This window comes from Pungitius pungitius, chromosome 13 (genome assembly GCF_949316345.1).
Source record: "Pungitius pungitius chromosome 13, fPunPun2.1, whole genome shotgun sequence".
NCBI classification, from domain to species: domain Eukaryota; kingdom Metazoa; phylum Chordata; class Actinopteri; order Perciformes; family Gasterosteidae; genus Pungitius; species Pungitius pungitius.
The window spans coordinates 15,939,820-16,200,352 of record NC_084912.1 but is presented as its reverse complement, the minus strand read 5'-3'; the positions used below and the strand labels follow the sequence as shown (position 1 = coordinate 16,200,352).

General features: G+C 44.0%; 7 protein-coding genes and 1 long non-coding RNA gene across 13 annotated transcripts; 4 read left to right on the top strand and 4 right to left on the bottom strand.

Annotated features, from left to right (window-relative positions):
* Nucleotides 1-11,501: 11,501 nt before the first annotated feature.
* On the bottom strand, nucleotides 11,502-42,642 carry plpp4 (phospholipid phosphatase 4). The gene is made up of 7 exons (XM_037465661.2): nucleotides 42,109-42,642; nucleotides 26,480-26,588; nucleotides 22,243-22,333; nucleotides 20,046-20,109; nucleotides 19,782-19,906; nucleotides 13,650-13,820; nucleotides 11,502-12,303 (listed from the first exon to the last, which is right to left on the bottom strand). The coding sequence occupies exons 1-7, from the start codon at nucleotides 42,195-42,197 to the stop codon at nucleotides 12,095-12,097; spliced, it is 858 nt and encodes a 285-aa protein (XP_037321558.1). The 5' UTR covers nucleotides 42,198-42,642; the 3' UTR covers nucleotides 11,502-12,094.
* Nucleotides 42,643-56,129: 13,487 nt separating this feature from the next.
* cdh23 (cadherin-related 23) lies at nucleotides 56,130-195,826 on the top strand. The gene is made up of 69 exons (XM_037464975.2): nucleotides 56,130-56,198; nucleotides 65,838-65,931; nucleotides 71,655-71,729; nucleotides 89,799-89,941; nucleotides 90,167-90,214; nucleotides 90,531-90,623; nucleotides 112,708-112,902; nucleotides 112,981-113,109; nucleotides 116,629-116,707; nucleotides 131,436-131,548; nucleotides 133,449-133,637; nucleotides 136,378-136,527; nucleotides 137,065-137,223; nucleotides 147,216-147,280; nucleotides 147,667-147,904; nucleotides 149,331-149,436; nucleotides 149,540-149,667; nucleotides 154,024-154,096; nucleotides 154,959-155,075; nucleotides 155,390-155,502; nucleotides 155,695-155,802; nucleotides 157,236-157,425; nucleotides 157,916-158,061; nucleotides 158,152-158,371; nucleotides 158,912-159,064; nucleotides 159,295-159,408; nucleotides 159,778-159,926; nucleotides 163,441-163,501; nucleotides 163,958-164,106; nucleotides 164,186-164,321; nucleotides 164,797-165,185; nucleotides 165,519-165,620; nucleotides 165,762-165,764; nucleotides 165,930-166,079; nucleotides 166,471-166,599; nucleotides 166,888-167,016; nucleotides 167,126-167,353; nucleotides 179,117-179,338; nucleotides 179,454-179,573; nucleotides 180,191-180,371; nucleotides 180,464-180,597; nucleotides 180,919-181,128; nucleotides 181,341-181,448; nucleotides 183,611-183,713; nucleotides 183,877-184,002; nucleotides 184,082-184,285; nucleotides 184,479-184,937; nucleotides 185,067-185,183; nucleotides 185,289-185,513; nucleotides 187,943-188,112; nucleotides 188,431-188,568; nucleotides 188,822-188,941; nucleotides 189,187-189,364; nucleotides 189,474-189,685; nucleotides 190,056-190,250; nucleotides 190,334-190,447; nucleotides 190,565-190,694; nucleotides 190,946-191,209; nucleotides 191,287-191,448; nucleotides 191,706-191,962; nucleotides 192,065-192,162; nucleotides 192,263-192,383; nucleotides 192,474-192,553; nucleotides 192,723-192,763; nucleotides 192,907-192,967; nucleotides 193,269-193,398; nucleotides 193,525-193,644; nucleotides 193,905-194,015; nucleotides 194,482-195,826. Exons 2-69 carry the CDS (start codon nucleotides 65,847-65,849, stop codon nucleotides 194,821-194,823), a joined length of 10,107 nt encoding a protein of 3,368 aa, XP_037320872.2. The 5' UTR covers nucleotides 56,130-56,198; nucleotides 65,838-65,846; the 3' UTR covers nucleotides 194,824-195,826.
* LOC119220318 (uncharacterized) lies at nucleotides 66,311-69,174 on the top strand. Its single transcript, XR_005120572.2, has 3 exons — nucleotides 66,311-67,413; nucleotides 67,760-67,846; nucleotides 68,451-69,174. It is a non-coding gene; the product is annotated as an uncharacterized LOC119220318 (long non-coding RNA).
* Nucleotides 160,088-162,279, bottom strand: LOC119213830 (uncharacterized protein C10orf105-like). 2 transcript variants are annotated; one of them, XM_037464978.2, is made up of 2 exons: nucleotides 162,157-162,279; nucleotides 160,088-161,023 (listed from the first exon to the last, which is right to left on the bottom strand). In XM_037464978.2, exon 2 carries the CDS (start codon nucleotides 161,010-161,012, stop codon nucleotides 160,515-160,517), a length of 498 nt encoding a protein of 165 aa, XP_037320875.2. In that variant the 5' UTR covers nucleotides 161,013-161,023; nucleotides 162,157-162,279; the 3' UTR covers nucleotides 160,088-160,514. The 2 variants fall into 2 exon arrangements, with proteins under 2 accessions (XP_037320875.2, XP_062422545.1); XM_062566561.1 differs by having other exon boundaries at nucleotides 162,163-162,257.
* Nucleotides 168,936-178,010, bottom strand: vsir (V-set immunoregulatory receptor). The gene is made up of 7 exons (XM_037464977.2): nucleotides 177,808-178,010; nucleotides 173,263-173,676; nucleotides 173,041-173,091; nucleotides 172,848-172,958; nucleotides 172,601-172,628; nucleotides 171,973-172,148; nucleotides 168,936-170,613 (listed from the first exon to the last, which is right to left on the bottom strand). Exons 1-7 carry the CDS (start codon nucleotides 177,950-177,952, stop codon nucleotides 170,576-170,578), a joined length of 963 nt encoding a protein of 320 aa, XP_037320874.2. The 5' UTR covers nucleotides 177,953-178,010; the 3' UTR covers nucleotides 168,936-170,575.
* Nucleotides 195,827-196,219: 393 nt separating the features above from the next.
* Nucleotides 196,220-200,955, bottom strand: eif3s6ip (eukaryotic translation initiation factor 3, subunit 6 interacting protein). The gene is made up of 15 exons (XM_037464976.2): nucleotides 200,797-200,955; nucleotides 200,422-200,482; nucleotides 200,132-200,342; nucleotides 199,959-200,038; nucleotides 199,726-199,787; nucleotides 199,572-199,641; nucleotides 199,397-199,470; nucleotides 198,937-199,108; nucleotides 198,564-198,718; nucleotides 198,242-198,412; nucleotides 198,006-198,139; nucleotides 197,652-197,825; nucleotides 197,247-197,436; nucleotides 196,558-196,638; nucleotides 196,220-196,387 (listed from the first exon to the last, which is right to left on the bottom strand). Exons 1-15 carry the CDS (start codon nucleotides 200,818-200,820, stop codon nucleotides 196,325-196,327), a joined length of 1,722 nt encoding a protein of 573 aa, XP_037320873.1. The 5' UTR covers nucleotides 200,821-200,955; the 3' UTR covers nucleotides 196,220-196,324.
* A 1,056-nt stretch (nucleotides 200,956-202,011) lies between these two features.
* On the top strand, nucleotides 202,012-220,820 carry smoc2 (SPARC related modular calcium binding 2). Of its 5 annotated transcripts, none has more exons than XM_037466381.2 (13): nucleotides 202,012-202,312; nucleotides 207,139-207,301; nucleotides 209,302-209,408; nucleotides 209,612-209,711; nucleotides 210,365-210,400; nucleotides 212,492-212,539; nucleotides 213,267-213,341; nucleotides 214,900-215,095; nucleotides 215,789-215,871; nucleotides 219,297-219,396; nucleotides 219,498-219,745; nucleotides 220,045-220,082; nucleotides 220,261-220,820. In XM_037466381.2, exons 1-13 carry the CDS (start codon nucleotides 202,238-202,240, stop codon nucleotides 220,282-220,284), a joined length of 1,293 nt encoding a protein of 430 aa, XP_037322278.2. In that variant the 5' UTR covers nucleotides 202,012-202,237; the 3' UTR covers nucleotides 220,285-220,820. The 5 variants fall into 5 exon arrangements, with proteins under 5 accessions (XP_037322278.2, XP_037322279.2, XP_037322277.2 ...); XM_037466382.2 differs by having other exon boundaries at nucleotides 210,365-210,409; nucleotides 214,900-215,074; XM_037466380.2 differs by having other exon boundaries at nucleotides 210,365-210,409.
* Nucleotides 220,821-243,169: 22,349 nt separating this feature from the next.
* dact2 (dishevelled-binding antagonist of beta-catenin 2) lies at nucleotides 243,170-247,655 on the top strand. Its single transcript, XM_037464765.2, has 4 exons — nucleotides 243,170-243,586; nucleotides 244,839-244,971; nucleotides 245,082-245,363; nucleotides 245,487-247,655. Exons 1-4 carry the CDS (start codon nucleotides 243,311-243,313, stop codon nucleotides 247,313-247,315), a joined length of 2,520 nt encoding a protein of 839 aa, XP_037320662.2. The 5' UTR covers nucleotides 243,170-243,310; the 3' UTR covers nucleotides 247,316-247,655.
* The last annotated feature ends 12,878 nt before the right edge of the window (nucleotides 247,656-260,533 follow it).

Below are 260,533 nucleotides of genomic sequence, written 5' to 3'. Positions count from 1 at the left end.
GGAGGAGAGTTTAAGTATTCATACTGTTTGTTCAGTCCCTTTGCTCATCACGTCTCTGCTTAGAACTGATGTGCTGCATTCATCAGAGACCAAAAAACATATTTCATGAATGCCATTTTTACTTTGTTCTCTTTTTCTGGTAAGTATCACCAGCAACATGGACTGAAAAGAACAGCACCTTCTATCTATTATTCATTGCTTTATGGAATGCATGGGTTGATCATGTGCAGCAGTTACCTGTACCTGTGGAGTCTGATGTTTCCTGAGAGATAAGGTGTGAGAAAGAGAGCTTCGAAGGAGCCACAGGGCAGGAGATCTGCCACGCTGAAATAAGCCACTTTTCTTTGAGGGACAGGTACTTTATTGAGACCATTTTTATGCGCCTTGGGCAACACAAGTCTTTGTACTTTACACAAGATTTTTAGGGCTTTATCCAAATACAGTACAAATGAAAAGTAATCTTGTTTATGGTGTTTCATTCTTCTTGAATGAGGGCCATTAAACACGTCATGTGTTTAATAACCTCTCAGCTCAATTGTTCAGGTCAACTGTGTCCTCCAGCTGTTGGTTTTTCAATTGATAAAAAATAGTGCATGAATCTGAGTGGCATGTGGTGTTGTGTTCAGTGACTGAAAACCGTTTAAAGTCATTCCACGACCATAGAGTCTTATCTCAAATCCTTTATCAGTGCACTGATGAAGTTATTTCACCCACTACCGCAGTAGTGTCCTAAAAGAATAAATGAGCTTAAAATAGAGCCAGTCAATGGTACAAACAGTAAAAACCATCCACTCCATCCTTGAATTTGGCTCATTAAAGGCAGCAGCAAATAGAGAATTATTCAATCTTAACTTGAAGACAATAAGAGTCTCAGCAGACCTACAGCTTTCTGGGAGTTTGTTCAAGATATGTGGAGCAGAAAAAAACAAATAAAGGACTTTGTTTGACTGGGAGCCAGTGGAAAGGCCTCAGAAATGGAGAGTTGGGATCCACTTTCTTGGTCTTGGTTAAATTAATCAGACCTGAGACCTGTGAAAACCCCATTACAATAGTCAAGGTCTACTGAAGATAAATGCATGGACGCTTTTCCAAATCCTGATGAGACATGTCCTATAACCCTTGATATATTTGCCAGATGATAATAGGATGATTTTTTTAAATTAACTTAAGTGGGTGAAATAAGTATTGAACACAATACATGTCACCATGTTGGTAACAACCCAAGTAATATATACATTCAAAGAAACCAAAACAAAGAAGTTCAGAAATAAAGTTATGTGTAATGTGAAATGACACAGGGAACAAGTATTAGAAGACCGTTTGTTTGTGTGGAAGAATGGGCCAAAATCCCACCAGAGCAATGCAGATGGAGGAAATGTTTTTTTCAGAGATGTAACGCTTAGTCAAATCATCAGTTTGAACATTTCTGTGCAAAAAGATTGGACTCTCAAAGAAAACACAGATATGATCGGAAAGTGCAATCACAATCACAGCCACCATGAAAATGTTAGACCTTTGGTGATAATTAGCTGTATTGTGTGTTCGTTTATCCTGTTACATGGTGAGTGAGATCATCAATGACACCAGGTAGTTCTATACACCCTATTTCCTTGGGATTAATAACACGGATATTCAAAAACAATTACAACACAGTACAATTATATTCAGATTTTTGACAGACATAAACAGTTCAGTAAACTCTTTAAATGTAATTATTATAACACCCAATTATTTCCCTAGGCTCAGGTATGGAAGACAGTGGTTGTACAACTGTGGCAGGAAGGAGCAGGGCTCTCTAACTTTCCCCATAGTTTAAAAACTGGCGAAGGACTTAAATCCTTAGTGGAGCCCGACCCAGAGATGGGGAGAAAAATGGGTGTGGGGCGGGGAACTGAGTTTGCAGCAAAAGATTTTACATGTGGTTACTGAACTCCAGGTGGGGGCAGGGAGATTTGGATAGAGCCTGGTGGGTGGAATGTAGGTTTTTGTGATGGTGGTATAAACTCCTCTTTCCGGAGGTAGGGAGATCAGAGCTGGTTCCCAGGGAGGAGGTTAGAGACTCCTCCTCTTGGCTCTCCCTAGGCGGGGGCCTCCTTTTCAAAAGGCCATAAAGCGATGTTGTGTGGTTACCTCATGTTTACACTCCTCTTGTCTCTTGTCTTTGGCAGTTGGAGCAGACAGGGGACGCAGGAAGTAAAACAGATTTGAGGTAAAAAAGTTTTGGCTCCACCTGCCTTAAAAATATGTTTGCATATCTAGTAAAAGGTAGAAATTGTTGATCAAATTTACACCGTGGTTAGTACATGCCAATGGCAGCCATTTGTTGAGTTCAAACAGCCTGACAAATCTTTCATCTTTTCCACTGACGGATGGAAAAGCGCCTTTGATTAACACCTCAGCTTTGACAGAGCTGACTGTTGTTAAAAGATTTGTCTTCAGAACTTTGGACTGTTGTTGCACAATATCGCAGCTTTCCGTATGCACAATGATGTTTTTTCACGTTGGCATGGTCAGCCTTAGAGACCATATCTTTTGGAAAGGAGAGTATTTTGGTATTTTCACTGCAAAAAGCAAGATATTTCACAGCATAGTCACCAACAATCAGAGGCACAGGCCCAGTCATTTATTGTGGAGTTTCTTTACTTGTTCTCCTTTTCTTAGTGGTCCTTGGCTTTGTCCTGCTGAATGCAAGGGTTGATGAGGAGTTCTGCCTGGGTGGTAGTGGAGGCCCCCAAAACAAACACATGCCTGTGCGGATATAGACAGACAGACAAAACCGCTTCCGACAATTGCAAAGCCCACAATTGCTGTGCCACCACGGTGAGGCTCAACAAAACATCCTGCGAACAAGCCTTTGAATCAGCACCAAGGACAGCAGCCCAAATGTCAGATTCATCCCAATTTAACAGCTTGCCCCGCTCAAATGCTGTGACTGACAACGATTACAGGGGGTTATTTTCCAATATATGGGGTACAAATGATTAAATGACATAGATTTAAGCCACTCATCACACTTAATACTAACAGAGAAATCCCTGACCACAGATTGGTCATCAACATCGACCAAGGACCTTATGCTTTTCTTTTTCAATGGAAGAAAATGTCTGTGAAGTAAAGAGGAGTTTTCATCTATGCGATTCCATCTCCTTTTAACAAGAAAACCTAAATACGTTGGCAGTTGCTTGGAGGGAGGTCGCCAGGGAGCCGAGAGTTTCCCAATTGGTGTTGGCAATTTCTTTTTAAAGTAGTTTTTGTAGATCTCACAACATAAAAACGGGTTCGCTGGTGAACAAAACAGACAAACGTAGGAGGAAAACATCTCCAGTCCAATCTGGAGCTCACAGCATACATGTACCCTATGTGGTTAGTTAACAGTGCATGACGTAACAGTGCTCAATGTGCTGACAGATTCAAAGAGGGTCCGGTGCTTCTTCACCTGTCGCACAGAACCATCTGGTAGGCAGCTTCTGGACCCCTGTGCAGCTACAACAGTTGTACTATCAATTTTAATGCTGCTGTTGGCGGCATATTGATATCTTATATGATAATATATGAGCTTTGCCTTTCATTTCAACCCAAATAAGCACAGACGTACAACATTAAGTTGTTTGCACATTTGCACCAATTATTCATTCATTTCTGTACCAATTTCCTCGAATTGGAACAGAAATTAATACTTTTCCAAGCTAAATACAGAATATATGAATAACTCCAGATGCCGTCTCAGATGGATGTCCAAGAGATAAATCTAAAATCCCTCTTTTATCTTCTTGTGAATATTGTTGTTGCAACAGCACCAGAAGTTTGCAATTGGATTTCCTGTCAAGATCTTTATGGACTCCTGGATTCCACTTCAGCATTGGCAGTCAGATCTACCAGCCTCCATGTGGGTCCATAACATTTAAAAATAATGAATTATGTATTTATTCCACTCTAGGCTCCGTTCAGCTCCTTTTCAATCTCCAATGCACACAGTTGTATAAACTTACGCTGTTAAAGCACGCTGGAGATTTCAAAAGACCTGCCACGTCACTTCATTGTGAAAATCTATTAACGAGCGTTTTGAAAGCTTACAGGAGTCATCAGTCATGGTGCTTAGATGGAGAGGTTGGTGGAGCTGAGATGAACCCTTGATCCTCTCTGGGGAACAGTCATCTCACAGGTCTGCAGAGAAGTCCATATTTCACTTGTGTCAATTAAACTTTACAGATTTAAAGAGACTGACCTGGGACAGATGACGGCCATAAAAATCAGACAGCTTACTAAATTATCTATTCTGAAAATATGTAATCTGATACCCATCACTCCAAAAGGTGCCAACCTTGTGACCAGTGCAGATATAAATCACTGTGGTGGTGGGGCGGGGTTACCTCAGCTGCAGAGGGGGGACAGAGCGAGGGGGTGCTTCGGGGAACGGTGCGATGATGAGGTCTAATCAGCCTCAACTGGGTTTAATCTGTGTGTGTGTGTGTCTCCCCAATAAAGGGCAGTAGTGACTGGGAAGTGGAGGAAGGACCCTGAAGTGTGACTTTGCGTGCGCGCACTGTATTTTACAATAAAACCGCATTACAAACCCAAATCATCCCGACTCACGGGGTAACGCAGGAAACTTTACAATCACCAATGATTTTTTTACTGAGAATAAGAAAATGTCAAATATAACCTGCATATGGCAGAAGTTTGAGTTATTCAAGACAAATTCTTATATAGTTAACAAACAGTTGTTGAATAGTCTATTTATTCATACAATTGATGGTGGCTTGTAGGTGGAACAAATACTTTCAGTTTGTGCGATTGGGAGCTTATTCTAGTCCTTTCTAGATTAAATGTTGTACATTGTTTCTCAGTGATATTATGGACAGTACAGAGGCAATTATATATCATTAAAATCTAGTTTAGTTTAACAATTATACCCGGAGCAACAAGGACAAGGACGTGGACATGCCATAGATCACTTGGAATGTCATGAGGTCCCTATTGGGCAGGCCAGGGTGGGGCAGCGCAATCCAACTGATTGTTAACTTCTAGCTTCAATGAAAAAGTGTCCATGAGCAAAGCCGTGTGCACATTTTCTGGACTCCATTGCATCCATCCATACATACATATTTCTATCATGAGTACTCATTGTTCCTGTTGGAAGTTGGTTCTGGCTCGATTCCGAACCAAATTCAGTGATTCTCAAGCAGAAGAGTTCATCAACAACGTGATGACGGCTTTGAACAATATCAGAATTCCTTCACCTACTCACCCAGCTGTTTTCCCATTATTTGCCTTTTCCATCTTCCTGCGGATAGGTCCTCCTGTCACGCATTGCTGTGCACCTATTTAGGAGCAACTGCTCTACATCTCGCACTATGTAAATATATCAATAATATATTTTACCGAGACGTTTTCCTTTTGTACTTCTTCAGCTCCCCTCCAGGGAAGCTCCCAGTCCCGTCAGGGAGGGAATGCTGTCTGAGCTGTTGACATCATTGGCTCACTGCAGTGCTGCATCACAGCGTCAGCGCAGAGATTATCTTTATTGATTTGTACTATTTCTATTGGTTCATTTCCTCTTGAACAGCACGCCGCTTTCAATCATTATACCTGCTTTTATTAATGTACAGTCCAAGCTACACGTAATATGAAGTAGTTATTTATGTTACACGAAAGGTTATTTCAATATTCACTGTCCATACAGTAAAACAGAGGTCGGTATTCCCTTTGAAGGAAATGTGTGAGTAAAGTCAACAACAGAATGCAGTTAGTTTGGCCCGTTAAATGAACGACACACTCACAGTTTCCGTGAGCCAATCACAGCGTTGCTGCTGTCAAACTTTGAGGAGCTGTTCCTCCTGTTGAAATCAGATGTCCTTTCAGCATGCACCAGACGCAACCCTCCTCCACTCAGACTCCTCCATCAGCACCAAAGTCATGCTCATCATAGGATGCAGTAACTGACACCATCACCATCACCAATGGTGTCAGGACTCAGCATCCCCACTGCTGGTTTATTCTACTGCAGGATGGAGTCCAAGCTCCAAAGACTTTGTACAATTTAAATTCATGCGTGTTTAATATATTTTTTTAGATGGCAATGAAATCTCCCCTGATTGAACTAAATAGAGAATGAAACCTTGACATTTTCCTTTAAATAAAGCTAACAAAGAATAGATAATAAAGAAAGCACAACATAGTTTGACGTGTTTCATTGTTTCATGTTTTTTTGTGTGGATACATAGAAACAGAAGAGGAGTGCAAAGGGACACTCCCAGAGCCATAGATGTTGGTACCGTTGTGTTCAAACTAAACCCACTTATGGCACGTTACTGACTCACTGAGGGGAGGTTTTTGGACACATATCAATCTTGTATCACATATTGCTAAATGTAGAAATATGCTAAATGACCATGACTTCCTACTAGTGCATTATTATATGGACCATCTTTAGGCAACAAAAACACTTAGTTTAGTAACACATAAACATCCCGAATATAACCTTACAATGCTCAACTGTGGGAACGAGCACCAGTCTTGAACTCCAGCGTATTAACGTAGAGAAAAACAACAATTACCTTTTTCACGTTGCATGCCCAGAAGAGCACGAGGAAGTTACCGGTTCAGTAGCACTCATAGTGACATCAAGCTGACTGTGCACCCAAAAAAGAATAGTTCAAGTTTCACAAACCTGTTCTCGTAATTGACAAGATTCTATTTTGAAAAGAAACCCTCCAAGTATGTTTGTGGTTCGCTACCTTGTATTCGGAATGATACGACTTCTCTTAGTGTGAGACAAAACCAAACTTAGCATTAATGAAAGCATGTATCTTACCCCACACCCTTCCTTTAGGGTTCATACTGAATGTTGCACTTTGCCAGAGTTGTGGTTTGTGTATTAATGAGGCAGACTTGACAGAAATCACTGAGTTGTGCAATGTAGCACAGTACCCTCAGGAATTTACAGGAGCATGAAAGGTACAACTACATCTGTCTGTTTATTGCTATTGATCTATTATGAATGCTAGCTTCTACTTCCGCAGTGATTTGTGCTGAGTCTATTGTGCACGCTACAATACATGAATAGGGTTTTTTTGATAATATGAAATACTAACCATGGGGAAGAACTTTTTCAATATATTGAGGACAATATGAACTGGTTTCTTAATGCTGTTAGAACTTAACATAGTTAAGCAAATAAACTACTAAAAAACCTGTGCAGAACTTAACTTTGTATCATCATTGTGCCTTGTGTGAGGACATATATTGTTTAACAAGATTCCTTCTTTTTTTACTTTTGGCTTCTTGGGAGGCCCCGTATTACAGGACCTTTTATGCAATATCAGTTATGGCTCCACAGATATGACTTTTAACAGATGAAGTTGAGCCATTAATAATGAACCTGTCTGATGACTCCTTTATTGCCGCATTCTTCTGACTCCAGGTCCATTCATTATTCAGACATTTAGCGGATTGACAAAAAAAGCAATAAAAAATTATAGACTAGGGGAGAAGAAAAATGATGAATTAGGTTGTAATAATTCAGTTCCTTATAATAGATGTCACTTACAGAAAAAAGCAAATGAACTTCAAATGAGTCTGAGGTTGTTAGTGTTGTTGTTAGGTCTATTCAACACCCAAAGGTACCTTCCTGTATTTTAACAAATGAGATTGGGAGTGTGGCTGTGCTCCTCATGCCCAAAGTGTAAAATAGAAGTACGGCAAGCCGTTCACCAGCAAAGCGATCAACCCTTGCAACAAAGCAGCAGCTCTTACAATTATGTGTTTATTTTACGTATTCATTTACAATAAGTAATAAACACGTTACCGCCCCCCTGTTTACGAAGGATCTCAACTATACAGGTTCAGCGTTTTGAAGGGTACTGCAATGTTAAGTGGTATTAGATGTTGATGCATTAGATCCTGGTTGATTTGACTGCTATAATGCGTTCAGAGGCGGAGGAGCTGTCCTTGACAGGAAAACCATATGGATATTTTGAGGGATGACACACTTGCCTTCCATTGAGCACTCTAATCATTTCTAAACTGAAAGATCATCACATCTTCTTTATACTGTAGCTGTTACTCTTCTGCCATGCTGAACATGGGCTCTATATTTTGTGCATTATTTACCTCAATGGAGCACATCTTTGCTCAGGGATACAATGGCTGTCCATGTGGTGCTGCTACGTGGGTGTTTGAGCTATTGCTCGATGTTCCTTGCAACTATACCTATCAGGGGCCTAGAGTTTGGGGGAATATTATTGCGTTATTCACTGTCAACTCCCAGTAAAGTAAAGGAAGTGATCTCTGTCAGATGTAGAGGACTTTGAGACAATCCTTTGGAAACCAGATTGCCGCTACGTTTCTAGTGTGAGTCAAAGCCAGGATATTTCAAGCTGTGCTAGGCCCTCCCAGCAGGGCAAATGTCTCCACTCAGAAGGGGCTGCTGCTGGAGCACTCCTTGGCCTCATTGACTGGGTTGTTACCCAGCATCACACAGTTATCAGACGAAGAGGGCAAACGTCTGAGATATCAACACTATTGATCTTGTGGGGTCTTGCTATTCAGCAGGAATACTTTTTAGCAGTAGCAAGGCCACAGGGGTTAAAAGCATGCAGCAAAAACATTCAAGGATTAGAATTTGAAGCCTTACTAACTCAATACTTAATTTATTTTCAGAGATGATACTATTCGCTGATATTTTGAAAGTAATGCATTGAGTACAAAACTGCCAAAAAAGCGAAAGTGGTTGGTTTCAGCTTACATGTCTTAAAATATGAAAGTGCATGTTTTTTTTATTTATAAGAGGTGATACTGCTAGCTCTGTGATGCTGAACATAGAGTCTGAGATGCCATAAACTCAGCATGATAACATTTTCCAAAAAAAATCAATTCCAAAGTATAGCAGAGGCTGATAGTTATTGTGAAAACATGCTGCTCCAAACTTGCTTTGAGTGGCAGCTAACATTTACCAGCTTGGTCAGCTCAATATATTTTTCCTTTTATGTTACCATTTGGAAATTAAAGGTGAGAAAAAGCTAGTTAGACCAAAACAAACCCCAACGAAAACTGAGAGGGGTCAGGAAATAGCAGGGAGGAAGATACATTGCTGTGTTTATACGGCCAAAAACCAATATGAAAAGTAACAGGCAGTCTTAAGCATACACACGTTTATTGGAAACTTTCGAATCAAAGTGCAACACAACCGATTCAGTAAAGCACAACACACATTTAGCACAAAGTTACATTCGTACAGAGACACACCTTCATGTGCCTCAGTGGCACTGAGTTGTCTGACAGCAGGCCCGTTGGAGCATACATTCATTGATGTGAACTTGGCACATCGCTCCTTTAACCATCTCCGCATTTGACAAGGATACCGTAGTCATATCTGTGTTGTTGGGTAACAGGATGAACATGTTACTTAAGCATCCCCAAACTACGGTTTCTTTCACATTAGTGGGTTGAATCAGAGTGAAGATGGAGGCTCGCTGCTCCCTTCACAGCAACCAGCGCAGGCTGCAACGCTCCCGCCTCGACAACGGACCTTGAGCTTCTTTATTTTTTGTGTGGACACGTTTCACAGCGCGGCAGTCCTTTATTGTACACAAAGTATAGAAACAGCAAAACACAGCTCAAAGACTTCTCAAGGCCTGACATGCGGATTCATAGAAAACACTCTTTTCTCACATGTGGAACTGACATGCCATAAACAAAGATTCTTCAGACATCTATTCAATAGAATTCATACTAATTTCACTATTCTTATTTTTTCCATTCCATGAGAAGGTTAAATGATTGAAAAGAAAAATCTACTCAATAACAACCACGCGCTGACTGTGTGCATCTCATTGGAAAAAAGAAAAGAAATGTGAACAATATCATGTTTTTTTTCTGTTATTCTAGAAAAACATAACTTCACGATTTGAAGAAAAAAAACCTCACAGCTACTGCTACTAAAGTATCCATAGCACCGAATTAAAGCAAATGGTGGAATGATTTGAAGTGACAAACTTAAATCGTTTGTTAATGATGTGAAAATACTGTTACAGATATGACATTGTTTGTTTTCCAATATACTCTGCACCATCTAATAGAATAATACTAAAATTACAAAGTACAAAAATCAGGCTGCCAAGTGAGGGGATGCAGATCCGAGGAATATAACAACCAGCGAGAAGGTTAAACGTTCCTCTCCACTCAGCTCTCAGAGTCTCGTCAAGTCCCGTCACAGAGTCTGATGTGCAGAGTCCAGCAGGCCTTTCCTCTGTGGGGAAAGGGTCATTCTGGGTAAAGTTCCTATTTTGTATTGCATCCGGGTGAGATTGGCCTCCGCTTAAGGTGCACGCACACGCGCAGTTTGCGGAAGCTGCCGATGGGTTTCATTAGTGTTAGAGGCGTGATTGCGGCTGATTTGAGTGAATCCTGTTTAAAAGAATTTCAATCAGAGGAAAGAATTTTCTGTGTTTTCAAACGGTACGCTGCTGAAGGTGCTGCTGTTTCAGCTGTCTCTTTCTTCACATAAAATCAGTGGAAACTTGCCTAACATTCTAAGATAATACACGCTAGATCGTAAAACTTCCAATCAACCTTCTACACTTGCAGCTTGTTTCGTATAATTTTCAGTGCAAATAGATAATCGCTACCTTCCAGCCGCGTGGAGACTGGTTGTGTTTGTCATTGCACCTTTCCATTAATGTCACTGCAGTGGGGAAAATAACATGGTAACCAAGGCAACAAAATAAGCCATCCACCCCAACAAAACTTGTAAGATGCTACAAATTGCTCGGTTGATAATAGGGATTGTATCTTCACAATTAAATTCTGCATTACAGGGTGCATGCAACCCAAGCAGGATGTGAAAAGTTCGGACTTTGGACACGCTGTTCCTCAATTTAGGCCGGATATAATATTGACTGATGCATCCTAATTGGTTCCCCCAGTCCTGTCGTTACCAGAATGCAGGTTTCTCAATTTGCGGGGCTACAGTGGGGCTGAAATCTATTTGCGATGTTAGTGGGTCTTCTCACATTGTCCTAATGTGTTCGAGAGCAGCAGTGACGGAGTCCCCATGGTTATAATTAATGCAGAATCAGACGGGAGCTCGTGCCTGTCCGTACAAACTTCCACCCCCCTGTTATAGATTGGACGCATTGAGCTACATCTTGTGAATATGTCACCGTGGGAACGTGTGCAAAATGCAGGGCTGAAAAAAAAAAGAAAGAAGAGAAAAGTTTGGGATCATTGGATTCTGTGTTTGACATGGCCCGTTGCTTTTTTTTTCAAAAGTGGTTGGTTATAAGTATTTATGTTGTAATGGTACAACCAGAAGTGATTATGCTGTTTCCATGTCCATTTATTTTAAAGGAGAACAACATTGCCTATTGACCAATATCCCATCATTTGTTGTTTCGTGTGACACATAACACAGTAATCGATAGAATGTTTCGAATTCATGGGTTGATGAATGTGATATTTCATTGCAGTGTTTCCCCTGGTTACAACTTCGTGGGGGGGGGGGGGGGGGCGAATAGACCAGCCGGCGGGATGGGGGGGAGGAGGATGCGCGCTTCAAGGGGCCACACGTTTGCATGTATGTTTTTTTTAATTATTTTTTGAATAAATCCCAGACTTTCTTAGGGGCCCTTGTTCGATTGTAGGGGAAACACTGCATTGCACTTGTGATCCTTTAAAAGCCAAACACAGATGAATGTATTCCAGCGTGAAACAAGCTGACAACCTCATTAACACAAAACAAAATACAGCAAAAACAATATCTTTATCTTCCCTCCCAGCGGTTGGCAAGCCGTGTTTCCTCAGCTTTTCAACATATTTTTCCCTCTCTGCGGTGATGTTCCATATTTGTACGTGTTCCTATCACACATCACATCTAATATTAGGCTTTCAAGGCTGCTGAGCGAGAGCCAGACTTAAAAAAAACACTAATAATGAATGTAGGTGCCACCGAGACGGGGTGAAACAGCATGGCGATGGGTGGGGCGTACCATTGTCCACTGGAATGTGTACGAGAGCCAGCCAGTCACAGGCCGCGGGGCGCAAGGCTCGGCGGCCTGGCGAAGGTGGTGGGGGGGGTCTCGGGGGCGGCCACTAGTCATACTGGCCCTTCGGTCAGGCTCTCCAGGGGGAGGCTGGTGGCGTTGTCCGTGGGCTGTGGGTCGTCCTCGGGGTGCGAGGGCACGCGGGCGGCGGCAGCCAGGCTGGCATAGGACAGGTGGCAGTCCAAGTGCAGAAAGGGCGGGTAGTGCTGGCGATAGCAGAAGTACGCAAAGAGCAACCCGACCACTCCTCCGACAAAGGCGTCTGCAAGATTCACAAAAAAAAAAACACACATGCTTTAAAACGTGGAATAGAGGCCACAGAGAAGAAAAAACAACATTGTAGACTCACAATGAACACAATCGATTAGGCATTACTGGAGGCAGTGTAATAGGTTCCCCAGTGAGCATTCATCACACCTGACTAGTTTAAAGAGCCTGATGAAAGCAGACTGAAAGGCAAAGCGATGAATCCGTTCCACTGAGGCTCACCTTCCTCTGGACAGGCTGTCTCTGGCCTTTTATCATCTCCGCGGAGCACTTGCCCGTTATACCTGCCCCGCCTTAAGCTACGATACATAATTTAATACCCCCTGCCACGAGGAAAATTAAGCTTATATTGCTGCGTATCGCTCAAAATGACATGACCAGCTGTCGGCTGGAACAGCTGAAGCAGGGGATTCTATTACATCCAAATCATATCTTATCACCGTGCTCAAATGAGTCTCTTTAACTTCTACTGTGTGAAAAGAAAATATGATACTAAGGCTGAACTATACAATGCATGAGCTTTCTGTGTTTTGCTTCATCGACTCTGTCGATTGAATCCAACAGATTAGTTTGGTGGCCTCGGGGCGTCAGCCTCTCTCACCTCCAAGGTGCAAAGGGGTGCTGAGGATATTAGAATCTGTGTTGCATGGCTCAACGGGGGCTCTCAGGTCGCGCTTACACCGATGCAGATTGGCGTCCCGACAGCTTTTTGGGCCGCACCATTGCTGCTTAGTTACAGCCTGCCAGGGAGAGTATTTTTGGAAATACTAAGATTCAAAAGGTAGTTGGCTCGCCTGCAACCGAATGTGTTGCATTTTGGATTTAAATAAATCTTGGCTGCCCTGTTCACAGGGAACATATGGATCCCTAAAACAATTTAACACCATATGATAGACATGCCATCGTATTACCACATTTTCTCTCTCACACCAAACCCGCGTAAACACGTACAGACCGTATGCAAAGCTGGTGCTTTTCTTCCCAGGTTGAATAAAATGACACCTTGTTGTCATTTAAAGCCTTTCTAATTTTTCACGCTACACCTTTTCATTAACATGAAAGTTTCCCAGTCGACTTTACTGTACCGTTTTCAGCCTCTCATCTGATGAAGTTAAAATGGGATTACAGCAATAGAGCTGCTTGAAATGAGCATCACCCAGAGTTTGTCTTGCATTTGATCTGTGTTTGACTTATAAAATGCACCTTGAGCCAGGTGAGATGGAGATGATCTCCTGCACAGCAATCCTTTCTCACACTGACACAAGCAGATCAAACACTATGTAAGTGAAAAGAAAAGACACTGAATAACAAAGAGTCCCATGTCTAAGCTGTCTTGCAGACCTTGCCAGTGGTGTTTGTAGTCACAGGTCCGGGATAAGGCGATCATCATGGCACTGTAGAGAGGCAGCACCATGGCACAGAGGCGCCAGCTACGTCCTCGACCTTGATCCGTAAAACACTGCAGCTTCCCCGCCAGGTAGAAGGAGGTGAAGCCGAGGCCGGAGAATGCAACTGTAGCAGACAGAGAAGAGGGCAGACATGCCATACCAACAATACTGTGTGTATGAGAAAAGACATACAGAAGAAGAGACAACCAGCTATATTGTAATGGCAAAGCATTCCAGGCTGAACAAAGCAATGAAGAATGTTTGTTTACGGCCGCCCACGAGCAGGTGAGATCACCGAGGGATGGAACTTGCGTCCGCCAGGAGAAAAAAAACTCCACACTAAATCACTTGGTGCACCGCGGCTGATGGAGACGTTCTTAGAGCGTTTCTATGTGCATCACTGAGCCAATACACAGAACTAAATGAGATTCATAATGACCCATTTCTATCCAAACACTGCTAGACTAAGATATGACAGTAGGCCCTGCCAGTCCCAAATTACACTGTATTACAACAGATTAGCATGGGGCTGATACATTGATACGTAGCGGATCCTCTCGTCAAGCAACTCCTCTGCAAATGGCCACATTAAGCCTGAGAGCCGGGGGCCACGGCAGAAGCTAAAGCCCTTTAACAGAAACTAATGCAATTGAGCTGCTGGACCACCGGTGATGAATTGATGGTGGTGCAAGATTTGCAGCGGGGCTCCAATTAAATCAATTATAAATTGTGCGCACCCGTAAAATGCTGGTGCAGCGGGGTCAAACATAACATTTGTCCCTCTGCCCACAAACTGCCCAAGAATGCTGCCCGCCATGCTGGACACGTGTGTAGCCTGCAGAGAGAGAGTGCGTGGGTGCAGAGAGCAGAGAGCAGAGGTCCAGCTCTCCCAGTGGCCTTCCTGCTGTCAAGGAGTAGGCGTTGGCTCCATTAGGAACTCTCCATTTCTCCACTAGGCAATTGACATTTGCCCAGTGGAGAAATGGATCCATACATGGCTATAATGTTGTTTACGTTGTTGCAATTTTACATACAAATTGACACTTAAACAGCAATAAATCGGATTGGATTCCACAAAGGTTTGTATGCGTTGCTGTATGTGTTCTTGTTGTCGGGGGGGGTATGTAGTTACGCTCAATGTGGTCACCACACAATCAGCAATCGCAGTACCACCAACAACAGACATTTCATCGCTACAAGACATTTGCAACAAGCACTTAGTACCAACGCTGGACTTATCCCTGCTCCATCCCTCCAGTTTTCAAACTGTTTTTTTATTCTTGAAGTAGTGGATTGACATTTCAATCCATGGGGCCTATAGTGTGACTAAAGTATATCAGCATCTCTTGGCAACACCCGTATATTTTTCAAAGATCTGACGTGAATCAAATGCATCCTGAATGACTGGGCCCCTTGGGTGGCCTATGCCCTCTCAATTGCTAGTATTTGTTTAAGTGAGTTACATTTGTCCACTGGATCCCTTTTCATGGTTTAAGTGGACTAGCAGTTACATTACATGTCGTTTAGCTGACGCTTTTATCCAAAGCAACTTACATTGCATTATAACCCACGGCTTACATTTTGCCTGGGGAGCAATTAGGGGTCAGGTGTCTTGCTCAGGGACACATGGAGCAGCCAGGATCCGAACCGCCAACCTTGCAGCTCCCAGCGCATCACACTACTCTCCAGCTCCTTGGAGACAAAATACACTCATGCCTAGAAAAAACAACTTAATGTATTCTACTAGTTTAATCACTCTTTATAGAGAGCAGGGATATTCTGAAATATGCAAAAAACGATCTGACACACTGCAGTCAGCCATATCCTCAGCCAAAGTCGGCCACATGAGTTTAGGAGATAACAAAACATGGCTCAGTTCATTGGTCCAGTCCTTCTGTTCAGAGGTTGTGAAGAAGCCATCTGAGATCCTGAGCATCCCTCAGTGCCCATACATCTCACGTCTGGGCAAACTCTCCAAATTACCAATGACACAGCGCCTAGTATCATCCAGTTTAATAGCTCTCTGAGCTAAGGAGATTACATCACTCATTTGGATAGACTCAATGATCTATGACCAATGACTGCTGAGCATCTCGACTGTGGGAAACTGACAGCAGATCCACGTGAGAAGATGACATCTTTTCCTCCAGTGGTGGGCTGTCAATTTGTGAATAAATACGTCTGTTTTTTGTGAGTTGGCTCTTTTCAGTGAGTTAATTACATTGATTGGACTATTTGCATTAATTACGCAGCATGGCGTATTCATGCATCTGCAGTTAGTGTGTTTACAAGTGCTCAGCTTCATGTAACATTTTATTTCACTCTAAATGTTACAGTGTTATGTGAATTCACCCAAAACAAATAATAACCTATGATTATTTGGTTATTCAGCTGTAGTAAGACGGCACAGAAGGTCCAAGTGGAAAACGCACGTTTCCAACTGGTCTCCCTTTAAGTTTTCAGTTCAAACAAGATTTGATGTTCTCCATCTCTAGTTTCAATACTGCATTATGTTCAACTCATAAATTATGAATTATTAAGGGTCAAATACACCTAAGTCGGTGTATGTTTTAGGGCGGGCTTACTGTGATTGACCGCTTTCTGCCAGCATCTCTGTGGCACTCCTTCCCATTCCAAATATAACTAAATGTAATAATGAATGTAATAATGAATGTAAATGTAACTTATGTTTATTGGTTATTAAAATATGGCAACAGCAAAACCACCAAACTCAACGTCCACTTTGTATGCACAGCACACCGTCTGTTGTAGCGTTGTATTATGCAGGCTTTTTGAATGGTCTGATGACTAGACTTATTATTGTAGCACAGATTTGAAGAGATTTAATATAAAGCAAGCAACATATTAATAAAATGCTCATAAGGAGAAAGACAGACAGTGAGTCAACATCTTTATTACACTAATATAATTGCTTTGGGGGTATGTATAAAACATGAGGGAGGACATTAAATGTGTCCCTCACTTGCATCTAAATAACATCATTCTATGTGTAAAATTAGCCTAATTAATATTTGCAGGGGGCGACGAAGTGTGCCAAGTAAACTGCTGAAGGATTCTTCTCAAGAGGCGGCAGGCGACTGTGGAAAGGGCGAAGATGAGGCCAAAAAAGTAAAAAATCTCGGTGATGAATCCACTTGATGCATTTTAAAAGACTTGACAAGTAATTCCCCTGAGACAAAACTCACATGCCTAACGAGAGTGATGAGTTAAGATGACTTTTTTCATCGTCAAACAACTAGGAGGTTTATTAAGAAGAAGCAACCGAGGCATACCAGTTTCAAAACTATATGAAGAATATTCATTCATTAATTCCACGTCTGTATTGAGAAGCCATATAAAAATCTGTATGAAAAGAATAACAATCCTCTCGGTCACAATGGAGAATGGTATTGTGAAGACTTTATACTTCTATACATTGCAATAACTAGCTTTAAGGGAGCTCTACTCCCTTCATGGATTATTTATTTGATCATTGGGCACACAACAGTTTTTTATGAACCATTTCGACAACATTTCTGCCAGTTACAGCTCCTCAACTTCGTCAGATTCTTCAGAGTTCATCAGTGAGGAACAGTGAATAAACATCTAATTCTCTTTAGTTATGGAACTAATTGGATGGGACATGTTGTGTGCAAGTGAAAGAAGCAATATGGAGACACAGAGATGTTAATGGGTTAACCTAATCACATACAACATTTTCTTTAAGGGCATTTTAATTACACAATACAGCCAAGCCAATGCTGCATCCCAAGGCTCAGGTTGGGGGAGGTAATAGAGGGTGTGTACTACCCAGTGCAGCAGCCCATCAGCCAGATGATCGCGCAAATGTCTTGAGAGAAGTCCCTTTGAACAAGACTTGATATTATTGCCTCACTCTCTTTAATCTGCTGTTTTCACCCAGGACGAGTGAGCTATAGGACCTAAGACCCCTACCGGGAGGAACCTTTGTTGTATTTCGACCCCAGCCCTTTTTACCAACATTTAAATCTTAAAGGATCACTTTTGTTAATTCATTGTCTCTGTGAACCTGGTTTTATTCCTAAAACGTCCCATGGGTTTCCACAGCACGAGTGTGAGTACTGTATTGTCAATAATGTACTGTTTAAGTGTGTTGCTGAGGGCAAACCGTTGAACAGTGCATCGTTGACGGTAGAGTACTGCCTCGAGTACCTTATTGCTTTTATAATAGAGTTGCCAGCAACAAGACTGATATGGAACACTAGGTCAATGTAAACAGGTGTGCAGTACATTATGGCTCAATACAGTGCACCCTGTGACTCACTCTCAACCAATCAGAATGCATGGTCATATATTTTGTGTTAGTATGCACATGGAGAGATGGTGAAATAAATGAGATTAAGAAGGAGATAACCTTTACAGCTAAGGTCCAGCTTGATTCACACCTGCCTATTCCAGTGGATTCAGGGTTTTTTGTTTTTCTCTTTCTAGGACCTGTCTCCTCCAATGTGTGTTCCTCTGTTACCTTGCCACGAGATGGAGGAAATAAATGAAATCCCAGAGACCCTGATTGATTTAAAAACTTTCAAATGCAATATTCATTTTTTTTCAATATTCCACTCTGCTGTCAAACGCCGAAGGCACCGTGCATATTTCTGTTTGTCCTGGCTTATTTTCATGGATAATCCACTATCGTTTAAGGGGAGGCATGGATGTCTGAATGTATATAAGAGTCTGTGTCCATGGCATGTTGCTTACAAGATGCGTTGCTGTACGCCCAGATGTCACTTTGGTTAAGGCTGCATTCACTGCTGCTATTGGTCTGCACGTGTTCCCCGTTGTTTACCACGTCCGTCTGAGCCAAAGGCTCGTCGTGTACGCGCTGCCCACCCGGCGTAGTCCCGGTGAAAGGGGGACGCAGACAGGAAATTGGATTTCTTCTGCTCTCCAGATGTGCCGGCGTACGGGTGCTCCCTGTGTCCCCGTGGCACAATTCTCTTAATCGCCTTCTCGCTCGCGTCGGCACAGGGTGGATCTAATCCATACACAGCGCTGCAGTGACGTGCTGAGAAAGGTCCCTGTCTGCTATTAGCCGAACACAGCCAGGACTTTGGAGCAGTTCTATTTAAAGGTTTCGTCTGAGAGCCTGTTACGTGTGCAGCTTCAACATTATGTCAAGGCATCGATTTGCAATCAGACTGGACCATGAAATTACAGCGGCGCTGAAATCTCATCCATCTTGCTGCTGATTTTCCAGCTTGCTACAGAGTAGTTGAAGGCAGTCGCAGAAGCATTTCAATTAAACACCTTCACAAGTGTTATTTGCAGACACACATACACACTCTAGTGCACGTCTTGTCCTTGAACTGAGATGTAACACTTTTAGTTTTGTTGGGGAATATGAAACGACGTATTTAAATGTATTCCTGCATTAGTGCTTTGTTAAATGTTAAAGTGCAACATGGGTTTAGAAATGGAGGATTTTTTCATTTTGCATAATATGAGTTTCAGTGTAATTTCAACATATGCAGTCAGTGTAATTGCATGTATGCAGTTACAGGAACGAGAGAGAGAAAAGCAATTTGGCGAGTGTGTTTCATCAAAGACGTTTCTTCTGGTCTTTACACCCCCAGCGCAACATTCAAGGCCGAGCAGCTACCCACCTCGTGTGTGGCCGCCCACATCAAACACTCCGTGGACTTCACATCAGACCGCAGAAAAAAATATATATTAGAATTGTTTAACAGCTTGCAAAACGATATGGTGGAATAATATGTCCGGTGCGACGGTGTGCACAGCTGGACACAGCTGCAAGGTTCACTGAGCTGATGCAGTGGGTGTTTGTTCACCTCTCGTGATCACCAAATGAGCCAGATTGAATTCAATTGACTCAATCAATCAACCCGAGAGGGTCTCGACCATCTTCCTCGGGATGTGTAAATTGAATGAAGACACTGTCATTACCTTGGAAAAGTAGCACCAGACGCTTTGAATAGCTCCAGTTGCACGCAGCTTTAATGAGGCGCAGGGTGATTTGGAATAGATTTTGGTAATGTGCATTGCAAGCGCTGGCGGGCATCTGCCACGAAGGAAATCTGGGACTCACAAGAGGAATGGCTGCTGGGGAAGCTCTTGCGTCCCTCGGAGACCATATCTGGCTCCCCGGTGCACAGCATCTTTGCGTTCACTTGCCCGTCCGGGAAGCAGCGGTGGAAATAGTCGGGCCTGGGTCTGAAAATGAAAAAACAACCCTGACAAGATTGTTGCTCAACAATTTATTGTCCATTAATCTAGAAGAAAAAAAACGGCATTGGCAGAGATATAGCATTACTAAAGGAGCCGGAAAAATGCTCCAGGGTGATCAGCGTACCTGCCAACAATCAACTTGATAGTGTTTGTGAAGACTCCATTTAGGGCGAGGGCCAGGGACACAGCTGGAAAAGGAAGATCGACACACACACACACACACTTAAATCAGCCTCCGACTGTTAGCAAACGAGACGTCATAGAAACAGTGATGCTGCCGTGGTACGATTGATTTAAGGATCATGTTCTGGCTCCATTCTGATGTAGCGTTCAAAAAAAAGAGCCCATTAGGTTCATGGGAAGTTCCATGGCCGCTGGACAGATGGTTGTCAGGTTTTAGGAATTCATTCTTTCGGGATTTCTAGGCAGCAGCTGTAGCGAGCAGATTCATAAACACACCCAGAGAAATACATCCATGAATTCATGGCCGGTTTCTTTCATCTATAGCAGAATCACGTCCTGATAATATGAAGTACTTTCAGCCACTGCTACAGTGAGCCAGATATTTAATTGGGAGCAAACGTATCCCTACAGTGGGTTTGGCAAAATGAATGAATCTAACTGCTAAGCAATTAGGACTTCAGTTCAACTTTGGTATTGAGGAACAGTAGGACTGCTGCTGGTTGACAGGTGGGCAGTGAGCGTTGCACTGTAACTCTACGTTCATTTAATTAGCTGGGAGGCAAACCACCGGGGCTCATCATTAGCCACACTCGCTGCTCTCTCGGGTTAATCCCAGCAGCGTGCAGGTCAATTGAATTCCACCCACGTCGCCCCAAGCCGTATTATCTTGCTGAGCCACTGGGACGAGCGCAGTGTCAATATTATTTAACAGCTTGTTAATTCAGAAAAAACTTGAGTGAGACGGACTCGTTGAAAAATGCGACATTAAATGGCAATTTCTCATGGTATGAAGTGCAGTGTATTGTTTAAATGTGTCAAACTGCACGCCGTTTGTAAAATGTCGCATGTTCTAAAATAATGCAGTTTTGGTACATTTAGCATTATCATCAAAAAAAAGCAGGACAATATTCGTATGTCACTTTTTCAAACATATTTGGCACATAAGACCTAATATACAGATAGCAAACAAACTCCTACTATTGTGCCGCCCTCGTTGTCTCGCTGACTAAAAGATCCTCTACACACATCCAAGTATATCACAGTGAGAACTCACAACCAGATGATGAACACCATCATTCATGCCACGTAACTCAAATAATCACTGCAGAATCATCTCCATGTCGTTCTCTGTGTGTAGTCTTTTGGAAAATATGCCTGCATTATATTGTGACTAGGGATAGGGATAATTACACAATTAAACAGCGGGAGTTTTGGAATGGTAAAGGGTTATTAGATGAGCCAGGGGAACATTTTGCTTTGTTTACTCCAAAGAAAAATGATGTGGCTGCACTGTTTCAAAGAAAAAATGCACAATATCACAAAAGTCCCATTGGCCTTTTAGCATCTTGATCTTGAATTTCTGCATGCACAAAAACATCTGTTTGAAATGTTTGTTTGTGAATTTGGAGGACCCTTGGGGGCAACCTTAAACTCAATAAGCTGCAGGAATAAATGTACTTTATGATTTAAGCTTAAGATGACAAAATAAGTGGACCTGCATCGCCACTTTGACGCAGTCCAAAAGGTTCTTCTGTCATCCGTCTTTCTCTTTTCCCTGATTTCGAAGTCGTGTTCAAATCTGTGACCATGTGAGAATAATGGCCTTCCTTTCATTCTTTATTCTTCTGCGTGATGTTGATTTGTACGACCATGAAGCTTTGTAAAGTGCTTCTCTGCAGGCGATAATGGGCCTTTTAAATTGGACAAAGAACTGTGATCTCCTCACTGAGCCACCGGATTCATCTCTGTGTGTTTCTTTAATTGGATTTGTGTTCAACTTGCCTAAAGCTCTCGTATGTCCCCTGCCACAGGGTGGGAAATGGGGGCAGAGAGAAATGCCCCAATAGAGTGACAATGTGTGTACATACTGGAGGCTTCTGTGATTAAGATTAACTTGCGTGGTGCCATATTGACTGTAAGATTAGGTCACAGAATAATGGATCTGCACTATTAAGCCTAATACATTTGTTGGTGGGTACCGTTCAGCAGATACTTACAGGCAAAGCAGAAGAAAGGAGAGCATTTGATTTAAGAAAAATCCAAACAATATACTATAAATAGATAGGGTTTCACTTAAAGACTTCTCTTAAGATTGCAACAACACATGTGTGACATTTGAAGTAATTTGCTTCACGTACCTAAACACGCCTCTTTGAGCTCTGTCTTGTCCGTCCGCTGAATTATCTTCACCACGAATATCACCGCCAACGGGGTAAGGAACGAAATGGCCTGAGGACATAATGGTTAGAATCTGACAGTCATTATGTCATCAGGGATTTGCTGCAGCGTTCCACAGGATCTGTTTTGCAGGTTAATCATTAATTTACTTTTGACTGGGGGAATGACTAATAAGTCAGTTTATTTTAATTAGGCAAACCAGGGGGGGGGGGGCAAACAAGCCTTTTTGTGGTTCAGCGGGGTCTCATCTTGTCTCCACAGAGAAGAATTTTTCCACTCACTTGATAAGAGATTTGGGGCTAGCAAGCACATCGGTAATTATTCATGCCTCACAATAGATTCATTATGTTTCAGGCAAATTTAATATATTTTCAAATGAAAGGAGGGTACTTCAGTGAAACTGCCAATTTTAAATTCATTTTGCACTTCACTTTCGTCTTTGCAGGAGCTGGATTCAAATGAGCAATCACACTGGGATTCGAGTGCAGCGACATTTATGATCTTAATAAGAAAAGTTTGAAATCAGCTGTATTTTTATTCCTCTTTCCTGGATTTAAGAGTGCAGAGGTAACAGAGATAAAAATAGAATTGATCAAACCCAAATTGTATTCTTTACATTATTATAACTCCCACTTGCCTCGGATGTCCCCCATAGTGTTGCATCATGGGGAGACTGCTGTTGGAACTTCAATTTCGTATTGGTTTTCCGGTCCAGATAGCACAAGTTAACTGAACCACAACGCTGCAATAGTGCTCTTTATGTTTTTGGAAGGTGTTTTTCTTCTGTGGGTCCTTTGCATCTACTGTGAATAGGTTTGAGCTGTGTTTCGTCAGTGTCATAGTGTCACCAGATGGAACCAATCCTAGCGGTCATCAACACAGGTCGACGAGGGCATTGCATACAAACTATTGGCGGTGGGTGAGTGGAGAGAAAGAGACGGCTGAGGGGGGATGATGGACGGCAGACCCTGCTGGAAGAGGATGAGTGGCTCGGGGATTTGAAGGCAGGAAGGAAGGGAGGCGAACAGGAGATGTGATGGATGAGATGAGCTGATCTGAGGCAAGTTGATGGTTGAGCAGACAAAAGCAATGTGAGAAGAGGAGGGGAAACACGCGTTGAGCTGGTGATCCCTGCACGCAATTAACAGCACACACTTTAATTCAACCTTGTTAGAGACATTGTTTACTTGATGCTGACACGGAAACCTGTTACTGTGCCTACCTATACTGATTTTTGCCTTCAATTATAACACGTTAAACATAACTTTCTCTTTTTACACCCATTAAAACTAGGTAACATCATTTTTTTCAAGAGGATGTTGAAACCAGAAAAACCAAGCCGAGTTCTCTGAGTCACCTGAATGCAAGAGGATATTAGAAACCTTTGAAGGGCGGTGTGTAGGTAGAGTCAACATGTCACATTACTCACATTGTAGCAATGAACCACTAGGTGCTTAAGCTGGGCTTTACTCAGTACAAAACAGCCATGCAGTACATGCTGTATCATGGCCAGTATCACATTATATGCACCTGCAGATAGAAGACATTTAACAGCGTCTCTAATGACACCACATGGTCAGTAGAATAAGTAGCTATTATATTATATTATATTGTTTAACCTTAAAGAAAGACCGTACATGGACTTAAATGCTGCCTGGCAAAACTGGATGAAACTGGATGACAAAGCTGTGGTAACTCAGCAGCTCGTGACATCCCTGATGTTTGCAAAAGAAATGGTGTGTCGGTGTCCTTTCAGTCACAACAGCCCCTCTCACTGTGAGGGAATCCAGGGAATCATGCACGGGGTGTGCTGTATTTTATCCCTCCAGTATTTTACTTTCACATGCTCTTCATAGCCTACAATTATACATGGCCTCTCAAAGTATATTACAGTCAATTAAAGATCTTGAAAGCATCCGGAAACATAATGTGGACATTTAAATACAAATACGCATTCCTGCGTTTTCATCAACAAAGACGTGCATTATGGTGGCACATGGTCTTGATTAATGTTGATGATCTTTTTCACAGTTTTAAAATGCTGTTGAAGAGGACACCTCACTAAAAGTAAACTTTTTCCGAGCATGTGGGCCGTTTAGATGAGAAAACGTGGGATTCAACAAGCCCTCTACATTATGCCCCACTTCCTATGTCACTTGAAGGTCCTTGTTAGAACCTTTTGTAAGTGTAGCTAGAAACATCTGTTTTAAAGGTCACTTCCCTACTCAAAGATTCCTCCCCGTGTAATTCAGCAAAAAAGCACTAGAGGATATTCCTGCAATAACGAGAGAGCGACTCTTAAGTTAAGGCTGCATGCATGATAACAGAATATATCTAAATGAGTCATGGTTTCATGGACGGTTTTAATGGAAAGATAAATCATCAAATAAACCACACTTCAGGGCTACTGTCAGCACAATGACATTCAAGAGGCCGGTCTAATGGGTCTCACCACCTGGAGCATTTCTTCCAATAAGGTTCATGTTGGCTGGGGGGGAGGGGGGGGGGCGCTTGGTGGACAATCAGCGACTAATGGCAAACTAAAACAGCTGTTTTTCTTTCTGCTTCAGTGGTGGAGCTTTTTATAATAATTTGTAATATAAGAGTTGGTTATACATATTCTTTGTTAAAAATCCATTTTATTTATGAATAAATGCCCTTATGTCAATTTAAACCTTACAATTGGTTGAACTGATCGGCCCCCCACGCCTCTAAGCAGAGCCTCAACATACAGTATATCTACTGCTGACTACAGCCGCTGTTGTCATTTCTGACACATAATGATTGACAGGGCTCTCCGCCTCTGTAGCTGTTTCTGCAAATAACGAGATGACTGATGCGTGTGGGGTGACGCAGGACGCAGCGGTGTGTCAGTCACTGAAGCGCTGTCAGTTTTCAAACAGGGGAGTCAAACAAGCAGAGCTCACGAAGGTCTTTACCAGTTAAGTTGATTTGTGTTGTGATCTGACAGGAAAGGCCCACCATGAGGTATTATGGCAAGTTAGCAATCACAAATAGCTGTCCAGCTATTCAAAATGAATACATGTCAGCCTGTGGGAGAAGGGATTAACTGTAACTATGGACCAGCTAAAGCCCCATCAAAACAAGCCTGTGAAAGAGGACTTCCGTCCCGGTTCAACCTGGTGGAAAAAGAATTTGTCATATAAGTAACAGGATGCATTATGCAATCATCATCAGAACGGAGCACAGACATGGAAATCACATTCAGGAGGTATCCATTAGAGCCATGTTAAAAAGAAGTTCACATGCACCACGTTCTGCCATCAATGCCTGAGTGTTCCTGCTTCCACAGACACGGCCTTTCAGCAAAACCCTTTTACTCCTCTTCATCATTTCTGCCAATTTCTGTCGGAATCTCAAGTTGAGAAATCCATTTTCCTGTTATGGTTTCAGAACAACCAGAAAAGAAATATACTAAATGAATTGAACCTTAATGCATACTAGAAGGCTAACTCATGCCCATGCTTCCTGTCTTTATGCTAAGCTAATCACCTCCTGGCTCTAGCTTTATACTTTGGTTCAGACATGAGGGATTTAAATCCTATGATGATTTTAATGGCAGGGAAAGCAATAATAATTTCCCCAATCACAAACATTTCATGTCATTATGTCAGTTCTTTGTTGATAGAAATAGATCTGGATTTTCAAGTCCAACCACAGCGTGTTTCTTTTTGCCATTGTGGGTGTGTTTTTATATTTTCCCATAATCACATTTTGAAATTGTGTTGAGACCACAAGAGTCTGACAACAAAGTATGACTCACAATAACAATGAGCCCAACATGCTGTATTTCAAGTTTATTGAAGCAAAAAATGGGTTTTGTATGAGATTCTATAGGTTATTTTGCGCTGCATTTACAGCCTGAGCCAAAGGAAAAAAGCATAACTTTTCACCGCCCACTTCAGTCTGAGAGAAGATTATATTTACAATGGATGCACCAATGAATACAGTCAGTCGAGCCCTTCTTGTATCTACCAACACGCCACATTCAGGCCTCCACTCAAGAGAGGAAGCTTTGCAGTATTGATCCTCTTAAATAAAGGATTTCTGCACCATATCGATTACTAAGAAATAAGCACACAGTGTAATTCATGTAGATTGCAATAATGGCCTTGCATTTATTGGCAATCAAGTCAGTAAGAAGAGCAAATGCATGAAAAGAAATCAGGTACTTACGAACATGACCCTTTTGGGAATGTGGTCTGACTCAACCAGAGGATTCTTGTAGAGCCAAAGCTCCTCTGGTTGAATAACTCTCTCAAAGGGCTCCAGGAACTCTGTAAATCTGCAGCAAGGAACAAAAGAACACTATTGAGTTATTCATTTGTGGGGTTTTTAGTAGATGCTTTTACACAGGGCAGCATTTATTCAGTATACACAGCCTGATTGGGGCCGGAATGTCTGCATTTGCAGAGGACAACAGAAAAGGAGGCAGGTTCTTTCCCAAGGACAAACACATCTGAGGTCAGTGGAGTTGGGCTACTTCATGCAAGATCGCCTGCACTCTGAGCGGGAACAAATTAGCAAGGTCCCGCCTCCCTGAAGCCCTCGCTGGCCCCCAGTGATTGGTCACACATGTCCGTTGTCTCTACAAAGTTTTTTAAAACAATGCAGAAGTCCGCTCGGTCGCAAGGATCTATAGCTGCAAGGGCCATAGAATATTACATATAAAAAAATACGGTAATAATGAATGCATGTCTTGCGATAAAGCAGAATTGAAGAATATGCTTCGAAAAAGTACTGTCGAAGTTTCTTGTCTAGTTTCTTTCCGTCTCGGGTCCAGCGGTTTGATCCCCAACTCCAGGAGGAAATAGAGATGGATGCTCCCTGAAACAACCACATGCCCTTCAGCGACGCATTTATCAGGTGCCCGCTACAGCGGAGCCGCAGCGCAGGGGTGTCCTGGATCCGGTGCTGCCCCTCAGAGGGAAACTGTGGCAGCCCCTCCTGGATTGAAATGGATGCAAGTAGAAACCCAACAACTCTACTTCAAGGACCAGGAAAACCGATCATGTGTTTCAACCCCTCCGAAAGACGTGCGCGGCATTACACAGTGCAGGGTCTATTTGTTTGGTCTGCTGATAACCGTGCCGTGATGTTTTCTCAAGAGAGCCGCCTAATCAGTACTTGCTCATTTGACACCTTACCGAGCCCATGTGCATGATTCACCCGAGCCACATTACATTAACAGTACGCACAGCACTAAACGAGTCCGGGCTCATGAACTACTCCCAGCTGATCCGCCCTTGTGTTCTCTTACCCAGGCACCGGTGACAGCTAATGTTATTGCAGTCCGCCGGGACGGAGAAGCAGGGAGATGGACACACACTTCCTCACTCGTGAGAACGCGCTCACACACAGGAGCTCTCTGGTCATTACATACAGCAGGGGCCTATCCGTCACTGTGCAAGGCTTATCGTGCTGCCGGGCATCCAGCTGACGTCTTAATGGGTTTGAGGCACAAGCTCCCCCAAGGTAACTACACAGATAAAATATCTCTTCACAATATTTGCTTTAACATGTGTATGCTTGTAGCCTGCAGAAACCTGCTGCAGAAGGGAAATTATTATTTAAAAGACAGAGGCCCTTCATGCGGTTTTAACCCTATTTTTCTTTTTTGTCTGCGTTATTTTTCCATTCCATGCATGTACGTGTCTGGTAGTTTTAGTTATCAATGGGTGTGATTTCAATCATGTATTTATAGATGAACAACTTCAAGATGCAACATGCACTAATGCAGTATAGGATTTCTGTCTGCTCCTCCAGGCAAAATTGTATTTAAAAACAGCATTAAACATCACTTTGGACACTTGATGAGATTTTGATGAGATGATGCAGCTACGAATGAACTCCACACATTTCACATTTGTCCGATATTTTCACCATTTTCTGGGGGTAATCACTTTCACACGGTAAAAATCAAAAAGCCTATTGCACATGTAATAATACTCCTCCTACTTTTGGAAAATTGTATCCAATCGCCTGCAACAAATCGATACCTCCCTCAAAGGATTTTGCCTCATCGCCTCTTTTCCAGCCGTGGACTTTATTAAAAGAAAGACTCCAATGTTGTTTTGGTGCAATTTGAGGCTTCTAGGCTCAGACATTGTAGTTGGAATTAATCAAGGCTTTCATCCATGACTCTGCAGATAGGAGGGCCTGCCCTTTGTGGAAACAAATTTTACTTTGATTGTAATATATGAGCTGAGATGAAAGCAGGAGGGAGGTGGGAGGGGGGGGTAGTGCCGCCTCTACAGGCTGGTGACGGAGGATGCGTTTGTCCGAGCGGGGGAGAGAAGGACTCTATGGATTACTGTTATATTAGCCCAGCTAATGTGACAATGACATAAAGAGCATGCACCCCAGATGGGATGTAATCACACTCGTTCAAAGGGAGAGACGAAGCAAAGTGATGGTGGCTGCATTACGGCAGCCGACAAGTCCTGTTTCTTTAACGTGGCTTTCCATTGGTTTGGTTTATTTCCTGTAACATGCGCACGTCGTTCCTTCTGACTATTCGGCAGATGAGAGCAGGAGGATGAGGAAATAAGGCGTTCTTCACCCACCACGTCTCTCCTAAATCCACAGTAGAGAAAAGGCAAACTCAAATCCGTAGTCCTGTGAGACTCAAGCCCCTCTCGCACCATCTCAGGCCAGAAAAAAATGAGCTCTCTAAGTGGGCCCTCGAAGGGGCACAAAAAGCACTGAACTCAGCACCGCCTGCCGTCTGCCTCGGGAGCGCCTCCTTCTGTTTATCTGCTTATGTTTGTTATGTGCAGACACAATATTTAATGCCTTCTATAGGGCCCAAAACTTTTAGGAATAAACCGGCATCCTCTGAGTGAGTATGGGAAATATGTTAAGATAACTGCTGGTGCAATACAATACTTTCACTGTTCCCATGGGCGCGTTTTAGTCTAAGCTTTAAATCTTTACATATGGTCTTGTTTCTAACTCAGGAATATTTCAGCTTTTTGCCTCATCCCGGTTCCTCTTCGTCGAAGCTCTGCAATTGGGCCAATTCATCATCATCAATTCCAGTCCATCTCTGCAAAAGGCATGATCTAAATCTGTTGAGCCCAGCACAGCCAAGGAAATGAAGCTTAGGCGAAAATTCAGTCAGGAAGACTGACTGGACAAGCTGTGCCGTTCCCAGGTGTCATCCTCTCTCCCTGAGTGCTCAAGGCCAGCTGATTAGGGGCGGGGGCGGGTAGTACCAGCCAACCAGGCGAGGGTGTCGTTACCAATCACATCAGTGCTGGCAAACGTTAAAAACTGTTCTCCTTACTGTTGCTGTTAGTTGTCATTTCAGCACGCAGCAGAGGCGACCCGCTACCACCTATGACGCCTCTAATCTACAGCAGAACCTGGCATATCAGGAGTTTGGAGCAATTTATTCTCTACCACCCCCACCAGTGTCTGGACTACCAAAGGGGGGATTATGCCTCATCTCGGCATTCCGGCCACTGGTCTATCCTACGGCAGGATGGAGTCCAAGCCCCAAACGACATTGCAATAGAATATGTTATAATAAAGCATTGTTCACATTTCAACAAGTCTCTCCGGATAGGAATACAACTGAATCACTTGAGATTCAACACACAGAAGCATGGAGACCGGTGCAAAGCAGCTGGTTTGAGAGCTCGTTATTTGCATTGCACTGTGGGCAGGATCTGTGGCAATGTCCTTGGAAATACATTTCCTCTGCTGTCCCAGTGTGACAAAAGAATAAGAGAAAAAATCCAGAAATGCCTCCTTAATTTGTTAGTGTCACAAAGCAGGGTGGGGTTTGCTGGAAGAAGGACAAACAACAAGGAACAAAAGACACACATGGCTTACACTGGGATACACTGGCAAAGTGCAGGTGATTGGACACAGGTGACACACAGGGGATGACAGGACATGGCAGGAAGTGAAGTTAACCCAGGGACACAAGAGGCAGGAAACTACAAAATAACGCTGGAAGCAAACCCAAACGGCGACAGTTAGGCATGCTTTGGAGTAATGATGAAGAGTGGATGGCTTAGCTGGGTTTACTTCAGGCAAGCTCGCATTCTCACAAATCTACGATTGAAAGTAATCTTCTGGCTCATAAGCTGTGTGTGTGGCTTTTTTTGACCATCACAGATGTATACCTACAGAAGATGAGCATTCATTAGCATTGATCACATTGAATCTGCTAGCAGACTGAGACAACCACAGAGAGACTTTCATCAAACTGCAGTCACGCAGCATCTATCCACAGGTGCAGTTCCTGGTCCGACCACACAAAGGCACAGAGGCCCGCACAGGGCGTGAGGTCAAGTAGCCCCTTTGGGTCAAGCCTTTTTCAGGCCGTTACCCTTGTCTTGTTGCACTTCCCACCGGCGGATAAACGGGTAAGACCACCACAGGGCTTGATGCAACCCACAGACACATCCCCAAAGGCCGGCATTGTGCGTGTTCACATTTGATAGCATTTGTTCTCTCATGAGGCGCACGTTTGGCAATCTAGGAGCGAGCTGCGTGTTTTCGGCTCAGGGACTGAGGGAGAAGAATTGGAGCCGACCATCTGTCAGATTGTGGGAAGGAATTCCAAATTACTTTCTTTCCCCCCTCCAGATTAGAGGTGGCCAGTCATCATTGCCATGTCACCCCTTCTTATTACTCCAGTCATTAAATTACAGAGCAAAGTGCTATTGAAAAATTGATTTGTGAGATTTACAGGCTATTAGGATGATAGGATATCTAGAGCCCAGAGGGAAATTATCCTCCTTCTCTGCTCAAGGTTCATTTGCCACTGCTAAATTCCCATCCCACCTCAATACGTCATTTAATCCAGCTGGAGAATTGGGCTGGTCAATAAAGCAAAGGGGTTCAGTGGTGGATGTAGAGCGCTTGGGCCTCAATATATAAGAAAACCACCACTGTGCATTGGTATAAATATGAAGAGGAAAGATTCACCAGTACTGATGTTAGTTGTTGACCATGTTATGGTGTGAAGACAATAACATGCATACATAGAGGTTGGCATGAAGATCCAGAGAGTTATTAAAAGGTACAAGTTGGAGGAAAGCTAGCTCAGCATGAAGACTGAAACCGGCCCGTCCAAATGTAACCTGTATAAAAACCTCATTTCTAGTGGAAAGTGGTACTGATCTTCTTAAGTAACAAATAAGTAACTCCAAGAATACACTTTCTGGAATCTACTTTGTTCTGTGTTCTGGTAAACACTTGGTGAAGTGAATCAGAAGTCCATTAGGTCTTTATACATAAATAGGTACATTTTCACAGAGCACATCTGCTCATGTCAGCTATTACAAAGTTCTGGGTCTGAGAATTGTGCTCTCACAATGTTTCAACCTCAATAAAAGCTTTTCATAATGAATGCTTTCTTACAAATCTGCAACTTACACAGTGACCACGGCTTGAAGAAAAAAATCGCACCCTACAGGTGTCTGCTTAAGTCTTACTTTTCACAGAAAAAAGTAAAATCCTGATCCTGCAAAATCCAATTTAAGTCCTCTGGCACGGCTGGATTAAAATAAAGACACTTGGGTATCTGTGATTTCATAAAAAGCTTCTGCAGTTTGATCAGCGGTGGCTCACAGTGGAGAAATAAGGGAGCAGACTGACTTGAGGATACAATTTTGAATCCATTATGTCTTTATTTCATTAATATTGGTTCCATAGAACTGCACAGCACTGCAGCGTTGCAGGTTAACTGCTTATGGGAGCCGTTGATTGTAGAGGGACCCGGGGGTAAGTGTGCTTAGCAGGTTTCAATCAGGCTAGCAACAATCTACCTGCTGGATTCCCATTGAATTACAGAGACCTACATTCATGACATTTAGACAGCGCTTTCTCCTGATGAACAAGGAAAACCCTGCAGGGGAATTTGTGGAAAGAGAAGTTATCTAACCGGGAGGTCAGTTGAGTGCCTGCTTGTGACCGGGGATTTAAATGTCGAAGGCTGGAGACAGAACTGGGACCAGAGGACTTTGGGCTGAGGAAGTGCATGTGCCTCAGTGACAGAAAAAGGAGACCGATGGCTTAATAAAATGATCAGCCAACAAATGAAATCACTTACTCTTTATATTAATATCCTCATCGGAGTTCCCCCTACAGCAAAGCGCACAGCTATTGGATCCACATAATTACTGGGAGGTCTTCAAGAATATTTTCCTAGAGGCGTCTCGTACTGTGCTCAGCTCTGAAAATCGGAATTGAGCAAGAGCAATAAATGTCACATCGCCTCTGTTTGTCCCTGTTTGTGTTGGTGGTTACAGTCACGGCCTCTGCAGAACGTGCGCAGAATGCACAGCGCCGTGCCTGTCAGAGACAGATAGATGCTGAGTGACACTCCAGCCAGCGCCGGCCTCCCTGGAGATATCCCTTCTCAAGTTGGCCATTGGCCGAGATATAAAATGGAGGGAACCCCCTCCTACACTTGTCACACTGCACTTTGAGTCATTTCAGTTTGAATTACCCATTCACAGTGGATAATTGAAGAATGTGTCTTTAAGAAGCCAGTACATAAGTAGAATGATATTTCGTGCTGTCAGACACGGTGAGAAAGGTCAGAGGACCATAATGGACAAAGGCATTAGGGAATGCAGTGGGTCCAGGCAGCCCCGGAGGGACATGCAGGAATCGGGGAGGAATCGGGGTGCTAAGCGCTGATGATTACCATCAAGGCTTTTCAAATGCTGCGCAGGTCCAAGGCGCATAATCAGCATGCTTGCTACCGGCCCACTGCAGTTGGCTAATCCCATCCGGTGAGCTGCCTCTCTCTCTCTGTCTCTCTCTCTATCTCTCTCTCTCTTTTGTACAGCATATAACGTATCACCCTAGGGTGCTCATTTAGAACACTTTGATGCGCAGGAATTGTAATGAAGTGTTGTATTTTGATGCCTTTCATCGTATGATTGGTCTTATCATCTGACGAAAGCGAGTAGTGACTTCTTGCCTATCTGCTTGGACTACTGCTTTCACCATAAATTACAGTCTAGGGCAGGAAGTGGCATTTCCACAACATATTTAAAATTTCTTAACGTGTTTTGGCAAAATGTCTTCTGCAGCGCACATTTTCTGAAAACATTGTCACCTCATTCTATGCAATGATTTCAAAATTGCTTTTCTCAATAGAAACCTTATTCTTAGCAAGTGGCAATAGTTATTACTGATGTTTTGTAGATGTCTAAAAAAATGCATTAACAATTAACAGTGCTGATTCGTTGGATGGTGGATTGTTCCTTTAATAACTGGAATATAATATATATATATATATATATATATATTATGTATTTGAGCTTGATCCAGCTATATTTACTGTATTTATTCTGCAACCTTTAGATAAACCGTACTCACTGCACGGTGAAAATACAGGGGAATTATGTATTCAACAGATAACCTTGAAATGTTCTAAAGGACAGATCTTCTTTTAGCTTCATTTGCATTGCTTTGAAATTTGTGATAATAAAAAACATTCGATAAACCGAACCTTCTCCGGTGCAGCTAATGGATTTTGCAGGATGAATGGTTCACAACTGTGAACACCTCATGTGTTAAGGTGCTAGCTCACATTGAGCACCTAAAGGTGCACTGATCACACTGATCAAAAAACCTAAAGGTACAATAGAGTTACTGTAACATTGAAATACTCTAAATATGTCAGCAGAAATGATATATATCTTAATTTATATTTTGTGCCAAATCTAAATGTATTAGATTACGGAAATGTACCGTAATACATTTTTCTTTTGTAAACATTCTCAGCAGTAAGTAGTGTACTAGTGGCTTTGAGCATGTGGATTTTCTTAAGTGATACATAAGCCGCCTGTGTTTAGAGAATAAGAGAAAAGAGGAAGGAATGGAGGTGTTACTTGGATCACTCACACTGGCTGAGATGTTGGAGACAAATATGGGCCTGGGACACAACGCTGACATGTATGCTCATCGATCATCCTCGCAAAATGTCATAAGTGGAAAGCAAGGGGTGAGAGATTACAGCCTCGTGGTCTTCAAAGCAACGGTCAACATACACAGCTCCCCAAAATATCTGCAGTGTGCTGGAGCTGGTCATTAGCAGCAGCAGCACTAATAGATGTACACACACACACACACACACACAAAAAAAACGTGTGGGCATTATGTTAAACCGCACACAACAAAATAACAGTATGAATACAATTGTGTCTTTAGAAACATGAACAAACATAAAAACATGTATATATTCATGAATCTGAAATGATTTATAATACATCTGTTGATCTGGATGTTTTCTCCCTGTGACAGCTGTTGCCTCAGGCTTTTTAAGTTTCATTGCCCATGGCTAGAATTATTTTTATCCTTTCCTTTTCATTTGTGTGTCAAGCACTCTTCTGGGATGAGTTTGGCTAGTATTTGGGATTTCTTTCCACCAAGTCATCTTGATTGTGTTTTCCTAATTGTCTTATCTTGTGGACAGAGCCACAATTCAAACCGCTCATATAGAAATACGCAACGGCAGGTTCAAGTAGAGTGATGTAAGTTTCCATTTTTATGTTAGGGAACATCTGGGTGGAAACACGTGGTTTATGTTGCCATGAAGAACATTGTCTGGCAGTAAACAGACATAGGCAGTTGTCTAAAATGACAAATGTAATGACCTTTGACCTTGGCCTTGAACAAGGTGTTGCAATCTGTGAGAGGGTGACAGGGGAGATGTGAAGGGGGAAACACAAGATAAAGTTACTTTGCAAGGTAACAGGATAAAGTGCATGCTGGTGTTCTACAAACAACAAGGCATGAGAGGGGCAGAAGAGGTACTTTAAAGCGCCTGATTGCCTCATTTTTATTCCTCCTCAGAGTAATGACTCAGTTGAATCTGAATCACAGCGACAGGATACGGACATTTTAGGATTGAGGGCAACTTTGACGTTCCGAGCATACAAGCATCAACTCATTATAACGGCCATAAATCGGCTTGGAAGTCGGAGAGACTTCTTGTAACCCCAGAACCTGCATGCAAATGATCATGTTTTCACATTTTGTCTAGTGAATCCGTGTCTGTACATCCAAGACTACATTGCAGAAAGGAACATGCATAATTCAGCATATTTTCAATAGGGAGCTAGAACCCTTTTGGTTCATGTACAGTGTTGCTTATACGGTGAAAGCTAGAGACCCTGTACACTCCCCAAAGGTTATTGGATATTCTGTCTGACTGGACCTTTCCTCGGGTTGACGGCGTGTCAATTGTCAAAATGCTGAGATTGCTCCAAGCGTTAATATCTAAAGCTGATACATATTTAATGAACACTAAAAACAACGGCTGCTGACCTTAAAGTCATAAAGGTTGTCAGAAATGCGTCTCTACTGCTTTCCACTAGAGATTGTAACATAAAGTGTTTGCTGCATGTCACTTTCACTTTGTTGGGGCGAAAAATTGTCTAAATTATGAAAACCATGGAAAGAATGTGGTCTGACAGCAAAACCCAGGGGCCAGAGAGGTACACACACAAAATCATGGAGAGGGACATGCAGAGATTTGTGCCAGGAGACGTGTGTGTGTGGGTGGGTGTGTAGGTGTGTGTGTGTTGGACAAAGGCCATTTCATCTCCTCAGCCACTTGCCTGTCTTTCTACAGATAAGGGTATGAAGCTAGGAATGACAGTAATGTGGCAGATCTAAGGCAATACCTAACAAAGGGGCATTGGAGAGAGGAAGTGACCGAGACGGAAGGAAAGACAGGAAGTGGATGAGAATAGAAAAATCGGGACTGGAGGAAGTGTTAAGCAGTGCAGGAACTGTCACTTTCCCACTCGGTCCACACCCCCGCGGTCTAGCACATTCCTACTCAGCTCAACCTCCACCTGCTGAGCACCAGCTGTGGCTCGAATGTTTCTTTATAATGGGGACATTTTGGCAGAATATTTCAAGACAAATGGATTGGCTACAGCACATATGGTATTGTACAGTGGGTCCATTTGATAAGGTGGACGTCATTCCCACCTCCTGGGTTCGGAGTTGTTAAATTATTAGAATTAGAATACGACGCTGCATTAAAAAATCCTTCCGGCGAATCAGCATTGGGGAATTTAATTGTATCAAAGATCAATTCCAGCATGTGATTTTCCAGCTGAAAATGCCCATTAAGAAACGGCCACCAGCATAAGCACAACCCTCCCTGTGACGGCAGTGTTAATGACTGGATTCTTGTAAACGTCCAATTCACTTTCTCAACCAGTAATGAGAGTGGAAAGAGAATTCACGTAGATTTGGGTGAGGACTAGGGTTGGGTTAGCTTTGCGATTTACCCGGTATCGTTCAGAAGTTTAAAATTCGATTCCTAGTTTCAATTCTCAGTCCGCCGGCGTAACATTGATGGAGAAGGTCAGACTATTTCCTTCAGAAAGACCCTTGGTTAGCTAGCTCATTTAAAATATCTTAAACTTAAACTTTTTTGACCCTGCCTACTAAAAAGAATTGGAATCGAGAATCGCTGGGAACCGGAATCGAAACCAGGAATCGGAAACGTTCAAATTCAAACGATACCCAACCCTAGTGAGGACTGCCAAGAAATCATTCATATGTGATGGACTCACCGCTAAATCATGAAAAAAAAGTTCTCTTTGATGCATTTTGTGTTGACCTGAATCTGTCTTTGACCAAACGTGTTTCTTTCTTGGTTACCAGATTATTAGGGACACCCAGTTGAAACTTGTCACGGCAAGGCCATGCCTCGGGCCTGTATGGTGTGGTAGGGGCGTGACTCTAGTCTGAAGCTTATCCAGACGACCTGGTTGGAAGTCACGTCACATGCTCAGGGAACCAAGCTGCCTTCAATCAAGAAATGACTCTGCATTACATGCACCCCGAATCTTCATCCTCTTGTGGGCGGATCGTTGTTTCATCCTACCTGGTAGTGACTGCGCTTGGCTGCGCTGTTGAAGAGGTTTATTGTTTGTCTGCCTTCTTTTTCGCTGTCCTTGTAGTTATCCATCGTCCTGGTTCTCCAGTCTGTCTGCCGTTCCCTGCCATTGCCCACTGTCTCCATAGCTGTGTTCCTAGCAATAAACAAGTTTCCCCTGTACCTCCTGGTCTCTGCATTTGGATCTGCCACCACATACCGTAACAAAACTAGTGCAGTCTAGCTGCACGATCCTGAAGGTTATAAAAACATTCGGAGGCCCAGTACATTATCTGAGTATTTCCCTTTTATTGCCATATCTACTTCTATTCCCTACATTTCCGAACTAAAGGCTGCATCGGTCACTTCTTTTGACACCCCTAAATATTCATTTTGAAGACTCATTTTAATTTGAATACACTATTTATGCCGCAAGGAGGATTAAATATGTTTGTGCATCTGTGAGTGAGTGAGTGTAAAACTCTTTCCATGGTTTATCTCGCATTCTGCTGCAGCTAACATGTTTTGGGTTGGCACCTTTTATTATCACTTTTATACCAGCTTGGCTCATTTCAACTTTGTTTCGGCAAGATTGTAAAAACTTTGAGCCTGCATACATAGCTGCTCTTTTTTTGAGTTTGGATCTAAATGTGTTTTGCTTCACCTTACAGCCCATCGCTGTCTAATTGCGGCCTCGAGTGGACACATTGTCTGTCTTATTACACAATATTTTTTTACCATCTAATGGATAAATTGACCTTAAGGGCAACGGGCACTAAACACAATATACCTTTAAGAACGAAAGAAAAGAACAGACGGAGGGTAACTGCGTGATCGGTTGCCCACGGAAGGATAAAGAGATGGGCTTGGATAGATGACAGCAGGGACTAGGAGATATAATGAGCTGATCAAAGGATTGCGGGGAATGAAATGCCCGAGTAGCTTAGAGCGGGGACAGAGTGGGCTGTTAGGGAATCCCTGGTCTTGCTGTGATAGTCGGCTGCCTCTGCTCTCATTGGAATGGTGATTATTTCTGCCACAGCACCTGCAGGTTGTGGTCTCTCTGATTATCACAATAGCTCCATCCATCCTTACATACATGTTCTTCTGATTCTGCCAGGGCCATTTCTGTTCTATTCTCCTTTAAATCTCAGATTCTTAACTCATCTCGGTCAAGAAACAAAAGCTAATACCTTTACCACTATTTTGTATTTCCTCTCATGCTTTTTATTTGTATCTCTTTTTTTTTTCTCTGAGGTCATTGTAACCCCTCCGTCTCTGCTGAATAAAAGTCAACGGTAGAAAAGGGTTTCCACGTCGCTCCGGGCACAGCAGAGCCTGCAAACTCCTTTTACTGCATCTCAGAGATAATGATGGCTCACTGATCGGATGGGCTGTGATTCAGTGCTAAAGGTGTTTTTCTGTGAAAATTAAGAAAAGACAGACTTTGCTCTAACTGTCTTTCTCACCGCTGGATGCTTTACTAACATACTAGTCAGTGAAGTTTGGGTAGATGCACTGGAATACTCAGTACATCACAACAAAAATGATGTTTTTTTTCATCAAATAAAATGTTTTTAGCCATAGCATTGTGTTTGTAATATTATGTAATTACTTCTTGATATACTGCAGTTTTTATTGATAGTGGTAAGCACTGTCTTTTCTCAAAGGAATCCCATTGCCCAACTAACCAGCACTAACTGCTCTTCCGTTGTTTTTCTGAATATCTGCTCAGCGAGTATTTGTTCTGCCATTGATTAAAACTGCAAATCACAGTGTGGCCAAATCAACCACTACAATCGCAAGGAAAGTTTTTCATCATTAATCCAGAAAAACAGAAATAATTGCAACATTGTCCTGTTTGATATCAATACCCCCCCCCATTACCCCCTTGGCCTTAACGCTACACCTGGAGCACAGGTGCTCGTCTGAGTGTGCGTCTTTACACCTCTCGAACGAGACGCTGCCATTTCTGCCGTACTCCCGGCCTGTCCGTGGCACTTGATTCGGCCTTTCAGAGATGAATGGTCCTGCCCTTGGGATTCTAGCCATGTCCAAAAAAGAAGAGTCAAAGCCCCGTTATTATTGGACATGGCTACAATCCGAAGCCCAAGGGGTTTTGGGTGCTCGCTCCTTTAGCTTGACGCACGCTCCTGGTCTTGAATCTAGAATCAATTGCTCTTCCTTAGTGTCCCGGATGTTGGTGTGTCAAGGTGTCAAGTTTTTTGGGTTGAATATTGTAACCGTCATTTCTTTTGCGGCTGAATATTTCAACAGATTTTATTTTAGGTTGAATTTTTTTACGCCACTCACTGCTCGATGCATTAAGTGGGCCTCACGCCGTGTAACACAACCTCTTTAACACCAGCAAGATCACTATTCTTAAAATCCCACGGTCATGTCAATGTCAGAGGGTGTTTAACATGTTGCATGTTGAATAATCCAGCATTGTTCAATAATACAAATCCTCTGAATAAACTGAATTCCTCCCAGCTCACCATAACTCTGCAGTTTCATTCTTGGAACAATTGAATCTATTCTACCTTTGTGTACAAGCTGCCCTCCTCTCTGGCCAATAACTCTATCTCCATGGCTTTGGATGAGTTCTCAGAGTGATTTTGATCCATCAAAGTTAAAAACAATCCAGGACACCAGTCCATTGAACCCGGAAAACTCTTGTATTCCATCGTATCTGTCTGTTTCGTTATGCACCTGCGTCCTTTCACTATGTGTCCTGGTCTCCCCTGAGACACTATACTAATATGTACTAGCGTATTCAAGTTGCCATCTAAGTGCTGAGACACAAACACTTGTGTTGATTGATTTGGTACATGAGCTCAGACACACAGCCACTCAGGGGAGAAATTACTCCTTGGGTATTTTGTCCAGGCTCTAGCTGGTTTTTCTCCGGTTTACAAGTAAAGTGAAATTTCCCTGAACCCATTATCCTCCATTTCTGTGTTAGAAGAAAGAGGACTATTTCAAACTTGTGTAGTCTTCAGCCTTTTATTGTGTTTTTTTAATGTATTGTATCTTTGAACTTGTTATGGGGAGATGTGTGACCACCAAGCCACGATGGCCGCATGGCATTACTGATTGATGGCCCAGGGTTGACCTCTCGTCACACACTTGGCCCTCGCTGAAGGTCAGCACACCTCCTAAGGCCTGGAATGGGCAGGCAGCTTGGCACAGCAGAGGCAAATGAAAATGAATATTCCTTTAAAGGAAACTCCTATTTGACATCATTTGTCTGCGAAGAATGCAGGAAAGTCGGGGCACTGTGGTCTGAACAGAAGTGCAGGGATGTGGTCGACAGAAACAAGTACTACTTTGTGTGACCAACAACAATCATTAAACCCGCAGCAAAGACCAACAATGGCAGAACATGATATCTTTTATTGTAGACACCTTCTAATGCATCCCTACTTGCTTATGTAGCCGAACTAAACACTTAAGGAACTTTCCACATCCCTTTGTACACATCCACAATAATGAAGGAATGTGGACAGACAATGAAAAATGAGTTTTTGAATACTGATCTACTGAAGCAATAAGGGACAATATGAAACTCTCACAGTAGATTTTAAATGAGCAAAGAAACAAGAAGTAACGAGGGAACACACGCATATGGGACATTACATTTACGCTAAGCAGCATACGCACGATTGTCCTTTACACCTCCCGCAGTTGACCCCAATTCTCTTATACCTTCACCTCTGGGTTTGAGATGTGACAAGAACAAGGATGCTCTGGCCCACGGGGCCAGAGAGCAGCTCTGTCCCTCTGATCCCTCAGGCAAAAAGCTCATTCAGCAATTACAAACAGAAGAAATCTTTGAGACGAAGTGCTTCATCTGTCAAAACATTGGATAGTTCTCTATCAATAAAAACCCTTATTATTACAAACAGAGCCCACAGTTTGCAACACAGATCAATATTTTGATTTTGTTGCTCTGTGTTTCATCAGTATGTATGGAATGGACTTGTCAGTGGAACCATAATAAGGGCTCTTCAGTATAGTTTGTACAAGGCGGCAGCGAGCTGATGACTGTGATATTGTGAAAAAATCGGTTTCTTATTTTTCTTTCGTGGCTTGGAGCACTCCGTAACGCATCAGATGGACAAAGGGGACCGAGGGGCTGCGTCAGTGGGAAACGTGTCCCACTCTGGTCCGATCCCTCCAGGTGACTTGTTCCCTATGCAGCATCAAACTCTTCTTGGATCCTTTTAAAGGGGGATAGCAGGGCACACATGCAGCTGGATCCCTTAGTGGACAGATGTTCACTACAGGCAAAGCAGGCAGCGCTGCTGATTTTGGGACATATTTCTTTCTTTCTTTCTTTTGCTTTTCTCTTTTTTTCTCTCTCCCACAGAGGAGCAGGGATGTGAAAATCAGATAACAGGACCCAAGGCTTATATTAGATTACACGAAGCAGAGAGTCAATGTGACACACTTGTGATGCAAACAGTGCACACTGCTTCCAGGCTAGAAAATCAATAAATCATTTACAATTTTGTCAGTTTGGAAGGCTGAGAAACACGCAAGGTGTAATGACGCAAGTACTGTAACATATCTTACTGGGTGTTGGGTGAAGGTGTCAAAGAAGCTGCCTCTGTTTCTCTGAGCATCTCTAATCCATTCAATTTATGGAAATCCATGATAATCTATGAGTCTATACCTATGTGTCATCCAAGAACAGTGTCGCTGATTCGTGACGGGTAGAAAAATGCTGAGCTTGTTGTTATGTGTTGCCACCTGTTACCGCAGCGTCTGTCTCCTGCCCCGCTCGTTGTTGCGTGTGATGTGCACACTGGCAGCGGCTCAACGCGGGCACCGCCGCAAAACGACCCTGAACGCAGCACTTCGGGGTCTCGGTCGCGTGGAATGGCGCGCGGAACCCGAGTGGAATCATTTCAAGACGTTCCATACTTACACAAAAACTCCGAAAAGCAGAACTCGCACGGCAATCTCCAAAGCCAGCTCGCGCACGTTTTTCCCGCGGTCCGGAGGCGCCACGTTCATGGTGCCGAGGTAATCCAGCCAAGTGAAGTAGACGGCAACACGAAGGCGTTTTGTTGTTGTTGTTGTTGTTGATGGTTTTGTTGTTGTTGTTGTCGTCTTTGTCTCCCCCCCCCCTCACTTTGTAATCCACCTTAACAAAGCGCTTCCCAATGGGCTGCTCCCTTTAGTCACGCGCGCCGCGCACCTCCATCGCGACTCGTACACCGACACCTGCAGCGGTCTCCCCCGCTCCTCCTCGCCTGTCTCCGCTGCGTTCCGTCGGCTCCGACGTCCCTTAATGCCGCTGCTGCTCTACCGAGTCAAAGTCTCCTTCCTCCACCACCAATTACTCCAACTGGGCTGGAGTTTTTCAGTTGCCCAGATGTGAGTAAGAAAAAAAACATTAGAGGTGTGGGCGTGTAGTGACAGTGGGAAAAGTGGGTTGGAGCTCTCTATCTCTCTCTCTCTCTCTCTCTCTCTCTCTCTCTCTCTCTTTCTTTCACACACACATACACACACACTTGCCGGCAAGTGTGAGAGGTTTCTGGAACACACCACCGAGGACCTCACATGACGCTCCTGTCCAGCGGTCAGTGCCACGTGATGGACTGAATGTCCTCTTGTCTATTCCAAAGCCAAGGGACATGGCACAGGAGCAAACGTCTCCTGTGACACAGAGAAAGGGGGAGGTGGGCGCTCGTGGTCACTGAGCGGCTGGTGGGAGCAATGAGTCTGAACCCTAAGCCTCGGCACATGATATTACATCACTGTGCCCAAACCCCCCACCACAGACACACACACACACACACACAAACAAACATATCCAATATAAAGAAACCAGCCTCGGGGGTCTGCAGCAGCACGGTGATGAAGGAGGCAGCCATGTGCCCTCGGGCCATGAATCCTGGCCAGCACTCTGGTAGACTCACATGAATATTTGATGCCTTCTAAAACTGCCCTTCCTGCATTACCTGTCAGCCCAAGATTCGCCTCTGTGTGTTTACGTGCGACAGGGCAAGACCATCGTGGAAATGAACGTGAAAAAAACAGATTGTTGCCGCCTTCCTGGGTAACAAACTTTGACAAGCTGGAAGCCGACTCTGTCAGAAATTGCTGTTGTTGCGTGTTAACGAGGCGCCCTGTTAGGGAATATGTAAGGCAATGATACTTAAGTGCACACACAGCGGAGGCGATGATGTATTTCTCTACTTAGTTCTGACAGATGTACCTCTTCGCCAGCTCTTAAATAAGAACAAAACAAGAGAAGATGTGAAATGGTGGTATGGGTGAGGATGTAAGATCTCACTTCAAAGCTCCGACATCTCAGCCTTTAAATGGAGCGGCGGGCTTATTGTGAACCAGCTACATGGCTTTACCTCGCAGCATCAAACTATGGTGATTAGAATGATTCACTATGATCAGGGTGACTTTTCCTAACTTTTTCTAAAGGGACTGCACAAGCAATCAATTATCACACAAAAAAGAAATAAATAGAACATGCTCTACCCTGTTAATGCTGACTTTTGCTTTGTTGTCAAAAAAGCAAACACACAGGAGCCATATGAAAAAGGCACATTTTCCATATTTTATATATATATACATGTATATATATATAATAGAATATGTTAACGTTTCTTTTCCATGCTTGAGTTCTTCTCCCTTCTCTGCAGTGTCGACCATGAGTCACATTTCCAGAGGTTGTGGCGAACTCAAAGGTTGTGCTTTAATAAACCAAAGTCCAGTTTATGGTTACAAAGCAATACTAATTACCTCCATGGGTATATGGGTGCACTCTCTGCTGGTGATGGTGGTCTCTACTGTCACAGAGTGACTCATCATGCTATTGCTAATGGTATATTGCTCCCTGAGATCAAGGCTTTATTGCTCTTTCTCCTTATTACACTTCCGACTACCAGTTTTTATTGGTAAACATCCCTCTTACTTTGTTCATGTATAGAAAGATATCATATACTATATCAAAAAGGAGGTTGTACCTTCTTTGAACCCAATAAAGGGTGGCAAGAAGGGCAAAATAATATTCTTGTGATTCTAAAATTAGTCTTTAGGAACTAAATCTTGAGCAAGAACTGCCAAATGCGTCTGTCGATCCAACTGCTCCCTGAAGTGGAAAGAGACACATTGCACCAGTAACAGGCGCCGTGCTTTGTCAACCACTACCGTACATTCTCCCATAAGGCTTCTTTGATTTTCATAATCTGAATTTCTACTATCTTTCTATTTTTTTCATACAACAACTGCATATTGCAGAAAGAACTAATGGTGAAATCGTATTTTTTGCCACCATCTGGTTAAACCCCTTAACATGTCGGGCTGTGACGTTAAAACATCTGAGGGTACTGAATTCAGCGATGATGCGTTAATGTGTTTATTAATAAGGAACATTGTTTTACTTTTTCTGATGTTAATACTAAGTCTCACTTTAAGCTTGCAGTAGGAGGCGGACGGGAATCAATGTGTCGCACACACACACACACACACACACACAGAGCTGTGCTGTGCTGTTTAAAAGGCATCGAAGTGCTTCAGGAATGTAGGTTATGCTCCACAAGCTGTTGTATAAATTGAGAGAAAACTACATTCTGCAGGAACAAATTGTGTCTTTCTAACCTTTCTTTTGTCTCTTCTATTGTTTTGTTGTGAATCACTGCATAGTTTTGCCTCCAAAACAGGAAAGTCTGGGGAAATCAGTTGAACTGCTCACAGCTCACATGTAGACAGCTCTTCGTAATAAGGGATACAAATCTAAACATTCTGAGGAAATGATTTTGAGCAAAGACTTTTTGAAGTAGTTTGATTATAAGCGGCCCCAGCTAGTGTTCCATATCATTTCTTTGGGGAATCTCGCTACAATTCTGAGCTATTTGTTCAAGAAATGTTGGACTAGCATACAATGTTATTCAAAGCTTCAGCTCTCGTAAATTGTGCAGCCAATTGTGGACAAAGTCCGGCCCAGATTTCACTCACCATTATAGGTTGGCATCAGTAAGACCACAAAATGACACTTGAAGGTCTTGACTTTTGAGTAATCTTGGCCCTGATTGGTTCCTACTCAGTGCACAATGGAACAGATTTTTTGATGATGTTTTTTCTTCTGATAGTTTTGGCTATTTTGCTTCCATATCACGTCTTTCAAACATCGAAAATGCAAATAATGACTATTAGTTCTCATTTGTGTCCTTTGTTACTCCATTAACCAACTGTTACAATTGTATAGTGCTCCGTTAGCATATTCAAATCATCATTTCCAGAAAAATTGTAATAGAAAAAGCATCATCTTAATGTAGCTAATGAACTTGTTATATCTTCATGTTAATTCCCGTTATCTCTCCGTCTATATATTTACCTTAAGTAAAACATGAGAGATACATCTATGGCAAAAACTTGTTTTAATTGATATCCACAGAATTCTGAAGTAAACATTTTTTTGTTGACTTTTTTGAGTTAAGCAGTCTTATTTAGGCTTGGGCTACTAATGGGGTCTAATCCGTCTTGGTGGAAGAGTCTTTTGGAACCATAGCGGGTGGTATATATCACGCTGTTAAAAAGGGTTTCTATTAAATCAAACATGAATGGTGTGCTTTCATAACAACGACCGACGAAGACCCTCCCCTCAGTCTGGGTGAGTGAGACACACAAGGATCCTAGAAAGGTCACATTGGAAATCTTTCAATTCAATTTATTTTCATCGGGTCGTGTACTTGCCAAGACAGGCTGGATCCCTGTAGTCTGACTAAAAGGCCAACAGTTGTTCCCACGTTTCTCATAACATTGGGTGTGCAGAGGAATAAATCTCAGGGGATATAATATCTACACCGACTCTGAAGTAGTCTTACCTTATTATTGGCCTTAAGGTCACTGTAATTTTTGGAAAACTCATTACAACTGCAACATTAAAGTTATGAACAAGATGGTTCAATGGTTAAAATCCCATAATCTCATGGACATAATCCTACATAATGAGTACTTTTACTCGTGGTACTATAGGTCCAGTTTAATGCTAAAACTACATTACTTTTTACTTAGCATTAATCTTATAGCGGTATTTGTACACTGTGGTATTTCTTTCACTCACATAGAAGATCATAGAAGATTTCTAACAAAGAAGAACTTCTTCCACCATTGACTGCCAGTGTCCTCTATTCTTTTAAACTCACTATCTTGCCCTGGGCCTTTAAGCATAATACAGCTTGACTAATCCCATCATCATCTTCACACTTATCAAAGCTAATGCCATCAGTGAAATTAGTCATTAATGGCAGCAATTAGTTCTGCATTTGAAAAATGAGAAGCGGTGATGAAATATTAAACTGCGACAAGAATAGGAATCCCGGCGCTGCTCCTTCTGAGGGGTGGAAGGCGTGCTGGGATTTGCTCCACAGAGTCATCGTTTGCTTCTTTTTCTTTCAATGCATGTGTGGGAAAGAGAGGGCCTTTACTTTGATAAATGAATTATAGGGGAACAAAAGCAAATGAATCTGTGATGAATGACTCTACTTTTCAGATTTAAGTTGCATACATACGCAATAAGCCTGGAATGTCGATATTTTTTGGGAGGTCCACACTTACAGGCTACAGTAATGCAGCATATTGTTTCCACGTCATTATCATCATCCGATACTGCAGCTGCAAGTCCAGAACTGCTTAGAATGAATCTCTTGGACACCTAAAGCAAACCAAAAGGGCGATTTTAAGGTTTATTTCTAAAATGTATTGATCTACTCCTGAAACGTATAGATTTTGATGAACTTTTCTTGAGTACACAACCTCCTGTTTACTGCAGTCAGCCACTAGGCAGACTGTACACAGGATGTCTTGTATAGAGTACTTAGAGTAACATCCAAACCACTCGTCACGAATATTCTCCCCCGTGAGGTGCCACGTGACGCGCTCCTCGCATTAGCTGACCGGTGGCAGCCGACTGGTCACGTCCAATCCTCTTTGTGAGGAGTCCGAGTGTACAGCGTTCCCTTTAATACCTGACTGGTTTGCCTCTTACTCAACCAATCATAAGTGCCTCATACCTGACTGAACTATTGTACTTCTTAAAATACTCCACACTCATTGTCCACCCACAAGTGTTCACTCAATCTTGGCTTCTTCCTGACCAGCCCCCATTTGTCTCCTAGCAACCTAGTCCCCTAGAAATCAGGTTTCCAATTTCTAATTTTATAGTTTTCCAGATAGCGTTTTGGTGACTAATGGATGCCTTTTCTCTTCATTCTGTTAGTGAAGAGGGTTGCTCCTATGAACTTATAGGATACTCTTCTGTCCACTGACAGTAATCTAAAGCCCCAAACGACATCTTTCCTTCATCAACATGTAACCGAATCCATGTGAATCTGCTCACACAGAGCTCAGGATGGGAATCAAAGTCTCTGTGCACCCACCACTTTTACAAGGATACGATTTTACACAGAATAGAAATGCAGCTCCTCCTACACCACAATACAACTTGGCAGGGAACATAAAACAAGCAGTGATTATGTCTGCATTAAAAAGTACTTAAACACAAGTTTCTAGGAGAAAGGGACGTCTCTTTGTTCCTCCTACAGCGGCAAGACAATCAACATTATCTTTTTAGCCAAAGTACTGTGTAACTCCACCTAACATCTACCAAAGCAGATCTAATGAGACAGAAGAATGAAAACATAATCATTTTAGTGTCAGACAGTATGTAAAAATATGAATAGTGTCTTCACCGTAGAATATGCCAATAACTCATTTGGTTTTAATTACATTTTCTTGTCCCTTTTTTTTCTGTCAGAATAAATCATTTAGCCTCAACTTCCAGTACAAGAAAGTCCAAGTTCAAGTTAATGAGAAGAGATTGTAATATTTCTAAGGGCCTGAAAAAACGATTTGGGGCAATGGAAAGAGAAGACCATGAATTGAAAAAAAGATGTGAAGTGCTTTGAAAAATGAGTGATTTCAGCTGAGCCATTGTCAATTACTCTAACAGTGAAAAGATACTATAATTAAAAAACAATAGTACTGTATTCTTCCGCTTCTGATGCTGTACAACTCATTGTTAAAGGTCCCTGATGGTTGTTTTCAGCTTTATGCCGCTTACCAGATGAGAACACATCTGTATGCAACAATGTCAGAAACCTCCTAAGCAATTCCTTATGTGCAGTAAATGTCCCTGAATGGCCTAAAGGGAACAACTGGAAACTGTAACCTGGACCTCTGGACCCCCTTGTGGCCTTCATAAAGGATGCTTCTTGTTTCCACGCAGCGGTACGTTTTCATCCACACACACATACACTCAGCAATTGGGGCCCATGGTCCTCCGATTTATGAACAACGGCTCTGTGGGGGGGGGGGGGGGGGGCATGTAGTAGAGCAAGAGCAGCAGGATGGGTTTCAAACACGGACAGATATCCCGGCTGTGTGTCTTCTCTCCCTCCCTCTCCGATCACTTCTTCTGTCTTTGGCTGTGAGAGAAGAAACCAGCAGGCTGTGCTGTGCTGCTTCTCCTTCTGGCCACCCAGCCGCCGTATGTCATCACAACCGAGTGCCTCCGAAAAAAAAAAACTTTTTCAGATTTATTGATGTTCTGTCGGCGTGCAATCGGGTGCTTTTGCTTTAATGACGCAGTCTTGGCCCGCAGTGCATGTCATGCACAGTATTTACGATTTTCAAGCAATTTAACACTGGTTTTATGATCATTTCGCGGTGTTATTATATTCTCTTTCATTTAAGAAAAAGATTGTCCATCCTGCAAGTTTTCATACTATCTTGCAGCGTGTTTGTTGCTTGTCAAAACAACGAGGACGTTTGAATAATTGCCTTTTGTTATATCCTTGTACAATATTTAAATGTTGAATATAGTCTAACCACCGAAGCACTTTGCTGGGTAATAATATAATGAAACTAAACCATGAATACCAAATAAATTCCTTTTTAAAACATTTGAGTCAAATGTATGGCTTCAGATACAATATGTAGTAAAATCATTAGTAATCGTGAAGTTCAAATCAGAGCTTCCATTGTGCTTTGGGTACAATTGTGCTTTGACACAGCTCCACATTTTTCCTTCTGTGAAATGAATGTATGACTGGATAAATAAAAGGCCACGATCCACACACACACCTCCTGTCGCAGGTGTGGCTGACATTCAGGGCTGAATGAATGATGGCTCTGTACCATGTGTCTTAGTACGCCATGACAGCAAGATCATTAATGTTATCATTTACAGCTGTGCTTTTCCCCTGTGACATATCAAAATGTCCTTGATTAAAACAATCTGTTGTGACTAAATCAATATTCAAACAGGCATATAGTGCATGAGCACCGTCTGTCTTCCTCCACAGTTACATAATGAATTTGAATCCCACGAGCCGCCTCGGGGCGATATTGATGAATAACTTCCTTCTTTCTCTCTCGACACACAAGTCATCCCTCCATTCTTTGTAGTTTTCATTCTATCCCTTTGCGAAGTGCATGAGCAGCTCTGTGGAGACGTCTTCAGCGGTGAACAATGATGGGACCCTGAGGACAATGCTGGACCCACAGCGCCGTGAGTCCCTCCCAAGGTGTGAGGGTTCACATGTAGGCCAGCATTGTCCAGTGGGATCGGCTGAGCTGTCTTCTTCCTTCCGCCCATTTTGGCACCAGCGTTTTCCAGAAGACAGCTGGCGAGTCATTAGCACACCACCACATTGCTCAAAACACAGAAGGAGGCCTCGGACTCGGTGTGCAAGGATACAACTGCTCCATGTCAGGACCTGTGCCAGGGTACTTGCCCCGGAGCAATGTGGAACAGGAGCGATGTCATCCATGTCCACGCCAAACCATCTCTCTTATTGGGGATTCTAATCTATTTAAAGGTGGATGGAACATGTTCTACTTATTTCAATGGTTTGGTATTGTCACGGTTTGGGTCTGCTTGTCTTATTTTGGTAGTTTTCATGTCTATTGTGTTCCTGGGTAACTTCACTTCCTGCCTTGTCCTGTGATTGCCTGATTGATTCCACCTGTGTCCAATCACCTGCACTTCCCTAGTGTATTTAAGCCCTGTGTGCCTGTTGTCCCTTGTCGCGTCATTGTCTAACGTCACTCGTTGTTGGAGCTTGTCCAGGTTTTGTTTTTGGAATAAAGAGCACTTTGTCATCGGAAACCCTGCGTGTGAGTCCTCCCTGCAACCTGCGCCAGCACGACCCTCTGACAGGTATACCTTAAGTAACATCAGTCAACATGCTGACTCACAAAGAAACTGTTGAGACGCCTTTATCAGTTAAGATTAGTTTACAAAGAATAGAATTAAACCCACAGGCCTGTGATAAGGTGCATATCTGCCCATTTTGAGATGTTACACAGTGAACACAGGTGTCACTAGTGCCATTAATGATGGCTCTGTTGCATTAGGTGGTACTGCACCTCGGTGGGCTGATGGGGCCTCCTGGAATAGCTGTGACACACTGAAGACAATGGGATTGTGGCGTATGAAGCGAAGCAATGAGCTACCAGCGTTGACGTTTGTAACATGAAGCGATAAAGCGTTACATCACATTCACTTTTTCCGCCTGACAGGTACAGGTACACCACTTATATCTACCATTTTTGTCCCAAATAACCATTTCCACAAACATTATATTTTATGTTTAACTGAGCATAAGCTGAAATTACACACCGGAGTATAACTTATTTTAGATTTAGTGAAGTAAAACTCATTTAGAAAATCACTGACTTTTACATAATGTATAAGTGGCAGGAAAAAATAGTCTAGGTATGTTACTTGTTGTGCTTGTAACCATAGTTACCACTCAATCCTGTCCACCCACTGTGTAACAACATCTATTTGGCCTGTTTGACTTTTTGCCTTTTAAAAGTCCACACACTAGTGGACAAGTGCTCGAGGAGGCTGTGGGAGGAGATAAAAAAAAAAAATCCACACAAAATCTATAAGGTCAGCAAAGGCTATAGAACGTACATAAAGATTATGTCCAAAATGAAAAATAACAAGTCTTCTGTTTACACTGCGTAATATAGTACACCAGTTATAAGTTACAGAAGCTTTGTGCAAAGGATGGGGCTAAAAGCCATCAGCCTTGAATGTTACTCCTGTTTTCATATTTGCCGTTCGTATAGATTATTATTTATATTATTATTTAAACTGTTTGCTTCCACTCTTTTTTTCTTGGGGTTTTACAGATTGGGATATTTAGGATAAACCTCACTTGATAACACCACTAACATGCAGTTGAGTAAAACATCCAGCAGAGAGCAGCAAAGTATCATTTTGAATCATTATCGAAACTTAATTTAGAACTGAATGATTAAGAGGAACATTTTATTATGCTAATTTATTGCATAAAATACACTATAGCTATAATAAATTACAATATTGTTTCAGAATAAATAAATGTTACCGTAACTTGTTAGGTAACTCAAGAACTTCATATAGGCCTCTAAATTAAACAAAAAAAAACAGTTTTTAATATCTAAAACCCAGAGGTGGGACAAAGTCATTGTTATGCAAGTCACAAGTAAGTCTCAAGTCGTTGCCCTCGAGTCCCGAGTCAAGTCGAGTCAAAAGTCAAAGCCAACAAGTCTCAAGTCGAGTCCAAAGTCTTACCATTTTAGTTTCAAGTCATTTCAAGTCCTCTTATTACAGAAAATCCCTTATAACCACGTTTTATTTGAAACTACTCTTTACTCATATCAATGTTGTGTTAATATTCATTGTCTATTGTACACTAAGGTATACGATAATACCTTTCCGTTGATGCAATATTAAGAATATTTTCACTGCTTCAAAAGCCCTTCCCTCAAGAAACCGAAGTCATTTGCTTTAAAGCAAAGTGGGGACGGGGAACCCTGGGTGATGGTGCGCTGCCTCACAGACCTAGACTACGAAGGGAAGGGAAGGGTAATGGTGGATCGACTGTGACTGTGTTATAGTACTTTAAAACGGACGTTGACATGATGTTGGCGAGGATTTCCATTGGAGTCTGAATCCGGGTTCAAAAATCCCGATTTTTGTAAGCATGAACGAGCTGTGTCGTTGATACGGTAAAATGCTCGTGAGTTACGGTACATGTTTTCCCCCAGTTTTCATGGGAAGTAGTCTTCCCGAGTCAAAAGGATCGAGTCCAAGTGAAGTCACGAGTCATCGATGTTAAAGTCCAAGTCGAGTTGCAAGTCTTTGTACGTTTTGTCGAGTCGATTCTGAAGTCATCAAATTCATGACTCGAGTCTGACTCGAGTCCAAGTCACATGACTCGAGTCCACACCTCTGCTAAAACCTATGGTCTCTGACAGGAAAGTGTGTGTAGAAAAGTGGAACAGTAATTTTCTTTAAAGTGCTTGCCTTGCCATCACATTATTATTCATGCTTTTTGCTTATCCACTTTGAGGTTTTCTTTTGACAGCACGCCGGCGCCCTCACACCCACCAACGGCCTGCGCTGGCCAACTGTCTTATCTGTGTCTGCCTTTACTAAGTCTCTGTTGTAGCACACAACAAATGAAACGTCAGAACGTGTAGCTCTCTCCACAGCTCATACATGGTGGAGGTGCATGTCAGACCACTGGCTAAGGCGGAAATTACTTTTCACATGTGAGATTGGAAACGGGTGACATGTGGAGCTTTATCGGGGCTTGAAATTGACTGTGTGCAGGGCCGTGGCGCTGTGGTTTGTGTGGAAAAGGCTTTTTGGCGGCACGTAGCCACATATTGTTGAAACCTCTGAAACCCACACAGGGGTTTCCCGGCTGATGAGACCTTTGCTGATGTTTAAGGTGAACTGGAGCTTTGATGATTATCTGCCGGTAAGAATGATGAAGTTGGTCCCACCCGAATAGCAAAATGCAACAAAGCTAACGGAAGATCAGATCAGCCACAGTCCCATCCACCACATGAGCTGGAAACACCTGTGTTGGGTGTTCTAGTGAAAATGCACTCGATTAACTCCCTCTCGGCTCCCACATGACACAACGTTGACATTTTTAATAGAGACATCTGATTGTTCTGAACCAGTACATATTTATCATAAAAACCTCAGCCGGGTGCGCTGTGACCATGAAGGCGCTGCACCAAAACAGCTGCTCATTTGTTTTGCATTCATTTTAACATGGGGAAATATGCTTTTATGATGCTGTAAAGACAGATCCTCCAAAGCCAAACCTATCTTTTCTAACTGAGATAAGTGATCACCTTACTTCACTCTGCATTGTCAACGTCAACTAATATCGTTACTGTTGGCGATTTAAATATTCATGTGGACAACACCTCCGGTCAGTTTGCAGCAGATTTGCTTGTGGGACTTGGCCTGCATCAGCATGTTGAGGTTCCTACTCGAACGAAGGCACACACTCTGGATCTCGTTATCACTGAACTTACAGGTTTGTGATCTTGGTGTGATCGACCACAAGGTGGTCTCAATGGCCTTGACCTTTATGTTGCCTACAGATAGGCCTAAGCGTCAAATGTCATTCTGGCACTTGAAAAGCATTGACTCAGCCGCCATGATCATGGACCTCCAACTCACCACCTGCCCAGCCTATGCATCAATGGATGAATTAGTGGAACTCTATAATACATCCCTGAGCAGTGTTTGTGATCTCAGTGCCCGTGTCAAGTCACGTGGTCAATTTCTTACGCTGCACTCCCTGGTTCACAGTAAAATAAAAACAGCTGGCCATGTCCTGGAACGACTTTGCAGACACTCGGGGCTCCCTGTCCATAAACTGGTTTTCCGAGAGCATCAGACTGGCCAACTCCAACTCTCTCATGCTCGCTCACTGTTCTATTCCAGCCTGATCAACAAAAACCCTGGCAACTCTTTACCACCGTGAACCATCTCCTGAAGGCACATTTACCCACTCTCAGTCAGTGCATCACCAAAGTTAACCTTTCCCTTAAGGGTTGCTGTCCTCCGCCCCCTTCTGAAGAAGTTCACCCTGGACCCAGAAGTTCTAGCCAACTATAGCCCTATCTCCAACCTTGCCTTCCTGTCCAAGGTGCTAGAGAAGGTAAATGCTTCTCAACTTCAGGACCACCTCAAGCACAACAACTTGTTTATGTCTCACTGGGAAAATGCAAATCCAGAGTGCTCCATGTCTCTTGTGGTGTTCCGCAAGGGTGGGTCCTCGGTCCCATTCTCTTCACCATTTACATACTTCCACTCGTTTGTGTCATCAGAAAGCATGGAATGTTATTTCACGGTTATGCTGACGACACACAGCTCTACATCAAGACTGCCCTGAGCCACTCTGACGCATGTCTCACCGCTTGTCTAGGGGAGATAAAGGTATGGATGAGCAACAACTTTCTCCAGCTAGTTAGCACTCCACACCAGGTTCAGTCATCCTCCATTACCCATCACACCTTTGACAGTCAGGACATACCCCTCTCCTCCACAGTGACCAATCTGGGAGTTAGGTTTCACCCTCACCTGACCTTTAATGACCATATAAAATACCTGAAGCAAAACCTCCTTCTATTATCGCCAAACTCTGCCCCACTTTGACCCTGTCAGATGCAAAGGAGCTTGTCCATGCCTTTTATCTCCTCAATTACTGTAACTCTCTCTTCACTGGCAAGAATATCCCGAAATTACAAAACATCCAAAACACCGCTTTCAGGATTCTGATGAGAGACGGGAAATATGAACACATGACACCCATCTTACACTCACTACACTGGCTCGCTGTCTCATTCCGGATTGACAACAAAGTTCTATTACTCACTCATTAAAGCATAAATAGACATGCACCTCCCTATCTGCAAGAACGACCTACTCCCCAAACCTCTAACCGCACCCTCAGATCTGCCAGCAGCTCGTACCTCCGGGTCCCCAACACCAAGCTCCGCACCCTGTGCGACCGGGCCTTTTGCTCTGCAACACCACGCTTATGGAACAGTCTCCCTGACCACCTTAGTTTAACTATTTTTACCTATGTTGCTGGCTCTCTCTCTCTGAGATCTGTAAATGAAGACTGTGTTATTATCAGTGGGTGTGATAGATGGTTATAGAGCTTAATCCTTCTGTAGAGACCTGCCAGTGAACAATGGTATGATAATCTTTTAAATAATTCTTTTGGGATATTTTTTGTCAAATGAAAAATATACTTCTTAGGTTAATTTGACATAGCAGACCGGCTCTATATCATTAACTAATTAGTTGCATTATATTTTTCTCATGTAAATGTCTCATTTACCTGTTAATGCTCTAGGTGATGCTATTGCATTGACTATTGCTCCCCATGAAAAGATTGGATTGCTCATTTAATTTGTGTAATATATTACCTCATGATCTTATTTAAGAGGTCATAAATATATCTCTTTAATCTCAGTGGATACAGCCCCCCTGGTGGAAATCCATGAAAAAGGCTGAATTCATTTCAATGAACATTGAGTGCAAAATATAGCTGTCATGTTAGAGCTGCCAATCAAAGTTAATTAATGAGTCATTCATGTCCCTGAAATCAGATTTCTTTACTCAATCATTTCTTTTAATGCTTATGGACTTGTTTAGTCCTTAAAATACACATGGTGGCGCTTTTGTTTTTAGGTTGTTGTGAAGAAACTTCAATGGAAGAACTGTCTTGAAAAGTGAACAAATCCATTAGTGGACAAAATCATGTTTCGACTTCAGAATGTCTTTGGTGGAGAATACCTACACGTCGGTCATATGCACAGACAAATTGTGTGTGTGTGTGTGTGTGGGGGGGTGTTTGTGTGATTGTTTTTCATTGAGAAAATAGAATCCCATTGCTTTGAAGCCAAATTAAAAATCGGTGATGCTGGAGTGTGACCCTGGATCATGATTGGATGTAATTTGTAACCCTCACACAATTGCTCGTTGTGTAGTTGTGAAGACTGGGAAGTAAAATTTGCAATGACGGGGGAGGGGGGGGGGGGGGGGGGGAGCGAGAGAGAGAGAGAGAGAGAGAGCGAGAGAGAGGGAGAGAGAGAGGTGGGGGGGGGAGAAGATACTTGGTAGCGCATCAATCGACTCTAAAGGCGCACAGCCAGCGACGGACACGGACGAGGAAGGTAAGACAATATGATAATATGACAATATGACAATATGACAATGTGATAATGCCACGATCATCCTGCTGTGAGCTGACGGACACCACGTGCTGCTGGAGAGACGACAGATGACTGCGGCACACAAGAGGATTTCACTTAAGGGATCACGTTTTTCACTCATTTAGTTGCTCTTATACTTATGGCCCTATTATACTTAACGCGCTATACTTATTGCGTTATGGCGCGATTATACTTATTGCACTCTTATAGTTGTGGCGCTATTATAATTATGGCGCTATACTTATTGCACTCTTTTTCTTATGGCGCTATCACACTTGTAGTGTCTCGGGTGTGCGCCTCGAAGACGAGTTGTAGAACTTGTTGATTGATTAATATAAGTCGTGTGTTCACGAGCTGTCAGTCCACTGGATTGGTTACGTGGAGCGTCACTGCCATCTCATTTCGCATTTAAGATCACTTCATCTAAGTTCTGTTTTATTTCTGTCGTGGTCATTTCCAACTGTTGCTGCTGTTGCATCGCGATCAGGAGGATTGAATGTGAGCCGGTGTGCATGCTTGCGTAAAGGTGTCGGGTGGACACCTTTACGCAGGAGCCTGCTGTGGAGCGCCTCGGTGCGCTTACTTATTCATGTGTCACCTGAACGCGCAGCGACTCACGCCATGTCAAAGGGGAGCTCCACTCAATTTGTCTTCATTCAGGAATCTATTCATCTTCAATCCTGAGTCTTCATAGGATACATAAATATATTACATTTATGCCCTCATATCATCATGTATCATTCAATTTGCATACAGTTATGTTGCTTGTGATATTAGCAAAGCAAGGTTATTGCAATTGGACCCCTGCCTGATAACTAACTTTAAATGGAAATTGACATTACATCATTTTTTAAATCCTACGTGTTTACATCATGCACACTTTAAGATCATACAGTGCATACAATTATGTGTCAGGTGAGTAATGCAGTTTAAATTAAATTACATAAAATGAGTGACCACACGTGCTCACCACACGTGCTAAATAATATATTACACGGAAATTTTTGCCTTAGCTATACCTGTCTGAATTCATTCAAAATAAACACAAAAACAGCCAAATTAAGACTCACCAAATCCTTGTGTGATTTGTTTAAATTAAACCAAGTATGAGTGATAGAAGAATAAATTGCAGATACAGTGACTTTTCAAAGCAAGGTAATAAAGCATGTAATGCGTTATAAAGGAATTGTAAACCCGTGGAAGAGAAAAGGGGCTAAAACATGATTAGAGAGAGTGGTGCTTACTAAAATCAAATGTTTTTAGTATTGTAGTGATATAATTAATGTGGCTAAGATGTGTGTAAATAGTGAGTTGAGTGACTAGGAATGCTGAGAAGATGATTTTCTCAGCCTGTTCAATTAAAGGTGAACACTCCCGCTTGCTGCTGTTGGTCTCCTAAATGTGCCGCGGTGGGCAGGAGTCTCACAGGAGACGTGATCTTTGACGGTCGCATTAAAAAAAAAAGATGATTGCTTGAAATGTTTTTTTTTTTTTTTGTAAACCCCCCCATGCTACTAATCCCTGTGTCCCTCTATTGATTATTCCACATTTGTGTAAATGTCAATCCATCATGAAGGCATTTGGAAACAAAAACATTCTGCAAGAAGGGTGGGGGGGGGGGCTCTCATTTCTCATAGTTAAAACATTGGGGATTCATATCTAATCTGCTGCTGAGTATATTCTCCCCTTCAAATAGGCCCAAAGCGTCGCACGTTAAACAAACAAAAAAACAGCTATTTAATGGCGGCTTTGTTGTGTGGTGAAGCCTTGTTGTTGGTATTTGTGCATGGAACGCTGCACTGAAGGGGGGGCTCCAACGGCACACGGAGGAAGAGAGACAATGAGGGGGGGAGTAAGATAGGAGGCAGAGAGGTGAGCTGTTCATATTCTAAGGCATATGTTGGGGCGACGCTGTACTAAATAGTGTGTTTTGATCTTTCGACTGGGATTGAAAGCGTCAGCCGTTGGCAGGGTGTAATGACTGCGCTCCAGCAAAGAGAGAGGCCAAAGAAGATGAATGAGTCTCTACAGGCTATCGGCTGCCCTCTGACACCGCTGTCCGTGTTTGTGTTGTCTGAAATACACACAGGCCTCTGCTGGGACAGCTTTGCCCAGCTCATTGCAGCGTATAATGGCCAAATGAAAAGTAAGCGCGGCTAAGAAACAGGCATTTTAACACTGACATAACAAACATGAGGGAAGTGGCAATCAGTTCACATTACGCATGCTTTGAATTTGTATACGGGAATGATGTGTGGGGGACAAAGAGAGGGAAAATCCCAGGCTAGTGGAGAGCTGAGGCAAACAGCACTGAGATAAATAGTGTGCAAAGAGCATGATTACAGCATATAACAAACTCATTAACGATAAATCTCATAGTCTTATAAAAAACGTTTATAGGGTGTCTACACGACAAAAGCTGAAAAAACGGTGATTCAGGAGAATAAAAGTCAAGCAGAGGACAAGAAGAGCATGACAGCCTTTTGATCCGTGTTGTTTGTATCAGTCGAGGGATGAGAGGCAAAAGTCATGGAGTGTATCATTATGTTCTCACCACAAATGTGTCTAAAAACACTAAAATCCTAAAAGCAGAGAGCTTAGATTGTTAAGTCTGTCTGCAACTGAGGAGGTGGCACCAGAACATCCTACACACCTTTATTAAGCATGGTTCTTTGGTTTGGTGGATTTCATGTTTTCTTTCGGCTCATTTTTTGCTGTCACAGAAATCCATTTGTGTGGTTTTTGTGCACGGTTTTGTATGAATTATTTACTTCAATTAATATTGCTGTATTAATCTGTTGTTTTTGAGGAATTTAAATATTTGTCAGAAATGTTCTTATTCCAGTCTTCTATTTTAAGTATGAGAACAGACTACAATAACGCCAGCTTGATACTAATGGCCGCTGGCCAGGAGGAGAGACGTGGCCTCTAGTGAGACACGCAGTAAGTACATTCGGCTGTGTGGATATCCAGAGGCTGCACAGTAGTTCAAGAAAGGGTCACAACATCAATCTATTGGATTCCTGTACAGGGACCCAACTTAGTCCGTAGTTTTCATGTGGGAACAATTCCTTTTTTGTTGAAAAATGAAAGCTGGTTTGAGGGAACAAAACCCCAAAGCGCCTCCTGACTCTTCATTTTGTGGGTCCTCCATGAATAAATAAGCTAATTGACGTTTCATTGGCTTTATTTTTGCGCTGAGCGACATGAAAATGGAAAACGTGTAAACCCATTGTCCTTGCTTTAACCATTTAGAAACAAGGACCGTTAAGTCAGAAGTTGGACAATTTAGAAGCTACGTTATTTGTTTGTCTGGGCCGTGGCGCGGCCTGAAATTAGTTGTGTGACAAATGATATGAAAGTATGTGTCGTCCCAGTGTCAGTGGGGAGCTCCTTTCTATTGGGGAGACGGGGGAGCAAACAGCAGCAGCCGGGCCTCCTTTGTCGCGGTGAAATTACTCTCAGTTGAAGCTAGGAGAGCGTATTGGACGGGTTTGGATGGACCTTAGCCATTTGCGACACAGTAGGCAAGTAGCAGGGCTTGCAATGGTATTCATGCAAGGGAAAAAAAAACAGGAGCCGGTACAGGGAGGAGGGGGCGTACAACACAAGAACTCGGATGGCTTGACGATATGCTGAGCTGCAGAGGTCGGATTGCACCCGGCCACGAGTGAGTTACAATAGTCTCGGCGCGAGATATAAAGAGCCTGGATCGCGACCTGCAAAGCCTCCCGGGGGGCGGATGGGTACCCCTGATGTTGTGGAGAATGAATCTGCAGGAGCCCTGAACATCTAGTGTGTAACACGGGTTCCTTGTACTCTGAGATGGGGACACTTTTTTTATAAAAAGTACTGTAGAAATGGAGCAAGAACCATACATAATCATCCCTTTTGGTCTCACCATACAACCCTGATCCCTGATATTTATATGATTTGAACCCACGTGGTAATCAATAGCATCAATTTCAGATAAAATAAGGATTTGTATATTGTTGTTTGCTTAAATGCTGAAAAACATGGAGGCTTATGCAAATATACTGCAGCAGAGTAAAGTGGCTTACTTTTCTACAAGATAAAGTGTCATCAGCATTGCCATCATTGCAACATCAGTTTTAATCTTTTTTTTTTTGTTTGCACACACGGCTCTTCAGCTTCCACTTAAGAAATGACTTGATTCTGACCCAGCTGTGTCTCTGCATGCGGCACGGGAGGAGGCCTCTCCCCTACTCTTTACTCCGAGCGAACACTTTTGCCATCTGACCAAATGTCACTATCACACATGCATGCACACACACAGACATGGAACCACGCCCACACATGCACACACACTTTGGTATTGGTCGACGCAGGCCGTTGTGTGTGAGAGCTGTGCCTGCTCAAGCGTTTAGTTTCAGGGTGCTGATAACAGCCATCTTCATAGGGCCTGTCCCTGCCACAGTGGTGAGGTACACTGTCAGCCTGTATGAGATCAAAGAGGTTTCACACGGCGTCTCCAGAGGACGCTTTGTTTTGGCATGTTATCTATTATTCCACGGCGTATATATATATATATATATATATATTTATATATATATCCTGTATCCTGGGAGGACTTTAGGGATCCTTCATCGGGAGCAGACTCCAGTCGAGGGAATGATTTGCACAGACCAATACCACCAGTTTGTCTCAAGGCACTTCACAATGTGTACAGCATAAGGGACCCATTTTCCTTTGAACCCTCAAAGCAGACGGGACCTGCTTCAATTCATTAAAATTTGACTCATTTGAAGAAAGGGGTATTGAACGAAACTCATATGGCTCTTAGATTGTTGAGGTTTGGCAACTGAGGTGGAAGTAAAACTCAACAATGGTGATGCTATACAAGCATGATACAATAGACTGTTTAGTCTGCCAGGTCGCCTTCTGTCTGAAAGGTTTGGTCCAAATAAAATGTGCACGCCACTGGACTTGTACGTCACGGTCCAAGAGATATAGTTGGTAAACTTGGTTCCACATTTCTTAAGAACGTGGAACATCAGCACCAGCGATTTCTTTAATCCGAGCAAAGAGCGAGGTTTGTTCAGCATCAATATGCCGTGTCATTTCTACTTGGGAAGCACTACAAGCTCTGCAGTCCAAATTACATCTTATTTACATCGCACTCGTGAGTGAAGTGAAGTTTGCTGACTAAGGCTTTCAGAGACTCCTGTCATGTTGGAGATGAAGAGATCAGAAGGGCGGGAAGGAAGACATTACTCAGCTCATCAGAGCGGCCCCTCCCTTGTCCCTGGCGAAGCCAAATGTCTGCTAATCTGTCCGTGAACACTGTGCTAATGAGTGATGGCTTTTTCATGAGGCCCGAGGCCCGCCAGAAATCTGCTATTGATTTTCTGTAATAATCCCGATTCAGCTGCAAGCTGAGGGCCACTGCTCCCCGCTGAGAAAGGTGCCTTTTGAGGTTAAAGCAAGTCAGACACAATTGCCATGTGATCAATAATATTGAGCTTGTAAGCCATGAGATGCAGCGGTGTGGGTAGACACACCTCTCCGGAGAGAACGCAGCAGCTCCAGATATAACTCTTCACTTTAAACTGCCTTGATCAGACATTACTCACAGATAAGCTACAGGCTACAACTCATTAAATAGACCTTGATCCCAGCCTCTCTAAGCTTTGCCCAGTGGGAGCTGTATGTGTTCCTATTGGTCATTTCAAGGCTTTAAATATCGCCTGACTGTTAAATCTGGAGTCTAGTTGTCTTGGACCCACATGTAACGTGACGACACCACAAATACAAGGCCTGCAGAAGACATGTTGGTGTTGTTGACATTATACATCAGGACACAGAAGACATCATTATCTGCCAAAGCTTAGGATAAAAAACTGTTTAGAATGAGACATAATACATATGTAATCGGACATCCAAATTGAAATTTACATGAAAAGAGAGAGAGGATTATATAAAGAGCAAAAATGATAGAAACCTGGACGGAAAAAAGGCAAGCTCCAGGAGGGAGAGACAATGGTACGACATGTTTCCATGGGTGAGGGGGGTGAGCAGAAGATGGCCAGCGCCTCTGACAGTGTGAAGGAAGGAGTGCAGAAAGTGACGGATTGATGGATGGTGACAGTACAGCCAACAGAGTGAGACCTTTCTGCAGCGAGGTCCAGCTTGCATCCAGGACAGTGTCCCTGCTTTCCCCTTCCTCCGCAGGTTCATTTGTGCATGCAGAACTGACTTGGTGGAACTTTAAAAGTAGCTAAGTATACCGGGCTAAATCTGATGCCAGATCATGCTTCCGCCTTCAAGAGGCCCCGTCTCATTCCCTTCCCTTGTTCTGCTCCGTGCTCGATGCCCTTCCTGCACCAACAGACCACAAACAGGCCTGCATTATATGAGTATGCTCATTCACCAACACATGAGATGCTGCTATTTAATATGGGCGCCGTCAGTTATATGTTGGACCTGAGCTTGATTATCATTTGTTAAAAATAAGTTGGACGTGCTGAGTTTGCCGCAGTTTAATTATGGTTCCTTGCAAGTGTATTTCTAGATAATTGCGTTTACACTATGGAAGCTAGTGACACTTCCAGTGATCATGGGGTGCTCGGCAGGGGTCGATCACCCACCCGTCCACACTCCTACTTTGCTCCCACAGAATTGTGGAGTGATTGCAGTGGTACATAGTGGGTCCCATAAAGTGCACATTATGTATATGGTCACACAATAGCCTGTGAGCCATTTCAAATGACGTATACATGTATATTCAACAGTGTTGTTTCCAGAGGTACTAAAACATAAGTACAACGCTGTTTGGAATATGTTCTTCTGAAGAATAACAATAAATTGGCCAAGCCAAAAGGAACATATTTTTTCCACTTAGCCCTCAGCGTATCTAACCATGCAAATAGTTTCAGTTAGATTCGCTGAGCTTCTGACATGCAACATCTGCAGCAGTGATTTCTGCCCCCAAGATAATTGAGTTAAAAGGGACTTTGTTTAATGGTGCTCAAAATCTTGAGAAATGACATTTCTAAGATTCAGCTGAAAGGTTTCTTTTTGATACAATGTCCTGTTTACTGTAGATAATCTGTGTCTCAACTCTGGATTGTGTTCACTACTCTTCAACCTTCAAAACAAATCATAAATACTTCTACAAGATTGATACGCAGCCGTTCTGCATAATGTGTAGCTGTTGACTTTTCAAACAGCAATTTTGAATGCATTGAGCATTACGAAATCAATTCAGTTCACTTAAATTGTATTATCAGAATATCTGTCAAAAACTGGACCAATCTAAATGTATCTGTATGGTAAAATACCCAGCGGGATGGAATATTAATGTTGCACTAAGAGACATGTTGCACTAAAAAAACAGCTGGTTGGAGTTTCAAATTACTGTGTGAAAAAAGAAATAGTACCAACTCTTGGTGCTTTGAACAAAAGATGGAACTGTAAAACCTGCATTAAATATCAACCACCTTTAGTTATTATTAAAACTCTTGAGGTGTCTAATTTGCCCACAGGTCGGTCCTCAGTAGCTGCTTACTTTGCTAAGACATGAGCCCAGAGTGATGTGCACAATCCAGGTTGCATAAAGAAGACAAAAGATGGGATGGTACCGCTCTGTAACTTTGTGGAGGTGCTTTCTTTGTGACAATGATTCATATTGAATTCTTTCTACATCCTGTTGGACCAAAGAGGCGAGAACAGCTTTTATTTTTTACTGCTGCCTCAGCGCTTAAACCCAACAGGTCCGTCTCAACTAGTATCCATCATTCACATTCGTCATCTCAGAAATGTCCTTCTGCATTTGAAGGAGGGGTTAGATGTGTGTGTGGGGGGGGAGAGATATCTGTAGTCTAGAAGACAACAAAGTACAGGCCATGCATTCATTAAGCCAAGTCTACAGTTTGAAATTGAACAATGATTGTATAGTTTTGCTACCACAGTTGGACTAACATCATCTTCTACCAGGTCTCACATAGTGATGTGTTGTTCTACCTACTTTTCATTTTTAAATGGGACGAAAAGAATAACAGCCCTTTTGCTACTCTTCTTTCAGTGTGGGGGGCTGGCATTGGGCTTTATTGATTGTCCCCATCCAGACTTATCAACTCAGCAAGCAGCACCAAGAAGAACACGGGAAACATTGAGTTTCCCCTCAGGTCGCGTCGCCTTCGCATGGTAGTTACTGGGTTTGATTAACGGCGTGTCAGTACATTAGGCTGCTTAAAGTGCTCCTGGCTATCTAAGTCATGCTACCTCCGGCGGGTTATTGATAAAAGCAGGTGGGAAGGATAACAGATTGTTGTTATTTTTTTGTAAAAGAAAGACATGTTGCAGAAGTGAAGTCGTCGACTCAATCTGAGCCTCCCACTGGAGATACTCGACATATAATGGTCTTTACTAGAGGAATACAATTGTTTTCAAAGGGGATGAGTGGAGAAAGTGGTCTCCAGTGCCCAAAGCAAAGAAGGAAGGAGAAGGAGGAGCAGACACCACCATGTAGGTGGAATTGTAACAGAAAGTAAAATGCAATAATGCTGAGGAAACCGGTATCCTAATGAAAACAAATGTGCCTATTCAAAGTGACACGCATGCACAGCAGAAGCGCGCACACATACAGACACATGCATACAATAACCAATTACCGCGTGTCTTTCTCACTCACCTGTAAATTGTAGCTGCTTTGTCTGAATTGAGTGCATCTAAATGGATTGTGTACCTCTAGCAGCAACACGCCAGCGAGCAGACACACAAAACAGCATGTGCATTGTATTTTATTGCATCTCGCCCTGCTTTCTGTAGTTTTATCTATCTTCATTTTGCCATCAGTTTCCGGAATGATGCGGGGGTGGGGGGGGCGTCCAAGCTGTAAACGTGAGCTGAAATACAGAATTCAGAAAGATAACCTTTCAAAATAAGATTGACACTGGAGGAGTCTTCCCAACAGTAATTCCCTGCCGGGACAGCTTGTGACGAGAATGAGAGGGAGGACAAAAAGTGCTTGTGTTCAGCTCGCTGTCTTTTCAACTAAACTACCTGCCGTATGTAAATCTCGTCTTATAATATGTATTCTTGCAAAGTTCTTCTTGTTGGACTCTTAATAAGGGCCCCTCGGCCCCACGGGGCCCTCTACACCAGGACCTGGCCCTCCTGAACCTCTGAATTCTGCTGCTTTTTGAGCTTCTTGTTCAGTTCTCAGTACTCTAAGTGAAGATGGCCTGTGGCTTGTTGATATTATTCACTGGAATCAGACATGGCAATAACACGATACAATAATATGCCAACCACAAGGTGGTAATTACATATTTTGTGGGGGGTTTATCAGACAATTAACTGTGCAACGTCTTGGTGGCTATTAAACAGTGAGCACTCTAATATAAATGAGCTGTTGCTCTGTGTGAATTTCCCCTCATTAACGCCCCAACCCTGCAGCAGACTCACAACACCTGCTTGAAGCGTGCTGGGCTGCACATCCTTTTTCTGTCCCCTAATTGCACTGATCGCGTCTCCGTCTCGCTCACACAGCAATCACCTCCATCAACCTGAAGCAGCTGAGACGTGTTTGGACAATACGTGGCTTCATGGCGGTAATGTGTGTGTTTGCCTCATCAGGTGCAGGCGATGTCGTGGAGTGTGGGTTTAGGTGGCAGGATGGCGATTGCCAAGCTCCTCTTTCCCTTCCTCCTTCTCCATTCTCTCTGTGAAGGTGAGTCCATTTGAGTCATGTTTCAATGCGCAACCGTGCTGCATCATTTAAACAATGACCATCAATCCCGGGTTCAATTTAATGTACACCAGTGTAACTTTTCAGTGGCTAGGAGTAGAGGACAGTGGTTCCATTCAGCGGTTATCATTTTGAATATTTAACAGTGTGAATTTGAGGCTGAATAATTAAAGGTTCAGTCAGCCAGACTTTCCACTAAAAAGCAGTCAAGTTTAAAAACAGCACTGTGCCGTCAACATTTAACTATAAACCTGTATCGGATAGTCAGTCAATGCAGGCTATTAAATATGCATGTCTTTTATCAGTGAATGCTGCCCATCCACAGTACCATCACAGTACCTCATTATTAACTGGCATACACTGAAAAAAAGGATTTTTTGGTGTAGTAATATTTATTAGGTTAACTGTCATAATTTTTACTTTCTAATTGTAAGTATCAGTGAGAACTGGAATTATTCAAGTAAAACTATATATGTCATTCAAGTAATAAATAAACTGTGTGGGATGAGTACGTTTTATTATGTATTTTCAAGTAATATTCAAAGGTTTCATAGTCATTGCACATGAACTTAGAAATGCCAAGTAAGTTTAACTAGTGTTGGTGTTTGGAATCCGCGCATGCGCCTTGTGATGCGCATACAGGACGCATGCGCTCCGTTTTCCGCCAAAACACAAGAAGACGACAACGACGGTCAGGTTTAATGGAGGCAGGAGCACCTAAATTATCTTGAAGGTAAGTAATTCAGGGTTTTTCCTGCATATGTAACGAAGTTAAAATATAATATGATCCCACTTGCCATTATCACACATCACGTATCACTGTAGCTTAATTTTACCATGGTCACTAAACGCAACTTACTTGTGGACTTGGGTCGTGCGCCCGGGTGTACAGCAGTCAGACCTTGCTGTCCCCTTGGTAAGTGCACAAGTTATGAGCTCCACCATCGTTTTCATTAATTATCTTAATTGTATACAAAACGAGTGGTTTATTTTGTTATGAAACGTATAGCTCCCAAACGGTCGAGCACCTCCTTTTAATTTAAAAGTTGACGGTGTTTTTCTTTATTTAGATAATGTGGCCAGTGTGACACGTGTTGCTAGCTAACCAGCTAACCTCTTTTATTTTTCACTTGCAGTAAGACGTATGTGTGTGTAAACCGGGACTGACTATGATTAATAACAGAGCTGCCAACTCTCACGCTTTCGCTGTGTGACACCCGTTTTTGCCTGTTTGCACTCACGCCACACATCCGATTTCTGACACACAAATCCGGCCGAGACGCGTTCTTTCCTTTTTCAAACCCCCCCAACGATAGATGGCGCTGATGAGCGCCACTGAGCCATGTGCGCTGCACCCCGAAATAAGCGACAGAAGAAGAGATACCAGCGGCGCAAAAGAACCAAAACGCAAGAAGAAACAGTCGATACCTCAAGAAGTCTGAAGTCTGAGCTGAGACTGGCTAGGTATGAAACAATGAAATATCATCCAATTCAGTACTCACTCTTTTAAACTTTAAAGCACCTGTGCTAGGCTAAGTTAATGCTGGAGCCGTCAGACAGCGTTACAGCACGCACAGAGATGAGAAAGGTATGTATGGATTGTTCTAACTCTGGGGATTACCGTGAATAAGCTAAAGTCCCAATAAGTCGCTGTGTTCCTTTAACCTACAGCAGTTTAGAGTAATGACCGCAGAAGACCAACAAATGTAGATCCAGGATATAAAAGTTTTGTATGAATTTGGATGTTGCTTCTATTGACAACATGTATAGATTAGTGAATTCATATGGTATCTTCTGTCTGTTAAAACAGCGACACGTTGAAGCGAGACGGGAGGCTATTATTCGCGCCCTGATGGAATTCCTGGGGGAGTCTTCAGGTGAACTCAAGGACTACAAGGTAAATTGAAACATTTTCAGATCACAAAGTTCACTTGAGTACATTATATTGAATGCTTATTCACTTCCCCTTTAAATACAACTTGCTTGAACCATCAAAACATTTTTTTTTAAATGGAGCCTTTTTTGGTCCCTTTGAACAAATTATTTTTTCCCCAAATATTCTCCAAATTTGATTTTCAAAAATGGTTCATATATATATATATATATATATATATATTTTTTTTTCTTTAACAAGCAGAAATGTAATATATATGGGAGCCCATTTCCTCCAATGGAAAAAATTGAAATGAAATCCCCATGGAAATAATAATGATCAAAAGTCCCAATACTTATTAAGAAATTATTTTTGGCTCACTTTGTGGTTTGCAACTTTTTATTTTACATGCACATCTGTATTATTCAGTGTTACCAAGTTCAGGACTCACTAGAGTTGTGCATAAGGTCCATAAGGCCTGATTTACTACAGGTTGGTGTAAAAGCGAGTGCTAACTTAAGCTGTTATCGGTACTGTGGAAGAAGAATATTTTCAGAATCAGAAAAATGTATTTCAAACTGAATTTTCACGAGACACTGAATTCTGCTTGAATTCACATATTTTACAGGATATCAGCAGAGAAGAAGCTCAAAAGGACCAGGCTTAGCAAGTCCTGAGGATCTGTGTCTTCCACACAAGTGAAGAAGATGACGGTGCATCCAAAACTGATGTGTTGATTGTTATTGAAGGGACTGAGGTACTTGACAAATGTGGAAGTGTTGCAAAGGCCTGTCTCCTGCTCATGGTCATCATATATGCCATGAACCTGTGTTATCCCCCAAAAACGCCTAACCCTTTTTAGTTTCAAGATATTCTGCACAGACGTTTAGAACCTCAGGGCAAAACACTGTTCTTTAAGGTCAAACGTTTTAATGTTAAACCAATAATAAGCATGTATTTTAAGATGCACTGAAGGTTCCTGAAGCATGTCAAATGTTTTTGTTGAGAGTTCAAGGTTAAAAAGCCTATCCAAAAGATAGGCTACATATTCTCTATCCAAACAGTTCCTGAATGTTTCCTTGTGCCTTTTACCAAGCTACCTCAAACCCATTTTAGCCACTCTAAGATGAAATTTCTGTCATCTACTCACCCCGATGCCGATAAGATTGAAGTGTTGTCGAACATTCGTGCTCTTCTGGGAGTTTGGAACACTGATGGGTTTGCTGGAAGTTACTAGTTAAGTTTGTGTGCAGTGTTGGAAATTGTTTGATTAAAAATTGTTTTTCACTTGAAAATAAATGGGTTTTTAAATTCAACAGTTGCCTTATTTTTTTTGAAGCCATTGTTTCAATAAACAAAAACATTAAGAACAAATTTAGCAAATTTACACTGCAGAAGAATTATGTATAATGTTGTGTAAATGTTACTTAAATATAGTCCATAAATAAAAGTTAGAAAAAGTATTTAGAAATTACCTTAAAACGCCATTGGTTTTAGGTGAGATTTTTCAGTTCGAAGCATTCAAGAGTTTAAGTAAAACTTACAAAGAATGGGAGAGTAAAACTCAATAACCATATTAATAAACAACAGTAAATTACTTGAGTTTTGCTAGTAAAATAAACTTGAGATCTGCAAGTAAAGTTTACTTGATGATTGCCCTTGTAGAATTTACTTACAATTGTAAGTGCAAAAACTTTCCTAAGTTTTCTCAAGTAAATATCACTTAACATTTTTTTCAGTGTATTCCCCTAACTTCTCTTGACTCTCACACCTGTCCTTTTCACTCCCGTACATGGTCGATTTATTTTTACACATGTCATCACCGTCACTACTTCACTCCTCAAACACCATCTTGCATAATGTGTCACATTACCGTTTGGCCCAAGAACTGCATGCGAATATCTGCCTGCTTGCAGAGTGTGTCTCTGTGAGCGAGCTTATCTGTGAGACGCTTACCGCGATTCCCCCCCCCCCCCCCCCCCCCCCCCCCCCCCCCAACAGTGACCGACATGGAAGACAGCGGGGAAAGTTATTAAGTGAATGACACAACCTCTTTCCATCAAAGACAAAGAGTTTACCAAGGCTTGTTTTATAGCTCTTGTCCTCCAGCCTCTCACCCCCCCCCCTTCCCCTTCCACACCTCTTTGTTTGTTTTTGATATAACGGCTGTCTTCCTCTCCCCTCTCGTCCGTCCCCTCCCATTCTGACCCCATCAGCAATCAGACCCCGTTCTCCGCCTCCAGCATCACATCTCTGGTCCATCCAATTGGATTGATGGTCATAGTTGTGATTATATTGTGGTGGTAATCTATTTGCAATTGACCATCCAAGCCTGACGCGGTGCCTGCCAGTAGGTACACCATAGGTACGGACAGGAGCCTGTTAGGCCCCCCCCCCTCTATCCGTAGCCACGGCGAACAGCAGAAGTCACAAAGCAAAAGATAAAGATCTTCTTCCGCACAGGCGGGCACACGACTGAACGAGAAGCTCCCGCTTTCAAAGATGCGATTCCCTTTATCGACTGCTCTCACTTCAAACGCCCCCCCCCCCCCTCCCTTCCATCGCTTCAGAGTCCCGGTGGCCCGCCGTACAGCTCAGCTGATCAAAGACCATCAGCTTTGTTCCCAGATCTTCTCGACTAAATAGCCCGAATGCCTTGTGACACCACTGAACATTATCCGCAAACATAACACGGCAGACTATTCACCCGTTAACAGGCCGGCTGGTAGTGTTGGATTTTTATACAAACATACAAATTTTTCAACATTTAACAAATCCAAAGTGTTTGACCTTTTTAGAATTTGTTTCATATCACAGCAGTAATTTTTAGGTTTTTAATGAAAAGCTCACTTTTTTGACCATGTTTTCCTGGACAATAGAGACAAAATAAGTCTCTGAGGGACGTGATAATAATGTTTAAAACTAACCACAGCATGATGCGCTGTATTCAATTTCCTCAGCTTAAAATGTTTTATTTTGGCCGCTAAGTATTTCTGAAAGTGCTTCGGTCTAAAGTAAAATGCACATAGTAAGATATTTGGCGTTCTACAGCTGTATTTGACCAGAATATATAACTGCGTGAGGGACGTTATGGCTGTTTTTCAAGGTCAGATATCCGTGCTTCTGCGAGTGCGAGTGATGGACGTGCTGCAGAGGTGCATCATTTTCCAAAGAAGGCTCAGGCAACACGCACACAGCAGTGAACGAATGAAAACTCTCTAAGAAGGGAATAAGAGAAGTCCATTACGATGCCTTTATTACATTCACAGGCACACCAGCTTGAACAGCAGCAGTATTGGAAAATAACATGTGGAATTGTCTATTAACTGTTTTCATTACTTTAACGGTGACATCTTCAGCTTTGAAAACTTCCAAAGATGATATTTTTCAAAATATCAGCCCCCAGGTGTACATTTGCTCCAATGCACGCACACAGTGTCATACACCGGACTTATATATTGCAGCCACCTTGTAAGGGAGGAATGTGGAAACAGTCTATAAAATAAACAATAGAACAAGGGTGTGTGCATCGCCATCAGTATTCTCCAGTTTTAGTGCTCATTGCAGTAGGGCTTTAGTCCGTATATTTGCCAATGATTGCATTTACAGATGCTGCTGGAGTACAGCGCTCTACTGGATGATTTCAAATGTCTACTGCTGCATGTGCTGCTGAATGTAGAAAAATTGCAGTAGGTAATAAGCCAGTAAGCCATGAAGTCGCACTCATGATCACCATAATGGAGATAATCTTTTTGCAAATCTAACCGCTAATTCCCTTAGTGTGCTTGGTTTCATGACATCGTTTGAATTGGTCCTTCTGTCTTCGTCATAGGCTCCAACCAGCCTCCACGCTTCCTGAACTTCTTCTTCTCGACCTACCTCCTCATCTATGAAGATGCGCCAGTGGGTGAGTCTCTGTGGGGGGGCCCGGCACGTAGTGTTTTTTACATTCATGCATCTCGTCTAAAGAAAGCTCAGTTGAAGCTGTCTTTGCTTGTGTCAACTTGTTTACTGCACAGAGGGGGTCTGTCCTTGAATAAAAACCGAGTAAGTGAAAACAAAAAGCAAAAGACAGATGTTAAAGACGGCGCTGACGTTGATGCCAATGGATGTCTCTGCTGGGAAGTTTATATGCGTTTCTGTGTGTGGTGTGTTGGTGTATGTGATGACGAGGAAACTCCAGAGCCTGAGACACTCTCTGTAATACACCTCAGCTGACACCTGGGGGGCTTTGGTTCTCATCCTGGTGTCGATGACTGGATCAAAGCTTTCGTCCAGATGGGATATCTCCATTTTAATATTGGCTTGCTCACATGTTGTGACCCACTGCCGTATGAACAGCAGACACGATTGGGTCCGATTCCTCCCGGATCTATTTTTCCCCCTGTTATTTATTTATTTTGTCCATTTTTGTTGGTTGAAGTGATTGACAGGGCAATTTGAGGATGTCTGACTTTTCATCATCTCAGAGGGTGTCAGTGGCTTGGAATTAAAATCCTTTATATCAGATTGATTTCCTTTTTTCACATGACCTTTACTCTCTGCCAGTCCGTCAGTAGAATTCTGAGCCTGGTGTTTGCTTCGCTGTGTCTAAGCGCAGACGACCTGTAGCGTTTTCATTTTTCACACTTTTTCCTGGTGCCAATAAAGTTCAAATAAACCACTAAGCCTCAGACATCAACGCTCTGCATCGCCTTCAGTTTCAACTCCATCATCATCGTAGCTGTGGGTTTTGTACTGCAGATAGAAAGGGGGACATATCCCTCTGAGTCTAGAGGGAATCATCATCATCATCGCCATCATCATCGCCCACCAAGCAGTTCGGTGCAAAAAGGCAAATACCTCATTCCACTTGTGCTCCAACCAGTGAAGGGCATGCATGTGTGGGTGGGTGGCGTGCTAATTTCCCTAACCACTCGGTCCAGGTCGTCCTCTGGCTATGAATCACTGTGTCCTCTCCCCCGGTAGCTGGGCATCGGTCCAGCAACGCCTTCCACTAGTCCAGGGAACTGTCAATCATGTCCCTTGGCCTTTGACTTCTTCAGCGGTGTGATACGAGGGCGGGCTGAGTGATCGGACAGTGACAATTTGTCAAGATTATTGTTTATTAGCTCAGCAGATGTCCTCGTCCATGACGTCCTCCAATTCATGATCACATAGACACACACACACACACACACACAAACATTGTGGCTTGTGTGTGTGTGTGTGACTAGAGGATGGTACACGGTTAAGAATATAGAATATAGAATATAGAAGTTCCGTTTCACCACAAACACCCTCACACAAAAAGCTTGAGATTACTTATCATCCAGCACACCGGTTTGATAGAGTAGCCTGGCAGCAATTTCAATGCTGACATTGCTCTTACTCTTGATTTGAATAAAGGTCTATATTGAAAATACACATTTCATCATCTCAAGGTTGAGTGCAAAGACTGTGTGCAAAGAATAAAGAATTGTTGAATTATTCTTTTAGGGCAAAATGACAGCGGATCAATCACATTCCAAACGTCTCATTTTCTCCTGTTCTTCATTCAGCTTTTATTTAACCACATATTTGATGAACATTAAAAGGGCACTTACCATACGGCACGACTTGAGTCCAGTGATCACTCCCACAGCCCCTGATTTGTCACTTCTAGTTTCCGTGGAGGTTGTTGGGCTTAGTCTTGGCAGTAGAACAATCAGCATAGGGCTCACATGTGCAAGTTGTGTGAGCTGATACCCAGAACCAGTCTGTGTAACACGCAATTGACTGACACATGCACAAAAGGACCACAACACTGTATCGTGGAAATGAGCAATACAGAATACCTCCAGATAAATGTGTTCCACATGCATGTGTGCACACTTATTGACACCACTATCTGGCGCTGCCCAGGCAGCAGATCAGTGACTTAAGCTCATGGCCTTGGAGCCACTAGCCTCTCCCCCCCCAATGCATGATTATTTATCAGAGCGATGAGGATAATCATCCAAACACTATGTATATTTGATCTCAGTCTACATACGTTCTTGTCCCTCTCGAGAGTAAGGGGTTTGGTTCAGGAACCGGCACATGGTGTGGAAAAGTGTGTTGTGAGAGCACGTGTAACGCAACGGAACTCCCCACTCTGACGTGTATACTGTAAATATGTAAAGGCAATATATATAAATGAGTACAGTCTTTATAGTATTCTTGCAGACGACCACAGCACCATCAGTTTGATGAGACTGAAGAGTAATGTGTAGAACCCACTGGTATGAATGATGTGTGCTGCATTACAGGGCTACTGTACGCTGCAGCAATGAGATGCTTTTGGGATTTATTGCAATATCTGCAAGAGAAATACGTCATGATGTTTTAGAACAGAAATTCTCGTTCATGTGGGTCAGGGTTCATTCTCTGCATAACTGTGTGCACACGTGTGTGTGTGTGAGTCCATTTAGTGTGTGTGTGTGTGTGTGCATGTGATTATGTGTCATGCATTTTGGTCACATCTGTGCAGGGGGATCATTCGCTCTCGGGGGGGCGGCGCTAAACAGAGGAGCTGATGTTTAAATGCGGTGGCAGATAACAGTGAGCGTTGTGTCAGGAAATGGGATGTGTAATTAGACGGAGAGAACGCTTTGATTAAACGCTCTCATCTCCTAATCCACTTTGCCCTGATTCGGCAGATTAAGCTCTCTACTGAGTAATTCACTTGTGGGAAGAAAACGCAACTGAGGTTCGCAATAAGAAACTTCCACACTCTGCTGGGATTGTCGCTGTATGTCCTCTATTTTAAAGCCAGTGTAGCATAGGGCCTTGCTGCATGATTCCACTTGAAAGTTTGGTTTTGGCTAATGTTATTAAGATATGTGTTTATTTTACGTGACAAGTTATTGTATACGTTAAATGTTGGAGAGACTATATATGTTACATGATTCGTTATTACAAACGAATATTTCAGTCATACGGAATTATTGGCATCTGTCAACACACTTAGAAAAATTAGTTTCATTTTACATTTCCTCTATTACACAGTGGAATATTTGGACATCCATAGCAGCACGCCTGCCAGTTCCAGCATTAGTAGGTAAAATAGCTGCTCCCATTAAAGCCAATAGGCCCTTTTTTATAGTCAATTTATTTTGAATGCCAGCAGGAAACATGAGTCCAGAAGCTGGGCCAATTGTATTGTTTTAGTTCTTTAATTAAGTGGATCCTCAGTCATGTACCAGTGAGTACGACTCAGTTCAAACAAACCCAATGTCTAGCCTCTGTCTAAACTCCTCTGCTCCTTGTTCTTTTTCAGCCGCTCTCGGCCGCTCCCTCACATTCTACTGCAACAGTAAATACCTTGCACTTTTAATTAGCTCCATGGCGTCCCTAATTCAATAAAAATTAGGGAGCAGGAAGTAGCCCTAAGGAACAAATTATTAGAGCCTTCCCCTAAACGCGTTGATAATGTCTGTGTACTCTCTCCACAGCCAATTCCTCTCTGTCGGATGCCTGCCGCACTTTACATTAGCTACGGCTTGTGGACACTCCGTCCTCAGGACACTGTCACGGCTTCCTGATTCGGTATATTGACTACGTTGGCCGCACTCATAAACAAAGGCATATTCATAAGTGCTAGCTATTGTAGATTGATGGTGTTTGATTGGGAATGCTCATCGATATGCTTCCTGAATAGTGAAACAATCTTCTGTCGAGATAACAGATCATTTCGATGCTCTGGTCGAAGACCTGCCAATTCTCTTAATGATGACAAAGTAATGCTGCATATTTAGGGTGCATAATGCTGTATTTTGTTTGGAGGTGTCCAGTCAATTGCTTTTCAACCCCTGCTTATGGCCTTAACTCTCTTCTTTCAGTTCATATGAAATTGTAGGTAAAACTCAAAATGTCGGATTGGGTTTTCCAAAGATTTTGCTCATATGAATGAAGATATTGTGTTAGTGTTATGACAGGAACAGTATTTCTGCATCAGTGAAAAAAAACAGTTAAATCAGCTTTCAAAGACGACAGGAAGAAAATAAATGCAGTTTTGAAGGAAAGGTTTTTGTGTTTATTGTTGTGAAATTCCTATTTGACTCGCCATTAGTGACATTTTATCAGCAGCAAAACGGATCTGAGAGGCTCTCATCACTTATTGGTCAGTTCAGAGAGAAAGGCCTCCTTACCTGGCGGAGTCTCCTGGTGCTGATGCATGTGGCACAGTGCATGAGGCCCAAGCATGTGCACACTTGTGCTCTCTTTGGCTCTGGGCTGCTTCATTAATGAGTTGTAAACACATTGCAGATTAGGCCACCAAGCACTTAAACTGAAAGATTTCCCCAAAACCCACACCAATAGATTTCAATCCAGAGAGACTTTTTGAAATTTGAACAATGCTTTATTCTAAACAGGGATGAATATTGATAGTGCAACGTTGTTGGACCAGGCATGTCCCCCCCTTTAGTAGTCCAGACACTGGTGGTTTGCCAGCACCGATGCAAGTGGTTTACGGTGACGACACTCACGTCTGGTTGGCTGGTACTACGCGAGCCCGCCCCTAATCAGCTGGCCGTGAGCCCCCTGGGAGAGAGGATGACACCTGGGAACGGCATAACCTCTCCATTGTTCCTGACTGAATTTTCGCCTAAGCTTCATTTAGTCAATTCCACCATTTTATCTCTTTCGACTGATAACCTCAGTTTACAGCAGTGGTGCAGCTCAGTGACCAGCGCGTATACAATGCAATGGTTTGTATTCAGGAATCAGGAATCAGGAAACGTTTATTGCCATAGTATGTTGTACATACATGGAAATTGTCTTGGCGGAAGGTGCATGAAGACAGTACAATAAAGACAACATAGTGCAAATGAGATAAAAATAGAATAAAATAAAAGTATAATAAAATATAAAATATAAGCTATGGGTTAGTACGCTAAAAACTAGAGCTATGGGTTAGTAAGTTAGAGGAGATAAGATAAAATTAGGAATAAAAATAAGGATAAAGTGCACCAGCTAAACAAAGTGACGGGTGACACAGTGATGATGAGCGTGGGAGTGAGAGTCAGTCAGTGGGGGCCCGGGCTCTGTTGATGAGCCTGACTGCTGAAGGTTAGAAACCGTTCGTGTGGCGGGACGTCTTAGCCCTGATGGACCTCAGCCTCCTGCCGGATGGAAGGGGCACAAACAGTTCATGTCCAGGGTGGGAGGGGTCGGCTGCAATCTTTCTGGCCCGCTTCAGAGTCCTGGAAGCGAACAAGTCCTGAAGAGACGGAAGATTGCAGCCAATCACCCTCTCCGCAGAGTGGATGACACGCTGCAGCCTGCCCTTCTCCTTGGCTGTGGCTGCAGCGTACCACACGGTGATGGAGGAGCAGAGGATGGACTCCATGATGGCTGTGTGTGATGTATAAAAGTATTACTAGTGTCACGAAGCGGGGTGGGGTTTGCCGTAAGCAGGACTCAAATGCAGAGGTGGAAACAAAAAGTACTTTAATAAATCAAAATCTCAAAATCAAAAGGCCTGTGGGCAAAAAGACCAGGAACTGACAAACAGACTCTTCAGGAGAAGACATTCAATGATGCGACAAGGGACAAAAAAACGCACATGGCCTAAATACACGGGGACGGTGCAGGTGATTGAACACAGGTGGAAACAATCAGGTACACGGCAGACAATCACAAGGGATGACCGGCCAAGGCAGGAAGTGAAGTTACCCCAGGGACACAAGAGGCATGAAACTACAAAATAAAACAGGAAGCAAACCCAAACCTTGACAGGGTTGGGAAATATAATATCTGCTATTTTTGGGAAAGCACTGAGGAAAATGTATAAAAGTATTATTGTAGTGATGGAACATTTATGTTTATATGCATACTTAAACTAAACAACACAAGTTTATTTAAGAAAAAAAAAATGGGATCATAAAATAAAAGAATACTGCAGAGAAGGGAATTACAAAGCTTTCATTGAAATGAGCCACATTCATTTCCATTCCTACAGACGTTTAGCTTCCTTCATCGAGGCGAGGGCTAAACCATTGAGAGTAGTGTGAATCATTCATTCATTTCTTTAATTATCTGTATTTACTGCCTTCCAACAGCACTTTGCCTTTCTTTTGCCTCTACGCACCAAACAATCCAGAGTAGAAACAGAACAATCACAGATGAGCAGTGATGAAATGAACGTGTTGTCGTCTGGAGACAAAGATGGGGCTCTTCCTCTGAGAGCTGACTTGGTGTTTCGGGATGTTTGGCTGCTCTCCCGTGTCCCTGGCTGACAACCTACGTGCTTTAGATATCTGACGCCGTCCGATGGCATCTCGGAGTTGTGTTTCCGCTCCCGCCTTCAGGCCTCATTCACACGAATCGGAACATGACGTGTCCTCTCTGCATCTCCGTAGTCTGCTGTGTGTGAGCTGGAGTTGGCGACTGAAAGCCAACGTGTCTCCGCTGTATGAATCCTATCTACCAGCTGCAGAAGCGGAGCATTCCTTCCCGTCGAGGTTGGAAGCAGCTGATCGCAGCGGGAGAGGAGTCCCAGCATGTCCGGGAGGTGTTCTTAATGGCTGGACGTTTTTCTCTCCACGTGAGGCATCCTCTCTTTAGGGGGGGTGCACTTGATCTCCTCGGCTCCCACGTCGGCTCTCTGCTGTCGTTGCATTGACTCCCACAATGGTCTCCCAATAATGCCGGCACACTGCCTTCCACGAGGGACCTCTTTTTTGGTTTAGTCAATCATCCCTTATCTCTCCCCATGGTGACTCGACCCCCAACCCCCCACCCCTCGCTCAGGAAATAATGGGGTCCACGGTTCAGTGGTGTCTGCAAACACACCATCCATCATGACGCTTGCTGCACTATATTGTTAGCATTTAGCCAGCACGTGATGTGTAAGTGTTATTACGGTTATTGCAAACACTGGCCTCTCATTGCAACATTGCTTCTTTGTGTCCTCCTAAGCATTCTTATATCATCACTCATCCCTGATGTTGTTTTTCTAGCAATCTGACTTTCATTCTTGTGTTTCTCCAAGATGTATTTTAAAAGATATTGCTGTTGCATATGCAGTGTCAAACGCAATTTGGGCAGTGGTGTAATAAAATGATTTAACTTTCGTTTCAATTATATTTCAAACTAAATCTGCTGAATAAGTTTGGTTATTCAGCTGATAAAAGGAAAACATACATTTTTGTAATAGACATTTAAGGTGATTTGTCTAATTTCAATACTTTGCTTCCCTTAAAAAAAAAATCACAACAAGACGTGATGACTTAAGATGGATCATTTAACCCGATATCTGGTCAGTGGGTTGCTGTAACATTTTAAATGTTAAAGGAAGGGTAACAATGTTCAAAGGAGCAGTGGGGACAAAGAGGCCAATGCTTTGTTTCAGTGTGAATGCAAGGAAATAGAGCACAGACATTGCAAAATATATTTAGTTTTACAATGTTTTGCAATGTTTAGTATGGGATCGTAAAATAAAAGAATAATGCAGAGAAGGGAATTACTATGCTTCCAAAGCTTTCATTGAAATGAGCAAGTTTGGCTGATTCCATTATTCTTGGCCTGATGCAATGGGAGTGCAACAGAGCAACGCATTCATCCTAAACCCCATAAGCTCTTTTGTAATAATGATTTGTTTAAATGCTGTTTATGCTCACAGTAACCACTGTTAAGTGTATACGTTCTTAATCTTAGACCAGGACCAAGCTTTCATATCCTTCAAAACAGAAATGAAATGCTTAAGTTACAATCACCTCATAGTTTGTGCCCTCTCAACATGATGTACTCATTGTCTCCCCACCACTGAATCAGTAGTTTCTGCAGGTGTATCAATTTAAACCCACAGCCCTCAAAGACATCTTTTTGAGGAGGGCTCATAGAGTCAACACAAATTTTACTTTTAACCTAAACGTGCTTATTGAACATTTTTGAAAAATGTCTTTATATCCGAATATATACACTTCCATTCAGTGTCTACATAGAAATCCCCTCCCTTTTTATCATGCTCTAAATCTGGTGGAGGTCCTCAATCCAATATAAATCTAAACAATATTCTAGTAGCATTCACAAAGTTTAATAATGAAACTATGTTTGCAACAATGAATCCGGTTCTATTGTTCCCCTCATTGTGAGACAGACGGAGACAAAGATGGGGTCGTGTTGCATAGGTTCAAGCTGTGTGTCTTTGTGTGTCTTTTTGTGTGTGTGCGTAGGAGATATTTCTTTCCGGGTTGTAAAAGTTAATTGAAGATGTGTGGGAATGTGGAGCGACACCTGTGGTGGTGGCAGTGGTCACCTGACTGACAGGTGATACACAATTAGCCAGTCCAAACAGACTGCTCATGATTGTGTATGCTCGGCCTCAGTCACAAAAACAACACAACAACAACAACAACAGTTTGATGGGGATTCTTTCTTTCACTACACAAAATGATCAATTCAGCTTTGTGTGTGTATGTGTGTCCTTTTCATTAGATTCTACCAGTCTCTCCTCATTTGGATACATTTGGGATTTAACACCACAACTATTTTCTGCAAATGTCATTGGACCGTATTTCCAGTCTTTCCTCATATTTATTGTTTTAGTGTTTTAGTGTGTGTGCATGTACGTGTGTGTGTTTGTGTACACGTGTGTGTGTGTGTGTGTGTGTGTGTGTGCGCCCACACACACACGTTACTCTATTCTCCAGTCTTGAGAGCTGCCTTGCTGGGTGGCAGATCAGCTACCTGCAGCTGCTTATCTGGCCCAGGTGGGTCACGGCTGATACCTGCCTGAGCCACACGGAGCAGCTAACCTGGAAATTGACGCTTCACATCAGTGACCAGCTCTCTCTGCTCCATCGCAGGAAGCTGTGGGACTGAGGAGGGGCTTGTGTGTCTGCAGTCTGTCTGCGTGTGTTTGTGAATGAGTCAGGTGGCTTTGCCTCCCCCCCCCGGTCACTCTGTGCCCCTTGGTACGTGCATGCTATAGTTAGTGTTATGACCAAAGCACCAATATATTATCATCTGTATTTTGTGTCCCAGTTTCTTCCTGTTACACACAGAAGAACAGCTTTTCAATTTGATGCGAAAAAATATGAGGAAAATGGAAAGTAAAATTGCACCTCCCAAATGTCTTTGAGAACTGCAAACTTTTAATGTTGAACACTACAAGAGATCCTAAGAGAAAGAACCTTTTATTAATGACTATTTTCCGTGCAGCCCTGTTGCCATTATCTAATTTGTGCAAGACCAACAGCCAGACCAACTGAATATATTCTTCCTTTCCCTGCAGAAAGTGCTGTGATGTAACATGTTGTGGGAACAGAACACGTGTGACTGAACCATGATCAGTCCCAGAATAACAAATTCCATAAAAATTCTGAATCAGCTTAAATGAGATGCCGGGAGGCCAATATCAACTTTGGTCTGAGACTGGTGTGCATTTCATAAGGAAGGGTGTTGTTATTCTTACATTTGTACTCATAAAGGCCAGATCGGGCGAATAGACTTGACCATGTAATTTTAAAATAATAAGCAACAAAAATTTATAAATTTTATATATATATTTTTTTTTTCCGTCGCTCGTGGTAGAGGCACGCCCCATTGCCCTCTAAGGACCAGCCACCAATGCAAATGTTTTACTGTATTGTTAGCGAAAAATCTCAGAAATACACTCCTTTCACTTAGAAAAAGCCATTTACAGTGCATCTACATCCTCTTCCACTGAGTCCGCCAACACTAACACTAACAAGAGCCCTAAATGTCTGAAGATGGAGATGCGCTCCAAAACCCAGTATAAAACGGTTCCAAATAGTGCTCATTTAATCATTTTGTGTAGTATTTACAAACCTGGATATTCTGGTTCTTTCTATTTGGCTTGTTTTGATATAATTTGTCATCCTACTGCAGAGTGCATTTCCACTCCACCCACACACACACACACAGACAAACACACCCACTTTGGGGAAGTGAATGATACTCGAGTTGACGGCGACTGCACTTGTTGTTGTCTGTGTAATAAAATGGTTGCGGGTAAAAACACTTCAGTAACAAATCTTTCAACAAGTAAAAAGAAAAGTGAGTTGGCCATCGGTGCTGTGTTTACAGAGACGCAGCAGTGATTGGCCAAAAGCTTTTTCAGCAAACGGGTGTTGGCTGAGACAAAGCAGCCTGGAGGACAGACACATTTTTTATAAACTTCACTGAGAAATGATATCTCTTTTCAGTGAGATATTCATTATTTATTTAGTGAATTTGTTGCTAACATGACGTGTTGCTCTGGAAACAACTTTTCCAAAACATGTATAATTTCCTATTTTATTGGTAATTAATTGGATACTTTGATAACTTAATGTAGAAAGCCGAATCCAACACCTAGCTCTACATTTAGACCCTTGTCGTTTTAAAACATTAGTAAAGTTGATACCAGCCCACCACAAACTGCTGCATGCCACTAAAGCTTACACACTGTCCCTTTTAATGCTTCACTCTGTCCCTCTTGACCAATAAGACAATTTTCCAGAGCCATTGGCCTTGTCAGAAAACAATTAGAATTTTGGCTAATCAGGACCTGAAGCTAATAAGCGCTCCAGATGATGAGTTCATTAATAACCCATGAAACGAGTAGCGTATGGGCGGAAGCCGAACATCAGATTTAGGCAGCACTGTAAACAATGTTAAGACAGCACTGGAGTGAACTGATGGTTTTCTTGAGCACATTATCAGCGTGTGAGTGTGTGAATCCCTTAGTGATAAGGGATGGAAAGGGTGAGCGATGTAGAGAGGGAGAGGTGATAGGAAGAAGTCAGGAGCCAGGGATGCAGGTACTCTAGGATTGAAAAGGGTGAAGGGCATATATATATATATATATATATACATATAGAGAGAGAGAGAGAGAGAGGTGGAGAAGGAACTTAAGAAGCAGGAAGAATGACAGGGCGCTGGCAGAAACTGTGGATGTGAGAGTGATCCACACACAAAGGGTTGGCAGAGGAGGGAGATGAGGGTGAGAGGGGCTTCACACCAGATGGGCATAAAAGAGATAGATGAGGAAGATAGAGATGTGCTCGTGACTCTGCCCAAATAGATAAAGTCCAGCTGGCCTAGCCTGGCCAGTCAGACAGCTCTACTGAGACGAGCTGGACCAGGCCAGCATCAGGCATGCTAGTGTGGCGTACAGGGCACCATTCTACAACTGTTGCACCATATGGACTCCTGAGGAACCCCAAAACATGCCACAGTATAGCTATCTCTAAAAAGGGATGGGAAAAGAATCAGCAGAGGTGGCTTGATGCTAGTCTACATGGCAAGTGGATGTGGGCCACTGAACCGAGGTGGAAAATCCATTTTTATGCTAATTCTGAATGACATTTGAGGAAATCTAACAAGGTAAAAGAATGTCAGATTTTGCCATAGCAGATTTGAATTACCAACATCTGCTTTTTGAGAGCTCCTTGCTGCAACAACAGGGTTTTCTCCTTTTTATTAAAATTGAAATCAAAGCCAGACAGTATTTTTTGTCGCTTGGCATGCATTAAAAGTCTATTTAAAAAATAGAAACTGAGCACATGTATTGCAGGAACAAAGCTCTGCTGAAGAACAATGACAGTGAGAGTTTGTAGAAAAAACTTTTTCCATGCAGGTGGGGAGATTTTATTTCCAAGTTATTATTATTATTATTCAAATGATAAACAGCAATTTAAAAAATGTAGTCTGGTTATTCAAAGATGGTGACAGATAGCTGTAATATTATCAGCAAAAATGTATTTGTAATGCACAGGCATCCTTTTTCTATACGCCCTCGTCGACAACAGGGAAACCACCTGCTGATTCATTTGAGTTCTCGCACTTTTGCTATAGCTACATTTGTTTGAGAGGTAGAGCCCTTGTTTTCTGAGGCAATGCCCCACATCTGCCTTCCAATGACGACCAGGGCCGGAGGTCAACTCTGAGTTGCCTCAGCCCCGGCTGCTGCTGCCTTTGCCCAACATCATATCCACATCTGTAGGGCTGACAGCAACAACATCAACACTATATTTCGGTTACACGCAGGCCAGATTATAAACATGTAAACGGGAGAGAAATGGGAAAAGGCCAAAAGTGAGAGGCTTTTGTTTCAACGCCAGTGTGTGTGTGTGTGCGCGTGTTGCTTCACGATCAAGGTGGCATGTTCCATTACCCGAGCATGATTTAGCTCACTCTCGGCTAATAGTCAGCCCCGGTGGGGTCAACAGGGGGCCAATGCAGAGGAGACAGAGTATGGAAGGTGAAAAAGAGAAGGCAAATAACAGAAAACGAATGGGATTAAGAACTGAAGTGAGAAGCAAGATTGGATGAAAAGAGCAAGAGTGATAAGAAAAGGAAAGAATGAGGCAGGCGTTGCAAAGAGCCAGTGTTGATGGACATTTTGGCATGTTGGCAGGAGTGGTGGGGGGGGTGCGCGTGCGCTCGGGCCGGGCGTCCTTTTCTGTGACAAAGACAGGCCAGACCACCTGTCCACTCCCATCAACGCCGCCTGTGTCCCTCTGTCCGGCCTCCACGAGCGGGACGAGTGGATGACAAAATCAAAGAGAGGGAGACAGCGCGGGGGGGGGTAGGCAGTCGCACCGAGGGGATGGCAATAGAGAATGGCAGGAGTATGAGCTATCCTGCAGAGCTGCGTGTGAATCTGCAATGACGGGCCCGCCGCTCCTCACCCGTGTGCGGGACGACCGTCCGCTAATGTCCTTCACTGTCCTCCGTCGTACGCCGTGTGATTGGTTAGTCACGGCCTTGCCACTCGCTGTTTTCATCATCTCACCATTTGCGTTTATTAGAAAACCAATTTGTGAGCCGGACATCCAATCACACGCGTGGGTCCTCCTTGGTTGGTTTTGTACTGGATCGGCCTCATCGTGTGAGTGATTCATGTCTGCACAGCCGAGTCAACACCAACAACCTGATAACCTGATGGTTTTCATGAGGTGCAAAAACGCTGCTTTCTTTTTTTATAATTTTATAACATAAAATCTTACATATATGTATTTCCCGCCCTTTAGTGTATGTGTATTGTGTCTGTTCATTTATAGGCTGTGCAGAAAGACACACACACACACACACACACACACACACATTTAGCATGTGTGTGTATTTCTCACAGGAATGGCTAAAGTAAAGGCAGAGGGTGCTCTCCTCCCATCCGTGACAGATTTAGTCATAAATCTGTTGGATTAATACACGGCCTCCCAAGGACTCTGCCGCCGTGCGTTGGTTGAAACACAGGAGTCACTTAAAGCCAGACTCCAGGCACTATTTGTCTTCGGCTCTCTCACGCATCACGGTTATTGATGTCACAAACACACACACACACACACAGAGGAGAGAAGGCCAGGTAAAAATGGAGAAAATGAGGTAGATTTCTTTTATCTCATTTCAAGTGGCTCTGCTCCAACAGACAAATGTAACTGCCTTTTTGAAGAGCAACATTTTTAATTCATACCCATTATTTGATAAATAAATTGTAATAATCTGACGCAGGATTGTCACTATGAGAATAGTCACAAAGATGTGAAATAGAAAAGACAGTGAACTTTTTCTTTCCTTCCATCTTTATTTCATGTTTTATTGCTTTCGGGCTCAATCCCTTCCCAGAGGAATAATTTACCAACACTCCAAGGCTGTCTTCATCCTACAGGGAAATAAAGTGTATACTAAATTACCCCAAAACACTAAATCAGCATGCAACCTCTTTTCTGCTATTGAATATGCCCCCTGAAAAAATACACCTCTCTCTGTATGGAAATAGAGTTGTAAGCACTTAGTTTCTGGCCACAGTTTATTTCCACATCTCAGTGGCTGAAGGAGCCTGAATATACACATTAACGCAGCACTCGGCACCCCTAGCAAGGAAAGGGGTGATGAGATAATTTCCACTCCTTTCCATCTTATTTGTAAAAAAAAAAAAAAAAGTTTAATTTGTTGCCTGTATGACTGGAGGTGAGCGTGCAAGTTAATGCATGTGCCCCCAAAGAGCTCTAAAAGATGGTGGATAGAATTCTTCATATGAAGTGACGGTAAACAGTGGCGATCACACACTGGTGTGACTGTGAAGGTGCATTCTCATGATCAACACAAATAGGCAGCCAACGTACGTACATTTCCACTATTCTACATCCAGGGGGTATCTCAGCCTCCCTACCAGTTAATGTACCTTGTATTGAGCCTCGAGTGCATGGCATGTACTTGTGAACCAGAAACTGACCATCTTGTTGAAATGGCGCTAAGTCAATTAGGGTTAAAAGGGTTTAAGGTTTAGAGTCCCAATCTTCTAATCACAACTCATCTGTGTGACAGATGCAAAGGCTTTCCATCACAGCTCCTGCATTCTTCACGTGGCCGTCCATAAAATGACAAACGCTGTCTGAACCAAACACAGTTTTTTGGTGCCAGTCGGAGACGGGGTTTGACTCCTTGAATTTTTGATGATGATTGATTGAAGGCAGGCAAAAAGGCAGAAAGGCTTCAAGTCGGTGTTGCTGATGTGTTTGAAGGCTCTCTTTGTCAGTGGACAGACAAGGTGGTAACATGAGTGGCATCATACTGACTCATCAGCCTACCGATTGGATGACTTGCACCTGCAGGCTCTCCGGCCTTCCCTCAAGACAACACATCAAGTATTTATATGAAGCGGGTAAAGATCAAAATTCTTCTGGCCTGTCCCCAGTCAGTCATCTCTCTACTTTGTTTTTAAAACATCTTTTATTTTATTGTTCTGCTGCTCTGTTGGTACTAAACCCATATACCCGTTGAGCCTCTGTGCACCATAAAAATCTGAGCTACATTTCACAACATGCGTGAAATTGCAGTCCTGACAGCGCCTGTCCCACTGAATCAGCGCTCAGATGAACGAGAGGTCTGAAGATGTCACCAACATAATGAACAGGGCTTTGGCCTACAGCCTCTTTCTCTTTCTTTATCCTGAGGCCCCCGGGGCACCAAGGAGCTGAGTCCCCGTCCAACACGCAGCTCCCATCGATCAGGCCGGGATTCAGTGTCCCCATTGGCTCCCTTGCTTTTCCTAAAAGATCGAACCGAGTAAAACCTAAGGCAGCCACTGCGTAGTAGGTCCAAGGCTTTGTCAGTTTGGGTGTGTTACGCCATTGCGTGTCCAGCCCTGACACAGTGACGCAGTGATGGTTCCACTTACTTGTGTTTGCACCTCTTCCTTTTAACTCTCTCCTGACTGTATTCTCACCATTTTTTATATTTCTGTGGCGGGATGATTGATGTTTTCAGAAGGCCTGGCTCATTTTTGTAAACGCTGTTGACCCTTTTAGGAAAACCATTCCTCACCATTTTTTCTGTCTCTGTAATGTTATTGATCACATATATATAAGAGCTGCATCAGTAAATTTGACTTATGTATTATCTTCTTTTATCCATTTAGAAATATCTAGAAAGACAACTTAAATGTGCTGCTAATTAAAACTGTGCTCTCTGGTATCCTTCTTATGACAGAGGGAGTCTTTTTTTGAACTAAGCACACATCTCTAATGGGTCCATGGTTTGGCCCCCAGGTGTCTCTAGCTCACCTCGTCCTAATTAGCTCTGCTGTGGTCATTCTGATCAAACCATACCGTGTGAATGCAGAAGGGTGTGCATTGCAGATTGAGTATTCTGGGGACAATGGGAGAGAAAGGTTAGGTAGAGAGATGATCCTCCAGCCCATCGCTCTTGTCATGAGAGCAGTGTTGCATAGAAGTGGAGAAGGGGAGGGACAATGTTAATGTGCACTGTATCATTCATAACAGTAATACTGGCATCACTTGCTGCTAAATGGCATCATTTGTCAGCTTTGCACAGTGTTACAGATTAGCAGTGGAGAGATTTATACACACACACACACACACACACACACCCTTCCCTCATTTCAATTCTGAATATACCAAGAACCCTCAACCAAAACACTATCCCTAAAACTAACCAAACTTATGAAATTAAGCCTCAACCCTCCCTAAAATTAACCATATGTTTGAATTTCCTCAAATTTCTATCATTAATTCGAGGATCTTTCATTCATTCACTACACAGTACATTTTCTTTTTTACTTTTTTTCTTTTTTATTGCATCCATTATGCTTTCTTCAGACTATTGTAAAAGATTGGTAGAAAAATAGTTTATTCAGTGCAGTGCCCAATCTTACTAATACTACGCTGCTGCACACATACTGAGCAGATGGGGACAGAGCATCCGGTTCAGCACATGGGCCAGATAATCTAACTGGTGTGCCCAATGGCTCTTAGTTTACCTCTTATTTTCCTCAGTAAAAGTTAATCTTCCACAAACGCGTGGCTCTCATACATAGTCTTAGCATCAAATGATTTGTTATCCTTCGCTTGAGTGTACGTCTGCCACACGGAGCCAACAAATCCTCCACAGTGGAGTGGAAAGTAAAATCAGTTATTATTGATGACTATGAGGTAAAAGGCTCAATTTGCACTGTCTTCAACCAAATTATAACTCATATTGAAAGCAGTTAAATTTGCATAAATCTCATTAGACGCAATGAGAGGAGTTCATAAATCGTCGTATTAATTAGTCATTTTTGACTCCCTTTCATTTAAAAATGGAGAGTATTAATAAACCTAGGGCGAGGAGGTGATTTTCAAGTCTAATTGGTCGTTGTATTAAGCATTTTGCTGCGTAAATGAAAGGCTTGATATAGTTTGTCTTGACCTCTATTGTCTGACCGAGTACGAGTAGGAGGGGAAAGAAAACATGTAATCCCTCGTCCATCCACTCGTATTCAATACCCTCTTTTTGATTTTGTTGTAAATACTACAGCTCTGCAGACCAATGAAACGTCTTCAGGACTACAGTTCAACTGTACTTGATGTACCTCTAAATGTTTGTCTACCTTTTAGCTGTATGTTGTATGTATGTACAGTATATAAAACAGGATGCATATTAATAACCCCTGGGGGCCGCTGTGTGTGTGTGATTGATGTCAGCATTCCCTCCCTTTCAGTGCATCACACTTGCGTTCCCAAGCAGCTTTACACTGGACCGTAATGAGCCTTGACCCTGCGTTGAGGGGTCTCCGTGCTCTGTTCAATGCCCCTCCAAACCTTCGCCTGGCCCCTCTTGACACCTCCGCCCAGCACGCTGGGTTAGTCAGGCTAATGGCGCTCCACCTCCGGCTTTGATTAGCCCGGCCTGTCTCCGCTCTGGTGTCTGTGACGAATGAAGTCAATGGACCATTGGAGCTCCAATTAAAACCCCCTCCCTCATCTCTACTCTCGCTCAGGGTAGCGTGTTTGGGCTGCAAACGACGAATCAATAAAAATCGATTATTAAAAGTGTTGGAAACCAAATTTTATTATTGATTCGGTGTGATTACCCGGAGATGTGCGCGGAGCACAAAAAAAGAGCAGCGGCAGTTGTGAGTCGCAGCAGAGTCCATGGTGTGGGAGCATTTCACACTAAATAACTAAATGAGTGTGTCAATTGCAATGCATCGCTCATTAGATTTGTGAATAGAATATATGTATATACACACACAATGTATATAATGAATTGTTTGAACAAGATATCCTTCTTATGTTAAATGTTGGAATAAATGTTAAATATTTAACTGCATAGTTATAATGCGTGTTTGATATCCTTTTTTCCATTGAATCATACTTATACATATACGTTTTTTGTATTTCTCTTTATTTTTTATAAATCATTTTGTCCAAGGAGCAACCTGCACGTTCTGAACTTTTTGCACAAATTGTAGTTTTGTTATAGAATAAAAGGTTTGGAAATGAATATTAATTGATTCGTTGAATAGATGATTATCAAAATAATCGCTAGTTGCAGCCTTAGCTGCGTGTGTGTGTGTTGTTGCGGCATCTTTACAGAGTCTGCTGTACCTGCATGACTTTCAGTGGCATCGATCTCTGCCAGCGTATTTGCAATGCCTTGCTCTTTAGATTTGTAAATATGAGATGACATAACAAAGGATATTTCTTGTCTGACCCCTGACCTTTGACTCTCTGTCTGGTAGGTTCCTCAGTTGCGCAGCTGAACGCACTTGATCCTGAGGGGGAACCTCTCATATATGGTGTTTCAGGAGAAGAGGCAATGAGGTATTTTTCTGTGAACAAAGACACCGGCGTGGTCTGGCTCCGACAGCAGCTGGACCGTGAGGTATGACCACCCAGCAAACACACGCTCACACATTACCAAACCAAATGCATTACATGGAAGAAAAGGTTCGCTGGCCAATTTGGGCCAATGGCAAATGAGGGCATGGAATGTGAATCATCAATGATGAAAGAGCAGAGGAAAGTTGTGGGTTCAGAGTGGCTCTTCTATGTATTTTCAATGCTTTTTTGTTTCCCACATTCTTATGCTGTTCTCGCTCTCCAACAGACCAAGTCCGAGATGCAGGTTGAATTCTTCGTGAGCGACTCTCAAGAGGTAAGAGAGAGATTTGCACTGTGATCACAGTTATGTTAAGACATCCTGTCACACACTGACACCTGGATATGGCCCAACCAAATGACCTTCTCTAGCAGTCCATCTCCCTTTCACACACATCGTTGTTTTTCTCTTTGTCACATGTAACTATTCAACCTACTCTTCCCTTTCGGTTAATCTATCACATCCTTTTGCCTGTTTTTCTTTTCTGTGATTCTTGGCTTTTCTGTACTCATTTTGACTGAATGCAGCGCTCTGACTAGTAACTTGTGAAGGAGGGTTGGCAATGGTTTCACCGACGTGTTTCCTCCCTCAGGTGGTCAAAGACACGGTAAACATCCAGATTGGAGACGTGAACGACAATGCGCCAAACTTCCACGGGCAGCCTTACACCGTCCACATCCCAGAGGTGAGGCTCCCAGAAGTGTTTCCACGGTATTAATCATTTTTTCTGTAAACTAGGGGTTTCCACACTTTTTGGGTTTACAAGTCATGCAGATCTACCTACATTAATAATGCCAAATATCTATTTTTTATTTAAATGTATACTGAGTATACTTTACATTTGCAATATACAGTATGTTCCTACCTTTTGGAATTGGAAGTATATACTTCTAGGCCGTGGTGTGAACCATTTACAGTCGACCTTCCAATGTCCCCCCGTTTGTGACAATAAAAACCTTTTCTGCATCATGCAGATTGCTTTAACTCTGCACCACCGGCAGCGCCGACGTCTCCGTTGCCATTATCAGCCTGGTGATCTCCAAAACCTGCACCACAGGCGCGTCGTAACCTTCTGCTCACTGACGTACGCAACAAGTTCTAAAAAAAAAAAAAAAAACACCTGAAAAACCTGTGTTATACGACTTATATTCTATTCACATCTATTTACAATTTCCATACCAGTTCAGAGAACAAAAACTCCTGCTGGCAATGCAAAACCAATCACTATGCTGAAGATAAATACAAACATATGCATCTCCCAGCCAAATGCTCCGCTATGTGATGGATCTGAGCCTTAGCAAATCACAACAGTCAATTAAGTCCATCGCCACCAAACAGGTATCACAGTGGTCTTCAATTGTGACAGTTTTTATTAAATCTTGCTTATGCAAGATAAAACGTGATCAAACCTCATTAGACATTTAATATTTATATTATTTAACAACATTGTGTTATTCCCAAAAATTATCTTTTGAAAATTTATTGCATGTATTTAAATGAATTTCTCTCTAAATGTTTGAAAAAGGGACATATGAATATTGTCCTTTTTCATATGATAATGCTAAATGTACCAAAACTGCGCAGGATTTTGGAACGTGCAACATTTTACAAACGGCGCCCCACAGGCTACAGCCAGCTCTTGGTGACAGTTCCCAGTGTTTTGGTCCCTGTGCTCTGGAAATGGTTGTGTTTAGCTGTCATGGGCCGATCATGGGATTTGAGGGGTTGTCTTCATGCTCATATTTAGAGGGTATGCACAGCCTCCTTTTGGGAATTGACTCACTGCTGTGTAGACCTCTATCTATTTCCTGGGTTCTCTGTCCCCTGGATCTGCTACCTCCCTCCTCGGCTCTCACTTCTCTCCATCTTCCTCTCTCCTGTTTGCCCTCTCCCTCATCTAATCCTTGATGGAAGTAATTGCCAGAGTGGAGTGGAAGACTTCAAACAGTGGCTGATATCCCAACACAAACACACACACACACACACGCACACACACACACACACACACACACACACACACACACACGTATCTCGCTGTTTATATTGAGCACACACCCCTTTCCTGAGTCCTCCCCAAATCTTCAAAGCCACTGACTTCTTCTCTCCCCAATCCATAGAGTCAGAAATAAATGGAGGAAGAAGAACTGCTAAGACGAGGCTGTTTAGACCACCCACCGATTCTCTCAGGCCAGTGCGGCCGCGGCTCAGTTGTAGTGAACCCGCATGTCCGACTTTCAAAGCTCTGCAAACAATATGCATGAGTTTCCAGAAAGCCCCCAGTCGCTCACACAGTGTATCCTGCACTTACTGCATCAGCCAGTGAGTTACTGCTCTTGTCCGTCGTCGAATTTAAGCTTTTTATTTAAGGACCATGTTTTTGTGGCAATGGATCAGATTCTTGTAAACACTAGACACAGCAATGGTTTGGGTATCATTGACCTTATGTATGTGCACACAGAGTGAGACTTATGCAGGTGGAATGTGTTTTTATGACAAATCAACATGTTATTGTGACCGCCCTGATAAATCAGAAACAGAAAATGAATTCATGTTTTCTGTGGTGCTTACAGTCCAATCTGTACGCGGAGAGCTCTTGATCAAACCCATTGTTTTCCTCCACCTGAAAGAGGGACTTTTGGGGGCGATGTTCATTTAGAAATCAGTTTGCTCCTAATTGTAGGATATTTCCTCTTTTGCTTACCGTCCTCGCCTGATCTTGTTTTTCCCTTAACTTAAATGGCCTCATTGCCTTTATCACAACCCTGAATTCTGGCGGGCAAAGAAAACGTGGTGTAGCATCGAACCATCACGCCGTCACTCACTGGACATGCCTGAGTAACTGATGTTTAGACTACAATCAGCACTACTAGACAGTGCTGCTGGATTTCAGCACAGAGAGGTGGATGTAAAGGATGACAGAGTAGTAGAAGGGAAAGAATAGTTGTGAGTGATGGAATTAAACACTGTGATAGAACAGACTGACAGAAGAACGGTTAGGGAGGGGGGGGGGCGGTATATTGAGATAGCTCAGCAGTGAGCAGACGATGCAATGTGAGCGGCAAGGTGAGCGGTGCAGTGGGGGGGGAGAGCGGGGCCGAGTACGCGTAAATGTCGTTTTAATTTGTAGAGCCATAAAGAGGGTGAAAGGGAGCAGGTGGGCCGCCAGCATTCCCTCTGTCAGCGCTAATGAGCTGGCCAGATTTACAGCATCCACACACTCGGGCAGACAGCGGCAGAGACTGGCTACAACGAGAGAAGGCCATCGCCAGAAATAATAATAATTTTGATAGAAGAGCAGATGGGCCACAACCCAAAGCCGTGATTGCACGAGATGATGGAGTGAGCATACAACATATTCACAAGTGTATTAAACACTCCCAAAGCGTGACAGGTAGTCTCCTATCAAACAAACCCTCCATGGACCAAGTCTGTGGCGTAATTGTAGGTTGGAGAATCCTACACGCCGCACCTTTAAAATGGCCTTTGTATTTTGTTGTCATACACACACACACAACGGCGCACAAAACTAAATTTCTTTATGGCATTTGTGTATAATATACATTCACCCCCCTATGTATTTAGTCCTGTTTATTTTCTTCATACTTTTACCACCATTCGCAATGTAAAGTTTGCTTTCACAGTTTAGATATCATCTTTTTACAACCTCTTACCTTACTCCCGTTCGTCCTCACCTACAATAAATATACGCAGTGCAGTGGAATCCTGCCTTTGATAACAGGTTGTATTGAAGCAGCCAAGATTGTATAACCGACTCCAGACCAACGTTTTGATGCAGCACATAGATGGATTAAATGTATTGGGGGACAGGCAAGAGGCTCCCGGTGATAAGGTATCCCAACTCTATCTGTTTACTGCCTCTGAGGTATGTCAGGCAGGTGAGCAAATCCTTTCTCAGCCTCTATTTTCTATCAGCCGTATCTCAATGTCCCTCTCTAACCTACAGTAAGCTCTGATGAACTACGGCTGATGTCATGGAGGAGGGCTTCCCAAGGTGGAAACCCCTCGGGTGAAAGTCAGACATCTAGACAAAGACCTGCAGTCTGGTCTGATTCAATGTAAAGTAAAACTTGTGTTTTTTGTAAATTATTTCTTACAAATCCCTCGATGGAAGACGTGCATCCTCAGGTTGAATGATCAGAAGCACCAGAACACAAACCTGCCCCACTGCTGCTAGTGAGTTCAATCAACAACAGAGCGTTCAGTCTTAAAGCTTTGGATCCTACTTCTTCTTCATCTTGAGATGATGAGTGTGACACACTTCAAGCACACGTGCACGCAAATGTGCTGTTATTTGAGATAATAGTGCCAGAGTGTGTTTGAGAGCTCCTATTACGCCTGTGAATGAGCTGCTTAGTGCTCGGTGGGGGCTCTGGCAGCAAAACAGAGGCACCCGCTATTTGATGTACTCTCTGTCGCTGTCAGGTACAACATAGATGAATCGGTTCCTTGCCTTTTTTTCCACTTCTGAAGGCTGAATTAATCCGTAACATTTTATCGTCCTGCTCCCTGTGTTTCAATATGTTCCAGCATGCCAGGGTTTCAATTTGTTTACCAGGTTACAGATATTTCTGCTCTGAAGCAGATTTTCTAGTATGTGGATGACTAATGTCTCAAGGTTCAGGGGAACTTAAAACAAAAATCACTGGTGGAATACTTTTCTTAAGAAATTAGTTATTAAATATTTCTGCTTGTTGCTAAACGCACGCCGTCTTTTTGACACACACACACACACACACACATTCGGCTCCTCCTAGAAGTTGGATTTAGTCAGTAATGATTTCAGTATCATCTCTCCTGGTCCAGTGTAATTGAATCTAGTGGTAACTGAGCCGAGTGGTGGCTGGTTGACAGGCGCAGGTCTCAAAGAGAATTCTGCCTGACACTAAGACCCTGAGCCCCATAGGGAGGATTTAGGGAGAAAGGGAGGAAAAATGGATAAAGCGAGAAGGTTAAATGGGAAGCAGTCAATATTTAACTCATCTCGGGCTCCATTTATAACATTCCCCTATACAGATCTGGTGCTAGAACCCAACCCTGAGCAAGTTGTGGCTTCTCGAAAAAATATCCCATTTGATGAAGTTTGCGGCAGAGATTTCCTCCGGTTTTCGATGGAAAAATGAGAATAAGTTCCAGAAGTCATGAATATGATTATCAAGAAAGGGCTTTAAGGAGTGTGCGATCTTAAGATCTTTCCCTCGGCCACCCGCTTCATGTCTGATTAGAGCGCAACACGTGATCATCCACTGCACAAACTCCTACACTTCCTCCTTCATTTTTTTAATACAAAACCAATTCGGTCCATGTGTGGCGAGCACCTTGTGGAAGGAGTGAGTGCATGAATGGTGATTCATTTGTGGACTTAAGTAAGCCTTTCAGGGTAAGTGGTAGCTTAAGTCACTTGTCAGAGGAAACGTCGGGCCCGTTGAGCAATTCCTTCCGCGCATCCTTTCCAGTCCAGAGGTTAAAGCAACAAGCTTCATCACCTGTTCTCCGTCTCCTAATCTTCCCGTCATTTACTTTATCCCACTGAGCATGAAGAGCACCTTGGTTTGCGTGATGTGCTGCGATGGGCGCAGATTCGTCTGTCAATAAAAGCGCGAGCTCGTGTTTGCGGGTGGACCGTCAAAAAAGTGTGTTGTTTTTTTGGGGAGGTGGTGGTGGTGCAGGAGGAGAAGCAGTGGGAGCACACAAGAAAAGGCTGCCGGAGAGGGGTGAGATTGAAGGGGGAGAGAAAGCTGCTAGCACTCCATTAAAGTTTGATTCACCCACTCCTCACTCTTTGAATAAATCAACCTGTCGTTCCTTCTCTCCCTTTCTTTAAAGTGTGTTTGTGTGTGTGTGTGTGTGTGTGTGTGTGTGTGTCTCCCCTCCCCCGCCTTTGCTGCTCTCCTTTCCACTAACACTCACCTGGTGTAATTTGGAATCCTGACAAGGCTTTGCTAACACTGAAGCCAGTTGTGCGTGTCGTCGCTCCGTGTTCATCTTGCAGCAGCTCTGCGATCACATCTCATGAACACAAAGCGCTGCAGCATGGCGCACACACACACACACACACACACAAGTAGGCCCTTCACCCTCACCGGGGCCCCCCCGTTTGGCATTATGCAAATTCCCCCATCGTCTCCCTCAGTGTTTCAATCTGCACCTCCCCCTCACTGTTCCTCACACCCTGGCTAGATTTCCCTTAATAGTTTTATAGCCCTTCCAATTTTTCCAAATCTGTTTTGGCTGTCACTTCCATAATTGAGATGGTATGGAGAAGGGCATTAAAGAAAAATAAGGCATTATAGAGACGTAAGGGAGAAAGGAGTGGGGTCTGGAGAGAGGCCTACCTATGCGTGAGCTCGCTGCGGAGTCCAATATTTCTCTTCTCTTCCCTTCTCTTGCATAACTCACTTAAACAAATCCGGTAGTTTTTATTTTGCGGCTGCTTGTACTGTTCAATTTACACCTCACATCCCCCAGAGATGTGTTGCAGCAGGCAAACATGACAACTACAACAAACATTCGCTCAAACTAATTAAGGTGGCAAACAGATGTTTGAGCTTCATCTCTGTCAGTCTCTGCTACGTTTTCATTCTAGTGAGTCTGATGGCGTCTTTATTCTACAGCTTCTCTCCCACCAGCTCAGGGGACTGACTGTGGATGTTTTGTTCAGTCTGTTTTACATTATGGTTCCCAGTAAGACATCACCAGTACTGGCAGCTTGGCTGAACTTTTCCCTAGTGCCACCAGAAAGTCGTACACCCGTCCGAACACACACTCACACACACACACACCAAAATGTTGGCTTTGCATAAGGGACATATCTCATAGTTTAACAGGTTGATTGCAAAAGGCACACGTATGCTCCAAATGATGATAGTGAGGCTTTCAACCTTCAGTATTGCTTTTTGTTGTTGTTTAGGGCGTTGTGACTGCAAACATGCATATGTCATAGTGTCTTCCAAGGATCTAATTGGGAAGATGTACTAAACACAGCAGGAGTGTTCTTTCCTGGTGGTCTCTAAGACTCTGCAACAGCATGGTGACACTGATTGGAACAACCCGGGTCTGTAACGTGAGGTACCAGCAACTTTCTAAAGGTGGTCACGTGCTTTCGTTCTTCAAGTGAGAAGCGTCCTTTCCTTTTCCTGTCGTCACCAACTCACGTGGATTCCAGCCGACGTCACCAAGGTCCCTGCTCACCCCTCAACTGTCCTCCTCCCCACCCATGCCTCATTGCTCCCCCTTCTGTGGGGGTGTCCCCAACGTAGTGCTTTAATGCATAATTGAGTCGTGCGTTGGGCTGCATCTTATTTCAAGTCTTTCTTCTGGACCCCCTCCCCGCCCCATCAGGACCCGGCTTTTAATAACAAGGGTGGGTTAACAGTTGAAAGGACAAAAAAAGAAAATATTTTTTCAAAAGGTCTTAGCAGTAGTGGAGATATTTGATTGTAACACTGCTACATACAAACGTCAGGAAAGCTTTTGCTACTAAGTGCTCTTATGACATTTTGCATGAGTGAAGGGGATTGAGACAGCTGATGACACAGACAATCCTCCTCTCTCCTCATTGAGCACTCCATTACTGGTGTCGCTTTTCATCAACGAGATGTGATCTAATTTGACAGCGTCACATTCCATTAATTGAGATGAAGAGAGAAATGAAAGGGAAATGAAATTATGAGAAATAACAGGTTGCTTTGTTGTAGGAAGTACCAAATATCCATGTAATGATCTCTTTATTCAGGAGATGATTGCGCATTTATTAGTTTCTTTGGCCCCGGGGTTTTCCACCATAGTTTAATATGCACACAGCTTTAAACCGTGTAGACCTTTGGTACATTTAGCTGGCTTTTGTCTCGAACACATCAATCTCCTTCCTCCGTGCAGCACTACTTCTTTGCTTGCTGGTCTGTCCGTCCACACTCCTCTGTGCTGCAGAGCTACATGAAGTGATTGCAAACGGACCCCGGCCGTGCCGCCGTTTCTCTGCGCGAGCTCCGACGCCCCCCCGATCTGGGTTGTCTTTCCGTGTGAGACTGCGCATTTAGCTCATTGCAGTTCCGTTCTGTTCAGTGCGATCGACAGGGCGTGGTTCCCTTCAAATCCAGTACGGTGACAATACTTCTTTCTTATATGTCAGATTCTCTGCTTTCGCTCAGAATCCAGAATCCACACGTACCTTGTAGAGAGGAGCAGACCTTCACACCGATTCAACAGTCCACAGCCGTGTGGACACGCGCTGTAGAGTTGAAACTAAATCCGCTAATTTTTCACTTGCTTACGGCATGTGTTTTTTGCAAAATAGAAAATATGTGTTTCTATTTTTTGTTGTCCAGTTTAGTGCAGCACAGATAAGGCCAATGTTTTTAGACAAATATGCTCTGCTGCCACGGCCACGTGCCTTTTTGCTTTTCCTGCAATGCTGTCAGGTAGCAATGGTATTGTTCACCTGCGGACCAGAGCAAATGGCTACAGTGAATATATAAATTAAAGTCAATTAAATATCAATTAATTCATTGTTGCAAATTGTGATTTCAGGGCTGAAGTTAGAAAATGTTTCATTCTGATTGCTCATAATTTCTACCGTGATTTGTCTGCCTATTACTTGACTCCTTGTCATCTTTTATCTGTCACAGTAGTTGCAAATGAAAAAAGCCAGCATAATAATCCTGTCCTATTAGAGTTTCTTAGCTGGAAAAGCGATGGAGGCATTTTAATGCTCCGATTGTGTGGTCAGAGACACAGACTCACATGTTGTGCTTTGGGGAGTAACCACTGACTTTCTCCAAAAACTGGAATTATAGGGACCTAGGTTCATGGTGCAGGGGGGTAGCAGCCTGGATATAAGTACTGATGTGCCTGCAATTGCTGGCAGTCTGTAAAATATGCATTGGGAGGGCAGCATGTCCATCTCTGCTCGGCCCGCAGTGAGACACCTGAGACACTAAGACTCATGGAGGCCCATCTGCCCTCACGATAGCCTGCACCCGAGGCTGCAGATAGAAGGCGTTGTTGATATAGAGTTTAGTGTACCTATACGAGCGGACTGCAGAACGGAGAGATCCAGGGGGGCAGAGTTGACGATGAAGAGAAAACACACGGGAGGCTTGAAAATGAACCAATGCACTGATACGAGGAAGGGAAAGAGAGTAGTCTTCTCCTCAAAATGCACAGAGTGCATTGGATCCCATGTAATCTTGCTGAGATGGCCCCAGGAGCAGGTTGGGCTTGTCAGGATGTGCGGCGTAAGGTGCCTGTTCATCAGCAGCATAGTAACGTTGCTTCTAAACCAAAGCCCTGTTACTTTGTTTGGAGCAGAGTGGAGAGACCAGGAGCTCCAAGCAGGGAAAGTGACATGCAAAGGTCGCTGACGTCACTTTGTGATGAGGAAGCGTTTTGATTTTTTACTTCACTCAGGTTTTTCCTCCCCCCCCCCCCCCGTCCCCCTTGTCCCGTCCGCAACAACATACATGATTTATCAACGTGATTTTGAAGTGGAAAAAATCCAGAGAAAATGTCAATCATCCCACCCTCTACAAATCTATGAGCGCCAAACGGGTAGATGTCAGGTGACGTTGGGAAAAAGTCAAATGAGTCTCTATTGTTGTCTGCCAACTGCAGATCACAGTAGTTGAGATGATAAGAGCAGAGCGCATCAACAATTGGTCCACGTCAGAGAACAGAAAAACTGGATGTCAGAAATAGCAAAGGTAAAGAAGGTGAATTGTCAAAGTACTGCCGGACATCGCATGTGAGCAGGTTGTCTCGAGATGAAATACCAATTACTCACAGGTCATCGCTTTGTTTAGTGCTTTTGCTTTTTCATTGCGTTCACACTAAAATGACACATGGAGCACAATAATGGAGACGGATACGTAAGGAAAAAACATTATTCAAGTCTTCCAAAACGTTCATGTGATTAAACCCTTAATCACATGTTAATTTGTTACTCTTGATGTAGGTCACATCCAGTTTATAACAGCCATGGAAGTAAAAAAATGTATATTTGGAAATGATGACTTATTGAGTGATTTTAAAACATGAAGGAAAATATATCTACATATATATATCTATTCATCAGTGGTCAATATGTTGATGTACTGTATAACCAGAGGTGTTCCCCTCCTTCTGTGTGGTTGTGTGATCCACACACATTTTGACAAAACGAGCTTCGCTTTCAAAATCGGTCAAAAGCAATCATGAGGCATTGTGATAAGGAGATAATCTGGCCACCCTCCAAGTATTAGCATCAAACACAGACGGCTGGTTTGGAAGTCCATTTTCAATCCTGCTGATTTCGGGGCACTGCTCAGACTCTGTCTTTTCTCTAAATCTCTTCCCATGTCATTTCTTCAGCCACTTCCCTTCATCTCTCCCCTTTGCGTTCTAATGCGCGAACAGCGTTTCCCTCTTTCCCACTGAATTCTAATCCGACCACTTGCAGTGGCGTTTGACTTTGTAAGGTTACCGCTCAATAAATGTACAATAGAGCTTTGCGACGGTTCCAAATGTGTACCTTCACAGGTGGTTGCCCTTGATGTAAAAGATAAAAGACGACGGTTCATGCTGCAGCATGCATGTCCAACAATGCACAGCAGCAGGTGACACGATGCTAATTAGGCGGCACAGCCTCTTGGATGCTGCACGTCGGCCTTTCTGCCTCTTGGCTGCCTCGTGGTTGCTCACCTCTGGATTGCACAAACCCCGAGTGGCCTACGTACACAAGCTCAAACACACGCATCGCTTCGACTGGTCCCAGGGTCCCCAATGTCTTTAAAAGAAAGTGTGGACTGATTAAAGTCAGAGTTGTGAGGGGAACTGTGAAAAATCTGACTGAATAAATAAATAAAGGGCTGGTCTTGCCCCTCTAGGCATCAGCCGTTTATATGATAATCAGCGGCACTCTAATTTGCATTTAATTTGTCTTTTTAAAAATGAGAAGAAATGGAAAAGAACTCCACCGATTATGTAGGAGATCAAGATATTCTATTGGCAGAAAGGGAAACAGGCTTTCTTATATCGTACCTTTCACTGTCTCACTATGTCAATGGGACTTTTTCTCGAGGACCACCTGCTTCATAATAAGAAGGGACATCTTCTGTCATACTACTAGTGCATGTTCATATGTATCCCAGTGTGTTTCTACACAGTTGGACCTACCTGAGGGTTTGAGAGGCAGCCACTAGCTGGGCTGTGTTATTTTTATTATTAGCGGTTGCTCTCCATGAATGGGGCTTATTTGTCAAAACACTAGACATAATTCACAGAACCATACACACAAATAGCAGAAAACCTGGGCTCTTTTACAAAATATAACACTTCATTCTAAACTATACAACAATTCATAGGAACACAATTTGTTACCTTATTGCTTCACACAATCTACACCACTTCAAACCGTTCTGCTTCTCCAGCGACGCATTGTTGGTGAAGTACATGACTTTATTAAGCGCAGCATACAACAACAGTACGTGATTAGAATATGTATTACTCCACATTGAAATCAATGAATGAACATCTAAAACGAAAATATTCTAATTAATTTATAGAGACGAAAATAAAAAGTACTTTGTTTTATATTAAATTGCTAAAACGGGTTACTTGCTCAGCTTCCATTGATGCAAGTTGTGCCCCTGTTTTTAACGGTGCTTTCTTCCAGATTAAAGCGTCAACAGCCAAGTAATGCAGTATTCGGTCTAAAGATGTGTGATCTTTGGGTGAGTCCTTTTTGGTTTGGGGTTTTGTGTTTTCAAAATGGCACAAAATGTGACTTTGAGCTTCCTGTGTCTTAAGCAGAGCAGCGTGGTCAGTGATTTGCAGAAAGAGATATGTTGAGTTGCAGATTAGGTGTAAAGAAAAGTGATAATCATTAAGTTAGCATTAAAAGTTCATTGAAATCTTTAAGTTGAAAAGACACAGGCAGTTTTGAGTGGCATGTTTGAAGCCTGCAGCTACGGATGCCAAGAATTGTCACAGATGCTTTGAATATAAAGTAAAAATAATACACGCGTTGGATTAAATGTTGATGAAATGTGTTTACACATTTACATGACAATAGCTTACAGTGATTTTGAAACGTCGTTTGTTAAAAGCTACCAGCTCCACATACTGATCATCCTACTTCCAAAAGTTATTCCGCCTTTTTGCATTGATAAAAGAATATCACTTCAACAGGGAAAATGTGCCCATTGTCCTTTGAAGCTTAAACTCATCCTAACCCACTGCATTCTTACAGAAAAAAACAAAACCATTCCTTTTGCTCCTAATACATATCAGCACAAAAGGGGGGAGGGGTAACCGTAGTAACTCAATCAGCATGCATAAAATGAATTCTAACTGTAAAAAAAGGTTCCGTCATACCCGCTGGGTGCTGGGTTTAGGCTCACTGGCTGCGAGACATAAAAACCTCCTTTGGATACCAGTTAACTTCCACTTTTAGTATTCCTGATTGAGATGGATAACTTTCCTCAAATGATAGAAAGAGGGTGCCGGTGTGGCCGATGTGGCCCGTCCTTGTACCCTTCCTCAGGGATCCAGCCATCTGTCACTCTCTCTGGCTCTGTGGATCCCTGCGGCATGCCGGACCTGATTACTTTTACATTTGAACAAACATTGCTGGCTCTTTGGAGGCATTCAGCCTTGAGCTCTGACAGACGTAATGCAGTTGGTGGAGAAGAGGGATCAGGAGATAAAGACATTTGTTCACTCTTTCTCTGCTGATAAAAAGGTGCCGTTTCCACACACTCACATGGACAAACATCCTTATAATGGGTCCCTATCTCCTTAAAATATCACTTCTGTCTCAAATTTGACTATCCTTATTAGGACCTAAATTCTTCTAACACATTTAATCCCAACTTGCACGGCCATTGAGGTGAGTAGCACACAAAATGGTCCTGAATCTAAGGAGCTAGAACTAAATGCAAAGAAATATCACATAATGAATACACACACACACACACACACACACGCACGCACATCCATAGGCTGTCCTTGCCTTTCAAAAGTGTGGAATCATTTTGTTCGACTGAGTGCTTCTCCAGAAAATCGCCCATCTCTTAACAATACCACAGAGTGGACTGAGAAGGAAGCCGTCCACCAGCGAGATGGAATGGAAAAAAGCTTACAATGGAGACCTTTTTGTGACATCAGTTTCTGGACAATACACACAGACTTTCTCTCTGTGTTGTGTTAGGTCTTCATGACCAGTTTAACAGAAATGCATTGGGTACAGGAGGTCAAATGAATTGCCATTAAAAAAAAAAGTCTTAATGCTGGTAGAAAGAGGAAAATATTCATTCTGCATTCTGGATGAAGATATTAATGGCAGCGCTTTGTGGGAAATGCAAAAAACACTGTCAGTCCAGCTTTTCGAGCAATAGAGGAGACCAATCATAATCAAATTAAAAAACAGAGTTACAATATTTCGGATGAGATATATACACACACACGCACATACTGTACATACATACATAAAGGTTGTTTTAGGAGATTTACCCTTTGGCGAGCTTATTCCGGTTGGACTCTTTAAAAGCCTCCTGTTTACCAGAAAGGATATTTCTTTTTTTTCCACTTTAAATCTAAGTTTGGTAATATATTTTCACAGGCTGCCAGCTGGACAGCAGTTAGTACGAAGGATAGTTGCCTTATTCACAAAACATCCGTTGCTTTTGAGGCGGTCCTGTAAAATGACATGTAAGGCTGTCGACTTTGCCACTTTCTCGCTACATTTAGCGCCCCTCGGGCTGGCTGCTTCTGTTGGTATCTAACTTCTGCTGGATTTCCAATTTTGCTGACAATTGGCAACTCGTCCTTAGCCCAACGTACATATCATATCATTCCAAAAGGACTGGGCGAGCCCAGGGAGTGCTTGCTCAGCTGCCATTCCTCAATTCCACAACAAAGCTCCACAGAGAAGCTTCCAAGAAACATCGTTCTTGATATTGTTGTTGAACTACTGAAAGAAAGGCACACCCATCTGCTGATTGCATGTTGTCACTCTGGCAGTGTGTTTCATTTTGCTCAAACCAAGGTCAAGATACATTGATATTGGGCTTTATGAGCGGGGTTAACACGTGATGATGTTCCATACAAGAGGGCTGCAGCCAGGTTCCACTGGGGAAGCTTGGGCTTTAAATAAACCCTTGTCACAACTGGTTCCACAAGTGGAATTAGAATGGGAGACATCTGAGACATCTTTTATAAGAAGAGCTGTCTAGTTTGTGGACACATGATTTAAAGTTGTTACTATGGCCCCTTTGGGCCCGAGGGCTCATTTAACCAGGGACACAGCTGGGCTTCTCCGCAGACAGCATATTAACGTCGGTGTTTGAACTATTAACACGTTTCTGAGTTTGCAATGGACACAGAGTTGTGGGGTCAAGTCATGGGTACTGGGCTTCGTCCTCTGAACAGAGAAAACCACGGAACTGCTTAGCAGTTTCTTTATACGGCACAACATCTGTAACCTCCTGCATGTCCTAAAGCCTGTGTACTGCAAGCGTGATTTGGGATAATATTATATAATATAATCATTATTATACAGTAATTGGACCCTACACAAGCGTTTTAATTGTACTAGATGCATGTTTTATTTGGACATTTTTAAAGGAAGTTGAGCCAAACCACGGCAGTTCAGCAGAGTATAAATCATTGTTGTATAATTTTTCCCTTTTAATGTTGGAGCCTTGCAGATGAAGGACACTTAGTCTTGTTTCAGAACCAGTGAATTATTGATAAGCTAATTTCAAATGTGAAAAATGGCTTTGTGTGTCACCTTGTGATTCATTTAAGTGTTCTCTGGATTCACCTGCTTCAGCATGTCTGTCGAAGCTGCATGCTGTGTAATCATTACCGTCACCAATCACCTATTTATATTCTATAGTCTGTTATGTATCCATCACATGGTTGTTCATGCATTTGATGGATTAATTTGTTATTCAAGTCTCCTCGCTTACATGTCTCATCAATAATTGCCTTGCTTAAAGTTGCAGGCAAAGGGGTTATGATGACTTGGATTGCTTATGTTTGGGTTTATTTTGCCCTGAAAACAAATAAGGTACACAGTTGATGTGATAAAGTTTTTTAAAAAGAGGCACACTGTGGCGCTTATGATTTATAATAATCTTTGTATTATCTGTACATGTGAACAGCATATAGTGTATTGGCATCCTCACAGCATACAAAATGTGAGTATGCCCAAGAAGAAAAGCTGTGTTCAGACCTTTCAAGGTTTGTTCATCTGATTTACCCATTCTGAGGTACTGGGAGTCATCTGCAGACCCAGCACTAGAACAGCTGTTCAGGTGTCCTGTTAGATGATGACACCTAATTAAACTAATAAAGGACAGGAACATTTAGCATACTCTTGCAACTGAAACCTTTCCACTATACATATTCGTCTTCTGTCATATCTCGCTTAATTCTACAGCCTCTTTTTCTCGTCACTTGTGACAAGCTGCCTCGCGTCACTCAGAATAATATCAGTGGCAGTTTAACAAAGCGCCACATGTGGGAGGCTTGGACGGAGGGACAAAGGTCGTGAGAGGCAAGCAGGGAAATGGTGAGCATTGGCGGTACAATCACATGCCTGCTGGGTTGGAAGCGGAGAGCAGACAGCCAGGGAGGAACTCAGAACCTTGTGAGCAGCGTAGGTGTAATCATGGCTCTATTGTAGGGAACAGCTGGGCCTCTGGAGCTGTGAACCACAGGAGGTCAGAGCCTGCAAATCACCATGTCTTTAACATTTCTAAAAAAACTAAGAGCAGCGCGTTGCACTCAAAAGTATGTGGGCATGCAATAGCCTTTACCAGGGAGAACAAGTCAACTTGACTCCAAATAGTGGTAATTAACTTTGACTGACATTTTCTTACTTAATCAACCAGAGTCGAGGAACAATAGCTAAGTGAGGATGAAGCAATCTTAATGTTCTCGGTCAGTAGCTCGGTTGGTCATTTTCTTTATCAGAGGTACATTCCATCGGTCCATGGGTTGAGTCTCACCCCTGCCCATAGCTTTCCATTTGCACGTATTGGTAAAGGAGCTCAATCTGTCAGAGGCTCAATCAATAGACATTACAGAGCAGCCTCTTTTGCTTACCATTAACGATTTGTTGAGAAAATCTCAGGTTGAATACGTGGTATTTTTCGGAGCATGAAATCGATGCAGCGTCTGTGTTGTAAATATAATAAAAAGCAAATCCTAAGCAAATGAAGTCCGTAAGCATTGAGAAGGCTACTGGATTCAATATGAAATGGCCCTTAGAGGACAGTTTCAGGTCTATCTATTGTCAAAAATAGCAATGAATGTATCCAATATTTACTTAGCAAACTTAATAATTGAAAACACATTAAAAAAATACTAACAAGCTGTGATGGGACCTGTAACCGCTGGGTTCGTGGGGGATCGGAATGACAGCCGGACACTTGATCACCGTTTTGAATCTAGGTTTATTCTCACAGGTTTCTCCGTTCTTCCCCACTCGCTCCCGTCTCACTCCTAAATAGATCGGGAGTCATCATGTCAATTGTCCTCAGCTGGAGGTTCATTACCTCCAGAGTTGTATCAACATCTGCATGTAATCAATACACAACTAATCAAATTAATTCAATATGATTACATTACACATTACATGTCATTTAGCTGACGCTTTTATCCAAAGCGGCATTTCCACATAGAGATACAAACTCAAAAAGAACAAGGAACAAGAAAGTCCAATTTTCAAATATTTGTATTATTCTAAATAAGCAGTTTCAAAATAAGACAATAGAGTAACAAAATTGGATAAGTGCCATTATAAGTACAATAAAAGTGCTACAATTTGTTAGTCCTACGGTTTGCTAGTGTTTTAGTCAAGGTACAGTCTATAAAGGTGTGTCTTGAGTTTTCAGCAGAAGATGTAGAGGCTCTCTGCAGTCCTGATGTCATCAGAGAGCTCATTCCACCATCTGGGAGCCAGGACAGCAAAGAGTCGCCATCTCACCGAGTGCTTTTCTCTCAGTGAGGGAGGAACAAGCAGCTTGGCAGATGCAGATCGGAGTGTGCGGGTTGGGATGTAGGGTTTCACCATGTCCTGGATGTAGACTGGACCCCATCCATTCACAGCATGGTACATCAGTACCAATGTTTTGAACTGGATGCGGGCAGCTACTGGTAACCAGTGAAGAGAACGGAGAAGTGGTGTGGTGTGGGAGTATTTCGGAAGGTTGAAGACCAGTCGAGCTGCTGCATTCTGGATGAGCTGCAGTGGTCGTATGGCGGTACCTGGGAGACCCGCCAGGAGAGAGTTACAGTAGTCAAGGCGGGAGATGACAAGAGCGTGAATCAGTACCTGTGCCGCCCTCTGAGTGAGAAGGGGTCGTATTCTCCTGATGTTGTAGAGCGTGTATCTACAGGATCGTGTTGTCGCTGTGATGTTGGCAGTCAGGGAGAGTTGGGAGTCAAGTGTCATGCCGAGGTTCCTAGCAGTCAGAGTGGGCGTTAACACGGAGTTGCCAAAGTTAACAGTCAGGTCCTGGGTAGGAGAATCTGTTCCGGGGAAGAGAAGTAGTTTAGTCTTATCGGGGTTGATTTTCAGATGGTAAGTAGACATCCACTGAGAGATGTCAGTGATTCTAAAACTCTTTTGACAATATTTATAGCCACGTAACAAAGAACTGAACATATATGTCTGCAAAGTGAAATAATGTTCTCTCAATTAACTATATAAAGGTAGGGCTGCATTTAAAATGGGGATAAGATTGAATTTCCTTCAAGACTTGTAGCTGCAGGCTTCAAACATGCCACTCAAAACTGGCTGTGTCTTTTCAAGAGACTTGACAGTCTCAGCAAATTATAAATAATAAAACTAAATACATTATTAGAATTGAACAGATTAATATATATATATATATGGGGTGGATTCCGGTCCGCCAGTTAATGACTTCTGCATTATGGAATAAAACGACTTAGTTGATTGAGATCAATCATCATTCTCCTAAAGAAAGTGCAGAGGTGATCCGTTAGCAGTCTGTGGTTTTAATGAGTAACCGTGACATGCTACCAATGAAAGATTAAAGCTGTGTAACCCTTGATCTTTCACATTCAGTCTGATAACTACTTATTTTCAAGAAAAAGTTCCATAGAATGCAGTATTTTTTTTTAGCTTGTGCACCTGAAGAGCATATTTCACCTCCACGCTCCAGCCTGAGAGACCTGTTCCTCAATCACGACAGAGACGTAATCATGAATTAAACCAGTTGTTGTTGGACAGAGTACCTTCGCACACTGTTCAACGACTACCTCATGGACTCCCTTGAGGAGAGAGTTAACATTAAACACCTGGAGTCCATTACCTAAAGCTGCAGCCCACAGTGGATCTCCACCCCTGTCGTCCCTCAAGGTCCCAAAGAGAAGCTGGGACACGCAGTGCTGTAGAAATACAGCAAAGACCCGTAGCTCTTTTCTTCAGTCCCTTCTAAATGTTCAGAAATGCACTTTCTGACAGGCTTGCAATATCTTTCTTTCTTGTCAAGCAGCCATTGACTCCCCAGGGCTTCTTAAGTCATGTTTGACATGAATCCCTGTGGATTTCACCCACAGGAGACCAGCAGCCCACTGCTGCCTTCAGCCCAACCGAGGTGCAGTCTAAAGTACATAGGGACTCCTTTCATAATGTTCTTATGTCTCGTGGCTGTTACAGTCTTTTATTTTCACATCTTCATGTCTGTGCTCTCACTCCCTTTCTGCTCTTTCACTGTCTGCCGTCCTCTCCGTCTTTGTTTTTCAATTTTCAATTTGTATCCTGTAGATTTTTTTAACAATCCTCCTTTGGCCAGATGTTTAAGTAATCAGCCTTCTTCACACATTCGTGCTGAAAACATTTTGTTTTGCACGACCACCATCAGCAGCGTTTCTAGCTTGTGTTTCAGTGTTCCGAGCTATCCGTGTTTTCATAATTCTTCCTCGCTAATCCATCAATCTCTGCTCTGGTCTGTTTTCGTTGGGGACCTTCTCAATCGTGTGAACTGTAGGAAGGTAAGTGGCCTTTAACTAAAGTCTAATCTAATAAATGTCTAACAGATGGCTTTCAATCAAGTCAACTTAACAAGGATCCACAATTAATCCACTGTCAGCACAAGACATGACCTCCCTCCCTGAAAAAGTCTGAAATAAAGAATGGATATATATATATACGCTCAGCAGTGTGTGTGTGCACAGTAGGCTCTTGGTTTAAATCTTTCTCTCTGTTCACTACACTATGTCTCTGCACTTCCTCTCCATCTGTAAGTAGCAGCCCCCAGAGGGGGGGAGAAGGTGATTTCCTGCAGTGCACTTGAGATAAGACACAGCGGGGAACCCTCTTCATCCCTCTCCCACTGTCTCGCCACTTAACATTCTGCTTCCCAGAGGAAATAGACCTCATTTATTCAAAAGCTACAAGACATTGTCAAGGCAAATATGTAGAAATATGAGCCATTGCAAACCGAATGGCTTTTGCACTTGTGAACAAATCGGTGGGGACAGATGCACTGCTTCTCAACAAGCATGCAGTGGTTCCCAGTTTAGCTGCCAGTGGTCTCGCCAAGCCTTGTTGGGTGTTGTTTAGTGGGTGACTCATTTATGGCGAAGTAATTGGACAGTCTTATACTCTATAGGTCACCAATATTGACTTGTAATCGACATCTCACGGGGTCCAATCAATGGACTGATGGCGAGAATGCAGAAGACTCTTTCTCTGTTTACTAGACGGGCTTTATTGAGCTCTCTGTTGTTGTTGTTGTTGTTGTTGTGGTAGTAGTAGTTTTTAGTAGACTTCTGACTGCAGTGAAATTCATCATGAGTAGCTGAGGAGCCAACTGTTTAAATAGGTTGACTTATTGCTTTATTGCTTAATCCCTAATCCAAAATGGAGCCTTTTGACTTTCAGAGCCACAGAAGAGATAAAAAGGGGTAACGAGATGAGAATGAATAAGGTGAATGGGGAGTTGTTGTGCTGTGGATCTGTTAGCAGGCATCCAAAAGAAGCTCTGCTCACCTCTGAGGCACACTGACTTGGTCATCTGGGCTTCTACGAACAGCTTTCAAGTGTTGAGGCATGGACTGCTTTGAACACCGTGGTACTGTCAATTTCTGGAGATCAACACCAGTGCGTGTGTGTTTATTTATTCCAGTGTGTGACGTTATTTACTGATCCTTGTGGCATTTGACACTGGGAGGTGTTTATGATTCATTGTTTCACAAGCTGCTGTGTGGGCAAAGATAGAAACCAGCATGCTTTAGGGGACGAAGATGATACGTGCACAGCACACACTTTTTGTTTCCAAAACACACACACACACACACACACACACACAACTCATTCTCAATTATCAAACAGCCACCTGACATCAAAGCAAAGTTGATAAAGCAAAAACCCATTCCATACTCACAAGTACACATGAACAGATAAGAGAAAGTGCACGAAAAACAAACACAACCAGTAATATTTTACCATTTAGTTTTTTTTTTTAGATATATTTTTATCCACTTGAAAAGTGCCTGTGCGTCATTTTCCTGCTGCAGGCTTTGAGGTACTTTTTACAGGTGTTTCCAGTTCTCTCGTTAACAGGCAACTTGAAGAATAATAAGTGTATCAGAGACCTGCAGCCTAGATGTTTATTCAAGTGCAATTATTGTTGTGGGGGAGGGGCTTAGGATCCGTTCCAACATGTCTATCCTTGAGGTTTGCTCATAGACCGTACATAAGAAATAAGCATTTTCACCAAGATGTCACCTATTGGCATCTTGCAAGAAATGACACACCATGTAAATCTATCTACTACCTGTGATGAATAAGGCATTTGTAAAAGTTAAAAAAAAAGTAAAAATGAACCTCCATGAACTGAAAACATACTGTGAAAGAGTTCTCAAAAAACGGAAATACGCAGAAATCCCAAACTTGACGACTACATGGCAGTGACGTGTGAATCACAAGGTAGCCCCGCCCTGAGGCGTACCCAGTGTTATGGTTCATTTGACTCTAAATGTGACCATTGTTTATTAACTGAACAACACGCTGTGTCAGAAAATACCTGAAAATAGAGATTGAGACAATAAACTCATGTTTACAATGTTTACTGATGTACTACACCAGGTGAGAAGTAGGGTCATTTCCTCAGAACTCAGACTTCTTGCAACAAGCGCACTTTTCAGAACAAGAGGTTGCTTCCTCTGCTTACTTCAGCTACCCTTCAGCAGAACATTACAAACTCACAGGCCAAGAGATCAGTCTTGTTGGTATTTTGGTTAATCTTCCTCGTCTTCCTACAAGAGATGTTTTGCTTCTACAACAGGAGTTGCTTCCGACTGCTTCTGTAACACCACAGCCGCTGCTTTTCCCTTTAAAGCTGTGGAAACGGTAAAACACCTGTTCATGGCAGTTGGTGCTCATGTAGATACACAATTCAGATTGAAACGCCAAAGAAAAAACGTAGCATACATCAGACACGGTCTGCACGCATAAGACAAGTCTCTGGGGTTTCACCTTCATAGTTGAGACCCCGAACTCTAGAATATCTGTTGCTCGCCTCCTATTCCCCTGCAGCTACACGGCTTGGAGCCCTCTCCTCCTTCTTTCCCTCGATTCCCATGTGGCTGCCTGGATTAATCTGATTAAGCGATTGGACCAGTTTGCAGTAGTGCTGAGAAATTTAGGGAATTCAAAGGGACATAATGAAGGAGGAAGTGAATGTAGCCGCTTCAATGTAACGTCCTGTAGACCGAGCAGGTTGGCCTCATCTCGCTGTTATGTTGCTGCGTTACCTCGGTGAAGACCCGCTTTCCTTGAGAGCACAGTGGGTCAACAGGTCCACATACACTTATGTCCACGGACACCGTCTCAACCGGCATGTTGAAGTAAACACATTCTTACTCTGAGCCAAGCTCACGCACACACAAACACACTGAACCGACCAACAATAACACATGGTGGAATGCACCTCCACACTGGCCTCACACCTGTGGAGACAGACTGTGGGGTCAACTGCTCTCTTACTGTCACTTTAGCTCTGGCTCGGAGCCCAGCTCAGCTCCACGCCACGACCTTCCCTGTGCGGCCACCCACCCCCGCAGTAAACAAGGCACTGTGTGTGGGCGCAGGTGAGTGTGTGAGAGGCCGAGAGGACGGGGGCCTTTCCTGTGACATAGCTGCAGTACCTCCGTCCCTCTTGCTCAACCTTCTTTTTCTTGTGACTGTGGGTATGCTGGTTCCTTATTTATTGTGGGGCGTTTGTGGCTGTGTCCGCTGGTGGGAGTCTGCTGCGAGGTTTCTGTATCTGTGATGTTGCTGCTGTGACACACAGCCCAGCCGGAGTAACCACCTGCACTTGGTGTGTGAAAGGATGACTTGGATGAACTGTTCCTTTACACATGTTATCAGCTGGATTCAGCTGTGTTGAATCGTTTTCCTCTTTGGTCCATTTGGTATCCAGTCTGGTAAATCCATAAACATCCTGTTTGTGCTATACAATTTCCCATCATTAGCCTCCCTTTGGTCACTAACCAATCACGAGTGATCAAAACGATAATGATAATCGTTGCTTTTATTCATCCAGGTCGACCAAGAAGAATTATTTTTGTAGTCAAGCTTAAGTAACACTAAAACAATGTGTCCCAAATATGCTAAATGAAATTGTGGCTGTTGGGTTAGATAAGGCTCCTGTGTAAACCACATAGAGGTGAAACGGTCAATTAGTATCCTTCCTGAATGTAAAAATAGCATAATGTGCGTGTGTGTCTTTCAGAACACAGCTGTGGGCAGATCAGTGTTCATGGTGAACGCCACGGATCCAGACCAGGGCACCGGAGGCAGCGTTCTCTTCTCCTTCCAGCCTCCCTCTCCTTTCTTTTCCATCGATGGGGCCCGAGGCACCGTCACTGTCATCAGACCACTGGACTACGAGACCACTTCAGCGTATACACTCACTGTCAACGCCACGGTCAGCACACGCACAACACAACTCAGAGTCAGAGAAGCGCACATGCACCAGCTAAACGTTTGCCTCTGTTTCCATCAGGACCAAGACAAAGTGAGACCTCTGTCCCGGCTTGCAAACTTAGCTGTTACCATCACTGATGTCCAGGACATGGACCCAATCTTCACCAATCTGCCCTACAGTACCAACATAGAGGAGGACGTTCCCGTGGTCAGTGATACGATCCCACCTGACATCACACTGCCAGCTAATCCCTTCATTCCACTTCATGTGAAAATAAATGAGTCCATCACTTATTTCTCACCTTATTGCTCATCCCTGGCTCCTCCTTCCTCGTGTTTATACTCTTCCATTATTCAGGAGATGATTGGAACGTCTGCAGGGGGAAATGTAGTTAGAAACCGATGCCTGAGTTATTATCAGGGCAAAAAATCTCACCCCCAGGAGCCCCCCCCCAAACTCTGCCCCCGGCTCCTACATACTGCACTGCAAGTGTTGGAGACCGTAATTACCGCAGGAGATTTACAGTCCTGCTTCAGTGATGTGAGGTCTGGCAAAGGTCACCAGGGCTACAGGATTTATCTCTTGAGCTACCTTCATGTGCGCATACTGCTGCATGCGTGTGAAGTCTTTGTATTTAGTGAAGAAGTGGAGTCTTATGACCTTACCTTTGTCTTTATTGCAAGTAGCTGTGTAATGGGTGTCTAATACACAGAGTGTCTGTTCCCCTGTAGACCATAATGTTCAGTCCCCTGACTCAGCCCTCTAAACTCTGTTCCCAGGTGGCTAATGGTCCAGCTATTGATGTTTCCACTCGTAGAGAGGGAATTACACACAGGGGCATAACACTGTTTGTCCTTATTTCTGTCCTCTCTCTCTCTCTCTCTCTCTACCCCAGTTCCCCCCCACCCACCCAACCACCCAGTCAGTCCTCCCATCAGCACTACCCTCGTTCCCAGCCTGCATCGCACTGTAGTAGAAATGTCAAGTGCGACATTTGCATGCATATTAACGGGCCGTGACGGAGTCGCCGCCCGGTGTCTCCCTGACTCTATGATTCATCAGCTGTCACCAGGAAGGTCACAACATGAGGAGGAGGGGGGAGAAATAGTTAGGAGGGTTGGGGTGAAAGGAGAGCGGAAGAGGTTAGGTGACGGAATAAAGCGGAGGGGATTAAAAAGAGCTCTGGTACGTTGACATTGGCGAATGGCTTCCACGTCGCTCACAGCAGCTGAGCACCAGTAAGCTTCAGTAATGCTGCCTTGGAGTGTTATAGTTCTTGCCTCTGACAGTAGGGGGCACTGCGTAATCCTATTCCTGCAGGGCTGTGAGAGGTAGGCACAACAGGCGTGCAACCGAAATGTGTTAACAAACCCCTTTGACCCCACAACAGATGCCAACAGGGTACCAACAGTGCTTAAAGTGGGGCAGAAGGACCCAGATGCAGGCTAACAGAGCGCCACCACTCATACGCACACTTGCCCCCGTGTGCTATTCTAACAGGCATGTGTCATTCCCTTTAGGAAGTGTTGGGCGGTGATGAGCCGAGGGCGTACAGTGACGGAAGGAGTCTCAAGACCCATGACATTCACACGTAAAGGGATGTCAAACTTGAACCCTTGTCATAGGTCATTTCTCAAAGGTGTGAGTGCAAAGACTCTCAAACACCCCCCCCCCCATATTTCATCTTCTGTCTCTCTCAGTTTCTACTTGATTCTCTGTGTCTTTTTGCGCCGGCCAATCAACCCGTCCGTGGAAAACTTTGACAAATGTTTTTCAGATAGAATCACAGAGCCAGGTTTTCAGCTGTTAGACTTGTGAATTCATGCTGCTTGGACTGACATTTCAGCAAAAAGCACAATTTGGCTGTCAAATCAATGAGGAGAAAGAAGGAAAGGGAGGGTGGGTTGATGGGTAATGCACTGTACAGCTAGCAAAGAAAGGATGGCGAGGGGGAGAGCAGGTGGTGGCTTTGTTTCAAGGAGACGTGCTGCTGTCTGTGTGTCCTTGCGAGTGTCTCTATATGTTTTAAGGAGAGGATGGTTGAGTGAACATAGTCTACTTGTGTGGACAGCTCGAGAATATTGCTCACATTACTTCAGCGTCACTTTGTCCCCTCGCTCATCTCTTATTTCTCCTCCAAAGCCGAGGTTTTACTGCCGTCTATGAGTGACACACGGACGTGAGCTGATGTGGAATCGGGACCAGGAAACGATTAAATCTTCCAAACTTTGTGCGGGTTTCTTCTCACAACATTCTCGAAGCTCCCAAAAGTTCTCTGTTTCCCTCCGCCTCACCTCTGTGTTTGTAGTTAGATAAAAACGGATGCATGGAACCCGTGTGGAAGGCCCCATCTGTTGGTCTGATGACACTTTGGTCGCGCAGACTCTTTTGACCCATGACGATGCGGCAAGCTTGAATACCGCTTTAATCTATCCCTAAATATGCTCTGTGTTTCCCTCTTAGCTCTGTGATTGGTGTGAACGAGTCTCTCTAAAAGGCTTGTAATAGATTCTGCTGTAATTGGTCAATGACAGGAAATGCTTTGGCAGAAATGGAGCATAAACACGCTTTAGAGACAATTTGCAGGATCAATGGCAGGCAGCTTGCTCGCGTGAGTGAGTGAGCTAAGGGGGAGAGAGACGGAAGCAAAGGAGGGTGTTAGGAGGAGAGAAAGAAGAACATTTGGAAGTAGGGAAGGTCTCTCCCTCTCTCTGCACACATCACAGAGGGTTTTAAGTATCACCACCGTGTCTGATTGAGGCACGAAGGCTGAAAAAGCTCAGCAGATGAAAGAGTTTTCAAATGGCTCTTTTTTCCTTTTTTTTTTCCAAACTGTCACACTGTGTTTTTTGTTGAGTTGTGGTCTGAGAGAAGAGATGAAAAGATAATAAAACAATCCATAATGAAATGAATTGTAAATGGTTGGCCTGCCCACATGCTCTGGGCTTCCTCATTTTACTTCTTTTCATCTACATTGGAGAAATGGAAATACAGCGCTCCTACATTTCAAGTTGCTCATTCATGGTCTTCTCTTGACATTGGCTGCTCTGTCCATGGTGCTGAAATGGATGGCCATACAGAGCACCTGTCACTTACTTAGCCTACTTGCTGATAAACACAACTTTCGGCCCCCGTTCCATTATTTCCAACAGGATGGTGCATGAACAGAAAGGAACAACAAAGAACCGTTAACGTCAGTAGTGATTTTGAAAGACAATTGTTCAGAGATCCTGATACTGTCTCGGCTTTTGAAAGTGCTAGATTCTTATGTTCTTCCTTTTTTTTTAAATAAACAGTAGTGTTATGTTGTGTGGAAAGTGCAGCTGTGTATCATGGTGAGTTATGCATGCACGCTTTGAAGACTTTGAAGTTATTGACCGACTGATTTGATTATACCATAATATACTATACATTGTGAATAACTTGAAAAGTCCCTAATAAGTGTAATGATGTCTAGTTTCTCCTGAGATAGAATCGACAACTATTTGAGGTCGTCCCTACTCCAACCACAGATTTCAGTGTTATCTTGAAGGCTAAAAATATTTACAATATAGTAAAGCCCACAACCATATTTGTGTGCAAATTCCAAATGGCTGAAACAGTAACATAGAAGTTTGATTATCTTATTATCCGATAGCTGTTTAATGTGATGGAAAAGAAAACTGAGAATATTGCATGCAGCTCATACAGTATGCTTTGTGTGTGTGTGTGTGTGTCTCTCTGCAGGGATACGAGGTGAGGAAGATAACAGCCATTGACCAGGATCTCGGCCGACCAAGAGGCATCGGCTACACCATCATTTCAGGTCTGAGTCACTTAATCAATCTGACGTCCACAGCACGGAGAGGTGAATCGATCACTTCTTATCATAATCCCACAGCAATCATAGACAAGTCTCATCAAGCACATCAGTCAATAACAGCAGAGAACAGCCTCAGAATTGGAGAATAGGCTTCCCCGTGATCAGCTATTAATCACTGTTTGGTGCAGTTGTGCGGAAGTCAGCTTTTATTTAGTGTTGTCATTCACACGGTGCGTCGTTGCAAACCAAGCGGGATTACGGCTTGTCAGAGTGACGTGTTTTAATCTATAGCAGAAGAGTGTGATCTTAAGAGTTTTTTTGTATTGCCTTCTTGTGTTCAATTGTGTTATTAGAAATGTCACACATGAAGTTTGGGTTTTAGACTGGGCCTCCTCCTTCAATCTGTAACTTGGGTTGGAAAATGTAATAATATATGTTAGTATACCTGAGAGCTTTACTCGCAAGGAGGCGAGAGGAAGCTACAGTTTCCACGCTGCTGATAAGGTTAAAGCAGTGGTCCTGCTTTCATACGGACCCGTTTTCTTACCTCCAAGGAAATGATGTTGGTGCTTGAAAGTGAGTTTGTCTGTGTGTCCGTCGATCCGGAGGATATCCAAAACCTCAAGAACAGAATAACTTCAATCAGGGGCATAGAGCTGGTACTTTAGTGTTGATCCATATCCACAATGGTCACAGTGACTTATCCACTTATTTTCACGGTAATAGAAATTCAATGATGTTCATCCGTCCATCTGTGCATTCTCTCTATAATGTGCATGCAAATTGATCACAAAGCTCACTCTCCATCGAGCATGCAGCTCTGTCGTGGCAGGTGTAGTGCTGAGGAGCCGAGGGAGGGCAGTGCCTCGTGTGAAGCCGTTTGGATGAGCGTTTTTAAGAAAGCTCAAGAAGTAATACCGAGCTATTGGAGCAATTCTGAACAATTTCAAATAGAGATTCATTATTTTCAATTCCATTAATACGTTTTCAGGATCCATAAATTACAAATCAAATTTGTAATTTTTTTACTTTCAACAATGGGGGTATATTCCTTTTCTTTGTATTTATCCGTCCAGGTTGACATCCAAACTGTTGTACTCTGTCCCTTTGGGTAAAGTCACCTGCTGAGCGGTTATATGAGGCTTTGGTGTTTCCAGAAGAGCGTTACTTCTTTGCTTCTCCCTCTCAAAATTGGAAATAGAAAACCTTCCAGTAAATTCCACTGCACCAAGCAGCCAACACCACTGCTGAAAAATGAAGACAACACATAATAGCCAAAAACGGCAGTTTCTCATATTACCACTTGAGGCTTCATCTAAAAGCAATTTGATTCCCGTAGATCTAAGAAAGATAAACGCCGAACGGTTACACTAAAGGTGACGTCACAGAGACTGAAACTATGATACAATCCATGTGGCCACTGTCTATAGAACGTTTGCTAATGGATAAACGAACGTTGCCACACTGAAGCCAGTTAAGCTACTTCAGGCGGAAGCCCCAATAAGCAATAAGTAAAGTTATAAAAATACACTGTAAAAAAATCAAACGATCTATTTGATTCTCAAATCTGTGTATTTGTGACTTAAATGTGCTCATTTAAGTCACTGAATGGGAGTGTTGAAGTCAAATAAACTCCGGTTGAATTTACTTATTTGATCAAAAATTCTGTGGATGTTTTTTTGTCAAGTTCCATATTCCTATTAAGATAAAACGCGGCTCATGACTCTGCGGTCCAGGCACTGATGTAATACCGCTTTAATACCCCTGTAGGGTGTTGGAATTTCATCATTATTAACGTTTGGACCCCAAACGGTGAAACATTGATCTGTGTGGTGAAAATAAACACCCGTTGGGAGGATTACAGCATGTAGACTGTATCCTTTTAAACTCTGCATGCCCCCTGTGGAGCCCAGAAGGACTGGGATGGAAGGACGTCGGGGCCTCCCTAATGGCCAGCTGGCTGATAAGGGCTGGCACTGCTCGAGCCTTCCGCACCACGGGCATTTCGGGTGATGAAGATAGTCATTGTTCTGCCATCTGCTGAGTCACCGCTGAACGAAGGAATTTGACCCCACGTGCGTGCATTTTGGGTGAACACGTGCGCGGCCATGCATTATTTGTGAGTGTGTGTGCTGCCGTGCGTGCGTCCACAGTCCACAGCCCGGACCGCTTCTTCACGGAGCTCACCATAAACACTTTGCGCCCATTCAGTGCACACGCCTACTCAGTCTCACTTACCATCTGCTGCCACGTGTTGTATTGTTGTGTGTGTGTGTGTGTGTGTGTGTGTTTTGTGTTTGCTGCAAAGTTGAAGGGCTGAGTTAAGCTCTAGAGGAGAAGAGCATTAAAAAGACATTAATTAGGTGTTGCGATGTATTCCCAGTCGTTGAAAAATCAAGAGTTATAGCACCGCACTGAGCCCTCATGGAGATGGAGCCTGTAGGCCTGATAAAATCATTATAAGTTTGATAGATAATGGAAGTTGAAGGGTGATGCAGTGCCAGTAGTTAAAAGAGGGAGGGTAAGGTTGTCTGATGACTTTATGTGTGTGTGTGTGTGTGTGTGTGCTTGTTCATGTACTATTGCATATGTCTCTGTCTTTCCGGGCTCACAGTGCTCTGCAGCCGTCCGATTAGTGCGAGGGCGTGCCTGTTTGCAGACTTAAGCGTGACTCCTCCCTCGCCTTCTTGCCTCCTCGCCCCGGTTGTCCTCAGAGAGTGGAGCTCGCTCCTGCGGGACTCGTCTCATTAGCTCGGTAATTAAGATAAACGAGGTTTTAATTGCAGCTGTGATTTATGCTAATGATTGTCGAACCGGAGTTGAGGATTTCCTCTCCCTCCTCCAATCAGAGGCCATATCTGCGATTTGATGTGTACGAGAGATAGCATCGCAACAGCGCTTTGCCTGCAGTGTTGCAGTTATTGTTTGTTATGATGCTGGAGGTTCGGTGGGGGGTGGGGAGAGGGTGTAAATCCTTGGTCCACAGGGTTGGATGTATATCCCTTAAAGGACCTCTGACCTACTGGTCTCATTCTACATCAATGGGTTGTAACCTCACTGCCGATTAGGGATTTCTGTGCGTTTTGGTGCCACAACAATTTTATTTTTGGAACCAACACACGTCAACAATAATTCATTTTCCCACCATTGATAATGAAAATGAGGATTTCTTTTAGGTGCCCGAAGTGGATGTTGTAGCCCTAAACAAAGGTGTTATCGGTTTAATGACCTGATGCTCAACATTGTAGATGCTGCTATAATTGCTCCTAAATTGCTTGTTGTTCTGCTACGAAACAGTGCAATCTGTAATGTAATACCTCATGACGTGGACTGGTCTGAGCTGTGATGTATAGTATCAATTTTAAGCCTAAGGACCAGCTTCAAAGCCACTTTAGCCGTGTGATGTGTTCTCGCAAAACTACTGAAACAAACAACATAAAAAAGGAGCATATTCTCTTCTAATCTAATCGATTGCATGCTGCAGGTTGTCAGGAGTTCCTTTAAAGGACCCATTGTATGCCTGTAACAATGTCTGTAACTTTCGTCAAAATACTACAAGGATGATTTGAAACAGCCCCCCACAGAGTGACCCGTTTTGAGTGCCTGTTTCTTTAAATGATAATGATCCATAATATGTCCCCTTTAAGGAAAAAAATCATTTCTAGTTTCTGTAAGTGTTTTTTACACTTTTTCTGCAAAGTCACTGAGTAATGATCATTGATCAGATAAAAGCTACAGAGGTGCTGGGGTGACCGGCACTATTACCTGGCTCCCTCCAGGCACTACGGTAAGCCCTTCATTACAATTTCTGAGTAAGCTAAATTTGGCCATTTTTAAGAGATGCTTTTTACAGCCGCTTTAAATAATCAACGTAGACCAAGCTTCTGTTCTCGGCTGTGGTTACCGTATTATGTGGGAATACCAGGAGGAGAGCAGAACAAGGCTACAGTGGCGCAGCTATCCTCTTTAAGTAGCTACCACGTGATTATAGAGTCAAATTTCTGTTTGCTCACTCTTGTGATACTGGTTGCCATGACTCCAGCTGCAGGGAATGAAATGACCTTTTCCTGTCACAGTTTCAGGTTGAACCAGAATGATCTTAACATGTATAGAACAAAATGAATTACATCAAAAGAATTATTAATAATCACAAAATAAATAAAGGGGCAGGGAATAAGAACCAATACTATAAATCAAGTCTCAATATTGATATTTACTCCTTTAGAGTTGAGAATTTTGAAAGTTTAAGATTGAGCACTCTGTTTATACCCATTGAAAAACTCTGTACAAAAGTAATGAAAAATGTATAACAGTTTAGTAACTCAAACACTGATCAAGATCAACAATTTCTAAGCAATAATTCATTTAACACTATTATAACCATCTCCATTCCATCCTTTTTCACATTACATGTCATTTAGCTGACGCTTTTATCTAAAGCGACTAACAATACGTGCATTTCAAACATAAAGATACAAATCCAAAGAACAAGAAATAAAGTGCAATTTCATCAAATACAACTTGCCCTAGATAAGAGTCATAAGTACAATATAAGTTCTCCAACTTTTGTTTGCAGCGGAAGATGTAAAGACTCTCTGCAGTCCTGATGTCATCACAGAGCTCATTCCACCATTTAGGAGCCAGGACAGCAAAGAGTTGTGATCTTGTTGAGTGCTTTTCTCTCAGTGAGGGAGGAACAAGCAGCTTGGTAGATGCAGAGCAGAGTGTTATAGGGTTTGACCATGTCCTGGCCTGGAGCCAATCCATTCACAGCATGGTACGTGAGCACCAATGTTTTGAATCGGATGTGGGCAGCCACTGGTAGAAAATCCAGCAGCGACAATCTCTTTCAGCGTATTAACACTTGGCACCTTGAGATCTTCAGCGGGAAACTTCTCACAGAATTAAATCCACAGACAATAGGAGGACAGCAGCAGGAGCCCAAATTAACTCTGACGGTTAGCGGTACACGTTGGAACCCAAAAGCACGACGCAGACAACGATGAGAGAGACAGGTAGATTGACCCAAAAGTTCAGGCCAGGCAAACAAATCAGCAAAGGAGCAGCCAGGGAATCAGTGGCCAAAAGGCAGGCAAAGTCAGAACAGAGGTCAATCGGACTAACTGAGGATCCACTGGAAAACTGCAAAACACAAGACAATTTGGCAGCTAACAACAGAATGTGACGGGCTTAAATGGCGAGTGGCTGATAAGGGGATGTGCTGCAGGTGAGAAGGGCAAAGAGAACCAGGTGAGGGTAATGAGCTGATGATGTGGGAGGATCGGAAATGACAGAGTTAGATAACATGCAAGGAATATGAAAATAAACTAAGATGTGGTCAAATGTGTGGCATCAATGCACAAGGATAGCGGGTTCGTGGATTTACAAACGGCTAACATGAATATTTAGTTATTTAGTTCTTATAAACACACCACATTAATCCTACTCTCTGCCGCGTTTGAGGATATGAAAACTGGGTCCGTTCACGTGACACAGTCCTTGTCCAATGGGAGCTCTGTGCACTTCTCTGCACGTCCCCCTTTACTGCTCTGTTGGGAGTCTGGTGCCCAGCGGGTGGCTGTGATTACAGCCTGCCCGGGTCAAACATGTACGTGTTATTGTCCTTTGTTTACTGAAATGCATGGCTAAGGGCCTAAAAACTCATGGATGAGGGCCCAACACTACTGTGAATGTTTTAGCATGTCTGTGCTTGTTCATGGGGTTATATTTTTTTTTATTCTCATGCACAGATTATTACACACAAGCTTTTGGCCAACAGCTGCAGCAACCAGCAATCCCAAAATGTGAGTCATTATCCATTTAAACCGGTCCCCGAGGACAGCCGAGACAGGAGCACAGACCCTGGATCAGTCCAACCAGAGGGACGGATGCTGCAGAGCCCAGATGGGCTCCCTCTGGCACAAAGACAGATAATACAGGTCCATGAGAGGATGGGAGCACGCATCGCTACACACATAGAAATGCAAAATATCTTATATATCTTATAATATGAAAATTCCCCCTTAGATAGCCAATGAACGTAAACGTTCTCTCTCAAAGTAATTTGCTGTATCTGGGTCCTACAGAGAGAGTGAGAGGCCAACAAGTGTAGTCTAAGGGTATTACTGTCCGTTAGGATAAGCGTTAGACTTTGTGTAGCCACTGTGTTGTAATGATGGTGTTAGAACAACAGAATAAAAGTCAGCCTAGCGTCCCACAGAATGAAAGGACTTCCTCCAAGCCTTTCATATCAGTCGCTTGTTTATCTTTGTGTGCTTGTTTCAATCGCTTTTGTCACACACAAGCACAACTAATCCCATCTTAAGCCCTTTTCCATCTTGACCCTTTTCTTCCTTTTTAGATGTTCTTCCTCCCTCTTTTTGCAGAAACTGCAGCAAATCTTTTGTCCCAAAGCCAGCCTCGCTCCTAGTTCTTACATACCTTGTATTTAAATTCGCAGCAACCTAAGCAGAATAATTCATCTAAATTGATAAAAGATGGTAACTCAGTTTTTCTATTTCTCCGGTATTTTGAGGCTTGTCCACATAATGCACTGATGGAGACGAGGCGTAGCCTCGAGCATCCGCCACCTTCCGTGGACTTTGTCTGAGGCAGCGTGTGAACTGCCACAGGACGGCCCTGTTGCCCCCCCCCCCCCCCCCTCCCACCCTACAGGCCAGACGGATAGGACCACGGCATTTTCCACCTGGACAAACTGATAAGTACTAAAGGCGATTATTTCCCCTCGCCTGCCTTTTCACACGTATCTCTATCCTCCACTGCCGCTACGCCCAGATGCTCTGATTCCACAATACCTAACTCGTACCTGCAGGCACGCCGTCATACGCACAAGGCTAATACCTGTTATTCTACGGGGAGCTTTTGTTGCGACTGCCGCATCCCTGGGATTTTGCCGTGTTTTCAATTAGACGCTCGGGGGCTCTCCGCTGCGCCTTGCTATGTAATCTCTGAGAGGAGGCAGATAGTCCGCGGGAGACCGATCACAACACAATTCAAAGTCCAGTCCACTCTAGTAGAGCCGAGCAGTTCACAATCAAGTCCAGACCCCACTGGACTAGGAGTTGGTCCTCATACAGTACAGCAGGTTTCCTCATTTGGATTAAATCGTGTAAATGAAAAGCAGAGGATCAAAAGAACTCTTCAGCCAGCCCACGTCCCACAGAGTTTATGCTCTAAATTCATAATAAATATCTTTCTAGATATAAAAATATGAATTAAATGAAAAATCATTTATTTGAATGGTTATTATTAATAACTAACTACTTGCAACTAAGAAACATTACATGCCACTTTGTCCACCTCCTATTCTACTCTCTGTCTTTGATAATCTCATTCATACAAACGCACTGCTCCTCTTTTCTGTCAATGTCTGCAGAACAATGTTTTTAGTTTGATATATATATATATATATATATATATATTCAAAGCTTCATTTGAAATGTTGAATGTAAAAACAAGACAATTCTTTGTTTGTTTACCGTTTACAGAGCCAGGCCTGTGAATAAATGAGTATTTCCATCATGCAAACAGAGCAGACAGCCGGCAGAGCTGGCACCATGAGGAGATATAAAAAGAAACATATTGTATAAGAAGAAAAAGTGAACAAGCAACAAAAATAAGAGCCTTCTTCTAGCAGTATTATATCCTAACATATACAGTATATACCATCTTTATCTGTCTGCGTCAGAGGCGCTCCTTTATTGAAGTTGTCCTAAGCTCTCAGCTTCTGAGCAAGCACATTTTCAGATGCCCAACACAATTTTGTCTTTAACCAGCTGCTGTTTTATACAAAACACATTATGTATTGTCTAGCAAACAGCAAAAAAAGATTGGATAGTAAGGTAAGCTAGAGTCAACTCTTCAAGGCACAAATTAAATATTTGCTCACACACACGTACGCACACAAAGTGAAATGAAAAGACTACACTACCAGCTCATTGTTCTGCTTAAAGTGAAAATGAGACACCTCAAAATGACAGATCGGAGCCAGCGATCAATAGCTCTGACTTTGATTATTTTCCATGAGACCTGAAGGTTGTGGGTCGATCTCTTTCAGATTCTACTGCGGCATCTGGAACGGAGGTCACCAGAAGGTAGAGACTCCGAAGCCCAGTTTAGACTAAGTAGGTGTGCTAGTGATCATTGGTCAGAGTTACCTGCTGAGCTGCATCTCTGTGCCCCCTGAGACCCATGTTCAGTGGACTCAATCTGTGAACTTGGCCTGGTCGCTGATCGGGACGTGGGTCACTGATAAGGAGCGTTAAGTTCGGCACAGAACCTTTTGTAAAGTCCGGGCCCATTATGCCTATGCGCCAGCGTCATGCCGGAGGCGTTGTGTTTCCTAGTTGTCCGTCCTTCCGGTCCACTTCTCTTCACATTTCTCCCATGATGTGAAATTATTTGATTTTGATGTTCAGAGTTCAAGATCACTGCGACCTCTTATCCATCCCATTCAGTTATGTCGCTTATGTTCTATTCTATTATTTTGAAATTGAATTGTCTTGGCACTCCAGTATCAAAGCTGTATTCAGTTGACCTTTGGATCCAATGCCTGTAGTATTGTGTTCAAATAGTCTCAGAGTGTGTCGGCACAGTTGCACCGGCTCTCCTCTGTAAAAGAGCAGTGTTGGCTCAAGGTGGAGGTACCCACAAAAGTGACACATCTGTTTCCCAATCAAAAGACAAGAGGAGGAAATGCCAGTCCGATGTATCCACATTTTTTACCACATTTGAACCAGCTGGGTCAGCTACGCAGAGAGCGACACCTGGGCAAAGTTCTGCTCATCTGCAACGTATTGTCTCACAGTATTCCCTTTTTCCTTCAAGGGAAACTTTTGATGAAGCGACTTCATTGAGTATTCATGAAATGCAGCTCGTCTGCCTATGGCAAGACACCCACAGGGCCATTATCACTCCACCTCACACGCACACAGGCTTACACACAAAAGGGAAGGCGAGGTGTCGTACACTGAACCATGAGCGTCAGTGCACATATGAGCATGTGCGCACGCGTGTCGGCGTGTTGGAGAATTGGCTCATTTCGGTTTGGAGGTGAAGACAATCACTGAGACATCATCATCATGATGATTTGCCCGTAGGCGTAATCCTTAAAAGTGACACTAATTTGTGTACATTTAGCAAAGTACACAAAATCTTAGCCCCGAGACTCTGAGCACTGGCTGCGTGCCATATCACATTACTAAAATGTTCCAGCGCCCCCGTGGTGTTGTCACAAACCAGAGAAAACAGTTGTCACTGGCTTAGTCATGGCAATTACACTTGGAGAACTCCTGCTTCGACTGTCCTCAGAAGCTCATTGCTCGGAGAAAGTCATTGTCATCCACTTATGGCAGGCCCCGATTGAACTCAACAGATGAAATGCCTTATTTCTACTGTCGTCCCAGGCAATCCACACACACACGTGTGTGTGTGTGTTTTTTCTGTTTTCCACTCCCTCTCTGCATTCGTATTTTATCCTCTTTATGTTTGGAGAAGAGAGTTTCATCGAGTAACCCTTTCTCAGTATGTGAGCCTCCATTTCATTGTGTGTGGCACGAGAAAGTGAATGTGTCAATATGAGATACAATAAAATTCACACGTGTGCTTTTTTAATGCTTTGGTAATACTGAGATGATTCAGAGAGGCAAATTATTTGGTTTAGTAGTAGTTATCACAGTTATTGCACACATACTAAATTTGCACCACAAGGAAATAATGGCTGTTTGTCGGAGTTTGAGTGTGCGCCGCACATGCTTGTAGGCATCTATTTAGGCGTGTGTGTGTGAGTGCATTTGAGTGTGTACTCCACACTAGACAAAATCATGGCATGGTTTCTCATTTTCCAGTCCAGTACTGTCGGTAATGTGAAAGCACAGCTTATCCCCCGGAGTCTCACATCATAGAATCAAACTCTGCCAGTTAGCACCACATGCACTCCGACACACACACTTTCATACCCTATCTACATAAGAATTCACTATGGAAATGCGTAAGACGCAAACACCACCTCTTACCATGAATATGAAATGCAAATAGGAAGTGTGCATTCGTTGGATTGGAGTGTGGTGTGTCCAGCAATCGGGAGGTCCGATTCACAGTGTCCTGTAGGATCACTGGAGAAAACTTCTGTCAGCAGGTAGGATATGATTATATTTTCCTCTCAGTGGGACCTGGAAGTGGGTGTGTGGCTTCAGTCTGACTCTTGATGGTCCAGGCGGACAGAGCGGAGCAGAAGAGGAAGGCTGTTCGGTGGAACCTGAAGCAGTGAGCCTGTGTTTTTTTACCGGATGCATTGAGAGAGCAGGACCCACTGTGTGCTGGGACTCTACACCACCTGTGTGTTTATGTACAACCACCACTCATTGCTTGGACAGGTGGGCGCCCAGTCGTTGGAGTAAATAGCGGCTGTTGGAGTAGAAGTACAAGTCAGCTGACGAACCGTTCATTTTGTAAGTTATGGTCCCATTTAGGAAAAAAAGCCCATTATGCAAAGAATGCAGCGTGCCTGCTCCACATTCCAAATATGGTTACTTCTGCTCATTGATTGCATTCAGCCAAGATGGCGATCGCCATTTCACAGAAGTGAACGGCAGTCTACGGCAGTCTACAGACCGATGGGTCCCCGAGCAAAACACCCAACCCCGAATTACTCCCTGGGCAAAAATATAAAAACTAGTGCTGCAAACAATAAAAATATGTAATCACGATTAATCAAGTCATAGTTAACTACAATTAATCGTAAATCTATCCATTCTAAATGTCCCTTCATTCATTTTTTTTTTCATTTTAATGCTCTTATCAACATGTTTTATTTTACTGAAAAACAACATTGCCAAACAGGGCGGTACAAAATAAAATGACAAAGTGCACATGTCAGGTAAACAAGGACTCAGCCTAAAGTGCAGTTAAACCATGGCTTAATATTTTTTTTTCAAGTTTGCTGTGAACAAAGCAGTCAGGCCTCTTATTTCAGAAACCTACTACTTCTTTGCTTTCAGCCAGCTACTCAAACAAACAAGCTTGTTAACATTTTCAGACAACAGTCATCCACCCCCCCCACCCCCCAAAAAAATGGATTTGCATTAACGCCGTTAATAACGCGTTTGTCACGGTTTGGGTCCTCTTCCTGTCTTATTTTGTAGTTTTCTTGTCTCTCGTGTCTCTAGGTGAGCTTCACTTCCTGTCCTGTCCTGTGATTGCCTGAGTCTTCCCACCTGTGTCCAATCACCTGCACCTCCCTTGTGTATTTAAGCCCTGTGTGCCTGTTGGCCCTCGTCGCGTCATTGTCTATGTTCCCTTCGTCGTTGGTGCACCTTCCTCGGTTTTTTGGTTCGAATAAAGAGCACCTGTTCGTGAACTCTGCGTTTCAGTCCTGCCTTCCCTCCGCACCAGCTACGCTACCTGACAGCGTTTAATTGACAGCACTAGTAAAAACCATGGGATAAATAGCAATGTAAGTCACTTTGGATAAATGCATCAGCTAAATGACATGTAATGTAGAGAGGACCATTGGTGTGTTTTTCAGTTCTCCACATGCTTGGAAAGGGACTGGTACACCGGGCGGTTATACAGTTAGTTGTTACACCTTTCCTGTTAACGTTGTTTTCTTGTAATCATGATTGAGGTTGTTCTCTTTAATCATCAAAGTAGTTCATTCAATCCTCACAGTTCTTTTTGAAACCTAACCTAATCTTAAGCGTGGGTCTATAACTAGAAAACCAACAAAATTGTAACAGTTATACTGTTGCACAAGTTAAAGATTTTACTGGTGATTCTTATCTGCATGACACTATTTTCAGTTACTTATAATTTGAGTGCTGCAGGAGTCACACCACATTCCCATTAACACTTTCCTCCAGTTCCACAGGTGAATAGATTATGTAAGGTGGACAAAATCAGCAGTTGTTTTGTCCCTTCTACTTCCCTCGCTTTCTCCACCTTTTGGACTCGATCCAGGCTAATTAGCCCAGGGCTCTGCTCTCTCCGCTGGCCGGCCTCCTATCTCTGCGCCAGCACCGTGCACTCTCTATTCCAGTCCAGGTAGGAGGGCAATAATGGAGCAGCCGTGGGGTATGGGGAACGCAGGCACGGGTTAATCTGTTGACCCCAGCCGTTGTACACTGTGGACTCACTGTCTGAATCTCCAGAGTCTGGACCTCAGCTATTGCTTCAAACTATCTGAAAGAAAATCATTTGTAATCCCTCAAAGGGCAGCTCAAGGTTCATACTGGGCCCTCGATACGAACGCGTACTGCGAAGTTCCCCTGTGACCCCACAGAACAGGAAGCGTGTTTGCTCCATGTGCCATGTCCAAGTGTCCCTGAGAAAGACACCCAACCCTTAATTATATAGAGCTTATAATAATGTATTCAACTTGTATGTAAATAATAGAAGAAACTATTGACAAGACAATGACCAAAATGTCCTAATGTAATTATATTATTAGCCATTTTGGTGAAATGTAGCTGATCTGAGCCAGGCAGGTGAATTAGTTGAAAAGAGCAGTTATCATGGAGAGAGCTTTGCATGGGAAGATCCCCATTCTCAATTTCAATCACAAGGAAGCTGAGTTTGAATTACTTCTTTTTGGTGTTCAGTTGTGTAAAATTCCAAATTGAATAACACCCCAGTCTTTAACAGATATGTTTGTAGTTTGACCATTTAATAAAAATGCTATGTTACAAGATTGAACTAAAATCTTTTGAAATTCAAAAGCAAATTACAATAAGTGCATTCAACCAAGAGAGTACAGACCCAGTATAAAAGTCAAGAAAGTACAATTTCCTCACGAGAGCCAAACTACAAAGTGTGAGTAAGTGCCATCGCAAGTACTAATAACGTGCTAACTAGTCCAGGTATTGTCGCTAGAGGTGTGTTTTCAGCTCTATAGGCTTTCTGCTGTCCTGATGACATTGGAGAGGTCATTCCACCATTTTGGAGAACCGGTCAGAATTTTGTTGAGCCGATGAGCGGGCGGGGGGCGAACGGTTTGACCATTTTCTAGAGGTAGACTCGACCTGATCGGTTGGCCGCCTTAGTACGCATGCACCAATGTTTGGAAACGGATGCGGCAACCACTGGTAGCCAGTGAAGCGAGGCCGAGGAGCGGAGTAGTACGGCTACATTTAGGCTAAGGACCAATCGAACTGCTGCGAGGTTTGATGCCACTGGCAGGTAGACCTGCTGGGAGGCTGTTGCAAAACCCAACGCGAGAGATTACCAGAGCCTGCACCATGCACCTGATGTGAGAAGGGGACGTAGTCCCCTGATGTTGTGCTGCATTTACCTACAGGAACGTTTTGTTACCATAATGTCAGCAGTGAGGGAGAGTTGATTGTCAAGTGTCACTCCAAGATTCCTAGCAGTCAGCAGATGTGACGCTTTCGGCACCGAGGATGTTGCATGTTAATGTTTTTCTATTTGTATCTTTAAACACACAACAAACACTAAGTTTTTATTTTATAGACTCTGCCTCAACCCCTTGTATTTGTTGTGTAGATACAGCATGTATATGTGCGTGTCCTCCAGAGATTCTCCTGTTAAACATACGGTATGTAGGAGCACATGTGCGCTGTGCTTTTGGCTGGTAAGAGCGCTCTCTATTGACAAGGCAGAAATGAAGAAGTTCCATGTGCACTTGACTCATTCGGCTCCATTGCTTGCACCACTGTGCAGATCTCACTGATAACATTTACATGTATGAACTGCCGCTATCACATGATTGCAGAGGGACTTGTTTGGGACTCATACATCAAACGAGGCAGACACAAAGAATCCCAATGAAATTGTGAAGGCATTCATTGTTTTTGAATGAGACATGATCCGTCTGACTGAGCCGAGGGCATCTTCAGAGTGTGTGGATATGTGATGGGGAGGCAATGTGCCTTTCAGGGGGACGTTAACAGTGGAGAAGTGAGGGCGATTGGGGGCATCGTTTGTGTTCTCCCTCTACTGGGTGCAATTAGCAAGCAAGAGGCATAACCACAAGATGCCCAAGAGAGAGGAGTCAGACTAGAGGGTGTCAAGACAAGTGTAAGAGAGGCAACAAAGTTAACTACAAAGTTAATTCAAAAAAAGAATGGGGAAGGGGAGATCTCTTCACATTTGGGTGTATTATTTGAACTTGTAGACCTGTGAATAGTGAACACTTATTAAGAACAGTGCAGCGCTCACCATTCTTTGAAGGAGTGCATAGACCATGACATAGTTAATTCAATGCATCAGCCCATGTGAAGGGATGTAAATGAACATCGATCCCTTCAAAGATCAAAACAAAAAGGTTGCATTGTATCTTCAATTCAAAGATTTTGGGCTCGGATCGAGGCTTTGATAGTTTAAAGTAATACATTAAGCATACCGTATTATTTATATTGACAGAGAAAATATGAAAAATATGATAGGACTTAAAGTCAGTGAGTGTGAATTGACAGTAACCATGGTGCACATCTAGTGAAGAAGAAACTAAATGGAGGCAGTGGAGTCAAGGCAGGCAGCTGAAACGAGGGGATCCAGGGGAGTTTGTGGCCATGTTGGAGGTAGTGGGTCAGCAGAAGCAGCTAGAGACAAAAGACAGCACAGCAAAAGCTCTTTCCATATTGCATGAATGTCCACTGCCTGTCCAGAGGCTCCTGCTCCAGCATCCACGGTGTTATGTTGATTTATCCACGTCTGACTTTCTTATCTCTGTCTCTTTCTCTCTTCGTCCGACCAGGGAACACCAACAGCGTTTTCGCCCTGGACTACATCAGTGGCTCTCTGACGGTCAATGGCCAGCTGGACAGGGAGAACCCGCTCTACTCAGCAGGATTCTCTCTCACTGTCAGGGTGAGCTGCTGAATGGGGTGGGGGGGGACGGGCGCCGGCGGGAGGAGCAATCGAAAGTCTTTCTTCGCTTGTGGATCAAGAGGCGGCTTTGATACAGCATGATACAGTTTGAAATCAATGCACGCTCTGTGTTTGATGTGGCCTCAAAGGACCTGCTTAATGCAGTATTTCACCTTGTACCGCGCCTCATCCTAAAGCCTTTCGTGTGTCATATAGATACACTTTGCTATAATTAAGAATCAATACTTTATTAACTTAAAAACAAGTTGCCTGCAGTATCATATACGTTTAAAGATGCTGCGTCAATAAGCCTCGGAACAAATGTGTCGCGGACTAATTCAAGGGCCTCTATTGGGCCCGTCGGTGGATACATTGTGTTTGTGATTCTCCGATAATGTCCCCCTTGAAGGCTTGTGTTCTGTGAACATCCAGCAGCCAGGGAGGACGAGGGGCGCAGAGGAGGACAAGATAAAGGAACAGGATTTAGTGTCCTCCTCAATGCTAAGGGCTCCTTTGTTTTCCCTCCTCTTTCTTTGAGGCAGGTGCAGTCTCTGAATCCCGCAGTCTCTCCACTGAGCCTCAAGTCTACCTCTCTTGGCTTTTTAGCATGTCAACCCTGTCCTCTCAAGCCACCCCCTTTCCACCTTGTCCCCCCCCCCCACACACACACACACACACACACGTTTTCTCCTCCAGTATTGTACAGCGAGTATTTCCCACAGGGTGTGAGAGGGCCCGTGAAATGGATTTCCAAGTGCAACTGAATGTGGAAGGATTTGCGATCAAACACATCATTTTCCCTTGTAACTGCAATGTTACATTGGGGATTTCGATGGCATGTCAAGTGAAATGATTTGCACCAGTACAGCTCAAAAAATGGCCCTAAAGAGCGCCTAATGATTTCATTTATTTACTCATACAGCTGTGATTATTGCTCAGAAAAAGCAGGTTATATGACATTTGGGTATGAAGAATATAATATTGTGAAACAACCGTCTCTATGGTTTATTACAAAAAAGATGGGGACTTAGATATTCCAGCCCCAGTATTTATTTTTATTGGAAATCAATAATTACAAAGAAGAAAAGTAGAGTGAAAGTGCTGAAAATGGAGGAAAAAAAGAACACACTGAAAACACTGCCCAAAAATGTATTTATAAGATATGGATTTCTTTCCTACATTTTCGCTCCCTCTCACCACTTGTGTTTTCTTAGGAGGTGCAACTATTGATTACACTGTGCTATAGTAATACAACTAATTTCTCAACTGCAGGCAGCTTAGATAGTGCTGTGGAGGTGGAGGTTGAATGATTTGCTGGCTTTGGGACTACAGAGGCTAAAATATGTTGATCACCCAGAGAGCAGCATGTTGTTCCTATAACAACTTCTACTGCTGGTGACACTCTTCCATCAATAAAAGACCACACCTTCCCAGTCCGATTTTTTTTTTTTTTATTTCAGAGGCCTCACATCTTCAATGCTCAGAAACCGAGAGAATGCGTAATTGCACAATCTTAACGGGACTCCTTTCACTCTTAAATCTCATTGTGTGTGTGTGTGTGTGTGTGTGTGTGTGTGTGTGTGTGTGTGTGTGTGTGTGTGTGTGTGTGTGTGTGTGTGTGTGTGTGTGTGTGTGTGTGTGTGTGTGTGTGTGTGTGTGTGGATGCACATATGCTGGCCCTGTCTTGCCCTCAGTTTGAGCCTATTTTTATGATTGCTTTGAGTCCGTCTGTCCACCTTTTGATCCAATAAATGAACAGCTGTAAATACCTGGCTAAGATTGTGTGCTGACCACCGCCATCTAAAATGACATTTTCAGTGCAATCAAATCTTTCACTCTGTCCCACCCCTCTCTCTTTTTCTCTTTCTCCTCCTCGCCCCCCCTTGTTGCTCTCTGCAAGGCCACCGAGTTAAACGATGATCGCAGTCCGTCAGCAGCGACGGTCAGAACCACCTTTACCATCCTGCTAATCGACAAGAATGACAACGCCCCGACATTCAACAGCTCAGAGTATCGGGTCCTCATCACTGAACTGGCCCAAGTGGGCTTTGCCCTTCCCCTCTTCATCCAGGCCGAAGACAAGGATGAGGTGGGTGGATCACTTTTTTGTCGTTGGGCTTGGTACCTCTCTTAAGAATCTTTATCTGGACCAACAGGGTGACGGATCTAAATGATCCAAATCTGAGCTTCTCCTGTCTCTACTTTGAGATTCTGTCCACCTCCACCTGCCAGTGTTGGGGCTCTGTTCTCCTTCCACTAATATCAGCCTTAGCATTTGACTTCATGCCAGTGAAAATGAAGATTTAATCTTTCTGCAGCTGCGGTGCGAGTAACTCCGAATGAAGACACACAGGTTGGCAAAACACACAGATTCGCTGAGCTCCGACACTAATGAATCTGTTATCTTGTCGGCTCAAACCAAGAACGTTGCCGGCAGCGGTTAATGGAATTAACGTTAATACCACGAGTAACTTGACGACAGGCCAAAATGAAACTTTTCTGTTGTCTGCTTGGAGCTCCCTCTATTTCATATGTGAAGGCGGAGCCTCCATTCTGAAACATCACTAGAACTAGGAGTGTTTTCTGTCCCCGCAACACCAACAAAGGGCAAACCTGCTCCAGATGATGGATTCTCACTAAGCTCAGGGGACTCTTTCTTTTTGTATGACTTTTTTTTTTAAAAACTCATCTCAAAAAGAATAAATTGTGTCTAATTAAGTTGTTTGCAGATGTTATTTCAATGGCAATATTTATATTCTTGATCTAATCGGATAAGATCTTCGTACAACAACAATGTCCGTTGTTGGGTGTGTTCTTCTCCTTTTACTTTAGTTTGTGTTTCAACCACAGCAGCATCTATGAAAACACTTACATGACAGCTTGATGTGTGTGTGTGTGTGTGTGTGTGTGCGCAGACTGTCAGCAGCCATGTACAACAGCCCGCTTTAGTGTGTCCGCAGTGTTCCATTAGTTGTATCTATTAACGCACTGTGGAGACACACACCGAAGCCTTTTTCACTTTACGCTCGCTCTGCCACTCCGCCACTCTCTCTCTCTCTCTCTCTCTCACGTGCACACACTCGCCCACACCCGCATGTTGGACTCGACTACAATTTAATTTGCTTTGGAAGAGATGGGATAGAGCGTCAAATTATACCTAACGAGGAAAATCAATCACCTGGTGTGCAGATAAGCCGAAAGCTAGTCAACTCTGATTGATTCGGGCCCAGCAGCCGCCAGGGTGGAATTTGACAGATAACTGCAAGTCAAGTGGATAGAGAAAGAGGTGGAGAGAAAAGACACCCAGACACGAGTGCAGGAGAGCGAGGGAGGAACTCCAAGAAAAATAGTTGAACAGAAAGTAGTTTGCAATGGAGCAAGTCTGAATAATTGGTGGAGCAAAGAGAAACAGAGGAAGCCCATTAAGGGGAGATAGCAGGAGTTGGTTGCAACGCGTCTGTTTATCCATTCCACGGGTGATGTGTTGCAGCGACGAGCCCGAGGGGCAGTACCGTGAGTGCAGTGCTGCACTCAGGCGGGCTGACGACCCAGACACCTGGCATGCGATAGCAGGTCCCTCTTGGAGGTTACCACCCAACGTTTTAACGCTATGGAAAAGCAGCACACCGTCTGGGGAGGTAACTCAGCCACTTCGCGCGGCTCCCGGCTGAGATTGCTCACCGCAAATTAGGGAATAGCTATGGTAATTCTGCGATGATTTGAACCAGATTCACCGGAGATGCTTAATTAGAAAGCACTCCCTTTAAAGCAAGTCCATTAGCTGGCACCTTTGATTTGCTTATTCATCATAATACCACGAAACAAACATGCATTGAGAAGAGCTCAAGGAAGCGGGAGTTCACACGGAAAGGTGAAATGCCGTTGAAATGGTGTCACGCACACATCCATTCCAATGAGCCGAGTCTGCAAGACGCTTCTTTTTTTTTTTTTTTTGTCTCTCAGTGTCGATTTTTCTCTTGATCTTTTACACCTGCATGTCAGTGCTGACACACACACACACTCGTTCACACACCGCTACACCTGTGCTTTAATCTCACTTTTTCCACGTGTGAGGGATTACAGCCTGACGTTTCGTTTCTTGGACTATGGTACAAGTGGTAGTTACCGCTCTCCCTGTGTGTCGCTGCCTTCGTATCCTCTTCCGCTTGGTTAGCATTCTTAAAACTTTTGCAGCTTGGACTTGTCACCAAACTTTGCGACAGTCGCGTCTGACAGGGTGCGTTTATCGGGAGCTTCTAAAGGCAGAAGCAAAGGACGGGCAATTACGTTTATGGGCAGTTTGAGGTGACATCCCTGCATATTGGATGGTCGTTTAAATAAGAGTCATCAGCCACAATGGTTTTCCCAGAGATGAAAACAAAAACAACGGGGCCATTTCAACCGCCAGCATAATGCCAGTCGACCATCTCCACCCGTCTTCCTCTGTCCGCCGCAATGGCCGCATGATTGGTCGCCCTGCAGCTTTATGCATCCAGACAGTGGAGAGGTTTTCTCAGCTTCTCAGGGCTGTGATGTCATTTTAACCCCTGACTTTGTTTATGATGACTTTTGCACTAGGATTTATCTCCGAAAAAGATTTAATGCCTCACATCAGCCGTGGCTGGAGGCATCGTGGTTTTGGGTTGTCCGCCCATCCAATCCGTTCTCATTAACATAATATCTCCCCCTTGTGCGTCTGGATTTATTCAAATTTGGCACAAACTTACAAACATCTCAAAGATGAACTGGTTAGATTACAGCCGCCGCCATGAACAATATGCTAAGTTGGCTGTCTCTTTACTCTCATTTCTCTCATTCTTCTATGACAGGGGGTGAACAGCATGTTCCAGGTGTTTCTAAGAGGAAACAATTCCGACCACTTCACCATCTCCCCCACGGCGGTACAGGGGCGCGCCGACATCAGGGTGCGCGTGGCCGTGCCGCTGGACTTTGAGAACATTCGCAGCTACAGCTTCTCAGTAAGTTTCCAACTTTAAACTACAGGATGAGAGGAGCTTTCTAGCTAGTATTTCTAAAGAAGTATAAGGCTCGTATTTACTGATTTTATTTTCAATAAATAAATGTGAAACAAATCATTAAAAAGATGTGAAGTTGATCAGTGTATATAGAGACAGAGCAGCTTCGTCGCCCTTCTCTGAGACGGCCTTTGAATGAACTCTGCACAGATCGCTAGGTAACAAGAAGGGACGTTCTGTTTTATTCATTTGTTTGGACAATCCAATGAGTCCACTCCTTTTGAGCACCATGTGTACTGCTCAAATAAATAAACAAATACAATTAAAAACAAATCAGTCAGAATGGGGTCATGTCCCTTTGTCAATGCTGCAGTCTTGTTTGAGCAGTGAAATTCGTACTTAGTTACCTGAATTGAGTTCTTCAGCACAAAGTGCTACGGTAGGTTTAAAGTTCAAAATCTACAAACGAGTCAGGTCTTTTCCTTCATTGCATCTGTTTAAATTGTAAGTGTGTCTACACTCCTTGTTATCACTCTGCAGCTTTATGCCAACGAGTCCATATCGGACCATGTGGGTTTCGCTCGGGTTTTTATCGAGCTTATCAATGAGAACGACAACCGACCCATCTTCAGCACGCCGTTGTACAACATCAGCCTTCCTGAAAACACCCCCCCTGGTACATCACTGCTTCGTATCCTGGTGAGTGTCTCGAGGAAACCACCACAGTGTGTACTGTGCATAGCTGAGGATAGGATGTATTACTCTATGGGGTTTATACTGGTGTCTAAATAGATTAAAATGACCTACAAATACCTTTTATGGGGCTTGTTTTAATGAGAGTGACGTGGTGGCTTGTTTGCTTTTGCCATGTAACCCCGTACTCTTCTGGGTGATATGAGATGTGATCCATGCTGAGTCAAGCTAGCTGCCTTCAACAAAAGCTCAACCAATCATGATTTAGTTTACTTTAACATTTACTTTACACAGTCTCACTTGCTGTGTATTTAAGTCTAGGGAATCATTTTTGCAGGATTCAATTATCCACTTCATATATATACATATTATAGTTTAGACTAATCTAGTCACAAACTAGGTAAGGAATGATTTATTTATTCATTATCCTGTTGTGTTTTTCACTCCACAAAGGTCAGTCATTGTACCCTTTGTTTTAGTCTCTGAGTCAAAGTGTCCCTGCAGACCCTCATCATCTTAGATTCGCTTCAGTTACTGTCCCATAGATCAGCAGCTACTTTAAACACATTGGGAAGAAAATTCTCCTCCCTGTAATTCTGAATTATTATTCATCATCGGTCATTCCTGTGACAGAATGCCCACAATCCACCTGATGCAAGGGCAAAAGGCCCAGTGTGAAAATCAATAGTGTTTATAGACTGTTTGCTCATGAAAGGAGATTGCAGTGCGGTGTAATACCCGATAAGTCTTGCTGCTGTTGGCCTCGTGCTGGAGCGGTTAGACCGCCGTGGAATCCTGATGGCGGCCTGTGTGGAGAGCCAATGGGCCGTAAATAGAATGAGATGTGACGGCGCTCAGTGAAGGCTGCACTGGCACGAATGACAGCACTCGTATACATACACTATTAGATGAGGGCTTCGATATTCTGACCTGCACACACACACACACACACACACACACACATTCGAGTCCTCTGAGAGGCCACAGCAGACAAAACGTAGACAGAAATTAAACAGATGTTTCCCACACTCAGTCAGCTTTTCTCTGAGGCAGAGAACCAGCAGTGGACACACACACACACACACACACACACACACACACACTACACAAAACAATATCAAGGTCATTGTGGGCCTCTCTACATTTGTTATCCAATAAGATTAGCATTTATGTCTATGTGTGGTCAGAGATGTGTTTGAACAGACTTGTTTACCTATGTGGGTTTGTCATGATTTTTATCATGATTTAATTATTAGTAATTTGGGCGGAATTTTACACCAGCTGTAATCCATTGAATGCACTCTGATCAAACAAGCAACTGTGTTTGTGTGAATAATCAGTTAGTCTTGTTGAAATGGACATTGCGTGCACATCATTTGTAAAACAAGTCGTACACAGAAGCACAGACAGAAGTTATATCCCTCCACGTCTTCTCTGCTTCATATTGTTCAGTGGCAGTGGAGAAATGTCCCTATTGTGTATAGAAATATTCATTGTAATTATTTTTAAAGTATTGAGTACAGAAATGTGAAAAGGCCTTGTGAGAGAGCCCCTTTCAACCCACTCCTGTGAGTCGGCAGCAAGTGAAATGATAAGCTAACATGTCCCTCGCCCCACTGGGAAGGACAAACCATGTCCATGACCCACTGACGGCACACAAGCATTTGGAGTTGAAGTGTTAATCATGACAAAATGAATACACAAGGTCCCTAACAACTGGTTGTTATCACGCAATGTGCATTAGGTGTGCACCTAGCTTCAGCTTATTATGTTCCGAGCTGTGTTTTACTCTCTGTACCTGTGCCTTAAATAGTCACTCCATTTGCTGAACTTTTCCATTCTCCTGGGTCTCTTCGCACCTGGCCCACAAGGTGCTCCAACCGTCTGCATGTTTAAGTGCGGCGAACAACTCAAGGCTTTACAACGCGAGCAGAGGGTGAGGCTGTCAGATGGCTGTGAGGTGCAACAGATGGTGGCCAAATTGTGTTTTTGTACCAGAAGGGAGGAAGGCTCTTTCATTCTCTCTGTCTCAAGGTGGCCTGGCCAGCCTGCCACAATATACAGCAACACACAAACGGATTCATTAAGAGAATAGTTAAACATTTTGGGAAATGTGCTTATTTGCTTAGAAGATTTGTGTGTCTGACAACGCTCATGTCTGCGCCTTCAACCAGAGCCAGATGCAGATCAGCTCATTTTAACATCAACACTGGACGCAGGGGGCGATGTGGACAAGATTTAAAAAAAAGTCAAGGTAGAGGTTTTTAGGTCTGTGAGGTAAACGAGTTTCCAATACCTCAAACTGCTGGACGACCCACACCATACAAGGAGCAACTTGCTCATCACGGGTGATAAAGAGTCACAGCGATTTTGAGTTTAGCATCTTTAGCCGTTTAGCCAGAGATCGAACAACTGGCCATTCAGATTCGTGAACCCCTCCCCCCCCTCTTCCCCCCCGAGCGATAGCTATCCCAAAAGATCGCAATTAAGCGATGTTCCCATCTGTTATTCTACCAGACTGTATCTTTCATGAGTTTTACCAAGTGTTTGCCCTTTCAGTACTGCTCATATCACTGACAGTGATGAGACAACATCCCCACGGCCTAATTGTTTGTGCATTGCTGCAGTTACTTCTTCCCAAACTGATTTGGGGACATCATGGTAACTCATACAAATGAACAGTGGCGCCTGGTGGATTTTTTTTCTGGGAGGGCCAACCAATCAGTTTCAGTAAACATCCCAGTATAATTCAATGCAAATCAAACATGCATTATTACTTTTATTATTTTATTGCTATTACTGATATACTGAGATGAGCCTAGAAACACCGATCAGTGTGTTGAGGAAAAACCAACTCAAAAGCCCCACAAAACTTCACACAAGAAATATTTTGAATAAAATGTCCCAGTTTTCATCCTCGTCCTCGTTGTGTTTCCTCGTCCGTCGCAGCTGGGTAGCGATGTTAACTTTAACAACAGCGTAACGGAGTCATCGCTGCGGTCAAGCCAGCCTCCACTTCAAAACACACAGTCAAGCCTGCACGTTATTTCGCGGTGTATACTAGAGATTACGGTAGTGTGCTATCACAGGGCTACCCGCGTGTGTCCTAGTGTTCTTTATCTTTTCTCACTTTTTTCCGACAAGTGCTTCATGTCTCTTACTCCTGTTGAATAAAGCATGAGACTGACATTTGTTTCTCTAAGAAGGATTAAAATGACTAAATGTGACTAAAACTAAACTAGCATTTTCGTCTAAAGACGAAGACTAAATAAAAAAATAGATGCCGAAATTAACACTTTGTGTGAAGAGAGCGGGGTCTGAGTGGTGTTTATATAATGCTTTATGCTAATTTAAATCATGCACGTTGGTCCCCAGTTGTTTTTAAAAAAAAGTGCCAGACAGGCAGTGTGATGAAATTGAAATGCCTTTGTTTGGGTTCATATTCACGGCTCATCTGATCACAGCTTATGTACATTGTTGGTTACTCAGTGCTCGCTCCCCGTGGACATACGCTTAACATAGGACTACACACACAGGCAGTGGCTGATTAATATTCATGGTCTAAAGTTACTTATCATTATAAATATTTATTGTGATTTACTCTTTTGTGCCTGTCCGCCCTGTCTTTTCGGTCTCTTGCATACCCTGGAGACATTAGACCCCAGCAGCTGCTCTTTCATTTCATTTCTTATTTACTAAATGCCCTCTTTGTTATTAACTCTGTGGCTGCCTGTTTGTTTCCACTTTCTACCCATCAGGCTCTACCTGAGAGTATGTATATATTCGGAGAGGACATACAGGTAATATGCATATAGACGTACAGTTTACCTGCGCCTTCCCCTCTTATAGTTTGTCTTGCTTCTATAAAATATATCCGATGCACTCTTCTTTGTCCACCAGCGATGCCGTGCTGTGTGTTTTACGGCCTCTGAGCAGATGCTGTGGTGTTTAGAGTGAAGCCACTATGATAAATGCTTTGAGCAGAAGGTTATAAATTACACAGCGGAGGATGTTTCGCTCCTGCGACTGTTAAGACAGGCCTTTATGGGGTAATAGTCACAACAGTAATGATAATTCATTAATGCAATGAGAGGCGTGAGGCCTGGCTGCATGTGGGAGCTTCCCTGTTAATAATAGATGGTTAGAATGATATGACACGGAGAGACTGGGGTGTGGATGGGTGCGCAGGGCTCAGGTTGAACAGAGGTCGGTTCACTATCGGCACCGTGGAGCTGTGAGCTTGCACAATGAGATGAGAAGGCAGTTTGGGAGTGCGGTGGAGCTTAAGATTGGTTCATCTGTTTGGTCATCAGTTCATTGAAAACTGAGTCACAGGGGAAGGTCCGCTTTAATACTCTCAAATGGAAATGGGTTGTGGTTAAGGCGCAGTGTTTGCTCCTCAACCTGATTATCAAACTAAATATGTGTCATTTCTTGACCGCCGTGTTCATCCCCCATGTTTTTCTTTGTCCTCCGTATGTGTCTCTGCAGTCACTCACCTCTACATCCTCCATGTGCTTGTGCTCATCTCATCGAAAGAGCCTGTCTGCAATGAGCAGCTTGCAGGCACAGAGAGCTCAGCATTAGGCAGATCCAGCTTATGACCTCAGTACACTTGTGTCTTTCTTTGCGTTTTCTTCCAGAGGCAACAGCCGTTTGTTTGTTTGCCGTCATTACGTTGTGGCTGTGTATGCGCGCAGTATAATTTAAGTTTGAAAGCTGTTACAGTATGCTGTGAAGACCTCAAGAAGACAACACTTTATTGGACTCATCTTTGACAAAACTATACATATTAAAGGAGTGTAAAAAGTTGTATCCTGGTGCGCAGTGTTTCTGTTATCTGGGACATAATATGAACAGGCTGTTCAATGGTGTCGGCAGGTAGCAGTCGCTGAGAGCCCCACCTGCTCGTTTTAGAGCAATGAAGCAGTCGTAAAGGTGCGCTCCCCATCCACCATTACGCTAAAGTGTCGGCCCATAAGCCCCTGCAGGTGCACAGGGTCACAGTTTGGGGGACTGCAGAGTTTGACCCACATCGGGTGAGGGATAGTGTGTCTAACTGGACAGTGTCCTGTACAGTTAAGTGTCATTCTATTTATGATCTGACATCATCCATCAACACATTTAGAGACCTGCCCTACCCACAGTAGGTTTTAAATATTGTCTGCTCAAGTTGCTCATTACCCTTTGAAAAGACAACCACGATGCTACCCAATGAATGTAATCCTAGACCAAAGATGAAGAAACGCTGTGAATAGAACAGCAGAAGAATATAAGGTTGACAGGATATTTGTATTATTAATAGGGCTGTCAAATGATTACAAATTTTAATCAAATTAATCAGAATTTTCAGTGGATTATTCACAATTTGCAATTACACCTGAATCCTAACCATTTTTTCTTTCTGAAATGCATACCAAAGATGAATAACAAGACACATATACATAATTATCATTATTATTATCATCATCATTATTATTTTTTACATAAATACATGTTATTGATATTTGACTTGTTTGACTGGTTTAATTCATTCCAGAAAATAATCAAATCAATGTTATTTGATAAGTTACAGACTGATTTCCCTGCATGGCTCTAGAAGGGTCTCGAGCCTCTGCAGTTTATTCCACTCTGCTGTGAGTTTGTGCTCCTGATGGTCCAGGGCTGCGATGACCAGACATGTCAACCCTCCCGATATTTCCGGGAGACTCCCGAATTTCAAAGCCCCTCCCGAAAATCTCCCAATTTCCACCGGACAATAATAAAAGTTACACCTTGAAGTCGAGCGGCAATTAGTATGGGGATGACGGCCTCTTTATTTCTGCTCACGCGCTTGACCATTTCCAGCGTCGGATTCCAACGTGTTGGAACATTTTGCTATTGTTGGTCAAATGATCTGAGGTTGATTTTGTTAATGTCCTGCGAACATTCAGAGTGGACTGGCGCAAACGACTTGCTGAACCTGACGGCCTGACATATGCCTGCAGGTGGCAGTAATGTGTTGTATAGGATGAAGTGCATTCCCCAGAGGAAGAAGTACTTTCCTTAGCTGAATAATTTGTCACACTGCGCATGCATGAAATGCGTTAAAAAAATTGACGTGATTAACAACAAACAACTAATTAACGTCGTTAAAGCGCTATTTTTGACAGCCCTAATTATTAATTTACTTTGTACTATCTGTTTGTGTATGAGTTTTCTTCTTGCTGGTATTGGTCAAGTGCACAGATTTGTTTCTCACTTATAATGTATTGCTTTTCCTTGGTATAATAACGATTAATGTAAGGAAACAAGACTGTCAGACTTTATTTGGTGGTCTAAAGGTAGAGACTTTTAAACCTGTGTGATTAACGTAATATATCTTTTTATCTCAGCCAAGTCTGACTCTTGTGCTGCTGGTATTTTAACAAACGTCTCATTGTGCAGTGTTCTGTCACATATGTTAATATAGTGTAAATAGTGACTCAAATTTTCAGGATGGGTCCTTTTTAAAAAGCTTTTATATAGTATTGGTGTATAACAGAAATGTTCCGTATTTCTATTTTAGAATTGAACAAATCTGCAAGAAATGAAGAGAAAAATACACAGTCCTCTTTCTGTTTAATAATTCCCTTTAGAGTCCAGTGACTTATTGTTCTAAAAAAAAAAAAATCTCCCCACATGAACTCTAACAGCGTTCTGTTGGAGTTGATGAGTGATTATGTCATGGATACAGGGAATATGAGACTTGAAAGGACCCTCATGAGTGGAAGCAGATAAAGCTGAGGAAGACAACCTGACAACCATGTCCTCATCACTGTCTCTATCACAATGATTGTTAGAAAGTGGACATCTTCACTGTGTGTGTGTGTGTGTGTGTGTGTGTGTGTGCGCTTGTTATCTGTTCTTTGTGATGTGTTTAGGTGTGCAACACTGAGACAGAGGAGGTGGTCTGTGTTTGGACCGGGGGTCATCTCTATTTTGACAGCAGGCTTTGACAGCCAGTAATTGGTTTCCTTTTCAATGCCTCTCAAAGCTTCTGGAGAAAAAGCAATTTTAGGAGCCAATCAATTCAAATTCCAGCTCACTCACGATGGAAAAGCCTGTGCAGCTTTTACCTCCTTCGCCGTCCATGAGATAGCTGTGCTGATAATCTGCTGCTGTGTCCCCTCCAACATAACCCCAGTTTACACACACACAAGCACACACACACACATACTGCATCTGTCTTTCTGTCCCCTGTGAGGGGAAGCTCTCATTTCTGCCTTTTCTTGAAAGCAATTGAGTGTGATAATAAGAGGTTATACTGTAAATGGTTGAGGCGCACATTTACCCAAAGACTGAATGAACCTGGAAACACTTTGCATCTCCCCGTGTATCTATTTCACATACAAACAAAGATAAGCGTCCACATGCACACAAGATGCATACAAAAACTCTCCTGTCATCTCCCACTTGCTTTAACGGTCAAGCCGACACACAAATGGGCGTACCAGTACACAGGTACACCCAAATACATGCCTTCAACACAACACATACACACAAGTGTTTGCCTGCAGGCTTTGCCTCTCTGAAGGGGAGAAACACATCATTTAACCAGACTAGTCAACTGAGAACTAATTTCTCTTTTTGCGCTTACTGCCCGAGGAGCCCGGGGTTTGCAGAGTTTATATTGGCAATCATCAGCGCACTGACTCTGTGCACAAACTCTTTGAAACAACTTAGTTTGGATTTTGATCAGTAAACTGCTTCTGATACCTCAGGGCCCTGCTCCTTAGCACAGGGGAGATTTGTATCACTGCAGCCTGGGTACAGGATCCGTCTACATGGACTGCAAAGTATCATCTGTTGGCCTCTTGACAGTCAGACAGCAGCTGAGCAACAGGCTTCTGTAGCATCTTAGTCTACAGCAGTGTGCATCCCCATACTTCTTAGTTTTTAAGAGATGTTTCATGAATACATCCGTTAGCTGCTTATAAGGCACAAAGATAATGCAACCATGTGATACTGATGCTTGTAATAATTGTCCGTAAGATGATTGGGCAAATTAGTTACCACGGTATACATATTTATCTGAATTCAATCATGCTATCAAACTCCCCCAGTGCTCTCCGCATTCCCACCTCCTCCAACCTCCAAACAAAAATCATGTTGAAAAACCGCGGCTACTTTGGAGCAAATGCATAACACCCTGGTGTAAATGATTCGGGCCCAAGGTGTTAACGTACCGCAAATCTCTGCACAAACCCATCGACCATCCATCCGCTGTCTAAAGTTGGAAGTCTTTGCCAAGCAGTTGGCAAAGTGAACGGCCCGTACTGTGACGGGGATTGTTTGGTGGGAGATAGGGAGCCCCCCATCCTCCCCCATCCATCATCTCTCTCCCTCTTTACTTCTCTCTCTTGGCCTATCTCTCTCTTCCTCGCTGCGTGTCGTCAATGCCAGAGGGGCCGGGCCGAGGAGGCAGAAGCAGTATTAGCTCCCAGGCCGAGCCCAGCTCCTGTCAGGGCCTCGATAGCTGTCACGCTAACACCCCCACCGCTATCATTGGGGCACTTATGGGCCTGTCACTCACCTGGGAGAAAGAGAGAGAGAGCAAAAGAGGGAGGGAGGTATGGAGGGGGAGCGTATGCTTGGGGTGATATGTAGAGGAGAGGGGAGACAGTGGAAATGGAGGCGGAGCTTAGGATGCAGGAAGGAAAGTAGAAAGATGAGGAGGGATGTAGGATTGGAGAGGGACAGATCGGAATGCAAAAAGGGGGAGAAGCAGTTGAGTGGCATTAAATGATGAGGTCATGGAGACATGACAGATGAAAACTCAAAGGTTAATATAAGGACCTGACTGGAGTTCCAAACACCTCACGTGTATTTAGCGTTGCGCTGTCTACTCGTTGGGCAGGATGTGCTTCGGTGCACTTGACATCAAAGCGACGGCCATTTGGACATTAAGGAGAACCATCGATTGGCCATCAAGGACGATGTAGTGCAAGCTCTCTGGGAAATTACAGGCTTGAGCTAAACAGCATGGTGTCATTTTTAGAAGGTGAAAAAACACATTGATAGCTGCAGCCGTTGATCTGTGAGAGGCATCATAGATGTGCACTCACAGATGCACACATTCATAACCATAAATACTTCCTAACTCATTTGGAAGTGCACACATTTATCAACACTCGGGAAGAAACAGAGCGATACCTAACACACACTTTAGTCCATTTACTGTTGTGTAAACTCTCATATCAGACTCTTATCATTCAGCGCAGAAGTGCATAAGTCACAGCTACGTAAAAAAAGTATGTACCCTACCATCCAACACGCACAGCGGTACACCGTAATGAGGGTCGGCATCGGGGCGTCACTGAATCACAGTGACCAGCATCGTGGCTGACAGAGCGGGCTGCAGACACGTTCCAGTTTGGCCCTTCAACTGACTGCGGAGCCACTGGAGTGGAACTCTATTACAACAGCCTCTCCAGCCACGATCCATCAGCGCCGACCCCCGCCCCGTGTGTACGCAGCAGTGCGGATTGGTTATTTCATAAAGTACAAGATTACTAAAAGTGTTGCTCTTTATGTGGTATTCGTCTGGCACCATTTTTTATCTGCAAAGCATGTGACGGCAGTGGCTGCTTTTTCAGGCAGTGACAGGTATGCAGATGAGGGAAAAGTATCACTTCATATTAGATTAAAACCAATCAACACCTCCCAGCAAAGCATGTGTTATCTTAAAGCCATCAACATACGACATAGACAGATGTTAGGGTGAGACATTTAATAAACTGGGCAAAACCCATTGGGTTGAAATGCTGTTTAACCTCACACACACACACACATGGTGAGCTGAGGAAAGGAATAATTTCACTCTTTTTGGCCATTAAAAATAGATTACTCTTGAAAGATCATTGTCAGTTTGAGAAGCATGATAAACAGCATAAGATGAATGTCCAGTAAAACCTTTCGAGGAAAGGAAATATAAACTTGATTATAAAAGTATATTTTATTCTGGGTTTTCTCTCCAGGCAACAGACCAAGACGCAGGCATATTCGGGATTGTGCGTTACTACTTCAGTGACGAGCCAGACCAGTAAGACACACATTGACATTCATTTTTCTTTTTTTCTTTGGCCACTTTTGGATTTTTGCACTGCATAGTTTCTGCCCGAGAGCGTCACCAGGGACTCTGAGCTACGACGATGTCAGTCACATACTTACAGAAGGAGGCAAAGAGAAAAAACATTCACACAACACATTCTCCATATGTTAAAGGAACATAGTCAGTGTGACTTCCTACAATTTTTAATTACTTTCCCAACATAATTTGTTTTGCGATATGCAAATTGCTGCCAGAGAAACATCTTAAATGAGAAAGTTTTCTCCTAAAAAAAACATTAATCCATCCAACGTATAATATTTTGTGTTTTCAACATGGTGCTCTTCTCAACTTGCCCAAACCTTTTGGGACTTTTGCAGGTTTTCACTGGATGACGTGACCGGTTGGGTCATTCTGCGGGACATTCTGGATTATGAGTTGATGCGGCGCTTCACGCTGACCGTGCTGGCGAGGGACGGCGGAGGGGAGGAGACCACGGGGAGGGTCCGTGTCAATGTGTTGGACGTCAACGACAACGCGCCGCTCTTCCAGAAGGACGCGTACGCGGGCTCGCTGAGAGAGAACGAACAGGCCGTCCAGGCGGTGGCACGAGTCCGGGTGAGACGCTTTTTGAAACATTCATGTTTACAGTGACAGTAAAACACCACGGAAACAACTGTTTGGCTGCAACAAATGAACTACGTTTCCGTACCAAATAATGGCGGTAATTTCATTTAAAGGTATACACATACAAGTAGGTACATAAAAGTGTGCACTAACTGAAAGATACCTGCAATAATACTGAATATGCATATTTACATTTACAGTACATTCATATGAAAGTGTGTGTGTGCTGCATCCGAGAAGAACAGGTCAGCCGTATGTGTTGCCCATCAGTCACTGCCACACAAAAGGCAGAGGTACACAGCACAATGGTAACTAATGGCCCAGATTTTCCTTTGATTGTGCCCTGGGGAGAGACTCCTGAGTCCCTTGAGGCGGGGGCTTACCCCGCCACGGTGCACTCTTTACATTGAGGGGGTGGGGCTGGCGACGGGGCTCCACGCTTGGCTCGCTGTGTTTGATTAGTCTGAGCGGACCCCAAATGCTCCTGATATTAATGTGCCGCCCGAAAGGACCGGGGAAGCCGGACGCACAATTGTGTGTGTCAGCAATTTGCCCTAAAACCTGTACTATACACATACAAACAAACACACACACACCACTCAGACACTCTGGATTCTAGGAGACGGAAATAGATAGAAGAGGATGTGAGTCAAAGCAAAGAGAGGCTGTTTGATTCATTCTCTTTCCAAACAAAGCCGCCTACTACAGCCCTTCTGCTTTCTAACAGCTAAACCTTATTTTTCTTTGATTTCTTAATTCTTCTATTTTCTGCCCCCAACTCCTCTCCAGATTTAGTGCGAAACGACTGGCAAATACAAAACTGTCTGTTGAAATTTGATAATAGGACGACAGTCTGGTGGTGAAAATCTGCCGTTTAGGACACTGAGGGGGAGAAAAAAGTATTGCTTAGTCAACACTTTGGCATAAAATCAAAGAGTTGAGATGTGTGTGTTACGGATAGATACAAGTGAATGTTTTTGACAACCTGTCCAGCCTTTAATGATGCCAGGAAGGCCCAGCAGACTCTCCTCACAGCCGGAGGACGCTTGTTTAAGTTCCTGCCAACTGGAGAATAATGAGTGGGTGTCATCATTGTTGTTGATGTTGTTGTGGATTAGCTTTGTAAAGTATATATTTTCAGCTGTCCTCTGCCTGCTTAGCTTGTCTTGGCTCGGTTGGTGTTCTTCCAGTATTGACACCTGCACCACTAATAACCAGAATCAGCTACAATGTGTCCCAACAACACACCGTCAGTGACTGACAGCTTCCTGGCTGTACACACATGCACATGCTGACACGCAGCCAGGCTGTGCAAACATATACCCATAAGATATTAGCGGTTTACTGCAGCCGGCGTCCTGCTGCACTGTCAGTCTTTACGCCTCGCTCAAAAGTTCTCATCTCTGCCCACCCACAGGCTACAGATGAGGATTCTCCACCCAACAACGTGCTGACATACACCATCACTTCCGCCTCGGCTTTCCCCAATTTCTTCAGCATCATCATGGTGGAGGGCTACGCAGGTACGCATTCAATTTGGAGGTGGGCAGGGATGTTTAAGTTGTAGACTAGTAACATGTAGCACAAAACTAGAGTCCCTCCCTTCCTCTTCTCTTCTTCCTTCAGTGATCAGTGTGACCAGGCCTCTGGACTATGAGCAGGTCCCCAACGGGATGATCTTCTTGACAGTGATGGCTAAAGATGGTGGAAACCCAGCCCTCAACAGCACTGTGCCTGTCAAAGTGGAGGTGATTGTAAGTACAAGCCCGCCACATATGCAACATCAATGATGTATCACTTGACACCTAAACCTGCAGGTAGCAATGCCTCTTCCAAACGTGGCAAATAATAGCAAAGAGTACAAGGCAGTTCCTCCCGGGGATGTGAGTCTTTTTTTTTTTGAAGAACGTCATGTGCAGCATCAACTATCATAATACTCTCATCTGTGAGAGAGTATTTTCTACAAGCTGTTACATCAAAAGCTAGAAACCCTTCCTACCCGCTGTGGTCAAAAATACAACCCGTCTTAATAAAAAATGGTTGTCTTCTTTACTCATTAGAAATAACATCTGGTGCGTTGGTTGGAAGGTTTTAAAAACGCATTCAAAAAAGTTATCCATCCATCCATCTTCAACTGCTTATCAGGGGTCGGGTCGTGGGGGGCAACAGCTCCAGCAGGGGACCCCAAACTTCCCTTTCCCACATCTACCAGCTCTGACTGGGGGATCCCAAGGCGTTCCCAGGCCAGTGTGGAGATATAATCTCTCCACTTAATCCTGGGTCTTCCCCTGGGCCTCTTCCTAGCTGGACGTGAGTGGAACACCTCCCAAGGGAGGCGTCCAGGGGGCATCCTTACCAGATGGCCAAACCACCTCAACTGGCTCCTTTCAACGCAAAGGAGCAGCGGCTCTACTCAGAGCTCCTCGTGAATGGCTGAGCTTCTCACCCTTCTATCTCTAAGGGAGACGCCAGCCACTCTCCTGAGGAAACCCATTTCGGCCGCTTGTACCCGTGACCTAGTTCTTTCGGTCACGACCCATCCTTCATGATCATAGGTGAGGGTAGGAATGAAGATTGACATTCCCTACCCGGAGCAGGCAATCCATCGGTTTCCTGCTGAAAACCATGGCCTCAGATTTAAAAAAAAGTTAGTACAATTTAAAGACATAATAGGTTTTTGTCCGACATTGTTCTGTTTTCCCACATAAAATGTTCTGTACTCATAGCAACCATTGAAATGTCTTGACTGTAACCTTCATGTTGATTGCACAGCATCACCAAAGGGAGGACGAGTTTTCCCATGGTTGTCCTTGCTGATAGTGATGTACATGTAGTAGCTGTTATTTGACACTTAAGGTCACTGACATGGATCAGGCGGTTGGTTTAATGCTTTCAAAAATCAAAATGGGTTCAGAGTTACACTTCAGCCGCCACTCAAGTTCATTCACAGAGGTCACTGAGGTCAGGCGACTCTGACCGAATCCAAAAGCCAGTAGAGCATGTGCTCATTTCTCATCGTTTCTCATCAATGCTCAACATGTTTAGCCAATGGGACGTTTTTTGCCCTGTCAAGCAAAAAGCATCTCAGGGCTCCTGTGCTACTTGCAAGTAGTTAAGTCAGTTGGGCCTCTTCTTTGTTCAGACCTTGAGACGAGACAGATTTGGGTTGCAGTTGATGCTCAATTTGTATTCCTTTGGGAATATGCATATTAGCTCGCAATGAACACAATGCACTACTTAAATCTACAATTTGATCCAGTCCACACACAATATGAACTTCCTCGTGCACACTGGTTTCTACAGAGGTTAATATCCAGTTTGGTGTCTATATGGTGTTTAGTTTAAACATGTTGTTCTGTGTACTTTCCCTTTTGAAAAAATCCCTTCCATCTTCCCTCATTTAGTGACAATGTGTCTGTTGTTCGCTTGTGGTAGGGGATTTCCCTCTTACAGTGGCTGAGAATCTTTCTAATTAAAGGTTCAGCTCAACAGTCAAACTTTTTTTCAATGTTTTTTGGAAAGTTTCCCTCAGATTGAAACATGTGTGTGGTATCTTGTGGAGCTGTTGTGTGTCTGAGTAAAGAGTAAGCTGTACTTCTGTGCTGGTGAAAACCTGGGTTGAACGCTTGACCTGTGCTGCTGCCTTCTTCACTTCCTTTCATACAAACAATTACACTGTCAACACGGCTGTTCCTGGGGTGGGAAAAGGCCTCTAGTCTGGTTTACATAAACACAAGGCAGGGGCAGACTTTACATCGAGACGTGGTCTGCAACATGTGGCTCCTCACCAAAAGGGGCCATGAAGAAATTATAAATATATATGTTTTCATTCATTCAACTATCCAGCACCATATTAGAATTGACTGCTCTGCTTTGAATAGATGTTTAGTAAAGGTAAATACATTGTGCTGATGATGGTGCTTTCATACTTCAAGTAAACATTAGAATGCAGGATTCTTACTAAGCTCTATTGTGTTTAATATAGCAGTTATAACACTTTTACTTAACATTTTGAGTATTTCTTCTACCACTCCAAATAACAACATTCCTCCTTAGAGAAAGGGATAAAAGCTAAATAAAACCGCTTTTGCCAAGTGCACTTATATCACAAATTCTGGCCCTAATAAGTACGACCAGCGTGGGGGTCACATGTTATTTCCAAACAGGTGTATTGGTCCTTTGCTTTGAGACCACTGTGCTTATACAGAGCACAGATTTAATGAATAGAGGTAAAAGTTAATGTAGCAAGCACATGAACAATTTGGGTGCTAATTGCAGAGTGGCGACTTTCCTGTGGGAGATGTGGTCGCGCCACTTGAATCCTGGGAAATGATGAAAATGTGTTGTAATTTATTCAGCATTAATATAGCGCTGGCAGCCTTCATCAAACATCCAGCAGCAAAAGGGTTCTGCAAAGAGCTGCTGACAACATGCTGGAAGGCAGAGCCCAGAAGTCCCCCCCCCCCCCCCCCCCCAAACCCCCCTGTGGCTACACAGAGCGCGGTTCACCTGTTACAGACAATTTGTAAATGCACTCGAAGCACCCCCCCCCCCCCCATATGTGAAGCAAAGGAGGACAGGCAGGTCCAGATGTGCATGCAGTGTGTGACAGGTGTTATGATCCTCATGATTAGGATCCTATTCACTGACGTATTGGGTTTTATTGTCTGAATTATTCTGAGTACGTCTGACTACAGACTTGCTTGCAGCAATCTGATCTTCCAGCTCTGTCGCTTTTGTCAGTCTTATCTCTACAAGTCGTATTTCAAGGCTCTTGAGAAAGTCGTATACTCGGTAGATCACAGGTGTCTTGTATTAAAGACGTGTAAGAGTCATGTATAAAAGGCTGTGTCATGATGTCACGCACGGGGCGTCTCGTGTTTTTCGACACCATCTAAGGCAGAAACGCTGCGATGCGTGTCTGTTACAGATCAGCTCTCTGTGACTTCTCACCTCACGGCAGACTGTGTTGCTTTTGTCAGACGACACGGTTAGAGGTTGTGTGGAGAACGCAACTCAGATGTTTTGTTTCCTTACGCAGCTTTTCAGTTCAAACATCTGAGCGTCAGATTCATAGCAAGCTGTGCAACTTGTTTCTGCCTTTCACCTGTCTATGGGGCAACATGTACCATTCTTCCACTCTTAGTGGAACAATGGATTGAGGCTTAACAAATAAAGGCTACCATTTGAATTGTATGAAATGAAATATTAGAATCCATAATGTTTCTTTTGCTGTTCTCCGTTTGCCTGATTGACAAGATCCCGATGGAGTTCATTTTTTTATATAACGCACAGTGCCAGGTGTTTTCCTTTAAAATCTTTTCATCTGCATTTTTCTGTTTTCTAAATAATAAAGTGAATCCGCTCCGAGGTACTATAAATGCAGCAGTACAACTATAATGAGCATCTAGGAGTCATAAACAGTATCTCCACTGGCTCATTTCCCCTGATTGACATCCATTATACAAGTCACTTTTAGTCATTACAGAAGAAACCATGGCGTAGAATGGATGAATCCAGCTGAAATATTTTTCAATATTCTATGCAAGAGCTGTACGCACATCTGCACACATCCTACATGAGGGAGCGATATTGTGTTGCATGTGCACATTCCTGCGCTCCTTCTCTCTCTGTCTCTGTCCTCCACAGTGTCGTGTCTCCCACCACAGGGGTTTATCAGTGGCTAACACACAACTCTTTACACCAGTGCAACACACAACCCAGATAGATAATGGGGCCAGAGACTGTTGTTAAAGTGTTAACGCTTCCCAGCAGCTCACACACAGTGGGGAGCCTCTCTGCCAATAGCCACACAACTGGAAACAGTGTAATTCAATGAGTGGGAGGTTGTGGGAACTCGCCTCCGGTCATTGCTGTCAAATGACAGGTCTTGATTGTTTTAGGGGAATGCCGATGATAACAATGTTTGGAATAACTTTCCCGCCTTATTATTGTCTTCTTTTTGATTTCCGCCTGACCTTTTTTTATTTAAATGTGTTATTCTCAATGCTTATGTGTGGTTGCAGCCTTCCAAAGCACATTTCCTGCACAGGCATTTCCTCATTGTTTGGCCAATTTATATGAGTTGTCAATGTTTACACCCCCTATAGGATGAAAATGACAACCCACCGGAGTTCAGCAAGCAGTCCTACATCATCAAAATCGAAGAGAACATCATAGCCGGTGAGTCACTTTATACATTTGGGGTTTGAGTCTAGCTGCTAGAATGCGTTTTCTGGTGCAAAACCAACACAGCACTTAAACACTCCAAACAGCTCAAACCCCACGTGGAGCACATGCAGCCCCCTCATACTTGAATTGCCTTACCATTAGCACATCCAACAAATAGCCCTGCTTTCTTGGGGGTATGTTTTATTTGAAATGCTTCCTCTGGCAGCCTCCTCTACAATTTCATTTGTTATGACTTTGCATAATGTTTTTAAATGCTCGATCAGAATGCAGGATATTGACTCTTCATGGCCAAATCACTGGCTCTTCTGCTCATTCTCATGCGCGATTCAGAAAAGGCTTTTACCCAAGAGAATAGATTAGTTTCCAGTCGCTGGTGGGAAATGAGATGTCTGACCGGCCCTTTCTCTCTCTGAGCTCAGGCGGGCGCCGGCCGCAGCCTGCGTCTCGGCCCGCTTTCAAGGAGCACGCAGCTCAGCGGCTTGGGGCCCGGGCTGTAAGGGACTGCGGCTCGAAATGCTTGGGCCCCCGAGCTGGGGGCCGAGTGCGTGCGCGCTGCAAGGCTCGCCTCATGGCTAGTCCAGCGGCTCCCCCCACCCCCTGTCTGCCCTGCTATTGATCAGGCCTGTGCCAAGTATAGGCTGTGCCAAACAAGCTGATAATCCACTAATCCATAAACCCACTCAATGCTGTGCCATGGGTTGAGCTGAGGGTGGGGGCGGGGGAAGAAATCAGCTCTCTGAATGCAGCTTCTCTGTCACTTCCCTCAACTCAAGTTCCTTTCTTTTCTCCCACTCCATGAGTTGTAACTTTTTTTTTCTGTCTCACTCCCTTCATCCCTCCCTCTCCTCCACAGGGGCGACTGTGCTGCTTGTGAATGCTACTGATTTGGACGCCTCTCGGGAATATGGCCAAGCCTCACTCATCTACTCCCTGGAGGGCTCCTCTCAGTTCCGTCTCAACTCGCGCTCAGGTGCATGTGTGGGTGTGATAGGGCCCATGTACACTTTTTTTTCCCTTTTTTTTCTGAAAGCACATTTGTAGTTTTTTTGGACTAATTCCATTTGGATTAAAAGTTGGAATTTCGTGAGATATTTTTGTAATCACCGTAATACGGCCAAGCTGCAATATATTTTCCAGTGTCTTTTTTACGCTCTTCACTCTGCTTGTTTGCACATTGTTGTTTCTTTTCATCTTGGCGTGAGAGTTACCTTGAAACATGTCTGGCCTTCACTTTCCATGGCTGTTGCTTTTTTATTTGGGTCTGATTCCATGTGTTTTCTTTAGGAGAAATCACCACCACAGCCCTGCTGGACAGGGAGCTGAAATCCGAGTACATCCTGATAGTCAGAGCTGTGGATGGAGGGGTGGGACCTCAGCAAAAGACTGGCATTGCCACGGTAACCACTATAGAGCACCATCTTTTCACAGCTGACAAAATCAACCAATTTCTTATCCACTAATTAATAATCATTTGGGATTAAATGACATACTGTCTGTACGTATACAACAGAAAGATTGCTCTCTTAACTAACATCAAAAGTGGCTCATTGGCTTTCTACCTTTATTCCCCTTGCTCGCACTTTGTTAAGGTGAACATCACCATCCTGGACATCAATGACAATTCCCCTGTGTGGAGAAACGAGCCGTACCTAACCAACATAGTGGAGATGAGTCCAATGAACACTGATGTTTTCTCTGTGAGTACAAACCAACCAACCTGGTAAATTGTTCACAAGCTGATTGTCAACAACAATCAAGTGAAGATTTTTGTAATGCAACAGTTTTCTGTGGGCGGCGCACTGCAGATGAAAAACCGAACACTTTGAAGGACACATGCATGCATAGTCCGCCGCTGTTGATGGATGAATTGTCATTACTGCGTAGGTCATCGCTAAATAAACACTGTAATATTACCCCAAAGTCTCTCATCGTCCTCGTGTCTTTGGCAATGTGTGGTTGTTAATTAAGCCCTGGTTGTCCATTATTTAAGGAGTCGTCAGTGAGTGTAATTAAGGGAGTCCGATTGCTAATTAAAATGTAGCCCGCAGTCAGGCGCATAGCAAATGATTTAGCTGCCAGGCAGAAAAGTAAGCGAGAAGCCACCTTGCAGAGCAAGACGGTGGAATGGCGAAGTGGTGAAAGTTACTGATGCTTAATCGTTGCTACATGCAGACCGCATGTGACTCAGCCCCTTTGAACATTATTCAATAAACCAAACCATCGAGGCTCTCAGTCCTGTACCTGGCCCAAATGTAGCCCCGGCCCGGCCAGTATCTTTATGGTGACAAGAGGCCACCCGCTAAATTCTCCTGGAGGTGTCCAGCGAGCCATGAATGTGGTCGCAGTGCCAAGTGTAAGATCATCTGACTTTGATCTCCCAGCACCACACCATCACCTGCAGGCTCTAACAACCAGCGCCTACACACATAGTGAGCTCCTCCAGTAACTCACTTCTATGCAGTATTTTATTTTCTGCTACTGTTGAGTGAGACTAGGGCTATAGGTCAATGGACAAGGCTAATATATTTGCTCACTATCCCTTAATGTGCTTTGCTCAGGCCAGAATTGATTCTTTGAACTGGCCTCAGCTTCACACCTTCCCACATCTTATATCACCTGACTTTGTCTGCAAATCAATGGGCCTTCCTACCATGTTCCCTTAATTATTCAATACCTTTAAAAACTTTATTCTGCTAATGACCAATTAACCAGTTTCCAGAGTTTTTAGTCAGTTCACTGAATAATTTATCATCTCTTTAAGAATCAGTCAGTGTTTTAGTCGTGCTCCTGGCTTCACACATTCATCACCCGACGCCACTTTGTGTCAGAAAGATAAGACGTGAGCGTTTTTCTTTTCGCTGACTGATGTTAGAACAGCTGGACGGGGTGTGAAGATGCTCTGTGGGTGGGATGGGGATGTTCTTATTACTGTTAATGTCATTATAGTTTCTTTTTTCTCTTAGTATCTTAAAACCTGCCATGTCCCGATTTCTTAAACCACTTCTCTTGAACACACTCTCATGTGACCTCGTAATAGAACTGGAGGATTCGTTTACATAGGGAAGGCTAACATAACTGCTGTTGGTGGCTTAGTTTCAGAACGTGTTTCTCTCGTCCCTCCCCTTTGCAGGTGTTGGCATTTGACCCTGACAATGGGCAAAATGGCACAGTGGTGTACACAATCAGTCCGGTAAACCCCTTCTACACCATCAGCAGCAGTACTGGGAAGATCCGGACCAGTGGGCTGACCCTGGACAGGGAAAGCTCCAACGCCAGGGACACACAACTCATGAGGTCCATCATCATCTCCGCTGTTGACAGTGAGTCGTATGTGTGTAGTTGGGATGTCAGTTTGCACTTGTATTTGCCTTCCACTGTGTACATTGGCCTGATTCCGGAAACACCTGAACCCTGTGTAAGCGAGTTTAAATACTCTAGCTCTATATCATTTTCAGCGGAGAGCTTTTGCAACAATTAGCCTCTTTCTTCAAACCTCATTTCCCAAGTTTTATGATGAAACTCTTTACTGGGGCTCTTTATAAACCCCTTTGACCATTTGTAATCTTCCTGGGGTGCACAGGAATGATTTAGAACATGACGTCAAACAAAGAGTTAAAAATAGTACAAAAAGAATAATAACCCATGATATAGTCAGATACCCAGTGCTGTCGAAGAATAGGATGTAGGTCCAGTACACCTGCAATTTTTAAAGAAGGATCACATGAGTACAAAAGCAGTGGCAAGCATCAAGTAGTGAGCCGTGGGGTGTGTGTATGTGCGTCTTTACGTGTTCTCTGGCGCCCTCTTTAGATGGAACACCTCCACTGCATGCGTCAGCCAGCGCCACTGTGCTTGTCAACCTGCTGGATCTCAACGACAACGACCCGACCTTCCTCAACCTGCCCTTTGTGGCTGAAGTTCCAGAGGGACTGCCCATTGGATCCTCCGTTTTTAAGGTGAAATACGAGACTATTTTCATGCGTTATGGCATTCACACAAAAGGATTCTAGTATCATCTCTCATTGGTCTATCTCTCTCTGCTTTAGGTCCGGGTGGAGGACCCAGACGAGGACATGAACGGACTGATTACAATGGCGTTACAGATGGGGATGCCTCGCCTCGACTTCTACCTGAACACCTCCTCTGGCGTCCTCAGCTCCGTGGCGGTCTTGGATCGTGAGCAGATCGGACAGTACCATTTGAGAATTATTGCATACGATGCCGGGAAGTTCCCTCGCACCTCCACTTCAACCCTCACAGTCACAAGTAAGAGTCTGCTCATTTGGCTGATGATGATGATGATGATGAGAAACTGGGAATGAATTCCCTTTGCTCTCTCTGAAAATTGCCCTACGTATAAAACTGCAGAGTCATAATATGATTGGGTTCAGGATGGCACGAAGAGTTACTTCGTTAATGCAAATAAGCCCTGAAATCCCTGTAGTCTGCTGAGAATGATGCTACCACCTGCTGGTGGGATTGGAAAAAACAACTGGGCAAAATAGTCTGCTGTAAACATAGTGAAAAAGGAATGGAAACATTGAATAACACTTTCAAATGACTCACAAGCATCCACACATTATGGACCGTTTAGCTGAGATCTGTCTCACGTCTCTTAACCTCACAGGGGAGTCATTGGCAGCCCGAGCCGGCTACAAAAGAAGCTGCTCCATTGTCTCTGAATCCCTTTGATTTAACAACGGTCCTTCTACTCACTGCGCCATATTGCTGCCTTGTTTGTCCTCTCGTACGTCTATCTGTGTGTCCTCATGTCTCTCTGTCTGTGTGTTTGTGTGCGTGGGTCAGTTCTGGATGTAAATGATGAGACGCCAACCTTCAACCCTCGCGTGTACAATGTTTCCCTGAAGGAGAATGTCCCTAGAGACCACATTGTAGCGCGCCTCAGCTGCTCTGACAACGACGCTGGCCTCAACGCCGAACTTAGCTACTTCATCACAGGTCAGACGTCCCCGTGGGAGTTGTTTTTGTGTGTCTGTGGGTACAGTGATGTGGACTATGTGCACGCACAGTATCTTTTGTCCAACCATCCGTCTCTGTGTGAGTTTGTGTATGGGTCGAGCTCTTCTTGCATGCTTTTGTCAGTATCATAGCTGCACTGTGTGCATGCAATGTTTCACTAACACGCTGTAAATGGATTTGGAAATGTGTTTGTGTTTTGTATTTTTTAGGTGGTAATCAGGATGGTAAATTCAGCGTGGGCTTCAGAGATGGAGTTGTTCGGACTGTGGTCGGCCTGGACAGAGAGACCCAGGAGGCATACACACTGGTTGTAGAAGCTATAGGTGTGTTATTTTCACACAGTCCTTATTTGCATTTATTATAATAGGACATGTTTTCTTAATTTTCTTCATGATGTTCAAAGCAGCCGCCTCCTTACTTTGCACCACAATGATGAAAAGTTTGTGCCGTCTGCACATCTGCTGTGATTTCAGACTATTGCTCAACTGTTGTGGAGAGCCAAAAATGTTCCAGTTTGTTTTTATAGCAATCTTTTGGGGAGTTTTTGCTTTATTTCCTAGCGATGAATGGCCTTAGCCAGAGATATACAGACATGAAATGGATGCTGGGTATTAGTTACACTCCAAATTAGCATGGACCTGAATGGTAGCATCGGATGTGTTTAGTGAACGTATGAATGCTTGTGCACATAGACAACGGTCCAGCAGGCAGCCGGAGGACCGGCACGGCGACTGTATTTGTGGAGGTGCAGGATGTCAACGACAACAGACCCATCTTCCTACAGAACAGCTACGAGACCAGCATACTGGAGAGCGTGCCCAAAGGGACCAGCATCCTCCAGGTAGGGAACACACCGGGGGGCCAAGCCCTCACTGTAATGAACGCACTGATAACCCATAGCGTTGCATATGAAACCAATCGCATTCATTATTTAGAAGATGGATGGGGATTTTCTTCATCAGGACAATTATTGGTGTGAAGAGAGGGACTGGTAGTCGTACCCACACTATGAATCAATTTATTGGCATGAAAATAGAAGTCATTATCTGAACAAGTGCCTTGCCGGAAGAATTTAGTTTGTACAATTTGTGTGCATTACATCTGTTTATTTCATTCTGCTTGGAAAAAATGGAATTTAATTAAATCAGAGGGAATTTATTTCAGTGCAGAAGGTGAATTTAATGATGCATTCAATTTTTGTCGAGAGAATTTATTCGTTGTTGGATTAAATACTCTTTTTAACTCTATATATAGTGCAAAAAACCACACCCATACCTAAAAACATTACCTGCTGCAGAGGGTGAAATCAGTCAGTGAGATTAGTCCCAAAAATGACTTCTGGATCGCCTTTTACAGCTATCAATAATGTCCTTGCCGGTGTGTTACTTGTTTTGGGAAGCAGTCAGTCGGCCTCCTGCCTGTCCTCTGGTCAGATTTCCGTGACATAGTCAAACAGACAAGGCGTAGTGGGGGGGGGCTCCATTCTGGCGTCTGGCTGCGTTGTCTGTCGGGCCGGAGGCTGGGACACTTGTGCGCTCTCCCGCTCGTACGGCCTGCGATGGGGCGGCCGTCTGAAGGAGATGTTGTATGAACGCCGGTATGACCCCAGCCTCCTCCACACCTTGAGCTGGGGCTCGCTGGACCGCCTTCCTCCCCGGGTCAAGCTCCCTCCCGGGGCGCAGCTTGCCTCCGAGCCGCCGTCCTGCTGCGAGGGCCGGCACACAGCCAGGAAGGCGGCTAACCCCGCCAGCAGCAGGGACAAGCCCAGCACCACCATGATGGTGAACTCTGGGTCCAGGACGCTGGGGGAGTGGGATGGAGGCAGTGGGCTGGTGGGAGACATCCACGTGGTTGGAAGGCTGGACAGAGGGACATTTTCTGTGTATGGTGTAGAGGTGGAGTTGGAATCTGGTTCAGTGGTGTTCATGTTGTCTTGGCCTTGGATGGGGAAAAAAACATTAGATTGGAGGGAGGTGTCAGGATGCTGTGTGTGCGCATGTGTTACTCCGTGTGTGTGTTCAAGTGCCACGACAGCTTTCTGCCTCACTAACCAAGCTGAGTAGGTTTATTTTTCCCTTTATTGGGATTATACACCCAAGTACTAAATGTACACACACGTAAGTGCACACGTGCACAAATAGGCACAGAAATGCCCGCGTGCACATGCAGAAATGTTTGGCATTTTGGCAATTATGTAGCTATTAAATCAAGGACTGCAAAACAGTCAACGCTTGAAAGGCTTTCTTCAATGTAAAACAAATTGGGTTTAATAAAATGCCCCTTGTAAGATGCAAGGCACCCACCTCTTCCATCCCGGGCTCCAATTATACCCCCCTCTCCTGAGCCCCCATTCTTTGCGCCCCCATCTTCAGCATAGTAACATTTGTAAATGTCATCGTCCTTAATTCAGCGGAGACAAAGCATGGCTTATCGGTTTAAGGGAAACACATTGGGACGTGAAATTATTTTTAAGACCAAATGCCAGGAAAGCTGTGAAAAGGCCAGTGGAGCAGGATGGCTTGTTAGAGAGTCAGTTCATTAGTCAGCGCCTCCGAGCACATATGACGCACGCAAATACACGCACACACACACACACACACACACAAATACTGCCAGCAATTCAAGCACAAACTTTCCTCATCCATACAGATTGTAGGCTGCGCGTCACGTATTTGCGATTAGCCACGCTGCTCCTAAGCTCGGCAGCTTAGCCGGAAGGTGTTCTCCTCTCCACACTGTTGCTCCCTCAGATCTGACTGCTCAGCTAGTTCTCAAACAAAGATTTCTTAACTTTTTCACCAGCAACATTCGTCTAAGTCCAAATAATATTCAACCAAATGAGCACAACAACAGTCTCCACGTACAGACAAGGTTACTCAAGTCAAGCACCTCACATCTAGGCGTTTAGGAGTTTCATCTAAAATTGTAGGTTTTACGAGACATTAATGAAATTGTAAGCATCTTAAAATTTGGTGATGATTCACTACTTCAATTTCTTGCCAATTCACGTTGCTTCTTCAAACTTGATCTTTAGTAATTGGGAATAAGACCCATGGAAAATATATACTTACACCCACACTGTAAAAACAGCACCTTGCTTAGTTCCAGTAACTGAGGTCAGACCCGTTCCTTGGCTTCACACACTTGTTTTTCCCCCTTAAACTGCTGCTTTCCCAGAACACAGGGGGAAAACGCTGGGGAGGAAGAGGGCATAAAGAGTGAAAGGGGGCAAAGTGAAGGGGGGGGGGGGGGGTACGGCATTATGACATATATCTCTCGCTGCTGTTTTAATCCCCCGGAGCCAGACAATAGTCTGTTTTGTGAGCTGTGCAGACGGCGGGTGAAGAATCTCTCTGTGATTACACTCCACATGCTTACACTTACAACATCTGGCTCTGCAATTTAGTCCTGCACTCTATACACCCCCTTTTATGGCCTAAGTGGTGCAGTCCGCTGTGTAATACCCCATTCATCACTCCCCAATCTGACCCCCCAGCCTCTTTTTTTTTTTTTCTCCCATCGCCCCCTCCCCTCTCCTCTTCTTTCTCCTCGTCTCTCCACATCTCTTTATAAAGCTAATGAGAGTGAAGTTGGGCCCCGCTTCACAGGGAGAGTGAGGGAGAGCAGAGGAGAACACACAGGGCAGGGAGGGGGGGGACTGGAAGAGAGAGAGAGATTGTGTGTGTGTGTGTGTGTGCGCGTGTGTGTGCGTGTATTTCCTCATGCCTTCCTGACTGTGTGTCTCTGTGTGCGATTGAATATGCACTTTGAGGGTCCCTCCGTAGAGTCTGACACCTCCACAGAGGAGTGCTGTGACATGGCCGAGCCTTCGTCCAGCGCCAGCGGCTCTGTGCCTCTCTGGGTTCATGGCCCTATCGGCAGCGGCCCAGCATGCCACACTAGCACACCACTATCTGTGTGCGCTGTGGAGCCGCGCTGTCTGCAGCGGCTTCCGGCTTTCCGCCTGCGACACAGACAGAGAAGGAAGTTCTGACGGGACAGACTTACTGCCGAGCCACGTTGGGGTTGGTGTGGCAACAAGTGGCTGTGGTGAATGAGAAAGAAGTGGTATTTGCCCATCTCTTTGTAGAAATCAAAGATTCAATAAATGTGTGAAAGGAATGTACTTTCTATGGTGACCCAACTTCTCTATTCTCTCTTGGTGATATGCGTGTTTTAACAATTCCTTTTGTCAAACTGCAAAATGAAAAGAGTAAAGATGTTGAATGGTAACAGTTGTGATGGGAGATTTATGACAATTTTCTGCAGCAAGGTGTTTCTTTTGTATACGTGTTGTAGATTTGGTTGTGTTTGGGGTTATTTTCTACAAACTGTGTGCTTGTTTGTCTGCACAGGTTCAAGCTACAGATGCCGACCAGGGGGAGAACGGCAGAGTTCTGTACAGGATCCTCACTGGTAAGTGCTGCATCACTTGGGTTGGAGACACGGTCTCCTTGCTCTACAAACAAATGCAAAGAAAGGATAGGCTCCCAAGATGCACCAGGTTGAACCATTAGATCTATTTTGATTGCGGCTTTAATCCAGCTTTTGAAAATGTGTGATAGATTGGATTTCCACAAGTTTCCAAAATTTGAGTGATTTCAGCTTTTCTGCCCAGGGTTATGTATGATCATTACTCTTGTTGCCAATGCAATTTCTCTAGATGCAGTCAAAGTGAAAATGCCAGTAATGACTGGAAGTAAATTTGCATTGAAGGCAACCAATTATCTCACCCAATTGGCCGAATAGATTCAATGTTTCACTAAAATGGGTATTTTTGAAGAAGTCTCTTGCTCTGTTTCACCTCCCCTCTCTCCCCCTTTCTTACTGGCCTGTGTGTGTATGTGCGTGTTTGTGTGTTTGTGTACAAAGGCAACAGCAACAATCTGTTCAGCATAGACAATCAGACCGGTCTGGTCACACGAGGCCCCAGGGCACTGGACAGAGAGACCAGCAGCTCCCACGTGCTGGAAGTGATGGCCTACAACAGCGACGAGGGCAGCATGAGGAGCTCCGTGAGGGTGAGGGAGGGGAGGGCAGCTTGAGGGGGGAGGATGCTGTAACGTGTGCAAGTTACAACCCCGACGTCTCTCCCTGCAGGTGATCATATATGTGGACGATGCCAATGACGAGGTGCCAGAGTTCACCCAGCAGCAGTACAACCGGCTGGGCCTGAGAGAGACCGCTGGCATCGGCACCTCTGTGATCGTGGTGCGTGCCACGGACCCTGACACGGGTGAGTCCCGTCTCGGATCACATGAGCAGAGGGGACCCGCTTTGTCATCGCGCTGCCATACAACACAGAGGAACATTTTGCTGACTGCGGCCTTAAACCTGTACTTGTTTACAGCTTCACTAGTCCTGACAGTAGTGGGAGCCGGTGCAAAGAACCTCTGAACCACCACATGTTTCTTTCTGTTATTACAGTGCAAACACTCGAAAACAGTTCACCGAAACTGGCATTTAAATATTCACTTCTGCTCTCCGGTGCAGACTTCCTCTATCCACTTCCCGTAGAGTTGTTTTCAGACACGTTATTATGCATTTGGTGTGTGACATACATTTTCCAAAACATGAGGCCTGCAACAGAAATAACAAAAACAAAGGCAGAATGGAGCAAACTGTTTGTATCAATGTAATCATTTTACAAGGAGTGCGTGCAGCTTATTCTAAGCCTTTCTGCACCAACCACCTCTCCTCTTCCTGCGCAGGTGACGGTGGAGCTGTGGCTTACGCTCTCGTCTCCGGCTCAGACCGCAAGTTCGAGGTGGATGTGAGCACGGGCCTGGTAACCACTGTGGACTACCTGGACTACGAGACCAAGACCACGTATCTGATGAACGTTTCGGCCACTGACCAGGCGCCGCCTTTCCACCAACGATTCTGCACTGTCTATGTCACGCTACTCAATGAGCTGGATGAGGCCGTGGCCTTCTTATCCGCCGGTTACGAGGCCTCGCTTCGCGAGAACATTGCCACGGGGACAGAGGTCGTCCAGGTTAGGGCCCAGTCGGCCGACAACTTGAATCAGTTGACATACCGCTTCGACCCTGACACGTCACCTGCGGCTCTGGCCCTCTTCAAGATAGACAGCATCACGGTGAGTGGGGGGAAAGGTCAACGGCCATCTGAGCGCAATGTGTCCCTCTTTTTGTTGCGCGCTTCATGCCCGCCGTCTGTCATTAACCACCCATTAACGGCAGTGTGATTCATCTGCACCTCTTCCGCTGTGACTCAAGCTTGTTGATGTATAACTGTGAGCCGATCAGACAGCTTGCTTGCTTTTAAGCCATTTAATTCCTTGGAATGATGAGACATTTTTGTTGTTGTTTATTTGTTTGATAGTTATTAGTCTCAATCCATACTCACTGGCTCACACATCAGAATGCTTGCACTTTGAACCAGAGTTATGTGAGTGTGTGTCGTGCTTCAGGGCCGCATCACGGTGACCGGCCAGCTGGACAGAGAGAAGGGGGACGTGTACACCTTAACCGTTGTAGCTGATGATGGAGGACCTAAAAAAGATTCCACCGTGGTACGCCTCATCCTGAATTGTCTTATTGTATCTTTGTTCTGTTTTGTGTACATTTAAAACAGGACGCGTTGTGTCTTGTGTGTTGTAGAAAACTTAACGGCATTCCTCTTTTATTAATTGCATCTCTCATTGGAAGTGCAGAAGGTAAGACTTCCTGTTTTTTAAAGATCATTTACAGTATGACAGGCAGCATGACATTTATTTATTTGCATCATCTTGCATTTTTAGGATTTAGGTTGTTCGATTAATTTCAACGGTAAGTGTTTTGTTGTGTTTCAAGCTATGGAGCTTGTATTTTGATCTTGACAGGTGTCAATCACCATTCTGGATGAGAACGACAACAGTCCGGAGTTTGACATCACATCAGATACTTCAGTGAACATCCCAGAGAGCACACCTATGGGGAGGAAAGTGGCAGTGGTGCTGGGAAGGGACAAAGATGCTGCATTAAATGGACTGGTGAGAATTATGAAGATGGATGGAGACGGTTGGAATAAACACATCTCTGTCCACTCATCAACAGATCATGATAACAAAAGTATTCCAGGTTTTTAATAACGATTAGTCCAAATTTTACGAAGCAAGAAACAAGACAAGAAGACAAGAAACTTAACATTAAGCACATTGTGTTGCATTGTATGCTTAAATAATCTGTATGAAAAGATTATTGTTAGTAGTACTATTATAATTACAAGTCTACTTCTTGTGGTTGATATTAGTAATGTAATATTCACTCAAATGACAATGTTTTATTGCACTACACACAAAAGGTTCACTATTACAGTCTTTTTTCCTTCTTCTTTCACTGTCGTCTTTCTCTCCCACTTTCTCTTTCATTACTCTCCCTCAGGTCAATTTCACTCTGGTGGCCGGCAACATGGAGGATGTGTTCAAGATCAAGACATTGAACAACACCTACGGGGAGGTTTTTGTCAATGCTGCTCTGGACAGAGAGTCAGTAGACCGCTACCTACTGAAGGTCCGGCCCAAGTCCTAACATGCACTCACGATCTCTTCCCAATTATCCATATGGCCATGTACACCACACATGTAAACCTGACTTCTTGTTCAACCTAAATATAACCACCCTGTGTCATTAAAAAATACACCGACTTTAGTAAAATTATAATGAAATAAAAAAAAGAATATTTTTTCACTTAAAAACATTAATTATTCATCTGGGTTCCCAACACAAGATCTCACAGACAGATAGAAGGAGCTTTTTGTTTCTGTGTGCAGTACACAGTGCATGTGTATGCTGTTACAGGTGCGTGCCATTGACAACGGCTCGCCTCCGAGATACACAGACCACTCCCTCACCATCAACATCCTGGACGTCAATGACAACGCACCCGTTATCGAAAGCCAGAGGGGCTACAACGTCAGCATAAGTGAGGTAAGGACGCGCTTGCACGCCAGTTTGCATTATAATATTTACCTATTCAGTCACAGTTCAATGTCTCTTCCACCTTCCTGAGGCCTCTGTTATGATGTGGGTGTCTTAGAATGTTGGAGGAGGTACTTCCGTCCTGCGTGTGATAGCGACGGACAAAGACATCGGTCCCAACGCCATGCTGTTCTACTACATCACGGCTGGAAACCAAGACCTCACCTTCCGCATGGACCGCGTGACCGGAGAGATGGTGACGCGGCCGGCCCCTCCCGACCGAGAGCGCCAGCAGGAGTATCGACTTACTGTCACTGTAGAAGATGATGGCACGCCACCTCTGTCGGTAAGAAACAGCAGCAGAAACAAGAGCAACTCTGCAAGAGCCATCTCCACATGGCAGAGACCACTGATGCCCTGAGACACATTCCAACATGTTTCAGCCTGGAATTAAATCCAGAAAAACGTATTATGTCAATGCTTCATATAATAATAATAATATAATAAATCAATACACATAAAAATCCTTAGAGTTAATTTTCCGGTGTTAGGCAAAAGTGCAGAGTTGAAATCACACTGCAAAAAGATTCAACTCTCAGAGTCATTTCTACAAAAGAGCTGGATTCATTTTCCAGTGTCAAGATCAGATTCACTTAGTAGAGTTAAATGAACTCTTTGATAGGATTGAAATGTAAGTGTACAGCTCTTGGTATCAGGTTAAACTCCATGTAATGTGGCGCATGGATTGGTGGGGGTGCTCCAGGAGCACAAGGCTGTTGGTTTGAACCCTGGTTTACCCAAGTGTCCCTGAGCAATACACCTAACCCTGAATTGCCCCCAGGGCTAAAATGCTAACACCATGTGTTAAAAATGCAATGTAAGTTGCTTTTGATAAAAGCTTCAGCTAAAAGACGTTGTATTCAACACTGAGCAGATTTATTTTGACACTTATTCCGAGTTAAATTGCACTTCGTTCAGTGTTGATTTAATACTGACAAGATTGGGACACTATAAACACCAGCTTAGAGTTCAAATTGAATCTCAGAGTCAATTTAACTCTCAGAAATGTGCTGTGTACATACATCTATTTTAAACATTGGTCTTTGAGCAGTTTAATGCAGCAACCTGTCCTAAAGGATGTGCTTTTGGTGTGTTCTTTTATATACCAGCCCGAAACCAAGATACAGAACGGAGATTAAGTATAGTAAGACCTCACGTCTCCTCACAGCCCGCAGAGCCAATTCAAACAGAGGGTTGGTTGATCATCAGTTCAGCTGTGAAGGCACAGGAAACGGCTTTGCTTGTAAACAGGAAACCCACACATGTTTCCAAAAGGAGGAAAAAGAGTGTTGTTTTTGCGTTTGTGACGTTGAAAAGCGGACAGCTAAAAGGAATTATGGACTAAATGTGTCACAGGTGGATGACTTGTCATCTGGAAGTCAGTTGATGTACTATATGCGGACTGTGTTCGTTCATTTTGAACTCGGCTCGTCTGGGTCACAGTGCGATATGGCTGGCAACAGTTATAAGCAAGCAGTTCCTGTACACGCCAGATAAACCTTGTGAATGTCAGACTGTGGAAAAAGCACCCAAGAAAGAAGATAGCGGGCAACAGTCACCACCCCTCCCACATGGCTCTGTCTGCTCTCATAAAACAAGATGCTGAGATTGCTTTATCATTTTCTCCCCTGAATGCGGGTCTCCCTCTGGTGTCCACCATCTTAGAGGCACACAAGTGGAACAACCTCGCTCCATCTGTACTGGCTCCCTAGGCAGCGAGTGCCTCACGTCCTTGTGTGGTGTTCTGGAGACCTGCCGAAAAGCACAATGAGTTCAAAGACTAGACACACGGCTTTCAGAGTTCCACTCTATTATGCAAGCCACAACCAGGACACTTTAAATGCAATAAAAAAGATGTTGCTGCACTGATCTGTGTATTTGTTTAATACAAGCTTTTTACAGTATAAAACAGACAATTACATACCAATACAGACTTGTATGCAAATGCACACTCAACACAAGTGATTCTTGACACTGTAACCCAAAATCTGAGAACACACACCAAACCCACCCACACACAAAAAAACTTTGGTTTGACTACTCATCAAGTTCTTACATCTCAATAAACACAAACAAATGGTATCTTCTTCTATATACCTGCTACACATATTTTGGAGATGATTTTTGTTGAGCACCTGCTGAACATTTTTAAACTAAATATGAAAAATCCCCACTGGTTAATCACAGTCTCCCACAGTTAAATTATCAATTATTTATAATCATTAATAACGTGATTTGATTTATTTCTTATTTTCTCTCTCCGTCGGCCTTACGATTTCGTCAACATTCCATTTCCATCCCTCCACACGTGCTGAATAGTATTTACATATTAACATCAAATTGCACTTAAAAACCAATGGGAATGAGCACTAATGTACTCAATCAATCAAATCCAGACACATGATATCGGAGCAAAAAGGATTGTTGCAGTGGCAGTGATTAAAAGTGGTTGAGATACATTCAAGAGAAAATGAATAAACATATTATTCGTAATGAACTTTAAATGACATCCACTGTTATTTAAAATGATTTTCTAAACACTTCCCCATGCTCGTATAGATTTAAGGCCGCTGTGAAGTGCTGCGTTTCTGAGTACAGGAAGGAAGGGGAGTATTTAGAGCAGCTGAGGCAGTAACTGAGGTAGCAAAGAGAGAAGAGAAAAGAAGCCGAGGCCAAGTGGGTATGACACAGAGGAACCGTGTAATGGAACAAAAACTCTCAACAAGGATACTGAGAGTTCTCCGACCAATGAGCCTCCCCATGAAGCCCTTTATTACATGAGCCCTTAAATGAGCCCTTTCTTACAATCACAGGGATGACGATGTTTGGGTTCCAGTCCACCTCTTACTGACTAGTACAACTGGAGTGAGATATGTCAACAGTTTCACAAGGACTGAGGGAGAATTTGGGTCGTCATTTTTCTGCATGGTTACCAAATGAAATATCTTCAGTATATGGATCCGTTGGATTGGAACTTTAAAAGTTTTATATATTTTATTTTCTAGCACTTGTTCGCGTGGATGGCTTGCTATGCGTTCACGCCCAATCAACCAAAAGCAGAGTAACGGGGCAGTTCTTTGGTTTGATTTACAGAGCCCAAGATGAACTGAGAAAGTGAAGGCTTTTCCTGTTCCTTAAAATAAGTTTAAGTCCACAGCACTGTTTAATCACTCTTGACCTGCCACCTCAGCACATGACGGGACCCCCACCCTCGACACCTTGTATTTGTCTCAAGCAACGGGCCCCCGTTGGTCATTGTGCAGGTGGAACATCACACAGCGACCACATCCCTGCCACAGCAAGTGACCTGCAGCTGCTGTTGCAGGTGGAAAACGTTTTTTTGAGTAAGAAAAGGCAGTCCGTTCCCTCCTGCGGGCCAGACAATGTACGGGACTAGAATCCAGCAGGAGTTATTATGAGGCAGCTGATAAGGTCAACAACCCTCTGGGGGCAGAGAGAAGAGGAAAGGGGGTCAGCAGTCAGAGCAATGCACGAGGTTCCAACCCCTCTAAAGCTGCAGGAAGTCCGGAGACTCAGGGATGGTGTCTGGAATAGAGAAAAGCGCACTTCAGTGACAGCATAAGAAACATAGTTATCAAAATGTATGTGGAAATTTTGATATAAAAGAAGTATGACTTGCAGTCCCTGCCTATAATGGAAGACAGAAAACATGAGAGCATTTATTTTTTTCATCCTTCCTTGATTAGAGTCAGCACACAGAATGACTGATGAAAAGATGTGTTTCACTGGGAACTGATTAAAAAGCAGAAGAACTCAAGTAGTTGCGACATTTGGAGATAAGCGGGAACTGCTTTGCGTCAAATTCCTCTCAGCTAAAGGTCAACGGTCAGAAAAAGATGAACAAGAAACCCGAAGGGTGGCTTCCCTCAACGCAACAATTAACCTCAGGCTCAAAACCAAACTTATTCGATATAGCTTTTGTAGACTATTGAAGAGAAATGGTTTCCAACTGGAAAATCCACTGTGACAAGTGTAACACATGTTGGGGTGTTCTTTGGTTGTAGATGATTTCATCAATAGTCCTTGCACGCTTTCGAGGAGGAACAGTTCTGTAATTTGAGATGAATATTCCATCTGTCAATTATCATTAACCAGGGTTTTCTCACTGGTGACATTACTCATTACCAGAATGCACTAGGGCCCCATCAGCTAAAGCCTCTACATCTCATAGGACTCACCAAGTGTGGGTGGCCCAGTTTCACCCTCTGTTTTTGCTGATCATGTCTTACATGCGGTTTATTGTCAAGAGTTCCAGTAAGTGTTGCATAGAATTTTCTCAGACTTGACAGGTCATAAGAGTAGCACATTTCAATCCACCTCAGTATGCCTGGAATGTCTGCACAGGTGCCCCAGGAATCCGTAGAAAAACACTCCGGATTGAACCCCTTCACCGTAACTAATGTTTCAGTATTATTTCAAGTGCGGTCGGAGAGAACGGCCGAAGGGGCCATTAGTGCTAAACCAGAGTGCTGGGGGGTGGAAAATGGCTCGCGAGTGAGGCAAGAGAAGAATGACCCAGGGTGACAACATAAGCAGGTGGTTTCACTGGTGTTTGGGAGAAGAGACTCAACCCAGCTGTTTGAGTGTGAGCCTCCAGTTTAGATGTTTGACACAGGATGTTTCAGCTAAAGCTGGCACAGCCACGGAGTTTCTTTGATTTCATCAGAGGGCCATACTGCCCGTACATTAAGAAATCTGTCCTTGTGCAATGAAGTGCCATTGCTTGAGTACGGAATATCAAACTAGCATGTCAGGCGAGTCAGGTGTATGTATTCAAAATCTAGTTAATTAGGCAACAAGGAAGCTCACTCCTTCAGTGAAAGACACCCAGAGTTGCATATTCCATCCTTTGCGAGGTTGTGTGTGTGTGTGTGTGGTTCCTACCCTCTATTGGAAAGAATACGTCCCCGTGTGCAGGAGGAGAGAGGGGGGTTCCTGGCTCAGACAACAGGTGGCGTCCCGTCTCCGAGGACTGCCTGGTCATTATCTGAGAAACGGTGCGGGTCTTAATCTGCGGCGATCCCCCAAGAAACACGGGGTTCTCGTGGCCTTGAGCCTCACTGCAAGCACGCACGCACAAGAGAGGGGAACACAGACATTGAGACATTTCCAATATGACAAAATAAACTGTTTCAACATTCACGTGTTGCTCAAGATGTTTAGAATGTTCCTATGGCTCTGTTTTATGTTCTAAAAGTAACAGCAACATAATGTACAGTGTGAAGACTGATTGTTTCGGGCTAGATCATTTTCATTGTGCAGTAATTAAGTGTCAAAAATAAATGTAGCAAGTGACGATTCCTAAACGTTTTGAAGCTATTTGTCTTTGGTGAGCGCGTGTTAATAGGAATTCTCCACAGAGTTGTACTACGCTTTGGTCTCGTCATGTTGTGGCTGAAAACCCCCTTTTGTGCAAGACGTGTTGTGGCCACTTCACAGTGGAATATCCATTCAGTCTAAAGAGCAGCTGTGCTATGGAACCAGCTGCCTGACGGACTGTGGGAAAACGTACCTGTCCATCCTCACCAGCTCTTGTGCACCTGGGAGAGAGGAAGCGGGAAATGGGCCATTGTGAATATATTGAAACGCAGCCGAACGCGATGGAAATGTGTGAATGCACTTCCTACTGTGTGCAATACAGTCAATCCTTCTCAGAGACAGGAAATATGTGTCGGACAAAACACCACAGGGGACCCGGTGTGAGACATTTATGCAGCATGAATGAATGCGTGTGTGCTTGTTTGTGCAGTATTACGTACGCCTGCTTGACTGGGAGTTCTGCCTCTGTTTGTACACCAGCACCAGAATGAGAGGCAAAGACAGCAGGGCCAAGATGCAGGCTGCTACGGCCAAGGCCACCGGCACGGTGCCTGGGGAAGAGAGACCGTGAAATAAACACAGACACTAGGCTAGTCCTTGGTTGGCCTTGAAGGCTTCAGTAAGGTGACATACCTCCAGCTGGTGTTGGATTCCAGACAGTGCATTCCTGAGACCCATATCTCCCTGGAAAGACAACAAAACACATGCAGTATGTGACTGACTGCTCCAGCTAGCATCACCTCAGTGTACAACCGATACGTCCAATGTTTATGTTTAAGCTCACCACAATACACACGATCAGAGCCTGACACATAAGCTAATGCACATTCACAGCCACGCATTTTGAGTCCTTACGTGGTGTCACATGCAGGATGACGTGGCTGTGGGGTTTCTGCACGAGGGTGGTGTGTTTGTGTTCCCGATGGAGGTCCAGGAGCATGCAGCAGTAGCGGCCCTGGTCAGCGTGGCTCACATTCTTCAAAAGCACCCAGAAGTTGTGCTCTGTAGATCCATACTGCAACCCCGGCGGCAGGCTGTGGTTCCCGTGTGAATGGCCCCAGGTGGTGTGGCGTGGGCCCGCCGGTCCCTTGCAGTGCTGGTCACTGTGGGGCGTGAAAAGCCAGCTGCGCTGCAGGACATCATTGGAGTGCAAGGTGGCCCCTCGCTGGTCACACACCAGTTGGACTGTCGCCCCCTCGGGACAGGTGTAGTACAGGTTGGGGACGGAAACACTTAGAGTGGAGTGGGCGTGGGACGTGTCGCCTTTACCTAGAGAGAAAAGACAAGAATGGTAGATAGTAGGTAACAAATACAACAGTATATGTCCTGACCTTCGACCTCCTTGTTGTGTTTCACGGCATACAAGCTTTTACAACACAAAGGCTTTGGGTGAAAGCTGATACCTCTTTTTGTTAAAGAATGTTATCCCTAGTAAAGTAGCTGGGATTTGTAGACAGTAGAAATGTGTGTGTGTGTAAGAAGCCCACCCAGGGCAGACAAATCTCTGAAATGACAAATAAAAGCCAGAGGAAAGACATGAGTGTATTTTGTAAAAATACTATTACTCTGATGGACGTGGCAGCTACTTTTTCTGAGGTTTCATATTCAGAGTTATGTAACGCTTCAAGAGCATGAAGCGTTACATAACTTGAGTGGGCTGGCAAAAAGTTAAATCATTGAAACTACCAATCTCAATAGGATTTAAAGCTGAAATAAGACGGTTTCCCGCGGATTATTCGTAATGAACGGCTTTCTATAAATCCTGCATGTAACACAACACCACAACTCTGGCCCCGTTTGCTTCGATAGGTCACAACTACCCCGCTGCCTGGAACAGATTGTGGTTCATGCATTTACAAATGCGGGCAACCCAGGAAGGCCGTGTCAGTGAGTGTAGAATGTGTGGGGGTGCAGTGCAGTGCAAGGGAAGCATGCATGCAAGCATGCATTGTTTGCAGTTGCACACCGATGAGCAGTCAAATCTGTGTGTCCGTGTGTGGAGGATATCTGGCGGGGGCCGGAGTTTGAGGAGTGGACTTCCTTCCCGAGTCGCCCTGCCACGCGAATACGGCTTCCACTCCTCTTCCTCATTACTTGAAGCGGAATGTGAAGGGCCACAGCTGATGCTGTTCGGCTCCCTGTGGGCTGATCATTTCAAACCGGTGGCCCCCCCCTGACCCGTACCCCAATCAGTAATGAAGTCACTGCAGGTGTGTTCTGTCTGCCATCAAAGTCCAAACACATGCTGTATGTCACGGGAAGTTTAAACCCAGGGAAAGGGCCAAAGCAGCAGGTTTGTTTCATGCACTGTATAGCAGGAAATTGATGTTTTTTTGCACTACAAATATATTTTCATGTGAAGGCCACAGATGCAACATAAAAGAGCCTTTTGGATTTTTTTTAGTGTGAACGTCAACGCCTGCATGCGATTAGTTGGTTTGCGCTGCCTGACAGGAGGTACAGTAGCTGCCATTTGATTTAGCCGTGCTTGTTTTCTGTAATCCGTACGTGTGTGTCGCAGAGTCCAGGGTACGTGCCACGCTCTTTGTGAACTCCGCAGCAAAAGGAAGATCAGGGTGCGTGATTCAAGTGAAACTGTTGCCCTCGCGGCTGTTCCGGCCTGCGAGGGGGGGGGACAATAGGAGGGGAAGCCCTTCTCCTCTCCAGTTTCACACCCGCCCTGCCGTCCTGCCTCGACTCCTCGGCGCTTTCTATCGCCTTATTTACACCAAAAAGGAGATGGATTTGTGCCGTATTCTGTGTCAATTCGATGAGGCGTCAGCATTGTCTGAGCCGTCTTGATGTGGCGGCAGCCAGGTAACGACTGACAGATATCTCTGGCCCGAGCCTGGAACCAACGTGAAACAAGACATCTGTGTTTTGGCTCCATTATGGATCTAAGTTTCCTTCTCTGATCTCTGTTCTCAGGAGCCTGATAGCCCCTCAGGGCCCGACACAGGCCCTCCTTTGTTTTGAGCCACCTGTTTGGGATATGTTACGTTTGACAGCTTTCTTACATGCAGCCGAGCCGTTGCGAATTAATTAAACCTGCCTTCATATCTCCTGGAATGACCCTAAGTATAACTATTACAACCAGTATATCTAATTATTCTTCTTCTGTAGTGATGAAGTGCCAATACAATACCAACTATTGAACATACCTGACTGGAAAATCTGGTATCCTTTCACTTGTTCTCTATCTGTGTTTGTACAAATGCTGTAACACACACACTTCAGACTCCACCCCTTTTCACACCTACTGTAATGGTAATGATTATCCAGCCCGTTACAGGGTGTAAATGAAACCAGCAGGAGGATCCCAGATTAGTCCCTCCACAAACACACACACACACACACACACCAAGAAAGTGTGAGTTTCAGTTGAAGCTTCTGGCATTACAATCCTTAAGCATCTTTTCAGTAATGGGAAGTGTTAGTATGTGCCCCTTCAGACCCTCCCTAGTCCTCAGCGGTTCAGGGTCAGTGAAGAAGCTCACGACATGTGATTACTTTCATTCACTGTCTTTAAGCTTGGGAGCATATCGGCGCTAAACTTGTTTGTATAAGTGTGGTTTGAATAAAGGGGACACTCAGTCCCAGTCGCAACCTTCCTCTTCCTCTAAATCTATTACATACATTCACATCCACTGACGTAAGTGAATGATTGTGTAAAGACAGTGTTACAAACACGATTACCCCATAATGTCTTTGTTGAGCCGCAGCAACAATGCAGCTGAAATTTCATAATTACTGAATTTAAACTAAGTGATTTAATTCTGGTCTTTGCCCTATGTTTGGGAAAGACATCCTTTAAATGGAAGAAATGAAGGCCAGTGGGGTTTTCCCAGTCTTTGCCTTCTCACCCTTGCTCATATCAAACATTTAAAAAAAAAACAAGATGTCAGCTACACATGTAAAACAACTTAAAATGTCATAACACAGAGAGCCATAGAAGGACCAGGGAGCTCCCCTTCCTCTCATGCACCCACACTACTGCTGCACACTGCTAGTCCCTGGGCGGGCCGCCTGATGACATTGACCCGGGAAGCCCTTTTGTTTCTTTTTATCAGTACACCCTAATAATGATGTGTTCATTTAGGTCAGAGGATCAATGAGCGAGACGAACTGTCACAGCAGGAGAAGAAAGTAGCAGGGACGGAGAAAGAAGGAGCAGCCGCATCCTGTGGCGTTTATTAACCGTTTTGGGAAAGTGCCATTGTCCTCCATGGGGAGCTAAGTGCTTATCTAGACCCAGAGGAAAGGGCCGAGGCGCTGATTATCCCTCTGTTTATCTCAAGTCCACTTTTGTGGAGGACGACATTATTGGCAGCAGCACAAATGGCTGTTTTTCCATAGGGTTAGAGGAAGGAAACTAACATACCCAAAAGACACAAAAGGGCTGAAGGGAGCAGTTCTAAGGTTAGACTGTCAGCCTATTGGGTATTTTTCTGGAGCCTCTGAGTTTTAAAGGCCTGTGCAGGAGATTTTAAAAGAATATAACGTTACTTAGAAAACGGGGCTACAAACATTTAAAAAAAACTAAACATGTTTGTGTAATGAAGAGTTTTGTGCGGGATGGGTTAGCCAAAAAGTTCAGTGAACGTCACTCGTCGACGTACTTGCATGTTTATCTAAATCTTAAAGCTCAAAACCTCTGCAGTGTTTCCGGGGCGTTTGAATCGCAGCACCCTGCGCCCCGGAGGAAACAGCTGCTTCTGCCGCCTCCTCCTGCGCCACTTGTCTAAACTTCAAGAATAAGAAATATTCACTTTATCGAGGGAGCACTGCCAAAGTTTTTCTTCGATACCGTGAAAATGTAACCGTTTTTTAATTTTTTTTATTTCAATGTTTGCATGAATGCACAGGTCAACCAAATAGCCGTGCGCAGGCGCGCGCAGCGTTCGCAAAGGTCCCGCAGCGGGGCACCACGCACGCCCCGTCCTCTAAACTTCTGTCCATTTTAAAGACTCCGCAGTCTAAAAACGTCGAAGACTCCCCCACCAAATTGTGGCTGTTTTCTGAGGACTCTACGAGCAGACCATGAAGTGCGTTTACACCCCGCCGCGTCCCCTGGGTGGGGCTTTGGAGCTGCTTCGCACCAGATGTTCCCTCTCTAAAACAACAACAACAACATCAGCAAATAAAGACCGAACGGCCTTGTTGACGCTCGGAAAATGTTAATGTCAACAGCAAACTTTTTAAAACACGTATTTTTGTTCATTCGCGGTGTTTCGGAGACGAAGCACGAGCCTCTCCGACATATGGAGTGACACTGCTTGCATACAGTGTTTCATACAGTGTGCCCCCGCACGTATCTTCCCCATCATCGCATCCAGCCGTGTCACTCAAAGGCAGACGTGCACAAGTCGCCTCTCCGCAGCCAAGTTCCCTCGGACTTACCTCCAATGACGTGAAACACAACCGAGAACCAGAACAGAGCCTTCTTTCCCCACGGGGATGTCCGACACGCTGATCCTCGCTCCATGGCCTGCACGTTGAACGTGGAGCGAACCAAAATCAAAATAAAAGTGACTGACGATATCATCCACGGAGCGCGCTGAACGCCTGTGCAACACGTCTCTCTAGCGACACCACGCAGACTGGACCCCACGGAGCCTCGGGGTGGAGTTCAGCCTGTGCAACGTGATGCAACACACTCCTCCCCCTGCTGTCACACTCTCTCTCTCTCTCTCTCTCACACTCTCTCTCTCTCGCCCCCATGAGTTTTGCGGATAATCCTCATGTTCAATCACTATATAATCAATCATCTATACAAACTATATATCGTAACTATATTTCGTGTTTTGGTTCCGTTTCATCTTGATTGAAAGCATCAGCCAAATAACAAACGTGAATGTACATGTTGCTGTTATAGTTTGCATATTCACACACACACAGACACACACACAAACCGCTAACAGCTGATGCAGAGATAATATTGTGAAACTTCAACTGCCTCTTTAACCAGTTGGACTTACCAGCTCCAACTGGTGGAGCAGGAACTGACTCAACGCTCAACCGTAGTTCCAAACAATAGTACTTTTCCCTTTGAATCAGAATCTTTCATTGGTTGATGTGGAGAAACCTGATATTAAATGTCACATATGCACATCATAATTGAAGACAGAGCTGTGTGCCCTCTCTACATGCTCGAGTGGCTGCAGCACCTGTAGAGAAACGTTACTGATGACTGGCCTGATTGAGTAGTTGGACAAACAGGAATTACCAGATGATCTTGCTGATGTTTTTTTTTGTCCTTTTGCTCTCTAATGATAATAATGATAAATCGCATTTAGATCTTTCAGCATCATTATGATGAATGTACTATTCTGTTGAGTGCATTATTATTACTATGAAAGTAAAAATTCCACTCCAGCTGATACTTCATGCTGGGCGACCGTACATCCAGTTAATAAAAAATAAGAATAAAAATAAAATAAAAAAACAGTTGTTCCCACGTTAATAAATGTTTATTATGGCCAGACCTTCAGACCTCTGCAAGGTTTCATCTTATTTTAACCTCGAGACACCACGACCCTCTTCACAATAAGGCACGCCAAGTGTGAAGGATTCGGAGCCCCGTCACAATAGCAAACTATGAGAAATGAACTGATCATGCATTCTTCATGTCTAACACACATTTTCCACGACAAACGAAACCCGTGTTGTCAGCAGATTTGATTTAAAAACGTGCCTGTGTGTCACGTAGACCTCAACCACCATCTACGTTCACATTGTGGACGAGAACGACAACGCCCCGGAGTTTCCCGAGGAGGAGTACGTCACAGTGCTGAGCGAGGGACCAGAAACCGTGGGGGCCACCATCGCCACGGTAACCGCCATCGACCCCGATGAGGGTTTGAACGGCACCTTAAGATATGCCATTGCTAAAGGAAACCTGATCCAGACCTTTAATATAAACAGCATCACGGTAAGACAAGATCAATGTTGTTGTGGTGTGTTAACTGTGCACAAAATAAAGGCATTCATTAACCTGTGTGTGTGTGTGTGTGTGTCTGTGTGTGTGTGTGTCTGTGTGCATTTAGGGGAGAATTACAGCCGTGAAGGAGCTGGACTACGAGATCAGCAACGGACAATACGCGCTGGTCGTCACAGCTACGGACCAGTGTCCAAAGCCTGCTCTTCGCCTGACATCTAGCACAACAGTAATTATGCTTTATTTTGATTATGACACTAATTTGATTTTTAAAAAAGGAGACAAATGGAGCTGAACTTATTCAATTATGAATCAATTAGATCAACAGCTAAATCAACTCTCTAGTTTTTAGTTTGTCAAACATTCATGTATGTATGTAGCAAAGAAGCCAAACATTTGCAGGTTGGATCTCATGTACATTTTGTCTTTTGTTATTTGTTTATATACATGTATTTGTACATCATTTTCACACTTGGCATCTACTCAGTTTTCGAAACTTTTAATAACCATTTATTTCTATTTCCTAAACCAAGCATTGAATGGATTCATTAAAAATATTATAAAGCTTTATTTCTCAGTTTCAACCCCACATTTCTTCTAGTATCAACATGAAATAAAGTCCTTCCAGGAAAAATCTTTTTTTAAACACATACAATAAATAAAGATAAAATGGCAAAACTAGATAATAAAAAGAAACACCCAAATCCATCCTTACACACCCTTCAGGTCAGTTAATGTTTATACATCCCACTTGCAGATTAAAACCTTAACAACAAAATGAAGTTGTCTTTTTGCTGTAGTCTCAAAACTATGTCATCTTAAACCCCCCCTCCTTCCTTCGGTTAGGTGCAGGTGAATGTCTTAGACGTGAACGATGTGACACCCACTTTCCCAAGAGCCTTTGAGGGCCCCTTCGAGGTAGATGAGGGTCAGCCAGGACCTCGGGTCTGGACTCTCAGAGCCAGCGATGAAGACTCTGGCCTCAACGGCAAAGTGGAGTACAGCATCACCGGTGGAGATCCCCAGAGTCAGTGCCGGATTGTTCAGCGGAGAGCGTGATCTACTATTAAATCCACACCACACGGGTCTCTGAGCCTTTTGTCTGTGTCTCTCTGCCAGGTGAGTTCACGGTGTCCCCTGTGGAGGGAGAGCTGCGGGTGAGGAAGGACGTGGAGCTGGACAGAGAAACGACAGCCTTCTATAACATCACTGTCACAGCCCGAGACCTGGGAACCCCGTCTCGCAACAGCTCGGTGTGCCTTCATTACACAAACACACACACACATACTCTCACCACATCCATACCACAACCTTTCAACCTCAACTTCTGTGCTGTAGGTTGAAGAACTGCACATACATTACATCTAAAAAACACTTATTTAAACAGGTCCAAGTATAAGCAACTGTTTTAAAAACAGCTTAAAGCACATTGACAGAAGTTGTTTTGCATTTGTCTTTTTGGCATTATTTGTAGACAAAATATAAGTATTTTATATCATTTGTAGATTAAATATGAGCCAGTTGAACTGGCCTAAGGGTGACGTTTTGATTTGGTTTGTCCATGTGTTCTTCAGGTGTTGGTGGGAGTCAATGTGCGAGACATCAACGACAACGACCCAGTACTCCTGAACATGCCGTACAACACTAGCGTGAGTGAAGGCGCCGCCATTCACACCTTGGTGGCCAGGGTCCAAGCGCGAGACGCAGACAGCGGACGCAACGCGCTGCTGACCTACAATATCACCGCGGGCAACCAGGACGGAGCCTTCTACGTCAACGACACGGTGTGGGCTATGGGAAACAAAAACCGGGGGTATTGCTAGATGCTGTCGGGCGTTGTTAATTTACTCCTGAAAATCTGATGTGGTAGGAGAAAGAAACATGTACTGTGGTAGCACAACAGTATGCACAGGTGATATGTATTAAAATACTGTTGTATGAAGAATGACTCTCTGAAGACACTAATGGCTTACCCCTTGCTCTCTGTGTCCATCAGACAGGGGTGGTGCAGGTGAACAGACCCCTCGACAGAGAGCGAGTGGCTGAGTACACGCTCACCATCACCGTCAAAGACAACCCCGAGAACCCGCGCATCGCTCGCAGGGTAATCCTCCCCGCATGAGCACCCATGCTGCAAGCCTTCACACATCTATCCACATTGGCATTTCCACAGAGAAACCAAATATCCCCAAAAGCATAATGTGAATAAAAGGCACGCAGTCCAAATGGCATTGCTTTTGTCGAGCAATACACCGCAAACATTACACAACAACAAATAGAAATGTATAACTCTTATTTTCAGAAAATGTGACGCAGCCGTGGGGGGGGGTACGTGTCCTACCTTAACGAACTAGTGTAGTGTTTTTTGCTTGGCTTTACGGGCCTATATATCCGGCATATTGCTTGTAATGAGAACATCTTGCAAACTGATCAATTAAGAACATGTGAACCCCCAAATCTGCGGTTGCGGGTTTTTACCTAAAAAAACAGTGAGGCCTACTTTAAAGGTTGCCTCTGTGGCAGAGGTAAGAAACAGCTCTAGGCCAGGTGAGTCATTAAAAAAGACAACGTAACAAAACTAAGGATAGAATAGAATTTTATTACCAAAATGTCGAAATGGTTAATTAAAGGCAGCAGCAAACAGAAACGTCTTTAATCTGGATTTAAAGCAACTGAGGGACTCAGCAGACCTGCAGCTATGTGGAGCAAAAAAACTGAACGCTGCTTCTCCATGTTTAGTTTTGACTCTGGGAACAGAAAGTAGACCCAGATGACCTAAGGTTGGCAGTTCATAAGGTATCAGCCGATAATAAATGTACCATGGGCCTAAACCATTCAGTGCTGTATAAACCAACAGCAGGATTTGGAAGTCAATTCTTTGTTTGACAGGAAGCCACTGTAAAAACTTGAGAACTGGAGTGATGTGATCCACTTTTCTGGTCCTAGTGAGGACTCCAGCTGCACCGTTGTGGATCAGCTGTACATTTCTGATTTGACTTTTTACAGAGACGTGTGAACACACCATTAGAGTAGTCAAGTCTACTGAAGATAAATGCATGCAAGGTTTCCCAAATCTTGTTGAGACATAGATCCTCTAATCATGGGGTCTTCAACCACTGGGCAGCCAATTGAAAAAAGCTCCTTCTTTTTTCTGAAAAATATGTATATTTTTACAAAAAAGACAGATTCTCTCTTAATGTGTCTTGAGACAATAGCCAAACCCAAGTGTTTTTCTTGCCGTGCGCAGCGAGTTTTGGCACGTCCAGTTGTTGATTTGTTCAATGCATTTACCCAGCCCTTGTATTGGATTGTAGTCCCCTGGTGGTATAGCAATGTAGATTTGTGTGTCATCTGCATATCTATGTTGTTTTCCATCATCTGAGCTAATGGAAGCATGTGGGGTGTCAAACTCATTTCATGTTCTGGCCAGACCATTAAATCATAGGGAGGGGAGTGGCGCTGACGATTCGGCCGACGGGGGGTACGTGCAAAGCAATAAAGAAAATAATAGGCTCTCGTTTTTTAGAAGCGGCCCCGCATGCGAGGGGACGCTGTAATTATTCACATTGCAGCGGCGGGCCGTCGACACTGCCTGCGAGTTTGACATATGCTATGTAGATGAACAGAAGGGGCCCCAGTATTGAACCTCGGGGAACACCACATGTCATTGTTTTCAGCTCTGATGTGTAAATAGCTACAGACAGTATTCTTGGTCTTTCAAACCAGTTAAGAGTTCCACCCTATTCTGATGGGTGGGACTCTGATCTGTCCAGTAGTATGTCATGGTCGACCGTGTCAAATGCCGCTCTGAGATCAAGTAATACTAAGACTGAAATTCTACCATTGTCTGTGTTTAAGTGGATCTTGTTGAAAACCTTAACAACCAACCAGCCGCAGTTTTGAGATTGTGGTACTGTCGAAAATCTGACTGCAAGCATCAAAACCGTTATGTACGGCCAAGAGGTAGGAGTAGCTGTTGAATAAAACTAATTTAAATAATTGGTAGTTTAATAACAGCAGTTTTTAGGGCTTGTGGTAGAACACCTGAGCAGAGATGTGTTTACAATTTATTAGCAAAGAACAACTGAAACCACCGGCAGTAGTTGGTGGTCACAGCCCAAAAACTGCAACACCTATCAGGTGTGATTGTAATGTAACATTGGATCTGTTTTTAGTAATTTGCCACTTTGAGGGCCAATTAACTTATTTGTCTTTTCCATATCACCTGCTGTTGTAAGTGTTTATTTCCCTCGTTTGTCCCACCAGGATTCAGACCTTTTAGTGATCACCATTATGGATGAGAATGACAACAGGCCAATATTCACCAGGACCAGCTACAGGGCAGAGATCATCGAGAACTCTGAAGCAGGTAGCACTCAAGCAGTTGTGTTTATGAGTCTGTTTACCTTTACATGGGGTAAATCTGTAACTGCAGCACAGGGCATCGTACCAAAACCCTGGCTGTATCACCATCTCCCCCACTTGTGCATCTAGTGTAAAAATGCAGTTCTGTCCCTCTCTTTGTCTTTTAGCCAGTACTGTAACAGTGTTAAATGGGCCCGTTCTGGCTGAGGATAAAGACATTGGACCCAATGCTGTGGTGAAGTACAACCTGCTGGGTCCCAGGGTGGACCTCTTCACTGTGGAGAGATATTCTGGTAACATTTGAACTCCTCGGCAGACTGAGAAATGTAAAATGTCCAATGCAGTTGGTAAAGCCCCTGCATCTCTCTCTAGGTGTGATACTGGTGCGTCAGGGCGCAAATTTGGACCGTGAGGCGTTTCAGGAGCCTCGGGTAGAGTTGTTCCTGGTTGCGGAGGACATAGGAGGTTTAAACAGCAGTGTCCCCCTCACGGTTACCATCCTGGACCAGAATGACAACCCTCCTGTCTTCAGCCCTTCTAGTTTCAGTGTTCGACTACCTGAGAACAGCCCCTCTGGTGTGTAGAAGGTTTTCGGGTGTTGGGTGCATGTCTTTCACCAACATACAGTTGTCTTTGACAACTTAGTAAATGGAATAAACCACTTACCCCCCCTCAGATTGTGTATACTAACTTTCCCTCCCCTGCGTGACGGTTAAGGGTTGACATGTTGGGAACGTCAATGACTGTTTGTGTCCTTTGTCTCTACCAGGCGTGGTGGTGACTCAGCTGTCCGCCACAGACGCTGATTCTGGCTCTAATGGCTGGCTTATGTATCGCCTGGTAAGCGGTGCCCAGGACCGCTTTGTCGTTGACTCGCTCTCTGGGGCGGTCCTGGTGGGCAACTCCACCCTTGACAGAGAAGAGCGCGGGTCCTACCGCCTGGTTGTCATGGCAACTGATCGTGGCACACCCCCCATGTCGGGAACAGCAACCCTGACAGTAGTTCTGGATGACGTCAACGACTCTCGACCCCGTTTTATTGAGCCAGTAACCATGATCAACGTCAATGAATCCACTCCGCCGGGTGTGGTAGTCACCACGCTCACCGCTGAGGACCCTGATCTGAATCCCCGGCTAGAGTATTACATCATTTCAGTGGAGGCAAAGGATGATGGGAACAATCCAGTGAATGGGCTTCAGGACTCATTTGGCATTGACCTACACACTGGTGGGACATGGCTCTCAACCAAAATTTGGTTTCTTCATCTACAAAGTTTAATTGTTGATGATGATGGCCAATATATACTAGAAACACTGAATCTTACAGTTGTGTAAGTGTCTTTTGGTGAATTTTCAGGTGCTGTGTTTGTACGCAACCCGATCAACAGAGAGCTGGTAGCTACATTTGAGATCATCGTGTCCGTCCATGACAATGCCAGTGAAGTTATTGACACGTCAGGAAGTGTTCCCAACGGTATGTCTGTTTTTCTTTCAGTTTTTCTTTCAGTTTTATACATTATACTACAGTAAGTAATCTTCACTCTGTATCTCCCTTATGACCATAACCCCTCCTCTACAGCGAGACTAACCATTAACGTGTTGGATGTCAATGACAATGCCCCTCGTTTCCGGCCCTTTGGAGTGTCCAACTTCACGGAGAAGATTTTAGAAGGAGCTCAGCCAGGCACAACACTGCTATCAGTATCAGCTGTGGACCCCGATAAAGGTCCCAACGGCCAGGTCACCTACCAGCTGCTCCACCTGCCCCGGGGAGAATATGTCAGACTGGAGGACACTTCTATCGGTAAGACCTCCAGCACACCTTAGCGAGCTTTTTATTTTTAGTCATGATGTCATTTATGGCTAGCAGGATTAATTTCGTTGACGAAATGACTAAGCTGTGACGAAAACGGATCTTAAAAAATAAAAACGATGACTAAATCTATTCTAACTGACATTAACGAGATGTTGGTGGTTGTCGAAGTCACAATACTTTTTTTCCCTAAAGGCACCTAACAAACATGGGAAAAGTATGGCGGTTATTAAAGTGTCATGATTACATCATTCACAAACCCAGAACGCTTGGGTACTGTGGGGGCAGCGGTGGTTCTTTTGAACTACAGACCGCGCTGACTCTTTTATGCTTAAGTGAGTTTGAGTGTGTGCTTCCTTGGTGCCTCCTCCTCCTCCTCGGAACTCTAGAGACCCGTTTAACGACTCGGGTCTAGTCGGCCAGCAGAGATGTTCATGCGGACCTGGCTGCTCCGTTTTCTGTGGACGGCAGCCAGCGTTTCCTTGGCTGGATGAGACAGTCCGTTACGGTAGTCTAAATAATAAACTCATTGCAGGGTTCTGAAGCGTCACGCATTGACCGTGAGACACGCGCACTTCAACCAGTTCACGCACCACATCTTGAGAAGACGGTGTTAAAAAACCGCCTTGGCCACCATACTTTCGTTACCAAGCAACAAAGAACGTGCGAGCACATGTGGCAGGTGGAGGCTTTTAATTAGGGTTGGGTATCGTTTGAATTTGAACGTTTCCGATTCCTGGTTTCGATTCCGGTTCCCAACGATTCTCGATTCAAATTCTTTTTAGTAGGCAGGGTCAAAAAAGTTTAAGTTTAAGATATTTTAAATGAGCTAGCTAACCAAGGGTCTTTCTGAAGGAAATAGTCTGACCTTCTCCATCAATGTTAATTCTATGAACTTTTTATTAACTTTACTATGAATTTCTAACAGGGCTGTTTTCAACTACAATATGAATATCAAACTATGAACTTGAATATTGTATAAACATTATAAATTACAGGGGTACACTTTCCTCAAGAGAGCTTTATTTTTGAAACCTCACAAAAACACATTTACACATGAGTGTATGATACTGCAGGTACTTAAACGTTACCTTGCTCCCACTGATGGGCTAACGCTTGGAGACAGAGGAGAAGGCAGCGGAGGACGGTCGGCACAGCGCGTCAAAGACGGGGCACACATAGGGGGTCAGGGGGACACTTTCGCTGACGGGGAGGGGTGCTAGCGGTCGACGGGGGAGGGGGGGGGCTGCTAGCACAATCTTTTTTCCTTTGCAGCGCCAGCCTCACTGCTCATCATCACAGATAGGAGAGCTCCGCTCGGGCCACCCGGCACCCGCGCGCACACTGGTCTGATTCGTCACAAATTCACAACAACCGGGACGCTATCCATGTTCGATCGCTCTGTTATGCCAGCACTTCCGGTGGACGCTTCTTCGTTGGTGTTCAGCGGTTTCTATTTCCGGTCGGCGCCGGCGGACTGAGAATCGAAACTAGGAATCGAATTTTAATCTTTTGAACGATACCGGGTAAATCGCAAAGCTAGTCCCGATTCCAATCGATTCTCGATTCTCGATACCCAACCCTAATTTTGATAGAACTGCTCGGTGCAGGTGAAGGATGTGGCGGCACAGAACAGGTGGAGGAAAACCCGGAGGACAGACACAAGAAAAGAAAATGGTCATGAAACCCAAAAAATAAAGAGGAGAGAGAAAGAAAAGACTGTTCAATAAAACGTGGGGCTCCAGTTGAGCCGGTTTAGGATCCAGCCCAAAAAATAATGTATTGCACCTATTGTAGGACGGTTAGAGGTAAGAGGTCTCTTTTGTTGGGACAAGCAATTTCACAGTGGAAACAATAAATAACCATGAAGTTTCCGTTAGCCATGTCCAAAGCATTGCGAGTAAACAGTTGCATTTAGGTCCCTGGAGCTTTACACCGTTGTACATGTGTTAAATTGCCTTGCAAATAAATGCTTTGCTACTTTAAAAGCCAAATCCTTTCATGTAATGATTTTTCACATGTCATTTATATTAGCTCACACAAACACTTGATACATTTGTTCCTGGCCCGGCCAATTTTAGAACACATTGTGGCCCGCGAAGGGTTTGTCCACCCCTGTTATAGACCTATCCTAGGAGGGATATCTAATGGACAACTTAAGTACTGTATGCTAGACTATTATGCAGTTGTAGACACAACACAGGGGGTCCGTGGGCCTGAGAAGGGCAGAAAAAGGAGGTTAATATGGCTAATAAATGTGACTAAAACTAAGAAGGGATTACTAACATGCATTTTTGTCTAAAGACTAAGACTAAATAAAAAATAGCTGCCAAAATTAACACTGATCGCCAGTAAATCTTGACTATTGCGACAGGCTGGATGAATCCTAACTCCACCATTGTGTGTCATAAACATTTCAGGTAAGATTGTAGCCAACAAGACGGTAGACTTCGAGCAGGTGCAATGGCTGAATTTCACAATTCGGGCGCAGGACCACGGCACTCCTCCCAGGATAACAGAGCTACCGGTTTATCTGCAGATAGTGGATGTGAATGACAACAACCCCTTCTTCTTACAACCTTCATATCAGGTACTAAAGAATAACCAAACAAACCTACCAAAGCCAAATTTAAGAATGATGTTAAAAAAAAGGATACATCAATTTAGCAGTTTTAAGTGGCTTCTTCTCTTCAGATATGCTATATTAAAAGAGGCGTTAAGGAAAATATAATGAATTATATAATGTATGTAAATTTTTTTAGTTTTGACTATGGCCATTGTTTGTGGAGCACTCAATTACTAGTTTATTAGTTCAATTCTGAGTTCATTTTCGTATTCACATATTTAAAACATTGTTATATTGTGAGTTGAGTCACATCTAGTCTGTGTCTTTACCTTGTGTGTACAGGAACCTGTGTTTGAGAACGTGGACCTGGGCACCATCATAGTTCGGGTCAAGGCTACAGATGCTGACTCTGGCCTCTTTGCCGTCATTGAGTACAGCCTGGTGGACGGCGAGGGCAGGTTTGGCATCAAACCAGCAACTGTGAGTTAAGCTGTATGCTGGCACATGGGCTTAAACAGCCATCACAAATACGCCCTGCTCTCTATCAGAGCTGGGTGTTGACATTGAATGTCATCTTGCTTGGAAACAAAAGTTTCAAACAACGGGTGCTAAAAATGAAGAGAGGCTTCATCTTTGACCTCCATTTCTGTCACAAATTGATGACTTGGTGCAACCACCACCACCCCTCCCAGCAGGTACTTCCTTCCTAATGATTCCCTCTCCCCTGTGTCAGGGAGAGATCTATATCCTTTCTCTTCTGGACAGGGAGACAAAGGACCACTACACTTTAACCGCCGTTGCCCGTGACAACCCCGGCGGCAGCCCTAACAACAGACGAGAAAACTCTATCCAGGTAGAGCTCACTGGCTGTAATGAGACAAGAAGTTAGCATAAATAAAATACCATCTATCCATCTATACTGCTTACACATTTACGTTTTGTGTTGTTGAAGGAGAATCAAGTTTTGCTGATTCATTTTTTAAATCATATATCTAATAGTAATAAACGATGTTTTGTATAACTATGCCAAAATGTTGTGAGTTGTGCTCGACGGGACCTCGGATTCCACCTCATGCGAGAAATGTTGTTAACATTCAGGTCCTGGTCACAGTCCTTGACGTCAACGACTATCGGCCACGCTTTACGGAGCGAGTGTTCAACACCAGCGTGTTTGAGAACGAGCCGAGTGGAACGTCGGTGATCACGGTGAAGGCTATCGACCTGGATGAAGGAGAAAACGGAGCGGTACTCTACAGACTGCTGGGACTCTACTCAGGTATGGATGTACTAATAAAAGCCTCAGCTCACCTTAATAAATATTCGGACCGTACGTAAATATAATTGTCCCCATCTATTTCTGCTCCCTGAAACGTCTGTCTTTTCAGATGCGTTCTCCCTGGATCCAAACACAGGGCTCATTCGTTCTCGCCGCCTGCTTCAGTCCTCTGAACATTTCAACCTGACTGTGGTGGCTACAGACCAGGGCCGTCCTCCTCTGTGGAGCACCGCGGACCTGATCATTACGGTCATAGACGTAAATGACAACCGGCCGCTGTTTGTCAGGCCTGCCAATGGGACCATCATTCATATCTCAGAGGTATCTGTATCCATGAGTCGCAGTGTTGATATTGAGTACTGACCGGATGCTGTTGCACTCATCGACTAAAAATCACGATCCTCACAACATACGGCTCACTATCTGTGACTCACTGCACTACGCTTGACACCAAGGAGTCCTGCGGTGTGTAGAATATGAGTCAGTGGATTGGTTTAATGAAACTTTGCAGCAAACGCTACATTTCTCTATGAAAAACGCCGACATAATTCATGTTGCCGCTACTTACTCATTTTCACAAAATCAACATCAGGACCAATACCAATATGACATCAGGAATCAGGAATTGTTTAATGCCATAATATGTCAGATAGCTTCAAACAAGGATTTCATGACAGTGTTCTCCATGTAGGAGCAGCCCCCCGGGCTCCCCGTGTATGAGGTGCACGCCACGGACTCTGACGAGGGAGTGAACGGAGAGGTCCGCTATGGCTTCCTGCAGACTGGAGCGGGTAACAGAGACTGGGAAAACTTCCACATCGACGCCATGTCCGGAGTCATCGTGACCACAGTGAAGCTGGACCGAGAAAAACAAGCCCTCCACAGCGTGAGTGGTCTGTGTGTGCGCAGTTCATGTACACATGTTTTTTTCCTGCCATGTGTGTTTCTAACTGAGAACAACTCTTTCAGCTGATCATCATGGCCCGCGACCTGGGCCAGCCGGTGCCGTACGAGACCACGCGGCCTCTGCAGGTGGCGCTGCTCGACATTGACGACAACGAACCCGTCTTCCTTAAACCACCTGTGAGTACGAAGCTCTGTGAAAACGTCCTGATGTCTGTTCATGTGCATTCATGCAAAAGATGCTTTGTAACGGTTCGTCGTGGATCTTACCTGTGTGTGTGTGTGTGTCCACCTCAGCGTGGCAGCTTGCCTTACCAGAGGCTGGCCGTGCCTGAGCACTCCCGTCCAGGCACTGTGGTGGGGAACGTAACCAGAGCAGTGGACGCAGACGAGGGCTCCAATGCCATCGTCTACTACTTCATTGCGGGTAAAGAGGAGCAACAAGTTGGATTCTAAAGTCCATGTTAAAACTGTACTGCAAATATTTTTCCCATTGGTCAAACTATTTCTGCTGACCCATCCATTGAATAAAGATCTACAGTAGCGGATTAGGAGTTTTTCTTGTAGCCATTGTGAGTCCAGATGAAAGTCCTCTCACTGTCCTTCTCATGTATTTTGAAGCTGGTTCCTTCCTGGCTGTCGTGACTGAACACAAAGGCTTTCCGTCTCTTCCTGCAGGAGGAAACAGTGATGGAAACTTTGGCCTGAGTTTAGATGGAGAGCTGAAGGTGCTTAAGGATCTGGACCGTGAGGAAATCCCGGTCTACTCGATCATCATCAAGGCTTCCAGCAACAGGAGCTGGACTCCTACCAGGGCTCAGAGGGCAGCACGGGCCAAAGCCCTGGACCCTGCCACTGACCCTAGCTTGCTGGAGGTCCATATTGAACTGGAAGACATCAATGACCAGAAGCCGCGCTTCACTAAGGCGGAGTACACTGCAGGTATAGCCGGCGTTCTCGCACACTGAATGTGTACGCTGGTCCATGTCAAACCACCATCGTCTTCTCTCTGCTTTCAGGGGTTGCAGCAAGCGCCAAAGTAGGGTCGGATCTGATCAAGGTCGTGGCTATAGATAACGACATCGGAAACAACAGCGTGGTGCAATACCATATTGTCACAATCCGCTACTTCCAGGCACAGAGCAATGGCAGTGAGGACGTTGGCAGCATCTTCATCATCGGTGAGCTTCCTCATGAGCGACACTTGGGATGGGCTGTTTACTTCAACACCTCGCCAAGATCTACACTCTACTTGCATTGCATCAGGTTGAATGTTGGATGGAATATTACCTATATATATGTATATTTATGGAGCCAGTTCTTCTCACCTTCATGTGGATTCTGTTGGAAATCTCGTGGACAAAGAAGGTTCCACACACCAGTGCCGGTCCCATATGTTCATTTTTCAAAACAACATTCTATCCCATTATCTCCACAGGTTTGACGGATGGTATCATCCGAACCTATGACCTCTTCACGGCCTACAATCCAGGCTACTTCCAGCTAGAAATTTTGGCGTGCGATTTTGCTGGCCACAGCACAACCACCAACGTGAACATCTACATCCTCCGGGATGACCAGAGGGTCAAGATTGTGTTCAACGAGATCCCCGATTTTGTCCGGGAAAACCAGGACGATTTCGTCAACCTTCTTTCCAACATTACCGGAGCAATTGTCAACTTAGATGATATACAGGTGAGACGTTTTTTCAATGAAAGTGGTCAATTATTATTTGGCTTTTGGATTTTTTGTTGTATATAAACATTCAAAACGTTTGTCATTTATCATTTGGTGCAGTTCCACGTGGACAAGAAGGGCAGGGTCAGTTATGATAAGACAGACATGCTCATCCACGTTGTCAACAATCAGAGCAACACCATCCTTGATGTTGTAAGGTATATGAATGCAATGAATCTTTCCCTAATGCTACATGAGAGCACTGTTGTACACACACAGTGGGAGTGGGAGCTTACCCTGCTGTTCTCTGCTTTGTAGGGTAATTCAGATGATTGATGAGAACAAGGAGCAGCTGAGGAACCTCTTTCGGAAATACAACGTGGTGGACGTTCAGCCTGCTGTCACTGACAAACTGCCTGATGACATCACCACGCTACAGGTCGGCGAGCGCCGGCCCCTCCACCAACACACAGGCTGTTGCAGATGTTTTGTCTCTCGGTGCCTTTAACCTTCTCTTTCCCTTTCACAGCTAGTCGTCATCATCCTGGCTGTGCTGCTGTGCTTGGCAGGAGTATTGTTTGTCACAATGAACTGGCATTATCAGAGAGTGTAAGCACCCTTCCACACTTTTGCATTGACCTGAGTTTCTTTTGAACCTGGAGCAAAGTAGAGGGATTTGCAATCTGCTGAGTCATGGACCCAGATTTCATGCAACACTCTGAGCAAAGACATCAACATGTTTACCTCATTGTAACGCGAGCCTCTTCCTGTGTTGCAGACACCAGAGAAAGTTGAAAGCTATTGTTGCAGGATCAACAGGTGAGAAGCAGCTTTGTTGAGGGTGACGGCACCTTCAGCTGTTCACTTCAGGATGTGGCTTTTATGGCCTGTAAATGTAGATGTGAATGTAAGCATGTCGTTTAAACTGTTTTTCTGAAAACGATCTGTCCTCCACCTTCCAGGGAATCAGGGTCTCATGGATATCCTTGACATGCCCAACACTAACAAGTACTCTTTCGAAGGGTAAGATCAAAGAATTGCTTGAAAGCAATTCACAAAGAATATCTTTTTTGTGTTTTTTGTGTTTTATATTTCTTTGTTTTCATGCAACTAATCAAACCAAAACCAAATGTATTCGTATTTTAACTGTCAAGACAATTTCTGCATAGCCAAGACATTTTTAACATGCCATTGATCTTCTCATCAAAGTCTCTGCAAAATCTCCCACTGTTCCTTTAAATTGATTTTGATTTTATTTTTTGTTGATGGTCATACTTCATCTGCATGTAGTAGATGATGCGAATAACGCAGTTTGCCCCTTCAGGGCCAATCCGGTGTGGCTGGACCCATTCTGTCGCAACCTGGAGCTGGCTGCCCAGGCCGACCACGAGGATGACCTGCCTGAGAACCTGAGTGAGATCACTGACCTGTGGAACAGCCCTGCACGCACCCATGTCAGTACCTCCTTAATATATTCCAACAGCTTCCAAAGGAGATAGATTGGTTGTATTTTTTTCCAGGATTTAATACTGCAAAGGTGGAGATCCGCCATGATGTGTGTGTGTGTGTTATTCCCACAGGGCACATTTGGTCGAGAGCCACAAGCGAAGCCTGAGGATGATCGTTACTTGAGGGCAGCCATTCAGGAGTACGACAACATTGCTAAACTAGGCCAGATTATGAGGGAGGGGCCTATCAAGGTAAGACACCCGTATCTCACATTGTCCAGGGAGACGTCCTAATCCAAAAGCCTCTTTGTGCTGGTCACGTACTATCACCTTCCTGCCTTCAAAACAAAAAACCTTGGGGGACATGGACAGAGGGCGGGACCTAAGACCTCCTCCAGGACCTCCTAAGACGGTCTTGCTGTGGATTGTGATCCCTGATTTCTGTGTCAGTGAGGGTGCGTAAGGAGGAGGGTGTTATGGACTGTGTTTGATCCTAACTGCCGTCCTGTCAGGGTTCTCTGCTCAATGTGGTCCTGGATGACTACCTGAGGCTGAAAAAGCTCTTTGCAGCCCGACTCGTCACGGTGTCCACCAGTCAGGGAGATCACTCGTCAGTCACCGAGGTGGGCGAGGAAACACTGACGGTCCAACCCCGCCGGAGAGTGATCTTGCATTCCTGTGGTTTCTCTTTCTGAAGCTCGCTGCTCTGACTTGGGCCCTACTCACTACTTCTGCCGTCTTTGAGCCAGACTCGGAGTCAAATAGAGTTTTACTTAGTAAGCTTAGAGTGGAGCAATAAAACTACAACCATAGACCTATGATTCAATCATCACTTCTGAAAAGCTCTAAAGACTAAAAACTCCACCCGTGCAGTCTAAGAAAACGTAATGCGATGAACTGTTATTCAACCTATTTATTCGTCTCTGCTGTCCTATCGTTTCTCTGCTCTCCCAAGTTGTTGATGCAACTCATTTCTCTCGTGAAAGTCTTCCTTCCACTGGTCTGCCTCTTACCAAAGCTGCACTATGGTCGTTAGCCTGATGCATTTGCAGCGAGTCGCTTTAATCTCCTCTTCTCGTCCCCCGGCAGCTGATCCAGAGCGACCTGGACGATGACGAGGACGAGCAGCTGGGCATGGGCGGAGGGCGTGGCACACTGCGCTTCAAGCACAAGCTCCCCATGGAGTTGAAGGGTCCCGACGGTGTGCACGTGGTCCACGGCAGCACGGGTACCCTCCTGACCTCTGACCTCAACAGCCTGCCCGAGGACGACCAGCGGGCCCTGGCGCGTTCTCTCGAGGCCCTGAACTCTGACGGGGGGCTCTACTCGGAGCGCAACGCCCGCACCGAGTCGGCCAAGTCCACCCCGATGCACCGGCACAAGGACGGGAAGACTCTGTCGGAGGTCCCCCTGGAGATCACGGAGTTATGACTAGCCGAGGCCTCGCTGGTCTGAGCGCAGCCAGGACTCGTGTGTGTTCCCGGAGGGGTGTGCGTGTCCCAGTGTGCGGTCATACCTGGGCCGCATACACTCACACAAACACGGACACAAAAAAATGAAGCTTGAACCACTCAGACCAGTGGATGGCCACCGACAGGACATAGAAAAATGACCCTATTCATGCTCTGACTTTTTTTCTTTTTGCAATGCCTTCAGTGTTTGAGGAGTAAGGATGGGACAGTACAACTCTTTTTATATTAGATGGACATGAACTGTTTCCCCCAGTGATGCTCATGTAGTGGAGTTTTACCCGACACCAAAGTCAAGAGGGGCTTTGGCCGTTGTGCAATTGTTCAATAACTGTAGTTGGTCGTTTTTTAATCCATCGCAAAAAGATAAAAACACTCCAGTCTGCTGGACAACGGTGAATATTTCACCCCTGGTCCATCTTTAGCGTGGACCGAGAAGCTGCACGCACCACTGAAAGATTCCAACGAGAAGGACGGCGTCAACAAACAAAAAAAACTTCTTAATTATGAATTTAATATAAAAGGCAGTCAAACCAATTGCAAGGATTTAATGATGAAATTAAAAAAAAAGAATGAATTATCCTGTTTTTATAGAGCTAAAGATGGCATTGTGCCCACAGAGACTTACACTGCCACCAGAGGGACTAAATGAGTCATGCTCAAAATGAAACGTTTGCTTTATTTTTTTATTTTATAGAAGAGGTTATGGAATTCAAATATTTTTAAAGAAAAAGGCTGGCTTACCACAATAGGTAGGGAATCATTTTGGATGTTTGGAGTATGTGTATATTGTGCTATGGTTACATGTCGTTCTGTTTTCCTTCATTTGACAACTGATGCTGTTTCTGATGAGTGCTGTGTTAAGATTGTTTGTATTTCTTTGTCATTGACACCATTTCAGAGAAATGTGTTTGGGAAATGTGGGGTGATCCGTGATAATAAAATAAATATGCAATGGCCTTGGACCTCAGTCAGTGTGATGATTGGAGAGCTACCTACAACAAAGTCAGCAGAATTAATAATAAACTAAGTACCGATGAAATCTGAGTAGCCTTAAAGGCTGTCAAGGTTATTAGAAGTTTGTATTGTGACGTTATTTTAGTCCACCTAAAAAGGTTAAATTGTGTGACAGAGGTAGAAAAATCTGTTTTTTTTTACATCCCAAAAACCTTGTGTAGCTGAGGTATGGACGCACACACACATAGTTTAAAGGCTATTTGATAGAATGAAACTAGATGTAGGTATTGCACCCCAGCACGTTCATGAATTATTTCCCTTATCTACATAACTGTTATTCAGTAGTGAATGCTGCCACCTGCTGGGTTATTGTGAAGAGGAAGAGATCAAGGGCTTTAGAATACCACTCCATCAGTTTATTGTTGCCGGGTAACATAGAAAAGTTTTAATCAATAATATTTGTCAAAAAACTGAGGGGGCACCGATGTCGTCTCTCCTCATGCTGCTCAGACTGTCCGAGCTGCAGCGGTGCCGGTGCCACTTGGCATCTTTTTCAGGGTCTTATTCAACTGTAGAAAGAAATAAAATTTGTTGAGGAAAAAGCTAGTTGTGTAATCAGTCCTGAGACGTAGTATGTATGTGCATGATTCATTTTTATCATCAGCATTGTTTAAACCACAAGAATCGAATCCAATTAATTAAATAGCAATTCACTTTCTGTTCCTTTGTCACTACTTACCTCCTCAAACTTGTGGATCTGTCTGATGAAAAAGTCACCGTAGCGACGAGCAACTTTAGTGTCGGCAATGTGGATCATGTCCTGCGAAGTGTTACAGAGGAGAGGCTTGTTAAGCTTGTTGATTTTGTGCCATGCATTGGCATTATTTCAGTGGGCTTGTGCATGTGTGAATCAACATAGATGCGTTTGGTTGTACTCTCTCGAAACCATTTCTGGTGAATTCGCACAAGACGCGACGCGGCTTATCACCCTAGAAACAGTTCAACTTTACACCCGTTTTTCCTACGTATCAAACCATGGAAGTTATAGACTCTGGAGGTCCTATTCATGTCAGACCACAAAGGGCTGTCGTGTTTTGGAATTTCACCGACTTCTACAAGAACTGCGTGTGGATGACTGGCGCTTCCAGCGGGACATGGTGCTAGCCGTTAGCCCGTTTGATAGCTCTCCAGCGGGGATAGCATGGCATTTTTTGTAATTCTGCCTGTCTGCACAACTTCACTGACAACAGGCCATTTTGTCTAAATATTTCAACTTTTGAATTTGCCGCGACTTCACCTGTATTCGCTTTGACAAACACGCAAACGTTGCGTTTGGTGTGAACGCACCTCATGGGCTTTTCTCCACGGCCCATCTGTACACCGGACATACTATTTGAACTGTTCATGATATAGGACATTTTAACACACCTTGTCGATGTAAAAGTCCACTTCTGATGCAGACTGGAACTCTCCGTCCAGAGCTGAAACGCCGCTGGTCCACACAAGGTTCTTCATCTTGTGCTTGAAGACGAGCAGCTGAATACGGAACTCCTGCTCAGTCATGTCCAGGAAACCTGCAAGCTTGGCTACCGGCATGGTGGTGTAGAGCTTCAAGAAGCTGCAAGCACACGCAGGGACTTAGATGAGATGTACAAACAATGTGCGGCTACTAGGGACATTGTGTTTGAGGGGCCAGGAGAACAAGAGCTAATATATACATAACTAAAATATTTTCCAGGTCAAATCAGGATAATCAAGCATCAAAAAGTCTGTGGGTTGGGCTTAACACTGTGCATCAAAGCAAACAGGACCACACAAGTTGGTACGCTGTACCTGCGGATGGTGGAGAGCTGGGCCTGCTGCTGCACCTCCTCTGCAAAGACCTTCAGCTGCTGCTGGAAAGGCTCTTTGTGGTAGTTGGGGTGGACGTTGTCATAGTTTGGAACCACAGGAGACAGGAACTTGGGACAGGCAAAGCTGTACAGCTCCTCAAACACCTGCAGGTCTCTGACATGGAAAAAGACAATTTGTGTCAACTGAGACATCTCGCTGACAGGTGCCACAGTTTATAAACCATTTCCTGGCCCAATGTTCAGACACACCGGCAGAGATATATGTGTTATTCTGTTCATTACATAACATTCAAGAGGCAAAAAAAGACTTGCGTGCAGATGACTTTGTTCTTACCCTTTCTGCATGCGCAGCATCTTGTCTCCGTACTTCTCCCTCAGCTGGGTGTGGATGCTCTCATCGATGCGCATCGGGTACATGGTGAGGGCGATGGCCAGCAGGCCGTGCATCTGCTCATTCTGTTTGTTAACCTGAACAACATGTATACATAGTATTATGGCCCCCGTGTCGACCTAAGTGCTTGATCATCTGAATGAAAATGTCAGATGCTTATTAATCACACGTTCACTGACCATCTCGTATTTATAAGTCGACCTTTGGAACATGTTCCTTGTCCTCTGGATGTAGAGCAGGATGTTGGCAAAGACTCTAATTGCATCCTGGTAGCGCCTCATCATCAGGTAGGCAAAACCCACATAGTAATATGTAGTGATCTGGCACTCGGGTACACGGGAATACATACTCTGAAAGACAAGAAACAAATATCTCATGGGATTAGAGTAGAGAGAAGACGCAGACTAAAAACCAACTGGATATACATCCACAAGAGGAGAGTACAGGTCTTGGCATGTTGGTTTGTTTCATTATTAGAAGTAGGGAAGCGTGCCGCTTTACCTTCTTGTTGAGCTCAATGTTCTCCAGGACTTTGATGGCCTGGTAATAATCCCCAAGCAGAGAGTGGAGCCTCAGGAGCCCCACCAAGCTGAAGTAACCCAGCATCTTGTACAGGGAGTGGCGCCCGTATTCTCCAGCCACACTCTCTGGGTCTCCTTCAGCACAACACATGACATGTTAGCCCACTCTTATTAGACAGAGACTGAATGCACTGAAGTCTCAAAGTTACGGTTACTTTCTCACCACGAAAGCAAAAAACTACTTATTTTAACAAAGCAACCGGCATAATGTAGAAATTCCAGATTTAAAACATTGATGTTCACAATATTTCACCCCCTCCACATACAAATATCTCATAAACCTTCCACTATACCTCCGCTGGTGTAGATTTCAAGCTGGCGGTTAATGTTGCTCTTGTCCACCAGAGAGTGGAGCACATTGAGGACACTGTGGACGTTCCAGATCTTTGGGTTGTTCCTCAGGAATTCAATCTCCTCCTCTGACTTTTTGGCCGTCTTACAGCGATACTGACTGAAGGACTGGAACTGCATTGGAAAGATTGAAATGATATTCAAATGAAATTCAAAACTCAATTTAACCCCACTGTCTTTGTGCTAATAGATGGGAGTGAGACAGGAGACACTAACAACGTGAGCCATATCAATATCCACTAAAAACCTAACCATAGAAAAGAAATGTAATGTGCAACTCGTGGTGGTACCTGTCGATTGATTAGATTAAATCCCTGGTTTTTATTTTATGAAATGTTTACTCATGCTTGTCCTCATATTAAGGACAAACAGAAGATACAAAAGTAATACACACCACCGTACCTGGTAGATGAACTCATCAATGATGTCCCAGAGCCACTGATTTGGCAGCTCCAAAGGGGCGGGACCATCAGCATCTAAATTGGGAATTTTCTAAGATGACTTGTCTTTCATTGGGAGATATTTTACAGATTATTGCAGGTGAGAGGAAACGGTAAGGACTTTTCTGGTGACTTACTGAGAATGTAATTGAAGAGGTTGCAATAATTGTAATACGACTCAAATCTCTGGTCCAAAGTTGGTCCACCCTGAATAAAAGAAAGAAAAATTTATAACGACAAAATGCTCAAGAAGTTTTCACGCATTCTGTCCAGTAATCGAGATTTACTCACGCTGACTTTAGCGTAAATATGTCTGTAGTACAGTTCCTTATAGAGGATGAGGAACACAGCATCTAGGGGAGATAACAAGTAAACAATGAACGCTGGAGAACGATGAACTCACTCGTTGGAAATCGGGCATAAGAGAATAGGCCTGTGAATCAGTAGCGCAGTAAACACTCTGACAAAAATCACATCGGGAATCGGGTCTTTTTGGGGGGGGGGGGGGTGGCTGATAAACTCACCGTTTCCAACGAGTGTTGCAATGGCCTCCGCCTCTGGCCATGGAGAGTTCTTGAAGAAACGGTCGGTCAACTTATTCCAGCTGAACAGGGCCACAAAAGGAAAGGTGAGATGCTCATCAGACAGACACACCTTTAAAGTATCTGCTAAGAGGAGAAGGTTTCTTCAACTTTACCTGTTCTCGTACACGTCCTGGATCTCATAGATCTTCTGCTCAATGCTCTCACTGGACACTCCGTTGGACTGCAGCTCATAAACCTTCTGGTCGATTAAGTCAGAGGTGGTTTTGTGGAAATACTGCAGGAAGTTCTTGATCACCTCGGGGATGACGCTGTAGGTCTGCTGCTCGTACTGCCTCTCATAGGCCAGGTCTACTTTAGGGTCACCTGCAAGGAGATGGGAGGGTGAGGCGTGGAGTGTGACGGGTTATCTCATACATTTAGATGGAGTCACGTGTTTACTAACCGGTGTGCAGGTCGCCGTCGTTTTGGAAGGCGTACGGGTCGTACTGTGCGGGAACGGAGGACTGAGGAAATTGGGGTTTAAGCAGATAATATGTCAACCCGACTGTCATGGTTTACGCTAGCTTACTTTCCTCCAACGCTTATCTTGTACTCCAAACGAAGTGCATAACGTTAAAGAAATGTCGTATGGTTGTATTCTCTGTAGAAACAGGGCTACTAACAGTTAGCTACCATCATGCTGGCTCATCGAAAGCTATTGAGGAGCCGAGGAGGACTGCTAGCTAGCTAGCTAGCTAGGCTAACACTACCGAGCGTGCCACTGTTTCTAACACGAAAGCAAATCGATCCATGGAAAAAAAAAACAAGGTGGACTCACTTCTTCCTCTTCCTGGTAGGACATGGTGTTAGTTATTATCCCAAGCTCATACACTGGAGGGAATAACGAGAATATGTACTCCGTTAGCACGCAGCTAAACCACGCAGCTGGCGACTGGGAGAAGTAGGTCGGCGGAAAGAACAAGCTATGACGCGTGACAAACGACAAAACGAGGCATTGTGGGAAATGGAGTCTTATAATAACCTCGATACTGGCCAAATATTCGTAGTGAAGTGTTGGAGCCTGCTGCAGAATAATTCCCCGCATGTTAAGCAATACCTCTGTATCTTTCAGGGTTGGTTGATACAGGGTTTTTTGCACTGTGAGCAATTAATCCAACATACCACAACGATATTGAAGAATAACGACATTGTAATGACTTGTGAACCCCGCTAGGTGTCGTTACAGCCATAGTTTGTGTGCTCAAGAACGCTCGGATGGCCACGAACTTGACAAAAGTTCAAACGAGCAGAGCATCAAGAATAAATGGACAATTGATCATGTCCTTCAAAATTCGGACTTAATATCGACTAGAGACCACTCGTGTTATATTAACTCGCGGGGAGTTTGATGTCCACTTTAGAACCACGTGTGATCGATCCAAGGGGGATATCGCTACAGTATTTAATCGTCTGTGGGTTGTATTGTCCTAAAGAACTTCGTTTCTCTATTTTGAGAACGTTTTTAAACCATGCCACTTTTGTTGACCACATTGAAGCTTGTGTTTGTGTGTGCATGCGCGGTCGCGCGCGCCCGCCGTGGGGGGGGGGGGGGGGGGATCCTGCAGAATGTGAGTTTGAGCGCAGACTTTGTTTCTTGTTCTTGCTGACCGACCCAGCAGACAGTAGCATCTGCTCCCCTCCTTTCTTTCTTTGCCAATTGATTATCATCTCAAAGTCCTCTGGGAAACCCGGATTTCTTTAGAGGGGAGAGAAAAGTAAAAATATTTTTTTTTTAAAGGGAGAAGAGAGGCTCGTGAATAGAATACCTGGCGTGTTTGCCTGAGCTACCAGCAGCAGACGGAGTCCCTCTAAACCTACCTCCCGGCCAGGGAACTGCCTGCATCCGATAAGGGATCTACTCGACAGGATCACATGTGAAGGGAGGGAGCGTGCAGAAACGAAGTGCTATTCGATTGAGGGGTAAAGGGAGAGGAGACACCGAGGGAGGGGGGAAGGTCAGGGACACGGCTGGGGGGTGGGGGGGTGGTGGGGGGTCATCGCACTGCCAGAAATAAGGAGAGTGTCTACACCAACGGTTTGGCAGACCAAACCAAGGAGGCGAACAACCCCAACAGTGACATTCTTTTTAGCTACGAATACTTTTGATTTTGAAACGATTTTGACTCCTTCCAAAGAAGCGTTGCGGTGAAATCCCGACCGCGCAGTGTGATTCTTGGACCGTGCGTAATCTGGAGAGTTTGTTCGCACGCTGCGTCAGGATGCGCGTCTGTCCGCTGCTGGTCTTCCTCTGTCTGCTGTGCAATGGACGCACTCAAAGGTTCTCCGCTCTCACGGTAGGAAGAGACATTTAAAGCTCCCAAAAACACGTGTCATTAATAGGCACGTTAAAAAAGAGAGGTCTAAAGTGAAGGGTATGGTGCGTAATAATTGAGTAAAAGAGACACATTCTAGCGAATTTCTTATTTAACTGTCTGTCATATTATTAATAGATCGTTTTAAAGTCAGTGTCGTTAATGTATTTTTAATATTCTTCCATAAAAAAACATATTGAAAACGAGTAATTAGTATTTACGTATTATAGCCTTCACTTACTGACACAATTGACTTCTACTACATTCTGTTTCCACACAAAGAGGCTATTATTATTTGAATATGTTGTCAGGAATTCAGGCTGAATATAAGACTGAATGATTTTTCAAACTTAATAGATGGTTGAAGTTTGCAAACTAGAGGTCTCTGTGTTCCTTCTGAGTTGAGCGTACTCCGTGTGTTTCAGGGTGTCACTGGTCTGTTAGCAGCGCCAACGTGGTTTTATTATTTTTCTTGTTTTGCTGCCTCTATGTCCCATGCCAGTGGTAGTGGAGTAGAGGCTCCTCTGCAAGGTCTGCTACACCAAACCACATGGCTTTGTTTACAGCAGCAGAGGGCATCCTGTCCATTGTCCTTAGACTGCTCAAGAAGGTGCATCTTTAAAGACGTTTCCACGATCAAGTGCAGGTACAGGGCTGATGGAGGAATGATAGAGAGCGGAATGTGCACGGTGTCAGAAGCTTCTCCCCTTGATTTAGAGATCGATGTGACAGCTGCTCCCCCGCCGGTGTTATTTATGATCTGGGTGAGGATGCCTTAATATACAATTGGAAACAAATGGCCATGAGCTGCGAACCGACAGGTGAAGGTTCGGAGACCCTTTCTCCCTGACGGCACTATGGAGTCATGGAATGTGGGAGGAAGAGTAGTACTCAGCAGATGCTCCCCCTTGTTTTCACCAAGATGCACACATTTACTCACGCAGGTTTCTTTATTGAGATGCCATAGGTAGTAAATCTATCCAGCGTTTTGTGTAAAGGTTACACAGATGCAACTATGTGTTTGAAATATGAACCAACATTCTCATGCTCTCTGTGAGAATGAAAAACGTCCCCATACTTCATGTTTCAGTGGAAACTGTGTCTTTCAAACATCCCGCTGTGTCTCACAAGACATTTTTTTTATTGGAATAGCACATGCATCACTTGTCCTTTTTACAGTGCCTTGTGGGTGACTCATGGCGCATTGTATTAATTACACAGGAGAGGTTATTGTTGGCTTTTGTGCATATTTGAGGTCGAACGGGCAGTTGCGTATGGGATATTTGCCCAGGTTATTCACGAGGCAGACATTTTCCCGTGGTTATCGTATGAAATCATTTATGAACAGATGAGGGAGCACAGGAAACTGTCTGTGTCCTTTTCAAACCTGGAAAAAGCAATTTAAACACAAGACATTGTTTGCTCCCCTATGCCTTCATAAAATCATACACCTGCTCAGAGAGATTCCCTTTGTCTCGTGACTCTCGGCTTGCCCGTAACACCACATCTCTTTCTTTTTGACATCTTTCACAGCAATTAAACACCTTTCCCTTTGATTGAGTTAGTAGCCTGTTTAAAGGCTGTCACTTTGTTCCCTGTCCACCACGCTGGAAACTAATGATCCCCTCTGCATCCAAGCGTCCGCGCAGGAAGCGCCAGCCATTTAACACGTTTGCCACGGCCCCCAGCTGGGGCCCCCATTGACCCCGCAGGGCCGTGGTGTGAGGGGGCCTCTTGGGGCGCTGGAAATGGGGGCCTCCCAGCCAAGAAGGCCCTTATCGGCCTACAATGTGCTCTCTCTGCTGGAGGCTTGCCTCCTGTGCTCCCCATTCAATCCCACAATGCTGCGCTGCCGGGGGGGTGGGGGGAAGGGGTGGTAATTGGATTTGATTTGTATGCTGGTTGGTCTTGAAAAAAAAAGCAGCACTTTCTCTCAGACTGCGCCAGTCTCGCCCTCTCTCGCCCGTCTCTTGTTCTTTTGCCAACCTTTTGTATCATATGCAGAAAGCATCTTGCAAGAGAGATCATGCAAAGCAAAGAACAGAGAAAAAAAGTGAAAAAAAGAAAGGAAAAGAGCCAAATAAAGACAAAAACAACAGAGTGTGCGCCAGCTGCCAGACAAGTACGTAAGCGATACATGAATTTAAGTCACAATATGTGTGCTGTCTCCTTTTATGATAAATCGGGGCGCATGCTGTTGCCGCTTGCAGCTGAGGTGAAGGCCATCCATCACACTCACTGCGCCTTGCTGTGCACGACGACGGGGGCGGTTTGAAGAGCCTGCAGTGAGACATCGGGGGAATTTCAGTTCTCTGCCTCAGTCTTGCCCATCCATCACCACAGCCCAAACACACAGAGATCTGCAGGAGGCAGCTAACCACCAGAACCAGTGCACGGGAGGAAGACACCACGAGCCTAACACTTCCCCCCTCTCCATGGCTGTCACATCTCATTTGTTCTCCTCCTTCAGCGTGGCCAACTGTGACTGTGAAATAAACACTTGGTTGTCTGATTGGGAATCTGGGTGGCTGATGTCACGTTTTTTTTCCACGCAGTGTTCTTTGGGGCGCCATCCAAAGCTTGCGGGCACCGGGCGCTGTGCTGTACAGCGGACATCTAGCAGGATGCTGGGCTGCTGAATGACTCAGTTCGGGCTGTCAGTCGGCTGCCTCGCAGGCGCTGACGCTTACAATGCTGGTGCAGTGTGAGCACTGGGGCTGGCCAGCGTGAGCTGTGGCGAGGCTGGCGGTCGACCACCAAGCATGGCTGGACGCTCTCAGACACTATCGGAGCAGTGGCTGGTTTCGGATGGTTGCAAAAAAGCTCCTCAGAGCAGCCTGGCACGCCCAGCTGGACCTTCTGTGAAGGGTTGAGGTGTGAGCGACAGGGCAGAGGGTGGGCAGAGGTCCTCGCCGCAGAAGGACACTTAAAGGCAATAATGCAAATAATCAAGGGACAGTAACGAGGAGGGGTGGGAGGATGGTGGACCCCCTGTTCAAATGAAATAAGTAAGAGAGAACTCAAGGCCGTGTTATGAAGAGGCAGCTTCGTCGGGAATGAAATTACAAGCGAAAAAGAGCAAACTTCTTATTAAAGCAGGAAAGCTGTCCCAAGCTTTATGCCTCGTGACCCAACAGACTTATGTCGGGACCTTTCGGGGAGTTCAATCACCCAAAGGACCCAACACAAATATTTAGTTTGTTGTTGTAGACTACACTAGAAGTCTGGCTGTTCCCAGAATAAAAACCATTTTTCATGAGTTCCCTTTAAGCAGCGGAAAACAGCACTCACTATTCATATGCTGTTATTCCCTGAGGAGGGAGAGGGATTACTCTTCTGTTACAGACTGTTCTGCAATCGTGTCACAATACATTTCAAGTTGTTCTCATGACAGCACGACATTTTTAAAAGCCTGGGAAGAAAATGTGTACATTTTCTTTTTCTTCTTTTCAATTGCATTGAATCCAGAGACCCATCGTCCCTCCCTCGCAGCTCTTCGCCTGCCGATGTGTTTGAACGGGCCTCTCCTCTCTGATCCCCCCACCCTGAGAGATTTATGAGTAGGGTTGACAGTGGGCTGACAGACTGCGCCCCCCCCCCCTCCCCTCCCAGCCCTGTGCAACTCTGCCTTCCCTGCCAGCCCTCTTCCAGGTGCATGTCGCCCTGCAGCCCAAACCTCATCTCACACTTCATTTGTAAGATGTCAGACACAACAAATTCTTTTTTTATTGGTGATTGCCCTGCCCTCTTTGTGGATGTGTGTGTGTGTTTTTTTCTTTTCTTTTTGCCATCTATCTTGCCATACCCTTTCTTTTGATGACTGGTAACATATTTTATAGCTTTTCTTTAATTGAGGGCTTAGCCTCTCTATATTAATGTTTGTGTGTTTTAGTTTGAAAGAGAAAGGTTTGTCTCTGTGTCTGCCGTCAATAGTTTCACGGAGATCTCTCCGGAGATCCGTACATCCACTGAAAACTGAAACAAAACAAAAGATTAGAACTGAAAGAAAAATGACAGCCTTTCACATGTGCAAATATTTTCATTATACAGGAAAATCAAAAGATTTCAAGTTATTTATCTTTGGATATGACAGACTGAAAACAGCACCTGCACAGGCATGGATGGAGAGTTTGTTTTTTTCCACTCACCCCAGGCCATTATTCCACAGAACATTATGAAAACCCAACACTGGCACTGTAGCAGCACAAAGCACCCAGACATCTACTTCATTCAGCCGCTCTGTCATTCACTTGTCTCTTCATTCATGGTAGCAGTCACAGCTTGATCCCCCTCCCCAGCCCACCCCCTCCCTCGCCACCACGGCCTTCCCATTGTGTGGCCTGGCGAGGGGGTTTCATACGCACGGTGACCGATACAATGGTGGCATTGACACAGGTGATCCGATGTGTTCAGCCAGGAGTCTCCGGGCCTCGTTTCTCTTTTCATGGCTGAGTAGAACATCGTCACGAGCAGTCCCATGTGAATAGTCGTGCAGGTGTTGGCACGGCGTCAGACAAAGGCAGGCTGCACCCTGACAGGCTTGCAGTGACGCGGACTCATCCTTGTGTGTTGTAGCGTTCATCAGGGCCTTCCAGTCCATTCACGAACACCTCCTGAAACATAATTATCAATTTGTATGACTTGTTGCAATGGATAAGCGTTTCCGCAGTGAATGGTGGGGTAGCTTGTTTTTATAGAAATATTTATATCGTTAGTGTGGAGAATAAAATGTTTTTGTGCAGTGCTCGGTGATGGCCAAAAATGGTCTAATTTTAGGAATGTTTTCTCTGTTTATCTCTCTTTTGTAGTTCCTGCGGGTGGATCAGGATAAGGAGTGCAACATGGAATGCAGCGGGGCTTCTCGCAAGCCCCTGTGCGCCTCCGACGGCAGGACGTTCACATCTCGCTGCGAGTTCCTCCGAGCCAAGTGCCGTGACCCCCAGCTGGAGGTCATTCGGGGGCCATGCAAAGGTCAGGTCACGAGTCACGCTTCAGCGCCGCCCGGTGCTCTCAAATGCGCTGAGGGGGTCACAGTAGAAACCAGTGGGTTAAATTCATTTCAGCATAATTGATTCTTTGTGTGCTTGGAGGGCGAGTGGGGTGAGTGGCCAGTTTCACAATTTCACACCATTTTAAAGAAAATGTATCATGTATCATCTGTCAGAATACTACATGAATTCCTTTTTTGTGGAAATTGGTATATTCACTCTTGCTTTGTTATAACAGTACATAACAACAATCAATGGAATAACAACTTCCTCTGTGATAAGAAATGGCTTCAGCGCTCTGAAATCAAGTTATTATGTAGAGTGGACTAAGTAGACAATGGAATTCTTGACAAGAATTAATGGTCTCATTTTCATCATTCTAGATGTAAAACTCTATGTATGTGACCAAGATGAAAAGCATGAAGGGAATAAGAGCCAATGAGGTCATACGGCTCACAGACTCCCATTGTTAGACCTCATTGGAAGTGAAGCACCCCTACACCCCAATGCCGCAGCTCTGAACCCTCTCACCCGCAAACTGGACACAATGCCCCATTCTAACACATTACAATATTAGACCACCAATGCACAGAGTGTGGGCCAAAGGGTTTGCTTAAAAAGAAGTCGGATATGATGCAAAAGCGTTTCACGTTCCTGTGCCCGTTCCGGTTCTCTATGGCAACGTTTCCAAGAGGACATCTGGATGCACAGCGCAGTGACACAGAATAGAGGATTCCAGCTAGGAGGCTGAAAGGGACAAGAGTCCATGAAAGTCGTATTGTATACGTCAATACCATCGGGTCTATGAGAGTTCGGACCCCCCTCTACTTCTGGACGGCCGGTTAGAAAGACACAGCAGCAGCAGCAGCCGATCTAAACCAGAGGGCCGCTCTGGCCTAGAAGAACAGAGATGGGATTGTGTTTAAGGATGGTGAGACTGGCACCACATTTGTTTTCTATCTCTGTGCTCACATGATTCAAGTGTCCTGTCATTTTTTCCAGTCTGCTTCTTGGTCGGAGCCCCCTGGAGAAAAGCGATGGTTTTGGGTTTTTCCACTGCAGTTAATTTTAGAGCTCCTAAGTTGCTGCTTCGCTCCGTCCGGAACATCCAGCGTCTGGTCCCCTCTCCTCACCAGTGACACTGATACGCACACACACACACACACACACACACACACACTAGACTGAGAGAAACCATTGCACATTTCCCTGCATGTGTCCAACTGTAAGTCATACCAGCGACACGTGGCATCCTGACCAATCTGGTGAAGAATTTTAAACTCCTTAATGAGTCATTGCTTTAATGTGATTTGAACCTGCGAGTCAGGCACTGCGCGGCGTATCTCACCAAATTACCATCAAACCCATCGCTCCCCTGTGAGTTTGCACAGCTGGTGCTGTTGGTCAGGAGATCCAAAGCAGCTGTGGGATGACAGGATGAGCCATGGCTCAGACAGAAAGATATGTGAACACTTGTGATGCTCATAGGTCAGAAGTTGCTGACCCGCATTTATACAGACAAATTGTTGGAGGACACCTCGCGCTGAAATGAGGAGACGGTCAAGGTTTTAGAGGAGACTGAGACCGACTTGGAGACATTAAGGAAGGATCGGGTTTTCCCCGTGCATCAGCCCTTTTCTTGGGTGACTGGAATGTTCTACAGGAGCAGCTCGAGCTGCCTCTCTGGGTAATGGCTTTACCACCAGGCACTGTGCAGGCTTGCTCCTATTAAGACCGGGGTGTGGGTTCTATTCCCAGCCGCACAAGACTCCAACACTTCCGAAAGGTTTTTAATTGTTTCCCCTCTGTCTCTGCGCTTGCTTTGCCTTTTTTCTTTCGTGAAACACACTCGAGATCCAACATCTTTTGCTAATTTCACATAATTTCTTTTTCTTCTCGTTTCACAGTCTTTAAGCCGTCGTCCGACCACGGGTCCGTGTGATTGATGTGTATCGATTCTTGTGATTTGTGGTGATCCTTTAGATACATCCAGATGTGTAGCAGAGAAGAAGTACACGGAGCAGCAGGCTAAGAAGCTTTTCCCACAAGTCTTTGTGCCTGTGTGCAACCCTGACGGCACATATAGCGAGGTAACAACAATCATACTTGCTTTTGAATATGATGGCTACACGGAGTAGAAAGAGGAACCGCTCACACTTTTTTGCAAGAATATCTGCTGCGGGAATTGAATGGATGTGTTTCTTATCACTGTTCGTCCCCATCTCATTGTCACTGAAGCCATATCTGTCTTTTAGCTCGTGCTGACCGTGTTCACATCCTGCTTTGATTACAGGTTCAGTGCCACAGCTACACTGGATACTGTTGGTGCGTCACCCCAAACGGTCGGCCCATCAGCGGCTCGGCAGTGGCCAATAAAAAACCTCGATGCCAAGGTGGGTAAAACTGTTTGTGCAGTTCAGTGTTTTGTAATGAGTTTGGTGTATGACACACTAAAAAACGATAATGGGAGCAGATTTGTACAGGAATGCGGTTTGTGCCATTTCGTGAAGCAATGACCGTAAATCAAGTTCAACAAAGCAAAGCATGACATTCTCTGTTTGTAGGGGGTGTAATATTCAGTCCTGTGGGAAAGTAGTCGGGGACCAGACATTTGGCCACGGGGTTTTTCAGTACCACCCGAGGACTGAGCGTTGCTTAAGGCTTTGGGCTGCGTGTGTAAATAAGCCTTGTAGAAAATCCATACTGCACAGGCAACAAAGTTAAACTGTAAGGAATGTAAGTATTCTCGGAGGAAAGCGTCTGCCAAACAATCAAATAACCAAGGCCACATGTGCCCCCTCTGCGTCTCCGGGGGGTGGCCTCGGATGTTGCTGCTGTCCCAGCAGTGAGAGAGATCCAGAAGCAGCATTACAACTGTTGCCGCTACTTAATCATTGCAAGTTTACAAATGTCAAAAGTGGTTGGAGCCACTTTGAATAAAATAATATTATTTAAATATAAGGTGGAAATTTGGTATCATTAAGGATAACATGAAAATGGTGTGCGGTAGTGAATTTTCAACTGAATTGAAGATGTTGCTTTCCAGGTTCAAAACAAGAGAGAGCAACTACACGAGAGCCAGGTAAAGCAGGTGAGACTAATTCAAGAAACAATCATTCTCAGAGGGCTCGTTGAGCCCTTTGTGGGTCCATGCATGGGTTTGTGTTCATCCATGTGTGTTCCTATCCAAGCATGCGTGCACATGCGAGTGTGCATTCATTTGTGTCAGGGTGGCTCGCCTGTTAAGACCTGCCTTTCTAATATTTTGTCAATTTGAAGTTGTTTGCGAGCAGCCTGAAGGATGATACAGCAGCAGTCTGTCCCTGAATCACAAGGAGAGAGGCTGTGGTGAGCTTCAGGGCCTCCAACCGCCTGCTGAAGGAAAACTGACTCATCATTCCCCTACTCTAACTTCATCTGCTCCGTCCTAGTTCTTTTTCAGCCACAGCGTCACAAGATTCAAGGAATTGTTTGCACTTTTTCTTCCACCCTACTTTCACTCTGCCTCTCATCAACATCTACCGTCTTCCAGATATGGAAGCACTCGACTCCCCCGCGGCTCCACTCCAGACTCTCTCTATATCTTATTCTCATCTTGTAAGAGATGATTTGTTTAACTTTTTTCATTTGAAGGCTCACACAGAAAAAGGTTAATTTGCGTTGATTCCTGATGTGTGTGTGTGTGTGTGTGTGTGTGAAACAGCACACAGAGAAGGAGGCAACGTGACACGTGTGTCCACTTGTGTTGGTCACACGGGTTATTCCTGTCAGTGTGACATCTACGTCTGCGCCTCTCTCTCTGTAAACAGTCTCGGGTTCAGTGTCGGTCCGAGCCGGGCCAACTCATTACACATAGATTCAAGTGGAAATGTAACATTTCTAGGTAGGAGGAGCGATGGTGAAAGAGAGGAAGGAGGTGACGGGGAGGCTGTGGTTCAATCTGAACTCGTCGGATAAACATGGTGGTGAAAAGCAGAAAAAAACTGCAGATTTGTGGTGTGCCAGAACTGAAAATAGCAGTGATTGCATCAATATTTTGATTCAGCAGAGGTCCATCACCACCAAAGCACCCATGTCTGCACTTTTATTATCTGAATATTGGTCATGTTAAACACCAAAAGCTTTACCCTAAACCGATTTCTGGTGCTTGAGAAATTCATTCATATGCCGGATTCAGCCGACGGCTGACAAACAGCAGTTAAACTAATGCCGTATGACCACAAATAGCGCGGGGGTTTCCTGGCAGATGCTAAAAGAGGTGTTACAGTCATGTAAATGGCCGCAAAGTAAAGATCGGTCATTAGTGGTTTAACGTAAATCCAGATCATAAATACACTTTTTGAAATTGCATTTCCATCCGTTAAGTGAGCAAAGTAATAACATGTCTGCCTCAGTCAGACGGCACTGACAGTTTGTATTTTTATCCATCGACCGTGCTTGAGGAGATGAATGGCTGGCATGACGAATGTGCGTTAAATGAAAAATCTGGAATTTATTGTTAAAGAAAAGAGGTCTAGGCTAAATCCCTGTTTGTGGAGCCACCGGTCAGAGGCGCCCTGACTCCAGCATTAACAGAGCTTTAGTTTAAGCAAAATGAGTGACCCACACTGAGGTTAACCACACCAACAGCCATGGTTTTACCCAAAGCAGCTTGAGACCTGCAACCCTGCCTCCCCGCTACCGCAAATAAAAAAAAAAAACACAGTCCAAACAAACACTGAGCTTGATTCTCCCACTGTTCAACGGTGTCGGACTTGGCTACTGCATTCTTCACCTCTTACGTCTCTCAAACCTTCAAACAGCTCTCGTGACTCAAGTGCAGGCGATTGAAGGACTGGGAAGAACGGGGTAGAGCATCAGGGACCACTGGTCCTCACCCCCTCCTGAGTCATTTTGACTGACTCAGCCTGTCCTCCATCTCATAATGATCTCCTTGTTGCATGGAGTGAAACCATGGGGATAAATGACCACTATACTTCTATTTTCTTCCCCTCTTACTGTAAGACTCAACTGTCAACTTTCAACACACTTTCTACTCATTCTCCTAACATCTTACTTCTACCTCCACCTTTTTAAGACGGGCAACGTGCAAATCTCACATGGTTGTGTTCTCTGACCTATCTTACTCTGATAATTGTAGTCTCCTTGCAAATTTTCTCCATTCTAAATGCAGATGAGACTGGCCTAGTGGTGGATCCACAGCCTGCAGGTGATGAAGAAGGTGAGCTTCCAGATGTTATATCATGAGTAACACGTGTTTATTTCCACCATCATTACCGCATCAGTTACAGCATCACGCTTAAAAAAGGCCGTTAGGAAAATTGCATCCAATGTATTTGGCGTAAATATAAAGGACAACTAACAGAGACACTTCCTCACAAGTTGTGTTTTCGCTGTTAAACCTCTGTAACCTGGTCATACCTGATTAAAGTAACCTTGCAACAAAGAGGCTGAATGTTTATCGAAACACAAATGTGTTTACTTCTTACTCTCATGAAATTACCCAACACCATCTGAAGAATTAGTGTCAAGTGCATGCCATTTTAAACGGAGTGTTTGTTTATTGCTATTTAAACTCTGAACGACAGAGGAAACGACTTCCTTCATTTCTTGTTCATGGGGATAATCCCTCTCTGTGAATGTGAAGCAGACAGTCTTGTATTTGAGCACTTTTTTGGTCTTTTACATAGTTAAGGTTAATGATTTATCGCTTTAGGGATCAAAGACAGTGGGGGACTCGTAGTTATAGCTTAGCTTTTGCTGCTATATTTCTGGTCAGCTGTCACATGCAATTACCGCTCCACCCCCACCCCAGGAGTTTGATGTACGGTAACCCTGATATGCATTAAATGCTCTGTGAATTTTGGAACCACCGGGTTTGGCACTGAATGATATAAGAGTGTGTTTTCAATTGAAGCTAATAAAGCTGTCTTGGGGATTTCTTTCAGATATCATTTCCCAGTACCCCACTCTGTGGGAGGAGCAGGTCCGCAGTCGGCAGAACAACAGAACCCGAGCACCATGTGAGTCTCAAACCACCTCGTCTTTAATGACGGCGATCGGGTGTTTGCGATCCTCGGCTAACGGCACGCTCTGTGTTTTTCCTACTTGTGTGAGCAATCATGGTTTGGGGCAATTCCTGTCTTTTAAGGACAGATGGTGGGTTGTGAAACCCGTATGTCTCGGTGTTGGAGTGCGTCAAGCTTTGAGGAGGATCTGCCTCTCTGTGGTTCTTCGCGTTGCAGCGTATCTGTAAATCATCAGCACATGGCACCAACACAGAACCGCCCATGCTTCTGCCTGGTCCGTTCTGGTCTCGTCTTCCACGCATGCATGTTTATTTCATTTAAAAAATCTGTTTGTCTCTTTGTTGCTTTCTGCAAGAAACAACACTATTCTGAGGCCCGCCTTGGGATGAGAGCCCTGTGTGCATGCGTGCATTTGTATGTGAATCCAATTATCATAATTTACCGGCAATAAAAAAAGCCTGAGAAATGCAGCATTGATGGTTTTGATTACCATGTGCTCTGGTATTCGGATGAAAAAAACCAAACACCCGCCCCAACAAAGAGAGCCCATACGGAGGAACTGGAGCGAAGCGAGTCGGTTGAGAAAGCGGGGAGGCATTTCATTTGGTCTCTTTTGTGTGGGTAAAGATCTCTAATGAAAATAAACTAAGAAAAGGGATATCCATAATCCCGCAGCAGCTTCCGAGCCTCAAGGCAAAGTCGCCAAGAGAGGGAGAGATTGAAGCCGAAAGCCCTCATGGCGAGAGGAGCTCTACTTTCATCCATTAGTTTAGTGCTCAAATCTCCGTCGGGGAGTCGCATGAGAGAGAAGGAGGCTGCTGCACAGGAACCAGCCTGATTCGATCCCGCTGAGGCTCTGCGAAATCCCTCTCATCCGTCCAAGTTGCTTCCTTCTTTGTGATAACAGAAAGCATCACAAAGCAGTGCATTTTCCCCCTCCATTTCGGAACAAATTAAGATCCAGATCCTCGTTTCTTTACAGCAGTGTTTCGATGTGTGTGTTTGTGTGGGGGGCGTGTGAAGGCCCGAAAGAACGCTGTTCTGCTTTTGTCTTGTCTGTTTCTCTGTCTGTCACACACATCCACAGAGGGCAGTGAAGTGTCCAAATATTTACTTAACTTGGGGCATAGGGAGCTGTACTTGGTCATTAGCCTGTTAATGTCCGTAAACAGTGCCACGGGGGGCTGATACAACAGTCTACACACACTGTCTCTGAGCACTCATCCTCCACCCCTTTGTCTTCTCCACCTCCTCCGTGTCTTAGTGATGCTCAGAGTGTAATGAGAGAGCAAAGCGTGCATTTGGCTTTTAAATAGAACATACTGTTTGAATGTTGTATGAATTCAAATTGTGTGCCAGATCTGATTAGGAGTGGTTCTTAACTTTAAACAAACCCTCTTCTTTCACCTCAAGTGTGTGTGTGTGTGTCTGTGGTGTGCATTTGCCAAGTCACACAACCTAGACCACCTAGGTGAATGCAATGGTCTTTGTAGGCGGCAAGTGTTTATGTGACCAATCCTCGCCTCCACTTATTCCTGACCCCTCTTTCTAGCCTCATCATGTGACGAGGAGCAGGAGGATGCGAGGCAGCACAAGAACGACGCAGTGTTTGTACCAGACTGTGCCCAGGGAGGACTGTACAAGCCGGTCCAATGCCACCCTTCCACCGGTTACTGCTGGTGTGTGCTGGTGGACACGGGACGGCCCATACCTGGGACCTCCACCAGGTGGGAGAGACCTCAGCTATGGTACTTTCAACTTAATTTACACAAATTCTTGGAATATATTGCTAGGTTCTTTGTGTCAATCACACAAGATAGTTGGTACACAAAGCAGGTGAGTGATCAGTGACCTTTCAACCACTAATTGATAGAGGGGATCAAAATATAATTCATCATTATCTGTCATGCAGGTGTTACATGCACATGAACATTGTAGAATACTCCCTATTTAGAATCGGTTCTGACAATGAATGACGGATGACACAGAGGAACTCAGTGGTCTGCTAAGCAGCGGGTCAGGGGTCAGTCAGTCAGACTGGCAGAGTGGGGCACTGGTACACTCTCATTGAGCAGCAGGGCTGGGGATCAGATTAACAAGGCCTCAGGCACAGTGCCAGACAGCACATTAGTACACATATGGAAGTGTGGATCCCCCTAGCAGCAGCCGAGGCTCTGCTAGTTCGCCAACAAAGGCCATGAACGGTTCCTTGTGTCCCATGCTCCATGTCTGCCATGCCCCCCCCCCCCCCCCCCCCCCCCCCCTCCCCTCATACCAGCTCCAAATCCTCTCCCTCTTTTTTGGATGTGATTCACAGCCTCTATTTTCCCAACAATACATTTATTTGAATCCATATTTTTACTATAATCAACCATCGATTTTGATCAATTTCACCAATGAAAAAGTTTGCTTTTTCTTATGTTAAGCATTCTTTGTCACAGGTATGAACAGCCAAAGTGTGACGGCAATGCCAGGGCCCACCCAACTAAACCAAAGGACCATTATAGAAGCAGACATCTCCAAGGTAGGTCGCTAAAGTCTCTGCTTCTCCTCCGCGTTCAGACCACATGGGGATGTTCTTCAGTAGTCACCCTGCAACTGTTGCCTTGCTTCCAAGGCTGTGATAACAGTGTGTGTGTGTGTGTGTGTGTGTGTGTGTGTGTTTATTAACATCATTAGCAGTGTTGGTCGAGGAAATGCTTGATAAAGAGTTGAGGAAAGCCAGAAACCCCCCCCCCTCAATGGTCAACAAGCAGGGAGACAGAGACGGATCGAGTTGAGGATTTATCTGCAGCCGACATGGGAGATGGAGGATAGTGGGATGATAGCAAGAAGGAGAAACAGCAGGCGGGAGAGGTGGAGATAGGGGATAATAGGATGCCAGAGATAGTGATAAATGATTGACAGCAGCGGAGATAACTAAATTGCGAGTTGGAGAGGAGTTTGGGGGTTTTGGTCTAGTGGAGGGCTTAGAGGTGACCTTGGGTTGTCTATGCAACGTCAATATCTGCTCATCCAAATTTGCTCTTACACTTTGGAATCCAGATATTTTGCAAAGAAACAAATAAATCTTGTTTTGTGTTAATGAGTCTTTAATATATCTCGTGATGTTGAAGGCTTTAGCTCTCTTTAATAGCTTGATAGCAGAGTCACCTTTACTTTACTAATTCAACTCCCATGTCAACTCAAACATCAAACCAATTCTATGCAGGTTTAGCTCCTTGCAGTTTGATAAAAAAAAAGTTCAAACTGTTTCCCTAAGTGTTGGAGATGTCCACCATTTGACAAATCTATTATAGTATAGACAGTTGCAATGCTTTAGATGGAAGGCATTCATATTTAATTTTATTATATGTATAAATACTAGAATTTCTCCATCAGTAATTGCATGCCTGTCCTTCTCATGCAACCAACGACAGGCCAAGGAAAGTTAAAGCGTTCGGGTGCCGCGTACAACCCAATCGCAGTTTAATGCTGAATGGTGCTTGGCTGACTTTCTGTTTTTTGGTGGTTATGGTAAACATGTTAATAATCCTCCAGCAAATGAACAGAGCTACCACTGTTCCCATCCCATCCACAGCTGTTTATGTAACGGTGTGCCGGTCCAGAGCTGTGCTTGCAGGTGCTGCATTTAGCAGCAGAGCAGCGCTCCGTCTGTGTTCCACCATTGAGGGCTCTTGTACACAGTGAATTATACGGCGAGATAGACGGTGACAGAGGAATGCTCCTGAAACAAGCCAATGTTGCTCATCTTTTCCAGTGAAACTGGCGGTGCATTATTGTTTAGCTGTTGTTGTTGAGCAGGAATAATGACCGTTAGTAACCGCCCCAAGAGAAACACCTCACATTCTATATGTGGCAAAAAAGCATGCACCGTATCAGTCAGGTCTCCCATGATTACATACACACAGTAAAAAAAAAAAACAGCACCTTGTTTTCTTCATGACCACTTGCATCAACGGTTGCAATCCCGTGTTACTGTATGAACAAGGGATAATTATAAATGTTGCTGCAGCCCATTCGCTGTCGAAGCGCTGGTGTTGAGAGTTTTATTGGGCGAGATGCGAGAAAGGAGAACTTTAGCCTGAAAGGTGCTGGAGAGGGGAGCCAAGTATTTGGCGAGCTCCCTCCCCAGCGCGGTATCATGGGATAGCATTGGGGCGGCCATTGGGAGCTGCGGCTGTGAGTGCTGACAGGGCTCTGCCCCATGTGGCTCCATAGAAAAACACGGCGTCTTATTGACAGTAGCACACGGGCACACACATGCAAACATGCGCCTACTGGCCAACGTTTTACAGAGAGCAGACTTGGGGTGGTGGATGAATGGTGGTGGCAGATCTTAGCTTTGAGAAAAAAAGTGAGTAATTTGAGATTTTCTCAACTGGATTCCATCCTGCAACTGGGCAAGATTATAATCATTAGGGAATAAGACCGCAGTCATCCTGCGCCACAGCCACTAACTGAACGGAAAGTTGCCAGAATCAATTTCTTTTAATGGACAGCAGGAACACTAAATGTTGCCCGGACAGACAGACAGAAGCTGTGTGTCACACCTCAACCAAGAGAATCTCTGCTGCCAAGAGGAAGGGACTGGAGCTCACCTGATGCCTTCCCATCTCAATGGACAACAGACACATGCTCCTTGCAGCGTCACGGGAGAGGACGGGTGCTCATCTCACGAATCTCCCTTCAGACAGAAGCCAGATCAAAACGCTTTGCCGTCAAAGGGTGCAATTGTATGGCTGTCTAGACTAAATTACCACAAGAGGCACCAGTTTGGCCATTAACAGGTGGGTCAGATATTTTACTGGGTTAAAGCCAGGAATGGCCCACTAAAGGTTGAGGGCTTTTCAGCATGTCAAGGAGGCTGCGGAACCGTTTGGACACGTGGATGTGTTGACCCTTGGTCCGGTGCAGGCTGCTAAAGCCCTGCTCCTCTTGGGGAAGGTGGTGTGAAGGCTGGGTCCTGGGTGTTTATGCCATTGCTGGTCGCCACCTGTTAGAGAGAAGCAAAGCATGCTATTATCTCCGACACGGGAGAATCTGGCCCCGCAGGCCTGGGTTATAAAAAGTGTAGCACTCTGTGGAGAATTTATTTTTCTCCACAGGCAGAATAGCAAGAGGGAAGCCGGACTGTGAGAAAGCAGAACAGAGTCTGGAGAGGAATCCAGGAATCTCTGGGGCTTGCGTAGCCTTCAGCTCTTCCAGAGTCACTTTGTCCTCCTCACTCTTAAAACTATATGGACAAACAGACGATTACTATCATTAGGGCCATTCCACCTCTGTTGTCCCTGCGTTTTATTTCTTCCCCGTCATTCACCATGTAATAATGCTTGTATGTTCGTTTTAGTTGGGTAGTTAATGATAGATTTCCCCTTTTTATAGGTTTGTAGGTCAATGAAATGCCTTGTGACATTTCAAATAGTTAACCAATTATACACTGAAGCGGAAGTGTTGAGTTGTGCATCTGGATGCATACCTGGATGCATATCTCTGCAAAATCCTAAGTAACAGTGTTTCTGTCAGAACTGGGTTTGGTCCCCTTAATGTCGTAGGTGCTCTATAGAGCCTCTTGTCCACACATACAATGTTCAGCAATGTCTTCCGTGCTCCAGCTGTCAAAACCACTCAGTGGCCTCCTGCATGAATGGCAGGTCCCCTTTTCCTCCTCCAAACAAGGGGAGGTCTGACACCTTATGAGACGAAGTCAAAGACAACTGTGAGAGTAACGTCTGGGTTTAGCTTCTTCCTCTGTTCACGTTAAAACCACGCAACCTGCAACATGACGTCCCACCCCAAACTTTTATCAACATTCCACACTATTGTAACACTGTTGACTGGGGGATCATTTTTTCCATGTTTGCTGACATATAAATATACGTTCACTTACGTAGGCCATATGAACATGCTCACACACACTCATGCAGGTATTTGTGGTTTATTTTCCAGGCTGTCCCGGGGCAAAGAAAACAGAGTTCCTGACAAGTGTTCTTGATGCGCTGTCGACAGACATGGTGCACGCCGTCACAGATCCAGCATCCGCCGGAAGGTATGACATTCGCAAGTGGATTGACTTATTTTAAGGTTACACATTGAACAGCAGTGACTGTAGGGCAATCACTAGCTGGTGAACTGATATCTGTTGTTCAGGGTGGCCGAGCCTGACCCCAGCCACACCCTGGAGGAGAGGGTGGTCCACTGGTATTTCAGTCAGCTGGACAAAAACTCCAGTGGGGACATTGGAAAGAAGGAGATCAAGCCTTTCAAACGCTTCCTGCGCAAGAAATCTAAGCCAAAGAAGTGTGTGAAGAAGTTTGTGGAGTACTGCGACATCAGCAACGACAAGGCGCTGTCTCTGCAGGAGCTGATGGGTTGCCTCGGGGTGACCAAAGAAGAGGGTGAGCCGAACCTCACAACACAACGTGGGATGCCTTGCATGCATCGATAGATAAAATAAAATGGAATTGCAATCTGGGCTGCAGGACCTTTAGCAATGGGTCAGCTGTCCAATCAAACAAACTAAGCAGTGGCCACATTTGTCCAAACGCTGGAGCAGTGCACATGACAATTGCCAGTCATGCTTGCATAATTTACATAATAAGTGCTACAATAACATATAATGTAGGTAGCCATCAAATGTATCGTTGGAACCCTTTGTGGTTTACTTTAGGTTTCTCTTTATCTTTCTGTGTAACAGTGTCTAAACCAGGAGAGGGTTTATCTTCCAGTAAACTAGTAAGTAAACAACTCCTCCCACACTTATGGATGAAATGGCTGAAGAACAGTTTTATCTGTTTGTGTTTACTGAGTGTTCGGAGAAAATAAAGTAATAATAAAAAAAAACATTGTCTGCCTAACTGCAGAGTATCATGGCATGTATCAAACTGATGTCCCCTTAATGTGCTCTCCCCAGAATCCCTCAAGGAAGCAGGGGTAAACCACCATCTGAGATTCCCCCTCCTGCATGGAGAATCCGCCCTCAACAATCGGCAAAAACGGAAACCATAGTATTTGCACTTTGTACTTTAAAAAGAAAAAATGTAAATTCACTTTGTAGAAATAAGGTATTTAAACAGACTGCTGAATCTGTGAATGATGTAGTTAGCTTTTTATGTTCAGACAAACATTATTTAACACATACAATGTATGTGTCCTTTGTGTGTCTAAAAAATATACTTTTCAAAGTTTTACAAGTTTTCAATGCGGCTTTTTCTGCTTTTTCTGACCCTTCCCCCCTGTTATTTTCTCCTCCATGTTGATGATGGTAAAGCGGATATATGGTTCGCCCCATAATATTATAGTTTGCTACAATAACTTAGACCATACCATCACCCATGTATTGATCTATAGCATTTCTTCTTGCGCTTGTACAGCAGTTCACAAGAATGTTTTAAACATGCAGCATAAAAACGTCCTACATGTTCACATGTATACATAACCATGTTTATTAGAAATAAATACCTCTTTTATACATCTGGATCTCTGCCAGTCGTTATGTGTTAAGTGGGTCAGCGAATTCATTCTTTTCTCTCTAATCCAATTAGTCTTCCATGTTTTCCTTCTCATTATATAAATCCTGTAATGTCTTTGCCGTTAAGTGTTTACTTGCAACGTCTTTAATAAAACACCTTGTTGACACAATCTTTATGAGCCAAGTGTTAGTCATACATAGCAATGGTTGTGTATCATTCCATTTTCAGACAGCTTGCCAATTCCCTCCAGGGCACATCTGAGAATGGGAACAACGGATGGTACTTATGTCTGCTCTCGTCGCAGATTTCCCATGCAGACTGAAGACAGATAAATGGACCTATCTTGACAGTGCGTAGTACAAATGGCCATTAAAAAGGCTTCATATGAGCCAGTGCGCGTGAACACATAAGGTATACTTATATGGGTATGCTGTAAATGTACACTTCAAGACTTAAGGTGGTTTGAAGGGATTCTTGTGCTCAGGGTGGCCACGACACATTCTACAACTGTACATTGTTCCTGCCTGATTATGTTTGGGCCACTAAGTGGTAATCCATGGCTTTTCACACAGAAAGTCCCCTACAGGGCTGAGCAACTGCCCTCGGACTGACCTGTTCAATCGGGCATGGCGTCTAATTTATGATTAACACATTGGTCTCCTTTCTCATACATTATCCAGCCAGATGGTCAGGTGTTTTAGAGGAGAGATAATGACTCCCTTCTCTCTAGTGGTGATTTAGAGATGGCCCTCTTAAGCCCTTTCTCCATCCACAGCAAAGAAAAGTTAAATCTTAAGCAAGTGCTGTGCTACAAGGGCTATGCTTTCCCCCCTTATGAGAATAGTGCTAACCAAACATTTAAAGCCATTTGTTGTTCCTGCTAATTCCTATGATAATATTATATGCTATGATGAAAAAAAAAAGTCTTGATCATAAAAACACAATTACTTTGCAATTTCCCTCATTGCAACCAATGCCAGTTGGACATAAATCCCCCCCCAAAGGTGATGTTCCCACCGAGCCCAGAGCAACATTTGCTTTTGCCAAAAAGGTCGTGCAGTGTGCTCCTGTGGGTGCGCTGGTTACAGGTGTAGCAGTGCAGAAACTACCCTTTATTGCTGCTTTCCTTGTCCAAGAAACTCATCAACCTCCACCTAAACCTCCAGCCAACCCTTCAACCGCTGCTGAAGCTCTAACCACTGCGCAACACAATGCTTAACCCTTGTCATGTGTGATTTCTAGTCCCCTGGGCTGTGATACACGTAAACACCTTTTACAATTTGGCTGGACGTCGAGGCATGGTTTTCCAAATATGTTCTGCTGATGGCTTGGACTCGTGCCTAAAATGATGGAGTAACTGAAGAAAAGCATCCAAATCTTTTGGCGCTGTAGCCGGGGCCTCCCTCTCACTTCACTTCAGCCCTGCGTCCTCACTTGTCTCACTCACACATGCACAAACACACTCCCTGAACACAGAGATACCATTGAGTGGGATTTGTGGGCACAGTTTGTGCACTTTAATGGGCAAGAGGAGGCACCCGATCTGACCACTGGCAGACTTTGCGAGTTGTGGACTCGTGAAAAAATTGCTGTCAAAAGCCATCAGGTATTTAATAGCGTCTGGCGCGGCTGCCTCTTCCCCCTGGCCATTTGGAGGGGCTCTGGTCTTGGGGTAAACAGCGTCAGGACTGCCTGCACCCTGGGATATTCACTCACTCTCGCACGGCTTCCACTGGTGTGGCCCAAACACCCCGGCAGTCCTGCCAGCGCGGCAGGACACCACTGGCCATTACACTCAAGTAAATGAATTGCTGGAGGAGGTGTGACTTTTTAATGGATGGCGTGCAATAGAAAAACAAGTGGTGTTAAGTGTTTGTGGGAGTGGGTTCCCTCATACAAAGAGCCGTTTCACAAACTCTATCCCCCATCTAAATTACACTATTTATTGTGGGTAAGCAATAGTTTGATGTTTTAAGAAAATCCCATGTTTGCTTTTTTGTCGGCAGTTAGTGCTGACATGTCAGTGCAATTAATAAATGGCTCCAGCCATGTAACTATGAGGTTAGCATAAAGGCTGGGATCAGCTAAAGGGGGCAAAGTCCAGTAACTAGCTCCTTAAAATGTCATCAATTCACATCGTCTCTGTTCATCGGTACAAAACCCATGCGTAAAAATGGTTTATGCTGCTTTCGAGTGTGAGTGTTGGACTACTTCTTTGCCGAGCTGTCTGCTTTCACACTAAAAGCGAAGCGAATTATTCACACGAGAAGATTCCATACAAAGTCAAAGCACAGACGCGTCTGGTCACAAATGAGGAAAATTTTAAACGGGCGACAAATTGAAAAGAGCGAATATTTGAAATATTTCAACTCAGGCCGAAAAATTTGCCCGACGCTGTCGCGAAAGCCGATCAGCGTTGAACTGCTCCCCTCGTCATACCCGCCTGTAAGTTAGTTGGTGTCTAACCGAGAGACGCTGGCACCGAGCCGACACAACAGGTCATCAAACTGGCTGCTGGTCAGCCTGAAGCAGCTCTGGAAGCTGTAGCTCTTACTGTTTCCTATCCCCGGGTTTCAGCCTCTATGTTAACTCATAATCATCCTGCAGACGTATTAATGTCTCCAGCTACCTCAAAGAGAGCAAAAATGTGTATTTACAAACCACATATATGTGTCATCAGTGGTTTTGTTGGGAATAACCAGAAAGGGTTCTATTTAAGGCTGTATAGCTGATATGTTTCTCTTTATCTCATAAAATGCATTGTAGCGGCTGATGTTGTCCAGACACAGTTACAGTGCAGACACAGTTACAGTGCAGACACAGTTACAGTGTAGACACAGTTACAGTGCACAGTTAACTCAGCCTCCTTGCGATTGATTCAAACAGCATTAGTCGTTCCCGCCAACCAATCAACACAAAACGTTAGGAGAGAGAGAGAGTGTCTGCAGAGTGGAGGAAAAACCGAAGGAACGCCGTCTGCTGTGCTCGTGAGGCAAATTGTGCAGCTTTTCTCATGTATGTGTCTCAGCTGAATAGGGCCGCTGCCAGGTTCGGGATCTGGCCTCGCTTCAGAATTTCCCCGCGTGATAAAGAGACTCTTGTTTGAATCACAGTTAATAAACAGTGGGAGAGAAAAAAATGCTGACACTGTGAGAGTGATATGGGCAATTAGTGGAGTGCAATTTCTGGTAGACAAAAGACAGATGTGTATCTGTGCACCGCCTTCACACCTCTAAACAGCCACTAATTATAGACTACAAAGCACATTTCTGAGAGTCTAATTGAACTTCTAAATATTGATCTTAAATTACCACTGTGTATTCTGTGTCCATTCCGTCTTTTACCTCCAAAACAAGGCTGCAGATTTGGACATAACAATATTTGCATTCATTCTCAAATATTTGGGGGGATTAAAAACTCTTGGCCCAGGAGCTGAAGGGTGGGTGTGTGGGGGAGGAGGGGGGGGCACTCGTCCTTTAATCTCACTCTCACAGTGTCTGCCTTTGACATAGCAGTATCCCATTTGAGCCTGACCAGGGCTGAGAGGGAGAGCAGCGAGGAACAGGCAACGATGGGAGAAAGAGCAAGAGAGGCAACGAGGGGTACTGGAGGTAGGGAAGAGGGTGGGGGGTTGTCAGGCCTAAACTCAAGGGATTAACGGGGTGACTTCTCCTGTGGAATGTTCTACTGACAGCCAAGGCCCGCCCAACCACAGCTGCCTGCTACAGACAGGTGCATGGCCGGGGCGAGGCGGGTGCAGGGTGGATGGGTGGATGGGTGGATGGCTGAGAGAGATGGAGTGGTTTGGATGGTGAGGAGGAACAGACTTCCACATGTAGCCAAAGACTGATAGGTATATCAATAGAGAATTTGCCCGAAGGTCATCTTTCATGGCAGACTGGTCCATTCACCTCAGCCGTAGAGCGGAGAGATTATACCATCTGAGAACAGAAATGTATTCTTACTACTAACACCAAAACTTGGACTATCACCCAGTCTTTTCTTTTCAAACTCTCGAGGTTTCATTTCTTCCATTCACATGCCACGAATTTGTGAAACAATGCTCATGAACGTGCTCGCAGGGCACTTTTATGAGTGGGCTGAACGCGTGGTCCAGTGAGCGTGGACACTCCGGACAAAGCCTTCCTAAACAAGCAGGTTGAATAAGTTACAGATCAACCACACACGCACACTCTGGCTCCTTACACCAGAACAATGCAGCATTTGGTAACACAAAGAACAGTGGGTGAATTCATTTGTCCTGCCATAATTCATGTTTGGGAATGTACATGAGCTTGCCCGTGCTTGCTGCGCAGTCAGTAAGTACTTTGTTGAAATGGAAGACAAAGGATTCGTTTTCAGCACTATTATTATCACGTTAAATGAATTCACGTTGGGATTAATTAATTCCATCATCAACATCTGCGGGTTGTGTCATGTCGCAACAAAGGACGGTAAACTCTGCCGCTGATCTGCAACATCCCGCGTTCAGAGGCGAGAGAGGATCCCTCCCGCGTTTCCCTTTGAAGCCGGTGGGATTCCTGAAGGTGAACACGACTGTGCTTCTAAGATGTTTGATTGATAGAGGGTGTGTGATATCGGACACTTTGTTTTGCTCTCTCTTTGGTGACCTGCCCCACCACGTCTCCTCTGTTTTGAGAAGCAGGAGGTCTATCCAAATATCAGGTAAACAGCGGGTGACAACACACCGCTCAGGTGGTGGGACTCCTGTCTCCCCAGGTCAAAGGTGACAAGCCGGGGTCATACTGGCATCCAGGTGGGTGCTCTGGTTGAACGTCAAGGGCCTCTGGTTTTGGAAATGCAAGAAAAAAAGAAAAAAACAGATGAAAAGGGTCAAGCGCTTTGATCAAGACTGAAATATCTACAAAGACAGGATGGTTGGATTACATTTTGTACAATGTTCCCAGAAGATGAGTTTAATACTGAGCTTTTATCTTCTCATCTAGGGTCACCAGTATGGCAAAGTCTTCTCTTTGGTGAAATATACCCGATTAAATAGTTTTTAAAAAAGTCTCATGCTCTCCACGTGATGAATCCTATCGACTTCGGTGATCAAATAACTTTTTGTGCCTTTTAAATTTGAATGAGCAATTGTTAGCATGTTAACAAGCTAAACCAAAAAGTGTTTAGTCTGCCACTACTATGGCCGTAGACTGTGGACTCGTACGTAATTATATAGGCTTATAGGCTTGCTTTTTTGTGTTTTATTTCTCCACGTTTCCTATTTATTGATACATATATATATCTAAATTTCCAAAATTACAATGCATTGCTCATTTCAACAAGAATATACAATGTATATTTCAGTATTAAATATTTTACAACTAAACTTGACAAGTAGAAAATGACAGGAAATGATTTCCACACCTGGATTAAATGCAATGTTTGAGCATCCAGTATTCTGAAACCAAGGCTACTTAAACTCTACGGGGCCTTACAGTCTTTACAATTATAGAGGCTGGATTTTCAGTTGGCCGCAGTAGTGAGGAAGACTGTTGACACAGCAGGTGTGTCTCTGCCACCCCACCATCCAGGCTGTTTTGGGCAGATCATCCAGGCATGTGTGCAGACCACCAGGCAAGGCTTTGTACTTTCCCTTGAAGAGTCTGACTGCTGAGCCCCTGCTTTAAACCTGTCCGGGACAAAGCAGTTACTCACGACATTACTCCCCTCCGGTCGCTCACTGCACATCGTCAGAAAAAAAAAAGGTTAATAAATCATGAAACCCACCACTTACAAACCAGCCAGATGCAACTGGGCTGGCTAAACACATCTGTGAGTATTTCTTTCATTAATGTATGTCTGACTCACTGCATCTGTGAAAACAACGTGGTGGCCCCTATCGAAAACACTTAAATCTTTCACTTTTATTGAGCTGAAGTCTAATAAAGTAAATCTAATTTCAAGCTCGTCACGTGAATCCTGAATGCAACATGTGTGATTAAGATAGCGAACACATCCCCTCCTCTGACTACAAAGGCCTTGCAGTCACGTTGTTCAAACGCGCGGTCCAGTCAGCCCCTGTAATCCGCGCTGAAATGCCCTGAGAGAGGCTCTTGTTTCTGCCCGCCCCCTAAAACATTAGAAGCCAGGTTTTGCGAACGTCCAATGTCCGAGAGCTTCTTAAATGGCATTTGTTTTGAATGTCTCTGTATCAGAACAAAGATTGGCTTCAGGGCTGTGTTGTGTAGCCCTGAGCGCCGGCCGGGATTAGATGAAGAAACAAAGGAAGGAGAGGAAAGGAAAGAAAGCTTTTCCAAAGCTTGTCCATATTGTCTTTGTCCCATTATGAACCGTCAAGACGACGTAGATGAGTCAAAACTAAACATGGAGAAGCTGCATTTAGTTTTCATGCACCTCAAATTGGGAACAAACTCCCAGAAACCTTCAGGTGTGCTAAACTTTCTTGTTATTCAATTGTATTGTAGCTATATCTATTATATAATATTGTTCATCTTCTTCATAACTTACACTGTTTTGTAACTGAACTGTGACTCCTTAAATGTTATTGCGGTTATTACAAATTATTTCTTTATCTTTATTATGAGGTAGCCACCCTTTACCTTCAATCCCTGCCGGGGGCAAATTCTCTGATTGCAGAAACTAATTTTATTGTATGGAAGTTTATGAGAAAAATACCCTAGCTCTCCTTTGATTTATTATCTCTGTAAACATTGTGAGTGTGGGTTATTGATTTCTATAGTTTTAGGTCTGCTTCAATACTGCATGATGTTCATTTTGTATATTATGATCCATAGATAGAGAATGACTCAGGACCGCCTTACTGTGATTGACATGTCCTTGCAGCTACCAGATCCGTCACCCCTACGCATTACAAATATGGTAACTCCATATGGCCATAATCCAATAAGGCAAAATTAAACTTCAGTCCACAAACAGATGAGTTCCCACCCACCAACACCACCAGTCAGCCTTAAAGACCTGCTGAGGTGTGGCCAGGTGGTGAAAGCTCCATTTAAAGTGGACGGGGGATGTCAACAAATGTCAAATCATGTTGTGACAAATTGGACGAGGCGGTTGTGGGACGACCTTGACTTGACGATTGCACACAAAGCAATTCTCTGCTGACTCTTTGCCTGAGATCTAGTCACATAATTTTAGAGGAGACAGTCCTGGGGGGGCACTGACACCCCAACACACAAACAGACACACACACCCCCACCCCCATTGCTCTCACGCCCCACCAGCATCATCCCTATCAGAGGCTTAGTCTGATTTGAGGACAAAACGAGGGGAAATGGGGAAAAAATTAGGAAAGTAAGAAAATGTGAGAAGCCTACGTTCAAGAGGGACTGAGAACAGCATGATGAGCTTGATGGCGAGGATGAAAGATGTGTTGTTGAAGGAGAGAGCATCCGAGGTGTCAAAGCAAACAAGACTGAAGCTGAGGGGCCACAGGTGTGCTGTCTGCTCCACTGAGTGCAGACAGGCTGCGGCACAGACAGCCCTGAGCGCCCAGCGCGCATACCAAACAGCCCCGTGCCCTGCAGGACCCCCTCCAGCTGGCCTCCTCCATCCACCTGGATCGGCTGCACACGAGAAGAAAAAAGCCAACAAACCTTTGTTGTGAGGCACAATCCAAACGACGCATTAAAACAAAAAGAATGCGAGGGGCCCTTTTCCATTAGAATTTCAGTGTTTTCTTTACATACATATAATGAAGAGATTAGAGATCATGTCTTGAATTACTTAGTCCCTAAATCATAAACAGGTACTAGGTACTAGGTAGTCTATGTAATCTTTTTTTGAATATGTTGAAAATACAAATGTACTTTTCCTGTGTACATCAATGTGTCACATGATGGTATCCTTCTTGACTCTGGACTTTGATTCCGAAACCTACAATTCTACCTGAAACTTTCAGTGTTTTAGTTTTACACCACGGTTTGACGACAATAATTTCTCCCCCTCTCTCTCACACTTTTTTTTTCTCACAACCACACGCGCCCCTCCCCCAGTCTCCACCTCCGAGGATAAGCTGTGGTTGGGCCCTGACATCCCAAGTAATTTACTAAGTCAACACAGAGTGAAGAGGGCCCGTGTGCTGCAGAGAAAGACCCTCTATGTCACTACTGCGGTCCCTGAGGAGACATGGCACACCACAGCACAAGGCTACCATGCTGGGAATCATTAAAAAATAATAATAATAATATGAAATATATATGTAAATGTAAAGTAAATAGGTAATAAATATTTTGTCATTTATATTTGGTAAATATTTACCAATCCGCACAGTTGTACAGTATCTTCCATACACCGGGCTTTATTCATGTAGCTTTTGGGGGGGTTTAATCATATCCATAGAAACATGCTCCTTATCAGGATGCAAATAACATTATGAGTTCTTGCTACTTTTACAGTGTTAAGGATTCATATTTCAAATATTTTATGTTGTCTTCTGCATCCGGGTTGTGTAAATTATTTTTAGTGGAACAGACAAGAAGGGTGAAGGACGACGGATGACATGCATTGAAGCTCCCCGATCCTGCAACTATATGGCGGCTGTGCCACACCCCAAAATAAGCAGTACGTGAAACTCACAACCTCACCACAGTGATCCACAGCTTTTAACAAATTTGGCTGTAAGTTGAGCTGCACTTTGATGCATAAGTATACTAACTGAAAGCCAAAGGGGAAACGCCCCCACAAGGTAATGGGAGCATTTCTAGGGCTCACTGAATTTTCATATTAGAAATTAAGAAACTAACACGTTCCGTCAGCTGTACTACATGAAGGTGCACACACACACTTACACACGCGTGTTCAGGGGAATCGTTCACTCTCCCTGCAGGCTGCTCCTTGTAAAGGGGCCTTGGTAATCACAGTGTTTGCTTTCCCATTAGGCCGCTCTTCAGATGTGAGGGCTACTGGGGCCCGTTCACTCCCCGAGGAGAACTTTTCACTCCTCTCCAAAATGTATTATGAAGAATTAGCCACATGAACACCTGCACATGAACAGACACACTCAGATGCACACCCCGAGACAACCCCGACATGGTGTTTATAACTCCATAACTCTCAATTCCCTTTTTCTTGTGCCCTTGAGCAAGGCGCATCTGCTTAGCTATCAATGGTGTTGTTTGTGATGAAAGGAGTTGCCCAAAAAGGGCATTCACACTCTGCAATTCATTTCATATATATATATATATTAAAAAAGGAGATGCTTGTCTGAATTCGCAAACTGCTTTTGTGCCAGTTTGTCTTTAGTTTCAGCAAATAAAAAATACACTCATTCTGATACAATGGCAAAACTCATGCAGGTGTTTACTCTGCAGCCACAGCTGTGCGCCGTGCACTGCAGATGTTCACAAGGTAGAGCGAGATAGAGGCATCTAAGGTAGGTGATGGAGCTTTCAACAATGAGTTCCCTGATCATTTACTTCCCCGCTCACCATGGACAGGAGAATGGGCTGCTTCTCTAGCAGAGAGCGAGCTTTGTGCAGTGACGGACAATGAGTCAAGAAGAACCCCGTCCTGAACTCAGCGTGGAATGTTTCATTTACAGTCACCCGCATGGACACCCAGGCCTGTGCCTCGTCCGCCAAGGAGGAGAAGGAGAGGGATTTTAAACAATGTAGATAATTGTGGGCTCAAAACTTCCCTCAGTGTACAAAAATGTCTTCATGCACTTAAATAGACACAAAGTCCCAAATCAGTCTCTTTCACTTAGTCGTCACTCTCCGTACCTCTCTCTAACTTCTGCCAGTGATTAGTCATCTTTAAAGGATTACATCTAAAAAGGTTAGCAAAAGTAGAAAAAAGCCCTGAATAACGCAGTTACTACGGAACATTTTAAAGCCAACATTTGCAGTGTAAGCAAACATGGATTTTCAACCACAAACCCGTCTTTGTGTGTGTGTGTGTGTGTGTGTGTGTGTGTGTGTGTGTGTGTGTGTGTGTGTGTGTGTTTTGTTTAGACCCAGCAGAGTTGGAGTTCAAACACCCCTCTTAATTATGGGGCGCCGTTTGTAAAATGTCGCACGTTCTATAATCCTGCGCAGTTTTGGTACATTTAGCATTATCATATGAAAAAACAAAAAGCATGACAATATTCATATGTCACTTTTTCAAACATTTTGAGAGAAATTCATGTAAATATATACATGCAATAACTTTTCCAAGGATAATGTTTGACAGTAACACAAAGTTGTTAAATAAAAAAATATTTCATCTAAATGTAAATGTGAATGTTAAATATTATGTATACATGTTAAATATAAATATAAATGTTAAATGTAACATTAAATTAACATTTACATTTAACATTTACATTCACCATTTACATTTAACATTTATATATAACATTTAACATTTACATTTATATTTAACATTTATATATAACATTTACATTTAGATGAAACATTTATATTATTTTACAACTTTGTGCTACTGTCAAACATTAGTTATAGTTATTGCATGTATTTACATTAATTTATTTATATTTATTTATATGAATATTGCCATGCTTCTTTTTTCATATGATAATGCTAAATGATGCTAAACGAAATTTTAGATTTTTGGGGGGATTAGAACGTGCAACATTTTACAAACAGCGCCCCATACTTATTCCATCCGGGTTGTGTAAATTTCTCCGAGTCTCAAGGTGCATACTTGGTTTGCTCTCAAGATATTGTCAACGTTCAAGAAATATGAAGTGCCGTTATGGCTCTTTGTACCATGATGTAGGCTGAATAAAAGCCAGTAGTGTTCAGTGTTGGTCAGTTCGGGAAGGTTCTTCACTGAGCTGGGTCATGTTTAAGCCATGCTCATCAATCACAAACAGCAGGGACCGCGCAGCGATGACCTGGCGAAAGGAGTTGACAGCTTGTGTCGCAGCCTCGCCTTCAGTGCCTCATCAAATTCCAGGCCATCGCTGACTGAAAAGATAATTTGCATATTCTAACATTTGGCGGCACAAGACAGCATTCATGCCTCATTTTCCCCCAGGTTTTCATTGGCTTTGTATATGTGATTTAGTTTTGTGTAGCTCCCCACCCTGCTTCCAATCCGGATACTTGTCTTTACATATCATTAATACTATTCAAATGTGTCCATCCATATTTAACTCTTCATTTGACCTAGTGAGACCTTCCCGGTGAAGTCAGTTGGTTCTCCAGGAAACACCAGCCCCTTATTCCTCTACGCTAAGCCCCTTATTCCAGGCTCTCCATTGTAGCCGTGCATATCTCTTCCGTGCCCACAAAAAGCTCCAACGTCCGTCTTTTAGAGCCAAGTAAGTGATGTCACTATCCAGTGTCACAGGGCTCAAAGTATATGGTGGAATGGGGACTTTGAGCAAGACCAGTGATACACAATCAACGAGTCCTCCCTAGCAAGGAGAGTCCTAACAAGATCTGGACTTTCTTGGAACTCACTGGTAATATCCAATGTTGCTTTTAAAGGCATTACAGACACATGGTAAGGTTTGATCAATAGACTTCTTTTGATGACACTGGATTTTTGGTAACTTTTCTTGCCCTGGTATAACCCTGGTAGTTTACGTCTTCTATTTTTCAGTTTTTCCTGTGCCGGTGTGAGGTTTTCGAGACAGATTGTAAAGCCCTCTGAGGCAAATGTGCAGTGTTTTTGTGCCCCCACCCACCAAAGGCTTCTGTTGATGGTGGTTCTATCTGATGGTGGTTGTCCCTGCAGTGGTCCGGCCATACATCTGGCTTACTACTCGCAATTATTTGAACCATCTCTGTTATAGGAATCAAATGTATTGTACATCATTGTTGATTCTGTACACATGACATCGATTGCAGTCTGTCCATCCCGGGAGAGGGATCCCTCCTCTGACGTTCTCACTAAGGTTTCTTCCCTTTTTTCCCCATTGAAGGGTTTTCATTTTTTGGGGAGTTTTTTCCTGTGCGGGTTTCGGGACAGAGGATGTTGCATGTGTACAGACTGTACAGCCCTCTGAGGCAAATTTGTAATTTACGATTTTGGGCAATATAAAATAAAATGAATTGAAAATGAATTGAACCTGATTTGAGTCCTGCACACCAGAGCCGTTATTCTTTAGCTGCGTCCTTGTGTCATTGTGCGGAGGAGAGTTGTTGTGCCCTGATACACAGCAGTGAGTTTACATAGCTCAGATACCCAATGAGATACACAGACCTCTCACTGTGCACATCCACGTCACACAGAGAACTGATAGGAACTTATCAGTGAATGGCAGTTGTACTAGCAGACGGCTCAGATGTGAACTGGACCTCCCAGGATCTCCACCATGTTGTCGAATGTTGTTCTATTACAACAATTGACTCCTTTCAACTATGTGAAGGCTTTTTATGGTCCAGTTATATATCAATGAGCACATTATACATAAATGGTTGAAATTCTTCTGCATTGGGGCTCAAGTACTGCCGCATTATCGCTTTGCTTCTGCAGTGTCGCTTGAAGCTAAATGCTAATTTCGTTGAGCTAATATGCTCATAATGCTGATGTTAATATGGTATTAGTTTATTTGTTAGTAATGTTAACAGGCACTGAAGTAGCAGGAAATCCAAAGCACAGCCAGGCTGCATTGAGAGTCAAACAAACCATAAAGTAAGAGTATTTCAAAAGGCTTATTTTGATTGACAGGCCACTGCCGCTACAAGAGCCATTTACGGCGTCTACGTCATTCCTCCGCATAGCAAACATGGTAACTTGTATTTATTTGGTTGTAGAAAAAAAACCAAAAGAGTGCTGGCTGAAATCCAAGATGGCTACACCAATATTATCAAACTCGAGGCAGTCTCCAAACCAAAGGGTGACTTCACTATGACGGCGTCCACTACATGGATGAGGGCGACAGTCGTGTTTTGAGCAACTTTTTTCAATTAAATTCCATTCATTCTTTCTCACGACTAAGAAATGGAAGAAGCAAGAGAACATAAAAGCTACAATAAGTAGAGGAGCGCACATTCCAACACACATCTTGACACATGTATTTTGACAGCAGAAGAATGATGAGTGAAAAAAGTATTAAATTCTCATCTAAAACATGTGTGGCACAAACAGATGGTTACCAGGCCATGTTTAAGCCTTGAACCTTCTTCCCGACAAAACATTACAAAAAAAAGAATCCTCTCCGACATTTTGACATTCTATGATACGATTAGCTTCGGGGAATTTGTGCCAGGTAGCAACCTAAGATTTGCCTTGCACTTGCATTCTTTCTAATGACCCAAAGGGGGTGATTCCTCTGTTTTCAAAAATATTTCAATTCAATATCTATGAGGAAATGATTCTACTTCTCACTTGGTTCATTACCCCAGTAAGCCATGTAGTAAACCATGGTCGAATAAAGAATACCGCAGATTATTTAACGAGGGTCTATTTAGAGTAACAATGATTTTCATTTTCGTGTGTCTCTGTTCATGGATAAGACAACTAGAAAGATTAGATAAATAGAGAAGATTTTCAGTCATACAATTTGTTAAATCAAGAGCGGTAATAGACTGTTAACGGGCTTATATCTGACACAAAGCGCAGGTGAAGCGTCCCTAATCCACGGTCACCGCGTGTCTGCTGTTGGACGCCGTCAGCGACAGTTCACCGGGCTTTCCACGCAGCACAGAGAGGTGACAGAGTTTCTACGGTTGGCTCAACACACAGACCGGCTCTGTCCCAGCCTGCGGAGCGTCGGGCTCCCTGCGTCAGACCTGGCCTTGGACAGAAGGGCTATATTATGGGGCCTTGGCCCCTGCTTCTCCCCCTGTAGTTCACAACTTTATTCACCACGAGAAAATGTCAGAGATGGAGTTTTTCCTTTCACCCCAAAATTTCCCTTTCTAATCAAGCGTCTCGGCTCTTGGCTCGAGCGGCTGGGAAACTCACCACCCGGTCATGTCCAGAAACACGTCTCTGCTATCAGCCCCTCCATCAAAATGTATTTGCCCTGCAAACACAGCCATAAATGAATTCAGAGCTGAGACACTGATCTAAATAGTCGTCTGGTTGTACCTTTCCAAATACCTGCGCTGATATGTGATACTAGGAGGATTTACATAAGTGCTTCGAGGAGAATATATGACCAATAAACGCAACAAACTCCTCTTACTAACCCTGCACATGCCATCATTAATGTCCATGCTGCACTGGAATGGCCTGGATTTTTTATCTGACTTCCCTAAAACACAACGCTCACTGAACCTTCCAAGCAGAAAGGACAAGCAGGGATCTAGCCAATAGAAAACGTTCCCACAGCCACTCTGACAATTTGTAAATGGCTCGGTTTGCTCCACAGGCTGACCTTTGGCTGCCTCGATATAAGGTGTCACGTCCTGGTCAAAGAGCAAGATTATTCATTAGAAAAAAAGACTTTAACGGTGAGCAAGTACATTTGAGAACAGTCATTCTTCAAATATGTGAGGAGTGCCTCACTCAGAGGAATTTGCAAACATTCGCTGCACATTATCTTGTTACAGACACTCCGAATCCTCTCGGCCTGATAGAAGGGAGAGATAATTGCTCCTTCTTCAAGAGAGACTCATTGCAATTAATTCTCTTATTGTGCTAAGCCCTTTTTCGCCGATATGAAAATGCAGTAAAATAAGTCTTGGGAAATAAACGCTCTAGAGCAGTGGTTCTCAACTGGTCTGGCTCCGGGACCCACCATCACCCCTTAATGACAGGCCGCGACCCAAATTGAGGAACATTATCAACTTCTCAAATTTATTCAAAATCAAGTTCATAAGCTTATTTTCATATTTTATATTCAGGATGTTTAGTTATCCTAAAAACCAGAGGTGTGGACTCGAGTCATGTGACTTGGACTCGAGTCAGACTCGAGTCATGAATTTGATGACTTGAGACTCGACTCGACAAAACGTACAAAGACTTGCAACTCGACTTGGACTTGAACACCGATGACTCGTGACTTGACTTGGACTCGAGCCTTTTGACTCGAGAAGACTTGCTACTTCCCATGAAAACTGGGGGTAAACATTTTCATACGGCCGCGCCGCTCTGTTTATCTGCATCTGTCAAAAAAATTATGCGCCACCTGTATGCGGAGAGCGCGCGCTGCCTGAACAACATCCAATCACTGCAGTCCATTTGACCGTATCAACGAGACAGCTCGTTCATGATTACAAAAATCTGGATTTTTGAACCCGGATTCAGACTCCGATGGAAATCCTCGCCAACATTATGTCAACGTCCGTTTTAAAGTAGTGTAATGAGCTGAGTTAAAGTTATTAGTTAATCAGTTATGCAGATGTTGCATGTGTTCACGTTATGCTCCGTTACCAGCTGTAGTTACGCGAGACAACCCGAGTTTTGGGGGGCCGTGAATGCGGAAGTGTTCGTTCGGCGTGGTGACGGCCAACAGTGACCGAAGTTGAGTTGTTTTATATAAATAAATGCAGCGGAGTTGCAAGCCAGTCATCGCCTCCTTATTTACGCTGCAGCATTGGGGTGAGCGTTACAGCACTATAACACAGTCACAGTCGATCCACCATTACCCTTCCCTTCGTAGTCTAGGTCTGTGAGGCAGCGCACCATCACCCACGACGCCGACAAAAAAAAATGCCAATCCACTGCATTAAAAAAGTCCCTTCAAAATAAAATCACAGGATGAATTTTTTTGTGATTTTGTTTTAATATTCTAATTTTTATTTTCCCATGCAGAGCGTTGCGACACACCAGTTGACAATCACTGCTCTAGAGTGACCCCATCTCCTCAGATTTTTTAGTGAAGTCTCAAATGTTGTGGGGAAACACCTTTGAATCCAAAAGGACATTATTCCCTGGACTTTCGCGCAACAGAGGCTCTGGGAAAACCGCCCTGAGTCTTTGTTTATGCAAAATCAACTTTGAATCTGCTGATTGTGATAGATGTAGCCTTTTTGTTTCAAATGTTTATGTAGATACCTAACAACAGTCTTGTGTGGTCGTGTGTGTAATGAAACACACTCACGTAGGCCTCAGATCACAATGTCAACCATGGTGTGAGGTTTCAGACGGGCTAGCATGCGGCAGCCACGGGGGAGAGCGAGCGGGTTTTCCTTCAAGTTGGGAAACCATCACTCTGCGAATGCTGGACTTGGAGTCTCCTTCTAAGGAGGCATCCAGTCCCAGATCGCCATTCAACAGGCCAGCTGTGTTGGTGCTGTCAGACACATCCTCCTCCGGTCCATCTCCTCTGGGCCACATGAGCTCCCATGGAGGGCTTGAGGAGGATTAGCACACCAGAGGAGAGGATGAAGGGTTCAGGAGCAAGTGTTTGGAGGTCAGCCCGGGGTCACACATTTGATCTCCTCTCAAGTACAATTGAATGTGCTCTGATGTATTATTTTGATTGAGCTGGCTTACATTCATATGAGCTGCATTTCTTCAAACCTATCAAGTGTAATTTACTCAAACTGGGGATTGTGCGTGTCAGGGTTAGGGCACCACCCGAGTGTGGTGTTTTCCCGTCCGGTGCAACCGAGGGGAGAGCAGCAGAGTTGTTTTGCCCTGGGATGATGGATGGGGGGGGTCCGGGGTCACCAACCGCACAGCACATTGAGTTGTCATCCGTGTTCAGCAACAAACTGGGGCAAAGCAAGGCCTCACCTTGTTCTATTTTCCTCACAAGGAAAAGGGGGGGGGGGGGGTGGGTAGGGGGCTGTGTAAACATTGGATGAATAACAATTTGTTGCGGGCAGACGCGCAGTGCCGCCCCGAGGGCAATTCTTCCACTCTCCCCACAGGTGGAAAAACTTTGGGGCGATCCTGCAAATAAAGAGGCCTCTTAAAATGTGCACACCTGTGCATGGACTGCAGCATTGCCCAACCCACCCTGTTTAGCCTGCAGTTATAGTCCTCTAACCTCAAGACTGAAGAATATTTCATCTCACGAACATCTGATGCTGATCGGACAGGAGGGAAGTTTAGATAAGAGAGTCCGGTGTTGCCATTGCATTGCGATAGCTTGGGGGCCAGCCGGGTCTGCTGGTGTTCCTGTCTACAAGAAGAAACTTGTAGAATAGCTGCCCTTACACAGGAGGAGACAAGTTCTTCCTTCCAAATCAGGCTTTTATGTCTCTGACACTATCTTGATAAACGTGCACGTAAACAGTGCACACAGGAGGAATAAAGGACACAACAATTGACATTGTGTCGTTGTTCTCCATGACAGCAGCGCTTCCATTCACTTGATGCTGTTCTCAGATGCAGGGTTAGACAACAGACTTCCTCCCTACGTGTGCATCAGTTTGTGTGGGAAGGGGGGTGTGGGCTGAACAAAGGAGTGTTTCTTTAAAATGCCTTTAAAATGTTCAGTTTCACTCTTAAGACTGTGTTAATGCAGACTAGGAACATATGACTTGGCTTTTGTCTTTTATTCTGTTTCATAGAACGTGTAGTATTTAGAGGCATCTAGTCAGGAGGATGCGTTTCCCACCGAGTGTGTCAGAGAACTACGGCTGTAGTTACCATGAGAACCGGACAGACCCGCTCTGCAGCCTGTGATTAGTTTGCTTGTTACAAACGGGGAGCAGAGGCTAGCAAGCCACGAGAGACTTTCATCATCATATTGCATTTTCCCAGGAGATTCCCCACAATCCGACGGATGGGCTCAGTCAGAGTAGCCTCAGTGTCAGGGGGCTCTGGGGGCAGTTAAGTACCATATCCAAGTATTAGCAGCTCAGACACAAGTCTCCTATGAAAAGACGGGGCCATGGAGACTCAACATGATAAGTCTCTCTTGTATGGACTTTGACACTTTTATATCCACAAGTGAAATATAGCCTTCCCCAAGTAAATGGTGTCTTTCAGGCTGGTTTATGCAGTTTTCCTCCTCCTGAAGACTCAAATCAATACATGGATTTTACACACGTAAGTTATCTCAAACGTCTTGGAAAAACAGGTGTAAAGATATTAATATGTTACAAATCTTTATATCACATTCACGGCATTTGTGCGTGGCACACTGTGCCCCTTGACAAATCCTCTTTAGGCTTAACTCAGGGGGGAAAAAAACATTTTCCAAACAGCTCTCCCAGCTTGTCACACGAGAGGTATAGGCTATCCACAGGCTTTAAATCCCCCCCGTGGGATGTTGGCTGAGAGCAACTCACTGCATTCATAGGTAAGGCAGCGCTAAATCAGTTAATTTAGAGTGATGTCTTTATGCTTTGCAGGAGCACAGCATGAAAGCCAGTCTCCCTCACTTGCTGAATAAACAAAAATTTGTTCAGCTCAAATAAAATTTGATGAGGAGATAATTTTGCGAGCATATGCGGCATAAAGGTCTCTCTCATGGGAAGGCGTGCTGAAAAACCAACGGGTGTCTGAGATGGTAGTTCAGCACACGGTGGACAAGATGACAGAGAGCGAGATGCACCTTTCTGTCTACAGGCCTCCGAGTGTCCACAAAACACACTACAGTCAAAAAACGGAAAAATGTACACAATACAATTCTCCCAATGTGTTTCAAGCAATCCATTCTAGGACCTCTTTAATTAACAAATGAACGTCCCACTGTGTTATGTAATCAGATGTCACTGTTGGAGGAGGTAAAGCAATCACAAAGAAAATTCCAACAACATAAGACACTTCTTTCAACTTCAGCTTTCTTTGGCATGAACAACTCTCAATCAAAGCTGAAACCCACAGACACAGGCCTCTAATCTGGAATTTCATCAGGAGATAAATCCTGGAGCTGCTCCAAAGACAATGAGTTGGAAACTGACATGGTGGATGGTGCAGTGACTGCCTAAGCTTTTGTTCTCCAGTGGGTTTGACATATTGGCAGAGATGTAATCATTTATTAAGGCATAACATATCAACATATCTCAGAGCCCAGGACCTGCTGTGGACATACTACATGTCTTTCAACTTTTGTATCCAATACATTTCGAAGAACAAATGTTAATGGCTGCCTCAGGCCTTTCGGACCCTTGGCTCGCAAATTGGCCCATTGAAGGTCAAGTGTTGAACACGCAAAAACACTCGGAATGAATTCACTGGAAGCCTTTCTTTTTAAAGGATTTGTTTAAGAAGCTGCAGATAAAGAACAGATGCATTTCATTGCCTGTAAATCTCTCCGGGAAATCGAATGAAATTCAGATTCCATTATTTCCTTCACTAGCTCAGGAGCTGGTGAGCTGGCCACAAGTTGCCATCAAAAAGTGACGTGTAAAAGTTCATTCCTTCCCTGATTGCATTGTGTTGATCACTGTGGCACAGCGAAAGAGCCTCTGCTGTCGGACACGGAGGCCGTTTTGATCTCTGAAATTCCCTCTGCTGGATGACGGAATACCTGTGAGAAGGACTTCCAATCAGAGAACCTGCATGGGAATTCCCTGACACGCAACAAGAACAACACCCACACACACGCACACACAATGTGACAACACGCAAAGCCCCGGAAATATACCTCAAATTCAGCAACACCCACTACAGGAATCCAGTGTTTTTTTTTCAAGCACGCATCCGAGTGTCCTCTGTATGATATCAGATTGGACTCCTTTGAAGTCGTAAGCTCATGATGCCTACATGTCAAAAGCTTGTTGTCTTTTTTTACAACGCACCCTGAGAGCGGATATCAGGTCAGCTCTTCCCCTCTCGCTCTCTCTCTCTCACACACACACACACACACAGTCCCACATATGACAACACCCCATGTTTACCCCCCCCTGACTTCCATCCCACGCATCTTGTTCGTGGCAAACAACTTCCATTGTTCCCGTCTGCATCTACCAGGGCAGGAGAACTCTTCATCACGCTTTTTCCACTGCAGCTGTTTTTATAAAACGGAGACAATGAAAGGGATCGCTGGCTCCGTGCTTCAGTTTTTGTCCTCAACATTTGGCTACTTTATCATTTCGGAAGTGGATGGGAAAAAAAGGGAGTATGGAGAAGCTGCTGATAAATGTTGAACACAAAGAAGAAGCTTTGTAAAGAGAAAACAGTATGAATGTACAGCCTTACAAGGAGGTTCAGTAAAAGTAAAAGTCAGGGTGAAATAATGACTCAAGCACACAGCCACCACTCCATTTCTGAAAAGGGGGCACCTTTTGGAGCAGCTGATGTCCCCCTGAAGCAAGTGCTTTGAAGGGGATGGGGGCGGAGGGACATCCAGGCATCACAATGCAGCGTTGAAGGCAGCAGCATCACAGGGGCATGACCCATCACACTGCGCTGTACATTGGCCACAGTGTGAGCATCTTGATGAGGGGGGTAGACGCTAAAGTGACGGGGATGAGTTACCTTGCACTCAGGGATGGGTAAACAAGTGATTTAGCTCCATATCTCTAAAGCAAATCTGAAAATGTCATGATCATCTACGTGCTCAATGGATGAATCAGGTTACACCCAGAGTTATTCAACTCTAAATATCCCTCAAAATGTACAGACTATCCACCATCAACAGGAGACCCGGGGAATGAGTTGTAGTGTGATACTGCCCTCTAGTGTCCTTTACATTACATGACATGTCATTTAGCTTACTCTTTTTTATTCTAACCCATGGTTTTTACATTTGTCCCGGGGAACAATTAGAGGTTGGGTGTCGTGCTCAGGGACACTTGGACATGGCGCATAGAGCAGCCAGGGTTCCTAGCACACCCTCCAGCCAGTGAAATACTGCCCTTTAGTGTCTATCAATGACAAGTTTCCAATTCATAGTACAACTGCACTGTGTGATCATTTAAGTTCTCAAATGCCAAAACTGCGATTTATTTAAAATACTTCAATCGCATGTGTGTGTGCGTGTATGTGTGTGCGTGTGCGTGTGTGTGTGTGTGTGTGATACTCCTACAGGTGTTCACTCGTCCTGGAATTCTGGTTTTCTTTGAACTCGGTCTTCAAGATAGCTGCAGATAGGCATGAAAGTATCCCCCACCTGTGATTCAGTGTGGACAGCAGCAGTGAAGGTGGGTAGAATGCTGCCTTTGCCTGTGATGAAGGCCCAGTCACTCCCTTGTTCATTTATTTTCAATTCCTTCATCTCAACTGCATCACGTGGGAAAAGATCAACACTGGCCTTATCAGTTGTTTTGTTTTGACAACATCGCAGTGAAAATAGAACACAAATCAGACCTGTGATTTTATTTTTAAAACATGCCCTAAACGGATCATCCATTTACTAGCAGCCAAATTAATCCACGTTGCCCTTTTTCAAATACTCAGTTCATATGCAGATCAAGTAGGCCCACAGGTGTGAGTGATTTTGCATACCAGCAGGGGGGGTTTTCTACAGTGAGCTTCTTGACTCTTAGTTCATGCAGTGTCTCATTGAGCTGACGGTCCCTGCACGGTGTTAAGAGCAGTACCCGTTAACCAGCATGTTCAATTATAGTCCTCACTGCTGAATATTCTACTATTATTTAGTCACTAAACCACACAATATGAATGAAGTTCAATGTTGGCAGTGGTACTGTCGGATAGCACATTGATTGGTCTGGTTAGAGTGCTTTTCAAGGCAAATCCTTTTCCAGCTTGCATGGGGAAGAGATGACTAAATAGATTAAGCAAACACATTGCTTACATTAAATACATTGTCTGTGTGTTTGTGGTGAGATATTGCCTCATTGTGTCATCACATGTGTGCGTTCAACAGTGGTTCACACTGTTCTCTCTAATATGATCTGTCATGTCAGCTTTCTACGAATGTGGGAATAATAATTTCAATGAAATATTATCTCATCCAAAAAGTTTCGAAACGCATTTAAGGTAAAACAGCTTAGTCTGTTTTGGGCCCACTAAGTGGCTAAAGAGGGAAACAGATCATTGAAGTGGACTATTCTTTATTACCACAAGGGGGCGTCATTTATCTATCACTGTTCAAACCGGTCACTATCATCTACTTTTCTGTTTTTTTAAGTCTTCATTTCGAAGGGAAAACAACAACAAAAAACACCACCAAATAGGTCGGGTTAAAAAAAATTGGTAGTTGTGATTGAACTTCTATCAAAATGCTCAATCTGCTATCCGTGTATTCATTGTATGTGATTCAAAGCTTCGACTTTTGCACAGAACTTGTACAAAACGTGTGGAATACTTTCCTCGTAGCTGCTCAGATGAATGCTTTTCAGGGGATTGGGTTCTAAGGGATTTGCGGAGCGATACTTAGAGCACATGTACAATCCTATGTTTGCCATTAGCCTACTTCTGAGTACTTCTGGCGAGAATAATACCACAAGAATAGCGTCAATAGCATTATAATATGCTCATCAAGCCATGTGGTGTTATGCAGATGAATTGATACACACATGCCCGGGCAGCTCCACCGAGGACTTGAATGAAGGGGATTAATACCAGATGTTCTTTGGGACTCAGGGGCCAGCCAATGGGGAGGGGGGCCGTTTGGTCTGTGGGAGGAGCGCAGTCTCTCCTCTGAGCTCAACATTTATCCTAACAGGTAGTTTAAAAGCTAGGCAACAGCGAGACAGTCCCTAACGGAGACCAGAGCCAGGAGGTGACTTCATCCGCGTCCTTATCTGAGGATTTACACGGACGCCGCTCCCCAGCATGCTGAGCAGAAAGGGCTCCTGTGCGGGCATGATGAGTGCCGCAGCCGGAGTGGACCGCTCCAGGGTCGGGGAGAGGCTGCAGGCAGCCCTGGCCGGGCTGCAGGAGCTGCATCTGCTGAAGGACAGGCAGGGCGACATGGTGAGCTGGGCGCTGAAAATGGCCCGGGAGAAGCCGGTCAGCTCCGTCCAAGCAGGCCCGGAGAGTCCCGCGACGAGTCCCGGGGCCGAGGAACAGCGGCTGGAGGCGACCCTCACAACCCTGAAGCAACAGCTGGTAGGAAGCAATCCATCCCGAAAGCCATAAAATCATCTAAATACCTCTCGGGGCCATACTGTGCACGCAGTAGTTTGGTCTCAGACGTGGGAGCTCGTCTACTTCTTTTTTTTATCGTCGTGGGAAAGCAGTTTGTTTGTTTGTTTGAATCTGGCTGTCAGCTGATTCTCATGTGCATTCCGTCTGTAATTATTAGCAGACAACCGTCCATGCTCTCAGCTGGGGGTCGGAAGTAGGATAGGTGTCATAAATCAAGGTTCACTGCAGGACCAGGAGGTCTCTCCCGAGTAGTGTGTGTGCGCGCGCACACACAGTGCACGTGCACACTGCAGGGGGGCATACCGCAATCATTAACCGCTAATGCCAGGTAGTATTAAAAGAATGGTGATGTGTTTTTTAAAAAGTGGTTCATTTGCTGAGAATGACGGCAGAATACTGGCTGTGCGGAGGTTTCCATGACGAGCTTTTTCCATGTGAGCTCTGACTATAAGCTTCACGGGGAGGGCAGCAATTACGGTGCAAATACTTGACTTTTAGTAGAATTGGCCGAATGCTTAAAAAGATTGACCTTAAACTACTGCCATACAACATATGGTTTAAATTCTGTTTTACAGTCCTACAAAATCCTGCAGGCTCACAACAGCCCATAGTTTAAAAATACTCCACCAGCGACATATAAACATAATGGTCTGCCAACACTTTCCAATTACTTTTTAATTATTTTTTGCCACACTTTAAATAGAACTCAACCAAACTTTATTTTTACAAGATATTAAGACTTTAATTAAACGTCGCCCTCGTTTTAAGAACCACTGTAACAGTAAATGCCCGAGCTGCAAAGCAAACAGTCCTTCATCCCAACCCCCAAGCTTTCCTCTTCTATTAGTTTACACAATGGCCAGGCCCTCGCTGTGGGGGAGAAATGAGTTACCCACCACTGCTTCTTTTATGCTCCCCCTTGTCCTGCTGGGGTTAATCATCAGCCACAGCTGAGTTGCCTTTGTTTTTCTGATGCCTGTACATTAGAGTATCTTTTATCTGAACAACAGGCCTCATCTTAATTAATATAAGCACTGCTAACCTTCATCATGACTTTCCTGCAAACTTTTCTCATGTACAGTAGTCACGTAACTGTACAGACGTGTGCGTGAACTCCTTTCTTCAGAGAATCGGTATGACCTTTCCTTTAGTCCAGGATATGTTGCACAGATTTATGGGCTAGGCTAAAATGTGATGTGGTGTCTGTTTTCAGTCTCGTCTTCGGAAACAGGATGTTGGCCTCAAGACTCACTTGCAGCATCTGGACCACCAGATCAGTGAGTTGAAGCTGGATGTTAGCAAAGCCTCCACGGAGCAGATGGAGAATGACAGCAGGCCGAGTTCAGGTGTGTAGGCGAACGTGCGCACAAAAAGCCCTGCGGTTGTTTAGCAAGATCACATGATGTTAGGGAAATAGAAAAATAATCTCATGTGCACAATGTTTTGCTCTCTCCAGGTTTCTATGAGCTCAGTGATGGTGGGTCTTGTTCGTTGTCCAACTCGTGCACCTCTGTGTACAGCGAGTGTCTGTCATCCTCCCAGACGAGCCTTCTCCTCTCTCCCATGAGCCCTGCTAATTCCCACATCAGCCCGCCATCCCAAGTAGACATATTCCGCCGGCGTTCTGCCGATGAGAGCGCTACCCAGGCCAGCCCTCAGCGGGCCACAGGGCTCCATCTCGGCAGCAGCAGGATCCGAGCGAGCACCGAAAAGGCTAGACCAAGGCCCGTGTCAACAGGTAACCAAATCGCTCAATCTCTAATTTAAGTCGCCGTAATGGGAACGATGCAACATGTATATTGCTGCATAATGACCGATTTTCATTGATTTGAAAGGTTAATCTGTATTTTGTGTTCATTAGGTGATCTTGATAGGATGATGGCTCAAGGTCCAAGCTTCAACAAATCTGTGGATGCAAAAAAAACCTTGTTGTGCTCAAACCTGAAGACCTCTCTTGTGGACCCCAAGTTCCACAGCAACCTGGTGTCCCGCAGTGGGACAGAAGTGTACCACTACCCGAGCCCCCTGCACGCTGTTGCTCTTCAGAGCCCAATCTTTTCCCATGGGGGAGACCCAGCCACACCTGGACTTCTAGAGGGGCAAGGACCCCTTACCGAGAGCGGTTCAGACAGCCTCCAAAGGGCACAAATGGGTTATGAGACCAAGACCCCGTGTTACATTGACAAGCTCCTCCTGCGCAGTTTAAGCAAAATCCAGAGTGAAACAGGTACCGAATCTCTGCAGACACATGGTGACCATCGCAAGAGGCCTACTGAAGTTTTAACTGGGTTCCCTGAAGTGTCTCTGAGAGACTTGTCTATGCTGCAGCCTCTTACAGCCCAAACAACAGACATAACCACACTAGACAGCGACCAGAGGAGACACTGCACGGCATTCTCCAGCCAAGAGCCAGCTGATAAGGCAAACCACAATCAGTCAGTTAGAGCCCCAGAGTTTTCATGCCGATACTCCTATCCTGCTGGCACGGGGGATTACAGTGCTGATGAGGTCACCCCTTTATCTCCAAGGAGGAATGATAAACCGCACCGAGAACTTGCTAATGTAGCAAGAGGCAATCCAGATTCCATTTCCCTAGAGAGAAAGGGCCATAGGCAAAGATCAGAGATGGCCCGCAGCTCCAGCATAGAGGAGAGTCAAAGCTTTGAGGGTCACACAGCTTCCCCTGAGTTTGTCCATGCCAAATTTGTCCCTGCCGGTTCTCAGAGGGTCAAGGTGGACCAGGGAGATCGTAAAACCAAAGCAGTGAAACTGAGAAGAAAACTCAGTGAGAAGCCGCGAGCAATGAAGCAGCAACATGGCGGCTACTCCTCGGGTGAAAGGATCAGAGAGGCCAGTGGTGCAACCAAGGGGGAACCGAGAAGATCAGGAAGAGGAAAAACTACCCAGAAAGTTACCATCTGTCACACAGAGGAGCGCAGACAGGGCTCCGGGTCTGACTCCAGCCACTGTAGCCCAGGGTTCATGTACACCCACAAAGTCTATCCTAAGCCACATCCCATCCCTGCTGTTACAAAGTCCAGCAAAAGCCGCAGACTACAGGGCCTTGGGTACGAGCAGCCTGCAGAGCAAAGGAAGAGGAGGCAGGGGGCTCCCAAATGGCCGTCTGATGTGGAGATGTTCCAGGCCTCATGTGTTCAGCATCACGTTCAGGCCCCAGGGAGCATGCAGATGGTCCGCAGTACCAAGTCAGGCCAGTGGGTTGGACCTCATCGCTCCTTCCAGTCCTCTAACACCTTCCTCCACAATCTCAATGCCAGATATCCTCCAGCAGCCTTCAGCATCTCGAGCCACTACCCACCCAGATGCGAGTCCGAGTACTCGGCCGAATGTGCATCATTGTTTCACTCCACCATTGCTGAAAGTAGCGAGGGGGAGATGAGCGATAACACCACCAACCGGTTTGGTGATAGCGAGACAAGCCAGAGCTTCCAGTCCTTCTCGGACTCTGACAGCAGCCTGTCCCCGGACGAGGAGGACCAGGTGGACGGCCAGGAAGAGAGAGGTCTGGTGTGGGCTGACGCTGCTCTGGGACCCACCGCAGCTGGACGGCCCCTTCAGCAGCTCCCATGCCCCGAGCCATCAGCCTGCCGCATCAAAGCTTCCCGAGCCCTGAAGAAGAAGATTCGTCGGTTCCAGCCGGCGTCCCTGAAGGTCATGACCCTGGTGTAGCGGACTTCCCCCTGGGCAGAGTTAGAAGTTTTGGGAAAACACAAGGGCTGTGGGAAATGCTTTCAAAATTGTTTGGAAACCTGGTCTTTGACCTCAACACCCTTAATCATCACTGAAAAGCAGCAATAAAACAGAACTGTTTCTGTGCAATGATTGTTTAGTTAAAATAACGGTCAAACGTTAAACTGTACACAATGTATGAAAACAAATATGACACAATTCCTTCTCAGCTGTAAATACTTATGTTGTATTTACAGTATATAATGTGGCTGTATTGACAATTTCATGGACATTTCTGCATTATTAATTGTATGTTCCTAAGAAATAAAAACGTCTTTTTACATTTCTCATTGCAACTATTTTTGTATTTGTTTGATTCGGGTATTATTTGCACCCTGCTTTTCTTCATAAGCAGATGTTTGGAGAATTTCATCTGCTGTCTTCGCCCTTTTTCTATAGTGACGATTTATCAGACTGGTTAAAAAATCTCCACTTAATCCTAACAAATGTCCCACTGAGGCAGACTTCAGCAGAGATAGTGCTAACAGCTTCTTATCTTTCCTGCCCAGGTGTTAGTTTAATAAGTTCCATCTTCAACAATCACCCCACACCATCGTGTTAATTAAAGGGTGAAACGTATCAGTCTGTCATTTAAATGTAAGTAAACAAACGTTGATTAAAGCATTAAAACACACACACACACCTACGGTTTCCCAAAGGGACATGAAGATGAGCTCGGGTTTATGAGGAGGGACCGGGGGTTTTAAAACAGTTAGTGTAGTTATGGCATGGGATTAAGAAAGAATGAACGGTGAGAAGAGGCTCCTCATTTCTGAGCTGTCATGAGGGGATTAAACATTGGGCAGCTGTACAAAGTTCCACAAATAATCTCATTTCCTAAATCTTTCCATTAAAATTCTTTCAAAGACGGGGTGAGCAAAAGGGCACTCGTGAAGGAAGCATTGCAGTGACTGGGCTTCCACACATCGTCTCCCGTGGTCTTCCATCATGTTTTCTCCCATTCGAAAGCCAGTCTGACCTTAACGTTCCCAACTAAGAAGCTTATAGGTCCAACAAACATGGTCAGCATTTCATCAAATGTTACTTTGAAGTTTTGCTCCCTGGAGATTTAATCACAGTGAAGACCATTATTTTTAAGACCCATGGATCCTAAATGTATTCGTTTTCTTTCCTTTCAGTTGAAATGTTCTGCCATCGCAGAAGAAAAGCCCTCACTTGTTCATTAAAAGGGCTCACTAAGGGGGCAGGTGTCATTCCAGCAGCATCTAAAGGTCCAAAGGGCACAAACGCCACACATCAAAGAGGGCATTTATAGTTTAGAGGGTTGCTACAATTGAATCGACTCATTAGGATTTTGTACATCCATCTGACCTTTGTCCTCACTGAAAGAGCGACAGCGAGCAGTCGGGGGGATTAGTGCTGCTGTTTTCAACCCGGCTCAGAAGGAGCATGACATACGCTGGACTTGTCTTTGATGTTGAGTTCGGCGGGACCGTGTCGGCTTGACCTTGAGTGCTAGCTGACCTTTACAGCTGTAGAGCTGTCTCATCTCTGAGGGCACATCTCCCCACAAAGGAGAGGTCAGGGGCCTGGTTGTACCCTCGCAGCCTCTTTTTCTATTCAACATGTCTGCCATTTACTTGCTTTAGACTCATTGTTTGAGTCTGTTGTAAGGAGGTAAGTCCACCTGTCCAATGCTATGCGCTGGTTAAAAACATTTCTTAGCGGAATAAATGCATTGAATGTTTTTGTTTTTTTGTAGAAGCCGTGCCGAATGCAAAATGTAATTGGATAACTAATCAAGCTAATAAATTAAGCCTCAGGGGGTCTAATTGGATGCAGCAAGCTGTGCAGCAGGTGTTCATGTTCACACCTGTCAATAGGATTTGCTCATGACATTTTAGAAGGTATACAGTTGAGACCATTGATGGTGTAATTGAACGCACTCCCTATGGATGGCTTTCAAGTCACACTGATGTACAGATGTGGCGTGGGGTCTAATTATACAGTAGTGCTCTGACACAAACATCATATACATACATCAATGTCCACATCAAATCAAGATCATATATTTTCAGCTGACTCTACACCTGCTGATAAAAGATCTTAACTGACGTCTTCCAACCGTAACACAGCCGTGATGACCTTCCTTTTCACCTGGTTAGAGATCCATCAACACCCTTTTATTCTTTTATTTTTTTCTATTTTCAACATTTGGATTTACATTTTACACATTGTTCTCAAGAGGAAAATGTGGAATATTAGCAATCAGTAATCAGGAAGATTTATTTCTAAAATATGTTAGACATACATGGAATTGGCGGTTTGTGCGTAACATTGGACAGTAAGACAGTGAGGCAATGGACAACAAGACAAATAAGATGTTCAATTTACAATTTAAATCTACAGTATAAAATAGAAGGAATAGAATATACAGTATATGCAATGTGGGTACTGAGTGCAGGGTTTAAAGAGCAAACTAAAAATAACAGATTATAGACTTCACACTCACACCCAGCTTTCTTCACACGCTCCCTCTAAAGTGGCCTGTGGCAAAACATGCTTGTCAATCTCCAGTGAGATATAAATAGGTGCCATCCCAAACTACCCTGAGTACTGAGACAGGTAAACAGTGATGTAATGCGGGAATGCCTCTGAGCCGCTTTGGACATTGATCTTATTACACATCAGGTCACTTTGCTCAGCTTTTCCTGTAGTGACTGGCATCTTCCTTGACTGACATTTCCTTCACGGCTCCAAATAAAGTAATCGTATGCAACTGTACCCCAGGAACAAATCCAGTGGTAGATTTAACAACTCTGAAAATGTGACACCCGTAAAAAAAAATGATAAAACCTGCAAACCTGCAAAAGAGAGCAGAAAAGTGGGTTGAAATAAGAATGGGTGTGCCGCAGAAAGGTGTTAATTAAACTTTGGCTTGGTTCACATTAGGTCACAGTAGGAGGAGGGGCTCACCTCTTGCGTGTGCACAAAGTAATCCCCAAAACCCCACACGTACCAGCCTCTCTTAGTCTGGCTCCAGGCTCCAAACACAAAATACCCCATCAAGCTGCTTGTGTTTTTGATTTTGGAAGTCAAATGTCAAGGTCACTGTGATCTAATGTCAGTCTCATTCTCGTCAAACGGATTTCTCGTGAAAATCTTTGGTCATAACTTACTTACCCATGCCAATTTTAACTGTTAATACAGACACTGATATAAATTGTAACTTGACCGGAGGTGTCCATTTTGGGTGCTATTTACTTAGAGAGTAACACTGTTTATCCTGATGTTGTCTGACAGTATTAGGTTTGAGTAACTTTACCCTCTAAATAACCCTCTTAAATATTTTCCTTGATGTGAAAACTTGAGAGAGCGTGCTGTATAGAAGATCTGGAATTACTATGAGGTACAATGATGAATTGGGAGCTCATAGACTTACCAGCTGGATGAGAGCAGCGCTCCACTGCTACCCACAGTGCACCCACCTATGCAGGGGAGGTCATGCTTTTCCTGGGTCCTGTAAGGCCAGATAGATTATCTTCTTTCACATGTTTAACATCATGCTTTAAATCAAGACATATTATGAAATATTAAGCTGCAAAAAGCTGCTAAACAGCATTATTTCATAGGCTATAAAATAAATGGCAATTTATATATATGTATTTAAATTTGCTTACCCCAACAAAATAGTGCCTTGGTCCATAGTAAATCAACTAAGATTTACCCGGCTCCTCTGAAACCCGTCGCATGGGGGATGGGCTCTGTAGTGTGAGAGGGGGCTTTTGTCCCCTTTGCTTACTGTACATATGAATGGGTCTGGACCGGAATGTCTAACCTCATGAATGTCAATTGTCTGAGGCCTGAGTTACAGAGCAGGCTTCTCCGGTTGTGCAAAAGAGGACAATAGAGATAGAGAACAGCGGGATGAGATAGAAAAGGAAGGAAATGAACGGTAAGTGATGAGCTATCAGAAGGCAAGTGTGAAAGATTGAGAGCAATAGAGACAGAGCATGAAGATGCGCAAAATAGGAACAAAAGTCAGAGAGGAACGCATGATGCTCCACTCCTACGTGGCTAAGCTGGCCCTTCCTCAACCACCACCTGCCCTTCTTTAAGCGCATCCTGTCATGTAATGCCTAATCCCTTCATTCACTCCACTGTGTTTACCCACCATTGTTTCAACCATCTTCATGCTGTGGTCAAGAGGTGGTTCAAAAGTTCGCAGTGTATGGGGAGCACGCACTCACTGCCACAGGGGGCTTTGTGAGTTGGGTCGCTCCTGCCAAGCAATTGTCTGAAGCTGAGAGAAATCCCCGAGCATTCAAGGCAAGGAGTATTTGGCCTCTAGCTGTTGAGACCACCATCAGTTACTTGTGTTGGCATTAACCAAGAAATATTTGGACAATAGTTCCCATTAACATACTCTGTATTACCAATACAAGAAAATCTTATTCATTTTATTTTATTTTTTATTATCAAATTTTTCTGATCATTAGGTGACGTGCTTTTTGGTTCAAATGTTATTACAGTTATTACAAAAAAGGGTAAAATGAATGTCCGTACAAATTCTATCGTAATGGTTGTTTATGTGGACCACCTGAATGATAGGATTTATCCTCAGTGGACCAGGACAATCTTTTAAAAACCTATCTCAATTGGTGCAATCTGAGATATTTCAGAACCAAGCTGAACGGACCATCACAGACAGATTTTTCCTCCCCAAAGCATGGCTTACAAATGTTAAATGGCTCTTGTGTTGTTGGTATGAGTGGGTATGAATGTTGATGCTACTTGAGAACTTTATCCAAACAGTCTCTCCGTCTCTCACAGCGAGCTTCTGTGTTTGGGTAGGAAGAAATAATTACTCCGCTCACTGGGCTCCTGCCCAAAGTGTGCAATTTTCAAAGGCCGGCTATGAGCTCATGAGCAACGGTGGTGAGTGCATTTGTGTGAGGAAGTTTCAGATGAACACATGGTGTTTCTCCCTTTATCAGTCCCAGTGTCTCTGTAAGGACGTCCTGACTGTTTTATGGGCAGGATGTCCTGTGTCAGCCTCTCTTTTGTCAAGCCTCTGGCTCTTAACTACTAAATTGAACTGCCCCAGCCCCAAATACCCTCAGAGAGCTGTAACTATCTTGTTTTATCTTGATTTTTTTTTCTACAGTGTGGATACTCAACCGGCTCCCCAACAAAGCCCCCCGTCCTCATTATGAACCAAAACAAGCCACCACTCTGAAGTGGTGTGAGCTCTGAAGAGAACATCAAAAGAGCGTGGAGAATGACAGCTGGTCCTCCTCTTGGTCGGGCCCCCTGATAAGATCAGAGTGACAGGAGAACATGGGACCCAAGAGGTCCCTCCCTTCGGCCTCAGCACCCTCTTTGCTGCTCCCATTTGGCCACTTACAAATCCCTCATCAACAAGCATTTTGACTAATTTCTTTCCCTTCTAAAAGGTGAACATCAAAATCTGCAGCATATGTTTCACTTGGAATCCTTTAATTTGTTTTCTTCCTCCTGCACACATTTATCTCTTATAGCTATGTCTACTCAGCACCTCCAAAAAATGCCCCTGATGTATGAATGCACTCCTCTACAAGATGTCATAAACCCGTTTGGAGTGTGTTCACAAAGACCACTTTAGAGCTGGAGCTTCCTACCACTCCAAGCCTAATGGATTCTAGTCTAACGCCTATAAAACGGTTTTTTAGACGTTCTGCAAAGAGTCCCACTTGACTCTTTCTGTTACCAGTTAAAAGATGTGCTCAGCCGGCTAGTCTGAAAGGGTCAATATTCTATTTATTTTATGGGCCAAAAGCTGTTATGGCCCCTCTTCCTCTTCTGTCACTTGCCTGGTTTTCCTTTTTAACGGTGTCTAATCACATCATCGCGATACAGGAAAGAAATAAAGAGTCAGTGGGGAAATGCTGAATGTACACATTCTTTTTCCAAAGCATGTTATTTTGTCCAATTAATTTGTTGTCAGCTGGGGCAAGTGGCTTGTTATGGGGCAAACTGCAGCATTTCCTTGGGGTCACTATGCTGTATGGTTATTTTTCTCTTTGTCTCTTAGGTATAGTTAGCGGTTGAGTTATGCTTCTGCGCCATCTGAGACAGGTCCCAGCTCGCAGGTGATGTGGAAAGGATCCAGCAGGGAGAAATTGTGCAAGATAATAAGGCTCTTTCCTCAACACAGCGTGACTGGAAATGAAGTGAAGTCTATCCCCTTTCGATCCTGTTTTGTTATCTTAGTCTCTGTTTCACAGCTGTTGTGTTTTTGTTGTTTCGGCATGTCAAGGCAGCAAAAGCAAACAAACACGAAACTGCAGCGCAGGCAAATGTAATTTCAGTCGGCTCCACCAGCACATTGCGGGACACCCTGAGGTCTTATCTCTGCACAGGGGTCAGGGGTCAGGCAGGGAACCGACTGATCCTCCATGCGGTTTCATTCATTGTACCCGTAGCAAACACAATGAGGACAGACAGGTCCAAACAGCTGTCACCGTGAAACTAACCAGGACCAGTTTAGTTGATCATAATAAACAAGCATCCATGGCTTACAAGGCATGCTTGGACAGATGAAAATTCATATCGACCAGCTTGCAAACCAAGTCATCATCAAAACGGAGTCCTTTAAACAAAAATGTCTAGAGGTATATGTCATGTGAAACTTGATAATTTCAAGCTCCAGAGGGCAACAGTTTGAAATGATGCATGACATTGTAATTTGTGTATGTTATACTGATAAATGGGTCTTTGAAACATGAAACAAAGGATACTGATGGGGGAGGGCAGACCTGAACCCTTTGTACTGGGGTATTAGGGAAAGTTGAAGGAGGAGGCTTACAGACAAGAAATGGATCTTGTTGTGGGTAAGAGGCACCAAAAAGGACTTATCCGAGGGGTATCTGAAGTGTAATGTTATTGGCAACCGGTTGTAGTGTCTTTAATTTGTTGGTCTAGAACTAAAAAGATAATTTATCAGTATCAGGGCAATGCAACATGCTATTCTCTTCGTTAATGATGCTTCTTTGACTGGCTGGACGCTGTGTTTTCACAGTGGTACCTAAAGGCAACATATGGCTTCCTTTATCTGCTGTTGCTGTTAGCACCAAAGCTTCCTGGCATAAATATGTTAAAAGGGTGGCAACTGAACTTCCCTTTATGGCTCTTTAGATAAACATTAACACCTGACAGTGAATGTGCTCCAAGATAAACCGCGATTAGTGGCTTGCTCCGATAAGACATCCAATGAAGGGAATTCTGAAGGAATCCATCTAGCCATGGATAATGTTTCAATATGTTAACAACCAGCAGAGAAGTGGAAACATCTTTTTTTTAAACTGGACCACATCTCTGTGAAAGCCCCCAAAGGCCTGGATGATGGCATGTGGATGATATGTTTATATGTGGTGTGTACTGAGGCAGTAAATCACCACAGGAGGATGACAGTCTATCTGGGACCACATGTGTTTTTAGAGAGAAGGGGGCTAGTTTGGGGGTAAACTCTGTCACTCTGAGAGAGGATGACCTGGCAGGTTTGACCCCGGGATTCCTTTGAACTGGACAACCCAGGGGGACACTCTAGGGAAGTTTGTTGAGGGATTTGCACATGAAGGATTTCGAAGATCTCAGTAACTGAAATCCCCCCTTGATTTCTCTTTGTCATATATCTTATAGAAGAAAAATGAGGGCACATGAATCACAGGAAGATTGTTTGGTAGATAGACAGAGAGAGTGTTCTTACCCGTATACTGGTGAGGCCATGTTTTGACATCAAAGCATTGCTCATAGTCTCTCTTACTGTATTTAAGCCTACGCTCAGTTGACAATGAATCGCCGTGACTATCTCCACAATTCACAGAAAACTGGTTAGTTGACAGAATCAGCAGCTCCATGAAGGGGTTAATCATAGAAAATGTTCATTCGGCATTGGTTAAAGCACCACAAAATTGTGAAAACAAACTATGAACACTTTCTATTGTACAGAGTACTTGGAGCAAGAGGCTGTTGGAGAATTTTGACCATACTAAACTGTAACTAAAAGCAGCTATATTTTTCCTGGTGGTATAACAATTTTCGGTTGGTGGTTCTTTTCATGCTGAGGTGTGTTGTTCTCATTACAAACTAACAATTACAGTACTTTCCATGGGAACTCTGCATAATATGGTCTCAGCGAGGATTATGTAGTCACGCTACCTCATGGCGCCACTTAGCAAATGCCGTAATCATTAAATAAACAAGACAAAAGGATGTCAGAAAAGGTGACACGGCTTCAGAAGCTCCTGCCAGGATGCTCTCCGGCAGCCGTTAGCCCTCATTTAGTACAGTTTGATACCCTTGCACTCATGGATCCACAGCAGATCTATTCTATTGATCAGTACTGAGTGAGCTCTAGTTGGATCACGCCCATACTTTCACATACTTTTCAAATCCTCCATCAGTGAAATCGATGAAGGCGAAGACATCCGCTGCTAGATGGACATATGAATTTCCTTTCCTCATTGAAGCTATTAAAACCAAAAGAAACGGGGATAGAAAGGAAGACATGAGATAGAGACAGCTTGGGAGAGAAAGGGGCCAGCTTTGATGCCGTGTGGATCTGGCGTCCAGATGACCTGTGCTTACAGAGAAGATTAGTCTTGACAGTGGTTTCTGGAGAGCGGGGGGGGGGGGGGGGGGAATCTAAAACTGTCTGGAGATCCTCTTCAGCCAAGTTAAGGCAAGAGCAGATACGTGGTGTCAAAAAAAATGCAGAGCAGTTCTACATGCCTTATAAGAATCCTGTGTAAAGGTTTGTGGACCAGATGAGGATATTTACATTTTGTTGAGATTTTTATCTCATTCCTTTCTTGGCATTCATTCAGAAATTGGCATGTCCTGCGAGCCAAGAGTGGATTCCTGTCTCACATGGATTCTGTGTCCCTGCACTGGGGACTGCACGAAGGCTTCTTATTATGGTGGTGTGACAGACAGTGCATAAGCTAAAGCCGCACGCCCTCGTCCAGAAGGGCACTGCTTTGGCATATCTCAGTGTGTATCCACCTAACAAACAACCGGCTCTCCAGGAGATCCACTATGTGTTGTCATGGCAGTCCTCCAAACACAGTAGGGATGTATTTAGGGGCTTTGTATTTCCTGTGTTTACCAAGTGTCTTGGGCAATCCTGCAGTGAGGCACAGGATGCTGGTCTTCACAATGGCAGCAGTGAAGTCTTTGGTTCCTCCACGGAGGAACAGCATACACAGGCAGAGAAGGGAAGCTAATCTTAGACGGCACCATTGCCGTCTAAGACTGAGCTGTTATGTTCCTTCTCCATCGTACTGGCTAGAATGCTAATGCTTTCTGTTGTTACCCTTCTTCTTCATCACATAGGCCGGACATAGGATGAAGTCGTAATTCTTACGCTGAGGTTACAGCATCTCTCTGTGTCATAAGTGGATTTGTAAACAAGGAAACCAGGCTATATTTATAGATTGATCGCTCAGAGGACAGTAATCTGACCCTGTTTTAGCCTGACATCAGCAAATATAGCCAACAGCTATCTGGGCTGGAGGTGTAAGTGGCTTTTGCAGGTGTGAGATCAACTTCTCTCAAGTTGTTCCATCATATATTCACCAGTAATGGGAGACTTAAATCTTTGCTGTACCATTGAGGGGCTGGATTGGTGGCGAGGGAACAATTGTCATTTTTCGCCTGTTAACATCCGCTCAGTTAAGAAGTGATGTGTTCTGGTGGTTAGCGTAGTGAAAGGCAGATCCTGCTCAATTTGTGGTTAAAAGAATTTTACTTGGATGTATTTTAGTGACTTTAGAGTCAATATTGTGGGTTGTTAGCTTTCAGAAGAAATTCTTACAATTGATAAAATATTGGTTTATCTTTTGGTAAATAAAACAATATAAATTGATTTTAGTAAAGAAGTCTTCTCTTAGGTAAAAGATGGGTGGAAAAAGCCTTCATTCATCATGTCCAAATGACAAGCTGGTATTAGGCTAGTGTATTTTCCACAACCATGAATCATCAACATTAGCATGTTAGTATATTCTTTGTGAGTATGTTAGCACGCAGACATTAACGTTTAGCTAAATCACCACTGTGCTGCGCGCAGTACAGTCTCACAGATCTGCTAGCTAAACTTCAGATCATTTTCCAACCAATAGTACTATTAATAAGAGTAATATTTGGAAAAAAATTCCCCATGCATTGAAAATGAATGTTAAAAGCAATGCCAATTAGATAGCATTGAAGCTAAGTCAGATGAGGAAAACAAAGAGAGTGAACTGAGGAGAAAGATATTCAGTTCAAAGAGCCGTCAGCTGACTTTTACTTCAGTACACATTCCTCTGCCGTTTCCTCATAGCAAATCTGACATCGCAGCACCCTGCAGAGTTCATCCCTGGATGAGTCTGTTGTCTAATGAGGGGCTTAGATTCAGACCCATTACTTCAACACTGTCCAGAGCCTGTCGTTCCCATCATGTTGTTCAACCTTTCTGCTCTTGCCTTCTTTCCGCTTTACTGTTCAAAGTGGACTAAAAGTAAGGCCTTTAAATTGAAGTCATTTTACTCTCAGAAGTGGATTCATTATAAATTGCCTCAGATCATAATGCAACTGAACTGTCAAAATTCCTGATTTGTATGATTTGCTTTAGCTTAAGGACGTTGTTTCAAAATTTTACCATCTATGGAATTGATAAAAGAAATGGATACATTCCATTTTAATGTATCATGTAGGTTTGTAACATCATATATAGAAATTAGGCAGATACCAAAACTGGTCAAAATTTCTGAAGCAGGATATTGAAAACCGTCTGATGATAATGATAACGTCTAACCTATGCTCTGTAAAACAAAGTGACCCGACCCATCTTGTTGGGTGGCTGTGGTTCTCAAACTTTGTTGTGACCGACTTGGTGGGAGAACAATAACTTTCAAGAAAACCAGCTGCATCAGCAAAAAATATCTTGTTCGAATAATACAAAAAAAGTTATATCCGTGCAAAACAGATATAACTGAACATTTTTATAATAACAATAAAGTGCAACCTGTGAAAAACAAAACAAAACAAGTTCAAACATTTGGCAATGAAGAGTTTTACACTGCAAATCTCTTCAAAACAACAATAATAATGTGCAAAAGAAAACTAAAATTAGTGCAGGTAGGTATGATCTCACACAGGTTTTATCAATATTAGTGGCTGCAATGAGGCTTCTTTTACTACAATTATTTTCAAAACATGGTTGCATTCTCAATGTTCAGCTTGGCTCTGTATTTTGTTTTGTGAGAGTCAACAGCAGACTATATATTTCACAATTTGAAATAAACTAATTCTAATTATGCGACCCACCTGTTATACCACTGCGACCCACTAGACGGTTGGCCCCCACAGTGCCCTAATGTAATTATAGGGTAAGCAATGTGATCAGCCGCTGTTGTTCTAATGACAATGCTAAAATAACAGCTCCCAAATATCAACATGCAATTACATTTATTATGCTGCCAAAACAGTGAAGAAGACGGATAAAGGCAAATTGATCCATTCACTTCCAGAAGAAAGTATAAAGAGAAGGTTATGGGCTGCAACACACTTCCCACCTCTCAGACAGATAGTGTTGTGGTCTGAGCAGGGAGTGGTGAAACGAGTTCCTCTTTGCACACAAACAAAACATGTCTGAGATGGGTTTTGGCGTGAGGTTTCTAACCTCATGGTGTGAGGTGCTTTTTTCCAGCTAACACCCTTTCACCAAATGTCAATTGGTAAATAAGCCCAGACCACCCCCAAAGAAGACCCCATTTAAGCTAATCGTTCTCTTTATAAGGGCTGGATGCTAAATGTTGACAAATAAAGAATTATAGACCTTAAAATAGTTGGGGGGTCAAACAACACCACCAAATTCAAATGCTGCAAAGACACAGACAAAGACTCACAAATACGCAAACACTGTCTGCCTGATAGTTGACTGGTAATATGGTCTCCTCTTTACACAAAAATACAGCTTTTGAAAGGTTGAAATGTGATCATTTATGAATTGAATGGAGACAAACAAGTAGAGGTTATACACAATCATGCAGCACAGAAGATCTTCATCTGTGACTAAATAAAGGTACATCATGACCAATGTGCCTCTCCATTATGGCCTCGGGTTTGCAGCATTCCTTATTTGGCTTTTGAACTTTCCCCGCTGCAGGCCTTTTCTGCATAATGGTCATCAACAATGACATGGGTGTACGTGTGTCTGCACCTCTGATTCTGGTTTTGCCATCGGAACAGGCCTGAACAACACACCCCACGGTACTAATACTTTCCAAGGAAAGGCACTACTCGTTGGCCACAGATGTGTGTGAGAAAAGCAAGGCATCCACAACGCCTCACTGCCAAAAAGACAATGCAACACAAATAGAAACCATGCCCAATATGATGCATGACTGTTGATGGACACAAAGCTGTTTTCTCTTTGTGAGAGCAGGTCAGAGACATCCAACAAAAATAAATAAAACCAACCTCGTTCTAGGCTCTTTAAAAAAAAAAGCGGGTGGTTTGTGAGGAAATGCATTGAATCTATATTTCCCGCACTGTTCAATTAATATACATTTTCACCAGCTTAAGCATTGCCTGACGCTTTAATTCAATGAACCAATTACTTCTACTCAACATGTCAGCATAGGACGGCCAGTGAATGGGTTCAACCCCACAGGTGTCCAGAGTGCAAGTCCAGAGACATTAAAAGACGTCCTTTAATGGTCGACTTACGTTGCCCGTACTGTTTACCAGAAATGTCTCTCTCAATGCCAAATGAAGCATCTTTTAACAACATTCTGCAAGTCTTTCAACGTAAACACAAATGTTCTTCTGGCGTTTGGTTTTACACAATACGAAGACATTGTATTGTTTTCATCAGGGGTCGCTTTTAGAAAAATTTGTTAAAACACTTTACTTTCTAATTGTGTAGAAGCGCTGAAAGTAGAAATACAGATTGTGTGACTAATTATATGTTTCAGGGAAAGGGAACCATTTCCCATGCAGAGCTATGAGAACTCATTTGTGTAAAGTGGCCAATTTTTAACAGTGTACGATTGAACTGCCGTATAGTTCACAGCATTTCCAGTATAATTATGCATTGTACAAACATATAATGGTTATGAATTTTTGTGCATTCTCCCTATAAATGTGTATTACCATGTACAAAAGTACAAACAG

Excerpts from the sequence above, each read along its gene's own strand:
- plpp4 (XM_037465661.2), bottom strand. The coding sequence starts at position 42,197 with ATGAACGTGGCGCCTCCGGACCGCGGGAAAAACGTGCGCGAGCTGGCT. Across the intron at positions 26,589-42,108 it reads CTGCTTTTCGGAGTTTTTGT|ATTTACAGAGTTCCTGGAGC; the intron begins GTAAGTATGGAA and ends TCCTTGCTGCAG. Across the intron at positions 22,334-26,479 it reads TTCCCAAAAGGGTCATGTTC|GCCATTTCGTTCCTTACCCC; the intron begins GTAAGTACCTGA and ends TTATGTCCTCAG.
- cdh23 (XM_037464975.2), top strand. The coding sequence starts at position 65,847 with ATGTCGTGGAGTGTGGGTTTAGGTGGCAGGATGGCGATTGCCAAGCTC. Across the intron at positions 165,186-165,518 it reads TCAAGATAGACAGCATCACG|GGCCGCATCACGGTGACCGG; the intron begins GTGAGTGGGGGG and ends GTCGTGCTTCAG. Across the intron at positions 192,384-192,473 it reads ATGACATCACCACGCTACAG|CTAGTCGTCATCATCCTGGC; the intron begins GTCGGCGAGCGC and ends TCCCTTTCACAG.
- LOC119213830 (XM_037464978.2), bottom strand. The coding sequence starts at position 161,012 with ATGAACACCACTGAACCAGATTCCAACTCCACCTCTACACCATACACA.
- vsir (XM_037464977.2), bottom strand. The coding sequence starts at position 177,952 with ATGATATCGTCAGTCACTTTTATTTTGATTTTGGTTCGCTCCACGTTC. Across the intron at positions 173,092-173,262 it reads CATCCTGCATGTGACACCAC|GGAGATATGGGTCTCAGGAA; the intron begins GTAAGGACTCAA and ends TTGTCTTTCCAG. Across the intron at positions 172,959-173,040 it reads GAATCCAACACCAGCTGGAG|GCACCGTGCCGGTGGCCTTG; the intron begins GTATGTCACCTT and ends TCTCTTCCCCAG.
- eif3s6ip (XM_037464976.2), bottom strand. The coding sequence starts at position 200,820 with ATGTCCTACCAGGAAGAGGAAGAA. Across the intron at positions 199,642-199,725 it reads ATATTTACGCTAAAGTCAGC|GGTGGACCAACTTTGGACCA; the intron begins GTGAGTAAATCT and ends TCTTTTATTCAG. Across the intron at positions 197,826-198,005 it reads ATGCTGCGCATGCAGAAAGG|AGACCTGCAGGTGTTTGAGG; the intron begins GTAAGAACAAAG and ends TTTCCATGTCAG.
- smoc2 (XM_037466377.2), top strand. The coding sequence starts at position 202,238 with ATGCGCGTCTGTCCGCTGCTGGTCTTCCTCTGTCTGCTGTGCAATGGA. Across the intron at positions 202,313-207,138 it reads AAAGGTTCTCCGCTCTCACG|TTCCTGCGGGTGGATCAGGA; the intron begins GTAGGAAGAGAC and ends TCTCTTTTGTAG. Across the intron at positions 219,397-219,497 it reads GATCCAGCATCCGCCGGAAG|GGTGGCCGAGCCTGACCCCA; the intron begins GTATGACATTCG and ends TCTGTTGTTCAG.
- dact2 (XM_037464765.2), top strand. The coding sequence starts at position 243,311 with ATGCTGAGCAGAAAGGGCTCCTGTGCGGGCATGATGAGTGCCGCAGCC. Across the intron at positions 243,587-244,838 it reads CAACCCTGAAGCAACAGCTG|TCTCGTCTTCGGAAACAGGA; the intron begins GTAGGAAGCAAT and ends GTCTGTTTTCAG. Across the intron at positions 245,364-245,486 it reads ACCAAGGCCCGTGTCAACAG|GTGATCTTGATAGGATGATG; the intron begins GTAACCAAATCG and ends TGTGTTCATTAG.